We start from the raw sequence: 288358 nt of genomic DNA, 5'->3' as shown, positions 1-288358 counted from the left end.
TTCGGTGCGGCTGCGGCGTTGTATGGATCCAGTATCCGGCGGCGAGGCGGCGTTCGGCGTGCTTGGGCTGGCGTTGCCGACGGCGTCGGACGTGCTTGAGCTGGCGTCGCTGACTGTGTCGTACAAGCTCCCGGTCCAAGCGCCCGTGGAGGTGAAGCCGGTGTTGTTGGCGTTGGGGCACCACCCGGATGGGTGGCAACAGCGCTGGAGACACCCCTGGCCATAGCAGGTGGTAGCGTCCTCTGTTGACTCTCCTGAACGGGCTCAGGCACGGCAGGAAGTCCACGATGCGATGTCGTAGAACGCGAGCTCACCGGAGCAGTAGCCGGCGTCGCTCTCTTCCAGCCAATGTGTCTCTGACCTGCCTGAGCCTCCGCTTCTCTGCTGTTCCCCCCTGTGTCTCGCTCTCACTCGCCCTTTTATAGCCTCGGTGTTAGTCCACATAAGCCTTTTCGTCGTCTTCTCTTCTCCACCTATCATCTCTCTCCACCTCACTGAATGCTTCTCCACCAATCATCTCTCTCCACCTCAACGAATGCTTCTTCTTCCTCTTTGTTATTCTTCGGTTAATTCGCGTCGTCTTCTTCACACCTTTTTTCCTTTAAAAATTAATTTCGGCTCTTTAATATATGTGACACAAGTGCCATTCGTTCATTGTTGCTAACTTTATTGTGTAGCAGAAGATTTTTTGTAGTATATTATATAAAAATGTTGTAAATACCCGCTATTTTTCGTACGAGTGTTTTTTTGTGAAAAAAATGTTCTTTACGAGTCAAGTCCTTGGTGTTCTGTGTGAGCTATTTCTTTGATGTAGATATAACAGGGAACGAAACAACTAACCCTTCGGCTTTTTGAAAGCGTCAAAATGACCTAAGATATTGTTTGCGCGAAGGCTCTCTCATTTTTTTTTTACCGGTGGCATATAACACCAACAGAAAAAATTTCTGACTACGCCACTGACCATAAACACTGACCCACAGCGGCGGCTCATTCTGTTTTGACAACCACAGCCGCGACGAACGAAGCGTCTAGGCAGAGCCCGGAACCAGCCTTTTTCTTTGTGTGTACTTCAGTCCGTCCCCAGCAGTCCCTAGCTCTGGTCCCTCCCTAGAATTCTCTGTCCCTAGCAACATTTGTTTGTTGTTTCTCATTTAGATAAAAATTGGGGATATTACTGCAATACAAAGCTTGTGAATTTTATAAACACAGTTTTTATGTTCTCTTTCTATGTGAATTGAATTTTTTGATACGTTAGTATTGGTTGTGTCCAATCACGTGACTACTTTTATTTCACAGGCGCAGATTTGAATCTGCCGGACCGCAGAGACACGCTGTCACTGCAGTTACGCGGCCACGTTACTTACCTCGGCTACGTTAGGACAATGGGTTAGGACATCGCCGTTAATTGCGCCTGAGGTGCACCGGGATTGTTTTCTAGCTGTTACGCTAATTGCGTTTGGGTCACATTCTCTCGTTCTACACTCGCCTGTTTGCGCAGTTGCGCGTACTTTGTTTTACGTTTTGTACTCAGTGCAGTTGCGCGTCCTTAGTTTAAAGTTTTCTTTTCAGTGCTGTGAGCATTGTGCCTGCCGCCTCTTGGCCTCATTGGAATGGAAGGACCAAATTCACAGACTGCTGAGTCGCCAGCACGAGATAAGTATCTGTGCCCTGTGTGCAAATCTGAATTTGCTGTTCAGAAATCCCAAAGGAAGGCATGTGCGAAATAAGCGGCCCGAATCTGCGAGCTCATCAGCTCGTGAGGAAACTTATGCATGTGACCTCAGTTGTAATGCTTTTCTCCACCGTCGTGAACTGTTGCAGCACCACGAGCAGGAGCATGGCTTTGTGGCGAGACGCCGCACGGTTCAGTTCTCTTCCATTGCAGGTGAGAAAGAATCACGTGTTCTTAGTTTTTGTTTGTGCATGCACGCATGAAGGAATATGTTAGCTTGTGTACAGGCTAGGAGGTTTGTCGGAAGCACTCGCGCTTTGTTGTGCGGAGCAAAAACAAAAAGGAAATTTTATAAATTCAGTGGATTTTATAGCAAAAATGTTAGTTTAAAAGGCTCCCTGCAGAATGACAATAGCATGAAGTGTTGGGTCTCCAGATCGCAGCCCTCTAGATGTCAGCTCGCGTCTGTATACATATGAGCGCATTCCAACTTACACGCAGAGCATGAGCAAATTGTGGGCTTAAGCTCGTGATTTACTCAAAACGCGGTATTGCCAAAGAGCAATGGAACAGTCTTGCAAAAGAGAAACAAATAGAAGTGTGGAAGAAATCGTTCTCCGATGAATGATCTTTCATGTCTTTCATGCTTATCTGCTCACTTGGAGGGCTCAGTGATAGTGCTGCATATATAAAGTGCCACTTCGGAATGAATCTAAGTCCCGTGCTTCAATTTGTGTTTTGTTGCACTGTTGTGTGTGTAATTTTTTATGCACAATTCTGTATAGACACCACAAGCAGTGACCAGTTAGCCCATTTTTGTGCTTTCACAAATGCGCAGTATTTCAGAGGTGAACCGAGATCCGGTGGTGCTACAGCTTCTGCATGATGCCCGTCTTGCTAGAAAATTTTCGTTCTTACAGCTACTGAAATACATAATGGTTTCTTTGTGTTAAACATTCAAATCATTTTACACAAATTATTTTAGCTCTTTTAAAAAAGTGTGGACCTGCAGCTCTTATGAAACTTTTATTCATGTTCATAGCGTTCTAGCCTGTGTCACCTGCGTGCATATTTATGCACTGCGTATGTTGTACGAGGCAGCTGCAAGTAAACACAGACACATACTACCGGATACGTATACCGCTTTACCGGATGCCTCCCACGCAAGCGCAGTGACATGCATGCGGCCAGGTAAGGTATGCTGGTATAAGCATCCGGCAGTACGTCTCTGGTATGCTCAAAACATGCGATGACTAATGATTAAAGTAGGGGCTGTCCGAAATATTGTAGATGTAGGGAGCGAATGTTCACTAAGTTGTGTTTTAACGGTCTCCAAAAAGTAATAATGGCCACGGCATGTAGTGAAAAGTCAAGATAACTGATAGTCATTATGGGTAACTGATTCTATTCAGAGAGAAGGCAACTACAGCATAAGGCGGCAGAAAGTTAGGTGGGGAAATGAGATTAGGAAGTTGCATTGCAGAGACAAGATGGCCGCAGCTAGCACAGGAATGGGTTAATTGGAGAGTTATGGGAAAGGCTTTTGTCTTCACTGGGCGTAGTCAGGCCGATGATGATGAAAAGATATATTCAAATCACTAGAGGAACTGCAGCACAAGGCATGGCTATGATAGTACCTTGCTTATGGTCTGCAGAATATACCTAGTGTTCACAGTTGTGAAGCTTTCAGTACAATATTTTTACATATTGGTAGCAAGGAAATGCAGGGAGCCTTACTGGAGAAAAATTGGAGAATGGAAATATTTTTGGAGCCGTGCACATTTTGCCAAACCGGTGCCACCCCCTAACCATAGTAAGACGTGATCGAATGGGGACGGCGGCAGCTCTGTGAAAACTCTTTTATGCTACCTATGGCAGCAAGACTACCACAACCAAAAGTACTGGTCTTTTTCCAGAAAATAGAATGGATGGCGAGCACTATCAACGTTTGGCTGCACAGAACATAAACTAAAATTTTTGTGGTCTAGTCTGTGCTGCGCCTAGGCTACTCCACTTCGGAAATGCATTCGTAAATACTGCAGCATGTTTACTTGCAGTGCTTAAACAAAGTAAACAAGCATTGATGCACCCACTTCGTTTTGCTTTCCATTGGCACATTCGCCCAGGATAACGAGAATTAGATGTAGTGCGGCTGCGCCTCACAGCCAGTAGGCGCTGGCTTGTCTCCTATCCAGGCAGCCATGCTGCACCTTTTGCTTCGCATTTCCTGGAATGCTGGGCCATGCTAAAAGCATTTTGAAGTGTTTCTGCGCATCCTACTGAGATGGCACAATATTTTAGGCACAGCCTGCAGCTTTTCAGGAGGCGTTGCATATGTGGCTCTCGGTGCAAAAAAAGTACAATGTTTTTCGGGGAATCTCTCTTTGGTCATCTCATGGCGACGTTCTGCAATCACAAATGCATAACATTTTCTCTTACGGTGTCTGATATAACTCTTTTTTTCGGTTAGTGCTCGGCTAAGTATTAAATTAACTTCAACTTTTAGCAGCGCTGTCGTTTTTGCTGCATTTTATTGCAAGGTAGCTATTAGCAAGTGTAATTTGCATAAGCTTCTGTGATCTACATGCCAGGCGAAAGGAGGAGCAGTGCCGTTGGCTCGATTTGGTGCAAATGGCCTCAGTGAGCCGCATTGTGACCCCACTACCCATGCTGTTACTAGAAAGGCACAGGTTTTAACCACACGTTTCAGATAGTCTGTGGATTGATGGATAGATGGACAAAATCTGCATGCAGAGAGATGGAAATACAGTTTTTAAATGTATTCCTGCATTCAACATAGGTTACATAGTCCCCTGCATAGCTTGGTTGGTACAGCAATGTATCCGACATATGGAGAACACGGGTCTAGATCGCACATGCAGTACGTGGTAGAGCCACCGCAGTGGATTAGTGTTTATGATCTTATCTAATCTTTGTGTTGTGAACTTATCTGGAGGCAGTTACTACGATGTTCCTCGTACCCATAGTCGCTTTGGGACATTAAGCTCCATAAAACCAAACCCATCTTAATGTTGTTTTCAACTTTCTAATCAACTTTCATGAGAAAATGATTATTCTTGCAGTATACACAAGTATCTGTACCCACATATGAGAATTTTGATTACCATCATGGTTCTAGATCCTAAATGACCAGTGTTATTAGTATAAAACTTAATGAATTCTCATTCTCCAAAGGCACTTTTCGGTCATTTCATAAAGGTCTCTAGAGTGAATGCATTTCTGAATTATTTTCAGAAAGCATTCGATACTGATTGCTAAGCTCCTGGCTCACGTCGAAATATATACTACTTTGGCTCTAAGACTGTTTCACTGACAATTCACAGAAAGCAGCGATAAAGGGTGTCGAAGCAGCCGCCATGCTCATGTACAGTACTCACGGATTGAAATAGGACATTCGGAGCGCTAGCCTTGCAGTGCCACGCAGGCATGTGGTAAACCACAGGCCGGCTCATTGGCTACTGGAAGGAACAATTCTGCTTTGTAGATGTTCTCCCTCTCACGCCATACCACAATGCACCACCTTGGTTCCATGAGCGTCTACGGGCGGCGCTCCATGAAGCGACGGCCACGCGCTCCGAATGTCCTATTTCAATCCGTGAGTACTGTACTCTTGACTACATCAGGACTCTGCTTTAGGCCCCCATTTCCAGCAGTGATATTGGTTCTGGTGTAGCATAAAAAATTAGACTATACATGGATGACTGTTTTCATACAAGAGAGAAAGATGATTCGGACAGCTTTACAAATTGACCTTGAAACATGTGCTCTTGTTCTCAAAAGTGGCTCTTGTCCCCAAGAGTTTTTAAGTATTATCACCTGAAAGATGCACCCTGTGCAGTCAACGGCATTATAACAAATGGAAACAAATTATAAAAAATGTATATTAAAAAATTATATCAAAAATGGGAACAAATGGAACAAATTATAACAAATGGAAAATCTGGGGGTTTGCATCACATCTCCAATGCAACAAATTGTTCTTCAGGATACTGAGTGGAATTACTTCAAAGCAGCGAACTGAAACTGGACCTTGGCACGTGGCCAGTGACAAGGCTTTGGTTGGCGCAGCGATGGCAACACAGACATTGTAAGCATGTTGTATGGCTGAAATAGTAATTGGAAGTGCAAACTCAGTTTATAAAACGCCGAATGCGACCAAATGCGAGCCTCAAAATTACTTGCTGAAGTGCTGAGTGGGCAGTGACATGCAATTAATGTTTGTGACACTGAAATGTGGTGTTGTGTGCAGTAAACATCTTAACAGAGGGCACGAAATCTGAATACTTTAAAACGCACTGTGCAGGAATGAACTGCTGCTTGGCTGCCATACTTTAGGGTGGGAAGGGAAGCCCACAGTACAGTAAATGTTTCACTAGGTTTCATTAACCTCAAAAAATCCTTGGAATTGCCCTTTAAAGGACTAAGGCACCCAAGTTTTGCATGCATGCTTTCTTTCAAATCAGGTGATAGACATTACAAAACATATATCACTTTTTGACATTCACCTATGACCGCTACATAATTTGTAGTTGAAATTCTTCTCTCACGCTGTTTCAGATTCATCAACTGAACAACAGCTGTGACGTGGCATTACGTCATTTAAGGCGTGTAAAAAAGGCAATGTTCCATATTTCCTTGTTTAATTTGCGCACTTTTCCCAGTAATTTAATGCTCCAAAAGGATGTGCACAAATTACGCGCACATCCTACATTGGCACGTATAAAACGACCCCACAACTGGCACTGTTCGCTAGTAAAAAGAAAAGGTAGATTGCAAATACAGGTCGATGCATAACACTCCTTCTCCCGAGATGACATAACTGTGCATGCGGAGCTAAAAGCAATAAATATTCAACAGTACACTAGCAGAGCCAGCAGTCACTGGCAGATGGATACAAAAGGCACTAAAACTGCACCCTCACGTGTGTCTGGCTCACTAGTGGCAAACAAAACCGCCAACGGCTCGGTAGTTTAAGGTTCTGTATACCGGAAGTTTGTGCCTGGGAAAGCGACTGTCAGCCTGAGCGAGCTAAGTAAATGGCACGCAATTCAAACGTTCTTTACCTAAAGTAATTTACAAATGAATTAACGAGTTTTTCTTTTCAAATGTGGGGCTGTCAGGAAATGGCCGAGGGGCACGTAATACCGGTCATGCTCCCCCCTCACATGCAACAGGTATGACTTTGCTTTGGCTTGTTAGTGAAATGGTGACATCACCTTTAGAGTGGCGTGGTGGAACCTCCACGCCACTCATATCAGTCGCAACTGCACACAGCGACGTGGCCGTGCCAATCTTCTCAAGCCTGCCTTGAGTGCACGCTGGCGCAGCAGGGAGCATCAAATACCAGTAATATTTTTTCCATAAACTTTGGTATAAATTACGGGTGCACAAATTAAAGCAGTAAATATGGTGACTGCTGATATGTTGCCATTTTAACTCTCAAAATTGGTTGGCTTTAGTGCTGAAATAAATCTATGTATCAGTGATTATATTGCTGTTTTTTTTCCTCTGACCTTTGTTCAGCTACATCTCGTAGGCATCGTTTGGTTGATGAAACCGAAACAATGTGAGCGGAGAATTCAATTATAAATTATTTAGCGGTTGTTAGCGAATACAACACGGTAACAGTATTGTAATACTAACATCATTTGAAGGAAGGTAACTAAAATTGGGTGTCTATAGTCATTTAATCCTTAATGAGGGTATAATTTGCAGTTTCTTTCCCATCAGACAGCATGGAATTAGCACTTGCAGTGCTCAACTCTGAAGGCAATATGCGTTCTTAAATTTAAGAAGAGAAAAAGAATCAAGGTGCACAAAATTTCGAAGAAACACTGTGCCAAAGTCCTTTAAAGGACTCTGGCGCCTATTCTCGAATACACATGCATCACGTGTGACCCCCCACACGTGTTCATATCAATAGCCTAGAAGCGTTACAAAATAGAGCTGCTCGCTTTATCAAAAGTTTTAAATTTTTCGAAGAGCATTTCAAATAATGGCGACTAAACTTGGCCAGTCTTTCTTCGCGCTGCATACGATATCGCGTCACATTATTGCTCGACATGCTTTTTAAGGAAATACCCTTCAATAAAAGGAATTTGTTCCACTCAACTTATGTGTCTAAGTGGCACGAGCACTTCTAAAGATTAAAGGGATACTGCATTAAATTATAGGCGGTCTAATTTTCTACTCGAATGAAAGCTGGAGTTTTTAAGATGACTGAAATCACATCATTTTTTGCACGACGTCAGCGGAAACCCTCTTTTTCCCCTCATTTTTTTCTTGAGCTGGTGCACCTGGCGGCGGCACCCCGAACTACTGCTCCTTGGAAGCTGCGACGTCATGCGTCTGCCTGCCTCCGTGCCCGGCCGCTTCGGTTGTACACCGTGCGCCTGCTGCAGCTACGTGAACGCTACGCCTCACGTAGGGGATGCGCTGAGAGTGCCGCCGATTGTGTCTGGAGTCCTTTGAGCTCGAATTTGATCCACGCAGCTGCCAGACAAGCAAAGGGTGGGGGTGCCACAATATTATTCCACTAAAGGTTGTAACAGTAGTGAGGCGGGGGAAGGGACACGCCATGTCATGCCTTCTTAAAAAAGGCTAAGTTCTGAAGAATGGATCCGTGTGGCGCAGCTAGCCTTCGCGACAAACCTTCTAGGTCCAAATTTTTATCGCGGGAATTTAGTCGACAGCGGCTAATATATAAACCTTTCTCTGTTCCGAATCCACATGATTGAAACGATAGTTCCTCAAACCTGACTCATTTTTGTACATAATGTCGCGTATATTTGTGAGGGAGACGTTATTGAAGTCCATGAGCCAGGCAGGAGGAAGCGGTTGTTGTCCTCGATATAGGGGCAATGGCAGTCGAAAAGCGATATCGCAAGCACTACATTGTTGTTTTCTAGGTGAGCTGTGTGCCACCTCGCAATGCAAGGTGGCAATATTCCCTAGAAAGCGCGACAGCAGTGCTTTAGCGAAAAGGGGACCTAAACTAAATGAAAATTACAAGTCAGTTTTGAAGAGCGCGGAGTTTACTGCAAAAAAATTACTCTATCACATGTTAGTGCACGTAATTGCAGAGGATAGACAAAAATGCAGCAGCATTTCTTATATGTGTATTTACCTTGTCAATAGACAGTTTGGAAGTATTTTCACTTGTTCCAGTTTTTTCGCTGATTCAAACAACCTCCCATAGAAAAACATCTCGGATGCGGTGCGGAACAGAAATACACATTATAAACGCTCCCGTCTCCCTTACTCTGAATTTGCAGTACATTCACCATACTGCCCGCCGGCAATATACGTGTATGCTTGATTGGGTGGTGAATAAATATATCGTGTAATAGTGTTTTCATGTGAGCGTGCGCAAATATAGGAAAAATTGAGGGAGAACTTCGCTCATGCCCGAGAGCATCATAAAGCAACAGCGTTGCCAATTTACTAACAGGCCAATGCCACAAGTATCACGCGCCAGATCCCGTTTATGAAAGTTGCGCACGCAAGTCTGGCAGCATAGCAACAGTGCTCCAGTAAAAAAAAACTGCATGCCGCATACTTTTTCGTTTCGTCGATGCAATTACGTTGGCTGCTTTTATATGTCAAGCACTCACTCCATTGTTCCGCGCTGCCTACGTGATGTATAAGTCCTATTTTAAATCCGCTCCGCCCCGCCACGGCGCCTGGTATTTTTGTGTAGGTGGAGCAATGAATGAAGGTGATGCCTCAGTTTACCTTTAGCAGAGAATATGTTTTAATACTTATTTCAGGAAACTTGTCTGGGTGATATCAAATTGTATTATAATATGCATAGCTACCACAACAGGGAGTGCGCCTGTGTAAAATGTCATCCTCCAGGCTCGTTTTACTTGTCGCTCAATGAGGCTGCGGGGTTGCAGGGTCCATGGTCATTTTAATACCTGAATGATATAATCGATAGGTAGGTTTAAGGCCTCAGGAGCAAAGGAACAAGACCACTGCTGTAAACAGACACCAAAACACAACTGCCAGCCGTGGCTGCATGAGCCAAGGCCGGGTGCAGTCTTTATTTTCTTCGCCGGGTGGCACGCGCTATCCGGCTTCCGGCGCCACCCAAGAAAGGGTGCTACATTTACTACCACAGGCTGTAACTGTCGATGAGTTTCATGTTTCCATGCTGCCAACTCTGAACCTCCCGGCGCGAGAGCTGAACCGATGTCGCGTGGCCCCCGCCTGGACGGGTGGCAAATGGCACGCGCGCACAGAACCTACAAAATAACGCCATCCGCATAAAACTAAAGACTGAAACTTTAGATAATCACACCTTCTGAACCCAATTTAGGCGATTTTACAGAAATTCTCAATTTAATGCAGTATCCTTTTAAGGAACTTTTTGCCTGCATGTTTGTGTAATTTATTCTTTTTTCCATGGACTATCAGCTAGTGGAATATTTTCACTCCTATGAAAGCAGAAGCTGATGCACGGTTTTGTGATTTACTTACCCGGCATCTATAACTGTCTACATCGCTTTTTTGTGCTTATATATTTTTACTTAATTTCGTGGTATTGTATTCAATGCGTGTTGCTTTCAACCCATGTTTTCTGCTATTGTAACCTTGATGCAAATAGGTGCTTGTTGACTTGTATACCTGTCATGGCAATGTGTAGGTGTTGAAAAAAATAACTGAATAAAAACTAATTCCCCATTTTCACCAGCTGCACCATAAGACAGAAATCTTGTTTTCAACGACTGTTGGCTTCCTTCACTCGAGTAGCACTCTGCTGTGTTGTGTCCCTTATCCTCCATGCTCTCTAGATGCTGTTGTCACCTGTACGTTATGCATCAACCAGCCCCACTGTTAACCTTATGACAGAAGTGGTCTTTCTGGTGCTTAAAATGAAAGACAAGTGAAACTGAAATAAATGCATGCAGTGTAAACACATTGGAGACTGGGCGTGGTAAGGTTAAAAATTTTTACAGAGCAGTAGGTGGTGTACCGTAATAATGTGCCCTTTTCTTTAAATCAGGATTAGTGTTGATCTCTCATAGGTTATTTACAGGTTGCTAGATTTGTAAAACGCATGACACCTGCTTTACAAAGTGCACTGAATCATTTTTAAAGCTCAGGCTGACGACAGTAGTGAAGTGTAAGTGTTGGCAGTGTTTTGGGTTTTACGTTCACAGAGGTTTAACGTCTCAAAGTGACTCACAACTACGAGGGACGCTGTACCTGGGGTCCTTTGACGTGCATTGACGTCGCACGCAGTAGACAGGCCTCCAGAATTTCAGCTCCAACGAAATGCGACCGCCGCGGCTCGGATTGAACCTGCGTCCTTTCGGGTCAGCACCCAAGCGCCATAACCACTGAGCCACCGTGGTGACGTGCTGTCTTCAAAGCAGTCTGAGCAGTCATTAAGTAGCTGTGTGTTGTGTAGAGAGTGATTAACTTCCGCTTTTTGGTCAGAACCTACAGCTGGCTGCCTTAAGTCTTGAAGAATGTCATGTAAACGGTTGGGAACATAGCGAATCAGATGCACTCATAGTGTGGTCTCTCTGCGTAAATACGTACATTTTTTTTCTTTTTACAGAATTTCAAGCCTGGAGGGAAAAGACTGAAAGGAAAGAGCAAGCGCAGTTTATCTTAAAGAGAGGGGTGACGCGTTTGTTCTCGGGAGCGACAAAGAGGTACCAAGAGTGCCACTGTACCGGAGCAGCTATGCAGTCTGGAGACAAGGCCTTCCTTCTACCGATTTCTTTGGCGCAACGCCAGCGACGAGTCGCAGTTCGTCTACCCTGTCCCTTGGACATGCGTCCCCCCACCCCCGCCCAGAATTCGGAGCATAAAAATAAGGTCATCATCATTTATTTTACCCTTAAAAGCCTCTATTGAGGTATTACATAAGTTTGAACATGAAATGTTTAAACTTAGGTACAAACCAGGCTATTCAAGTTTCGTAGCTAGGAATTTAGTGTCACCAAAAATGATAAATGACCTCTAGTGCATGTTTTTCTTTTCTTTTCTTGCAACAGAAACGACAGGATACATAGGACTCTGCTTGCCTTTTTTTTGTTAAACCTTTAATCTTTTGGGTCATGTCATTGGTAGCAGTCATACAATGTTGCTAGTAAGAACGCTGGACACTACTTTGTCTAAGCCTCTCTCTTCGAAAGTGTACTGTTGAACTTACCTTCAGGTCACACCATGCATAAGAAGCGTTAGAAATGCAGTTCTATAACAAGTAAAAGGGATCCACTAGTACCCGTGCAGTGCTTTTGGCATTGTGTTGTGGCAAATTATATCTTCCAGAAGCTGCAGTTTTGGGTAGAAATGAGGCTTAACTCGATTTTTGAGAAATCTGCTAGAACAGAGTTCCAACTCAAAACAAATAATGTTGAAAGAATACAGAGCTAAACTTGAGTTCTGTTTTCTCACTTTAGACTGATGCGCAACACATTGAAAAATGGCCACGCAGACTGCGCCAACAAGCGGTGAATAATTTATAACAGCCTTTTTTCGCTGTTTTGGTTTCAACTGCTAAATGACTGCCGTGATGTACATAACGCACTCAGGTTGCGCAAGGCATGAAAAAAACGCAGTATGGTCACTGCGTTCTTCGTTTTAATTCACATCAATTGTTATGCAAGCCTACCCAATAGTTGAACCAGTGATTATATTGTACTTTTTGCATGCCTTCTGCGACCTGGACGCGTCGTGTACATGCGTATGTCACTGCTGCCATGCAGGGAAGTACGCTAGAATTCTTAAACCACAATGGGATCAAGTTATATGTGTACACATTTAAGGCTTGCCTCACATGCGACCATATCTGGAAATCTTCCTGTCAGCGTATAGATGCCGTAAGAAACTGGAAAGAAAAGAGCAGGCTGCCTCACAAACAAACAAGTTAGTGACACTGAGGATAAGCTTAACTACAGATTTGGCAGATAGTAACCCTCTCGACTGCTTTATGCATTCATAGATGTTTCAAGTCTTTTTAGTTCTTTTCCTTTAAAACCTTTTTGCTACTTATGTTTCCTGTATATTTGGCTGTGCAATGAACTAGAATAAGTAAATTTGTCATGCTGCAGTTCCAAAAAGATGCCTGCATAAAGACAATTTTTTTTCAGTCATTCCAACATACTTGACAATTGGTAATTACACACCTCACCTTTATGTACATGAACAGTAATTTCCCTCTAAGTGAACTATTTTAAAGTTGCACTCCTGGCCTTGTATGTATATTTAGTTAAATGAAAAAATTCATCTGTTTTAGCACTTTCAATAGGGCCCACTTTCAGGGCCGTCACACGGAATTCGTACTCGATGGAAAAGTAGTCCGTTATTCGAGTAATAAAAAGGAGCTAAATCGCATGCTGAAATTACAAGGTCACGAATTTTGATCCCTGTGGTTTGTTTGAGATAGTAAAACTTTAAAAAGCTGATTTCCTTGACTGTTGATTCGTCAGCGGAGCAATGCAAGATGCTGCAGACCGTGGCCTATTGTTACTAAGTGCAATTTTATAAAGTTTTATCCTGCTGTAATATTCTATTCTTATCTGCTGTTTTCTTCTGGAAAAGTAGTCTCGTGGGATGCAGAGAATTTGAAGTTGGCTTGTACTGATAGAATGCCACCTCCTAATCACAACACACCTCTTCGAACGTAGAAAAAAGCAAGAACTGAAATATGGATATCGTTGCTACAGGCCAACTTCACAAGTGCAGGTGAGATGACATCCCCAAAATAACACTATCTGTGAAGCTGACAAATACCCATGAAGGTTACGCACCTGAGTATTCAAGCAAATGTCACTTCCCAATGCTAGAGCACTTTAATTACACAACGAAGACTGAAAAGGCAGCCTGAATTTTGCAAGTTAAAGACAACTTTTACTTGGTAGCGCCAGAGGCAGGCAGATCGTTTCGGTATCCTTGGTCTGGCGGTGTCCGTGCGGTTTCATTTTTGATGTGCCATGATTTACAAGTGTGGACCAGCAGTTAACCCAAACGCTTTCTAAGTTCTCCTCGGACGAAGTTTGTCAGTACAGTAAAACCTCGTTGATGCATTCCCACTTCGTACGCTCAAAATCATGGACATTACAAATGTCTTTAGAGTTAAAGTATATTTTTTCCAGTTAATACGTTCCCGGAAACGCGATTTTCCGGCTAGTACGCTTAAACTTTTTGACAAATTGTGGTCGTGTAATACGTTTATTGACCAACCGCACATGTGCAAACATAGAAGTGGGCCGAACGAGAGGGCACACGATGTGTTTTTTGCGGCAGTCACCCACTATGATGGCTTGTTTGCGGTGCCCCGTTGCGACAAGGCGAAGCACGAACGCCGCCATCAAGCACAAAAAAACTGCGTGCTAGCGTTCGCAATGGCCATTTCTGCGGGGTCGCAATGTGAAGAGGAGAAACGCTGCGGCTTCTTCGCGGTGCATAAGGGAAACGAGGCGAAGCTTCTATCAACTACAGCGATGAACTTATATATGAATTGGCCGGGTCTGGGACACGCAGCTTAAAAAGCAGAAGCACTGCGACAATTAGCTGCCGCAGTGGCTTTCTCACAGTACTGAAGATCAAAAGGGTGAAGCATCCAAAAATTGCATGGCAGATATTTTGGTTACTTTCGTCACTGTCATCGACGGACCGTACGCGTTACGAATTTCCTTCTGCGCTAAAGAAAGCGCCAACGCGGACTGAATTCAGCGAGCTCTGGAATAGGATCTGTTCCGCTCTTTTACCAAGAAACGCCAATCGAAATTTTTATAAAGTGAAATTGTCAATAAATCTCTTTTTACCTCAATTCAGCAGTTACATTTCTCAAAATGAGGTGGTTTGGATAATACGTTTCATCCCGCAAGTAAAAAAAACGTACGAGGTTTTACTGTATTCCTGTCAATCAACAGTGCAGACACATCACAGCCGCCACTTAACGCACCTGCGCAGTGCTCGCAAGAAGCCTTCCTTCAGATTCTTTCCACGGAGCGCATGGTTAGCGGCACTAGGGACGGCACATGCAACGACATCCATCTATCTACTGAACACAGCGGTTCCAAGGTTCGAGCGACGCTGTCGAGAGAGAGACTCGGCAGTAACATACGACCGCACTCTGCAGGTCGAGGCGGCAGCTTCTATGCTGTCAACTCGTCAGTGCCCAATACTCTTGGTATCCAGCTAGTCCAGTTTCCTAAGTCCTCAGAAGCATTGTGCACTATCTGGGGCTAAGTTTGAGGAAATGCAGGACGGAGCTAACAGTTTATTGCGAAAACTTTGTTATCGGGAACGGGATCCATACCAGCTGCTGGTGTCAACGAAGAGACGAAAGATGCCTTCAACGTCTGGCCGGCGGTTGCTTTTACTTCGGCTGCTGCTAGCACCGCTTGCAGTCAACAATCACAGTCAGCGTTTACGTCATGGTTCACGTTACCTTTTGGAGGTGACATCATCAGAGTCCAGAGTTTGAATCAGAGTGGTGGGAAAATCGTTCTGAACTCAGAATCCAAATCCCTCTGCAATAAATTAGTCTTTTGCTGCTGGACAAACAACAACTCTTTGAAATGCCCACATATTAGATTTTGCTAATAATAAAGTTCTCAGCGTCCCTTGAAGCTGAGTCAGGTGAAAATAGTGACTCTGTCTATAAAATGCAGTTAGCAGTACAGGCCAGATTTGAAGAATGGAGATAGAAAGGGCACATACATAACTAGTGCATTCGTCTTTGCACTGTGGTTTTACAAGGACAGGAACCTCTCTTACAGCTAAACTAATTCTGCGTGTTTGTTTGGCTATCTCTTACATGTGCGCGCCAAAGACCTGCAGCATGGCATCGCCAGTGGTTCATCTGCTGCAAGGAAGCAACTTCTTTAATATTCAGCATTCAACGTGTTGCAAGTGCAATAGGTGAAAGCTGCTGTCCAACTCTGGATAATAAAAACGGCCTAAAAATTCCAGCGGGTGAACTTCTTCATTATGAGAGTTCATGGTACTGGAGAGTACTGACCCACAGAATAAATTGCTGTTCCTTAGTACGTTTCTTTTGTCGCATTTATTGCAGTTTTATGTGCCGACCTATACTGTTGGGGAGAGAGTGCCTTCGTGTGCTCCTTACACGACTGCATTACAAAAGCCTGAATATTGACAAAGTAGACCTGTGAGCCTGGAGTGTGGAAACATACCACAGCGCTCGAGTGTGCTTAATAAACCTGCAATTGTGGTCTCGCCGTCTTATTGACTGGGGCCTTCCTGTAGCATGCAACCTTGCGAAATTGCAGTCTGCCAAAAGAAAAAAAAGAAGCATTAGGCATAAATCCACGGCTCTGGGGATGACTTTCCATTTATTTCCATGGACTAGATTTACACATGTACAACTGCACCATACTACATTAATGGCAAAGGTAGCACCGTGCTTGCCGCAAGCAGATTTGGCAGAATTGAGGAAATAGAAGCAAGCATAAAAAACGAGACCAGAATAACGTATTAGCAGAAAAGTAAAAGTCTTTGCAAACGCAGCAAATGCAACCAACAAGCTACTACAGCAACATAGAGCCGCAGTAGCTCAACTGGACGCTAATCCTACCCTGGCTGCAGCGGTCACATTTCAACAGACGTGAAATGGTAGAGGCCTTTGTACTGTGCATATTAACAAACCACTCCCCCTGTTTGGTCTCCTGCCTACTTCTTGCCTGTCCTGGTATTGAAGTTGCCCATCAGCACGGTGTACTCCATTAGCCTTATGTCATCCCACAGCACAGCCCATATTCCTCCTTAAAACCATATATGGGGCAGGGCTTGGTGGAGATATGGCAATGGAACTGTAGGAACTTTGCAGAAAATGGGAGAACCTACAGCTCCACAATGAAACCCTCTGAAAAGAAAAAAGCCTAAAAGAAACAAAGGTGACAAATGATTAGCATAGAGCACAGTTACTAGCCGTTGGCTATGGGTCCGAGCAGTGTTTGCGTACAATTGTAAAGCAACAAAGATCAATAAATCAAAAAAAAAACTGATCAAGACGTGCGAAAGTGGGTCGACTCAAGTGATTTGGGCGAAGTTAATTTTGAGGGGTTGTCCAAGCATATACCGTGCCTTTCCGACATCCTGAGACATCCTAGATTATTACAGGGGCTGATGGAAGTGCTACTCAGCCCCGCACAAAAAACTAACCAAAAGAGAGATGGTAGATTAGAGAAGGCTGCAGACAGGCATTTGCTCACACCTGCATGAACTCCAAAAGTTGTGCCCTGCACAATACACTGACAAATGCCCGTGGTGCAAGCTAACCGACAGTCGTACATGTAACATGGACCTGCCCGCATGCAGAGTTGGATCTGAAAAAAGACAACCCAAGTGTGACACAGTGGAAACACCTGCTGCCCAGCGGGGAAGGAGATGTACAGAGGTTTCTCGTATGTCAAGCCGATACGGCAGCAACCAGGTGCGGCATTCTAGACCAAGCGTCCACCATAGCACGTGGCAGCCTGTAAGGGCTACTGACGTCTCTAAAGATGTGGAAATAGAATTTGTTTATTACTTAACTCCAAGTCAATGTACATAATGCCCTAATCCAATTTTCGGTATGGGGCAAGCAAATTTTCACCTAATGGCAACTCTAATAATAAATGGCAGTTACCACTATCCCTCGAGGTGAATAAGAGTTGTGACTTCATAGTCCCCTCAGGTTTTTTGGGATTGCTCGTGAAGCAGTGCTTTCACGCTAAAAAGTAAAAGTTCACGACCATAAAAGAAGAAAATGCTAAGGAACGAAGACCACTCACGGCTGTCTTGGTCCACAGAAATATGACAATACAGCACGACACACAATGAAACTGTGCACACTACCTCCAGATTGAGCTCATAGCATAAAAAAAGAATCGAGGCCCCATTATTCATTCTAGATATATTATATCAACCCCAAAAGCGGAGTCCTAAATAATGAAAGCCACCAACGAATCCAGAAAAATAAGCAAAACGAATCCCCTAATAGTATCAATGCAAAACGCATGGCAGGGGGCTACAGAACAATTTTAAATAAAGGAATGAGCCTCTGGCAAACACATTCGAGGCGATGGCTACACACGTGATGGATCTGCTAGTGCCAACTAGGATAGAAAATAGTGTGCAAGCCAACACATGCCCGGACTCGACCTCATGTTAAAACATGATACATGCACAATGTAGAAACATAAATGAGAACCTAGGAAGCGATCATTACTTAGCAGCAGACCCAAGAAGGGAGACACGAGTGGTAAACTGGGATAAGCAAGAAGGCAAGGCAATGCAGATGGCAAGAAGATTGAAAAACAAAACGAGTGCACTGACCCTTGAAGGATGCAGAGCACACCACAAAGGCTATAGGGATAGAAGCAGAAAACAAAGCTACTGATAGAGAGTACGTTATTACACATGTGTCAGTCACAGAATAGCTTACAAAAAAGATGGCTGAAACAAACACAACAAAAACTAACGGTTAGAACAGCCAAACTACACAGACAAATCGAAAACCATGCTCGAGAAACAATAATGAGAGCAAATCTAAGATACATTTTTGACCCAGATAACAGTAACACAAACAGTGCATGGAAGCCCACCCAATGACGAAGAGATGAACAAGGAAATGCAGAAACAACACCTACACCGCATGAAAAAAAACTCTTCGCAACTACAGCAGCAACCCCAACCCTAAAATGGTAAAGAAAAAACAATACCATAGGAAATAGCATCCATGCAGAAAACTACAACATCCTCTGCACCAGAAGCAGAGGTGCTTGCCATTAAAATATTCCGAAACCTAGACAAGGACATTATTCAGGAGATCACAGAGTGCAACAACTGCTGGAAAGATGGACGGCTGCCAGACACCTGCAAACACACCAGGGTACTTCTCATAGTCATACCTAAGCCTGGCAAGAAACTCGCTAACCAATCTCACGCCCATATTAACCTAATGCTTACGGAAGCTTCTGGTTTACAATCTAGTTTACAAGACTACATGGGCAAGCACAATCTCTTCCCGCACATGATGACAGGCTTCCAACCCAACCTATGTATGAAAGCTACAATGCTCAAGCTTTCTGAAGATGTAATATGCACACTGACTAAAGCCCACACTAGAGCAATACTGGCACTCGACCTCGCTAAAGACTGATAATGTCACCGACACTGCCATCACAAATGCCCTAAAGGCAGAAATCACTTCTGCAAGCATCAAGTCAGATACACTACAGCCAAGAATAAAAAGCACCCTGAAAGGGTTGGCTTCTTTTCAACACAACCCTCATACTCATGGCTAAGCTTCTTGTCGCCATAGGGAAGCCATCGTTGCCACTCTACGCGGCACCATCGCCCTCTGGACAGCCTGGGGAAATGAGGGTGATATGGGGACAATGCTACACAATGGAGTGGACATAGCGACTGGATACACCAGGAGAATCGGCCAGTAAGCTGCCTGGCAAAATCTGAACTCCTAATATTAAGATACAGAACAAAGAAAAACGATTGCCTAATGGGCACAATTCAATATCGGGGTTGAACGAAAGTTATAGAGGTACAAACCCTTCGGATCCGGGAAATGCACATTTAAAACAACCAGCAAAAACACAGCAATGCTCTCTAAACTTATTGCATACATTGGAAAAACCAACAGGCTCATAAGACAAATGACAAACGCCAGAGAAAGATGGAAACAGATTTAAGGAGGCTAGTGCAGGCCCTAATGCTAAGCCGTATTGTATACTCCCTCTCCTTTTCTCAAACATCAGGCAGCAGACAAGGAGAAGGTTGAATGGCTCGCAACACAATCATGAAAGGCAGCCTTTCATCTCCCTAAGAACACGTGAACAGGCTGCTGCAGCTAGGCATCCACAACAAGCTTCCCAAGAAAATTGAGGTACATAGAACCACGCAGTACAACAGACCAACAAAAGCACAAATGAGAAGTCCCTTTCTGGGAACATTAGATATAAGGCAAGATTGCATAGGGACAGATACAGTGGAAATCTCAAGGGACATACACAGGAATCAAAGAAAAGATCCAATCCCAAAAAACACGCATCCTGGATGTCACGCAGAAAGGAAAGAGAGAGCCAAAGCCCTCCACAGGCAACACTCGAACAATAAGGAGGCAGTATGCATGGGCACTGCAGAGCTCTGCGATCATGATGCCTTTTGCAGAGGCATCATGGACACTGACGTAAAACCAATATCAGCTGCTTCCGTATGGAGCAGAAAGGCACACGAAGCAGAAGCGGCCATTGCCTTACCCATTATAAAAACGGAAGCCAAGACGATTTTCAGCAACTATATAGTATACTACTAGAATACTATTCAAGTACACTACAGCTACCCCAAAACAATCGTTCGAAACAATCAAAAGGGATGATCCACAAATCCGCCAGACAAATCCTAAAAGAGCAATACCTTAACACAAAACCCATTAGAATCATATGGGTTCGAGCCCAGACGTTGTATCCCGGGAGTGAGGTGGCCTGCAACTTAGCCCGAAGTTTCGCTAACCTGGCAATGCACGAGCCGGTCCTGCGGTCGGCCTGAGAGACCCTGACCACCTACCACGGAATTACACATTATAGAAACAACAGAAGGATGCTCCCACCGACTGAAAAGAGCCTTAGCATACATCAACAGGTGACATGGCGGAAACCGCAAATAAACACATTTCCAAACCCCCATGTTCCAGGGCTTCCCCAGGGGTCTACACCCGCCATTGTAAGCTCTGCGAGGCCACAAAAGCAGATTTGAAGAACATTTCATTTGAATGCGATAATCTGATACCGAATAAAGGTTGGCAACTCTCAAACGAGCAAGAGTGGGAGTATGCCGCGTCCAGCTTCGACCCACCGTCTCAACTGCAGGCCGTAAACTGGGCTTTGTAACTGGGAACGGAAAGACCGGACCCCACGGCCAGAGCATGCAGAACCGGAGGGCCTGATCGAACCTCTTGTACTCTGGAAGCCCACTAGAATCAACCAAATTCGTTCTGTCGACGAAATATAGTTACTACCACCACCATGTGCAAATGACACTCTACCGACAAAAGCACAGCTATAGTTTTTTCCCAAGCAATCCAACAAGTCACGCACACAACTACACACAATTTTTACACACAAGCAACGCTAGCGCGCAGAGCGACAATCGACCGCAGCATGCAAGGAACAGATACACAGAAGGCCAAGGCCAAGGACAAAAGATGCATCATCTTGCTCCATTTTAGAAGGCAGACTCCTCACTGGTGAACTGCATAGTGCAGAGGTTTTCGGAACACGGAAATACGATAAAGCCCGACCGCTATGCAGTACAAGTAAGCGGTCACGAACTCAAGGATATGCTTTGTACTTCCCTGCGTCACCTGAAAAATGCACAGTCTGCGTCACCCCTGTGCAGAGCGCTCGAGCAATGTGCACCGTGCAATAAAAACAAGTTGGAAAGCAGTCCAAGGTTTCCGGGAAAGGTGCTTGTGCCCATCTTGCTTGCAGGCTGTACAATCAATACCTGGCTGGGCCTCTGGGCGATGTGTAATTGCACGTTTTTCGTGTTTTTAGTGTTCCGAAAACATTTAAGGCTCAAGCGCAGGAGCGGCCGAAATAGTAAGGTCCACGCTTCAAAGTGTAACTTTTCTCGCGGCGACTGTATAGAAGATAAGCTTTTATTTTCTTGTGCTTGTATTTAGGCGATCGCACCACAAGCAATGGCTGTTCTGTGTATAACGCGTGCTCCATATTATGACCGCGTCTGTACGAAAGAATAGTACGCCTCGGGTAAGCAAAAAAAAAAACAATCACCGCACACTGAGTACCGGCATGCTAATTAAGAAGGGTTATTTGCGTTCTAAACAACTCACTTTAAAAACGCCGCCGCCATCAGTCACTCGCATTCGATCCTCTTGGCACACTGATTCTCTGGAATCGGTAGCTAAATGTCAGTTATCGCTCTCGCTTAATATTCAACACGTTCGCGATGGCTTTACCTGTTAAGCAAGTTCAAATGCAGGTTGAAGTACACTCCACGTCGCATGCACGCACTCCGCCATATTTGTTTACGTTTCTCGGATTTGTGCTAGGCTACAGGCTCGTTTTGACTTGGAATGGATACGAACTCGTGAAGTAGGAACTTATGCGAAAGTGTATTTTCGCTTACAACCTGATACAGAAGCAGCCTTATATTAATTAACAACACAAATTAAGACAAATTGCGCATTCTTTCTCGCACAGCGAGGCCTAAATTTCTTCTGCATAGCCCCTTTCAAATTAAGTCCAAGGGCGCTGCCATAGTGAGCACTGGGCTGTGGTACCGCAAGAAAGAGATTAGGATTAACCCCCCCTGCCCACTCCACAACTGATCCCCCCCAAAAAAATGATTACCTTTTTACGCAGCCCCCCCCCCCAGTAATAGGTCGTCTGTTCAAACCCCTGCCGCAAGCTAGGGTCTAACTTATATACTTAGAAAGTTTATGCTGCACGAAACGCTGAATTGTATGACACCATCCAAAGCACTGTGCGGCAATGTTACATTTTTTTTTTACTCAGCCCCCAATTATTTACAGCGCACAGTGCGGTCAACTTTCCGACCAAACGAACTGCATACGCTGTCACGTAAAAGGTTTTGTTCAAAGTCGTGCAAAAGGTCTACGCAGTATACACAAGTTCCACAGGTCTTAGCCCAGCGGGTGCTGTTGTGCAGCTTTTCTTCTCCAACTAGTACCATAAGCGCCGACTGCGAGGGGGCTTATGAGTTGGAGCCCCCTTCATTTTTTTATGTGTCCCCCTCGGAGGTTGCATGATGTGGTTAGGGGGGAGCATATCTTGTTTCGTACGGTTCTAGACAAATTAATTGAAGAATTACATCCTGAATTATTTAGGGCGCAAGGACAGGATGAAGGTAGAAAAACACAGGACGTCCTTGCACCCTAAATAATTCATAATGGACCAAAACCAACTAGCCCAGCAACAAATTCTCTAAAGAATTACAGTTGCCTAACCACATTGCAAGAACAGCACGGCCTTAAACTGCCACGGGTACATATAGATTTGTTTCCCACTTACGAAGGGCGGCAATAGTAAGTTATAGATCCAGTTCACCATCAAGGATCTGACTGGCAACAGGAGCTCACCGAACGTTTCCTGTTCCAAGTCTCTATGCGGAATCAAATGACTGGCCACTTGATAAGTGCGGTTTTTTGTGCTTGAACATATAGTCTCTTTGAAGACTTCGAACTGTACCCAAACATTGGGATCTCGTTTTCATCCGAAATATCAGCTATCAGCGCACCTTTCAAAAAACTCTTCTTTAACTCTGCTTTTTTCTTTTTCAAATAGAAAGCGCACTACAACATTAGTTTTGTTATATGGGCATGGATAACCTTTCTACGCAACGAGATAACAGGCGGCTGCTTCCAAGAAGTGGTGGAATTCATAAGCAACAGAAACCTGAGAGAGTGTGTTGTGGATTTCATTAAATCACGTTCACATAGCCCTTCTCCATGGGCACACAGAACAGATTTGAAAATTGAATCTCTGTGGGATCACGGACAATTTTATTCGGAGATCAACTGTGGAAAGAAACATAATCTTGATTTCATGGTAGACTTTGAAGAAACGAACGACAGTGAAATTCATCAAAGTAAATTTTGCCAGCTTTCTTCAAACTGTGACAGTTCAAATTATCTCTTCCCATAAAATCAGCATTCAATTCCTTGTGTTTCCGCTTCCTCATTACAACCTTTGCTCTTTGATTCCAATTTCTGTCTTTTGTTTCGTATACAGTTTGGCAGTTGGTTTACAGTTTTGATAGACAATTAGTTTTTAATCCATGTTTAAATATTTGATCATTGCCATACTATGCAAATGTTTGTAGTCCGCAGTGTTCCTTAGACATGAAGAGTTTAAAATCTTTTTAATTTTTGTATTGTTAGCTGATTGTGGAAATGTTTGCATTGCCCAGCGGTTTTTACAAATCAATAATTTGTAATGAGTCTGTGATATATGAATTGTTAGCTTGTTGTGGAAATGTTTGTGTAGCCCAGTGTTTCCTTTCACTTCGACTAAGGGCATTATGGACATCTACCTAGAGCTTTTATTTTTATTGATGTCTTTTTGTTAATTTGTTTATTTAGTATTTTAAGAACCATGGAGTCATTCTGTCTAGCATATTCGCTCAACTAGAGACAAAACTGATGTTTATATCCATAGCCGCATATATAGCGCTTGCCAAGGAGCATGCATGGGGTGTAGGGAGACACAGAGAGAGAGAGACAGAGGAAACAATTAAAAAGAGAGAGGGTGCTAATTGGACTCCACCCCCTCCTTTCGGCAGATAGAAAACTTGCCGCCTATGAGTAGTACATTGACCCCCAAGTCATCTCAGTATAGCAAAGCGAAACTGAACACTAAGATACAGTAGATACATAACCCAATGAAATACATTTTATGCGTATGAAAACATTTTGCATGTAACAATATTTCTCAGGGCGAAGTGTACTTGAACAGCTTGAATGCGGTCTATGGGGTCTCCTGTCCCAAAGCGACTCAGTCTATGAGGAACGCCGCGGTGAACGGCTTCAGAAATTTCAACCAGCTAGGTTTCTTTACCGTGCACTGACCTCGCACAGTAAACGGGCCTCTAGAATTTCGCCTCCATCGAAATTCTACCACTGTGACCTGGATTGAATCCGCGTCTTTCGGGTCAGCAGCCGAGCGTCATAACCACTGAGCCACCGGAGCGGCCTGGGACTGCTTGAGTGTGTGCACTGTCAATGCCAACCTGACTGGCTTCAGCCGAAGAGCAACTACGAAAGGAAAGGAAATGGTATTCCAACATAAAGACTGGTTCCAATATAAATGTAATTTGAGAACAAGCACAAGCATTTAAGGACCATGCATTGTTTTGCAATTATGGTCGTCACACAAGAAAGTGAGCAAGATAACTATGGAGTACAAGGCTGAGCACTGTGACCACAAGAAGAGTATGAAGCACCAGCGCTTGTGAGCCACTCAGATGGAAGCCATAGCAGCAAAACTGAGTGTATGAGTCCCCATTAATAGGATCATTGCCGATGCACATCCACCTGTGGAGATGGACTGGACATGCTCTGAGTGGAAAAGACATATGTAACATTAAGTACAAATTTCTTGTTGGAAACGCACATTCCCCCTGTAGTGATGGATCGGAGGACACTATTTGACTGGAGCAGAGATCTGCAACATGAAGTACAAGATCCATGTTGAAAATAAGAGCCCTTCCAAATGCACAGCGCCAGGCTGGAGATTTAGATACCTTGACTGCAAAAAGGCAGGTACAGTCAAACCTCACTATAACGAAATGGTTTGCGATGAAATAATGGTCATAATGAAGGAGATGGCTATTCCCCTTGGAAGCGTTCATATAAGCCCACATAACTGACGTCTCGTTTTTACAAAGTGAAATTTTTGTGCAGTGGCATATAACGCACATCCAATAAACCGCATTGGTCATTTGACGCTAAGTGTAATGGTTTTTTAACAATGCCCAATGCTTCCATGCCAATTCTGTGCACAGAACTCTAATTGCCGCGCATTACATGCTTTGCCGAGCAGTGCATAAAATATGCGGAAAATTTATCCTGCCTCAAGCAAGGACCCGCATGCAGCCTTTGTATGGACAATTTGTTAGCTTTCACGTGCTGTTTGATGCTGACACAACTCTCAAAGGCCATCACCCTCCATGAACTGCTTCAGTGTCTCGCGGCAGCACGGACAGCTGTCTGAGGTTTTTTTGCTTCGCTTTACAGGTGGGTGAATTTCATAACTAAGTACTATAGAAGCGATCATAGATTTCTAGTGCGGTTGGCAGACCCCACTGTGTTTGTTGTGCTTGTTGAAACTAGTAGTTGTTTGTTATCAGGGATTGCAAAAAGTTTGCTCCTTCTTTCTGGGGATGTTGACGCTAACCCTGGACCACCCCCGAACATGGTGTTGAGTTGGGATCAGAAAAAATGTTGGGTAAATTACTGGCTAGTCAGGCCCGCATTAGCCAAGAACTCGCGGCCCTCACTGCTAAGATTGCCCTGTTTGAAGATCGTTTCACAAAACTGTTGGGGGCAGCTACCAACAAGCACATATGAACACGTCCTTACCCGACCGTACAGGTGGTACTGCATTACCCAATATTCAAATAAATGTCTCTTTTGCGGTGCCTACCCTACCCTCTACCATATCTACTGGGAACAGAAGACTGGCCCAGCCTTTCTGGCATTCATGTGTATGCGGATACCACATTTGGTGCAGGAAGCGTTAATAGATCAACGCAATCAATGCCCTAATGTGTATTGGAAGCTCTTAATCTAGCCTGATAAATGCAAAATTCAGAGTTGAGAAGTGCGAGATTGCAGTTAAAGAGGAGGAGTTTTCCTGTAATAAATTTCTGATTTCCTTACGGCACCTACTGCCAATACGTCAAGTACGCAATAAAAGTGTTGACTCATTCCGACATGTTCTGTGATACGACATGCTGCAATGTGCGCTGCATCCTTTCCACTCTGCATAGGGCATGCCCTCTTTCTCTTTTCCACTTCCCGGTTATACTGCCCTAGCTACATAAGGAAGCACCTAACACAGCTCGATAGATATGTTTTCTATGATGCCAGGCCATCAATACCTCATTCACACAACACCGATACAGTTCTGCAGTCCAAAGAAATGTTCACTTATGAATATTTCAGACTACATATAGCATGCAATACAGAATTCATGTTTATGCCGTGGAGCGACAACAGATGGAATTTAAGCATTGTTTGTGCCACAATGGCCTCTGGACCTGTTTAGAACTCTTGGCAAAACTGAGATTCAGAGAGCAGTCTCGCAAAAAGTACAGCAATTGCACAAATATAGCACGAGTTTTTTCCTCACTTCACTGCTTTCAGAATGCATATCGCGTTATATTCGAAAGCAAGGACAAACATAGCGTGATTTTCTTTTTCTCGCTGCTCCTGAAGCGAGCTACACAAAGCTTCACCGCAAGACTATCAAGCTCCTAGAAAAAGCGAGCTTCGCGACGACTTTGGGGAAATGCTGAGCGCATAGGGTGAAAATTTGAAGGTAGAAATAAAACTGCGCAGGCCGCCAAGAACGAGAAGGCACTGAAATAGATGGGTGGGGTAGCGAAAAGAAATGAGGGCGAAAGGACACAGGACTGGGAGGCCTAAAACATGCTGCAATGGTGGCACGGTGCTGATGGCGGCTGCTACTGTATGGGAGACTGCATTTAACTCATAGAATACTTTGCTGCGCTCAACGACATTGCAGGTTCTTCTGGAATGTTGCCTCTGAAATAATGTTTATGTAATGTTTATGTGAAGACAATACATCGCTTTCGTATTTTTGCGTGCCGTCTCCATTTTTCCAACTTCTCTGTTATAGTTGGTATGAGCAGGCTGAGATGGCGTTATAATTAATTTTTTTTCTTTTTCTTTAAGTCTCAAACTCCACGCTCGTGTTATATTTACGGTCGGTTTATTTATGTGTATATACGGTACCTCCAGAAAGCATGGGCAGTGCCCAGGGCCGTTGTGCTGCGCTTGCACTGAAAGGCACCATGTGATTTGAAAATGACTGCAATGAGAGCATGTCAGAATGTGGGCAGGTAAAAACAAGTGCAGTCATTGCCATGGCGTAATTATTCATGATTGCAGTATAAGTATAATTGCAAAAGCAATTGCGATGCAATACCAGCCACTTAAAACTTGATTCACTGCAAAGCTGAAAGAAGCCTGCAGAAATACAGAAGTGTATGAAAGTGTGACAATGATTAGCAGATGATGCCATGCTCCAGTTCCTTGTCTCCCGGTAACCAATTGCATTTCCCAGAAGTCTAACCAATGGTGTTTCCCAGAAGTCAGCACAACCAGAATAGAGGGTGATACAAGAGGCACACCAAAGGTAACAGCATAAAAGCTTGCAAGACTGTTTACATTGTAAGCAGAATTTTGTAATCCAGAGATGCAAGGAGGCAAGGCATCAAGAAACACCTCTGTGAGTCATGCGGTTACTCTAAATGCTAACCATAAGCATGCGCAGTTCTCTCCATATGGGGGACAAAATTTGCGCCCTCTCCATCATGCCACTTGGGAGTGCACTACTACCTCATTGTGCACGGCTCTGCTGCTAATGCACAGCAATTAAGTACGTAGGCATTACAATGCAGTTTCCTTTTAAGAATGCACAAGCAGAACTATAAATGTGACAAGGCTGTCCACTGAGAAAGAATGGTTGCATGTGATAACATCCTTCCTCAGCACTATCTTGTGATGGCACTCTGCAAGGAACGGGAGCAGAACAGAGACAGAACCAATATATACAGTAACCAATTAGAGTCGCTTCTTTCGATGAGCAGACACGAGCATGCAGCCACAACAGGTAGGACTATTAAACCAACGCTACCCATATTGCCATTTCGTAAGCACTACTTGTACCTAGCTAATTTACCGTTGCCATCTCTGCACTACAAAAAAAGACACGAGCGGAAGATAGGGAAACAAATGTGCAGAGCTGAAATGTTTTGTACAAATGGTAACAGGTGCATACCACAGCACTTGTACTCTTTAAGCCTTATCGAAATTTACAATGCACGCACAGCACTAGGAAACTAACTGGCAAAGAGGAAATTCAATTAGCACTCAAATTCACTCAGTACACATCACATCATAATACGTCACATTAACGCGTCAGAATGAGTGAAGTGGTCCACCTCTCCTTTCAACAAAATGCAATCAACAGCTGCACAACCAGCCTCCTATAAGAGCAGCTCCAGCTCCATCCAGCCAGTAACATGCGAGTCACTACAGCAGAATTGCACGTAACAATGCTTTTGTACTTGATTCATTTTGAGCTCTAGAAATTCTCCTATCTCGGGCTCCCCATCCGAAGGTGGCCCAGGTTTTACAGACACAGACCCCTAGTTTCCCAACACAGCTGGGTACCAAGGTAACAGTACTGACTATCCGGCAGCTTGACACCTAAAATATTCTGTCCATCAATTACTCTCACTTTCGTCCCCGGGGCATGTAGTAACCACCATTCCGGACCACGAAACTGAAGTAACTAGATGAATAAGAATAGGATGGAGTGAATTTGGCAAGCATTTTCAGATCATGAAGGGCAGTTTACCAGTATTCCTCAAGAGAAAAATATACAATAGTTGTATTCCACCGGTAGTAGCCAATGGGGCAGAAACTTGGAGGCCGATGAAAGGGGTTCAACTGAAATTGAGGGTGACGCAGCGAGCTATCGAAAGGAAAGTGATAAGTGTGACATTGAGAGATAAAAGGAAAGTGGGTCAGGGAACAATGCGAGTTAATGTCATTCTATTCGAAATGTAGAAGAAATGGGCATGGGCTGGGAATATAATAACAAAGCAAGATAACCGATGGTCATTAAGGGTAACGGAATGGATTCTAAGAGGAGGTAAGCATAGCAGGAGGTGACAGAGAGTAAGGTTGGCAGATGAGATTAGGAAGCTCGCAGGGATAACGTGACTGCGACTAGTGCAGGACTAGGTTAATAGGGGAAATTAGGGAGAGGTCTTTGTCATGCATTGAGTATAGTCAGGCTGATGATGATGTACCTGGAAGGTCCTGGGCGGAGGTTTCAGACAAAAACTGCCTCTTGTGGTTATGAAGGAGGAACTAGACATGCCACATGTCATCACTTGTTTCTGCAGGACAAACGAAACGAGATCCGGGTGCAGAATGATGAATGCTACATTCAATTTCCAGTCCGCCAGCAGCTGTGCACATAAAGACCCCGTTGCGTCAAAGACTTGCCGCATATTTCACCGGTATCTGACTGAGCTAGTTGATTTTTATCAGTGACTTTCCTGAGTGCGGACTGAGGTATTAGGACCAAATCCGCAGCAACACCATTATGCAGGTCCATTGTGGTGCAGAAATATCTTGAAACCAGCAGTAAACGCTGGACCACAGTGAGAGGCAATGAATTCAAACAAGCCATGACTATAGAACATGAAATAGACTCCAATTTAAGGCTTCTGATGGGCAAATGTGCGCTTGAAAATATTTAAACCTTTTTGCAAAACCATTCACTATGACAATGTGATATCAACCTGTAAGAAGTGCTGCAAATTCTATAAGAAAGCACAACTGCAGCTGCTAAGGAAATAGCTAAGGGAACATCGGTCTGTGATGGTCCTGACATACTAGCCAATGATAGACTGTGACAGTGGTATGTTCATTGACAGAATAGCACTCAGTATGCCTTTAGCTGTAAGAATAATTTTAATGATACTACATTGGATTTTGTGACTCAACTGCAGGATGGCATGGTGTACAAATGGAGCAATTTTGACTCAGTTCTCATGAACACGGCTACGTTGCCCTTGTATACTGCTTCAAAGCTCTATCAAATGAGTCACTGCATAGGCAAAAATCACCCAAAAGCTTCACTGGGGTTTGCATGTTTACAGTTCTCTCAACCAGAGCACAGGCAGGCAACCGCCTTGGGTAGGACTCCTCTAGCATGAACCCTTCTGTAGGACAGACTCCAGAGTTGGAGACGACGTCACCTGTAAATGACTGAGTACATCAGCATTCACAATGCAAGCAGCAGGCCTCTACTTCAGAATGTCTTTGTATGTTCACAGCACCCACATGGCCATCTTTGTACAACATGTTTTCCGGGACCAGTTTGTCGTTGTGCAATGTTTCATTAGGCACCAAGATGCTAGGCAACCCTCTCCATGGCACCTTATGCAAACAGTGTCAGTCAATCAAGACTGGCCTGGACAAAAGGCATGTGCGCCATACACTGAGAAATGGCTAAGCAGCAAGCTTACTTCATAGCACGAGGCACATTCACTGTGCTGAGGTGATTTGGTGGACTAGTGAAGTGCAGCAGAGGTACATGGCTATGTGTGGTATTGCCTTCAGTTAAAATAAAACTTCAGAACTGATCACCTTGAGCAAACGAGGCTGAAAGGGGCATTCACATGGCTGTTACTATGACGGCTCATACGATTAGGATAGCCTGCAGGTTCACCGAGACTGTATGTAATGGGGAGCCAGGTCAAGGTCCGTGCAAACTGTGACGAAGGTGACAACCGAGGATAAGCGCTCTGTGTGTGTGGCTGGACTCATACCAGTAGACTGACACAAAATGCCCAGCAGGAAGGCTCCACTCCACATACAGAGGTGACGATGTTGGCGAAGGGACACCGCAAAGCTCTGCGAGTGCTATGGCTGCATGGAAAGTATCGAACTAGTGCCAACACGCAGCGCTACAAGCCTGTGGGGTGCTGCTATTTCTAAACAAGGACATGGCTGCATCATAAATTAAAAAAACCTTGCCATTTCCAGTGACGCAGCTTACAGAGCAGTAAAGATCCACACACTTCATGTCCTTCACAATTTTTCTTCCCACTCAAGATTTCTAATTTGCCATTGGTAGAAATTCTGAAGGAGGACAGCACAACATAAGTCAATGTGAATAATCCTTGTCACATATGGGCTGTAACGTCCGAAAGGTCCACATGGGCTACATGCGATGCTGGAGTGGGGAGCTCCGGATTGATTTTGGCCACAGATGCCGGCAGGTTCGCCGAATGCAAAAATTCCTGTGTGCTGTGTGATGCCACTGCATGTTAAAGAGGCCCAGGTGAAGTGAACAAATTCCAAGCAGTATATATACAGCTCAGAAACACATCAGAAAGAGGCCTCACTGTCACTGCAGTATCCACTGCTATGAGTAATGCAGGGAGTTGTTCAGGTTCTACAGCCTTTGGTACTCAAAGGAGACCCCGTGCTCACGGCCCTTGGCAGCACAGTGATGGCAGTGCTAAATAAACTGCCTGGCTGGCGAAGGTGCAAGAATGCCTGCTACGTATACCTTTGCCAGGCCCCTGATGAGGGTCTTGCCTGGCTCCTCAATTCCTTTGCCTGCCGACAGGTCGTACCCGTCACCAGCAAAAATTTGCCTCTTCTGCGCTTTTCCTGCACTCAAGAAGCGAAGCTGAAAAGAAAATAGAATTTGCTCAGAAATAGGCCAAATTCAGAGAACATGCAAATCGTGATTTGGCCCGTGGTGTCGTCGTCTTTCCTGTGTGCGCTGTTTTGGCGCAAAAATATTTTTATAATGTATGATCACCAACTAGCCCAGGAGTTAACTCTTCTAATGATATGGCAATCAACATCATCAGTTTATGTCCACTTCAAGATAAGGGCTTCTCCCACATCTCTCTAATTAACCCTGTCCTGTGCCAGCTCCGGCCACCGTTTCCCCACAGACTTCCGGATCTCATCAGCCTACCTAACTTTCTGCCACTCCTTGCTGTGCTTCCCTTCCCTTGAAATCCTATCTTTTACCCTTAAGGACCAGCGGTTGTCTTGCCTTCATATTACATGCCCTGCCCAAGCCCATTTCTTGTTTTCAACTAAAGTATGTTGTTACCCCGCATTTGCTCCCTGACCCACTCTACTTTCTTCTTGTCTCTTAATGTTCCATTTCTATAGCTCACTGCGTTGTCCTGAATTCATGTTGAACCCTTTTTTCTTAGCTTCAGTTGGATGTCGGTGACGCGTGCCCCGCGCAACGCCACTGCAAATCGGCACTAAGAAACTCTGGAAGCGACAGCTAGCACAGCGAGAGGAAAAGAACCGCCAATTTGGTCGCACGCTCGAAGTTCGCATGGGTTAACTCGCGTGAAAGGAAAGCGAGATGACCAGGTGTTTTTTGACACGTAAATATCGCAATCTAGGGATTTCTGAAACGCCCAAAATGCCTAGGGGCATAAGGCGCTAGGTTCCTGCGCTAAGGGGCTGGTGTCCCTATCGGTTCCTGCTCCAAATAGACGCGCCCCGCGACGAACGGACAGCTATGTTCTGTTTTTGTTTTCTTTTATGCGGGTAGTGCGAAAAGGCGACATCAGTGGCAGATTTTTCAGGAATTGAGCTTCTGTAATTTAAAACTACTTGTCATTCCAACTGCTCCTATGCCTAGACTGTCATTCTTAAGCTTTGGATGATATTGAAACGCGTATTGGGTGTCGCATCGACTACGCTGCCTCTGTCGCGTGCGGGCTTTACCTGGAACCTAAGTCCTGTGGAAGTGTCCAGCCGCTTAAATGTACGATTAGTTATTGCAAAAAACAACTTTTTCTCTTGTGCAACAGACGGCACGACCAGTGGCGCAGCTGCGAGTTATTCGGAGCTCTTGGCAATGCTGGCTGCTGGAAATCCTTAGCCACGCTGAATCTGTCGTGGCTTGGCTTATGGCTTATGGTGTTTAACGTCCCGAAGCGACTCAGGGTATGAATCAGTTGTGCTTCAGGGCGTGGAAATACAACATATTTTGCCTCACTTCATCCAAACATTAAAAATGAAACATTCTGTTTTTGCGGCGCACCGAGAAAGTTTCAGCGCTCATCACATACTTGGTAGTTACTGCAGCGATATTCCCATTTATTTATTTATTAAAGCGAAAGCTTTACTAGGCTATGTCGGCAGGGGATCGTGTCCGCAAAATGTGTCGGCAGCAGTTGTGGGCAACTCAGAACAGGTAGCGTTAAACGAGTGGTTGTAATCGAAAGAGGATGATGTGAGGACGCTGCCCGAAAAAAGACTTTGCGAAATCGGATGAATAGTGAACTAATTAGAAGCAAAAAATTCCAAAAAGTGGGCGGGGCCAGAGCAACAGTGCCACGAAATTTGAAAACTCTTGAAGTGTGGGAGCACATGACCGGAACTGTGGGTGAAGCGGACACGTGGCGCCAAATTTGAAAGTCTGAAAGGAATAGTGAGATGAAACGACAAAAAATGAGCAGTTAATCGAAATCTAATGAATAATTAATGAATATAGAAAGTGTCAGGAGTGAATTACTCTGAAATAAAGTGATTTAATTCTGAATGAAAGTTAAATGATTGTGAATTAATGTGAATTACTGTGTTAAATGTGATAAATTGGTACATTAAGATGAATTAAGGTGAATTAAAAGGTAATGGACGGGTAAATAGACTGGACGAGTATATAGTGAGTGGATGAGAACGAAACGTGGCGGAAAATTTGAAAACTCGAAATGGTTGCCGCGATGAAACGAGGGTGTAATGAGAGTTAATCGATAACCAATCAATCAAGTGAACGAGAAAACAACCATGGCGATCAGTGTCGAGGAGACGTAAGCGCTTTCGCATTCCAATGCGGTTAGCCGCAGTTGTGTCTAATTTTTATTTATTTATTTATTTATTTATTTATTCAAATGCATTTCAGAGAGGAGTGGTTATAAATTATACAGAGAGCAAAAACAAAAATTCAACATACATGCCTAATGTTCCTTGTTATACAATTCAGTAAAGAAGTTAGCATAAGCTGTAAGCGCAAAATAAGAGAACAAGCAAAAGCAACTAACGCAAACAAAGGTAATATAGAATAATAAGTACATTTGTTATGAGCCTTAGTATACAACGTTAGGCAAACTGTTACAGAAGCGCAGGCTGTCTTCAATGCAGGCTGTCGACACGGGAACGGGGTTCCAATTTGCTGATGTAAGGGGAATGAACGACTGCGAACAAGCTTTCGTTTCGTATGACGTTATGACGACTTTGTGAACGCGGTCTAGCCGTGAAGATATGAAAGGTGGAGGAGATATGATTTCATCGCGTATATTGTGACAGTCGTAAAAAAATTTATGAAATAAACAACCGTGAAAATTTTCGACGGGAAGCTAAAGGTGGAATGTTAAGCGTGTTTTTCATAGAGGTGGCACTTGCAGTACAATTAAAGTTAATCAGGATGAAACGGGTGAGGTTATTTTGCACATGGTCGAGCGCATTAATTGAATTTGCGTAGCTGGGGTCCCAAATTGCAGATGCGTATTTTAGTTTTTCTACGGACAAGGGTTTTATATAACACGAGTTTTATGGAGGTAGTCGAACTGGATAAATTCCAGCGCAGAGAGCCTAGCATGCTATTAGCATTGTTAATTATGGCGTTAATATGGAGCGACCAATTTAGAGAGGAAAATATGCGAACTCCGAGGTAGCGATAAGAAGGAACGGCCTCGAGTATGGTGTTATTTTTTAGATAATATGCACCGGTAGTCGCTGCTGTGCTGGACACACGTAAAACTTTGCATTCAGAAGAAATAAGTTCAATTAGCCATAAGTTGCACCACGCTGATACAGAAGAGAGATCGTTTCGTGGAGCGCACACGTCGTTGGTGTCGTTCATTTCGCGAAAAATTACACAGTCATCAGCGAATCAATGTATGTTCGAAGATACGCAACTAGGTAGGTCATTGATATAAATAAGGAATAAAAGAGGGCCTAGAAAAGATCCCTGTGCCAATCCACAATGGACGGGAGTTAATGGGGCGGCAGCGTTGTTAGCAGTTAGGAATTGAGAGCGGTTGGAAAGGAAATATTCGAGCCAAGAAAAAAGCCTCGGATCAAGGTTTAATCTCCTTAGCTTAAAAAGTAGCAATTTATGGCATACCTTTTCGAAGGATTTTGCGAAATCTAGAAAGACGCAGTCAGCTATACAGCGGCGATCAAGGATGAGATTAAATTTATGTGTGAATGATGCTAACTGAGTTTCGCAAGACAGTCGCTAACGGAAAAGTTGCTGCGTGTCTGTAAAAATGAATTAGATTCCAGAAAGTTCGCAATGATTGTGCATGTTATGTGCTCTAATACTTTACATGCAATGCTTGTTAAAGATATGGGACGGTACTTATAGGGGTGAATTCTTATTAGCTGATTTATGGATTTGGACAACCTTTCCGACCGTCAGCAAGCAGGGCACCGGAGTCGACGGACTGTTGAAATACCTTACAAAGCAGCAGTGAGCAGTACGTTTAGAACGCTTAATAAAACCTTTTATAAAAGCTGCGGGCTCCACACAGAACTAGATTTGAATATATGAAAGCTAACCGAATAGGAATGTTTTGGGCTGTTACGAAATACAAATACAAGACCAGGTGCAATGAATGAAAGTTTCACACCGTTATGCAAACAGCATGACGCGCCTGTTTACGTTGTTTTCAGAAAGCGTTTTAAGATCGTGACAGAGATTAAGCATGAAGGTTTCAATGTAATATCGCGTTGAGTGCGCTTTCCGCCTTAAGGTGCAGTTTTCAGCTTCGGGCTATTCTATAGTGTCCTATGGTGCTGTTTTTGGTTATACTGATGCTACCCACGAGAATAGCGCTGAATTATTATGCAGAAAGTGGCTACAAATAAAAAAATTTTAAAACAATGCGAAATGTTTACATTATTTAGGACGGAGATAACAAATCAACTATCTTTCTAAGGAAGACACAGTAAATTGTAGATATGTCTGATCGTTTAAGAGTCAACTTCACGCACCAATAGCTTTCGCATTGAATATGGCTACAGCAAGTCAGTAACGTTGTCTCACTTATTTTTTTTTTCTTGTACATTTCTATGTTAGGCTTCCTTGGCGCTCCTTCAGTGACAGTTTATTTTTTCTTGCCGCATCCTGCAAAAGATTGCCTGTTGTGCCACAACTCACCATTCTCCAATTGGCTCAGTAATACACGGAGAGAAACAATAAGTATATCGCTATAATTTTCCGGTCCTCTGTAAGCATAAAACGATTGACCGACATAGAAAAGTACGTGAGCATCACATAGCTGTGAAGATCGCTCACGGTTCGTAGCCATAATACGGCAGCCTTGACGCATGATTGGATGTCGTCGCCGATAAAAGGAAGGGTAACTTCGTCCTTTTTCACAGCGTACTGAGAGCAAAACTGAGAAAGCTGGTGATACAAAATACAAAGCTCACGCAGGGTATAGGCTACAGCACAGGTGAGTGCACCAGACACTCTTTTATAGCACGCATTTGCAGTGCTTGTTTTTCGTCCGTCTTCATACTGAAAAATAATGTCATATTGGCAGTGCCTCAGCACTTCCCACTGCATGTTTTGTTCCTTTGATCCCTGCATTTCAAGCATTATATACCCTCACAGATCACATTCCTTAATAGACCAACTCCATGCTCCCGGATGTCAATAATCTATACTGCCAGTTATTCAAGGGAAGACCATGAAAGAGTATGAAAGTATGCACGACTACGAAAGAAAAACTTGCGTAGAACAAGTAAGTGCAACCAACCACAAAAGCGGAACGGAGGTGTAGGAAGCGTTTATACACTACATTCTATGCTTAAGACGATGACGTGATATTTTTTGTACGTCGAGTCTGGCACTTCCCTGTCTTTGATAGCTTTTATTGTCCTGGAAGCCTTGAAGCTTGCGGGCCAAAGGCATTGGTGCCCTTCAAGCCAGTGTGTAGGCGCCACGTCTACACTGTCGTCTCCACAAAATCTTACCACAGCAAACATTCTCTGCAAGAGGTAAAGATTTAAAACAACAAAAATATCACAGCTCACACTGTACAGATGCTGTTAAAAGTAAATGGAAGCAATATTAGGGAAAAAAAATCAACTTCAACTCTTTAATTGCAAGCACCCTTGAATAGGTATATGCACACTAGTGGTGATCATCCAAATTACATAAAGCATCAATAAATTTCGACTGTTATTGTTTCTATTGAAAGCAATCAAATTTTTCCCGCGGAGTTCACTTCCAGTTACTTTTGACAGCACATTTACACAAGAAATGGGAATTTCTAAAGCAAAACTAAGCAGAATGATGTAGTGGCAAGACCACATATTCACTGGATGACCCCAAATAAGGCAGCAACACACATTTGCACTGGACACTAGACAAGAGCCACACCTTGAATGATGATAGCTGGGAAGCAATGAAAATATTCAAGACACTGGACCTGCAGGGTAAATTGTAGAAGTCGCACAATGCTGCGAACTGCCTCCCAACAAGCAATTTTGATCCAGCTTTATCGAAGAAAAAATCTGAAACAAGCACAATGCTAGTGTCGCAAAGAAGGCGGCAGTTATCCCCATCAGTGGACTTCAAGATGAACTGCGGAAAAACAGCAGCTTTACACTGGTTTTCTTGGTATGGCGTTGCGCACACGACGAGACGAGCACAGAAAAGAGTAGGACGACAGAAAAAGCGCATACTATCAACTGACCTTATTGCTGTCACAGCAACATATATATGCAGAAATAACACGTGCAAAACAAAGAGGAGAAGGAACAAAGATGAAGGTTGTGACAAGTCAAGCTCTCCACTAGCACTGAGTTCGTTTATTTGGTTGTGCAGCCAAAATAGCCCGCGAACTTTCGGAGGCATTCTACATCAGAGAAAAAGGTGATAGTTGTGTAAGTGATACCTCGGTCACCTTATATGATAAAGAGAAAAATTTTCTCCGCTGCTTTTGTTGACACATGCATACTTGACTTGTCACAACCTTCATCTTTGTTCTTTCTCATCTTTGTTTGCACGTGTAATTTCTGCATATATATGTTGCTGTGATAGCAATAAAGTCAGTTGATAGTTTGCGCTCTTTCTGTCGTACTATTCTTTCCTGTGCTCGCCTCGTCGTGTGCGCAATGCCATACCATGAAAGCTATGCACCAACTCGCCCAGCAAGAAGTTCTACAATATTTAAAATGTGGCCCGGGCCGGACATCAAATGAGTATGGCAGCTGTTCTCCAGTGTTCATCTGCTTATATGTCACTGGATGCTTGTGTTCTGAACGGCATACAGCTCTCCACTAGCACTGAGCTCGTTTATTTGGTGGTGCAGCTGCTCGAGAGGCCGTGTTGAACTTCTGACGAGACGTTTAGCTGAAACATGAAGCTTTCAGCTGCAAACGCACTAAAGCTATCAAGTGCACCATGGTTCGCTACATCGTAAGCTAGATGGAGAAAATTATGCGCATTGTACGAAGCCTTGTCAAGACCATATAATGATTTGAAGGTACGCACAAAAAGATATGGAGTTCCTTGGCATAATCTTTGTACGTGGTGCACATAATTGGGCTTGCAAGAATTCTGACTGCAACATGCAACAAAAGAAAATGCTCATACCTCTATCGGTCTAGGATACCTTTCAGCACTGCAGGACCCAGGTACAAGAGAAAAGAATGAAGTTCAGTTGCCTTCCAGAAGGCTACGTCTTTAAATGGCCGCGGAAAACGTGCAAATTCAGCGTAGCAGAAATGCTTAAGTTCAACTAAGCGCTGCGAAATCTCATGTACACTTGCAAATTGGAGACGGTACGATTTACAACCCTTCATCCAGAGAGCCAAAAACTTTTTGGTGACTCCGATACAGACTAAATGCATGTAATCTAGTGGAAACTGGGACACAAGTCATGCGGACAGCGACCTAAGGTGAGTGTCGCTGACGTGATGCTCTTCCTGAGTGTTTTGCACAAAACTTTCATCAGTTCGCGGAAGTGCATCTGTTTCTGGAAAAACTACTGAACCGTCTACAAACTCACCCTCCTGTATGCATTTACAACAACCAAAATAGCCTGTGAGGAACTTGACACCCAACAAGAAAGCCTTTGCAGGGGCATCACAAACAAATCCTCTCAAATGCACAGTGAACAGCTTCCCAGCAAAGGTCAGTCCATCTGACAAAATAGTTTAGAGCTCAGCAATGAAATCTGCAAGGTACTCGTCAACTGAACCCGGCTTTGAATTCCCATGGTAACAGAAAGTCAGGAAAACTCTACTACCAGGTATATCAAGCGTTTTTCCAAGTACTGGCCAAAACTGGCTGTGTGAGCTCTTTGTAAGTGGCAGCCCATCACTATAGAACAAAATGCCGATTCGAGACGGCACTGACGACACGTCTACATGTGACAGCACAGCACGCAGGCATTCGACAATGCCAAAGTGACAGTAAGACCCTGATGGCATGCTTCTGACAATCACTGTACGAAGTGCAGACAATAATGCTCTTACATCATTTGGTAAGCTGGAATAGCATGGATGCTGCCTCATTTCCTTCCACAACGAAGAAAGCGCGGCATGAGTTACCCTACGGGTGTTAGCCCACTGCCTCAAGGAATGCCTCATACGGCCTTCTGAATCACTAGCCTCATGGTATTTTGCATGCTTTACAGAGGAGCTCTCATTGACACATACCCTCCCATACTGAAGCTTTGCTTCGTCTGAGGAGATGGTCGTGTCGCTTCCGAGAGCATCACTTAGCTCATCAGACCACCTACTGGACTCACTGTCGAAAATGAAAGCAGCGCGCACTGTTCCAATTATATCACGGTCATTACCAGATTGTGCAACGGGAGCTTTTTGCGTGCTGTCAGCACTCACCGCACCGGCCATTCCGCGCGCCAGGACGGAAATCGCATACATCAGAGTGCCTGTCAAGTGTTACTTGTTCAGATGAAATGCTTGCCCCATTCATCTAAAAGATCAACTTGAACAGCTGTTCCACCTGCTAAGTTCACGCTGTGTTCGCTTACACTTTCAGTTGAACAAACGGACATGCTAGCGCCATTACCATTGAAACTGCGCTCTCCAGCAATGAGACCGGAAACCTCATCGTTCATTCGGCGCAATTTCTGTCATCGCGATAGCTCTTCAAACGTTTTCTTGCGTCGTTGCATGCTGAACAATTAGCTTCGGGCCAACTGACAGTTACGGCTCATACCTTTGCGACCAGGGTGATGAAACAAAAGCCGGCAATCTGAAACTTCTCACGCTGCACGGCCTGGACCGCTGGGTACTAACGCCTTGCTACCGCTCTTGAGCTGGCGTGACTTTCTGCGCTTTCCGCGCCAAATCGAACCGTAGAAAATACATAATTTGAATTCGTCTTTTTAAAACATATTTAATAAAAATACACATGTGTATGTAATAGTTTCAATTAAATAGAACATTTTAAATTTACCAGTTAAACTTTATCCCATCACGTTATTAAACAATGCGGTCCTAATGCTGCAAAGCCCGGCAATGCCTTTCGACCATGGAGGAAGGAAAAATTTTTTCGGCGTTCCGTCTTTCCACCTCTCCCATTTTCCCTTCCCCGCAGGTATCTTCCTCCATGCCTGCCAGCCTTGCACATCGCGTACGCGCTTGCATCGAACGCCGGCCGTGACAAATGCTACACAGTCGTTTCGGCTTCCTCTGGTTTTTTGTCTCGCACGTGGAAACAAAATGGCCTTTAGCAGTAGAATATTCCCGCTGTACTGCCGTGCATTGGGAACTGCGGTTTTCACTTATGTTTGTGATGGTCGCGCGACTCTAGTTCTCTACTGTTTAAGTGCAAACATAGTGCAATGTAGGTGCATATATACGCGGCCATGTAACCAAAGCTGTGAAACATCATGTGAGGAAGTCTAATAGACATCTGAAGCAGGACCTCTACAAGACAACTTGCTTAGGCCGTCTTGTAATTGTCTTATGTAGCCAAAGACGTAAAAATCCTTCATAAGATAGCTTCCAGATGTCTTGGATAAGTTGTCTTCTAGATAAACATAAAACGTCTTGTATATGTCTCTGGTAGCTCAAGATATGTATGACTAATTTAGACGTTTCAAGTCGTCTACAAGATATTCGGTGCTCAGTGGGGTGGGCATGCATTCCGGTCGATACTTTACAACAACAAATTCTCTCTGTTATCGTTTTTTGCAAATACAATGCTCTTATTTGTAGCAACTGACAGGTACACATAGCGGCCTGTTGAAAACAAATATAAAAGGCCATGGATCAGTTCGTTTTCTGTTACGGGCGGCAACGGCGTGGGGGAATAAAATAGTTCTCGCTCACCGTACTTACAGCGCATCATATAAGCTTGTAAACAAAAGGCAACGAAACGAAACGAAACTGCTTATGCTTGCTTAACGCTAAGCCATTGAACTCACACTCGACAAGTATTGAAGTTCGTAGTACTTGTTTATGCACTTTCCCAGCTGCCGGTCGCTTCGGTTTCACAAAGTTCTTTTCTCAAGCTAATTAGTCTATTGACTTCGGTAAGGATAGCAGCGGTGCTGTTGATGGCTTTATGGCTCAGTCACACTTCGGCATTTGGCGACGAGAGCGAGCAAAATCCGCCGCCGCCGAAATGCCGCCTCGTTGACACACTTCTCGGCCACCACCTCGCCGCTCGTGGCGTACTGAGATATGGCAAAAAAACAGTATAAAGCGACGCTGTTCATCTACTATTTGCGCATGCAAGCTTACGTACCCTAAAATTTCTCACACTCCCTGCTCGATCTGTTGTCACCTCAGCTCAGTAATTTTGCCTTGTTTTCTAGTTATTAACTAGGTTATCTCCATCCTTGGAAGACGGCCGCGTCTTTAAGGCGGTACTGTCCCTACGGGAAGGGTACGGCAGCTCCGGCGTCGGTACCCTTAAAGGGACAGCACCATCCGAAGGAGCCCAAAGGGGCGGAGGCAGCCATGGCATCACATGGCGGGGATCTGCCAGTCATCAGGGACATCCAGCAGTGCAGTGCGTCATCATCGCTCAGTGTGGACGACTCAACTATCGTCGCCTCTGACGAGGAAGTGGCTGACATGGCGGAAATGGACAACGATGGCTTCAAAGCGGCGAGTCATCGGAAGCACCGGACAGTCGGCATCCCAGTGATAGTTCAGCCAAAAGAGAAAGGTATTGACTTCAGAGAGTGGAACCCTATCAGGCTGCTCGATGATATTAAAGTACTACTGGGATCTGCTCCGATTCGCAGTCGCTTCACAACGCAAGGGGCTCTTCATCTAGATATCTCAACGGAAGAGCAAGTAGACATTCTTCTGCGGTGCTCTCAGATCGGTGGCATACGTGTTCAAGCCCGGTTGCCACACTCCTACATGACTAACACATGTGTTATAAGGGGAGTACCAGTGTGGTATTCGGAAAGTGCCCTTCTTGACTACTTGAAACCGCAAGGAGTTCTGCCCGTGCGACGGTTAATGCGCCGGGTGGAGCCTGGAGAACAACAATGGGCAGCGAAGACTACAAACTCTATTGTGCTAACGTTTGCTCCCAACACCGAGCGCCCTGGAATAATTGACCTTGATTTCACCAAACATGCAGTCCACGAGTTCGTTGAAACTCCTCCCCGGTGCTTCAGGTGCCAACGATTTGGACATGTAGCGAGAGTTTGCAACAAAGATCAACGTTGCAAGCGGTGTGGTGGTGGCCATGATTACAAAGAGTGCAAGGCAGATTTTGCTTGCGCTAATTGTGGAGGTGACCATCCAGAGAGTTTCAGCGGCTGCACATTCCGTGTAAGCGCCTTACACCGTCGCAAGTCCTTCATTAGTGGCCCCAAACCACAACCTACTGAGAAGCCGATACATGGAAGTGAAGAGTTCCCTGCGCTCGAGTCGGAAGCTCGGGACGTGGTAGCAAGCGACGTCGCTGCACGACCTGATCCGAGCAAGTCGGCAACGGCCTCCGAGGGTGAGCTGGCTGTTCGATCTGCTTCTGCAAAAAGTGTCCATGTTCCTCAGCGACCAGATCACAGCAAGACTCGACAACATGGAGGACATCCGCTTGCCTTAAAAGAGATGCAGACACCAGCTACCGTAGCCAAGAGTGGGTCCCAGTACCCGTCTTATGTCGAAGTGGTGCGCCAGTGCGCGCGGCAAAGTAAGGAGCTCAAAAGCCGGAAACTCTCCGACCTTCTACGCGTTTTGTTTGATGTCCAGCGTTCATATAGCCAAGCGATGCAGCCTGGCACTTTGAAGAACTTTATACAGCTGGTGCTTTCCATTGAGACCTTGATCACCGCCTTCGCAGAGAACTTCAACTCCTAGATGGCTAGTTTTCTTCAACCTGTTGCAACTAAAAACCCTAGAAAAGTGCCGTTTATCATGCAATGGAACTGCGCTGGGATTATAAGTCGATTAGCAGAACTAAAATTGTTCTTGAAAGAGAATTGTGTTCCAGTGCTGGCCCTCTCGGAGGCTGGCTTGCCAAGCGGGAGGTCTTTGCCGGGATACGTCGCCCACAAGAATTGCAGCATAAAGTCTTTTCCCGCAGGAAGTGCCGCCCTTTACATTCGAAGAGAGATTCCTCATGTGGCTTTGAACGTCACCGATCTTAGCACCGACAGTATTGAGGTAGTGGCTGTGAGGATTCGGCTCGCCTTCCGAACTCTGTCCATTGCATCAGTATACGTGTCCCCGCGGAAGAAGGCCGATATGGCTTTGTTCCTCCAGCAACTTTGTGACCGCTGCCCAGCACCCAGAATCATCTGCGGTGACTTCAACGCCCACCACCCTGCCTGGGGTGAAAAGGAACACAGATCCTCGCGGACGCCAACTTGTAGAAGTCATCGACAGTTTGGACCTGTGCGTCGCCAATGACGGAAGTCCCACTTTCTTTCGGCCTCCAACCTCACCCACATCTATAGACCTAACCTTACATTCACCTGACGTCCGTGTGCAGTGGTCAACTAGAGCTGACCGAATGGGAAGTGATCACTACCCGATATTTGTGTTTACTGCCGACTTCCATCTGCGTGGTCCTAAAATTTGCCATGATGTTAATTGGGACAAATACAGGGAGCACTTAGCCTGTGTTTCCGGTGATGTGACAGACAAAATGATTTATGCTAAGATGGCTGCTACCATGGCGCTCAAACTATCTGATCATTTTCCGACTCCGGATTTAAAACTAAGGAACCTCTGCGTAGCGCGCAGAAGGGCGGAGCGACAACTGTTGCGGAAGAAAGACGACAGAGCCTTAAAGACAACTTTCAACAGGCTCAACTCTACCATTAGACGTCATGCGAACAAGCTCTGTAGGTCCCAGTGGGCATCCTTTTGCGCTAGTTTGACTGTTTTCTCACCGATAACGAGAATTTGGCGTGTCCTTGGCAGTCTTGCTGGTGGCTCTCGTCCGAGTAAACCTTTCGAGGCGCTTGCATTGCGCACGCAGAAACATCTCGTGTGCTTGGCAGAGGAATTTGCGGATGCATTTGTAAATTCCAGACCAGGCATTCATCCCTGCGCTCTGCCTGCTACGTCTCCGTCTGTTATGGACGCCCTGTTCACACTTCGAGAACTACAGACAGCGCTCCGCAGCCTGCGGCGTCGCTGTTCACCAGGTCCTGGAGGCATTACCAATCAAATGTTACAGACCCTGCCTCTGGAACACCGGAAGATGCTCCTAACCTATCTCAATCGAGTGTGGGAGTCTGGTGACGTTCCCCCTTCATGGAAGGTGGCTTGTGTAGTCCCACTGCTGAAGGCCAACAAAGAGATGACAGACGCGGCATCGTATCATCCTGTATCGCTGACGTCGTGTGTGGCTAAGCTCATGAAGATGGCAAGTAAGCGTTTGTCTTGGTGGCTTGAGGATAGAAGGGCACTACCAACATGCATGACTGGATTCCGCACAGGTTTAAGCGCGCAAGATAGCGTCCTGGACTTGATAAGCCACATTGAACATCATAGTGCTTTTGGACTTTCAACACTAGCTATTTTCCTAGACGTACCAAAAGGCTTATGATAGCATCTTCCGGAGCTCAATACTGAATAGTATGCAGGTCATAGGCGTACATGGCTATCTTCTGCGATTCATTCACTCATTTCTCAGTGATCGTAAATTTCGAGTGCGGTTAGGCAGTACAAAGAGCTCCGAAAGGGCGGTATCGCGAGGGGTACCTCAGGGTAGTGTCCTGTCCCCAACGCTCTTTAATATTGTCATGGCTGGTCTTCCCGCAAAAGTGCAAAAACATTGTAGGCATGTCCATATGTCGATATATGCAGACGACATTTGTCTTTGGTTAACCGGATATCAACACAAACGCTTAGCTCTATTAGCGCGACAGGCCGTGCTTTCAGTTAAAAGTTACCTTCAAGGTGTTGGATTGACACTCTCGGTGGAAAAATCTGGCTTCGTCCTGTTTCCAGGTAGGGGACGACGGTATGTGCGGCTGAGCATAGACCATGATCAGTCTTGCCTTCGTCAGGGTAACCACATACGTTTTTTGGGCGTCACTATTGACTCACGTCTACAGTGGCGACGAGCTGTGGACTCGATTGGGGCTTCACTATCTTCGCGTTTCAATGTGCTTCCTAGAGTTGCTAGTGAGCAATGGGGAAACCATCCTGCTTCAATTATCAGGCTTCACGATGCCCTGGTGACAAGTCGCATAACGTACCAGCTCCCTTTAATTTCCCCCTCGGTATCGCAGCTGGAACGCCTTGAGGTTTTGCACAGAATGGGACTAAGGAGGGCTCTCGGCGTTCCGCAGGCTGCTCTAAACAATGCAGTACTGTATGAGTCTCAATCGAAACCTCTTCGGCTAGCCGCTTCACAAAGACTTTTGCTGCAAATTGTCCGCCTCAGAGAGACTGTTGCCGGAAGAGTGCTTCTACAGCGCCTTCGAAAGAGATCTGAGTCCCGGGCGTACTTGGCTTTAAATACTCTTCGTTCTCTAGGTCTCGACCTTCGAGATCGACCTAAGACGTTGAAGCCACCTTGGTCCTTTCCGAGCCTCGATTGTTCCTTGACAATTCCCCACGTTCGCGCTAAGCGGAATTCTCCTTTAGCGGCAATGCGTTCGCTCGTACTGGAACGTCTTGAGACCGAATATGCCAGTCATCTTCAAATTTTTACAGACGGCTCTGTGGACAAGGTCAGAGGATCTAGTGCAGCTGCTTTTCATATTCCGTCTTTGAAGTATGATTGGTCTGTTCGTTTTACTAAAGTCGTGTCCTCCACAATGGCCAAAAGCGTTGCCATTGAGGCAGCTCTAAAGAAACTACTGTGTTGTACGCCTCAACCTACTGTCATAATTACAGATTCAAAATCTGCCCTTCAAAGGTTAGAGTACGGGTTCCCCACTGATGCCTTGAGTCTTAGATCCCTACGTTTGGTGCAGAATCTACATACCAAAGGCTTCTCTATACACTTTCAATGGGTGCCCTCGCACATAGGTGTCTTAGGCAACGAGATAGCAGACAACCTCGCCCATACAGCTCTCTCCGGGATTCCAGTACATGGAGTCCCTCATGAAGTCAAGCAAATGTTCAGAGATGTGGTGTTGTGCCACTTCAGTTCTTTGTGGAGCTCTCCTCATCAGCCATGTGTGACCAAGGGTCTCAAAAGGTACCAAGCCACCTTGCTGCACCGCGTTCGCACGGATTCTGCTCGTACGCCGGCGTGGATATATAAGACTGGCCTAGCGTTGTCACCATTGTGTTTAACGTGAGGTGTGTGTGGTGACATAGAACATTACCTCTTGTGCTGTACTTTGTACAGCGCGGAACGGGCTGTGCTATTCGGATCCCTCAAGAAGGCAGGAGTTCCTCACTGTTCTCTTCAGGACATTGTTTTCCCGCGCGGGAGCCAGTCGAGCAGAAGGGATGCTTCTCGCCTTCTTCTACTTTACTTGCAGGACACAGATTTGGCCTCCACGTGGTGACCTCAGGAGTGTCTATTTGGGTTTTTGCGGACAGTGTTTCTGTGATTTCTATTTAAGTGTCGCTACGGTGGAGCAATTGCCGGCAGCAACTGCAAGGCTAATGCAGCCGGTAGTTTACAACCACTCAACTCAACTCACACTCCCTCTTTTAATTCAGCGTGTGCTGAGAAAGAACCATCAGCTCAGGGTAGTGGCGCTTCCTGATTGTTAGAACGGCAACTATTTTAGGAGCGCTAGCTCCTACTCGCCACGTTTAGATATTTTGTGGGTCTGCTACAACCCTTCTTCACAGCGCCATCGGCGGCGGCCTCACGTTTCGATATTTTGGGAGGTCTCCTACCACGCTGAGATCAAAGCGCCATCTGTGGCTGCAACTGGTTAGCAGCGCATCTCGCATTGAGACATCTAGCGCCATCTACAATGGCATTGCAGAAATAACGACCTGCCGCGGGCTAATGATTACGTCAAGGCCCAATATAGTGGATAGAGGTGGAACTATCTGAGCATGACGTCAGAGGACGAAATGGCGGCATAGCTTCGGTTTCTTGAATGTAAGGTGGTTGGTTGTGCCCTCTCATTCCCTTCTCTTCGTCAGCGAAAAATATCCTAAACCGGGTAAGAACACTGTTCCGTTACGGGACCGCTAAACACCTACACATTCGTTCCGATATATATACTCCGACAATAACGGGTACCCATCCGGGAACAGTTGTACAGCGAAATAGGTGGGAAATAAAACCCTATGGGTTGTGGTATAGAAATGAAAGCACAATTAAATAATAGGTAAACATTGTATACATGCAATTACTAATTGAAGCGTAACCATTTCGCACCGGAAGCCGAATTCTAGGCCAACCTTGACCCCACCAAACGAAGCAAATTCATTTGTGACGTATCTTTAGGAGGTTACTCGACAATGGGTTGACTTGCATCGTAATTTCTGACAGATGGCGCTAGGCGGCGATTGTTCTGCTAGGCGGCGTGCGTGCACGCATAGCCGAGCATGGTTGTAATCCACCCAGTTTCAAAGGGTATTACATTCCGTTTCTCGAAACAAGCGGTGCGTTCTTCTTCGCTTTCTTCATCTAGTAAACCAAACAGCTAACGCTCGTTACTTCAACGTCTTCCAGACGGTGGAGGCCTTTTTTGTAACCGATGCACATGTTAAGCCTAGCTGCGGCGGAATCGCCACTCTAAGAAAGACCGGAGCCCATTTGCCTCCAGTCAATGCACTGAAAAGGCAGTAACAACGACGAATTCAGTCTGAAGCGAAGAATATCCTGTTTTGACGGGCGCCGCTCTGTTTGTTTTGGGAGTGACGGCGAATCAGGGGGAGCAAATTCTCCGTTCGTCCTTCAGTTAGTCCTTTTCAGGCCAAGGACTAGGCATTTTGTCCGTGAAGTCTGCACACGGCACGCACGCGGTCGCAGTTGCTATTTTAGCACTACTCAAGGTGCCAACGGCTGCTACCGCTTTCACAGGACTAATTTTGTCAAGCGGGTACTTTCGCTCTTAGCGCTCATTGACGCGCTTCCGCCTCTCTTCCGTTCCGTCTTCAAGTTTAGCCTAATTCGAGACCTTAGCACCCTATCTGGACGTTACAACGCACTTTTCCGAGGACGTCAACATCCTGCACGATGCCAGAATGATGTGTTGAAACAAACACAAGAAATGATCCATACCGAGCACAGTAATTATCACCTAAAGCTTGCCGATTCGACTCGCGATATTCGCTTCTAAAAACAGGCAGCTTGTTTTATTGTTCATCAGTACCAATACAATAAGCCGCCCTCGGTGCTTCTTTATTTCACACAAGAACTCAAGCTTACGGCAACGCTACCGTTTGAGTATTTCACTGCAACTGAAAGCAGCAGAGCACACGTCTTTGCCAAATGCGGACGTCAGTTGTACTTGGTGGCGGCACCCTTTTCCTGCAGAGCCATGTCCATGGAGTCCATCGACTCGCAAACGGAGTCCACCTCTTCTCTCTGAGCACATTGCTCGCCGAGCCGAACGAACGGCGCTTCTAGAAGGAGGTGCACTGGTACGCTGACTATGATACATGCCATTATGTTCCAGAGGAGTTCTTCCATCTGCAAGAAAGAAGAAGAACGGATCAAGGAAAATGAAGCAATAAATAGGTGCCAGCTGCGGAACAGATTCGGTCAGTGATCAGTGGCTCTGGTTAAGCTTGGAAGGGCGCTTCCACTGATTTCAGCCGCCTGTCAGCCCTTGTTACCTCCCTGTGGCACTACGCGCACAGTTTGCTGCAACTTGAGGAGGTATAGGAGAGCTGAGCGCAAGTTTGTGCAGTCAGCGGCGCACTGTAGCACTTAAAAAGTATGTGGAAGGGAACGACGCTGCTCCATCTTATTGATCTGCATGAATGCACAGAACTACTACCTGATGTAACGCTCTTCCAGTCACACAGCCCATTTATGCCTAATAATTTAATTTTATCTTTAATGAAATATTTTCAAGGCGCCAAGTTTTTTCAAGTACCTCTCAATGCCACCCTTTAAAGGAACTTCGGGCAAGTAAACGATGTGTCTCCGGGGTGCATTTTAGTACTGCAGTCTTCATAGTAAAAATAGCGACAAAAAGTTCATTATGAATTCAGTCTACGTTGACGATCGCCAAATTGCGTGCACATCCTCTGCGTATCAATGCTCGAGAGATAAATACATCATCATCATCATCATCATCTGCATCATCATCAGCCTGACGGCACCCACTGCAGAGTAAAGGCGTCTTCCATGCCTCTCCAATTAACCATGTCCTTTGCCAGCTGCACCCAGCCTATGCCTGCACACTTCTTAATCTCGTCCGGCCACCAAATATTCAGCCACCTCTGCTGCGCTTGCTTTCTGACAGCTGACAGTAAATAAAGTAGCAACATTGGACAGATAGAAGTGGTTTCGAATTTTCCACAAGTGACTGTTCTGCTGTATCTTAAACGAGACTTACAAACTAATCCTATCCTATATCTCAATGACACTGCAATACCAGCAAAAAACGAACACAGACACTTCAACATGACTTTCGAGAAAAACTCGCATCCTTACCTCATAGAAAGCCTGCCGATCTCTGAATATGCTTAAAGTACTTTCACAGAAAGAGTGCGGATCAGATAGAGCATGCGTTATGCACATCTAAGACCCTTAATTGGGGCTAGTTTGTTGCCGGAACTAGCCATATGAACTAGCGCAAAAAGAGGACAAGGACAATATAGGTTCGACTGGCATGTGTCCTGTCGTACCTGTACTGTCCGGGTCTTTTTTTGGCGCCAGTTAATATGTCTCGATTGTACACCGCTCTGTCGTGCGTTCCTTCTTTGAATATGGGTGCAGTGTACGATTCAGCAAGACCGTCAAGACTAAAAAAACCAGACGAGGTACATAACTTACGCTAGCACTTATCACGCGGTGCATACAGAACACCCGCTGATGCCAGCATTTCTGTAGAACTAAATAAGCTCCCACAATAGATCGGCAGACAGTACTCACACGTGTATACGTATGCACATGAAACGTACAAAAATACTCAAAACAAACGCCAAGCGGCGATGCTACGGCTGTTGCTGTTTGAGGAGACGTGTCGCAGTCTTGATGTCTTGGACACATTACCTGACATAGCACAAAGCTACGACCCACTACCTCTGGGATGGAGTTTTTTTTTCCCCACAGACTGTTCTCACTCGCGATTGATACGCAAGATTGCACTTGTTCGCCACCGTATTATAGCGTTGCCTAACGCGTTTTGAATGAACTCAGCCTGCGCGCTCTAGAGGTGAGCTGCCAACGGCGTTCTCAGCATAGACGGTCGGAATCGAGAATGTGCGCGCCGTGGTCTGCGATAAAGGTTATTCCATGCCAAACGTCCAGGGTTTTGTGTTCTATCATGTTCCATTTGTAGAAAATTAGTTTAAAAGAAAAGTTTCCTGAACGTTATTAATGCAAGCGAAAATATTTTTGCCGATAACAAATATATTCTTGAGGTGAGAAAAGCGGCGATATCTTTTTCCATGAGCAACAGGTACACTACACAATGTTCGGACGCCTGCATCCAGTGGTAACTACACTCAGTAACGAGAAATCATGTGAATTTCGTTCGGCCATAGAGTCGGCGGTGCGTGATCTATGCTGGAGAGGCGCTAAGAGGTGGCGCAGCTTACAGCGGCAAAGCTCCCCTTCAAAATTTTGTTCTCACTTTGATCAAAAATCACCTTGATAAAAATTTCGAAGCCAAAAGGTTTATGCAGGTGTAACGTCCCAAGGCAACTCAGGCTACGAGGAACGCCGCAGCGAAAGGCTCCGGAAATTTCGACCACGCGCGGTTTTTAACGTCTACTGACATCGCACAGTAGATGAGCCTCTATCATTTCGCCTCCATAGAAATGCGAGCGCCGCGGCCGGGATCGAACCCGCGTCTTTAGGGTCAGCAGCCGAGAGCCATAACCACTGCACCACAGCAGCGGCCTAATAATCTCGTCTATTAAACTGGCTATGACTTTTATTTTTACTTGTACCCCCTGAGGGCAATATAAACTGCTTTTTATAGTTCAAAATGCCTCTTCTGCAACTTCAGTCCTTTCTCTTACTTCGAGGCATTCAGTTTAATCAGCTGTAGCATTTTTAGTAGGTAATAGGCATCATCGGATGCAAAATGGCTATTTCCTAATTTCCGTGAGAAGATGCCATTTTTTAAAATACAATATGGTATGATTTTACATCTTACTTAACTTAAAAAAAACATTTCTACTCAACAAGAATTTGTAATCGCAATAAAATTTGAAGCTGTAGTCGTGCAAATGTAAATATTATTTGTGGACTGTTTTCTAAAATTTGTTTCTTTTATACACACATGCACACTGAAACAAATACCCTCGCAAGAGCCTGCTGGAATGCAGTCCGGCTTGTTTATGACACTTACAGAAGACTGGTTTCGGAAACGGATTCTGACAGCCGATCTGGACTTTCCATCGTAGAATCACGTCGCAAAGCGCGCAGGCAAAAAAGGCCACTCAATATCATACACAATAAAACAAAACTTAAGTCGCATAGTTACCTCCACGACACAATGCAACACAACGCGCCACACCAGAAACAAGCATGACAGGACCGTTTTGATGCTTAAATGCAGCACTTATTCGCTTTCATTCTTTCCACACGCCATTTCGGTGCTGACCGTCGTGACATTATCCACGTGCTTTGTTCTTTGTTTCTTCGCATGTGTCGCGATAGTGCGTCTAGTGTGCAGCGTACTTTCATTGTAATTGTTCTCTTTGCCTCAATGACGTTGGATGGTTTGCTTGTATTCTGTTTCCTCATGTACTGTTGGTAATTGCCTTAATACCGCCTTTATCTTATTTTCTTTCCATCTTGCATCAGTCCTACTACGACTACCAAAAGGCTTCATCATTCGTCATCAGCCTGATTATGCCCACGCAGGACAAAAGCCTCTCCATTAACCCTGTTCTGTGCCAGCTGTGGCCACTTTATCCCCGCAAACTTTTTTATTTCATTCGCCCACCTAACTCTCTAACACACCGTGCTACATTTGCTTTCTCTTGGATTCCAGTCCATTACCCTTATTGACAGTTAGCCACCTTGGAAAAATAATTGATCAATTTTTAGAGGTGCCTTGTTTCATGCATTTTTGAAGTGTTCAAACTGCTCGCCTCCCGTATAAATTTGTTCGGCAAAAGTATTTGAGGTTCAGATAACGAACATTGGGGTAAATATTTATTACTTTTTTGAACAAATTGGAGTTGGCCGAGCGCAACGTAAAGGACTCCTGGCATGGAATTACCCATACGTGATGCCATCCGCAGCCAATACAGATGGAGCTGTTATTGAGCCACCACACAGACACAGCTAAAAAAAGGGGCAGGGGCACCTAAGCAGTTCTGCGGATGCGCAAATGGGAGAGCATTTATACTTGTCACTTAGTGTGTCACTGAGTTGTTTTGGGGTGCTTGTGGAAAGAACATTGTTCCCCTGCAGGGGTCCAGCCACTCTCATCTTGAGGGCAGTCTGCTTTGTTGTCAAACTCATAGGGTAGCGCATAGCAGTGCAGGGAGGAGGAGGAGCGCCTCCAAACCTGCAACCATTCACCGCGAAAGTCGACTTGCCTTTCCCGATCTATCATTGCCTTGTGATGGACTACTGCTACAGGAGGGGTGCTAACGTCATCCACGAGCCGTGCTTCAGCCGCGTCTTTCTGGAGATGACGGGAATTTCGCTCAACGTACCAAACGTCCTTAGGAAATACATGGGAACTTTCTGGTTTTTCGACGGAAGTCGACGTCCATTTTGTTTCTTCCAGTTTCATCTTGACCCCAGCTCGCCTCTGCGTAGCATACTTTATCGGTAGAGCGAATTTTGTGTTCTCCCGCCACAACGGTGTTTATCGGCCTCCAGTGGCTTTCGTCTGCGCTTTCTTTCGGGCAAAGCGGTCAACTGCTATGCGTAGTGGGTCGGGCGATGGTACCGACTCGTTTCGAAAATAAAAAATGGCAGCTCTTCCGTTCTAGACCCCAAGGTTGATACTGTGAGAGAGCCTCTGCAAAGAAAAAAAGGCAGGGTGTAGGGTTGGCGGTTTGAGGAACACGTGGTCCACAGAGTTTTGTCCCCGAGTCTACGCAGAAGAAAGCAAGCGCGGCAAGTGCGCTATTTATTGGTGCTGTACGGACTTTCTTGCAAGTGGTGTTGGCTTTTTTGCATGGCATGGTGAGCGTCCTTTAATTTTATTTAGTACTTTGTCCTTATTAACCAAATAGCGAATTTCGGTTGAAAGCAGAATGAAGTAACGCATCATCCGATTTCAAGGATAAGTTAAGGTTTCATTCGATATCACAAAACTTGCATATTTCCATAGCCGTGCCACTTAGCGAAGAACTACCTCGGCCGTGCTAAATGATACGAGAGAACAGTGACATATCTGTTCGGGCAGTTGCGTGAAAGTGGTGTTGCATTCCTTTTTGCGGTAATTAGTAGCCATCAAAATTTACCGTGTCATTGTACTGCTCGAGGAGGAACATGCATGGGCCTTACCGCCAACTTGACTGTGTAGAAGATCACGCCACGGGTCGTTCCGTTGAAGTAGAAGATGAGGAACGGGTGCAGGATATAGATGGCGAAGCACAGCCTGCTGATGGGAAGCCAGCCAGACCAGGTGAGAAATACTCTGATGACTCCTCCACTTCCCCAGGCGCAGGCGAGCGCCATATAGGCAACGGCCGCCGAGAATAGGACCCGGTGAAAGGCATCGTAGATGGCGTACTCGGTGCCGCCGGGCCTCATGTGGCGACCCTCCTTGTTCCAGAACCAGGGAATGTGGGTGATGGCCACCACGGTCACCAGGGACAGAATCCACCCAGCGAATGCGGCCCACTGAAAGGACAGGCACTTGTGAGCACTGGCGCCGGGGCTCACCACCAACTTGGTTCATCGGCCCCCTTTCGAGTGCACTCTTATCGCAATGATGGAGCGAACGAGTCACTTCATTTCAGGGCATTTTTTACAGAGGCTAAAGGCTAATAGAGCCTGACCAGACCCCTGACCCCATTCACTTTGTGCTACACTCTGCATTACAAATGCACGACAGTCGTGCGCATCTTACGTATAAATTGCTTCAGTCATTGGCACACCAGCCAAATAAAAACAGCCTACTTTATCAGATGACAAAATAAACAGAAGTTAAGCAGCATTGCCCAAATACGCCATTCATACGCATATGAATGACAAAGCACTGCAACACTTCGAACATATCCTAAGTGTGTCGCAGGTGTCGAACAAACTGCAATGCACCAGTACACAGTGCATGCAAAAAGAAAACAGCACAACAGAAAGGTGACCAAAATACCGTGAAAGCAGCCTGAAACAGACTATACATTAAATGTGGTAGTTACAGGAAAAGCCCTGTACATTTTTTTTTATTTTGATATACTCTAGGGCAGTCTTTTGGCCCAAGCAGGAGGGTCTTCAGGTAAGCATAGAAAAAAGACACACACGCGAGAAGTGAACACGCAGAAAAGAACACACCTCAGAAAGAAAACGAAACATTATGACAAAACAATTCGGTAAGGCATTACAACCGATGAGCAGTACAAAAGGACGTTAAAGAAAATGGCACTGATATAAAAAACCTCGAGGACCATCTAAATAAACTTGAATCTGCACTTTCCACTGTAACCGAGACACAAGAAATAGCCAACGACTTAACAAAAGATATCACTCAGCTTTTCAAAAGGGTTGACAATTTGGAAAATCGCCAGCGGCGTAATAACTTGATCGTATTTGGACTGCCCGAAGAAGACGAAACCCCTGATGATCTGTTAAACGCTGTAAATGAAAAGCTATTCACTGTGGTTGGTGTCAGCCCTACCAGTATAGAGCGAATGCATCGCATAGGAAAAAAAGGAGCATAGCACCGGCCGGTGATTTTTCGATTATACGACTTCAAATAAAAGATTGCAATTCTGCAAAACTGCGAAAAGCTTAAAAACACGGCATTTCTGTCGTTGAATATTTTTCAAGGGATGTGGTTCATCGCAGAAAATATCTAAGCCGCCGTGGTGGCTCCGTGGTTATGGCGCTCGGCTGCTGACCCGAAAGACGCGGGTTCGATCCGGGCCGCGGAGGTGGAATTTCGATGGAAGTGAAATGCTAGAGGCCCATGTACTGTGCGATGTCAGTGCACGTTACAGAACCCCAGGGGGTCGGAATTTCCGGAGCCCTTAATTACGGCGTCCCTCATACCCTGAGTTGCTTTGGGACGTTAAACCCCCCTAAACCATAAACCAGAAAATATATCTGGGAACGTTCCAAAAACGAGAAGTTTAATGGAGCACGTGTGCGTCTGGTGCACTGCACGACAAGTTATATGTCAATGATAAGGCGTACTACTGGGACGATGATGCTGCGACGCGTGTGGCTTATCAGGCCGCTCGCCACAGCTCAAACAATAACACTCCGGAGCACGGGGACTCGTCTTCCTGACTTGCTAACCGTTATAAATTTTAATGCGCGAAGTTTAGTGAATAAGGTTTCACATTTCGAAAGCATCCTTCTTCAGCATGAATCAGACAGTCATTGTAACTGAAACGTGGCTGAACGAGTTTATGGATAGCACAGAACTTCTCCCGCCTAATCACACAGCTTTCCGTTAAGACTGTGGAACCAGAGGTGGAGGTGTTGTCATTGTTTACAAATCTAGTATTATCTGCGTAGAAATACCGTCACCACCAGACCTTGAGTGCGGCTTGAGCTGTATGAAAATTGATAATATCTCCTTCACAGTCCCTACGGTGTATAGACCTCCAGGCACTACTGAAGATTATATACAGTCACTAAATGATTATTACCGCTGTTTGCTAACACAACAAAGAAAATTATAATGGCTGGGGATTTCAATCTGACCATATAAACTGGATAAATTACAAGGAGGGTACGGTTGATGTGGCAACATCCCGTGCCTTTTTAGATCCAGTATTTTCCCTAAATATGTTTCAGCTTGTCAGCATGCGTACACGAATTGCTGAGTCCAGAAAATCCCTACTAGATCTAGTCGTTCTGAGTCAGTCAGTCGGCAACACAATATCATTCAAGCTGTGAAGTCATGAGTGGTCTTTCCGACCATGCGATGGTAATCGTCCGGCTGTCCATTAGGTGCCAGAAACCGCACCCCACAAAACCTGCGCTAGTTCTTGATTTTTCTAGAACAGACGATGTTGGGATACTAGATTGTCTAGAACAAGGCTTCGACGGTTTCAGTAATTTTGTAACTCTTGAATCAACATCTGTAAATCAAGCTTGGGAACGGTTTAAAAAAGTAATTCACAAGTGCATAAAATTCTTTATTCCTATGCGCATCAAGAAAGTTTGCAAGAGAAACGCGTGGATATCACGGAGTATTATTCACATGAAGCGCCAGTTGAAATGTATGAGAACAAAACGCACAAATCCAACCTCAAACGCAACAGAAGAAAGGATTAAAAACCTTTCCCAGCCATTTAAAGCAGAGATTGCGAGAGCAATACAGCCATTTATGAGTGAATCCTTGACTACGTTTATTAAAACATCTCCGGGAAAATTCTGACGGTACCTGTCAAAACAGACATCCCCCATTCCATTCTTAAAAACCGCTACTTGCACAGTTAGTGATAGTAGTGAAATGGCATGCCTTTTTAACAAATATTTCGAGTCCGTATTTACCTGGGATGACGGTACAACACTGCATTTAGAAGAATCACCCGATATACTGTTTAGCGGATATAAAAATTAGCCAGGACGGAGTTCTTAACCTTCTTAATCTGGACACGAAAAAATGCGTACGACAAGATGAAATTATAAATACCTTCCTAAAAAGGTATGCAGAATGGTGTTCTGACTATCTTGTAGAAATATTGAATAAGTATCTTCTATCTGGCGGTGTCCCTGGAGACTGGAAGTATGGCAAAGTAATACCAATACATAAGCAAGGAGCAAAACATGATGTAGCAAATTACCGACCAATATATTTGAGGAGTGCGCCTTTCAAAACATTTGAACACATTTTAACTAAACACCTAATGAAATTTCTGAAGTAAATGGTGTTCTGAAAAGTCACCAGCATGGTTTTCGACGCGGATATTCCCCTATTACCATAGTAAGTGAAGTTGTGCACGACATCGCCAAATGTATTGATGAAAGAGGGCAAATAGATATCATCTTTATCGATTTTAGGAGAGCGTTTGTTAGAATATCCCACCAAAAGCTACTATTGAAACTTAACAACTTATTGAAGAATGATATTGTAATAAAATTGATTGAGGCATACCTAACACATAGACAGCAGATTGTTTCTCTTGGTAACATTGCCAGTTCAGATAAAAAGGTACTACCAGGTGTTCCACAAGGCTCTGTAATAGATCATTTCCTTTTTTCTTTTTATGTTAGCGATATGAGCACCGGCTTTTCGCCAGAGATAACGATTAAAATTATGCAGACGATACTATCATTTATTGTAATATAAAATATTGTGATGATCAGAAAAGACTGCATGACTATCTGTATATAATCAGTACCTGGTGAAAACGATGGCAAATGGACATGAACGCAGAAAAGACCATTTGTATGCATATGACGCGTAAAACAACCCACTGTGTTTTCGTACAAAATTCATGATGTCATTCTAAATGTTGTCCCTGAGTTCCGGTACTTCGGCTTGTGTCTCAGACATGATCTAAATTGGTCATCGCAAGTAGATCAAGTTTGTGATAAGGCGATCACAAAGCATTGGACTCTACGGAAGAAGCTTACTGATGCACCCCAAATGTGAAGTTGTTTGCATATAAAATGACAGTCCTGCCACTACTTACTTACACAAGCCCCATTTAGGAGCCATACACTGAGCAGATTATTTTGAAATTGAACGTGTTCAGAACAAAGCCCATAGGTTCATTTATAATGCTTATTCTAGAATGCACTCAGTTTCAGAACTTAGAAAAAATGCTGGACTAACCACTGTTAAAGGGGCCCCGAAACACATTTTCATTGCATTGTTTTGACTATTGGTTGCATAGAATGAGTTATAGTGATGCTATTAGCATCGGTCACACCGTATACTACGGTTTTCATATTTTAATTAGCTCGCAAAAACAAATTCGTGGCGCTGACGATGTCACCAAACAATGGCGGTTTTTAGCAACGGATATGTCATCACTTAGTGGGAGCTTGATGATTGGACAAAGAGTAAATATACTGCATATTGTGTTAATAACTAGGGATACGTTTTTTCAAGTTTTTCTGTTTTATATTACATTAACAAAACCAACTTTTTTGCCATAGATAACAGCACTGTAAAGCAAGTAAAACTATAAAGCACGTAAAACAAATATACATCACCAGAGGCTCTGGCTACTTTTTGCATCGAACGACTTTGCGCCTCTTTGTAAACATCCTACGACCTAGCACTCAACACTTACGGCTACTCTCTGTGTATCTGAGAGCGGCTGTGCGGAATCGATCCGAACGAGACATTGCACTCTATAAGCTTTCGTTTCGGTCCCAAGGAAGGATGTGTTCGTTTCACATTTAGCAGGCAGTGGACATCGTCAGGTTGTGGAGGATCATTGGGCGGCGGCGCCAGATGGCGCCACGTTCCCGTCAACAGCGCGTGCTCCTTGTTCGCCGTGTCCAACCAGCGCGCTAGGAGCGACGGGCGATGGTTGGCGGTAAGCAGTAGCGGTACACGCTATGCTAAATGTGTCTGTTATCTTGCGAAAGCTGTCACATCGTCGCAGTATCTCGTGCTCGAGTTCGGATCCATAAGTAAGGGAACGTCATTGATCAATGTTTCCTTCTGCGCCGTCGACGTGACGATAAAGCATCGCTGGGCCAGCTGGGCGTTCACATGCTGTTAACCATGCAAATGGTGCTGCCAGCCTTGGCATGAACGAGTTAGAGAACAGGTAACCATGGAGTGCAAACTTCCGCCACGTGCTCAGATAGGCTCTTTTGATTTGTCGCACTAAGTGCCGTCATTGGGAGAGTGAAATGGGAATGGGAAGCTGCGCGAAAATCGAGTTGAGGGCAGCATTTTGTTTTCTTGTATTTTGAAATTTCTTCATTGAATAACTCCCGTTACTATGCATCGATTCTGGTAATTATTTTTCAGTCAGCATCTGTGTGACATAAAAAATTCATCTGAAGTGTAACGGGCATCCGTTCAAGTGGTGTTTCGCAGCCCCGTTAAGAAGAAAGTAGAACAAAACAGGAATGTTTTCTTCTATCATATTTTGCGTGGCTATTATAAAATAAACCTCGAAAGGTACCCTATAGCAGACAGTTCCACCCAGCCAAGGACAAAGCACACTAAACATATCAATCCACTGACTTACAGGACAGACTCTTTTCATTATTCTTTTCTCGTCAGGACAATCAATGACTGGAACAAACTACCCAATGAAGTTATAAATTCTGAGACAAAAGGCACTGAAGCTGCGCTACGGGAATATTCTATGAGTGCATAAAAATATTTTTGTATACTAGCCTTGTTACCTGTCATTGTCTAAGTTATCGGTGTACATTGCTGTCTGTTTTTCTTTCAGTTAACTTCTAACAGTCTTACCTGCTCTTAATTACAATTGTTTGTACTTTCCTATTACGGCCACGCGCCTTTCTATATTTCACATCGCAACACTGCGGCTGACGATTTGTGCACTATTCAAATATTCGTTTCTGTTTGTGCATTTTTTTTCGTTTTTGTCAACATTTTGTCATATCATGTGCTGTCAGTAATGTGCAAGAATTGTTAATGTTCAAAGTGTTCATAATTTTTCTGCTTTTGTTGTAATTTAGATGCGATAATTCTAACAAAATGTGTACTTGCAAATCTGCGACTCCTGCCTTGACCTGTGCTGGCAGTATGATTAAATAAAATAAAAAACAACAATTGCATGAAAGCACAGTGCTTTTTGCAAGGTAACACAATGAATTAAAAATGTAAAATATGGCATTGTAAGTCTTTAACCAAGTCATCAATTTTAAAAATGCTAGGTGCAGAGAATTTAATTCTGTTAGTGTATGTCGGAAAAAACTATATTTAATTGTGCCAGAGAACTTTGGGACTTAATAACGCTGTCATCTCACTGAGGTGTTTAACAGATTTTGGAAGGGTTAATTTATTGTTTCTTGAAGGACAGTTGTGAAGAAATGTAAGAAATGTAACTTTTCGTTCCGCTTCCAATCTCGATATAATACTGAGCTTCATCCCTCTTAAAAGATTATTGAAACTTTTGTATGTTCCGAAGCTAAATCCAACAGCATTTTTTTAACCATTTTGAGTTGCCGAACATCTTCTTTACATTATAATAAAATATTACTATATAATTATAGCCTATCCTTATAACGTATTAGTAACGCCTTCCCGCAGACCACCTGTTTGTTTGCATCTCTTCAGCTGGCATTTTAAATACAAGATTTCAAGCGTAAGCCAAGTCTATATTTTGCGCGTTTTCTTTAATTCGTTGGGAGTAAGGTTTTCCCAGCAGTATAGGTGCACATTTCCATAAATTTATGCCATAGTCATCATCATCGTCATCAGCCTGACTACACCCACTACATGGAAAGGCCTCTCCCATGTCTCTCCTATTAACCCAGCTGCATCCACCCTATGCCTGCAAACTTCTTAACCTCATCCGCCCACCTAACCTTCTGCCGCCCCCTGCTACGTTTACTTTCTCTTGAAATCCACTCCATTACCCTTAAGGACCAGCGATTATCTTGCCTTCGCATTACATGCCTTGCCCAAGTCCATTTCTTCCTCTTGATTTCTGCTGGAATGTCATTAACCCGCGTTTGTTCCCCCACCCACTCTCCTCGCTTCCGGTCTCTTAACGTTATACCTATCATTTTTGATTCCATGGCTCGCTGCGTTGTCCTTAACTTCAGCTGAACGCTTTTCGTTAGCCTCCAAGTTTCTTCCCCGTAGGTGAGTACCGATATCATACAGCTGTTTTACACTTTTCTCTTGAGGGATATTGGTAAACAGCCATTTATGATGTGGGAGAACCTGCTAAATGCGCTCCACCCCATTCTTATCCTTCTAGTTATTTCCTTCTCATGATTCGGACCAGCTGTGACTACTACCTGCCTTGCGTAGACGTATATTCCTTTACCACTTCCAGCCCCTCGTTGCCAATTGTGAGCTGCTGTTGCCTTGCTAGACGGTTGAACATTACTGTGGTTTTCTGGATGTTAATTTTTAGACCCAGCGTTCTGCTCTGCCTGTTTAACTCATTGATCATGACTTGCAGTTCATCTCCTGAGTGACTGAGCAAGGCTATGTCATTAGCAAAATCGCAGATTATTTAGGCATTCTCCATTTATTCTTATTCGCAACTGTTCCCAATTCAGGTCTTGGAATACCTCCTCTAAAGAGGCGGTGAATAGCAGTAGAGACACATTATTTCCTAGAAAATCACTCAGGCAAGGGTCAAGATAACAAAGCACACTTTCATCTCTGGCAAGCGCAAAATATTTAGCACAGAGAGGTCATGCAGGTGGAAGATTGTTGGGAATTTGTACACGGAATGAAAAATACAGCATATTATAACCGGAGAGGCCGCTCTTCACCGAGACGGAGACAGTATCAATGGATCTGCTAGTGAATACCAGGTCAGGTAAAGAGGCACTAGTGCAATGGGCACGCTTGAGATTTTATGGTTTATGGTGTATGGGTGTTTAACGTCCCAAAGTGGCTCTGGCTCTGAGGGACGCCATAGTGAAAGACTCCGGAAATTTCGACCACCTGGGGTTCTTTAACGTGCACTGACATCGCACAGTACACGGGCCTCTAGAATTTCGCCTTCGAAATTCGACCGCCGCGGCCGCGATCGAACCCGTGTGTTTCGGGCCAGCAGCCGAGCGCCATAACCACTCAGGCACACGCCTGAGATTTGTAGCCATTAGTTGAAGGTTGTGGCGCCACTTAGCGTCGAATAAGGAATGTGTGTCATGGGCAGAACCAGAAACAGGACAGTTATAATCTGTAACTGGAGGTTGAATTGAAATCACTAACAAGAAAAATTTTATAATGATTGAATTTTGTCAGCTCAGCGAGAAAGAAACCGTAACAGCTGGCCGGTAAGCCGCAACCAACAATTAAGACTGGTCTCAACAGGAATGTTTTAAACAGACACTCTCGTGATCATCAACTTTCGGTACATAGATAATGCGCTTCACCAAGAGATCAACACCTCTTGATTGTCTCTCGCAGGGGAACATATGAAGGAGGAAAAACACCTGCATCATCTATTTTTTTAGCCAAGTTTAAGTGGTAGCTACACAAGCGGATTATAACCTGATATTAAAGCTTCAAGTTCGTCGCTTCCTATGTACCATGAAGTTAGCTTATGGGCCTGTCACACTAGGCCAACAGTCGGCCGACTCGTTCTGCCAAAACCATGTCGTCGTGATGTCTGGCTCTATGTCACACTGCGCCGACGAAAACAGTCGGCCGACTGTCGGCGTCGGCGCCATGTCTCCCACAAGACGGCAGTTGGCCGATGGTTCGCCAACTCCCATGTCACACTAGCGAGACAGCGTGCGAGACCTCCCGCCGACTTGACCCTTTCTCGTTCTCCTCTTTTGTCATTTCCTGCTATGCGAAATTCATGGGCCGGGACACTTGATTTTTAACTCTTTTAAATAAATCCCACCACAGTAAAACACTCTTTAACAATCGTGATTATGAACCTAGGCTGAGGGCAGCCCAGTACTGAGCGGCACTTATTTCTGGGTCAGAAAGGCATGGCTCGAAAAAAAAAAATCCAGTCGCTCGCGGGTAAACAGGACGGGAGGGATTATTTAAGGCTAAAATAATAAAAACGAAAAAAGAAATTCTCGTTGACGCGGATTCGAACTAGGAACTTCTGGAATGCGAAGCTACTGCCATATCCACGACGCCACGGAGAAAATAGCAATTTTCGTCCTTCAGAGGCGCTGATAAGAAGCACTCCGCAGTGTTGCACTCGCGACAGAAGTAACGCCGGCGACCCATGTGCGAAAACTCGGCCGGCGCGATGCACCGGTCGCTGCTTGCGCATTGCAGCCCCACTGCAAGCAGGGACACACGGAGCAGCAAGCATCGTTGCGCCGCTCGACTCAAGCACTCGAGCTCAAAGTGTACGCTTTGCCACCCGCAGCGGTCTGATTACTGGGTGTTGAAGTTTGCACCAGAAAAGACGAAATAGCCATATTATCAGAAAGACCGCCTGCTATACACGAGCAGCGACAAAGCATGCTTGCGCTATTAGCGAGCTTTCGGCAACGGCACCGCCCGCGGTCCCGCCAGGCGACGAACTGTGCTGCTGCCCGGCGCAGCGGACGCCGCTTCGCAAGTAGCCTGCGCTATATCTCTTAATATCGCTTGGCTGTTAACAGTATAATCGCACCATGAACTAAAATTATGGTCAATTTCCGCGACACCTTCGGCTGCGGAGCTAGCGGACCGCTGCGGGCGACAGGCGAGCCGGACCACAACGGCGGGCCAGCGGCAGCTTGCTGGGCGATTCTGGCGAGAAATTTTGCTCTTATCAAAGTTGTTACTTTTACCAGCAACTCGGTGTTGATCAACGATCCTCAGAAATGATACATTTGTCACATTTTTCAGTCTCAGCGTTTATTGCTTACGTCAAAAACAATCTTAAGCTAATTTTTATAACGGCGGCGGACGGGATCCATGCTGGCCTGCCGGCGAGCAGGCTCGGTTTACTTCACGTTCGCACAAGAAAAAAAACAACGAAACAGCCATGCTATCAGAAAGGCCGCATGCTATATTCGAGCGACGACACCATGCCTGCGCAACAGCCGCGCTTTCGGCAACGACGACGCCTGCGGGAGCGCCAGGGCGACGAACTGCGCTGCTTCCCGGCTGCCGTACTCGTCGCTAAGCCTAGCTGGTTTCGCATCGATGCCGCAGCTCAGGGAGCTTTGGAACTAGCCAGCGCAGTAATAAAGGAACTCCTCTAGTCACATCAACCTGTCCGATAATAAAATAAAGTTATGCTCGATTTCCGCGACGGCTTCAGCAGCGGATCTAGCAGACGTCAGGCGAGCCGCACGAAGCAGCAGCAGCAGCAGCAGCAGCAGGCGGCTATAGGATGAAATTTGCTTGTATCGTAGTTATCACTTCAACCTGCACCTTGGCATTGGCCAACGATCCTCAGTAATGATACCTTTTTGGACATTCATCTATCCCAGAGCTTGTTATGAACATAAACAAACAGTACTATAGCGAAATCGTGTTCGTGTCTCGTGAATGTTTTTGCTCAGCGACCGATCTCGCGACGACACGGTCGGCAGACCGGTTTTGTCGGCGTCGCGGGCGTCAAAGCATGTCACACTACGGAGACATCTGGTCGTCGGACGAGTTGGTGTCGTTGTCGGCCTAGTGTGACAGCTTGGTCTGCCACAGACAAGGTCGGCCGACAGGGTTGGCCGATCTTTGGTGTCTTTGTCGGGTCGGCGTCGGCGGTGTGTCGGGCTAGTGTGACAGGGCCCTTATAGGTCAGGGGCCCTGCGGGTCTCATGTGGATAGCCTATGCGGGAAGCATATGTGCTCTGCAGCTGGTGACCAGGTGGGGTCATCTGACCTTGCAGGGTCACATGACCTTACCTCTGACCTTGTGGGCTGTTCGCAGATCACCCGGCGGGTCCCATATTGATCCCATGTGGGAAGCCTAAGTGTGGCTCCCGTCACTTGGCCCACAATGCCGAATAGGACTGATGCGTATCTGCTGGTGCTGGCTCAGTCTGGGATTCGCACATATTCTCCACAGGGGCCTGATGTGGGTTTGTTTGGGGCCAGCCTAATTGGGCTTGCCCATAATTACCCACAGGGGCCGACGTGGGTATTCCAATCTGAGCATCCCACCTAAACTTTATTTGCTGCCCCATTGTCCCCATAGGGAGACTTGGAAAAAGTTCGGTGAAACGAAGCAGGCGCAGTACAAGCAGACTGTGTGTGCATTTCAAACCATAATGAAGCGCGGAGAGTCGCAGATAGTCGAGCACGCCTGGGTAAGGTGGCACAGTTACCCTCGCGTATCGTCGGTTATTGTCTACAATTTACGCGATTGCGTGAGTCAAACATTGAATCTTTAGTTGCTTAGAATCATTATGTATATAACGTACGCATAAGAAAAAATTGCAGGCTGGTAGATTACAAATCAGGTAACTGAAAAAGCAGCGTACGCTATAGGATGGAGGCCCGCCGGTGTGTTCAGTGTTCAGCCCCACTATGGCACATTAGGACTTACTCTGGCACTACATGAGCGGCCTCATGCGGGATGACCTAGTTTTTTTCCCGCACAGAACCCGAATTCACATTGCGTATGTCCCTCAAGTACACGCGGGCAAGCCCGCATTCCTGCGCTGCCACAACCCATGCAGAACTAGAGCAATTTTCTTCCGGCCGCCTCATTTAGGTAGGTCTAGGTTTTTCTGCATAAAGACCACACTTGCATGACACTGCCACTAAGTACCCCACAAGGGACCCATGTGGACAGCATGCGAGCACGCTCGCTTTTCAGCACCGTCCAGGTCTATGCGGGACCTAGAGCGCTTTTGAGCGGGCAGCCCCATTTGGGCAAGCCCAGCTTCTTCCGGCAGGAAGACCACATCTGCGTTCCACACACCGTCAATTACCTCACAAGGACACATGTAGGCACCATGCGGGCATGGCCGCTTCCCAACCCCGCCAAGGCCCATGCGGGACCTGGAGCCTTTTTGTGGGGGCAGCCGGCTCGCCCATACTTTTTCTGCATAAAGCCCACATTTGGGATTCGCCTGCCCTCAGGTATCCCATGAGAGTCATGCGGGTCGTACGCACGAATTTGATCTCAGTTATCCCTTGAAAGAAGTCAGGCAGTGTTTAACCGCGGTTATACCCAAAGGTCAAGCGATAGCACTTAGGCAATGACACGGGCCTAATTTAGACGTTGCCATCATGTCGGGCGCGGTTAATTATGGTTGGACATCGATTTTGGTCCAAATCGGCCAATGTTTTATTTCGGGGGCGTCCAGAGCCATATTTCATCGATGCCCCGGGCCAAATTTGAAGGTCCCCACCGTGTCTGACACGCTGAATTACGGTTGGATATCGACGTAGGTCCAAATCGGGCAAGGTCAAATTTTGTGGGTGGGTCTAATTTTGGCTGGGCAGTCAGTGCGAAGGCACGGATTGGTGCTACGTAGAGGACGATAATGAGTGGGCACAGTGCTGCCGGACGGAGCAGATGAAAGTTCTTCAAGACAACGCTTTGCAATGCACAGCGCAAGAGTGTGGTGCACCGCCTATTTCTTGGTCACTCCCCCGTAGTTGGTATGTGCCATTTTTATTTCAAGCCAATCAACCAAGAGTGTTGTGCAGTTTAACACGAGGCGTGTTGGTCTACGGTTTCAAGTGATCTTTTAGTGCTCATGGAACTGTTTAGTTTGTAGAAAAGCCACATGACAGATCACCACGCAGAGCCGCCACGTTTATCGAAGTCTGCGTTCAGAAAGCAATGTGCTATGGTTTGAAGGTATATCCTGCGCCTGCCTGCCTTTACTCGATACATGTGTGTGCCTCTCGGAATTTTGATGTGCGTTCAAAGTGAGAGCAGGATGCTGGTGTGATTGTGTATGTCGGGTTGCGGAATGCGACCTGGTTAAGTCGTATTTGAAGCCTGTCAAGGTGAATGTATTTTCATGCAATAAATAAAAAATCTGTGCCGATAGCCTCTCGCGCACCGTCTTCTGAAGCTGATCTGTTCGCGCTGCCGCGGCTGCGACACCTGGCCGTAGATTGGTTTCTTTTTGTGGCTTCTTTTTTTCTCTCTAGGAACATTTTGACCTTGTCTACGCTGAAGGTCAATTTCAACCGCGGGCAGATCACATGGTGTTCAGTGGGGTTGCTGCATCGAGCAGAGCTATCGCTCTAAAAGCTGAAATGAAACCCATAAAGGATGAACAGCGGCAAGTCACTTCCCCACACTAGACCTGGCCTACATAAGTATTGCAGGGGCTGCCCCAGTCCTACCTTCCTACGTGGGACCCCATTTCGTGTTCTGTTTGGTGGACGCATTGGCTTACACAGTGTGAGAAGGGGTAAACATCTTCTGCAAACATCCATTTTTGACAATTTTCCTGTTTGTTCAGACAGACATGGAGTTGAACGAACCCGCTAACGAAAGTGACTGGAGCTGTATATTCTACAAAAATCATCCTCTTGTCATCCAAAAGGGCTCTAAAGCTGTAAATTCTCATCGTTTTCTTTGTCACCCACTGTTTAAACTTCAAAATTAAAGGCTTTGAAAAAATTAATCGAGACGCCTCTGCCATTAGTGTGTACAGAAAATCATATGGAACCTAAATTCTATGGAAAAACTAATAACTAATTACTTTATCTGTAGGACTAGTTATCCCAAAAAACGACTTCTGCCACAGAAGCGCCGCTAGCAACGTGCTGCCCCAAATTCTTGCTAACAGGTGCGCAGCCTTACCTTCTTCCTCTGGGCTACGCAAACGATTTCAAGTGCCCAACCTGAGTCTAACCAAACATCTGACCAAAGTGAGACACATGGTAGTGAACAACTCATTATACGTTCGATGCTTCCTTTCACTCACCTTGTTAAGGCCCAGCCTTGGCTTGATAGCGAGGAGGTATCCCGTGATAAGACCAATGCAGAAAGGTCCTCCCCTCGTATAGAAATTGATTTCGATTGAGTCATGGTAGGCAAGACGAGAGCTTCATAGGGCCATCGAAAGAAGAAAAAAAAGATTAGTCAGATGACCATATGTATAGTAGTGATTGACGTTAAATATCGCAAAAAGTCACTTTACCTTACAGAAGCTAAGCTCTAAAGAAAGTTCAGTGCCCTTCACGGAGTCGCATTTAAACCGCTGCGACCTGAAGGCAAAACCACGCTAAAAAATTTTGCTGTACCTGCGGGTCACTCGAATAGGAAGTAATACACAACGCCGCGTCCTTCATGGCCAGAATTCCGGGCAGTTTGGTCACCGCCTCTCGCATATGCAAAAACGCATTTTAGGTGGCAAAAAAGAAACAACAAACTATCATGAAGATTGTTCCTATTCAGATGCATAGAAACCACTGCGATGCATTTGTTAGGAGGACCATAGTATGGCATAGAAAGCTGTTTTGTTCCGGTGGCTTAAAATTTTTGGCCTTTTAAAATTTGCGACCACGGGTAAGACCACGGGTAAATTGGTGACCACGGGCCCAGCTGCAACGGTTCACTGCTCTTTTGAAGCGAGCTCCTCAGTGAATCGCAGCAAAAAGCAGTAATATCAAATATCAAGCATGACTTGTTTACTTCTTCCGGATGTATTTATAAATGTAATTTGTTACCTTTAAGTAATGAACACAATTCCGGGGTGTAATTTTTGTTCATAATAGAACGCTTGAATGTATTTAACGCGCATCTACGTATTACTGAACTTAATCACAGCGGACGACACCGTGGGAAGCTTCGAAGAGTTAACGTAGAGGAGTCTTCTCTGGAGACTACATTAAATGTCACGAGTGGCCTTGCGTACAGGTTGCGTATAATGAGACGCTGAATCTGAATTAGTAGTGCCTCAAATAAAACGCGCCAGGGCGCCACTAATCAGTGGATTTCGTGGAAGATCAAGCTGAATAGCAGTAATTACCCTGCTCTGTATTCTCGGAGCAACGCCGTGGGTCCAAGGTCGTTGGTCTTGTTTATTATAAAAGTGGTTAGCGAGCAAGCAAAAATGCACACTCCAAGTCCCGCTATTGCAAACTTGGGCAACCTGCAACAAAAACCCAATGTCGCAGAATTATTATGAGGTCGCACATTTTTCATTCAATCTCGGACCTAAGTAAACGGAGGTACGACTGCACCGCTCTGTCGTGAAAGATAAATCCGGCGCCATACCTGCTGCTAAAGGGCATTACTACCAACAGTTTAAATCACGTGAGGTTGAGCACAGCGCGATCCGCTCGCTCGATCCTCAAGGGGTCAACTGCGCATGCGCAAATGGCCCCGAGGGGCGCCCTCTTCGAAATGCGCAGGCGCAGCCGATTTTCTGCGGAACTGGATCACGGTAGCGGATCGCGCTATCTATTTTTGCGATGAATCTTACCGCCCGCGTTGACAGTCGTCCATTATGTCAATAGTTTTTTTTTTCGGTTTGAGAGTTTGTGACAAAAGAATGAATTTCGTGGTAAGAATGCGAAGAATGAATGAGCCTGTCTGGCAGCACGGTTTTGAACGGATTCCAGAGCATAAATAGGATAAGCTTCATGAGGATTCCAAATGGGCTGATTCCATTTCCAATTCTGACCTGATGAATGACTTATAGGCTAATAACGTAACATGTTGAGGCGCATGGTACAAGTGACAGGGCACTGCGAAGTCTGGTGACATCGCGCAAGATGGCGAAACTCTGTACTGTCTTTTCTCTCTTGCGCTGAAATTTGCGCCACTTTTTGATGTGGTAATGGCGTATTTGATGCTGAGCACTTAATTTTGATTTGCTCTAAGGGAACCAGAGGCTATCAGATAAAAGTTGCGGCGCCGGCGCGCTGATGATCCTCACAAAATCGCAGTAGGTGGCGAACGTCTTTACGAAATGTACCGTAGAAAAAGCGGAGTATTCCTCCATCGTCGATGTCTCTCAAGTACGGATGCGTGCTGGCACTGCGTTTATCCATTACTACAGGTAATAACCTTGGTGACTTCGCTATTCTTCAGCGTGAAAGCAGCGCCGCGCTCACCGGATGGTGCCTCAGGTCGTCGCGCATTCTAATGTGCGGCGTTTGTTGTCCCTAATTTTTTGGTAGCAATCAAGTTTTTGAGTCGGCGGCTTGTTGCTTTCTTAGTAGAGAATATGCAGCCAGCTGTGGCGAGAAGGGGAGGAAAATAAATCGGTATGTGTATGTGTGCAACCAACGCAATCACACAAAAATAAATTCAATTTGGACGAGACGCAGCCTTGTGCTTGGACAGAACGTTTTAATTCACAGTGCATTTAAACCGAAGTAGTCCGAAAACTTTTTTGCGTGATCGTGTCGCTTGCCTCTCTGGGTGTCGTGAGTTTGCACATGCTAATGCTAATCATTCCTTTCATTTCATTTTTATTTTATTATCTTAAAAGCCCCAGGGAAGGCGTATTACACAAGGGTGGGAAGTGTTGGGTTACAAGACAGTACACATTTTTGTACTTTCAATGATCTTTGATAAGCATGTGATTACAGCAATATCGCTTGTAAGCCGGTTCCAGTCTGCAGCTGTTCGGAAAAAAAAACGAATTGAAAAAGTGACAGTGCGTGAGAGCGCATGGGCAACCTGTAGATGACTGATACAGTGTAATATGCTTGCTGGGGAAATAATATAAGGTGCGGCGCGCATGGGGCTGTTAGAATTTTATTGAATGAAATAGGCTGTAATCCTGACAACGTAGAGATAAGGGCGATAAACCGGAAGCTGTTTTAAAGGCGGAAACGCTGGCGTGGTAAGAATAAATCAATGAATGAACCTGTCTGGCAGCGCGATTTTGAACGGATTCCAGTGCATAAATAAGATAAGCTTGATGAGGATTCCAAATGGGTGATTTCATTTCCAGCTTTGACCTGACGAATGACTTATAGGCGAATAACTTAACTTGTTGAGGCGCATGGTATAGGTGACGCTTTAAGAATCCTAACGTTGTACTGGCTGATTATATCGTGTTAGTGGCGTGCAAGCTGCAGGCAAGATCACTAGAAAGTTTTAGTCTTAAATACGCATATGAATGAACTGGTTCTATAGGCACGTCAGAGATTACTTAGGAAAAGATACTAGTATTATGACGACAGTGGAAGGATAACAGCTTACATTTAAATATTACGGTTAAGTTTCATTAACCAACGGTTACACCATTCTTGGACATCATTGAGATCGCTTTGGAGTGCCGATTGATCAGTGGGGGCAGTAGCGGAAGTATACTGGGAGCGGTGTTGTTAGGAACCCTTCAATCCACTTCAAAATGTTGGGATGCAAATTTAATTGGGAAAGTTTATTCAATAAGCGAATATTAGGCACCTTGTCGAAGGCTTTAGCAAAATCTCAGAATATGACGCCGGTCTGGTGATTAGCTTCAAGTTTCATGTGAAGATCGTGTAAGAAAGTAGCCAGTTGGGTCTCGCAGCAGTAACCTCTAAGAAATCCATGGTGACGCGGGATGAAAGAGTTGTTAACATCAAAAAATGCCATGATATGGGTATCGATTAGATGCTTCATGATTTTGCAGGGTCCTGGTTAAAGAAATCAAACGGTAATTTAAAATTGAGTTCTTGTTGCTTGATTACAGTCGCTGGGCAATTGGCCTGTGAGGGGTGACTGTGTGAACAAGAGCCGCAAAAATTACACAGTTGTTTCCTTTGTGTTTTTATTATTTTAGCACCAATGACAGCAGCGGATGCAAGCTTCATGTTTTCTATTATAAAATTTCTGTTGGAAAAAATATTATGGGAGGCTGATGATCCTGAATAGATGTCGGCAGCAAACGCCAGCGAGGACTCGCTGTTAGGAAGAGTTGAATAAGACCCATGATATTTTAATGTGTGATGAAAGATTGATGGCTGCAGTAACGTATGTTACCGGGCACGTTGCATTTGCATTTTTGAAAAAGACACGACGCTAAAAGTGCACGCACAAAAAACGAGGAAACCAAGGACAGGCACCTGTTTTCGTCTTTCTGTGCGTGTACTTGCAGCACCATGTTTTAACGCACCATGTTTTAAGGGCCCCGTGTCGCAGAGAAGCCGGTGTCGTCGGCGGCGCTGGCCGTAATGGGCCTGTCACACTAGGCCAACAGTCGGCCCATTCGGTCTGCCAAAACCATGTCGTCGTGATGTCTGGCTCTATGTCACACTGCGCCGACGAAAACAGTCGGCCGACTGTCGGCGTCGGCGCCATGTCTCCCACAAGACGGCAGTTGGCCGATGGTCCGCCAACTCCCATTTCACACTAGCGAGCCAGCGTGCGAGACCTCCCGCCGACTTGGCCCTTTCTCGTTCTCACTCTTTTGTCATTTCCTGCTATGCGAAATTCATGGGTCGGGACGCTTCATTTTTAACTTTTTTAAATAAATCCCACCATAGTAAAACAAACTCTTTAACAATCGTGATTATGAACCTAGGTTGAGGGCAGCCCAGTACTGAGCGGCACTTATTGCTGGGTCAGAAAGGCATGGCTCGAAAAATAAATTTAGTCGCTCGCGGGTAAACAGGACGGGAGAGATTATTTAAGGCTAAAATAATAAAAAGGAAAAAATTCCGGCCGCGCGGATTCGAACTCGGAACCTCTGGAATGCGAAGCTACTGCCATACCCACGACGCCATGGAGAACAGAATAATTTTCCTCCTTCAGAGGTGCTGATAAGAAGGACTCCGCAGTGTTACACTCGCGACAGAAGTAAAGCAGGTGACCCATTTGCGAAAACTCGGCCGGCGCGATGCACCGGTCGCTGCTTGCGCATTGCAGCCCCACTGCAAGCAGGGACACACGGAGCAGCAAGCATCGTTGCGCCGCTCGACTCAAGCACTCGAGCTCAAAGTGTACGCTTTGCCACCCGCAGCGGTCTGATTACTGCTTGGCTTGGTGTTGAAGTTCGCACCAGAAAAGACAAAATAGCCATATTATCAGAAAGACCGCCTGCTATACACGAGCAGCGACAAAGCATGCTTGCGCTAGTAGCGAGCTTTCGGCAACGGCACCGCCCGCGGTCCCGCCAGGCGACGAACTGTGCTGCTGCCTGGCGCAGCGGACGCCGCTTCGCAAGTAGCCATATCGCTTGGCTGTTAACAGTATAATCGCACCATGAACTAAAATTATGGTCAATTTCCGCGACACCTTCGGCTGCGGAGCTAGCGGACCGCTGCGGGCGACAGGCGAGCCGGACCACAACGGCGGGCCAGCGGCAGCTTGCGGGGCGATCCTGGCGAGAAATATTGCTCTTATCAAAGTTGTTGCTTTTACCAGCAACTCGGTGTTGATCAACGATCCTCAGAAATGATACATTTGTCACATTTTTCAGTCTCAGCGTTTATTGCTTACGTCAAAAACAATCTTAAGCTGATTTTTATTACGGCGGCGGACGGGATCCATGCTGGCCTGCCGGCGAGCAGGCTCGGTTTACTTCACGTTCGCACAAGAAAAAAAGAAAACGAAACAGCCATGCTATCAGAAAGGCCGCATGCTATATTCGAGCAACGACACCATGCCTGCGCAACAGCCGCGCTTTCGGCAACGACGACGCCTGCGGGAGCGCAAGGGCGACGAACTGCGCTGCTACCCGGCTGCCGTGCTTGTCGCTAAGCCTAGCTGGTTTCGCATCGATGCCGCAGCTCAGGGCGCTTTGGAACAAGCCTGCGCCGTAATAAAGAAACTTCTCTAGTCACCCCTTTACTGCCAACCTGTCCCATAATAAAATAAAGTTATGCACGATTTCCGCGACGCCTTCAGCAGCGGATCTAGCAGACGTCAGGCGAGCCGCACGAAGCAGCAGTAGCAGCAGCAGGCGGCTATACTATAGATGAAATTTGCTTGTATCGTAGTTATCACTTCAACCAGCACCTTGGCATTGGCCAACGATCCTCAGTAATGATACCTTTTTGGACATTCATCTATCCCAGAGCTTGTTATGAACATAAACAAACAGTACTATAGCGAAATCGTGTTCGTGTCTCGTGAATGTTTTTGCTCGGCGACCGATCTCGCGACGACACGGTCGGCAGACCGGTTTTGTCGGCGTCGCGGGCGTCAAAGCATGTTACACTACGGAGACATCTGGTCGTCGGACGAGTTGGTGTCGTTGTCGGCCTAGTTGACAGCCTGGTCTGCCACAGACAATGTCTGCCGACCGGGTTGGCCGATCTTTCGTGTCTTTGTCGGGTCGGGTCGGCGTCGGCGGCGTGACGGGCTAGTGTGACAGGGCCCTAAGCGAATAATCCCAGAGGCTAGGGTGCCTCGATGCGCGCGCCCCCGCTTAGGGGGAAGTCACCCTTTGAACCACTCGAAGCCGCCAAAACCTGTTTTCGCGCGCTCCCTCCGCCATTGCATTCCCCGCGTCGACCTCGCCGCTCTGCTGTCGTGTGGGCGTCACTGCTGCGTGCCTGCGTTCGCGCGCATATCATTGCCGTGCAATGCCTGGATGTTGTGTTCCTCAGTGCTCCAACCATTCGAGAAATGGTTGGAGGATGTTCAATTTTCAAAGATACCTGAAAATGAGGCTTCTGTGGCTGGTCCCGATCAAGCGTGACAAGTGGAAACCGACGAACTCCTCATGTATCTGTAGTGTAATTGCTGCATGTTGGTTCAGTGCTGTTTTTGTTGCGACTTATCGCTTTTGCGTTTATCCAGATAAGTGTATTACAACATTTGTATTGGTCGGATGTCATTTCCGCACTATACGTTTTGCTCGGCGTAAAAAAAAAATGGCACGCTTCAGCGCCGAACAGGCCATTTTCTGCAGCTCGCCTGTTTGCATCCGAAAATGCATGACACAATGTTTTCGCTGGTGAATGCGTACCAAACGTGCTTTCGGCGCTTCTGTTCATTAGAGAATAATAGCCTTTACGAGGCGCTTGTAAGCGAACCGCGGCCGGCACGGATCAAGGCGCAGAGCACGAGAACAAGCGAGGGCACATACGCTATTGCAATTACCTTGCATCTGGGTCGTCTAGGAACCAATACGGATTAATTTACTTACGACTTTTGAGTTTTTGACACGTATGCTGCGTTGGGTTGCGTGCGCTGACTGTTAGCCCCATGCTTCGTCCAACGACGCCGCATTAATTCAGTAAATGAGATTAACAGAATATGTTGTTATGTGCAGATTGAGGCGCTCATCAGAGTAATTCGACTGATATATTTGGACTACTTTGTTTTCTTGCGTGCTTTGTTCATTGTTTTCATTCTCGAGCAGGAAATGTGGGGCTAATTACAATAAAAAATTCATCTGCAGGCGCCCGCGAAACCAAGACGCTGTGTCATCATTGACCGCGTCTGCTCACATTTCTTACCCATCCATTGCACTCACTTGTATTGAGACATTTATAGCTAAAAATTAAAAAAAAAACGCCAAACAAGCTTGGACAGAAATCACCCGTTGCGTTTCATCAATTCTATTAAACTTGGTAGCTTGAAATTAACTACACTAAAGAAGTGAACAAAACTAAATACTTTCAATTGAGGGAGGTGTGCTCTAAAATAAACTTCCAAACTCCCCCATCCACGCAGTAGGTTGTGGCATTTTTCAAGCGTTGTGTTCGCCCGGAGATTAAACATCCGTAGGAAGGACGGCACCAGTGGGTCTGCCAATACCCGCGGTGGTATATATATGCCTTGATGTAACCGCCATCGAGATTTAGCTCATCTTAAAAGCGGCTCAAAAGTTTTTTATTGCATGGTTCCCTTAATCCTAATCTATAGCAAAACTTGGTAAATGAGCGTTTTCCTGAATTTCTTTTTCCTCTGCTTCTCTAGGAGGATGGTCGCTTGATGCCGAGTAAGCTAGCTGACGACGGAAATTTATGTTGTGGTTGAGTGCTGTTTCGGCACACAACGGGGTCAGTGCATAAGAGATAGGTTTTGAACTATAGCGATTGATTCTAGAGAAGCTTCACTGACATAATTGGCGCATATCTTGCACACCCGCTTTCCTTGTTAACGTCGACGCCTTGATGTTGGCTGCTTGTCCCGTTTTTAATAGCTGAAGGCTCTCCAACCAAATTTCGTATTCTATTCTCATTTAAAAGAAAAACGCACCGCAAGACTCCTTATTTTTTTTATTTTGAGCGCCCGCGGCGAGCAAGAAGCGAGCAGCCCGGCCCCCATGATAACGAAACCAGAGGCACCCTACCAGAAGCTAGGGTGCCTTGATGCCCGCTCGCATCGCATCCGCTTTCAGGGTGAGCACACCCTTTGTAGCACCCCGCGCCGCCGTTTTCCCCTCGCAGTGGCATGTTGGGTCGGTCACACGCGCCGGTCGCGTATACTGCTTGCTATGCATGTGCCATCGTTTTTGTGCAGTTGCGTGGCGACTCCAATGATGCGAATAAACTGGAAATTGACGCTGCATGGTTGTTTCGCTCGTGGCAGCAAGGTTCTGCCAGTTTTGAATGTTTTTTACATGATGCAGTCGCTGCGAATGCACGCCGATCGAAAAGTTATGACTGGCCGCTGCGTTTCCCACTGACTGGCTACACTGAAAAAGAACCTGCGGTTATTTGCGCCTGCTTCGTAGTCATAATTTACAGTATCAGGGCCGCCGAATGCTATTGGGTTATGCTACATTTGCAGTTCTAACGTAAAAACTGTTTACTAGACCCCAAGTTTCTCAGGTATGCCAGCAGCGCGGAGGATGATCTGCCGAACATAATTACATTTTGCGTGGTTAACACCCGCTTGTCCAACATTAAATGGGATGACTTTGTCTTATTACTCCGCCATATGTAAAGGATTCCAAGCAGTAATCGGAAATTTCTTTTCCAAACGATCCGTCGCCGCACTATTCTGGGGCTGACAATTGAGGACATGTCTGAAAAATCCGTTCATATTTTCTTGTTTGCTAAAGGCTTTTTTCCGCAAAAAAAAAAATATGCACATTGTCAGAGTTTCCCTCTGAAGAGTGTTGAATGGACGTTGATTGATAGTACGATGCAACACCTTGCTGCTTATTCAGCAAGACATCTGTCGTTTTTATTGGTTTTTCTTGGAAAGAATTAAAAATAAACGGTTATGTGAAATTTGTAATTGAATAAGGCAACATAGCAACAACAAATTTCAGTTGCTAAGTGTACAAAAACTTTAGTTTTACCTTCTGTGCAAAGCATGAAGGAAAAACAATAAAAGCGACCGATTCACAAAGAAAACTGAAAATTTCAACTCTAGATTACGGCTTCATTTCAATGCCACTATTCACGCCAAACTCGACTAAGGGGAGTCGGAGCAGCACAGGCCGCCTTTCTCGCTTCAGTTGCCAGAAGACGCTGGCTTGCCGCCTTACTACATAGTCGCTGGCCACGGCAGTAGACCTCTCATTAGGTACTGGTCGGGGCTAGCTGTAGTAAGTGGTTTTATTAAAATAATAAAAAGGAAGGAAAAGATTTGTGCTAGCCCCGGCATCTGCCATCGATACCGATGCACCTGAACTGGGGCAGCGGAAATAAAGGATAGCAGATAGAATGGAGAAATGAAATGAAAGAGGTGAAGGGACAGGAGGAGATGATTTGACTCATGCTGAGCAGAAAGACGCGCGGCAGGCAAGGTCTCATCCCCGCAGCTGTCATCAAGAAAGATAAAAAAATTAAGCCCCAGGACATGGCTGCCCAGAAGCACGCGTGACGAATTTTACTCATCTCGTGGCTATAGGTACGTGACGGCAACCAAAGTAGCATATTTTCCTCAGTAGTGATTTACTGAAAAGCGATACCAAAAATAAGGCGCCTCTTCTTGACGACAGTGTAATTCGTCACGCATGCTTTCTTGCTTACTGACGCGCTCGGGATATTCGGGGTGAACTGGCGCCAAGAAGGGGGGGGTCCGAAAAAGTGAGTTCCGAAAAATGGGGTAGAAGGTGCATTGTGTACCTAGGCGTCTCTAATCTGGAGGATAAAGGCGGCGGGGAATGCTGGAAACATGCTAAGCCAAGGCTGTAGTGAAAAATTTTGCGCGTCATGTCGCGCCCCTTTGGCGCCAGGTTATTTACAATCGGGAGACGTCTATTTAAGAGTCAGCGGATGGGGTCTTGCTCTGTTCGTGGCACTACCGATCCGGCTGCTTCAAGTGAGCTCGTGTTGTGTGTGTGATTAAGCCGTCGCATATCAAGCTATGACGGGCTGTTGTGTTCCCGGGTGTTCTGCCAGCACTAGAAAAGAACAGCGGCTACTTCGCTTTCCTCGAGACAGTGTGCGCAGAAAAAAGTGGGGAACGCAGGTTAAACGAGACGGCTGGAAGCCAACAGACAACTCCAAAGTATGCGAGGTAACGCATGCGAAACGCTGCCATTTCAGAACAATATTTGCTGGGGCGGAGGCATAACGCACAACTGAAAAGTTGCACCTTCATAATTACTGAAATTAGCTGTCGTCAAAGGCGACTTGTCGGTCTTCATTTCTTGGCGAACGAAGCAAATGAACAGGGCATGGAGTCCTCATATATATATATATATATATATATATATATATATATATATATATATATATATATATATATATATATATATATATATATATATATATATATATATATATGTGTGTGTGTGTGTGTGTGTGTGTGTGTGTGTGTGTGTGTGTGTGTGTGTGTGTGTGTGTGTGTGTGTGTGTGTGTGTGTGTGGTTATTCTGATGAAGGCTGTACCACGGCGGAAACGTCAAATTACATTGTTTTCAAACGTTCGTCTCTGTTTATTCACTATATATATATATATATATATATATATATATATATATATATATATATATATATATATATATATATATATATATATATATATATAGCGAGCATGTCAAGGTGGTGCATATATCTGTGTTAATAGTGAACATACTGATTATGAATTTACTATTGGATGTGTTTTGGCACGACACCCTAAGATTATTTATATTTATCACAACTGCTGCTGGGTATCGCTGCTTTTTGTCGAGCTGGTGACGCCACGAGCCTTACATCTGACTGGTGAAAGGCTCCAGTTCCTCGTATTACCATGCATTACTTTATTTCAGCTCCATTTTTACCAAGACCAATATGAAGCCAATCGGCAGGATGGACGGCGCCTTCTTAAATCCACACCTGTGCCAAAGATTTTTGAATTCAGGCGTAAGGAAATATGTACTTTCTCGAAAGTAAACATTTCGACTCAGAAACCTCAGCTCACTAACCTCTGCTTATGCTGATGCTATTTAAATACTCTCCAAGCAGTGTCTTTATGTACTGCAAGAGGATTCTATTACGAAAAGATAATGGCATAAAAAACTCGGAAGAAATAATGGTGACATTTTCTCGCTGATCTGCCCCATAGTTCATCCAGTTCAGATGGCGGAATTAAGCATTTCGGGTCCTGATCACGGGTCTGTGTTTGCTAGCTTATGCATGTCGTTCGAAATCCGATGAAGGGAACCATTTAAAGCATATGCGTAATTCAAGACAAGTTCAGTGCTTCGTGTCCTCAATGTAATTTGTTCCTGTTTTTTAACATTTGCAGCTCGACCTAAATACAGAAAGCCGCCCCGTCAACGAACGTTCCCAGCTACCATTGTCAGTGATAGTGACCAGAGCTCATCAGCCGCAGAATTCTCTTCTGAGAGCGCTGACAGTGATGTGAGCGAAGAGCATCAAGATGGAAGGGAGAGTGAAGCACGAACAGCAGATGTGTTTTCTATGTCCGCAACTGAGCTCGTGAAACAAGTATAGGACGTTCAGAATAAGAACTCGATTTTGAGGGAACAATGCTCTCTGACGAAAAAAGATGGAAAGAAAAATTATAAATACAAAACGCCTTTAGAAAGAGATGTCTACTTTGACCTCAACTATCAGCTTCCTGAACGAAGATCAAAAAGTCGCCCTGCAGAATAACAACGGAAAGGGCTGTTCATGGAGCCCAGCGACAGAAAAGAAGGCTTTGTAGCTGAAGTTTGCTTGTGGCTCTACAGAATCCGATGTTCTGCTTGAGCAAGCCAATCCGCTGCCGTCAAGAACACTCTGCAGAAGCCTACAGCATCTTCCATTTCAACCAGGCGTGCTCACTAAAATATTTGAAATAATGAAGACCAAGGTATCCATGATGGCCAATATTGAAAAAGACTGCATATTGTTCCTGAACGAAATGGAGATCAGAAAAGGGCTAGAGCTAGATCGCAGTTCTGATGTTTTTTCTTGAAACGACGACTCTGTCGGAGTCTGATAAACCAGCTAATCATGCTCTTGTGTTCATGGTTGGAGGCATGAACAGCCGTTGGAAGCAAGTGATAGCTTATCATTTTACAGGTGCTTACGCTTCTGGTGACACGTTGAGAGATTTTGTGTTTGATTCCATACGACTCTGCTCGGAGATCTCTTCGCGTACTCTGTGTGACCTGTGACATGGGTGCCTCCAACCGAGCCATGTGGAGGTCTTTAAGTCTGTCGACCTCACGTAACTCGGTGTCTGTGTGCAGTGTTCCCCACCCTTGTGATGCAAGAGATCTTTACTTTATGCCCGACGATGTTCATGTACTTAAGAATATTAGAGGACATCTTGTGAGGAAGGATGTCATGCATCTTAGTGAAAGGATTGTGTCAAGATTTAATTTGCCGAGCACTGAAATTTTGATAGGCATGTTGAGAATTTGATTGAGTATCAGCACGTCGAACAGCTCAAGGTTGCTTCAAACCTCGGTGAAATTCATTTTTCAGATGGTTACTTCACAAAAATGAAGGTCGGAATCGCTGTGCAGCAATTCAGAGAAGCCCCTGCAGGAATTAGGTAGCTTGTAGATCAAGGAGCGTTATCATCGGAAGCTGAAACCACTGCTTCGTTTTTTGAACTTTTATTCAAGTGGTACACGATAATGACAGCTCGCCATCCGTTGGTCGCCTTAAGCATGATTGACAAAGAAAAGTATGAGCGAGCAATTTCAGTTTTGAACCTTGCGTCAGAAGTTGTCTCGGAACTCAGCATTGGCGTGCGAAAAATCTGGAAGCCCTACCAGTCAGGCGTAGTCATGTCGACAGAAGTTGTGCTGAAGCTGCACCTTTACCTCCTGAAAGAATGCGGGTACAAATTTGTTTTGACTGGCAGGCTTGTCCAAGACTGCTTGGAGAATTTATTTTCCGTGATCCGAATGTGGGCGCCTGTGCCCAGCTCACATGATCTAAAAATGTCGTAAAAATTGTGTCAGTGAGCCAGTTTTAAATGTTCCAAAAAAATTTGGCTACGAAATTGACGACAGTGATTATCTAGTTGATTTTCGCTCTCCAGAAATACAGCATGCGAGGCAGTGCGAATCTGACGAAAAAGAGTTAGTCATTGATGTCGATCGGCACCCAGTGTCTTCTATCGAGGGCGACATACATTCTCATTTAGCAGGATTCTTAGGCCAATTTAGTCTACTGTGGAACATCGCTTGGTCTGCATGCGAATGCTGACCGCGGAAGAGCCCGGAGAACAGCACAAACTCATTCATCTGAAAGAGTTTGTACAAGGTGGGAAAAATTTAACTTACGCAAGCCAAGAAGTTCTGAAATTTGTTGAGCAGTGCAAAAGGACATTTAATTTTTTTCTGAAACAAGAGATATTAGTCGTATCAAAAAGCTAATGAAGACACTAAGACAAATGATTATCAGTAGTGTGGCCCTCGCACAAGTTTCGTGCACACAGCACTCAGAAATTTTCCAGAAACTTGTTGACCGTTTTGTGTCCCTTGGGCTTCGTATTTTCGCACGATGGTTGAACACACCTGAACTTCTTGATCGATGCTATGGAAGCAAAACAGTAGCAGACGCAGGCCTTCAGTGAATACAAGTTGCCTTTTGTTTTAGAACGCAGAGCGGAATGTGTACATTTAATATCATGTATATTGTAAATAAATGGATTATTCTTTGCTGTTCTGATATTTACATGCTGTGTTTCACTCAGCAACACCGACTCCTATGGTCAGTGCATTTGATGTCCGCCGTATTCCGATGACGAAAAGTGCGGAAGCTTGGAGTAGCGACACACAAAATATATCTCTTAATTAGGTTTTGTTGAAGTGGACAGGCTGGTCATTACGAGCTGGCATTGCCTTGAACCTTCCCGAAACTGAAGTCAAAATTTCTTGGCGAATAAGCAGTGGTTATGGCTATCATGCTCTTGTGCAAAGTGAATCATACACACGCACAAGTTAATTGTAGACTACGAAAGAAAACCACGCAGTAGCAGATTCAACAAAGGTGACCGTTTCACACATTTCTTGAAATCAAGACAAATTATAAATAATGTGAGTCAATTTTGTGCTACCATTAAACAGTGAGTCTCCTACATAGTTCACTGGTCTGTGTCAACAACACCCCAAACACGAGGTGAGCAGTGTATGTCAAAATCATCTGACAGTTATTATGCTTTCATGTATTTATCTCTTATATACTGCCACTGCTTTGTCGCAGTAGCACCAGAGGAGCAAGTTAATGCCCAAACATCCTCGAAAGTGTCGTTGACAGGAAAGCTTGATATTCTAATTAGAACTGCCCAAGTGGCAGTGTTTGGCGATTATGAAACTCCAGCTCTGAATAAGCAATTCTGACTGTTGGAAAAGCAATCGAGATCTAGAGTATCCGAGTGTACAGATAGCGCTGGAAATGTTACAACCGCTGTGAGAATGTAACGAATGTTCGCAAGGCGCCGAATTTCTCAGCAGATGAGCTGCGAAACATGACATATTTTAGCTTAGCTAACTCCGATTCACTGTTTGAAACATCTTTGGTACCACCCTTTCTTGTTAGAACATCAGGTTTGCGGATTTTCACGCGGTAGTGGCAGTTTTGTCTTCCGAACGGCCCGCCACCGCATTGCGCTCTCTGCAGCCGAACGGGAGAGTGTGACCCGACATGTAGCCGTCGCGGGCGGTGTCATCACCCTGAAAGAGGAAGCGAGCTGGCATCGAGGCACCCTACCAGGAAGGATGGATGGAAGGTTGGACCGTCCCCTTTGAAACGGGGCAGTGGTAGTTGCCACTAGAGTCACTAAATAAAGACTTAGAGTACCGGCACTCTTTTCTCCTATTGTCCTGTGCCGCCGCCACGATCATTGGTCAGTTTGCATCACGTGATATTTGTTTACATTGCGACGGTTCATGGGGGCTGCCATTATGTGGCTTATGCGTTTTCAGTCGGGCAACAGTGGTAGTCCTAGTGCTGCGACGCTGCGAGTGCTGCCGGTGACCGACTCAGTGACCAGGGATTCCGCGCCTCGCAGCATTTCAGCTCCGCACGACGAAAGCATAAACTGAAGGCAACAGCTGTACCATTTGCATCTGAGCGGCTCCATGCCGTACGGCTACGATCCCCGCCGCAGCGCAGGGTGGCTAAAAGCGTTGTTTACAAAATGGCCAGGCCAAAGTTAGCGGCGAGGTCGCCGAAGCGGCAATCTGGCAACAATGATAAACAACAAAATGGCCGCCCCTGCTTACCGCCGTGCTGGAGTGACGGTACTCTAAGTCTTTGTTTAGTGACTCTAGTTGCCACCATGCTCAGTTTTTTTTTTCAGAAGCGCGCACGCAGCGCCATCAGGCGCCGCCCACTAAAACCACTCACTCTTCCTTCTCTTCCTCCTCCTCCTCCTCACAATGTACCCCACTGCCCCAACAGATAGCGCGCGACGGCAGCGACTCGTCTCTTTTGGGAGCAGTGGGGCCGTGCGGGGACGCAGGAATCGCGCGGTGAATGGCGAACAACGCAGCGCGAATCCAAGGCGCGTTCATCACGAAGCTTGCGGCTCACTGCCCGTTCGTTAGGCGCGGAAGCCGTGGACTCCCTGGCAGTGCTGCAACACGCTGTCGCGTTCCACCCTTCAAAGTAAAACTTAAGCGTCCTCCAATTTTTTAATTGATGCCTGTGCATGATGGTTCTTATAAGGTTGCAATATGTACTCCTCTTTACCTCCTATCGTCGACGTCATTGCGAAAAACGCGGAAATTTGGTAAGTCAGCGACACATTTTCTGCCAGAGATTTCAGTGTTTAGCCATGTTTCTGTCAAGATTAGTAAGTTGCTGGAAGGCGATGAGACCAGAATAAAAGCGATGTCTCGTTTTGACATGAACCTACAGACATTGGTGAAAATTTTTGACAAGGAAAAGGTGGGCTGTATTGTATAGTTCGAATGGTGTGCGGACAGTTGCTGACGGGATGGCTGCTGTTGTACTTTTTCTACAGTTTGCGATCCCTCATAGAATGTTTAACGTTTTGGACCGATGTGTAAGGCTTTGAAACACAACGCGAATTTATCTCTTTAACGCGCATAGGCAAACAGCTGTTTTTGAGCGTTCCGGACTAAATGAGAAAAGCCTTCGGCGATGTTATGATCTGCTCCTTTTAAGTTTTCTTTTTCACAGGATAGGCTGATTTCTTTAGTTTTGATTTCGTTTCCTTTGTGGGGATTTAACGTTCACAAGCGACTCATGCTATGAGTGACGCCGTAGTGAAGGACTCTGGAAATTTCGGCCACCTGGGGTTTTTTAACGCGCGCCGGCATCGCACAGTACACGGACCTCTAGAACTTCGCCTCCATCGAAATTCGACCACCGCAGCTGATATTGAACCCGCGTCTTTTGTTCAGCAGCCGAGCGCCATAACCACTGAGCCACTGTGGCGGCTTTCTTTAGTTTTGAACGATGTCAATTTTACAATAATTAGACTGTTGCTATCTGTCGAGTGACGCCCAAGACAATGAGCGCGCTCGATTAGGTTAGAGTCAATGGTAAAATTTAGATGTTTAGAGCAGTTTTGAATGGCTGTTTTAACCGAATCCGGAGCAGGTCAACAGATCTGCTGTTACCTGATCCTCACCAGCTGTTTTCCCCCTTTGCATTGCTTTTAAGGTTTTCTTCACTTTTAATTTTCTGGCGGGTTTCCTCTGCGCTACCATTTCTCTCATTAGCGTCTTCATTACATTGGCTACTGTACAGATTTGTGTAGACTTATTTGACTACTTTAACTTTCTTATCCATATTGCTAATCACACTGCTCTTTTTCTCGTAACGCATGCGTCTGGTTTTTGTCTATGCTTAGTTCTCTCTTCTGTGCTTTTAGCTTACCTCTGCTCTGTAGAAGGTTCTCGATTCTTTGCATATTAAACAAGTTTATGTCGGTTACCTCAAGCGCTTATTGACGGAAACCAACAGTCGCTGAATCCAAGGAGAACAGAGAATGTCTTTTTTTCGATTTTGTGGCTTTCATCAATGTGAGACTAATTAAAGCAGAAGAACAACAACCACATGCCACCGGTAGAATTCGAACCCACGACCTCCGAATAGCGCTTATTGGCAAGCTTTGATAGCTCTGCCAGTTTATTGTCTTTGGTGTTAGAGGCTCTCATGCTTGGGCGTTTCTTAATCAAATATCTCGTCTGTTGAGAGAGCTTATTGGTATCCTGCCTATCTTACCGCCTACTTCTACTGCGCACTCCGCAGTGAAAGCTGTGAGATTATCGTTCAATTGCTTGAACACTGAGGTCGCCGTCTTCAGTTGGAGCCGAATTTATTGAAATCTACAGCAATCATTGCGCGTTGGCGGAGTAGCTGCGCAACGCCTCCGCCCAGCGGTGCTCCTCTGATTTTCATGTGCAGCATTCTTGTACAAAAATTTTCAAAACTGGCATATTGGACGGTACTGTTAAAAAACTAGTGAAGGCATTAGTCCATTCTTCCTATGTGTAGCAAAATCATTCCGTTAAAGTTTTTCCATCGCTAGCAGCAAGCATTTAAGCCTGCCATAAAAACCAAGGAGGAATGTTTTTTTTTACGAAAGCAAGAAGGTTATTTGCAAAACAAAATGCAAGCCTGCCGACGGAACATCTACGGATATGTTGATTTCTATAGTGAAATCATACAATATATGAAAATATTCCGTTTATAAACTCCTTGCTCTTGAAAAAATCTTTTATACAGAGTTGCGGGGCATATGAGGCAGGGACGACGAGAGGAGCCAGGGCAGCCGCAGCGGCCTTATACTGCGGCGACGGCCACGGCGACAACGATCACGCCGGTTTTTCCGCCTCACGAGCTCCTTAAAGGTCTCGCATTAAAACTGACGCATACTTTGCCTTTCTTGTGTGGCTGATGCACCTTGTCTAATGGAACACCACTTTACAGCTGTCTTGTGGTTCACAGCCTGCACTGCAATTGTAAACCATTCTTTACGATTTATTGCCAGGTATCAAGGAAAACGTGCACAATTAATTTTTTAGTTATGCTGCACAAGGATGTTCTTGTGCATCAGTTTTCTATGAGATCTGCATGCCGTATCACTTCGCCACTCTGTCATGTGATGGCAGCTGAGATGGTAATGCGTGGATATGTCTGTTAAATCAGTCATTCGTTTTCTTCATAACCTTTCCTTGCAGTCCGATGCTTCCTTCATCTTCAGTATATATCGCATACGTAGAATGACCTAGAAGTAACTCTGTGCAAGACACTTGAGAGGTGTATAATGGGCGCTCAAGATCATGAGTTTAACACTGGGCCCAATCAAATGATCCCTGCTTGATTAAACGGCAGGCTGATTCGAGATGCGACGCGTGTATACGTGCAAGTACACTGTTCACTTCAGCGGTAGTTCATGAGCTATGAACAGCATATAAAGTATTGACCAAATAAGCGCCTTACAGGCAAGAGTTGTCACCACCGATTTTACAGTTTTGCTTGGAATAATAAAAATTAATCTCAGACGGTTCAGCTTGGTTAGGGCAAATACGACATAGATAAGCTAGCCCTAGGGGTTATGCTTAGCTTAATTTAACTTGATGTTTAAGGGCTCCGCCTTAAGTGTGCGAGGCGATAGCGTTAATAAGGTTGTGCCCATATATGCGGAATAGCTAATTCTCTACATTCATAGATCGTCGGGTGGTGCCCTCATTCTACTACTGGCGGAGTGGTGCAGTGGTTAAGCGATTCGCCACCATGGCAGGTGCTGCCACCGGTGGGGATTGTGAGAGCCGGGTTGCTTTTCCCGAGCAACCTCTTGCGATCAATCATAAATTGAACTGCCATCCGCCACCGTGCGCAGTCTTCTCACAATCCGGTGGGAAGTGTCTGATGACGTCAAAATGTCACATGACCTAGGCGGCCCACAACCCGGCGGGCACACAGAGAGACCTCACAGCCAAAGGCTAAGAGGCGGTGTGGAAGCTCTAGTGCTAACGCAGTAAAAAAGGAACTGGCGGGCTCTCAGCTCGCCGCTTGTAGTCACTGATCTGATTAGCGGCAAAACTATCAATACTATAGTTGATGTACGCGGATGCGCATCAAGTTTTTACCTCCATGCCAACGAGGCACCTCCAGGCGAGCAAGCAACGTCTACCTTCCAGCGCGCATCTACTTTCCCGCCACTGTGTAAGTGGACTTGGCTCAAAGGCGCGCGCCCTTCGCAGACCTTATTCCTGATAAAGGCACTTGAGTTACGGTTGCTGTGTCGGCTGGCCGCCGCTTCTTCACAGTCCATACGAGACAAATACGGGGTTCCTGCTTCAAGTGCGTAAATTTGCAGCTCGATCGTCAATCGTGCATCTGGCCCTTATCACGCGTGGTCCAATATTGAACTCGGTGCCGCTGGCCCGTTAAGAACAGATGCGGCATACAAAGAAGACAACCATAGATTTCTTCTGCACAGGAATTTGATGATGCCTTTAACTTAATAGCACGAGATTGAAATGCGCCCTTATCCCAGCTTTCGCACTTGTTTACGCATGCCTACGTTGCGATGGCAAAGGCGAGTACGATCACAAGAGCTGCAGGAGTTTTGTATCTTATAGGGGAGATAACATAGATGACAAGGAAGATGAAACAGTACCAGAAAAAGTGCCGAAAAAAGTATTGTCGGTGTCACTTTCATCCCGATCTGCGGAGATTCGCAATGCTTCAAACTTTCGGCGCCGATCGTTGCAGCACGCGCGAAATTTATGAAATAATGTGTCACTTCGGAAGTTTGCAGGATTGGTTTTCGGTTATTTTTTTTCTTTTTTGCAGCTCCACGAGCGTTATGCTAAAGGGTTTCCACAAGCTGGCGAGGCGCGTCTGCTGCACGGATCTCCAAATTGCGTCTCTTGCCTTCGCCGCCAGGTGCCGCATGGATTAACGGAAAGCCGGATCAGGAAGGAGTCATTCTATGAAAACAAGAGGTTGTGCCCTACTCGTCAAAGCAAGATCAGGGTGTATTAAACACGAAGCTACAAAAAGAAACCTAACCAAAGACCTGACGCATGTGCAGTGCGGGGTAGATCTGTAGGAACAATTGAACACCTCTCCTGGAATGTGGCCGCATCCATGCGGACGTCGATGCAAGCACAGCCAATATCTCTGATACCCTTCGGCTAATTGGTCGCGAAGGTCATGTCACTGACTCCGCGGTAGAAGTCAAAAACTGAGCGGTGATATGAGGTCACAGGTGAAGGACTAAAATTTATGTTTAAAGAAAATGGCGAATTTATAGATAGCATTTTAAGTGTGAAGGATTGCTTCCGGACGCTCCTATTTTCCGTCCGTCTGTCCATACACCGAGAATTGTCGGATGCAATTCAAGAGCAGAGGAAGATGCATTTTAAAGGGAGTCCTCCAGCCAGTTGCGTCCACCGATTTTCATGAGATCGTGGGTAAACCCTAGTTAACCCTCTATCAAGCTAAGTTAATCCCCTGTCACGCTAGAATAACAGCGGATTAACCACAATATAGCAGCAACGTCATAAAAATCTGTTGATGCCAATAGTTGAATGGTGTCCTTTGAAGGGCATCTGCCGTTTCGTTCTTCAGGCGACTATAGTGGTGCACGTTGTCTACGTTGCTCTGAAGGCTGCAGTAGACCGAACGCACCAAACTTCGTTCACATTACTGCAGAATCGCTCAACTAGGCCCACTTACCTTATTAGTAGAAAGCCGATTGCAATACTGAAGACTAAAGCTTGAAAGACGAAGGCCAGGAACCATGTGTGTGGCATGCACTGAAATAGAAAAGAAATTTCATCCGTGCTAATCAGGACTGTAAGCGCTAACTGCTGCACCTTGTGCTTTCCCAATTGTTGCACTTGCTTTGAATGCTGCTGCCATGCATGAGCCGATGACGCCTGTGGTTCAGTTTTGTAAGGTTTGCTGCATGCTTAAACTTCCAAGACCAACAACTGGAAATTGTTTGCGAGCAAAAGACTGTCGGAGTATGCTTTATTAGAGTAAGGGTGGCGGCTAATTGGTAATCCATGATTAAAAATACATAGAGTGCAAATTAAAATCAAACACAAAGACGAGAGCAGACACACGAGCGCTCGTGTGTCTGCTCTCGTCTTTGTGTTTGTCTTTTTTAAGTTGCGCTCTATATATTTTTGTATGTTTGACGTTATTTAAACTGAGATGTTACATCGACCATCTCTGCAGAAATTCTTTTCCATCTGTCGCGGCACCGAGCAACTCTACCTTTGAAATATAAATTACAAATTTATTAGGCATTATTTTTTCTCCTCTCTAACTATTGAACTTCAGCACCGGCCACATTGACTGAAACAAACATAAATAAGTTGATCAATGGCTCTTCACCTTTACAAAAACCTCAATGTAAAGTTTATCACAAACGACATCCCAAGTAGAGATCAGCAACCCTGCTAACTTTGCAGTGAAGATAAAGGCAACTACAGATGCAACACTGATAATGTAGTCTATCTACGGGAATCTTCGGTCTGCAGCCTTCAGTGCATTCGACACACTGCGACACCTTTTCGGTTGCGTCTTAATAACTTCAAAGATCACAGCACCAGCCTTCATAATTTGCAATTGTCCAAGCACGTAGGCACTGCCGGTCACTCACACGATTAAATAAAAGCTACAGTTTTGAATCCGGATTTCGATCACACCATGACCAGGGAGTCAAGTAATCATTTCTAATTCCTAAATTGAAACCTGCTTCATCAGGCATAAACGAAAGCGTCGAAAAATTAACCTACCTACATAACATCGTTCCTTTAGACGAGCTTGGAAATATCAGTAAAGGCGTGATCTGTGTCTTTTACAGAACCGTGTCAAGATGGTGCCTTCAAACAAGTGCATTATATGCTACTGTGACACGAAATTGTATTTGTATTTGTTTATTTCATTGTAATCTTGGCGCATTTACCACCAGTGTATGCCATTCTTTTTTCACCTGCACTTTTTTATTATTTCAGGCCGCCGCGATGGCTGAGTGGTTATGGCGCTCGGCTGCTGCTTCGAAAGACGCGGGTTAAATCCCGGCCGCGGCGGTCGAATTTCTAGACGCCCGTGTACTATGCGATCTCAGAGCACGTTAAATAACCCCAGGTGGTCGAAATTCCCGGAGTCCTTCACTACGCCGTCCCTCATAGCCTGAGTCGCTTTGGGACGTTAAACACCCATAAACCAAACATTTTTTTTTATTATTTCATAACTGCGGCCTGCTTCATATCGCCATGGGCTACGTTTGCATTTCGCCACATTACATTGTTACTGTTATCGCTTCTCATTATAAACAACTGAGAGCAAATTTTCCTGACATCCTTTACTACATAAAATATTTGCTTGTTTTGCGCATTGTAATCTATTTTGTTTTTTCGCCATGTGCCTTCGAGGGGCTACATGAGCTTTTTTTGCTTTCTCTAACGTGCCCCACATATTGTAATGCGTCCCCAAGTTATCACCACCATGGTTTGACTTCGCGCTCAACTAACACTGCACCCGCTTTCCGCTTTGATTATGATACTAACACCCATATATACAGTATTGTGCGTTTTTATCGTGAAGATTTTCAAACATTCTCCCGCCACAGCGGCTGACTCATTTGCGGTCAAACTGCACACAGAGCTTGCGTATTGTGGTAACTTTTGTATCGTAGCAAGTTTTACAACGGTACTTACTTAGTTGGGCCGTGCATGATGCTAAAACGTAATAGTCTACGCAGAGATCGGCGAACCAAATAATAATAATAATTGGTTTTTTTTGGGGGGGGAAGGAAATGGTGCAGTATCTGTATCATATATCATTGGACACCTGAAGCGCGCCGTAAGAGAAGGGATAAAGGAGGGAGTGAAAGAAGAAAGAGGTGCCGTAGTGGAGGGCTTCGGATATTTTCGATAACCTGGGGATCTTTAACGTGCACTGACATCGCACAGCACACGGGCGCCTTAGCGTTTTTCCTCCATAAAAACGCAGCCCAGCCACGACGGTCGGGTTCGAACCCGGGAACTCCTGATAAGTAGCCTAGCGCCCTAACCACTGAGCCACCGCGGCGGGTTACGAAGTGGTAAGATGGATCTGGAAAGGGGTGATGGTCCCTAGTCTACGGTCCTGTGCATGAGACCAGATGTTCCAGCAAGGTTAGAAATCAAAACGCGCCATAGACTAGCTTTGGGAGCACATGGCAATACACCAAATCACGGGGTACAGCGACATGCGATTGGCGTCGTTCGAGAACAGAGCAGCTAGCAGAAAATAGCAGAAAATAGCATTTGAGGCGAACCAATACCCGCAAACAATGTTTTTGGGGCCAGGCGTTGCAAACAATATTCTTTTAAAGGTAAAGCCTCGTTAAATCAGTTACAGTGAAATTTTTTTCCCCTCAATTAGCCGAAAATATTGTAAGCGCTTCAGTTGAACCAGAGGAGGAGGAGAAAACTTTATTCAAGAAAAGGTCTTAAGCGTGGCCCGCATGGAGCGTTTTTCCGGGCGATTCGTCGGCGTCGACGGCAGCGGAGAATTTTTTTTTTTTTTTTGCTGCGGGAGAGGATGTTTTTGCTAAATCGCCGGGTTCTGGCTGAACAGATGACATCGCCGACGCCACGCCGACGCCTGGAGAGGGCAGAGACAGAGGGCCAATGAGAGCGGAGCGGGCGTCACGTGATTCTGGACGGAGCCACGCCGGTGCACCGAGGGAGACTCTCGCATGACGGATGCGGGCTAGCGAGCATTTCGCGCGCGAGAGCCAGCGGCTTCGCTTCCTGCGCATCTGTCTCTGATTTCAGAAAGACGTTCTGGCGGGCAAGTTGGTTCATGATGAACAGAAAGGGCATAAACTGCGCGAACAAGACGGGACGAGAGGCACACAAATCGACAGACAAAGCGCAGACTTCCAACTGATTCCTACTTCGCGCTATTATTTCGGAGAGAGGCAGCTGGCAACACATTGTGGGATCCTTTCTAAAACCACACCTGGACAAACTTGCAGGCGGTGATCCTTACCTCATCCGCAGCTCGAAGGACCTGGTAAAAGTCCTGGAAGACGGAATCTCGTTATCTTCTACGGCCTTTTCCATCGACGTAGAAGATTTGTTTTACTCCGTGCCTCATGATGGTTTATTCAAAGCAATCAGAGACAGTATTGACGAACATGGTGAAGTTGACTTCCAGTATACTGCTGGCTTTAGCACAGCAGTTCCCAGAACTTTTGCAGTTTTATCTTAACTCAACCGCTAGCTTTCATGACGGGCAATTTTATGTTCAAAAGTCCGGCAATTGTATCGGTTCTTCTGTAGCTCCTGTTTTGTGCGACATATTTTTGGCTTCCTTTGACAGGCGCCTGAAACTAGAGCTTTCAAAGCATCCGGTGTTCCATGTGTTTTGTTATGTTGACGACTATCTTGTGATATTAGATTACAGTACTAATCATGACCTTGACAACACGGTTGCTAGCATTCTCGCCACCTTCTCCTCTGAGGGGCAAGGACTCCGTTTTACTCATGAAGTAACCAGGGACAACCGCACTCTGTATCTAGATTTAAAATTGCATTTTTCTGATGTTCATGTCTGCTGGGCATACAGTACCAGGTCCAACAAAAGCCTCCTACCTTATAAAAGTGCTAATTCTAAATTTGTGAAGCGTAGCATTATCATGTCGTGTTGTTTGTCTGCCCTTCATAAGTCATGTGTTCACTCTCTTTCATCTACTTTCCAAAATCAAGTCCAGCGACTTGAATCCGCGGGTTACCCTCAGGAAGTAGTTCGCAGCTCATGTGAGTGCCTTCTTCAGAGGATGAAAAAAGCAATAAGAAAAGATCCAAGTGCAGACAGGACCCCTCCCTTCGTCATGCTATATTTTCACTGCCTTTCCCACACAATCAAGAAGGTGGCAGGCAAATATGGAATAAAAGTAGTGTTTACAGCGCCTTGTTAGTTGAAAAAAGTTTGTCCCATGCTCTCGGAAGAGAAAAAAGAAACAAGATCGAAACGCAGGTCTTGCAAGAAGAATCATCAGACCAAGTTCACCAGGTGTGCCTCCGAGGTAATCTACCAGATACCTCTATCTTGCGGGCGGGTTTACATCGGCCAAACTGGCCGGTGCTTCAATGAGCGAGCCCTGGAACATAGACGATCGATGCACACCGGCACAGGCAGCAATCTGCCATTACACTGCAAAAACTGTGACAGCCGCAACTGCGTTCCCTTCCTAGACAAAACTGCTTTCCTCTCCTATGCACGCAGCAAAATTGAAAGGGAGGTTATCGAAGCTTTCCTGATAGCCAAAAGGGGTGACGACTGCGTTAGCTCGCCCTCGCTGTCGCTATCGACACCAGAGCTAGAGTTTTTAGAAGGGCACGTTCGTGTTCGCATCGGATCTGATTAACCTGTAAATTTCTGCTGATGTTTCTATCGTTGAACCCTATGGTGATAGTGTTTTTCTTATTTTTTCTTATGTTTTCTGGCCTTATTAACAATGTGTTTTTCACAAATAAAATCAGTTGGAAGTCTGCGCTTTGTCTGTCGATTTGTGTGCCTCTCGTCCCGTCTTCTTCGCGCAGTTTATACTCTTTCTGTTCATCTGATTTCAGTATGGATGGGGGCGCGCGCATCGCACAACTGAGCGGCAAAAAAAAAACGCCACTCGGCTGCTGACCATACGGGAGTGAATTCGTCGACGCCGGCGCGGGCGTCGGGCGTGCGACGCGATTTCGCGGGCAAAAAACGCTCCATGCGGGCCACGCTTTAGGCGCGGGTTCGGGTGACGCTCCCCTCCCCGCGGTGGGCTCCTCTTCTAAACCGGACGCCAGCTGTCCGACCGACGATATCGTTTGGCGACCTCTTAGGCCCGCTCCGTGAGTCTGAGTTTAACCTCCGGGTCCGAGCTGAGCAGCGCGGAATCCCACTGCGATTGCGTAGAGTGCTGCAGGCTGTTCGACGGCTTGTCTTGATTACATGAGTATAGGATGTGCGGTGCGTCTGCCTTATGGTGCCCACAGAGAGAAAGAACATAAGGGGCTGAACTGCTCTGGGAACCATATGGAATACATGTACGGATTAAAGAAAATGTCTGTTTGGAGCTGCCGCCAGCTGACTTGTGTTTTACTTAGAGATCTATGTGGTTCTGGGAAGATTTGTCTTGATTTCTTGAAGTGGATAGTAATTTCTTTGTAGGTCGTCACTCGCTGCTTGGCCGACCTAAGCTCGGGGCAGCGCACATATAACTACGAATCCTCGGACAAATTGGTGCGCTGCCTCGTCTCCAGGATGACTCGAATGGGCGGGGACCTAGATCATTGTGATCTGGAGGATAGTGGAGATTTTTTGTTATATTTTGATGGCTGCGGAGTGGGCCCTTCCTTTGGCAAAATTTCGAATCGCGGTTTTTGAGTCGCTCATCATGTATTTAGCCGTGGTGGAGTAATGGCTAAAGCTATGGCAGGTTCTTCAGCCTCCTCCGGAAATTTTGTTTTATCGATTGTCGCCGATGCGAGGGGAGCACCACGATGATCGACGACTGCCAGAGAAAAGGCGCCTCTGTCCGCATGTTCTGCCACGTCCAGATGCACCGTGCCTTTCTGAAGCAGACGAAACGGCCGGAACGGCATATTGAAGGCCCGCGCTTCTCACAACGCTCGCCTCGGCGGCCTTGTCGTGACGTTTTCCACTGCCGCCCATCAGCAAAAAAAGACGTCTGCGGGTTTTCGTTCGCCGATCTCTACGTAGAAGAATACGTTTTCGCATCATGCACGGCTCAAATAAGTAAGTACCGTTGTCAAACTTGCTACGATACAAAAGTTACCATGAAACGCAAGCTCTTTGTGCAGTTTCCCCGCAAGCGGTTGAGGCGGGGATAAAAACGCACAATACTGTATATCCCACTCCTAGCCCTTTTCTCTACCGAAGGCCCGTCCCGCGGCCGACACGTCCAGTAAACTGTCATTTCTCACGGCAGAAGCATAGGCGCGTATGAGTGCGTGCGTGCGCGCGCGCGTGTGTGTGTGTGTGTGTGTGTGTGTGTGTGTGTGTGTGTTTGTGCGTGCGTGTGTGTGTGTGTGTGTGTGTGTGTGTGTGTGTGTGTGTGTGTGTGTGTGTGTGTGTGTGTGTGTGTGTGTGTGTGTGTGTGTGTGTGTGTGTGTGTGTGTGTGTGTGTGTGTGTGTGTGTGTGTGTGTGTGTGTGTGTGTGTGTGTGTGTGTGTGTGTGTGTGTGTGTGTGTGTGTGTGTGTGTGTGTGTGTGCGGGCGCGCGCGCGTCGTTTATTGAGGGCCTCCGGAAATTGCCACCACGTGTGGTTCTTTATGGACCATCGGTTATCTTGCCTTCGCATTGCATGCCGTGCCCAAGGCCATTTCTTCCCCTTAATTTCGACTAGGATGTCATTAAGCCGCGTTTTATCCCTTGCTGACTCTGCCCTCTTCATCTACCTTAAAGTTACACCAATTTTCTTTCCATAGCTCGCTGCGCTGTCCGTAAGTTCAACCGCTTTCGTTAACCTCCTTGTTTCTGCCCCTTAGGTCAGTACAAGTAAGGTACAGCTGACATATACTTTCCTCTTGTACCCGAGCGCAAACAAACCAAATATATGGTTCTGCATACATCTCTCTCTAGACTTTGCTGCCTTACCTGATTTTTTGTGGGGATGAAGTTATTGACGAACAGCACATTCCACTGCCAACTCCCATCGCACTGCGACAGGTACTTCTGGCTTTCGATGGCCCACGTAGGGCCACTTCCCAGGGTGGGGAACTTGGCATTGATTAGTAGAATTAGTAGCATATACAACGGCAACAACCTGAAATCGTAAAAGTAAGAAAGTTTGCTTCTCAGTGTGAAAATAAAGTTACAAATCCTAGCGCATCCCACTGCGGTTCTAAGCACACATATCGCATTACGTCAGCGAGTGGTTCCGAAAACGAAAGAGCAGGACAGAAAGGGCCCATACCCGACGTAGAAATACTTCGTGGCTGTGAAAGCGCATCGGAGGTATCTCCCAGCAGTACAGTCATCCTGACCTCCACAGCGACGTACAACCCGCACAATGTTGTACGCTATGGACATGGCACTGCAAGATAAAAAGAATAAAGCGAGGCATGTTCGCCACTGCGAAGCAATAACACTTCGAGTGATCGAAAGTGCGAGGAAAATTAGCAGCAGGGCAGCGTGAATACGTTACCTAATTCATAGCCTTAAAGGTCAACATGTATTCATGAAAAACGCACATAATCAGATTTATAAGCAGCCTCAGGACAACTAACCATACTCGAAAAAGCTGTATGATGCACTAACATCATACTTGCCTTGTCATACATGTCATACAATTTGTATGATATTGTGCCACATTTTTATGACATATGTAGTATGATTTTGCAAAATGTATGACAAATGTATGATAATTGTATATCTTATATAAGAAATCGTATGAGGTAATCGCATCATACTGCTTTTTTTTTAATAGGGAACTACCGATCACCGAGGAGTGGAACACAATCAAATATGTACCATTCTTAACTTGGTGCGGTTACTTTGACAGAACCCTGCGCCTTGTCGGTTGTGCTGAGTAAACGGCATGCAACTTATTTGGCAAGACGCGCTTACATATGTCCTTTTATACATATGTTTGAATTGTTTTGGTTTGGTTTGGTTTATGGGAGTTTAACGTCTCAAAGCGACTCAGGCTGATGGACGCCGCAGTGAAGGGCTCCGGAAATTTCGACCACCTGGGGTTCTTTAACGCGCACTGACATCGCACAGTACATGCTGCTCTAGCATTTTGCCTCTATAGAAATGCGACCGCCGCGGCCAGGATCGAACCCGCGTCTTTCGGGTCAGCAACCGAGCGCCATAACCATTCAGCCACCGCGCCGGCACAAAGAAACCGAAAAGTAAATAATGCGTTGTGTTACTACTCGGCATTACTTTGATGAAAAGGGATACTCACATGACTGTAGCGATGGCGTCGATTGCCAATGAGTTGTTTATGGCAAACTGAATCATTGGATCATTCAAAACCTCTCTCAACGACTTTAGATTTCCTGCAAAGTATGCGACATATAGAACGTTAGTGAAAACCTCGTGGAACGCAAGTGCGATAAACTGTGACACACTCGTGGTGACAAAGTAATAAGAATAAGAATAAGCATTTTGCTTCAGCAGCAAAGCGCAACAGAAAGATGGGCCAGATGCCGAAGCAAATTATCTGAATTGGGGCAGCGGCGTAGTAACACAAACGTCAGCTGCTGCAACACCACATTTTCGAAAGCGACACAGAAAGCCGCACTGCGTCTCGTAGGAAACACCAACGGTTGTCGTGAAGGAACCGCACCCGAGAGGTTGAAGGGCCGCAGGAGGAGGGTGCTGCCGATGATGATCCAGACGAAGCTCATGGAGGTGATGCCCGCCATGGGCGCCAGTGTCGTGCTGCTCCTGCGGCCGCTCATCAGCATTCGGAAGTTGCGGTAGGCCGAGAACGCGCGCAGAACTTGTACGTAGTGGTTCTCCGCCCCTGCGAACGCGCGCCGGAGGTTAGGCGGTGTGTAGTACCATTGACATCTCACACATGCGGCGACCTCCTCAGACGGATCTTTTGCGGTCCCGCTGGCTGACTACATGCAGGGTGTTTCACCTGAGACTTTCACAATTTCTCAAAATAGGCTTTTTGAGTTGGAAGACCGCATTTTACGGCGTAGAACTGTCATTGGTGTAGTGCATCAGAATACAGCTAAGAGGTGCTGGCTAGCAGGCTTGTTAACCAATATCGAATCACGCCAAAATACACGCCCCTTCGAGTAGCTTGCAGGCTAAGCAACCTCTTCAGTGCACGTAATTCGTCGAAATATCCAAAATTTGTTCGGCCATAGCGCCGCGGGTAATCGCACTTTTGAAATGAATACTAATTACGGAGGGCTATACACCTATCAATAATTAAGGAGCCTAACAGTAATAGGTAAAAAGTTAACTAGTTAGCACGGCTCAGCTGTACTCTGATGTACTAGACCGTTGACAATTCTACGCCAGAAAAAAAGCTCTTCTAACTCAGAAAGCCTAGTTTAAAAAATTGTGTAAAGACAGGTGAAATACCCTGCATATTTCCACTATGAGCTGCTGTACATTTGGCTGGGACGTCGCAGAGAGATTGTTCATCTGGAGGACAAAAAGTTGGGCGGGTTGGTTCGATTCCATAACTGTTCATGATATTAATTCGTCGGAAAATTTTTTAAGGTGGCCACTTGGCCGCGCAACTCAAGACAACTTACAAGTACCGTAAGAAAATAAATTGTCCGCGAAATCTGGGGACATAACGTAGTTCTTTCCATGCCTCAATCAATTTTAATAGCCTGACAGCATGGTTTCCAAAAAAAGGGTTTTATGCTTTCACACAATCAGTCACGGCTATTAATAATTTAAGTACCAGTTAAGATATATCCAGAGAAGTAGATGGTTTTTTAATATGTATTTTTGCAAGACGTGTGACAAATTGAATAGAAAAACAGCGCTGCGACAGGGGACGAAGCTCCACGTAATAAATTGCTTTTCAGGATTAAGATAACTGGAGTGCTTTCAGCCCTCATTTAAAACACCGCTCACAGTTTGTGGAGGTTGGTGGCGCCTGTTTTTCACCTCTTTTTGAGTCCTCAGGTAGGCCTCAACGTAGGGTACTGGGCCCATTACCGAATGGTATAGTTTCTGACATCAATCCCAGTGTTATGGTTAGTCTCTTTGCTGACGACTACATGCTGTACAAAGCGATCCACTCACTTTCTGAGCAAGCCTTGTTATATACTGCACTGAACGATGTTATGAACTGGTGCGACGAGATACTAGTGATGATGGACAAGGTAGATAAAACAGTAGTTATGCGCACAGTGAGACAGAAACTGAGGTTTAAGTATTCCATTCCTGTGGTTGCGCATTACAAGTTCTAACAATTAAATTATATCACGTCATCTGCAAAAAGAAAATCAGGCCTCGTGAGGCACAAATTGAAGTGAACACACAGCAGGGTTAAGAAATTGGCGTATATTCCTCTCACTAGGTCCAAACTCGATTATGCAGTTGTGGACACAGCCTGGAAGCAACACACAAAAAAATGACATTTTAGAAGTGTAAAGGTACAGAGACGTGCAGTACGTTTTATATACAGTCATCTCCGAAATGCTGCCTTTTCGTCTGCTGTAATGGTAGCGAATAGAGCCCGTCCACGTCACGCGAAAAATTTCTCAGTTGATTTTTTTTCCTTCAATGGGAAATAGAAAATCTGGAATCTCACCTGAACTTCACGCCATGCACTGTGTAACTCGGAACACCCGACGCAAGCGTAATTACACATTGGCCTTATACTTCGCAAGGAGATATTCATATTCCCCCCGCACACTAACGGAGACGAGAACTTATTGCCTGAAGGTGTTTTTGAAAATAAAATTTGAAAAATTCTCATAAAAAATTGTATGACAATGAGTTTACATAACCATATTATGTCTGATACTCTGTTTATCTGCAGTTCTGTATTTTGACCATTCACAGTATTTTAGTGAATTTTATCGCTGTGGTATTGCTTTACGAACATTGATTCTTTCCAGTTTTCGCCCATTTTGTCTGGGCCATATGAGATCTGCAGTACTGTGTAAATAAAAAAACTTTAAAAATAATTGCGCACAAAATTTGGCGCACACGATTCATAAACTGTAATGATGAGCCGGCCATTTCTGTAAAACAGCGGACAACCTTAATCCACGACATATAAAGAAATTATTCAAGGTTGTAACTCCATCATCAATTCACCGCACGCTCAATTTTATGCATTAACAGATCGAGCTCAAGGTTGCCCGCCGTTTATATGTGGAGAAGCGTGCAAAACAAGAAGCGTACCTTGTTGAGCCAGTTGGTGCATGGTTACGCAAAAAATGACCAGAACAGAACGCGCTGACTAGAAAAATTTTACTTGATGAAAAGAGTAAAATTCAGTTGTGTTTCTAGCGTCGTCCTCTCTACTCCTCGTGAACGCGTCATTTTGGGCTTTTCTTTTCGTAACAATACTTTTTTTTTTATCGGTGCGCCTTGCTTAACCGCGTCATCACCTTTCCAACTTCTATCTGAAACCAAAACCAAACACTATATCTTGTTTCGTTTGAAAGAACGAAATGCAATAATGAACGACATGCGCATTCATTGCTCACAGCAGCATTTGCCAATCAGCAATTGTCCATTGGTAAGCTTTGAGATCTTGCACCTTAAGGTCAGCACCTTAAGCAGTAGCTTAAGATGCTCGTCAGCTTTCCTTGGTGTGCGCCGAAGGTTGGTCTTTCAACACGTACAGCCGCTCTAGAGTTGTGTTGCTGAGTTCTTCAGGCGCGGTGCCACCCTCTAGCGATAGCCTAAAGGGCAACTCCGGTGGTTTTTTCAACATTTTGAGGTATTGGCCGCATCACTTTCCTTGGAGCCCCGTGTCTCCGGCATAACAAACCGTCTTTTACAATACCAAGTGGAATAGTTTTAATAGAGCAAAAAAAGCATATTGAAACCGAAACTCTGTCCGTGGCCAGAGACGGTGCTCTGGTCACATGTTATGCTCTGGCTGAGGCAGCATTGACGTCATATATAGTATTCTAAAAACACTAAATAGCTACTGGAAATAATGGCTCAGTTCACAAAATCCGTAAAACGATCTAATACAAACTGTACAATTTGTTGTTCACGCCGGGAGTGGGCGATTACGTACGATTACCTTTGTGGCGTCGCAAGCGCAGTGATGCCCGCAGAAATCGCCTGACCTGGGGCTATAGGAACAGCAATCTCTAAAATCGATTTGCGCAGGAATTAAATGGCGCACAGCTGCGTAACTTGGTGAAAAGGGTCAGCACGAGGAAGAAAAGATGCGGTAAAAGTTTCATTAGAATGCATGAATCTCTAAAAACCGCCAGAGTCGCCCTTTCAAGGAGCCTGTAGGCTTGTCAAGCTGATGTGGGCCGTACCCAGGCGGAACGCCTAGGCCGGTGCCGCTGGTCTGGCAAACGTACAGCTGCACCACAGTTCCGCTTCTAAATTAAGCAAGCGCGATGACGCCCTGAGAACCCTCATGGGCACTCTGCACACTAGCAGCGCGCGCCGAATTTAAATGTCAAGACGTGAAACATCGTGACAAATCAATCAATTTCTATTCATGCGCAGAGCATGTGTGGTCGTGCTAGGTCGCGTCCTAGGTCCTTGTGCAATAGCCAAATTAGTCTGGGAACTGCCTAAGAGTCCCCTATTTCTTTTTTTACTTTTTGGGGATATTTCGACATGGATGCTCATAACACGTGAATTGAGTTTGTTAGGTACTTACTGATTTCGTAGGAATGAGACTTGACTATTTCCTTTGAGGCAAACTCCCTGTTGACCAGCATGAGGAACATGGCGTCCGCTAGTGTTCCTAAAACGACTAGGACGAGCAGTATGCCAACGATGATGCTGCAAAAGAAAACAGCACGCAACCTGAAAAGCAGTTGGCTGTCTTTCCTTACTGTTTAAAGCGACATATTTCGACAATGCTAGAAACATTTGAGTGTACAAAAATTGTAAATTCACTGTCAAGCCGAACGAATACATCAGGGATGCTCGAAAGGTGTAGGCAAGCATATAGGCAGCGCCGACGCTGAACTTAACACCTGTCACCCATGTCGGCGAGTTCATAACGATCTATCCACACATGATGTGCCCGCATTTCGAAGCAAGGGGTACGACTAAAGCGCCAGCAGCGCCTCATTAGGGAAGAAGTGTCGACAACAGCGCGGGTCTTGATTGGACGCGCTGTTGCACACTGCTTTACGTTTCCAGTCCTGGCAGCACACAAACGCTAGGTGGCGAAGAGACTGCGCAGTGTCATCGCACTGGTAAAATCACTGCGTATTGACCTTCTCTTGGCAGTTTCTTTGTGATCCGTATTCAGGCACCGCACACGCGTGTAAAATCGCGAGAGAGGTGTGGGTAAGAGTACAGAAACGTTAGGCTGTCATTTATACATTGCGCGTTACTCGATCCCGGCCCGACATCGATGGAGGCTAAGCACAAAAGGTACTTGTGCGATGTAAGGGCATGTTAAGGATCCCCAGGCGGTCGAAATTGATCCAGAGCCCTCCACTAGCGTTGTTAATCGCACATGTGTCTCTTCGGGACGTTAATTAAACACCGCAATTTGAGTACCTCTGGTGGCGATATGGGAGCTCGTCTTTCACCCCACTCCGCGGATGCGGGCAGTGTACAGGCCAAAACATTTGTACACTGAAATGCTGCATATTCGACTTGCAAACAATTCACAGAGTGGACCAGCTAGCTAGGCATTCCGAGGCTACGTAAGGAGGGCTTTCGGTTTAGCGGCTGGGGCAGGGGCGCACCTTCGGTGGCGAACATTTGCACGCACTGAGAAAGCCAACCCTGGGCGTGCCCCGCTTTTTCCGCTCGCTTCTCTACACCCCCCGCCCCGCGCCTGCCGAGGAAGGCAAGGAGAGCCTGCGGCCACAACCGCTCGCCACGCTGGCCGCATGCCGACGATTAGTGGAGACCTCGAGTAGCTTCACGAAAATCCACGTAGCCGTCTATACTTCACTGTTTTCTTGAAAAATTAATACAGCGCTACATTTGAAGTTGACGAGACAGAAAGAACTTGACAGAACGGGCACCGACTCCAACTATTATTATCGAAGCAGAAGCATATGTTTATAAAGAATGAAGGTAGTGATCGTATGCGCGCTCATGACTGTAGGAACAAAATAGTAGATTAGGGAGAACAGACTGCAATTTATAGCCTATTTAATAACTTCACTAATCATTCACTTAATAATTCACTGGCTCGCAGGGAGACTGATGTAGTGCTGACGCATGTGTCGCCTCTTTTCTTGATAAAAAACGTTTCTGTAAATTCGCGAGCTAACCTGTCCTGACTTCTGCTTAGAATTTTGTTTCCCTCAAGGCATGGCTCACAGTTATGGTCGTTGCAAGAGAGCCAATGGGCGGGTAGATTCTGGAACAAGTCTGAAACGTTATTTAGTAATCATTCATGTTCCGTGGCACGTTCGCTGACACAGCGACCAGTTTGTCCAACATATACTTAGGCACATGAAAGGGCGATACCATACACCACACCCGTGGCACACCGTACTTACGGCTTCGTGTGTTTCATGCCACAGCCAGATTTCGCAGGGCTTCCAGTGCCGACCTTGGGGCACATGTTGGCTAATTTACCTAGTGCAGAAAACGCCATCGGCACCCCGCGCTTGTTGCCGACCTTTTTCAGAAGGTGAGACACCTTATGGATGTGCGGGATCACCGCTGGTTTGGCGCTGCTACCTTCTTGTCTCCGTGTTTTCTTTGGTCTCCCCTCGATTAAGAGTAAGAGTGCCTCGGTCACGGCAGCCAGTACGTGGTCAGAGGAGCCTGCTGTGCGCCCACTGCCGCTCTTGCAAAGTTGAAACGATCGTAACTGTGAACCACGACTTGATAGAATGAAAAATGTAAGTAGAAGTAAGGACAGATTAGCTCGCGAATTGTCAGAAGCGTTTCTTATCAAGGAAAGAGGTGACGCGTGCGTAAGCACTACATTAGACTCCCTGCGAAGCATTGAATTCAGATTATTAAATAGGCGTTAATACGCAGTACGTTCTCATTATTCTGCTAGTTTTTTTTTTCCTATAGTCTTGAAAGCACCTGCGTTCTTTATAAACATGACATGTACCAGCTTCATTAAAAATAGTGGTAGTCAGAGGCCGTCTTGTCAAGTTCTTTAGTGTTCTCATCTTAAAATGTAGCTCAGGATTACTTTTTAGGAAAACAATGCGTCACGAAGTAGCCCCGCAACGTGTTTTGTTAATCGTCTATATACTCCATCTTAGTACATTGTTGCAGCACTACCAAAGCTGCAATGAGTGCGCAGGCGGCGTTATGCGGCAGTAGAATGTAGTGGCAAAATAACATGCAAATTAGGGATATTGTGCACTAGAAACAGCGTGCTTCTTGGTGCACATGCGCCAAATGCTATTTCAAATTAAGCCTTAATGTACGTTCGCATTATGCATGCCATTGCCTGCGTTTAGCTTGGGTGGCTCTCGAGTACACTAAGATATAGGTTCCAACATAGCGGCTCGCTTGGAACCATGCCCCTCGCTTCACACTAAATCCGTCGTTTTTACTGTTTTTTTCAGTAAGTTCACTGGCCGTAAATTCGGCACCATGCATTCGATTCGTCTCATCTCGCCTATACAGTAAACTATGAGCTATAAATATCCCTCTTTTTTTTTAATTGAGAGCGACTATTCGGCTGCTCCTAGGCCTTAAGATCATTGGTTTGTTGGCCGAATTAATATCTTCGTGCGAGCTAGTCGATGGTTCATTATGTAAACTGGCAGCGCAAAAGAGACGAGGACAAATATGAAGAAACATGACCAACATGTCAAGCACTGAACTAACATACGACATTATTTATTGAAAAACAGGCCACATCTTACACATTCGAGCGCATCACATGTCAGATTATCAATACAACCAGGAATGCGCGTTCCTGACCACCACAATACTCATTCTCATTATCACTGGAGGCCAGACGCAGGCAACCACGAAAGGGCGTGCCTCGAAAAGCGGAAAAAATAACCTAAGTACGGGCAGAACGCGTCTTAATTTTTTTCACATCAAAAGAAGAGTCAAATAAAATAAAACTCCTAACAACAAAATAAAACAAATAAACCAACAAGCAAATGACTATTAGTTGCCCAAAAGCATTGTCAGGCGTAAAAGAAATTAAGTAAAACATCAACAGGAAGGCAACCATTGGACGCCCCCATCCAGAAAGACGATTTCTTTCTTGGATAAAGAAACTGATGGCGTACTAATGTACCATTCACCATGTCTATAAATAAGCCACGCTTCAAACACCTGCCTCTGATGTTTTTTTTTTTCTGCGCGTACCATTATCTCTGACTCTTGGAAAAGTGACTCGCACAGAAAAACGCATTCTGGCCCACAAACATATCGCTGTCACATTTCTTGAATATTGTTGTTGTTGTGTTGGGTTTAATGGCACATAAGCAGCTAAGGCTATCATGCGCCAGGCTCAAGGTATATGAACACTTTTCTGTACGTGGGAGGAAACATGGTTGTGTAGAGGACTTAAATTGCTATTTCGTTCTGGTAGTAATAAGAGAAAGAAGAAATTTTATAAATGGCTAAAAATAAACGCTTTCAAGAAGGTCAGATAACCTCAGTAGCCATCCTTGGCTGGGCAAGGATCCTGAGGCTCCCAACCATTTAAATAACCACCTCAGCCCTCTTCTCATGGAATGAGAAAATGGCTGAAATGCATCCCATTTTAAAGCAAAGCTGTGGATCAAAGTTTACAGTTTCTGAAGAACATCTGCTTCTTTTAAAAAGCTAAAAACGGAAGATATGTTAACAATGGCATTTTCGCCTAAAAGCAGCGCTGGGTGTAAAGGAATGTATTCATTATAAAACTTCGTAAAGTGCTTATTTCTTAGTTTTTCGAGTTTTGCACACGAGAATAAAATATGGTTTATTGTTAGTTCGTCTCCACATCTTTCACAACGAGGTTTGTCTTGTTTCGTTAGTAAGAAATTATGTGTAATGTGTGTATGTCCAATGCGGAGACGACATAAAATTACTTCAATAAATTGTTCCTGGTGCCTACAGGTCTTCCATTCACCGAGGACAGGTTTTACAAAGTGCAGCTTGTTGTTAACCTCGTTGTCCCAAGAGGCCTGCCATTTTTCTCTCAATTTATTCTGGACTGACTTGATGCAGTCCTTATGCGGTATGTTTACTGGTTTTATTTTTGCGTTAAGGGCAAGTGCGGCGCTTGCATCAGCCCTCTCATTTCCGCTGATGCCCACGTGACTGGGAACCCAGCAAAACTTTATTGTATGTCCTTGTGAATCAGCTCGTATTACATTATGTATTATGTTTCCTATTAAGGGTTCGGTTGCATTTCTGGGGTTTATTGCTGTAATTACGCAGAGGGAGTCGCTGTAGATAACACTGTTCTGTATGTTTTTCTGCAATATTTGTTCTACGGCTAGAGCAATGGCGTAGCATTCTGCTGTAAATATTGAAGCGCACTGAGGCAGCCTGACTACTTTTTCCCATTTCCCTTGCACTATCGCGCTCCCTACATAGAGTGCTGTCTTAGATCCATCTGTGTAGAAATCTGTGCAATTCTTGTATTTTTCACTTACTCCAAGAAACTCTTGCTGTATATATTCCAGTGGGGTATGTCTTTTTTGAATGTGTGTCAGTGCGAAATCGCATACACCAGGAAACAAGTACCAAGGTGGCAACCTATCGGGTCTCTGGGCAACATCAGGAAGTGCATCTAGTATGTTTATTTCTTGGCATATTTCTTCAAAGCGGAGGAGCAATGGTTTTACAGCTTGAGGTTTGTTGGTGAACAGTGTTCTGGATGGGCATTTTGTAACTATGGTGTAACAAAGATGTTTCGGTAGCGACCTTATTTTCAGTACGTATGCACAGGTAAGCATTTTTCTCCTGTTGGCGAGGGTCGGTTCATTTGCTTCTACGTGAAGGCTATTTATGGGTGATGTTCTGTAAGCACCAGTTGAAAGGCGCAACCCGAGGTTTTGTACTGGATCTAGCTTTTTAAGGAATGATGGCCTCGCAGACCCATACACTATGGATCCATAGTCTAACGAAGAGCGTACTAGAGAGCGATAGATGTGCAATAGGCACCTCCTATCGGATCCCCAACGCTTCCGTGAGAGTACTTTAAGTATATTCAGGGATTGGGTGGCTTTCTTTTTTAGGGTGTTTATATGTGGTAGAAACGTTAGCTTTTTGTCAAAAGTTAAGCCTAAAAATTTGTGTTCTTGTTTTACTGGAAGTGTGGTGTCGTTCAAGTGGAGGGTGGGATCAATCTGCAGTCCTTTCAGCAGCGAGAAAAGAACCGCAACAGTTTTCTGTGGAGAAAACCTAAATCCATTTCTGTCTGCCCAAAGTGCTAATTTGTTTATTGTGAGTTGTAGTTGTCTCTCACAAGTTGCCAGGATAGAAGATGTGCACGCAATTTGAAGGTCATCAACGTAGACCGAGTACATAATGGACTGTGGAATTATACTGGTTAAAGAATTCATTTTTACTATGAACAATGTAGTACATAAAATGCATCCCTGAGGAACGCCGTTTTCCTGAGTAAAATTATTTGAGAGGGTTGCGCCGAGACGAACTTGGAAAGAACGGTTGGATAAAAAGTCGCTCAAATATTTCAGCATCCTCCCGCGGATACCAAGCTCTGCCAGGTCGCGAAGAATCCCGAACCTCCAGGTCGTGTCATATGCCTTCTCCATATCGAAAAAAACTGAAAGGCAGTGTTGTCTGTGTATAAAGGCCTCTCGGATTGTGTTTTCCAGGCGGATTAAATGGTCGACTGTGGAACATGTTTTTTTAAAACCACATTGGTGGACATCAAGAAGCTCTCGGAATTCTAGAATAAACATTAATCTAATATTTATAACACTCTCAAAAGATTTTGCAAGACAGCTTGTAAGGGTTATAGGCCTGTAACTGTTAGGGGAGGTTGGTGGCTTTCCTGGTTTTAGAAATGGAACAATAATGGCTTTTTTCCAAGCAGCTGGTATTTTCCCTACTACCCATATTTTGTTAAAAAATTTTAACAGAACTTCTACAGATTGCTCAGATAGATGGGATAGCATTTCATAATGAATTTCGTCGGGGCCTGGTGCAGTTTGTTTACCTATAGACAGTACTCTCTGTATTTCTTGACGTGTAATCAAATTATTGTAAGGCTCGTTTGTGCTGCTTGCAGTAGGGAGTCTTTGTTTTTCGGTTGTGTTTTTGTATTTTAAGAATGACTGTGTATAGTGGGAAGAACTAGAAACTATAAAAAAATGTTGCCCCAAAATGTCTGCTTGTTCTTTAATACTTGTCTGAATTCCAGGATCCGTCAGCAGAGGAAGGGTGAATGGGGAATAGCTGCCATTTACTTTCCTGACCTGCTCCCACAGTTTTTTTGATGTTACCGAGCTGTTTATGGACGACACATAATTTTGCCAAGACATTTTTTCCGCGTTCCGCCGTATATATCGGGCTTTAGCTTTTGCCTTTTTGAAAGCTATTAGATTTTCGTGAGTAGGATACCTACGAAATACACCCCAGGCCTTATTTTGTTGTTTTTTGGCTTCCCAACATTCTCGCGTCCACCATACCTTGTGGTTCTGGCGCACCACGCCTGTGGACAGGGGAATAGCTAGCCGTGCAGCATCGATGATACGCTTTGTAAGAATTTCATTGATTTCATCTATGCTAAGTGTTTCTGAGTAAATGTCCTCTAATCTGGCCTTTTCTCTAAACAACGCCCAATCAGCTAGATGTAGCTTCCATCGCCGTGGTTTGGTCGGGATGACAGCAGGTGAGGATGATAGGCTTATAAAAACTGGTAGGTGATCACTCCCAAACGGGTTGTCTAAAACGTCCCACTTAAAATCACTAAAAACAGAAGGTGAACAAAAAGACAGGTCTAAACTGCTCATTTTCCCAGACGTTGGGGAACAGTATGTGGCCTTTTTCGTATTTAAAAGACATACATTATTCGTCAGGATAAAATCTTCGATTATTTGACCTCTAGCGTCACAGCGTTCGCTTCCCCACAGGGAGGAGTGAGCATTAAAATCCCCAAGTAACAGATATGGCTCCGGAAGTTCTCTGATCAGTTGCTGTAGATCATGGAGTCTTAACATAAAATGTGGAGGAATGTATACGGAACAGATTGTTAGTGTTTTGTAGCTTACGATACTGACTGCAACCGCCTCAAGTTTTGTTTTGAGTTTAATTTCTTGAGCAGGGACACCGCTTTGAACGACTATCGCGACGCCTCCCGATAGCCGACTTGCCTGCTCTCGATCGCGTCTAAAAGTTTTATAATGTTTCAGGATATGTACATGTTGTGGACCAAGATTGGTCTCCTGAAGACATAAAGCTGTGGGTAACATTGACCCTAAAATATGTGTTATGTCGCTGTAATTCCGCATAAGTCCTCTACAATTCCAATGGATTAAAAAAGCTATGTTTATGTTTTTGAGAGGAAATGAAAGGGGATTTACTTAAGTAGTGGGCCCGTTATTAGGGGCCTGTCTTTTTTCCGCTCAAGAGAGCTGTTTCGCCTCTGTAGTGGAGGCGGAGTGGCAGTTATATCCATCGCCTCACGCGAGGCGCTGGAGGACCGCGGGGAAGCCGCGGGTTTGTGGGTTTCAGTCCTCCCCCGGTAGGGGGAAGTCCTGCGGGATGCCGACGCATGGACCGGCGCTCCCTGCTTTGACACTGGCAGGGCAGCTTTCGCTGACCCTGCCTGGGGCGTGAATGGTCCTGCCATTGGCTCGATGGAAGTGGCCTCGGCAGCGACCGGGGTGCTGTGTGGTGCACCGCCCCTGCGCACCACATCAGCAAAGCTGGATTTTGCTGTGAAGGAGAACTGGTTGGTAACGGCAAATCGCCTTCTTGCTTCTTTAAATGAAATGTTTTCCTTGGTTTTTATCGTGATAATCTCTTTTTCCTTCTTCCAGGACGGACAGGCCCTGGAGTATGCAGCATGTTCTCCTTCGCAGTTAGCGCAGCGCAGGGCTGCGTCACATTCCTCAGAAACGTGATCTTTGGAAGCACATTTTGCGCACGTTTTGCGGCCGCGGCAGCTCTGTGAGCCGTGGCCAAACCTTTGGCAGTTGAAGCATCTTCGTGGGTTTGGAATGTAGTGCTTGACATTTACTTTTAAGTATCCTACATCGATGGTTTCTGGTATTGTACTTGTATTGAATGTTAGAACCAAGTGTTTTGTCTCTATTTCTTTATTGTCTTTCCGGATTTTGATTCTGTACACATCTGTGACATTTTGGTCAGACAGGCCTTCCAGCAATTCTTTCTCGGTTATGTGTATGAAGTCGTTTTCAGAGATGACACCACGGACTGAGTTTAGGGATCGGTGCGCTGTTATGGAAACTGGGATTTTTCCGATGGATGCAATGTTTGCGATTTTCGAGTTCTGGGTGTTGTCAAGGAGTTCCAACAATAAGTCTCCGCTGGCCATTTTAGACACCTTGTAGCCAGGGCCCAGGGTATCTGTTAGGCATTTAGACACAAGGAACGGAGAAATTATTCTTGCTTGTTTTTCATTACTTTCGCTGTGGATTACATAGAACTTGGTGAATGTCAATTATCGGTTTCTTTTTTGAAAAAAAGTCTGCTGCTTCGTTCCGCCCTCTCTTGAGAGAGCGATCGGGTTTTGAAAGGGGGGGAGCCATAAAAAATGAAGTTTTTCAGTCATGGTGCCAGCCACCCACCATGGAGTCCAACAAGGGGACGGGACAGGAACTTGAAAGCAAGTCCTGCCCACGCCAGCTGTACACCTCAACTATAACCAAATCTGACACAACTCAGGGTGGTTGGCCACACATGGTTAACCCTGACCGCCTATGAGAAGTGAAAAAAACTAAGAAGTGAGTAGGAGACAGGAGAGTTGTGAGAAAGAGATAGGAAAGTGAAAGACAGAGTGGAGGATAGAAAAAGGCGACTGCCGATTTCCCCCGGTCGGGTCAGGCCGAAGGTGCCGTCTACGTGAAGCTGGGGCCAAAGTGGTTTGTTGCTTCCGCCGAGGGGCCTTAAAGGTCCAAACGCTCAGCATCGGCTCAACCACCAGGATCCGCTTTTCCCCGGACACGACGATGCCACGCACGGCGAAGCGTGGGTGCTCGGGTCCGTGGTGATGCACAGTTCACCATCATCCCCTTGAGGGGATGTCCCTGCGGATGCTCGGGAACCCGCGGTGTCGCCAATCACCGTCGCGACGCCTGCAAGCTGCAGGCTTTTCTTGAATATTGCTAACACACAATCTATCTCGATCATGCATTGGCCAGTCTGCCCGTTTTTAGAAATGGCACATAGCAAAGGACTCTCATACACCACACCAGTTGCGCACCTTGCGATTTGAACAACATGCTTTTTTGTGCATTCTCCACGCTTTTTCTTAGACAAGATACTGCATACTTTGGATCCTGCACGGTGCAGGAAACAACAAATGTACCTTGTAGCGCTTAGCAACGTTATTTAAATTGTGCGAGAGCTTGTGGTGGCATGCGATCACGTATGTTCGCCGCCTTTCTTCCTCCAATTCGCGCTGTTTTTTTTTTCTTTCAGTTTCTGCGAGATGCTCTTATTGCAGCCTTATTGCTTTTGCAGGATGATTCTTATTTTTTAATATGTGTCAGCAACTCGCCCACCTAGCTACTGTGTTAAATTCCTCTCCGCTTCGCTGGCGCGTGGCGACGCCAGGTTGGAAAGGCCCGACTCGAGCTTTCCAGAAGCTCTCTCCGCGCCTGAACAATGGCGATGCGCGCCCCGTCGGGAGAATGAGAGAGAAATTGCACGGTTAATACTGCGTGTATGTTCGCGCCTGCCCTGGCGCGAAGAAATGAAAAGACGCGGTGCGCCCTATAAAGTAGTGTGCATTTTTATCGTGAAGAATTTCAAAAATTTCCCCGCCTCAACCGCTGGCTAGTTTGCGGTGAAACTGCACACAGAGCTTGCGCATTGTGGTAACTTTTGTATCGTAGCAAGTGTGACAACGGTACTTACTGAGTTTAGCCGTGCATGAAGCGAAAACGCAATCGTCTACGTAGAGATCAGCGAACCGAAACCCGCAAACGCCGTTTTTTTTTTTTGCTGAAGGGCGGTAGTGGCGCCATCTGTTTTCTGCTGTCACTCTCCAGTGCTTTAGGAGAGCCGCGAAAGCAGACGATATGAGCTGAATTGTATAAAGCCACTCCGCAGAAAAATAGATCAAACAATATTATTTCAAAGGTAAAGCCTCGTTAAATCAGTTTTGATTTTTTTTCCCGCTCAGTTAGCCGAAAATGTTGGAAGCGCTTCAGTTGAAGCAGACGAAACGGCCGGAACTGTGTAATCAAAAGCAAGACTTTATCAAAGGGCCCGCGCTTCTTGCAACGCTCGCCTCAGCGGCCTTGTCGTGACGCTTTGCACTGCAGAAAACAGATGGCACCACTGCCGCCCTTCATCGAAAAAGAGAATGCAGGCGAATGCGTTTTTGCATCATGCACGGCTCAACTAAGTACCGTTGTAAAACTTGGTACGATACAAAAGTTACCATAATACGCAAGCTCTGTGTGCAGTTTCACCGCAAATGAGCCAGCGGTTGAGGCGGGGAATTTTTGACAGTCTTCACGATAGAAATGCACAACACAGGAAGGTCGTGGAGCGCTGTCAGCCAGTCCGTGCCGTCGTGTAAGCTAAGGAGAAGCACGCCCGCACGAGTATCGGGCACCTCCCTGGTCGACACCACTCGCTCAACCACGGACCAGCGAAGCTGCGTGCGCCTGTCTTCAGGACGGCCGGTCGTCCGACGGTCGCCAGTGCCGGTGAACAAATTGCTTTCTGTTTTGTTTGTCTGTCTCTTGTATTAGGGCACTTAAGGTGCAAGATCTCTCTTGTATTGTAGTCCTTTTATACTGTTACTTAACATATGCTGAATTCTTGTATAAATCACTGTATGTGTGTTGTTACGAGTGATTGTAAACTCCTCTGTATCGTCTCTTTACTACATAAAGTTTTTGCTTGTGAACTTTTCTCTCCGACCAATTCTCTGGCTTGCGACCAGCGAAAGCTGGCCACCAAACGATCAACCCCTTGTCACTTGGTAGCTTGTTTCTGGCTGAGTTTGCCACGCTGAGTCGAGGGCATCTCCTCCAAGACCGAGACCGCTACCCGCACACGCTATAAGGGTGCCTGGGAGCGCACGCAACAAGTGCGCAAGGGACACAGCACCCCTTACCCGCTTATATACGCTAATTGCTTCACAGATATTCACTCAAACAAAAATAAAATAAAAGTTGACGAAGATTACTGTTTAAAGTGTTTGTAGTACTTTCCCGTGCCGATCTATGTGCATGGGTCAACGCCAAAGAAGATTTTGCGGCACTTTCGTGCCGCAAAAGCTAGCGATATCGTGCTTATATCGATGACCAATTATTTAGAGCCTGTAATGCACCGAAATTTAAGCACTGGCGCTCATTAATATCTCGAAATGACTTACTGTTGCTCAACTAGAGGCCAAATCCATGATGAGAGATCTCACGACGTGAAGAAGTGGCTTTGCTTCGAGAGACGCACGCTTATGCAGCGCCGCCACCGCCACCTCACCCACAATCTGAACACTTTTTTAACCATACGTGTGTACGCCGCGAGCAGACCACAGGTAGAGGACGACGCGAAGAGGAACGCGTTTAACGCCCTGTCCTTGTTGGCTGAGGAAGTCTTAGTGCTGCAAGTAAGTTATGGGATAGAGAATAGACTCTCTATTGTCTGACTATCAGATGTGCAGGGCGGCAGGAGGTACCTTACAAAAAAATTTGCTGGCTAGTTGGTTCATGTTGCTGAAGGGTGTAACTGCGCGAAAGGGTTAGAACAACATGAAGGAACACAAACGACACTTAGAGGCGCAGACTGTCAACTTTCCATGCCGTGTGTGTTCCCTCATGTTGTCCTAACCCTTTCACGCAGTTACATTCTTCATCAGGAGATTCCTGCGGCCTGTTGCAAGGTTAGAAACTACAAGCTCCAACTTCAGAGCTGTATACTTGGGGTTCCCCTATGAGGGAGGTAATTATCCCCTCGCGCTGCCGGCACTGTCCCGACCCGAGATGTTTCGCTGCGTAAAGACGGAGAAGGAATCACGTTTTCCATAATCTTTCGTTTAAAATTTTGTTTACTCGTGCCCGCCAGATAAAGGAAGAACACAAGAATGCCACTGGGCTACCGCAGCCCACCGGAGCGGTGGTCTAGTGGTTTGAGCATCCGCCTTCCATGCGGGAGGTGCGGGGTTCGATCCCCAATGCCGCCGGGTACCTACCAGTGGTACAATGGGTACAAGCTTTCCCCTGCCTGGTGCTCGGCTTCTTTGGAATGAAATGCTTGCTGGGTCTCTGACCCCACCTTGTGCAATGAAAAACTTCCTTGTGCCATGGCGCTCTTTGGCCAAAGCTGCCCTCGCGCCATGACAATTCATCATCGCCATCACCAACAGGAAAGATTGTTCCATCACCGCCTATTAAAAATTGTTGAAAAAGGTAACGAGAAAGTAGAGGAAATTGGGAATGCAATATTACAAACATTGGCACAACAATCGTAGGTCATACGCCATTTAGTCATCGCTATTTCTACTGAATGGTGCAACGCAAAGATCACCAAAGCAGGAGTACACACTTTATGGCATAGTTTCAAGGCGACCTATATTTGTTTTCTCAACCGCTCCAGTAGTGCACTAGCGGAATATCAGAGGACTGCATAGCAACTGAGCCTTGTGTCGCACAGATGCCCTTATTAACCTATACGAACGCAAGAAATCCTTGATGAGATGAATACTGCAAAATTTGTAAGCCGTCTCGTCATAACAAGCACACCTTATACTTATTGCACAAACTGCGTTTTTCCAAAGTAAATGTGACACGCAAGGCGGTGTGACCCCGAATGGGCTTAATTTAACCGCAGAGAATAAGTCGAGGGTGGTTTTAAGTGTTCTCAAACATTTTACGCTTTGGTCGAACATCTTCATCTTAAAAAGCGCAGTTCCACGTCTGCTGCTGCGAAGTAAATACAGGGGTGTAAATAAACACCGGAGATAACATGCCACGAAAGCAATGACGCTCTACTTACGATGCTGCTAGTAGAGTGGCAGACTGCTCATGCGTGCCGAGCGACTCCTTCGTCGCGCACTCCACTAAATTAATGCCCATCTTCACGTCCGGCGCTTTCATTCCCAGTTGAGAAAGGTAAAACAAGACTGCAAAAGAGAAGCACTTGTTGTGAACAAGCAAAAGTCGGCTCCCTGGCTGATCAGGGATGCCGAAAAGCAGCTGCAGAACGTTTAACAGAGCAAGCAGTGCGCTTAGAGCACAAAATTTTGTAGAATCTCAAAAAATATCAGCGTTTTATTGCAAGCCCTAGCACTCTTTTTGGCTCTCCTTCATTTTTTTTATTTTTAGGGGCAACTGCGCGAAAGACGGAGTTGAAATGAAGTGGAAACACAGGACGAGCGCTTACCCACAACTGAAGTTTATACACAGGATACATACCCCGGTGATGCTATTGTATTGGTCGCAATAAGATAGCAAAAAACGTAAAACATACGGCTCTGATGCAGGATCAGACAAAGAAGAGCAACGAAAAAGGTTACAGTCCTTCCTTACACCCGCAACCTTTCGCACGGTCTTAATAAAGGCCGCCACAGTCTGGAAGACGCTGAAGTAACGAGCGTTAGCTTTATTTGCCTTGCGTAAAACGAAAGTTTTCTCCGCATCCAGCGGGGCCAGTGAAGAAAACCCTGAGGGGTTCGGAATAGTCACATAACTTTTCCACCTACCGGAGCGATCGATGCCTAGCGCCGTCTATAAGAGAAATTACGATGCATGTCTACCCGTAGTCGAGTTACACACCCTCAAGGTACGTCCCAAATTGAATTTCCTTCGTTTGCGGGGTCAGGGTTGGCCTGGAATTCGGCTTGCGGTGCGATATGGTAACGCTTATATTAGTAATTGCATGTATACAATGTTTACCTAATATTTAATTGTGGTTTTATTTCTATACCAGAACCCATAGGGTTCTATTTCCCTACCAAATTCGGTACACAACTGTGCCCGGATTGGTGCCCCTAATTGGAGTATATATAGCGGAACGAATGTATATGTAGCGGTCCCGTAACGGGACACTGTTCATTCCCGTAATAGGATATTTGTTGGCGGAATCACTATGCCACCATTTCGTCCCGTCATACTCACATAGTTCCATGGAGGAAGGAAACAAAGAGGAAAGACGGTTACGTCACATTTCTTGAAGCGGCTCCTCTCTGCGTCCCCACTACTTGGCAGCCGTCTCAGCGCGCTTCGCATGCGCAGCAGGCATTGCAGCAGACGGCGCCGCTGCGCCCAGCGTCGCTATTGGCTGCGCCGGCGGCCAAATGTTCCCAGTAGTGCTTGCGAAAGCGCGTGACTTACGGGACACTTTCTGTCATGCATCTCGGATGGCGTAGGCCCCTCCTGAGTTTTCTTTCCTCCATGCTGCATGGACAGTTCCACCTCTATGCACCATATTGGACCACGACGTCATCATTGGCACGCGGCAGGTGGTTGTTTCTACACTGCTATTGTTGATGGCGCTACAAGTCTCAGTGCGAGATGTGTTGTTTCCTAGTTGTTGCCACTGATGGAGATGTGATCTCAGGGTGGTAGCAGACCCCACGAAATCTCTAAACGGGATGAGAAAGAGCTAACGCTTTTATAGTGTAGCTAAGATGTATGGCGTAGGTGGTGTCTTCTCAGCAAGACACCATGATTTCCTGGATTTTAGAAAAAATGCCGAAAAACCACTAGAAACATCTTACGAAATCTGCAGGATTTCACGAACAAAGTTCTTGCCATGCTTCGAGGGTGTTGTTTACAAAGCTCCTCTTGCATACATTTTCGAGACGTGCTAATACACGTCTTTAAGAGCATGAAAATTTTGTAGATTCAACTCGGTGCGTTAATCTCACCGGCCATTATCGTGAGCGCAAATCTTGCATTCCGTTATTTCAGCATTGTGATATATTGTTCAAGCACACAAGCAGACTAACAAGAGAGGTTAGTGAAGCATACCTTACTAACAAAAAAATCACTATTGTGCGTCAGCAAACCGTTCATTTTCTTACATGACAATGAACTTAACTCTACGTTGCACCTTATCTCTACGTTGCAACAAGTGAGTTTGTTTGCTTGTTTGCTTGCTTGTCCGCGCTTGCCTTATATTGGTCCTGTTCCCTCTGAATAGACTTCAATTGTGGGTTTCAGCGCTGGTCCTGTGTTTCCTTTCCACTTTGTTCTCGTGTATCGCGCTGTCGCCCTAAAAATGTATAACCAACACGCCTGTTTAGCTACATTGTTGTCATTATCATTGCGCGCATGACACTGTACTCATTTTCATATTGGCCCTTAAGCAGCGATTAAATATAAAAATACAAGACATGGTGCGGTGGACGCAGTGAAGTGTGGGTTTTTTATTTTTAATATATTATTTATGTAATACTGCAAACATCGTACAGGTTCAGTCTGGGTAAATGGAAGGGTACACGAAACAAATAGAAATAAGGTTAATGGACTATCAAAAAATGAAGGCAATGGTATAGGTAAAAAATTAAAATAAGATTGCCCTACTTTAAATGTAAATGTTATTCTAGCGCCGTTTTCTGCAATTAAAAATTTACTTACTTTAATTTCACAGGATACTGGCGTTTAGTATGACACTGCCACTGAGAACTCTTCCCGTGTTTTCATGTTCTCAACGTCATCCAGTAATATTATATTAGAAAAACGGTTATAAAATCTATCTGATCTGCTGCGCATAGATTTCATGCAAGTATGTGGGGTTGTCTTGAGCCATCTTATTGGATTATTTTTGTGTACTGAATGTCTTGCAACTTAAGCAAATATCGAGAGCATACCAGAGCAGTATAACAGGTTTTTCAGGAAAGTATAAGTAATTCTCAAAAATAGGTTTTTAGGTAATAATATGCCTTTTCGGCTTAGCATTACCAGTGTTTGTGGACACCAAAAAACCGGTAAATCGTCGGTAAGCAGGTTAACTTCTTTCTAATATATAACTTCTTAACTTGAAGAATTATGCGCGTATTTACAATTAAATTTATAGCCAGTCGTTAGTAATAGCCAAATCAGGTTTTAGGATTTCGGAAACGCGATTACCCTTGGTACTGTGGCTAGACAATTTTGGGTTTTTTGACTAGTACGTGCACTGGAAAGGTTGCTTTGCCTGCACGTTTTTCGAAAGCGCATGTATTTTGGCACGATGGAGCCAAATCTTGTCGAGCCACAGCGCCGAGCATAATGGGTTTGCGAAATTCTAAAAACTGATATGGCTATTACTAAAGACGGATTCCAAGTCTCTAGTCGCAACCAGTTGCCTAGTTGTGATAGTTAAAAAGTTAATTATTTGAAATTAGTTAACCAAGTTACTGCTTGAGACATCACCAGCTTTCCTGGGTCCGCCAGCACTGGAATTATTATTGTGCCGCAAAAGCCATACTTTTATGCAAACCGACTGAACAGCGCTAACCGACACGACGTAAGAGAAGAACACAGACACAAGCGCTGTCTGTTAGCACTGTTCAGTCGGCTTCCCCCCAACATGCGCCAACCAACCCGATTAAGCCCTCTTCTGGAATTCATATTTTATCCCGCAAAGCCTACTTTATAAAACTACTTAGTCTTCCTTGAAACACCTGGTATGAGGTCACGAATAAATGCATGTTCTTGGCTGCTCGTACAAGAAACTCCGCGTATTTTTATAGCGAGTGAAAAAACAGTCTAAAAATTAGCCTGTCGTGTTTTCAATTTGTGTCCAAACTAAACATTTTTAAGTTGTAGAGCGTTCTTGACAACATGGCGATTCAGATGTGGATTATGTGGTATTCCTCCACAGAGCAAATCAAATCTCCTGAAATATGAACGAAACCTACGTGACATCTCGTTGGCACTTCGCGATGTGAGCGCACTCAAACAAAGATACCCATGAACGCATTCCGCACCCTTCCAAGTCCGGTTAGGCTGAAGAGGTGAGCCTTATCAGAGGCTAGACAAAGAGCGACTTGTGTTGATTCTTTTGAGAGCGCGCTGATAAATGTTGGCTTCGAGTGGGTGGTCGTGCCAGGTTCCTTCAAAGGCCCTCTTTGGAGGGGAAAAATACGATGCTCAACCAAGACAGGGCCAGAAAGTACACACACACACAGCGCTAACTTCCAAAAATCGTTTATTGCGCCTAGAAAAGGTGGTTTTTATGCCACATCTTACATCTTTCATCTTACATCTTTCGCGTTGAATGCAAAATGTAGGACAAACAGGCAGATGTCTGAATTACAGGCTTCGGCTTCTAGAATATGGTCGCGATGTGCAGAATATGCATGGTAAAGGTTTGTCAGGCCACTGCCGCGATTGCCAATGTGTGCTGCTGCTACAATTAATACCTTGTTTTAAAAATTAAAGAAAAACGGTTGATATGTGAAGTAAGTTAGCCCGAATAGATCGTAACCTTGGAGGAAAATTGCGTAAGCAACCCGTCTGCGGCACTGTTATAAAAGGAAGTCGCGTATATAGTTGATATTCGTTGCTAGTTTGTCTCGTTCCTGCGCTTATGGTCACACTGTGATGCTTTGGCATGAAAACCACATTTCCTATGCACAATAAACCATTGTTGGCAGTTAGCGTTGTGTGTGTGTGTGTGTGTGTGTGTGTGTGTGTGTGTGTGTGTGTGTGTGTGTGTGTGTGTGTGTGTGTGTGTGTGTGTGTGTGTGTGTGTGTGTGTGTGTGTGTGTGTGTGTGTGTGTGTGTGTGTGTGTGTGTGTGTGTGTGTGTGTGCGTGTGTGTGTGTGTGTGTGTGTGTGTGTGTGTGTGTGTGTGTGTGTGTGTGTGTGTGTGTGTGTGTGTGTGTGTGTGTGTGTGTGTGTGTGTGTGTGTCCGTTCTGTGCCTTTCTTAGCCGCGCTACATATTTCTTTCTATAATGCAACAATAAGCCCAAATGCCTACGCTGTTTGGTATGCTGGCACGTGTAGGTAGCCGCCAAAAGTGGTACATAAAGACTCCCTACGCTCGTGACGTCACGGCGGTTAACTTTCAGCGCCCACTCTAGCTAGCTTCGACAGCCTCAGCAGATGAGAATTACAAAAATGCAAAAGTTTTCGCCGCCTTTTCTGGTCCCAAACATGGCGGTCACTATGACCTCGGTGCAAACAAGAAAAATGATGTCTGTGGCGATGACTGCGTAGTCGTCGACTACTGAAGTAATCTATCAACATGCATTTCTTGAGTGCAACTTTGCAACGAAGCTCTTCATTTTACTTCAATACTAATCATCCCGAACCATCAATTTTTGCAAGAATTGATTCATTTCTCTGGAAGCTCCAGCACTAGAAACATTACTTTTGGCCGGCAACCCAAGGAAGAGTCTACGCGTAACTAGAACTGTGGAAATTAATTTAGGGAGTTTTGTTGCTCGAGATTTTTAGAGCCCATTTCTCCTTGGAAATTGGGAAGGTCCAGCAAAGAAATAAAAAAAGAACAAACGTCTACTAAACAATAATTCTAGTTCAGTAAAGAGAGCACACATAGCTGATTGCAATACTACTGATTTACACCTAGCATATCCTGAAAAAAAGGCTCACACATATCAGCTATAATACACTGGAGGTATATGACCTACCCTTTGCCCTAACTTCGAGCTCCAAGACAGTGCACGTATGCGGTCAACAACGATCAAGTGACCGGGCGCTGAGCTCTCAGATTGCGAGTACAAGTTTTGTCGCTTCGTCGCCGGAAATGTCTTCAATAGTAGAAGCGATCTGCTCTTTAGTAGCGCATGGGGCCACTGACAGAAACGCTGAGGCTACATGTCTTCAAAGAGCAAAGGGCCCTAGCAGTGCGGAGGTTTCCTCCAACAGCTTTCAACAACAAGCACCCGGGAAATGAACAATGATTTTTCCAAAACAGCCTTCCTTTCATAACACTTCGCTCAGCGTGTACTCCTTCCGCTGGCCGTGGGAGCACCTGCGTTCATGCATCCGGAACCGTCAGAGTGCAGCGGCGCCCACCCACCTCCTGCTCCGATGGCCCGGAGTGCTTTTTCGCTGCATGCCGACGAAGGCAGAGCCCCAGGAAGCCAGGAAACTCGTCCATCAGCTCCGACACGTCCTTGAGATCGCCTTTCTGCATGCAGAGGGTAAAGAGTGGGTGAGCAAGCAAAAAATGAGTCAGTTCGTCAGGAAAAGTTTGAGGCTTCTAAAGGGGCTCTGAAACACCTTCTGAGGAGACTACATAAATTCGCTCAATCATTGCGTTGTGTTGCCATGAACACTGAGCTAAATAGTACACCTCTACACGGAGCAGTGAACCCACAATCACGCGCGAAAGTTGGCGAGCCTTTTCCGGCGACTTTATTATACTCGTGGCCTCCTCCACTTAACGCTCCGGCGTATGCCGATTAAGGGATGGCTGTTAGATGCTTACGGATGCCACGCAACTACATGGCCACGGCTAGTCAGCCGCGTTGCACCGGCGGGTCAGGAAGCTCCGCCCCAGGGGAATTCTCGCGCGCGTTAGCGCTGCGGCCGGTACAGGAGCGCCGACCTTTCAGGGTGAAAAAAGTGATGAGAGGAGAAAATGGAAGGGTCAAAGATGCTGAAATTGAAATTTTTACTGCAGGGAAGTAACCTTCTACAAACGCGCAAAATTCTTGCTGAAGGACATTCGTCAAGCGGCGTTCTTTAACGTCCCAAGCCCACGGCAACTTAATTGAAAGCCCCTTTAAGATGGCTGGTTATTAGGCTCAGTATATGAAAGCAACTTTTTTGTGCTGGAATGAATTCAAATGCAGCAATAAACAACCATACAGCTTATCTCAGGGAATTCTTTGGATCATGGTCTCCTCTCACCGCGGTTGCAGTGTGCATCGAGAGTGGAAAAGTTAAAGCGCTTTTGCTACCCTCACGACAATCCTTCAGCCGCAACGTATGCAGCATTGTTCTATTCTACTTGAATATGTGTGTACTATGAGCTGCATGTACACGTTAGACATAGTAAGAATATCGGCAGCCACTCAAGCGCCGCCAATTTCCATTCTAGTCGTTGGCGCAAAGGCAGTCTTGCACGCGTTAGAACAAAACAAGAAACCGATCTCAATTACTTCACCTGAAATGCAACGGATTTCAGGAGTCGATTGCAGCCCATGAAAAATAGCTAAACAATTCAAGTACAGTATTCTTGGACATCAATTTTGAATATTGGAATATTGTAAGGTACTGCTGTTAAATATTAAAGGTAGTGGTCTATTCTTCCTATACTTAGTAAAATCTTTATTTTAAAATTGATTTATCGTTCCCATCAAGTTAAGACTGCCAAAGAAAACCAATGGGGAACGCTTCTGACCACAGCAAAAACGTTCATTGCTAAAAAATCCAAGCCTGCCGAGGGGAGATCTTGAATTTCCATATAGTGTTAGTCCTTCCGGGCTGTTACAGGGTGGGGAGGGTACATACAGTACATACAACACAGTTACAACTTTTTTGAAAAGTTTCTAGTGAATGAGCTCCCAGGCAGCACATGTCATCGGTCCGATATTGTAAACGCGTTGGTAACGCGTGGTCCTACGGTAGCCCGTTCTTACCAATGCGTGACCAATAATGGAGATTCGATTTGAGAACACGTCAATTAATGGCCCGGCTAGATTCTTTATTCCCCAACATTGGCATACCCTGGTGAACAACGATCTACGATGGCCAGCCAGAAGTAATGGCCCGCAAACATCGCGTGCAACTTGGCATTTGATGGCAAATATTTCCCGGGCAGTTGCGATGGCTAGCCAGCGTAGCATACATCATGGCATTCGTTGGTCAATGTTGTTATGCCAATTTTTATGGGCAGTGAACATGAGGCATATCTTGGTATAGGTTGGTCAATATTGCCCTGGAAATGGGGATGGAATCCCAACAATCTATACAAACTGGGATTGGCTGCCCAATATTATCCCACCGGTTGCGACGTGTAGCCAGCGTAGCACACATCTGTGGATCGGTTGGTCAATATTGTCCCAAGAGTAGCAATCGCTTGTAAGAAATGTGTATATCCTGGCATATATTGTTCGACATTGTCCTGCCTGTTGCGGCTGGCCGCCGAAATTGCATACATCCCCTCATACCTTGGTTAATATTCTCGCACCAATTTTGATGATTCTGTCCCACGGATGGCCGCACCGCCATCCGTAGGACAGAATCTTCCATTCTGTCGTCTTGATCACCGTACGCTGGGATAATTGAGTTTGCTTGAGCCGCCCCAAGCTCGGGCAAAATAAGCGCCGTGTGCGGGCGTGCGCGTGCATGCTTCCCAACAACTGTGCAGGACGCAGTGCGACCCCCCCCCCCCCCACAGTCCCGAAACGCGGCCCGATGAGTTGCGGAGTGCACTCGGCACAACAACCCGCGACTTTCCTGGAAATTGCGGGGCTATTGCCTCACCTGTGCGAAGTAAGCATGTGAGGAGCGGCGAATGGGCCGCTGTTTGAGGTGATCGCCAGGAGAGAGGAGCCAACCAGGAGACGCGCTCGACGCATATACGGCAGAAGACAGAGTACGGATACATGGGTGCCCGTATTCAGAAAGACCATTTTCCGCTTTAAGATTCATTCGAATGCGCTGCAATATAACTTCTGTGGTTTGGGCAGCCAGCATCTTGTGACCTAAGCGGCGTTGTCCTTGCGACGGGTTAGTGCAGCGTTTTCAGTAATCTATGCAGTCTCCTCGCAAACGAACTTAATTTTGTCGCAAGGATTTCGACTCAAGTGCCTTTGTGATTCATCTCGCATGGCCCTAAGCCACTTAACAATTATGAGCATGGACTTTAGTTCAGAGGGCACGATCGATGTCTTTCGTCTGAGGCAGTGTGACAAGCATATATCCTTAACCTTCAGTTGGTGTGGGCGATAAGATTAAAACGTATGATATGATTCACGATATTCAGCATGCAACAACACACCTAGCGATCAGAAGGCCGCCATCGCTACGCTAATCAATTGAAACTGTAAAAATAGAACAAGCCTGAAAAATTGTTTGCTCGTGCTGCAGCGAACGCCCGAACATTCGATCAAGTTACACACGCGAAACTATCCTGTGAGTTTTTATTTGCTCCACTGTGCCTAAGTCATTTTGCTTCACCTCGGCGGGCACTTTGTGCGCCTCTTCTTGCTGTGATCGCTTATATAAGCTCATCTGTTTAATTTCGCAAGCCACCTTCGCGCGTCCCCGGCATGCTTCATGAACGAGGCGCCTTTTTATCCTCTTAGCATGGCACGATGTTTACTGCGCGGTTAAGAAAAGTGGCTGAGCATTTCCATTACCCCTCACCCACCTGAAATTTCTTACGTATAGAATTTTTTCAAAGCCGTGGGCAGAAATTATGAAAGTGTCTCAGCTCAAGCATCTTTGCACTGTTGGTAATCGTGTGGCATAGTCTATAGTTTGTTCGTTCTGTAAAATTACTTTGAATGGCCTAAGTTCCTAAATACTGAAAAAAGTAAACTTTGAAGCAGACTGAAATGTTTTCAATAAGGCGCCTTTTACGTAGCGTTTTTTACCTCCTAAAAGTACTAGTCAGCGAACGGGTTATCAGATTGCTGGCGCATATTGGCGCAAATTGCTGGCGCACACGCAAAGCAGATCGAGTCGGGGCAGCGTCCCGGAAATGAGTGGATTTTGTTTTCAGTGAGCGTTTGTCTTGAGGCGCTAGCTACTGCTATCACGCGATTTTCTCTAGGCGAATATATGAAAGATTATCCAATTAGCTTAAAAATTGAACACCTTTGCAGGAAGTAAAAATGCTGCAGACTAGGCCACACGGCTCATAGCAGCACCCAACTAGTCGGTTTCACACACCTTGCTAAGGCAGTCGTTTATAATATCTTGAATAATGGCTCCAGGTTCCAATTGACCCTTGCCTGGGATATCGTAACAGAAATATAAAAGCTGCTGCCTTGATTTAGACACAAGCGCAAGAACCGCATTTGCTTCCATAATTTTAAAAATCCGGCAATTTTCACTTCCAAACGCGTCATATAAGCTTGGCTATTGAAGTGTGGTCCATACTATTCTGTCCGCAACCGTACAATTCCTGTATGGCCAGTGTGTGTGGGTTGGGAACCGTAAAATATCTGATACGCGTCCCATTTGAACCCAACATATTGGACTTATTTTTGGCAATGTGGCGGAGTGCTTGAGGGTTGCTTCACTTCCGCCACCGGTTGGCCCGGTATTGCACTGCCTCCGGGACCGGCCTGGGTCATTATACCGCGCGTCTTTTCTATCCTGTCTTTCTATCCCATCTTTTAACTCTCCTACTATCAGCACGTGGTCGCGATTGTGGCTCAGCTTGAGCCAGTGGGCAGGCCTGTGCACTATCCTTTTCTTTCTTCCTGGCAACAACAGACAGACAGACATGTATGGACCGTTGTTTCTGTCCAGTCTCCAAGTGCTCAGCTCCATTTCTTTTTTCCTGACTGTCTCAATCGATCTCTCGCTTTACCTCCGGATCTGTGATCATGACCTTAATGTTATGTCATTTAAATTGTCTTCAGTTTTGAGCATATACCTGTAATTATTATTCATATATTCCTGCAAATGTAGTCCTGGTTATTGGCTATTTATATATTTTCTTTATTGCTTATCCATTCTTTAATGTGATCGTCTTCACTCATTTCAAGATATTCTTATTCATTCACTGTCTGTATGCATTTCTGGCGTGTCCATTTGTTCTGTGAAGTGTATTAAGTGCATGTCGCCGCTCCCGTTGCGAAAAGAAGCAGCCCGCGACGTTGGTTGGTACCGAAACCTCTCTTTAATGTGGATGTGAAGTTTTAAAATTCAGTAATATCCTATGGGCTCCGTGCGCTGGTATGCTGGCGCCAGCAGCGACCTAGAGAGCCTACATGTTGTGCGCCTCCGCCTTCTTTTAGGGTGGTGTCGCCTTTTGACCTGGCTCGTGCCGCCGCCCGCCGTTGACCAGTGTTGCCAGCAGACGTTGCCGCGCCATTTTGGTCCCCAGTCGGCATGCCGTCGCCGTGCGCATAAGGCTGTCGTCTTGCTGCTGCAGAGTGTCTGTGATTTTCGCTCTCGACGGGAAGTCTTTAATGATGCTAGCACTGTGAGCACGTTCAGAGTTGTGTGAACACCGAAAATGCCCCGGTGTTGCGTTCCGCAATGCAGGAACCACTGCAGGAAGGGCACACGAATGTATCGTTTCCCGGCTAGCCCGAACCGACGAAAGCGCTGGCTTGTGCAAGTGAAAAGGGGCGGCTGGGAGCCCACTGCTGCTTCTCGTGTTTGCGCTGTGAGTATTATACCTCGCTTCACCATGTATTTGCGAGCGTACTTATTGCCATATTCTACATTTTTGAAGGGCTCTATACTTGTGTGTTTTTTGTGAGCGCGGACGGCCGTCCCAGGCAGCTATCAGCTGATAGCTGCCGGCGACGGCCGCCCGTAGCCGAGCGTGCGCGCAAGTGGAGGCTATGCGTTCAATTACCCCGAATTAAGAAGGTACGAAACGTAAATGTTCATAATTAAGCCTGGTTGTAGAACATGTTCTAACTTGGCAGTCGCATTTCAATCTTGGAATGCCCCGCAGTTCAGTTTTACGCATCGTTCAGCTACGTTCGGCTATCGGCTGTGTACGCAGTGTGCTGCATATTTATTGGGTATATTTATTGTATCTACGAAAAAAATAAATCGCTGTGTTGTTCGTGCTGAAATTCCGCACGGAGGTGGAATTTATGATTGATCTTTCTTTATACCGTGTTATTAAAAGTAATTGACCGGTTTGATTGCAAAAGATAAAAGCGAAGTCGTGCACTGCGAAACTTGTCAAACGTAGCTCAAACAAGTCTGGCCGTAAAGGCCCATTGTGGTGATTTAATGATAAGGTCGCGTATAGTGGTTTAGGCACGAACAACCAAGTGATTTGGATGAAATATTTTTCGTTCAACCAGCACATAATTATGCACTCACGTGTATTTCATGGTAATGTACGGCGCAATTTCGTTCACATTCTGTTTAAAACAAACTCGATGTGTTTATGGTAATTCGTAATTTCGACGCGCGTATAAAATATTAGAATGGCTCAAGATACGCTTTCTGTCGGTCATTTGGTGCATCACTCGGAAATGTAGACCGCATGGCCTAAATGTTTAATTGCAAAAAATAGCAGGTCTAGCAGCGTTCTCTTTTCAATAGAAAAGCTGTCGAACCTTGGTCGAAGCGTTCTTATCTTAATTGGGCAGCAAACGGTGTTTGTCAAGGCGCGGTGAGCCGTCGGCGTACGATGCAGTGGTGGTGCTGACGTTTTTATGGCATAAAGCGCTTCTGCACGGCCCAGTCGTGCAACATGCGTCCTCTCTTCGTGTCTTTCCCTCGAAAGGGACAAAGGCAGTCTTTGGGTGCGCGGTGGGGGTCTCCGGAGTGTGCGGCGGCGGGACACAGGAGGAAGAAAGATGGGTGCACGTAATGAGCCCGCGCGCATCCACAGATCGCTTGTGTGGCCCGCGCAACGGCGGAGCTCGCTTCCCTTAGTCGTGGGGGAAGAAAGGGGGGGTGGGGATAAATACACACGGCGCATACTAGCACTCTACATTGTGTTTTCAAATAACTTTGTTAAAATTGTCTTTTCTTATTCTAGGCACATTTTGAAGATGGAAGTTTTGAGCAGAACAGGCTAGATGGATTGAAAAAGCTGAGGCCGGGTGCTGTCCCAACTCTTTTTCCCTATCGTGGTAAGCACATATGTAAAATCTATTTTGGAACAGAAAAAAGTTCCATTTCGCTTCGACATTCCTAAATCTAATTTATGTTTGCAAAAAGAAAAAAAACATCTGAACTCATTAGCCCAATGCACAGAGGTATCCTGTCGTTATTTTATTTTTTTACTCAAAGCACTCGAAACGGTGCATAAAATTCTTTGGGTGGTGCGTTTCATTTAAGAAAAATGCTAACATTTTTCTTCTAATTGTTAGTCTGAAAGTAAAAATGGGTATCTAAATAAGAAAGCATAGGCAAACATTTCATTGTAGTGATGTTTGCGTCCTTAATTTTTTTTCAGCCGCTCCAAAACACCGGAAGTCCCCAAGGAAGCGCACTTCTGCTTCGAGACCTGCAAATTCGTCTCGCGCCAAACGTGTTTGCACAGCTGGAGACATTCCACCGCTGCCTCTACATCCTGGCGACGGAAAGATTCCTGACCACAATGCACAGTCCGAGAAACCTCTAGACAAGGCAGCGAATGGTGCAGACGACACTGATGAGTTGAGTTGTCATCGTGAGTCATCAGCCGCCTCTCCACCAAATCTGCCTTCCAACAATGTATCAAGCGACACAAACGACACTCCCGAGTACAGCCATGATGTTGTGTCAGCAGCCATTCTGCCACATCTCCGTCCCAACATTGTAGCAAATGACGCAGACAGCACTGCTTCTCCACACGGCCAAACAACCACGCCAGCTGCATTTATGCTTGCAGGCGGCGCAACTCCCACATTGCTGATGTTGCGCCGAGAAAATGCTGAGCTGCGAAAAAAAAATAGCGACCTAAACAGAAAGTGTAAAAATTTGTTACGCCTGCATGGGGAAGCCAGGTCAAAAGTACGGACTCTTAATAAGAAAATCAAGTTAGCTGAGCAAGAACTAAATGCGTTAAAATCATCATTTCTTGCTCCAGATCAAACAAAGGCTCTGGCAACAAAAACCAGGATTCGAAAGTGGTCGCAGAAGACTATACAGACAGCTCTCCAAATCAAGCATGCATGCGGTACGACATGAATTCATAGACGGTATGAATTCTATACGGTATGAATTCTATAGACAGCTGCAAGAGCTGTGAAAAAGTATTGATTGACAGTACTTTTGTCGAATACAGCAGCCTTATTCACCTGAAGGAGTATGTCAAAAATTCTGGAAACCTCATTCAGCCAAGCCAGGTTGTAATGAGTATTTTGATAGAATGTGAAGAGAACTTCAAAACTTTTGCAGAAATGGCTGAAGTCATGAAGCTCAAGAAACCATTTTCTAGCATTTTGAATGCCCTGCAGAAGTCTGTAAAAATGCACGTAGGATGTTGCGACTTGCACAAGCCTAAGGTAGAGAAGATGCTTCTCGAAAAATATGTAAAAACAAGACTGAAGATTTACCTTCGACAGCAGCATGCACAACGGGTAAACGGGGCATCGAGCAAAACCTGTGCTGCCGCAAACTTGGAATAGCTCTGCAGTCAGCTTAGACTTCAGAGTAGTGCTGCAGTTGTGACCATTTTTTTTTAATGCAAAGACACCTGCAGGGCGTTAGTACGAGAGGCTGTGTATTGACTCGTTGTGGACTGTGCGTTTGTTACGGACTCTACGCAAATTCAATGCCGCACATTGATGATCAAGGGAAAGTTTTACCTTTTCTGCGTAACATTACATAGGTGTGTGTTCAAAACAGCTGTAAAATATTTTCCTGTTAAATTTTCTTTTTGCTGTCCATCACAGCCTGCAAAAGGTACCCAAAGCCAATAAACGCTGGCATGCTTTCATTCGAGTCATGCCTTTTGTTAACTTGGTTTGTAGCTGTCATAGCTAAGTGCAGGTTGCTAACGACGTATTTGTTCTGTACATTATTTTACCATGTCATGTAATTTTCAGCGTTTTGCTTGAGGTAATTTTCTTATGTCTGCTGGTTTCTCCAATATTTCTGTTCGTGTATGTGTCCATGCTCAAAGTACAACTGGTGCAGGTATTATCGCATTGATTGCTTTCCCACTGTGATCAGTGTAGCAAACTGTATTCTTCTCCGTTTCGTCAAACTCTTGACTACTACTTCTCCAGCTGCTTTGTCGTAAAATGGTTATTTATGCTTTGCTCGTATCAGCATTGTGCACCTGTGTAAAATGGTTCTTTCTGCTTTGCTCGCATCAGCATTGTGCACTTGTGTAGCTCATTTTGGCTTTAATTTGGCTTCTAGCCGCTGTGTTTTCAGGATGTTTTTTCAGTACATGCATTGAAAAAGTCGCAAATGATCAATGTTACTTTTATAGTGCCTTACCCCATTGGGCAAAGTGCTGTTTGAAATCGGATACTACTCTTCATAATTCGGACATATGTTTATATGCTTGTTGGATTTCCCATGTACCCCTTTGATTCGTCGAGCGGGTTGTTGCATGCCAAACAAGCATTGCAATAAAGTAACCTGTTGTGAATTGTGTGTGTGTGTCTTCCCGACTAAAATACATATAAATAAAAGGGCGCTTGAGGCTATGCCGACTCGGCAGTTGTCATAAATGTGCTATTGTGTGTCGCAACAGCAACTTCTATAATATTTCTCAATAAATGCATGGATACGCATTAAATCGATACATTGGGCACGTTCAGTTCGCCAGTTTCTGTACGATGCTTCAGGGAATTGACTCGGAGGGTAGTGCAATAGTGGCCTAGTTTGCGTGCAGCATTTTTCTTAATGCTCCGGCAATGTGTGAGCATTGTTTGCGATGTACCCTAGGAAAATCTCTCCTTAACACCTTGTATCTGCACATTAATGCGTAATTGGCGATGTTACACATTTAATTGTTATAACAGCGTAAATGTAGAATACTGGTAGTTTTACAATCTGTTAGGAACAATTTACATATACATAAAGTAAGAAAACCTGAAAATGAAAATAACGAAATCATTAAGGTCTATTTAATCCAGCGCCTTCACGCGATTAACGAAAAAAAAGAAAGTCGTTTTTTGGAATAAAAATTACATCGATGAAAAGCGTGATAAAAGCCAGATGCGTAACTTCAGTGCCACCAAGGAAATGTAATTCTGGCAAAAGGAAGCGGCATAAGAGTGCTTCCACATTAGTAGCTAATGCTCAGATGCTTTCCTGTCTGTCGCACGATTTCACCTGGGAAAAGTTAATTACGCCTTAGCAACATTCTGAATATGAGAAACGAGATGACAACGGATATGCGAAACGCGTACTCGCACGCTTCTACGAATAGCCTTTACCAAAGACGTGAATGCCGCAGTAAACGATCGATCCTGCAATCTCGATCGTGTTCAGCAGGAGAACGTTCTTGAAAAGCTGCTTTGTCAATATTCCTCAAGCAATTAGGGCGCTTCTCTAAGCAAGCAGGGCGCTTCTCAAAGCAGGGAGGGCATACGCTGGGGACCAAGATGGCGGCCCGTCAAGTTTGGCAGCCGCCACACCCGCCGTTAGGCAACCTTGGACCCTGCTGTCACCACCCTAAAAGAAGGCGGAGGCGCACAACGTGTAGGCTCTCTAGCAGCGACCACATCGCCAGCGCCGCCTCGTGGCACTCGTGGCGTTAACCCGACGCTCAGTCACGGCCGGTCTCTCGGGGGGAGAGCGCGCGCTCCCCCAATGCCACCTAGAACTAGTTTCAGGCCTGCTCACTGCCGCCGTGACGTCACGTGTCTTGACCGAGCCGCGCGGAAGCGGGAGGCTGTGAAGTGCATATCATCGCTTCCCGTGAAAAGAAGGAATGATCGTGGCGAAGTGCACATGTGTAATAGTTTTATTTTGCCTTTGCATTTTGATCGGCAGTATATGTTATGAATGCATAATGCTTCAAAATCCGTGCATTTATCTGTATAGCAATTTATTATTCCACTAAAAATAGAGATTATGCGCCGTGGAACGTGTGACCGGTTTATAAGAGTAAAGTTCGATGGCCCAACAAAGTAACGAAATAAAAAAGGTAAATTTAATGAGTCTTTATTTACACACACGCTTGGCACATACACACGCATACACACTGTGTCCAGAAAACACATGGAAACTGTTGTTACTCATTTTGCAAACTTCTGCAATTTCCTTTGTTGAATCGGCGTTTTTCTACTCTTCAGAACATCAGTATTCATGGAAACGTAGTTCTTCAGAAGAGTGTTTGCTGCTGCCACTAATATGTTCGTCAGCACAGTGTCAGGATGGTGACCATTGTTACAGACATCAAAATCCTCTGTTTCACAAAGATGTCTTGTGACAGCCACAAGTAGCTCGCTCTGTTTATGTGTTGCATGAAAACGTGCAGCATTCGCTTTGTTGGTAAGCTGCTCTAAGACAATGTGGGCGTGTAGAACCGCATTAACGACAGCCGGTTGAGGAAACTTGAGAGCGCCTCTCGAGAGGTTTTCGATTAGGAGATTCCTTTCAAGTTGAACTTCCCGGTCCTCAGACGTAATATTCATGGCACAATACTGACAGGGCAGCTTCTTTAACGCGGCGTGGGCGCAAAAGCCTGCGATGTATGTTATTACCGGCAGAATGGATTCCTTATTTCTTATATCATGATCTGACACCTTTATGCCGTACTCCTCTGTCAACTGAACTCCGTCAAGTGTTTCAGAACATGGCTTCTTCTGCATTTCCTGCATATCTGGCAAAACCAAACTGTCTTGTAGCCTCAGTTTTTTCTCTGACTCAAAGACTTGTTGGATTGAGATATGATAATTAGTTTCCGACAGCCGACGGTACTGTCCGAACCTTTCTTCCAGACTGTCTGTCTGAAATTTTCCCAGCAACACGTAGTCGAAATTCAATTCTTCAAGGCAGTACCGGCAGAGTTCGACAAGCGAGTAACAAGTCAGCCGCAGCGCTGCGTGTGTTTCAGTGGTTAGTGCGCCTGTATCCATCCTGATGTCTCGCCATGTGTCCAACCAATCCACGAATTTATTAAGAAATTCCATCTGCTTGTCAGCCAAACTCTTTACTGGATCCTGGAGCGGATCTCGTAGGCGCCGGCCTTTGGAGGGGCTTTTCACGTTGACGATATGCCACCACTTCAGTATTAGGTCAATGAAATGCGCTGTCCCTGCGGCGTAGTTCAAATTAAGCTCGTCTCCGCGCATATTTAGAGCCTCCACCACAAATGAACTAAAAACCTTTAAAACAAGCTTCACATTCTGGCGCTCATTGTTGGATGGATGCAGTGCTTTGTAGCTCAATCTATAACCAAAATTTGAGACGCTGTGTTGCTCCGAAGCGTGAATGTCTCGAAGAGCTTTGAAAGACGCTCCGTAAACCCGAACTAACGAAGATTCAGGGTAGAAGATGCACGTTCCTGGATTTTTCTGGTTTAACCAGTTGTTTCTTATGCACTTCAGAAGATGGACTGGGTCAACTACATAAAAAACGGGTCTTGATTCGTCTACTGGGTGAGGGTACACAATGTCAACTGTTCGCGTTTTAGAAAACAAGGACAGCACTTTTCTGTTTATGGAATTATTATGTTATTACTGCGATGACAGTAAGCCCTGCATTCTCTAGCTCCAAAATTGTCTTTCTTAGGGCTGCATGCAATTGGACTGCGTCAATGTTAGATACTGGCAGAATGTGCGCGACATTCTTGTGGGCTGATAGCAAGGACTGGATCATAAAAACATGCGCAGTTTTGGCTGCTTCGCAAGAATTAGAAGCTGCCCCGGTCACTGATTCACCTTTGTATTCGAAGTACGGCTGAATATGGATCTCGTCCATCATTATAGTGACGATCTTTTCATGCGGTTTGAGAAGGCTTGATCGCTTCTTCACATAACATAAAAACCCTTCATCGTCCTGCTCATTTCCAGGGTTGACGTTATATTGAGAACAGATTCGCATGAGTGTAGATCGATGTGGTAGTGCTAACTTGCCAGCACTGCGAATGAATCGGTAGGCGTGTGGGGAAACAGTGTAAAGAATACTGGAAAATATTAAAAGCTCAGCAGAGTACCGTGCTGAATGGTCCTTCTTGTGCAATAGGTCAAGTTGCTCTTTTATAAAGCCGAGCGCTTCTGTTTTCTCTTGCGGCAAAAGATCATCACACCTGAGGCTGTCCAGCAAAGAGAAAAGCAAGCTGAAACTTGCCTTCACTTTTTCATCCTTGTCGCAAACGTCTGGAGCCTTGAAACTTCTCATACTGTCTAGTGCAGTCTGAAGGCAGCGCAGATCGTCCAGTATACACGGGATGAGCAGGTCCTTCACAGGCACTTTCACTTTCCTCCAGAAGGCCGTAACCTCCATGTTCTTACTAACAATCACAGATCGTTCGACGTCTGGTGGGTCTTCACCCTCTATGTGAACAAAGAGAACAGCATGCTTTGCTTTTACTGAAGTCCAGTAGGTGGAGAGGTCGAGGCTTTGTAGGCGCGATACAAAGTCTTCATATGACTGCAGCTTATTTTGACGCTCTTGTTCTTCGTGCGATGAAATGGACTGCCGAATAGCTTCCTCTAGATGCGATGCTTCGCGGCGTTTCCTTTTTGCCTCTGGCTGCTGGCGCACTGGTGCGCATTCGCTCAAATAAGCAGGTGCATTAGGAAAAATTGTCGGCACAGCGTCCAACGTAAGCCGAGTAGCGCCCATGGGAGCTTCTACTGTCCTGCCGGTTCTTGGATCGGTGTACGTGGTAGTCGTCCTTAAGTACTCGGCCTTGAAATGGAGCTCGCACACCTGCAAACCATTCACAAAAAATAAACGGCATATTACAGGCTTCGTGCTCCACATCCGCCCCATTTACTAAGCCACAAAATAAAAAGGAAAGCTACAAAATTCTCGATGAAGCGCGCTGACCAGCAAATACATTGGACAACAATCTACAGATCACTTCGAGCGTGCGCGTTAACTGATAATACGTCCTGGCGTTCCTGGAAAGAACGACATCACTCATGACTTGCGCGATCTTATAACGTTCCAGAACACAAATAAACACCCGTGAAATATCGGGTCTTACTGGCTGGCAAGTAAAAAACACACAAAAGACCATTATTTTCACTTCTGGAAAAAAAACATCCCTCAAGGCATGCGCACGGCGTTATAAAAATAGCGTATCTCATCACCACAAAGCGCCGCAGTCGAAGCGAACATTTCAGAACAGAAATAAACAGCCCTTACAATGTCTGGGCTTACGCTGGCTGGCAAGTCAAAAGCGCACAAGAGATCATTATTGTAGAGCAAGAACCGGACATGCTGGAGGTGGTGCTTTTGGAGCGACTCAAATTACGTAGTATAAACGTACACATACCTTCGGATCACGGAGAGAACGGATATCGACGTCATCGCGACGAACAGCCCGCTCCCTCTTTGCTCTTCGGTCATCATTTGGGAACGAGAACACTCGAACCTTCGGCCCATTGTCGTATTTGCCGCGACAGTTGGGCACGCAGCATCGCCCCATTAGGACAGTTTGCAGGCGTACACTACGCGAACATTCGGCGAGTGAAACGCTTCACATCACAACACAGCAGTTCAGAGACACAGAAAAACGCGTCTTCTCCAGTCGCGAACAGAACCAGTTCAGAATAGAAACACCAGCATGCCGCGACAGGTCTCGTCAGGCTTAGCAAATCCTACTCTTGAGAACGGCGTAAGGCGCGCTCACACTAGCGGGAAGCTTCCCGCACCGGCACAGCGTCAACGTCGACGCTGCCTCGCAGTTCCTCAGAATGACGCTCACACTGCGCTCGTTTTCTCGCTGCGGTTGTCTTGGAATGTGGAGAGGAGGCATGAGGGAGGACCCGAACGAGCAGAAAGAGAAGGGGATAGTCACGTGACACTAGAGAAGACTGGAAAGCGCACCCTTTTCTCGCGTCGTCGACTTGATCGTCTGCTAGCTCCCCTCCCGTCGCCCTGGCTAGGGCCGTTGTACGATCGTTTTGGAGCGCCTTCCGCCTCGTCCGTTTCGCGAGCGGAGCTGGCGGATCCGCCTCGTTCGGCGAACGGATGGAAAGTTGGTGAACTTCAACTTTCTGGCGGACGAGCGCATCCGGCCGGGGACCGGATTGCAGCTATTGGCTGCTTTTCCCGTGATGTCAGTGACGTCCGAGCCCCTCCTCCCTCCGCCTCGGTTCTGCTCTGCCCCGGCCTGCCGGGGCAAAATGGCCATCCGTCGACTGAACTGGGGAGCGCGGCCTGGGCAGTGGCAGCGATGGTGGTGGTGGTGGTGGTTGTTGCTATGAAGGGGGGGGAGGGGGATCTGGTCCCGACGCATGTCGTTCCTTTGGGCATCACTCTTGGGGAGCGGAGGGGGGGGGGGCGCCTATGCATCGGTCCCTCGCGAGCACGCGAGGGAGAGAACGCAGCTTCGCATTTCTTTTCCCAGCGCGAACTTGAAAAAAAGAAAAGGGGAAAAAAAAGGAGAGAAAAAGTAAAGGGAATGTGGAATTCAAAGTGAATACCTTTTCTGTTTTGGGGCGGTCATTTTCGCAAAATACTTAATTTTGTAGGTGTGGCTGAGCAGGTCGGTGCACGCAACTCTGTTGGCGAAATAGTTGGCATTTCGTTTCGTTCTTCGCTGCATAAGAATTGCAATATTTTTTATTTCAGCATAAAATGAAGTGCCCATAAGGCGATACGCGAGGCTGAAGAGAAAAACTAAAACACTCACGAAATGCGCCTAGCAGCTGCTCGCTTATGGCTAACGGAAAAATGATCTAAAGTTAATCTACCACTGAGATAAACGGCTGGTGTTTTTATTTTAATGCCGATCACAGCGTACGCGTATCCCCAAAACGATGAATGTGCAGAGCCGTCGCTGATATGCAAATGCTCATTCAAGTGCAAGCAGACATTTCGACTACTTTTACTTTTAGTAATTGGTTAGATGTAGTTAAGTAACTTCGGAAATTAAGCCGGGCATCACACGCCGGAACAATAAGCCGATCATTGCCCTTGTCTCACATGCGTCTGCATAACGCAGCTGTTGATGTCAGTCTCCAAAACAATATTTCGCATTCCCGGACTGGACTGGCGCAGGGCTTTACTGGCAAAAAAAGTGTTTCGTTTCTAACGAGGAGGGGTGCATAGACACATTTTTTCTTATATTGGAATATTTGGCTATAACAATCACGCATCTACAGGCTTGCTATTAACGTTTTGGTATCGTCAACTGGCCGATGCGAGCGATGGAAAACTTACAAGACACTGAAGGGATAGACCATCACCTTCAACATTTCCATTAGAGTACCGTGCAAGGTAGTCGGGCGCATACCGATCTGCCCCTTGGGATGCGGGAGCCCGTTTCGGCGCGTGGAGCGATGCTGGCGGTGCGCTCGCACCGGCTAGGTTGCCACCAGCCGGAGAAGGCTATTGGACAGACGGATATGCCCGGCGCGCCAATCGGCATGCTGGAACCATCCGTCTCGCTCGCAAGCGCCAAAGTGATCGTACAACACCTTTCCGCCTCACGTCCGCCTGGCGGCCGAAAACTGGCGGACCGCTCCCGAAACGGACGAGGCGGAAGGCGCTCCAAAACGATCGTACAACGGCCCTGAGTGCCCGGCCGGCCGGCCGGCCGGACGCGCGCAGCCTCCGCCTCCGCCGACGGGGTAACTGAACTGAGACCGACGTCACGGTTCACGGTCGGCGCCCATTGGCTGTTCTCGTCACCGGCACGGGAAAAATAGGTACCGAACCCATCGCTCCGCGGGACGGCACAGCAGGCTGTCCGCGGGAGAAAAACCGGCTTGGGCGGGAAGCGGCACGCGGAAAACGCCCTGCGTTGCGCGTTTTCCCGCTAATGTGAGCGCGCCTGTAGGCACCTCCGCGCAACGGAAAGCGGAAAGCGACGGAAAGCGTCGGTCAAAACTGACTGACGTCAGCAGCCGCGACAGGAGGAGTAAGCAGGCCTGATAGTCCAGAGGGCGCTGGCTCCCCTCGAGACTGGAAGTGGTGGCCCTGCGCCTTCCTCCAGGCCAGTGCTTTCGCGTCAGCCCGGCCGCTCAGCAGACGCGCACTGACCGCGATGCCTGCTTCTCTGCGGGTTTCAACACGTTGAAAGCCTTGACGCCACCGCTGCTACGTTTAGTTTCAATTGCTTTCATGTTGAGCTGATCCCCGATTCCGAGCAACCATGATTGTGTTGCAGTCCCGACGGCACTGCAATATTTGTCAGCGCAGTTGAGCTTATTGAGATTAAGTACCTTTACAGTTTGAGAAACAAGTCTCTGATTGACTCAGATAATGAAATCAGCTCTGCAATTTACATCCACTGTGACATCTACTATGTGAATGGTCGGCTAGAATTGCGAAAAACGCACTTACTACACATATCAGATTATAATGCTCTACATCCTGCAGCATCGTCACTGCTTTAAATTGTGTATTCCCCTCAGAGAAGCATAGCTAGCTCTAAGCACATAAAAGACGATGGGTTTCTTGCTAAGTATCTTCCACAGTTAGAGGGCATTCATTGCAGGGATTTCGTGAAGGCACCAATTACACGAATTATTTTGGTCGTATTTCTCTATTGGTAAACACTTAACTCTAGAAAGGCCGCCGCGGTGGCTCAGTGGTTATGGTGCTGACCCAAATGACTCGGGTTCGATCCTGGTTGCGGCGGTCGCATTTCGATGAAGGCAAAATTCTAGAGGCCCGCGTACTGCTCAAGGTCAGTGCACGTTAAAGAACCCCAAGTGGTTGAAATTATATGGAACCTCCTACTATGGCGCCCCTTAAAGTCTGAGTTGCATTGGGACGATAGACCCCATTAAAATCAAATGATTAATTCCAGAAATTACGGGTTTAGCGATGGTGTGAAATCCTATATATATATATATATATATATATATATATTATATATATATATATATAGGGAAATTTGAACCATTCTATTTTTTCTTTTTGCTCGTACAGAACAGGATTTGAGATCTTAGAAATGCAACAAATAAGGATAAAAAACTTTAACCCACTGTAGGAAATAAAATGATTCAAATAAATAGAAAAAAGCTTAGGTGAAACAATGTGAAAAACGACATAAGCACTGTCAGAAATACGACGTCGCTCCCACAGCATACACACACGCACGAAAAAAAAAAACTAGAAACGAAATTGACACACCGAACCACAGATAAGCAAAACAAACGAAGACCTAAACTTCAGATGTTAGCTCCAACAACTTCACCATAGACCATTTCCTGTGACTGACTGAGCGCATTCCTTCCCTCTACATAAAGACATAAACTCCTACCGATGATGTCACGTTCGAAACACCCCAGTCATTGCAAGTCCTTTCCCAGTTCACACCCATGAATTTAATTCTATAGTGCACTCGTTTCCAGCAGACCCTCTGTGCATGATCGAGCATGCACGATGGCCAAGGAAAGCGTTAAAATATATTCAGTACCTTGACTGCAGTGTTTTTACAGCTGTTATGACACTGCTAAGCAGAGCAGTAGGTCGAGCACCCATAATTATCCAAGTTTGTTTTCGCCTTCGGACGAAACACCTCACCGCTCGCCTCGCTCACTGCAAACTGAACCAGAGAGCAGCGTCCGCCTTTCGCCACCGCTGTTAACCAGGTGGCGCCACTCGCACGCGCCAAACGAGTCACTTTCTAGCTCCCATGGCGGAGCCGCGCGCTGCAGTGCACAGCGCTTGCAGAGGATCCAGTCCAGGGAGTGCCGCGAACACGTGTTTTTCCGCGAACTCTCAATGGGCTCTCCATGGCTGCCGCCGCGTGCAGCCCGTTTTTTTTTTTTTTCGACGACCTCCCCAGCTTGCATTGCAACCTCCTTTCCCCGGCACCACCCGAGGTAACGCGCGCGTCTTTACTTGCCCCTTTCTCCCCTCCTTCCTGGCACACGAAGGGCCCTTCGCATTACTATCCTTTCAATGCCCCCCCGCAACGCGGCGCCTTGTCGGGGAGAGGTTAATGCGCGCGCTGCATCCCCCCTTTTCTGCCATCGCAGTCAAGAACGATATTCTCTTCTCTTGACGCGGCGAGCTTTTTTAGGCTTCTTTGGCCTGTCCAGCCTGTGCCAGTTTCTCACGGCTTGCCGCGCTCCCACTGCAACCTCTACTTCGGTTGACTGCCGGAGCACACAGCCTTTCGGACCCGGTTTTTCCCTTCTGCAGTTGATATTTCTTCATAGGTATCGTCAACCATTTGGGTCCACCTGGTTGATACGTGAGTACATTTATTGTACACTTATTTTAATTGTTGTATGTATTGCCTTGCGCGTACATATAACTCGCGACCCACAATTTGCAGAATACACGCCGTTGTGAGTAAGCTCACGTAACTCTTTCAGCAATTTTCAAAATAGGCTTCTTGAGCCACAAAGCGCTTTTTTTCCGGAAAAGCATTGTCAGTGATGTAGCACATCAGAACACAGCTCAGATGTGCTAACTAGCAGGTTGTTAAACATCAGAACACAGCTCAGATGTGCTAACTAGCAGTTTGGTTAACAAATATAGAATAAATAACTTTTTCCTAATACTGTAGGATCCTTAATTATTGAGAGGCGCTAACCCACCGCAAGTAATACCCAAATTAGTTTTATAGTTTCGAAAACGTCGTTAGCCTCGGCGCTGTGGCCGAAAAACTTTTGACTGTTTTTTGCTGTTTTGGCTTTAAAAGTTCTCGAAAGCACACGTAATTTGGCGCGATGTTGCCAAAATTTGTTGTGCCAGAGCGCCCAGGGTAACCGCGATTTCGAAATTCAAAGCCTGATATGGAGATTACTTACGGTACGCTACACGCCTCTCAGTAATTACGAAGCTTAACAGCAATAGTTAAAAACTAAACTACTGTAATATAATACATCAAACCACTGTTGATATAATGCCATAAAAGCGCTCTTCTAACTCAAAAAGCCTATTTTAAAACATTATAGAATGTCAGGTGAAACATCCTGTACAGGTAAATTTTTCATCCCTATGGACCTCCTGCATGTTTGTAAACAAACGAGGTGGCGCTGCAGTCGCTAGCGAGCTCGTGGTAGGCAAAAGGTCGGAGAGTGGCGTCGCGGATAGGTGTTGAGCGCGGGTTTTCAAGGCTTGTAGGCGCGTTTCCAGTTTCTGCGAATCATAGCAATGGTCGATGCTTCAAACTTAGTAATTTGTCGAAGTACACGAGCTCGTGTTGTCCACGTGCGGCCTATAAAGAGAAATAGTTTGCCACTGTGTATTGTATATATGGTTAGTAGTAAACATGTAGAAAGCGTTCCTGCCGTTTATTTACGCGCTAGGCATTGAATAAAACAAGTTTTGACACTCTGCACTAGCCGGAATGATTTTACGTCGGGGCAGTAGTGAGGGGAAGTGCTGGCGTTGTTTCGTCGGAGCAGACATGCGCTCATCGTCTGCTGACATACGTACGTGTCGCGCTGCGCGAAAAGTGGGGACAGCGTCGTGTCCCCGATCTCCTGTCTCGCTTAGCGCTGTTTTTAGCCGCATGACCACGCACCAGCCAGGCCGACTTGTCCTCTTGTTAAGCTGATCGATTTGCTGAAAATTTTTGATTTCTAGAATTATTTCCTTTCCTAGCCCTGAAGTCTAGTTTCGTGACGAAAAATTATAGCAAAATATTGAGTACAAATTTATAAATTACGCTTTTTAGAAGTGTGGTCGTCAAAAATTGTGAGGTAATTTCTTTGATTTCAGTGCCGCATTTCTTTGACCAAAGCGAAAGCGAAGATGCCATAAACGAGGGAATAAACTTTAAGGTTCGTTTTGTGACCTCTCACATTTTCTGCGACTGGATCACTCACCTTCGTAATTCGCATGAAAATCATATGATTCCATTTGTCGCAAACTATTCCTGAGACGTTGAGGAGCGTAATAAATCTCTCGATTTTTTCCCCTACACGTGCAGTATTGTGTTATTTTTTGTAAGAAACGTTTTCATGTAACTATGCATGCATAAGTACTGATCATATAGAAAAAGAACTAATCGCGTCATCATACAGAATAGGGCTTTATGTACATGCTGGCATAAAAAAACTGCGTACTATCTACTCAATTATTTGAGACCTTGGGGGGACTTGACGACGGTGTTAAATATAATTGCCCAGAACTGCACCAGGTATAGCTATGAATAAAAGGAATGACTGAAACTAGCGTAGGAATTTCATATTTGCACCAAGTTTAGTTACATATCGCATGCATGAATAACAAAAACACTTTTCATGCCGCGTCCCCTCTCAATCTCGCCACGTGTCTGTTAGTAGCACGCCTGCGGCTGCTTCTTTGCAAACAAGCTTCGCGATCATGTATTACCTCATGAAACATGACACATGCATGATACAATGAAAATAATGGCGTTTAGCACACTTAAGGTACGCTATTCTAAGCACACCAACGCGACCGCGCAAGATTGACACAACTTACCAGACTTCTTTCTACTCGAATGAAATAATTACGTCGTCATATCAAGAAACAGTTTCAAGTAAATAATAAATGTGATAAAACGCGCCATTAAAACATGGTGTGCTATTAACAAAAAAAAACGCATTCCTTGGAGGCGAGTGAACCTGTCGGCGCCCCGTGCACTCTGGCTCAAGGTGATAAGTATGTGTGTAGCTACATATGTCTTTTTTTCCTTGAGCAATTATCAGCCTATACTATCCTGAAGTTCAGGTGAATGAACGCAGTAACTTGCATGCTATTAAGTGCATTGAGTGGCAGTGCCTATCGACTCCCAGACTTCGCGCTTTACTACCGTGGCCCAATGCCTGTTAGCCAGTTTCCGAATGCGGCATTTATGCGCGAGAAACCTATCGAGGCTAATTTAATATTTTTTATGCTACTACGCTGATCCAGCAGTGAGGCAGCTGGTCAATACATGCTGCTTCTGCAGTGCACAGGCGTGAAGCAGCCGCCGGTAGCTGCGGCAGCTACGGTAGGCACGGGCAAGCGGAACCTGTTTTGCCTACCATGCGAAAGTCGCTGCTAACATCAGCGCCACCGCATCTTCGTGACGTCGCGGGGTGAAGGAGGTCCATATTCTATCGCTGACTTTGCACGTGATTTTGTTCAATTGCAGTCTGTCTGTTGTTGACAAGAAAAAAGAAAAGGAAAGTGCACAGGCCTCCTCACTGGCTCAACACGAGCCACAATCGCTACCACGTGCAGATAGTAGGAGAGTTGAAAGATGGGATAGAAAGACAGGATAGTAAAGACGCGCTAAAGACAAGGCCGATCCCGGAGGCAGTGCAATACCGGGCCAACCGGTGGCAGGAGTGAAGCATCCTTCAAACTTTAAGCTACATTTCCAAAAATATGTCCAATTGGACCCGTAACAGATACTCTACGGGGTCCGGACATTCGCCAACCGATGGGTCATTGCGCACCGGTGGACGTTCCATATCATTCAAGAAATTCTTCCTCTGATGTGGTATTTCGCTTTAGATGGGATACAGCTGTTATGGGCTCTTGTGTCTGCTTCACTTTTGCTCCTTTTCCTATTCATATTTTTAATGACAGCAAACCGATGGGTCATTGCACACCGGAGGACGTTGCATAAAATTTTTGAGTTCTACGTCTTCGGCGAAGTTCTCTCAAAGTGGCATCACCGGATCGGAGTATGTCATATATTCTGCAATGGTCGTACAGTCGAAGCAGAATTTTGAAAACAAAGAAAAGTTGGAAAATATTCACACAACCAATAAATTATTTTCAGCCGAACATTTCCAGACGAACTCAGAAGTGTGACTGAAATGCGAGCCAGTAAAAGCAGGGAACGGCCTTCGCTTTCATTCTGTTACCACATGGCGAAGTCAATTAAGGGCGATGTAATTCCTCTGTAAGTGACGGCGGCTGCGTTCCCCTCCCGCCTTCGGGAGTGCTCGCGTCGACGCAACTTTCGGTTGGTTTTACACCGATGGCCGCCGCCGACCGAGGAGGGAACCGTTCGTCGGCCAGTATATGCTCAGTCCCTGTCTCCCCGAGAGATGGCATGCGCGGGGCGCAGCCCCGTGCGGTCTTTCTTATTTTGTCTGTCCCCCTCCACGATTTTTTTCTTCGATCTCCCTTCCTTTCGCGCATCTATGCTGTTTCCCCCTACGGTTTTTTTTTCGCCTCCAGTGCCAAGACATTGACAGAACCCCTCAAGGAGGTATTGTTTTGGCCCCTTTCATCCTTATCGACCCTTCCCCTCTGCCTCCAAAGCCCAGCCCCTTCGCTGCTCTCTGCTGCCCATGTGAATTGTGACTCCAAGAGCAGGGGCGGATTTCGGCGGATCGGCGACGTCGCTCACCTCTTCTCTATTCAAAAGTCGCCTTTGCAGCTTGCTCTTGGCCGGATTACGCTTCACGGCCAATTAAGACCATCATCTGTCAGGCGAGTTTGTAGTTGATGCATTCACAGTGCTTGGCGATGGTGTTGCCGCCTTCCGAATTCATTGACCGGGCGTTATTCTTGTGCTGCCTGATTCTCTGATCGAGGCTTTTTGTCTAGCCGATGAATGAGGCCGGGCACATGGAGCATGGCATTTTGTAAATTACATCCGGGTGTTCCTTTGTGCGGACACGATCCTTGGGTCGTGGTAGAAAGCGGCTGCTCGTTGAAACGGGTTTGATACACGCAGCTCGCCCAGCTAGGGGCCCGCAAGCTGCCAGAGGTTGCAGCCAGTGTTGTGAAGGCTTATTACGGGCCTGCCCGACCAGCTCAAGTTCAGCAAGAAAGCCTTGATTTTAACAAGGCTCTGCAGAGGGGCTATAGGTTATATTTTTATTTCTAATCCTTACTGCATGCACTAACTAAACTAGCTACTATTGTCCAAAATGCATTTTGCCAAATAGCGTTTTCTTTTGCTGCTTGTATGTGCAGATGACATCACAGACAAGAAAAAGACAGCTGTGCAGGTTGTCGGGGCATACATCGGCAGGTGGCTGTCCGCAGCTGGTCACCGGGGTAGGCGGCCGCAAAAAGTGCATGGCTGAGGTGCTAGCTGGCTGTGATAACAACTGGCCCAGCCCTTAGTGCAGCCGCTCCCTCGAACGCGGGGCCTGCTCCGGCAGCGGAGCCTTTGACGAGGCGGTCGAGCCCTGATGAGAACCTACAGGACTAATTGCTTCCACGCAGCCTCCACTGCGCGCGTAGACCTGCCACTCTTTGTTATGTTTTTAATAAATGCTCAAACATTAAATATCATTGCTGGTCTGCACACTTTCAAATGCATGTAATAATAGAATGTGATATTTAAAACTCATTACATAGACAATCGTTGCCAAAATGAAACATTCGTCATAGATGGGTTTGGCAGTGCGACACACAGAATGCATAGTAAGTAATTTTGGGGAACGTCTAATTGGACTGCTAGTGAGTGTACATGGATGTATGCGGTGAAGAACAAGCGGGTGCACTTGGGTGGAAAATATTCGGTAGCCAGTGAGTGGCTGGATGCCTTTGGCGAACTACCAGTGCATTAGCTTGGGTAGGCAATAGTGGGTAGCCAGCGAGTGTCGCAGGATGCCTGTGATAAACAACCAGTGGATCAGTTTGGGCGGGAAATATTGGATAGCCGCTGAGTTTGCCCGGCTGCCTATGATAGATACGCCAATTAGGAATCTTGGATCGTTAATACTGAATAGCCAAGGAATGCCATTGAAGCCAATGAATAACATTGTTGCCATTAATGGCTGCTGATTGGAAAGCTAGTGGGGCACGCTGGCTCTGCCACAGGATCGGGTAGCGCCCCAGTCAGATGCCATAAAGGCCTATATCGGAGCCAGTTTTCCCCGGTATTCGATCAGTTCCGGGCCATTATCAGCGTGCTGCTATCCTTGCATATTCCAGAGTCGGCCTTGGTACTGATTTAAACAGGGTGTTTCACTTATGATTTTACACACTTTTTTTAAATAGGCTTTCTGAGTTGGAAGAGCGCTTTTTTCAGCATAGCATTGCCAGCAGTGTAGTGCATTAGAATACAACGAAAACGTGCTAACTAGCAGGCTGGATAACTAATATTGAAATGTCAACGTTTTAACTGTTACAGTTAGGCTCTTTAATTACTGAGACGTGTACCCCACCATTAACAATATCTATATCGGTTTTTAAGATTTCGAATAGGCGGTTACTCTCGGCGCTGTGGCCCAACAAATTTTGGCTATTTCGACCAGTTGTGTGCCCTGGAGAGGTTGCTTGGTCTTCAAGCATCTCGAAAGCGCATGCACTTCCTCGCGATGTATATTTTTAGGGTCACAGCGCCGAAGGTAACAGTTAAAAAGTTAACAATTCAATATTAGTTAATCAGCCTGCTAGTTAGCATGTTTTAGGTGTATTCCAATGCACTGAACTGCTGGCAATGCTATGCCGAAAAAAGCGCTGTTCCAACTAAGAAAGCCTATTTTTAGAAATTGTATAAAATCTTAGGTGAAACACCCTTTACACTTTCAGCTTTACATCAGATGGTGCATCTTTAAGCTTTCGTCTTAGAAAACCGAGTTTTTGTTGTTGCTGCACAAATATTTTGTAGTACAGGATCACTCCAGCTCAAGTCACGAGAAATTGTAACACCTAAGAATTTTAATTAATCTAACGTTTGATTTCAATGTTATTCATCATGTAAGACAAGACTAATGGTGTCTTCTTCACTGACACAACCACAGAAGTCGACTTCTCAGAACTGATTTGCATGTCCTATTTTACACACCAATCATAGAAAACTCTCAAAGAATTCTTCAGCAGGACCTGGTCTTTCAGGATTTTTATGCGCCGAAATAATATTATATCATCAGCAGATAATCGCGCTTCGACGAAAGGGTGTGCGTCCTTATTAAATCACCAAAACAGGATAAGAAAAATATAGGACCCAAAACGGACCCTTGCGGAACCCTCGATGATACTCATGAAGTCGGTGAGCGCTCTTCATCTCTTACAACAAACTGCTCTCTGTTAATGAGACAATCCCAAATCCAGCTGACAATTTGTACATCTATACCAAACTCCCGCAGTTTATCGAAAAGTTCGACAATAAGATACGCTATCGAATGCCTACGACAAATCAATCACAATTACATCAACATGTTCTCTTGATCTGCGGATGCATATCTGTGGATAAGTTGATTCGTATTGTGAGAGCGAGGCCGGGCCGTTTTCTCTGAGCGTTGCGCGTGAGGCTTCGAGATATGTCGTCGGAAAGGGGCGTCTGCAGACCACCCCGCGGACATCGCCCTGCGAGCTGCTTCACTGCAGTGTCCGGAGCTATGCCAAGGGCACGAAGCTTTCGCTTGTATATCCAGGTTTGGCCACATTTAAGCCTCAACGATCTTTTTTTATCATGAACGAGGTTCTGGAAGTTATACCACTGGTTGCAATTTTTTTCTAGAAAAAACATTGTAACAGAATACTGATCATTGAATACTCAAGAAATTGCTTGCATTACGAGAACATTACGCCCTAAAAAAAGTAATCAGTGCATTTAAAAATTTAAATAAAATGTAATTTAGGGCAAGCAATCAATTATTTGTAAAGTATTGCGTATACAAGTCCGCAGTCAAAGGCCCCCGAGCATTCCCATTATTGAAAAAGAGGGAGAGGATCAATTTTATGTCCCCGACGCGTACGCGATCTGCCTGAAACTGACTGTGCATGTCTAAATACCGACTTACACCGTCCGTACAAAGACAAGCACCGCGCGGTGTAAGCGAAGCCGCATGAAATTGAAATTTGAGTTTCAGTAAGATGCGTTACACTACGCGCACCGTGTGCCTTCGAAGTGTGCGAGAAAGTGGCTCCGAGTTACTGGCACGAAATGGGCATTTTGAGAGCGATAGCTGGCGTTGAGGATTGTCACAGGCGGGTATCACTGGCTGGGCAAATGGTGTCATAGAACTGGGAGTAGTTGATGAACTCAGACTGGCCGCGAATACATAAAACGAGACGGAGGGGTGCCCACATATTGGTTTACATTCTTTTTCTGGCTGCCCCACCATACTTTTTGTCTTCTGTGCTGTCACGCCGGACCACTCAGTGCTTCAGCTCTCGCCGGGTTGCACATGTGGAAAGAAAAGCGCGTTAGTTTCGTGCCCCGTTCCGCGTTGTCTGTATAAGCGTTGATCGGAGTTGCACGAGTTGGTTCGGAAAAAGACGCCCCCAAAGACAGAACGAAGGCTGACAGAGTGGCGACAATCAACTTCGTTTTATACGCCGCTGTAAAATAAAGAAAAGCGTGAAAACGTGGGAAAAACCTGTCGTTATCAAACATCCGTGTCGCTAAACTGAAGAGGTTTTAAATTTGTATATTTGTATATGTTGACCGTCTATTGGTCTACTGCCTGTTGTCTATTGTCTATTGGTATCGCCCACTGCACACTTGCTGGCAACAAATCAGCAGCTGGTGGTCAGCTGTTCCGTCACACATGTGATGAACAGGTGAGACCGACACACTCGGGGTTCATTTTTCACTGCTACATGCTCAAAAGCTCGGACCAAGCTGTCGTTCTACAGCTTATTTGTTTGCCACTTGGTCGTAAAATGCAGACTTGGGATCCGCAGCACTTCAAAAAGAAATGGCTCAAGAAAGAAACAGCGCACAGAATGAAAAAGAACACGCGGCCTGTTTTATTAGCAGGTTATTCACAGGAATGCCGAGCTATGCTTCGGGGGCCGTGTTTTTGCTTGCTAATTACAGAAAGCCTCATACGCAATTACGAAAGCCTGTTTTCACAGATAAGTTTATATTCTAGGCCGCTGCCATGGTACAACGGGGGGCACGCTATCCTGACGAGGAGTAAGCAAACGGCTGGAATTATTTGCGAACTTCTCAAGAACTGCAAGTTGTTCACAAAACTAGAGATTAATTAGGACTGAAAAGTCAATATAACGCCGAGTGGGTGAAAGATTAACTTCCTCGCACGCACCAAACGCTCCCTTCTTTGCTTTAATCGCATCGCAGTGAAGGCGCTGCACACTGCATTTATGTGAATGGCCGTTCAGTGCTGCCTCACTCTCGTATCAGCTAGAAAACAGTCTTAGAACGTCAGTCGCGTCTGTCATACATGTTTTGTGAAATAATGTTTTGGAACGGCATCAACAGGAGCGTTTTTGCGATCGTGCGAGACTTGACGCAGGTCTTCACGATGTTCACTTCGCAAACAGTTTCTCTTGTGCCTGCACTGGCACCAGCGCCGAGGCTGACACCCTGCGTGCCTTCGTCAAAGTCGAAAAGCTTCTCCCAATAATTCCGAAGAGGTGCACCTCCTGATGTCCGAGGATGCGACAAGAGCATTCTGATTGGACCACAGTGGAAAAAGAGTCGGAAACAGTAGCTACAGGGACCGTTCTATACCGAACTATACGCATGCATTTCGGAGCAGATGTACTTCTAAATATGTGAAATGAATCCACGCCACTTCTCTGCTTCGTCGGCGACACGCAGCATTCTAGTTGGCGAAAGCAGTAAGGTTCGACTTCCAAAATCTGGCCGCGAGTGACACAGAGGACACTGCGTCGCGCCTTAGTGACTCAGTCCGGTCAGGCGCTATCACCTTTGAAGCCGCGTGCACTCAAGATCGATGTTCGCGGAGGGTACAGGGAGGCGCATAGCGTGGGGACGAAGTAGCCTAACAGAGCGCCCTTTAAACATTTGCTTATAGAGCGCGGATGTCAGAAAGCCTGGCAGTGTAGCTTTGACCTCCAGCTGCTGATCACAAGGTGGCGGGTTCAATCCTGACCGCGGAAACCGTACTTCGACGAAGGCGAAACAGACGCCCATGTGCATTGAAGGGCCCCTCGTGATCTGAATTGAAATAGAGCGCTCCACTACGTCATCCCCCATAGCCCATGCGTCGTATCGGGACGTTAAACCCCATAGTTTAAAGTGTCGAAAGATTCCGCAGTCGTGAGATCCTCGTGGCATACTAATAAATGCGGCCCCTGGGACCACTGACAGAAAGGTTTGCAACAAAATCATCCGACGATCTGCAGCTTAAAACAAGGACGCAAGGATTTGTTCCTGCAAGTCATTATCACTTTCGTCACCCTGAGTACACTCCACGGTACAAATGCAGAAAAATGCCTCCTGTGATGCAACGCCTCTGTGTGTCGTATGCCCACTGAGTAGTACGGGGCGACAGAAAGTTAGGTGAGCGGATTTAATTAATAATTTGGGAGGAAAAGTTGGCTGCGGCTGCTACAGGACAGGTTAATTGAAGAAATATGGGTGAGTTTTTTTTACTACAGTGGGCGTAGTCAGGCTGATAATAATGAGTACGGGTGTAGTACCCCTTTTACTGGTGTCCGCAACAAGATAAAGCACGACAAAAGACAGAAGGCCTTGGAGTATGAGAACATTCCTGATAAAGCACTACCTGTACGTACAGCCGTAAACAAAAGCGATTAGTACACGTGGCGTGCTCCCAGAGCGACAGATTTCAACGCTCGGCGCTTCGAACAAGCAGATAACAATGCCTGCCAGGCGTTATCACAAACCACAGCGCCGCGCTATCCGCGCAGTGCGATTTCGCCGCCCCGCTGGGGTCAGTTGTGCTAAACGGTTTTGCTCACTGCCTGTGCACTATCGGGGACAAAGAACACGCAAACCGCAAGATAAGAAAATCTCTAAGGTTTTCATTCTTTTTCATTGCCGTGGGCACAGAAAACCGGTCTCGGCAAGCGAGGACGAACCAAGGCCATACTTCAACCCTTACGCTCTGCTGCCTCTTACACCGAAAGCTGTAATAGCTTAGCTCAAGGCAAACCCAAGTAGGAGACAAGGGTGGAAAGTTGGGCGAGTCGGTATCGATCCATAAGAAAAGGAGCGCGAACACAAGACGAACAAAAACAGAACACACACCACGAGCGCTAACTTCCGTCTGAAGGAATCACACAAGGCAGCTGTATTACACATCAGCATCAAAAGCGTAACGCGCTCTAGCCCACAGTATTTTTTCTCCCAAGTTTTGCAAGGGGCAGTTTATGATGCAAAACAACGCTATGAGCCAGGTGCGCGTCTCTCACCGTGCATAGCGCTTCCTAGTCGCATCCTGCATTCCACTCGCACGCAACGCTAGGTCAGTCCCGCCAGCGGCTGCTGAGTTTTGAAGCTAAATGTCTCCGACTCTTACTATTTATACAGGCAAAGTTAATGCGGTGCAAATCTAATTCTGCAGTAGCGTAACTAGCGAACATCAGCGGAAGGAGAAACTTACTCATCTATGGTGTGAAGGAAATTTCAGGAGTCCCTCGAAATGACAGTTCGCAAGAAAGTTTTCAAGGACCTATTAAATACATCAGATGTACCACTTGAACGCATCCACAGAATTCGGAGCCACCGCGGTGGCTCAGTGGTTATGGCGCTCGGCTGCTGACCCGAAAAACGCGGATTCGATCCCGGCCGCGGCGGTCGAATTTTGATGGAGGCGATATTCTGGAGGCCCGTGTACTGTGCGATGTCAGTGCAGGTTAAAGAACCCCAGGTGGTCGAAATTTTCAGAGCGCTTCACCACGGCGTCCATCATAGCCTGAGTGGATTTGGGACGTTGAACTCCCAATAAATGAAACCATATAAACATTATTCCAGTGATGCAATATTAAGTGAGTCTTCATGTACCCGATTTCGCAGTGTCATTATTATAAGTGAAATGGAACTTAGGCATAGTTGGCAAAGCGAAGTGCACAGGTAACGTGGACGCATTTAGAATAAACGGGAAACAACATTTTTTGAAACTCGTTTAGCGAACATCTCGCGCATGCAGCGGCTCTTAGAGGAAAGCCCCGAGTCTTTGGTTGCCCGCCGCTCTATGGAAGTAGCCTGCAATGATGGTGTTTGCTAGTTTGGCAACGTAGAACCATTGAGCTCCGCCTGCCGCGCCAGCTCAGTGGTTAGCCCACTCAGCTGTTGAGCTGGCGTACCCACGGCCACGTCTGGATGGAGACGAACGGCGCCACTGTGCTTTCACTCCTTCCCGTCGACAGGACAGAGTGAACGTTGAGAATGAGAGCCGCCGGTTTGTTTTGAGGAAAGGGACGGTGCAGTAGCTGTGTCGCTTTACGCTGGACACCTTAACCTCAAAGGCGTTATGCGTTACAGCTGCCTTTGTGCCCCCTAAATGGCTTTCGCTGTAAAACGTGGACGCTTAAGCTACCCTTTAAGAGCCTAATACGAAGCATTGCAGCTTTGCCGTACTGAGGGCAAAACACTTGTCTAGAACACGTTCTGGTGGTGTTTTGCGTTGAACAAGCGATATCTAGCGATAGCATTTCGCTGAAAATGGTATGAATGTAAGCATGTGCGGTGAATCTCATTTAATCGTCATTTTTTGCCTTCTTGGTCGCAGTGGGCTTGGGAGCTGCGGAACTCAGTTCGGTCGTTCTAGACATGTGTTTTGCTCTCTGTATAAGGCCTTTGAAGTATCGCACTGAACTAACGCTCCTCTGTGGTGTAGAGTCATTTGAGTGATTTATGTTTCCAATCTTTATTGCAAATCACAAAAATATTCATCAGAGAGCAGGGTTGGGCTCTTAGTCCAGGACTCCACTGTGTGTTGCAGCCTTCTAGAGCGCTTCGATCGGCATAAGCTGTTCGCTGAGGTCAAAGATCGCCAGCAGGGACTCCTCCTCTCGATAAGTGCATATTCGTTTTCCTAGATGCGATTTCCACTCACATTCCCACGTAATATGGCCTAAGAAGAGATGCGAGTCCTCGCACCAGAGAGAGTTGTCCCTCTACCTAGTTCGACACATGGTTATATAAGAGTAGGTTAGGTAAAACCTCCATTTGAATTTTTCGCCACTCCTGAGATTTCTTTTAGAGAGCATCTCTTGGGCGCGCCGTTCCTGTCTTGTGTCGTCGCCGTCGCCGTCAGCGTAATCGCCAGGCCTATTGCAAAGCGAAGAGTACGGAGAAGGATGAAAGTAGGACCATAACGAAGGGAGGGCGAAAAAGAAAATGCGAAGGAGGGGGTAGCGGCCGAAGAAAGGAAGGCGGTCAAACGGGAAGTTGAGCTAGTTGCTATATATTTGAACACCAAAACAGCGCTGCGACTCGGCGCGGCGAAGGAAGGACAAGCGCTTTAACAGCTGAAAGTTTATTGGAAAAGTCATGAATAATATGCACCCTCAGTCTACGACCAGGAGCTCATGGGCTTCTCCAAAAAGGTACTGAATGCGTTACTGATGAGCATCCAGATATATAATTTCTGAATCATGGCTGAAAGAGAAGGATTTCTGAGGCACGTGTCGGAGTTCTTGTGCATATGATATGCCTCACATATTTCCCTTGTCAGCTGATCTTTTTTTCCTATACAGAACCTCAGCTTTATTGAAAAAAGGAGGGCATGTATTTATATTCGAGAAACTGGATTTGTTAAGAGTATACAGTACAGCACGAGAATCGAGACTACGCCAGCACAACGCACCTTAAAAGGTTCTCTTTCTTCCAACCTGGCTTTGCACTGCCCGGCAGAATATCAGTGTCAGACAGACTGTCCGCGCCAGCCACGCCGCACACAGCCTTCTCCATCTGGTATCCTTGCCTCAATATATCGTAAAATACGTGAAGAGTTCGGCTCAAGTTACACATTAGAGAATATCGTAATCGTGGGCGATTTTTTTTTTGCATTCAGAGAAGAGCGCGTATGGTGAAGTCTGAAGGAGGAGGCTACGCCAGTGGCAGGAGATAGGGGCCACGCTCAGTTTGCACCGGCTGTTAAGTAATGACTTCATAAATGCGTTTGCAGTCAACTGTCAGGCATAGAACGTGCATTGCAACCGCCTGCGAAAAGCGACTCCGATGAACTAAACAAAATTTATTGGAAATACCAAAAACCAAGCAGTTCACAAGGGTTCGAATGCAGCTGCAGGAAACAGTATGGCCATGGTGAAGGGTAATAACCCCGCCACGACGGCCAGTGTTGAGGACAGCAAAATAAGGGATCGCATTGCCGGTGCGAACCTGTTATTAAACAACATGACACGACAAAAGCCGAGAAAAACGGGGACATTTCAAGAGGTCATTGGCCGCACGATAAGTACGCAGTGGGACATTCGAGAACGTCCTTCAGGAGCTGTGGCCGTCCAGTATGGCTGATACTGGACAGCCAGTAGTCCGACAGGCTCACAAACTTACTGGGAGCTGCCATCCTGAGGCTTCACAGTTTCTCTAGACGAAAAACAAACAAAAAATTCCGTGCTGTTTAACTACTCCTCAACCTGGTTAAAGAGCGAAAGCTGTGGTGCATCAGGCAAGTAAACGCGGCTAGGGATCTGTAACGATGAGTGCGCTCCGCACACTGGATAGACAGCGTGCCCACCCTGCCAGGTGGCAGTTAAATTAATGGTTCATCGTGAGAGGTGGGTCACCCAATGAACGCTGAGGACTATTTTGCCCCCCTCTACCAGCGAATCGAAAGGTCAAAGGTCAAGTGGTGCGACACCATGGTGGACCACGTATGGTAAGGTCTATAGCCACACTTGACCTCTGGCTCAATTGAAGGTCAATCTGCAACGCACGGCGAAATCGGCTTTACCTAGCGCAGTGAAGCTTTCGCATCAAAAGGCACAGAGGCCCAGAACATAAAAGGTAAACAGAAGGGCTAACAGTACTGTTCGAGGGAGGAGGGGGCGATGTCGGTGCGTGCGCAAGCGTGGCTAAACATGCGATACCTCTAGCGTGCCTGCACATCGCCGAGTATGCTGTGGGATTCCTCTCAGTCGTGTAGGCCACATTCGAAGGAAAGCTTCCTCACCTAGGACAAAGAGGAGGCTGGTCAAGTGGCTCTACACCTTTTCTATCGAGCGAGCTAGCATGGGGAATCGAACCACAGCGCTTCGATTCTGCCACGATAAGGTGGACCACCAGACGCTGGAACGGTTTCTGTGACCTTCGGGAACGCGACTCCCGGACAGAGAAAGCGCGCGAGGCTAAGCTTCGGAAGGTGCTCGCCGCTGCACGTTCTTGCTCAGTTGCTCAACTCCGCTGAGTGTGGACAAGGACCAAACGAGACAACGACTGCACCTCGTTTCGTTTCGTCTTTGTCACCTCTCAGCGCAATAGAGCAACAGAGCAATGCAATACCTCTTTTGTCGCCGTGCAAATTCTTCGAGCAGGTGATTCAGGGCTTCTAGATTTCTACAGATAAAAGGCAACTGCATAGGCTTGAGAAATAGACCACCTTAAAGGAGTGGAATGTGTGAAACTTGCAGGTAAAGCATGCGAAGTCCTTTTGGGCTCGTATTTGAAATGGTGATGTAATAGTCGATTAAAATACCTACGGCCTTAGAGCTTCTCCGCAGCGCACAGCACTAAGTGTGCGTGAGTGGGGGCTGGGGTGGGTGGGGGGGGGGGGGGGTATGATGACGCCATCAACGATAGTGGTGCATTTCCGATGCATAAAGACTTCCTTTGAGAGAAAAAAAACCAACACCTTAGAAGGCAAAGCCCTCCGAGCGCTGTTTGACAACATTCTACGAGGCAAGGCAGACAACGGAAATTTGAAATCTTACCTTCCGTTACGTCAAACCGAGCTTCTCCTAACTCCTTCAGTGCTGTGAGGAGAAGCCTAAAACTTATTAGCTGATTGCATCGCTAATTATATGCTAGCGCTAAAACTCTTGGCATACAGCCTCTACCTAAAGCCTGTATAGTCCTTAAATATCTTTATAGTCCTCAAATATATTGAATCCTTAAATATTGCGGTATTCTCAAGAAGTGGTGCAGTTGCTCTTTAATGCAGTGGTTACCTGCACAACGGCGGAGACGGTCCTTGGCGATGACCACCTCACTCAACACGTCAGAGCAGATACGTAATCGCGTCTGAAAAAATCAGGGTTATGGTTGCGTCCGACTATACTCACTATAGCGACTGCAGCGCCACCTAGTTTGTTTGAAAACATGCACGAGGTCTATTATAGCTCTGGCCACTGATCTCCACTAAGGGGCTGGGTAGCGCATCGGGCGCCCGAGAGTAAAGCCGCTGGAAGTAAGCGGCCTCGACACAGAAATCAGCCTTTGGCAGTGCACGAAATTGGACCCCCGCATGGTTTTTCAGGTTCAGTTTTCTTTTTCCCCTTGGCATTTCGTCTTTTCGCTGTTCCACAATGCCTACCTCTCGCGCCGTAACTGCATGAGGAGACCTGCAGTCATCGGGAAAGACGTTTAAAAAAAGGGGGTCTCTTGCATAGCAATAGGGCGACACTAGCTGACTACAGGACGTCGCTACACACAGTAGGTGCGGAGCCTTTTCTACTCAGCTCTGTGTCGCCCCGTTGGGCTAGCGTCGCAAACTCTGCTCTTTACTGTGATGCACGTTCCCGTGCTCTAGGCCCAAGTTATACCTTCAATGGGGGATAATCTTAAGAACGAATTAGTGGAAACCTTCACAAGGCAGACAACTTTGCATTGACCACTTTGTCAATTTAAGCCGCCGCTGTGGCTGAGTGGTTATGGTGCTCGGCTGCTGGCCCGAAAGACGCGGGTTCGATCCCGGCCGCGGTGGTCGAATTTCGATGGAGGCGAAATTCTAGAGGCCCGTGTACTGTGCGATGTCAGTGCACGTTAAAGAACCCCAGGTGGTCGCAATTCCCGGAGCCCTTCACTACGGCGTCTCTCATAGCCTTAGTCACTTTGGGACGTTAAACCCCCATATTGCGTATATTGCGCATTACTTTGCCGATTTATGTTTAGTCCGAACCGGAGCGAAGGCGCGGCTACTATCTGGTGAGGTGCCGACGGTGTTCTGGTTCATATCAGCGCCTTCAAAAGGTATGGTACTGCTTTTCCAACGGAGCATATCAAGCACTGTTTCGTTTTGTACCAAATCATGCCTCAACGGGCTTTTATTCGTGATGCTTGGTGCAGTTGACTTTTAACAACGCTTTTCATGCGTTCCACTTTCTCGTACGCAAATTCCCTCGCGCTGTGCAGCTGTCAAACAGTTGTGCTATTTTGTTAGGTTAAAAGCACTTCTGGGCGGTAAATGACGCCCTAAAAAAATAAACATCACCCGTCATCGATGAGACGAGACATCGGCCGCCTGCAACTTGAAACTTAAACTGCAGCAGGAGTGTCCGGGTTTCCGCGTTATATTTCACCTTTTCCTTGCTACACGAAAATTCGGTTTAAATATGACCTAGCCTCATTGTCATTCGACTACTGCTCCGTTACGCTTGGAAAAAGAGAACGAGATAAGAACACTGCGTTTAATGCACGCACCCCTTTGCCGCGACAAGGTGAGACCTGCATGCATGCCTGCTTCCTTCAGTTTCTCTGAAATTACAGGGTTCCCCAAACAATGCTTACGTTTCTCGCGTTGAGTTTGCTTATTCCTTTGATCTTGCAGCAGACGTTACACGAGAACAACACAAAAAATTGATAATGAGAGGGCGAAAGGCGGGACTTTTTGCTTTGAAATACACAGGAGACACCGGGTTTCTGGGACATGCTGTCCTTCCTGAACATTATTTTCTTTGTGATCATTTCTTTAACATTTATTTATTCAACCCACACAGCTTTGTTTCCTCGATTTTCTTTCCGATTTCCTCAAGATAACTCAACATTCGTTATTTTCTTTTTCTGTCCGATTCCGCTATATTTATGAGCCGCTCGAGATAAACCTGGATGAGCTTTTTCCTGTTTGGATCGGCACTAAACCCTGGCCAATCCGCGACCGTGGGTATGTGCCATCGCATTTGAGGCAACAACAACTTCTGCTGGCTTCACTAGCGCTCGCTTCGGAAGGCGGGCTTGCGGCATCCATCCAGGCACCTTGTGGAGCTCAGTGGCCCTGCCGACTGCACCGACAACGGCGACGACCCAGGAAGAAGTGCTTAAGAGCTGCGCTCTAAAAAAAGCCTCCAACATATCTGCCGATAACCCGGCCGCGGCGGCCGCGTTTCGATGGAGGCGCCCGTGTGCCCGTGTGCTCTGCGGTGTCAGTGCTGGTTAAAGATCCCCACATGGTCGAAATTAATCCGGAGCTTTCCTCTACGGAAACTATTTATCTCTTCTTTCATTGCCGTCTCCCTCCATTTCCTCACGGCGTGGTTGAAGCGCCCACCAAGAAATGAGACAGTTGCTGCGCCTTATCCTTTCCCCCAAAACTACTATAATTTTTTTTTCATTACACTTGAGTGGTCCCTCTACGGTTGGCACGTGAGGGCCGCGGCGTGAGCTTGAGTGCGTCACCTGTTTGTCCATCATGCCGAGCAGCCCCGTCTTGGGCGGGCCGTCGGCGTGGTGCTGCTCGGTGTGGTTGTCGGGCAGGCCGACGCTGATCTTGAAGGAGCAGTAGCTGGGGTACAGCGTGCTTATGTTCAGCGCCCGAAGCACGACACTGTCCGAGGCCTTGGCCGACGGCACGTTCAGGCAGTCGTCGAACGAAGCCAGGAAGCTGAAGGTGCCGCCCATCACCGACACCGGCAGCTTCGCCTGCGCGTCGGTCACTGCGCGGTGAGGTGGAACACATATGTCACTTCACAACAGCAAGAATGTCGACTGCAGCAATTAGGACAGCTGCTACTCTGATTTATCTTAGTAGGATCTCGATAATTCAAAGATAACAGTAGACTTGTTCGAACTAGGGGACCATATAGTAGGGAACATATAGTAGGGACCATGTAGTAGGGACCATGTAGCAGGGACCATGTAGTAGGGACCATGTAGTAGGGACCATGTAGTAGGGACCACATAGTAGGAACCATATAGTAGGGACTATCAATCAATCAATCAATCAATCAATCAATCAATCAATCAATCAATCAATCAATCAAATTCTATTCCGCAACAAAAAAGTTACGAGGAGGGCAGGTAAAAGCTGTGCGAAACAGCTTGAGGAGCCCTGACCCCCTAGCACACGGACAGCATAAAAAACGTGCGGCTATGGAAGTACACTTGGACAAAACAAATACACGAGTTAAGCAAAATCATTCGAAGAGGAAAGCACTAGGAAAAAATAGAAGAGAAAAAAAAATAAAAAGGTCAGTGTATGGCATCATTTACAAACACTTCACGCAGTTCTTTTGGTGATATACCAGATATGTCAATGTTAGTTTCTTTTAACACGCGATTTAGAAGTGTGGGAAGTAAAAATTTCAACATTTGATGTCCATAATCGGTTCTGCATTTGGCGACGTACCACACTTCGGGATGGCGAACATTATAAATAGGGAAGTTTTCCGCTAGTTGTGCTAAGCTTGTTATGGCGTCAATATTTTTTAGTAAACAGAGTTTATACAAACGACATAGCTTGTAGTCATACTTTGATGAAACCTGAATTATATGGTGCTTCTTAAATAAACCTGCAGTGCGAGACCGATAAGGGACTTTACAGGCTAGGCGTAAAGCTCTTTTTTGTAAGATGGAAAGTTTGCTAATATTTCCAGCTGTTGTTGTTGACCACACAAGAAACGCGTAACTTAATAAAGAACAAAATAATGAATTATATATGAGTATGTTAACAGACGTAGGGAAGAAGTAGCAGTGACGGCGCATAATGCCGGTTGTCCTGAATAGTTTATTGATAATATAGTTCACGTGATGATCCCATGTCATGTTTTGTGAAAAGTATACGCCCAGTGATTTAAAGTTTTTGACCACTTCAATTTCATAGTTATTTAACAAAATAGGAGGCAACTGCACATGTGTATGGCGGCGGTGAAATAAAACAGCCTTCGTTTTATTACTGTTAACTTTAAGACAGTTCATTTGTGCCCATGCATTAATTTTTGACAGTGCGCTATTTGCTCGACTAGCTAAATCTGCACATGATTCACCTGAAAAGAACAAACTCGTGTCATCAGCATAGATTATGCGATGGGCCGTTTCATCGATGCGGTCTATCTCATTAATATAAAGGATGAACAGAAATGGGCCCAGTATGCTTCCCTGCGGGACAACTGCTTTAATAGATTTTATCGAGGAATGTTCTCCTTCAATGACGACAAATTGAGGACGGTATTGAAAGTAGGACATAATTAATTTGTTCGCCATGCCTCTTATGCCATAGTGATCAAGTTTTTGTAGCAGTAGTTCATGATTAATTAAGTCGAAGGCTTTTGAAAAATCCAAAAAAAAGGCCAAGTACCATATTTCTGCATTCAAATTTTCCTAATATGAATTCTTTTTGGGCGAGTAATGCGAGTTCTGTAGATTTGTTTTTGCGAAAACCATACTGTGAGGAGCTTATCAATTTAAAGCGGTCAGTGAATGAAGTAAGGCGTTTCAAAATTATTTTCTCCAAACCCTTGGAAAACACAGGTAGAATCGATATAGGACGGAAGTTGGACAAATCATTTCTGTTACCCTTTTTAAATACAACTTTTACTTTTGCAATTTGCATGCTTTGGGGAAAAATTCCCGTCGACAAACTAATATTGAAAATATGGGTAAGACAAGGTGCTAGTAAATCAATTACGTGTTTTACGGGCTTCATTTGAATATTGCCCGCGTCCGCGGCTCTGCTATTGCTCAGGGCTAAAAGAGTGGCTACAACCTCACTATTTGAGACTGGCTCTAGAAATAAGTTGGATTACTTCGGTCATTCATATATTTTAGGTCAGAAGTGCTGGTGCTATGGTCCCCAACTGACAGAAAGAAGTCATTGAAAGCGTTGGCTAACTCAGCGCCTTGAATTTCTGTACCATCCTTAACTATATTAGTCACCGCTTCTGATGCACTATTAATTACAGTGTTAAGTGCCTTCCATACATTGTCTGTGCGTCCTTGTGTTGAGTTGAACAGGTTAGAATAATATTGCTTTTTTGCATCACGGAGGTATTTAGTGACAAAATTTCTGTATTTCTTGAATTTTTTTAGCGCTTCGGGCGATTTACCAACAATAAATCTCTTAAACAGTATATAGTAGGGTCCGGCGTACAAGCGCCATACCTGATTATGGCCCAGTATGACACTGTAGACTGGGACGCGCCGTACTGGGTTTACATCATCATCATCAGCATTACTACACCCACTGCAGGGCAAAAGCCTCTCCCATGTCTCTCCAATTAACCCTATCCTTTGCCAGCTGCATCCACCCTTTGCCTGCAAACTTCTTAATCTCATCCGCCCACCTAACTTTCTGCCGCCCCCTGCTACGCTTACTTTCTCTTGGAAACCACTCCGTTACCCTTAAGAACCAGCGGTTATCTTGCCTTCGCATTACATGCCCTGCCCAAGCCCATTTCTTTCTCTTGATTTCGATTAGGATGTCATTAACCCGTGTTTGTTCCCTCACCCACTCTGCCCGCTTCAGATCTCTTAACGTTACACCTATCATTTTTCTTTCCATGGCTCGCTGCGTTGTCCTTAACTTAAGCTGAACTCTTTTCGTTAGCCTCCACGTTTCTGCCCCGTAGGTGAGTACCGGTAAGATTATGCTGTTGTACACTGGGTTTACAACCCTGGATAAAAAAAATTTAAAGGCATAAAATTGTTCCTATACAATAAAATAAAAGTTTAAAAAGCGAAACTACGACGAAAAAAAGCATACAACCACAAGATTCAAAGCGAGCACCTTCTGACTGCCTGCACTACAAGCTACCCACTACACCACAGCGACAACTGGTGACTTTATTATTTTCCCCTGTCAAGTCTGACCGAATATCAGCGCGATCGGCTCAAGTCATGAAGGGAAGCTGCGGCCGCCGGTATACGATTGTTGCTGAAGAAGCGCTGAAGCCGCGTTCCGGCTCTCGGCATTTTCCACTCATGTTCGCATTCTGTACGCGCACAGTAGTATCCATGGGTACATTTTACCATGACAATTACCAGAGCGCTTGGCCGCGCTTCTGTACCGCACACGGAATTGTCGCTCGCACAGCGCTCCGGCGCAAAATTTGAAGGCATATTGTGCAACGTTAGCTGCAAAACCAGCCTACGAAGCAGCGAGTGCTATGCTTGCAACTAAGTGTTGTACAGATGTGAACACATCAGGAAGCGTTGGCCGATCGACAGCTCTGCAGTTGGTATTTAGCGCAAGAAAGAATGCAAAAGTGAAGAAACACTCAGGAATTCGCGCACACGCGCGCTTTGGGCTTTTTCTCTTTTTACACTCTGGTTCATCGCTTGGCGTGCTATTTTATTTCTTGTTTCGTTCTTTTTGCACTGCCTATTCTATTTGGCCGGTGGGGAAATATATTGGGCATATGCTCGGTATACTGCAGGCTTCGTTTGAAGCCTACGATGAAGTTAGCTTCGAGCTTGTGTCAGGCTTTTGAAAAAAGGCTACATTTTTCGTTTCACTTTTTCTTTGCAAGTTGTTCGCCAATGGCTCATATGAATGTCAGCGCTACATCCATCGCGCTGGCATTAGAACGTCGACTCGCCCCTCGAAACGCTGAAAATACCAAATTCCCTTAATTTCTATTGAGCAGCAAAATCATACCCCCCCCCCCCCCCCCTCCAAAAAAAAAAAACGCGCTTACGCACAAAATATTTTTAATTTCACGTTCTCTAGGCTCCCAGTTTGCGGACTGCCGGCTATTTCCAAAATTACGCTTGAACCAGCACGGTCTTAGCGCGTACAGCGCTAGCTCCAGTGCCATGAGCGAAATACCAGTGGCAAATCAGCCGACGGAAAGCAGATTCCAGCGTTTACTACCATCAAACTAACGAAAACAGTGTCTTCCAATCTCAGCTCCCGTGAATTTCGCCGACCGCCAGTGTCCTCAGCCATAACCACAGTAAAGAACTAACTGGTTTCTTCCTGGAAGACGCTGAAGAACGCTGAATTTTGCAATAGGGGATCGTTTTTCATCATCACCATCAGCCTGACTACGACCACTACAGGGCAAAGCCCTCTCCCATATCTCTCCAATTAACTCTCTTCTGTGCCAGCTGCGGCCACCCTATCCCCGCAAACTTCTTGATCTCATCCGCCATGCTTTCTTGCACCCCCTGCTATGTGTCCCTTGCCTTAGAATCCAGCCTCGTACCCTTAAGGACCATCAGTTATCTTGCCTCCGCATCGCACACCCTGCCAAAGCACGTTACAACCTTTTGATTTCGACTAGGATGTCATTAACCCGTCTTTGATCCCTAGCCCACTCTGCCCTCTTCATGTCTCTTAATAGTACATCTATCATTTTCCTTTCCATACCTCGTTGCGCTGTCTTTAACTTAAATTGAACCCTTGTCGTTAGCCTCCACGTTTCTGTCCCGTAGGTGAGTACCGGTAAGATACAGCTGTTGTACGCATTTCTCTTGAGGGATATTATTAAGCAGCCATTCATGATCTGAGAGAACCTGCCATATGCGCTCCACCCCATTCTTACCATTCTAGTTATTTCCCTCTCATGATCTGGATCAGCGGTCACTACCTGCCCTAAGTAGACGTTTTCCTTTACCACTTTCAGGCCCTCGCTAACAATTGTGAACTGCTGTTTCCTTGCTAGGCTGTTGAACATTACTTTGGTTTTCCGCATGTCAATTTTTAAACCCACCGTTTTGCTCTGCCTGTCTAAATCATTCATCATGCTTCGAAATTCATCTCGTGAGTGACTCAGCAAGGCAATGTCATCAGCGAATCGCAGATTATTTGGGTATGCTCCATTAACTCTTATCCCCAACTGTTCCCAATTCAGGCATCGGAATACCTCCTGTAAACAGGCGGTGAATAGCACTGGCGAAATCGTGTCTCCTTGTCTGACGCCCTTTCTTATTGCAATTTTATTGCTGACTTTATGGAGGACTATGGTAGCGGTGCAGTTGCTATATATATATATTTTCCAGTATTTTGGCATAGAACTATTCTACACCCCGATTCCGCAATGCCTGTATGACTGCTGAGGTTACCACTCCGTCGAATGCTTTCTCATAATCAGTGCAGGCTATATAAAGGGGTTGGTTGTACTCTGCGCATTTCTCTATCACCTGATTGATAGTTTGAATATAGTATATTGCCCCGGTATCCTTTTCCAAAGCATGCCTGATCATTTGGTTCATTGAAATCTAAGGTTGTCTGACTCTATCAGCGATTACCTTAGTAAATACCTCCTAGGCAACGGACAGTATTCTGGTCGACTTGTAATTTCTGAAGTACTTGACGTCTGCTTTCTGAACAATCAAGATAATATTAGCGATCTTCCAAGCGTCTGGTACGCTCAAGGTCATAAGCCATTGCGTATACAGGGCCGCTAGTTTTTCGAGCACAATCGCCCCTCCATCCTTCAACAGATCTGCTGTTACCTGGTCCTGATCAGCCGCTTTCCTCCTTTGGATTGCTCCTAAGGCTTTCTTTACTTCTTCTTTCCTTACTGGATGTATGTCTCATTGCTGTGCGCTTTTGCCTCTCTCATTAACATTCTGATTACATTGGTTACTGCATAGATTTGGGTAGACTTCTTTGGCTACTTTAACAATCTTATCGATATTGCTAATGAGATTGCCCTCTTTATATCTTAACACATACATCTGGGTTTTAGCTATGCCTAGTTTCCTGTTCACCACTTTTAGGGCACCTCAGCTCTTTAGAACATGCTGAATTCTCTCCATATTAAACTTTCTTATGTAGGCTACCTGGCACTTATTTATTACCTTTGATAGATCTGCTAGTTCTATTATATCTGCACGGCTGGACACTTTCATGCTTTGGCATTCTTTAATCACATATGGAATTTTTAATATGTATAATTCAGACACACACTTCATATCTCAATAAAGAAATAAACGCATTTTACCATAACACTCAAGTGGAGAGACAGCAAGTAGGCCTGCTTACATTACATTGACAACGAACATTTACAGATAACTACTGTGCATGGATTAATGAAAAAGCTACAAAATACTGAAGCGTGCTAGTTAGAATAACTCTTGATTTAACCTTCACCTGATCTTGGGTATTTGAGAAATAAATGTGAATTTCTTGGTTGTAATTACAAAGGATTGAATATATACTGCTAACCTAGCCTGTTCTAGTCCTGTGTCTTTGGCTCCGAGAATTCGTGATATGGATCGCGTCGCCCTCCTGAAATCGTCATTGCACGTTTGGGGATAGCGTAACTTTTAAAAGACGCACTTTTTGGATATTAGGAGCCAAAAATAAAAAACAGTAGTGAGAATGGTTGCATATATTGGAGGATTTGAGCGAAGACTAGCCGATTAGCGATTGAACGAGTTGCACACGATCGCGGCGTGATGCATTTTTTTCACTTTCTGGAACTGAAATAGCGCAAACGTTAGTCGTTTCCCGCCACGCTGTTTCAGAATCTCGCCTGCGGTGTTGCAAAGTTTGGTGCGACTTTGTTCGCGGACGTCAAGGTCGGCCGCTCCGTGATCCATGGCTATTTACTTGTTTGATAAAAAAAAAATAGTTGGCTTTACCTAAAATCATCTCTTTAAAACAGCACATTGAAAACTGAGCTCTTTGAGGCTAGCAAAAAACCTATAAAACAAGCGAGTGGCAGTGCAAGGATGAGAAAAAAGACACTGCCACTGCTTCAGGCAACCATTGAGGTTGTGTTATCCTCGTTTCTTCGTGCAGTTTCACCTTGTTACTTTGCCACCAGTTACCCCTCTAACACACACTGTTCAAGCCCTGTGGCATCAAGCCAAGGCAACAGATGGACAAAGTGCAGGAAGGAGGGTGCACATATACGATATCTAGTGTTTACTATGCAAAGAGTTTCCAATTTCTAAACTGCGTCTTGCCTGTCATCCCACAGCAACTATTGCTCCATTTCTATGACTATCATCGGTTCCTTGTCGTGAATAACATTAAGTACTCTCACACTGCTAGATTGTTTGGCCCATTAAATAGTTCCTTCCAATCTGGCATGATCTTTCAAAAGTGTTCTTGTGATTGTGAACTTTTTATTCTTCGTGACATGTACTTGAACCTTGCTAACTGAGAAATCATGTGATAAAATGTCTTGTAGTATAATGCCCAAGTGCTGACCTGTTAACTTGCATCCTACTGTTCCGAACTGGATCCAAGTGATCCTAGCCAGCTGTCAGCATTTGGCTCATGCTAAATCTCACTCATATTACATTTCTTTTTTTATAATCTCAGGCAAACCCAAAGGTATCATCCCGGGGCCTTCCCTTTTTCTTACATTCATTAACGACCTTTTTTTCAGTGTCTTTTTAACTAGTCTTCACTGATTGCTGTGTGGTCCGCCATCCTACAATCAATACCAGCGTTCCAACCCTCCTGAACAACCGCCTGCATTATCGAGAATGACCTGTTTGCCATTGTTAATAGAACTGCACTAATAGTTTTTCTGTTATCGTAGCTATGTTTTGCCGACCTATCAGGCCTACCTAATACTCAGCCATTGATATTACCATCTAACATGTCTGAACATATTAATTCTTGTACAACCAGCTATAATCTAAAAAGTAGACAAGGATAGGGAATTGTGGGGCTCATGCCAAACCTATGAAGAAAGCAACAGTCAGTGATGCCGACAAGAGCACAGGGGAGTATTTCTGTTTAAAAAAAAACAATAGCCTATACTTTACTTAGCTTCAATGACTCCTGGCTTTTTTTGTAGCCACAGTCTAGGATATTTACGCTGTAAAATCTCTAGAGCATCACATGCTAAGCTACTCGATTTCAAAGCTCCAGCACAATCTGAGCGGGGGTATATTGATGCCATATATGACTGCAATTTATCTACTGAAGTCCTTCGATCAGTTCAAAACCAAGCTGATTGTGTTATTCTGTGACTACTCTTGATGCTCCAGTGTCTCAGCACTGAAGTGAACTCTTAAAATTCTTTAATTCGTGTAGAAGCTGCAGGTTTTTCTCTGTTCTCTTCAACCGCATAACCAAATCATCTGTTACAACTCATGTTTCCTCCCACACCAGCCGGACTAACACTGCTATGTCTCGACTCGTGCTGCTCCATTTCAACACCAGTTTTTGTTCGCATCACATAAGGCTGGAATAGCCTTAGACCTGGTCTTTCACCCACATTTGCTTACTGACCTCTTGTTCTTCAAACTTGTCACTGTAGAAACCCATGCAATAAATGAAGAGTTGTCCAGGTTCTACTTGGCACACTGTTTGAGAGCTTGCCCTTCAAGTATTGTCATATAAGGCAGTTGATCTTAAATAATTAATAAAATAAATTGGCCTAAATATATGCCTACTCTTTTACTCACCCCGGCAAACCAATACAATCCTATCTGCATAAGGTGTCTATTGAGAATTTTCCTGACTGTCCATTTCAAGCAATATCAAAGCGGATTTACAAAACCGTTGCATTTTGGTTAACTTCCACATTATGCACATGATATCTCTGTATGGCTAAATTCATGCACTGCATATATAGCTAGACATCAATTACGAGCTCATATGTGTCAGTAATGTCTTTGTGCTCATCTCCTACCCTGTTTTAAGTGAAGCAATGCAGACTTCCATTATGTGGTGTGGTTAAAATGCTAGGTGCGTATGTTTACGCATGTGACTTTTGTGTGCGTGCACCATTTGATCGTTATCCTCATCTGAAATGGCCAGCCAGATATGTTACAGGGCTAGCATTACGGAGTTTATAAAAGAGTGCCTCCTTCTCCTTTATAATGACACTAAATTAAGCATACAGTTCTGTCGTCCTAAATACAGCCAGATTACAGCTTCAGAGATCTTACATTGACGGCAGTAGAACACATGGAAAAGCACAAACCTGTAAGCAATACTAATTTATTCATATAGTTGCTGTTTTCCTCGCATTAGTAACACGAGTTGCTTCCATGTAAGGTACTAAACAGGATTATCATATTTCTGCATAAATCTGCAAAAGCAGGCCACAAAACAAGGCATTTGTCTGCCTAATTACATGCAGTCATTCTAGCTCGATTTTTTTTTTATTCGAGAAGTGCGCCATGAGGCAAAAGTTGAGAAAGGGGGAATGGAATGCAGAAGATAGAAAGTTAAAAGGAGGAGTGAAGACCAGCTTCGCTGAGGACGTCGCAGAGGTTGCCGATGAAGTGATTGTTCATAGTCCATTTCATACAGTCACGTTCGCGGTTCCACCAAAGGCCCACCTCCATGAGGAGCCGTTTTCTGATAGCAGCCGTCGCTGTGCACGTCCGCGGCAAGTGCCGCAGAAATTGCTGCTAAAATAAAACTGGCGGCCCGCTGTCATTGTGCAAAAAACAAAGCCGTGCATTGCAGCAGAGTGATAGATGGCTTGACCACTTTAATTGTCACCGCACTGTGATATTTCTATTTCGTCTTTTCTAATAAACTGAACACATAACAGAGAGAAATCAGCATTGTTGCAAGGTCACTCTTGTGTGAAATGCAGAACTGCTGCAGTTAAAACTGGTCTGATCGGTTCCAAGTGATTTCCAAATTATTGGGAACGTCATATTTTCTTGTGTATTTGAATTCATACTTAGCAGCAATGTGCTAAAATATGAAATTTCTAATATGCATAATTAGATACACTCCATATGTAAGTAAATAAATAAGTGTCTTTTGCCATAATAGTTAAATGGAGAGACAGCAAGGAGGCCTGCTTACATTACAGTGATATCCAACGTTTATATATGACAAGTACTGTGCATGGATTAGTAAAAACTACAATAGACTGGAGTGTGAAAGTTAAAAAAACGATGATTTAACTTGAACCTGGTTTTAGGTATTTCAAATATCAATGTTAATTTCTTCGTTGTAATTACAAATGACTGAATATGTACTGCCAACCTAGCTTCTTCTAGTCCTGTGTGCGTAGCTCCGAGAATTCGTGATCGCGTCGTAATTCTGAAATCGTTATTGCACGTTTGGGGATAGCGCAACTTTCAATGGGGACACTTCAGATATTAGTAGGGAAAAATTCAACACGTAGTGAGAAAGGTTGCATATATGGGCGATTTTTAGCGGACCCTCGCCGACTAGCGATCAAACTAGTTGTACACAATCGCAGTGTGATGCATTTTTTTTTCACTTTCTGGAATAGAAATAGCGCAAACGTTAATCATTTCCCGAGACGCGGTTTCTGGTAAAGCGTGCCTGCGGAGTTGCAAAGTTTGTTGTGACTTCGTTCGCAGGCATTAGGGTCGGCCGTGCCGAAATCCGTGGCTATCACAGCCGATCGTGGTTTTAGCCTCTACGAAAAATAGCACAGCGAAACATGTCGCGATGTCGCGAGTCAGCCACAATCAATATGGGTATTTCAGCCGCAAGATATGTTCTGCTGCGACTGTGGCTACGACACATGCTTGTGCCGCCGCACGGGCGGGCGCATGGGCGGCAGTGATGGGCGGACCAATCAGAACGCTGTAGTCGTCCGCCCTGTCACATGTAGCAAACTAGGTCGTAAAACAGCTGTTTCGCCTCGCGCCCTCACATGCAGTTGCACAGACGCGTCCGCATAGGCCTCAAAAACGATAGTACAGCTGCTTTTACAGGCAACCGCACCGCACCTCGCCCCGCAAGCAGGGACAGGCCAGCCGTCTCCTGCCGGCTTTAGGAACGACTCCGGCCGGCTTAATCGTCGCACCACATGCCGTTCTGTGAGCCGTACCGGCAGCAGTCGCAGTTCAATCTAATAATAAACACGTTTTCTCTGTTACCGAGCCTTCTTTCGTATTTCCCCTCAACTCTGTGTGGACCCCACGAAAGCAACCCTAACCAGGGTCGTCAAACCTGCACTCACGAAAGCATGGAACAGAATACACAGCTTCCACTGACATGAGCGAGTGAAAGGAATCGTGCGATATGCTTCCGCCATGTTTCGGAACCACCAGCTCCTACATTATGCATTCTGCATCGTTTCAGTGAGCCACTGAGAGCGATATTTAGCCGGACCAATCGCAGTGGTAGCCGCGGTAAGAAACATCCGGCGAGTACACACCTTCTTTACGTTAGTGAACGAGGGCGCGCTGAACACAGCGACGAAGCTTGCGTGTGGCGTGCATTAAACTAGGCAACTTACACCGCGAGAAACCCTACCACCGAATAAGTGGTGCGCACTCCACAGCAGGTAGAACTAGAACATCTTCGACGAAGTCCGCCTTGCTGGGTTTTTGCAACGAAAGTTGAGAAACACTGACACCAACCACTAGTTTATTTTCTACCCAACGTTTCCGGCACAACTCTTTCCTGTCTTCAGGGGTGACTGAAATGCGAGGCAGCAGGAGCAGGGAGCGGCCATCGCATTCCTTTTGTTGACGCATCGCGAAATCCATTAAAGGGACTATGCAATAAATTATTTGCGGTTACGTTAAGCAGATGAGAAATAGGCATTCTTTGACTCGTCACCCCAGCGCAAGGATTTTTGAGCTAGCATCAATAACAACGAAGATATAGACGATTAAAAATTACGCCCATCCTCCCCCTCTCAACTCGTACACGCGGGGCACCATAAAAACAATTAACAAACAAAAACAGCTATGGGACTGAGCTCCACCCATTAATACGTCATCCGCTAACGTTCAGTTTGAGACTTCCGGTTGTCGCACCCCAGCAGCAGCGCCTCTCCGGTCTCTCTCGCCCAAGGCCGGCCTCAAGGGGGGAGGAGGGGGGATCTCCCCTCGAGACCGGCCGTGCTCTCGCCATCCTGGATTGCGGTGCGCGTCGGATTCCTTTGCTTGTCGTCTGTTGTAGTTTTAAGGGCCTGTCACACTAGGCCAACATATATTAGTGTGAGCAAAGAAAAAGAAAAATAATGTTCCACAGCCCGCAGCGCCTAAGGGCCGTCGTACGATCGTTTCGGAGCGGCTTCCGCCAAGTCCGCTTCGCGAGCGGTCCGCCAGTTTTCGGCCGCCAGGGGGACGGGAGGCGGAAAGGTGTACGATAACTTTGGCGCTTGCGAGCGAGGCGGATGGTCCTAGCATTCAGATTGGCGTGCCCGGCAGTGCCTGTCATCTAATCGCGTGCGGCGGTACAGGCATGCATGCTTGTAGCAAAACACGCAGGTATCTTGCAGTAGGAATAGTCCGTATTAATTGCGGCGTACTCGAGACATCCGTTGCGTCAATTTTTTTTTTTTTTGCAGCGGGATTTTCGTCGAAGGTAAAGTCGTGGTCGGCTGTGATATGGCATGGATCTCGGTGCGGCTGACTTCAACGGCTGCGAACCAATTCGTGATAAAACTGCAACATCGCAGGAGAGCCTGATCATCTGAAGCGATGCTGTGGGAAATGATATGTGGACCATTTATATCCAAGGGACCGAAACACGCGTCACATCGCCATAGCTAACCTCTCCTCTTTCGATCAAAATGTTTTCAAAACGGTCAACGATTTGCCAAAATAACAGAAGGCTCCCCGTCTGAAAGGTAGGCTACCCTCACAATTTCAGAACAACGACGCGATTCTAGTAGTGTTGAAATCTGGGTCAGTTGGTACATGTTCAGGAGTAAAACCAGTCAAAAGACGGCACACAGCGAAGAGACGAGGCACACACACGACGACTGGACTAGCAACTGTGCTTGTTAGAAGGAAACAGACTCCCAGGAAATGTGGCAAAGTTTGCGCAGCTCAGTTAACAACAATCTACATCTAAAGATAAGCTGTGATCTAACGCCATTTTGAAAGGAATTTAAGTTCCTTCTGCATGAGGTAGATAGAAGGACTGCTGATACAGTCATCTCCTTGAAAACTAATGAGGAACGCTTCCAGGATTTCACGCTCAACTTTTCCCTTGCCTCTGCCGACAATACTAACATTGGACAATAGCGGGTAGCAACCGCATTCCCGGCAATGTCGAGGCAAGTTAGCGCCGTCAGTAGGGGACAGAGAGTTGTGGTGTTCTCTTAGTCTGTCATTAATACATCGGCCTGTTTGCCCAATTTACACTTTTTCGCAGGTCAACGGAATTTTGTAAACCACACCTGTGGTACAGTTGAGTTAGCGGTTTTCATGTTGCGTCGAACAAACCGGCCGATAAGTCCTGCCACGTGCAACACGTGAGCACAGGCGTGAAAGCTTGCAGGGAGCTGAAAACACAACATTGACGCCCTGCTTTCCGGCGACCTTTTTGATGGTGTGGGCGACTTTATGCACATAAGGCATGACTTCAAAATTTCTCTTTTCCACTGTCTTTGGGTCAACCCTTTTGACGTCTCGAACCTTTATCTTTTGCAACAGCGTTTCGGCCACTGCCCTCAGAAGTTCTTTTGGAAAACCGGCCGCCTCCGAACGTTCATACTGGTTATCGAAGCTAGTCTTCATGCTGTGGCGGAAACTCTTTTGCAGTGCATTACGGAAGCAGTTAGTAGCAATCCCCCTCTTTACAATCTTGGAATGAGCTGACGAGTACGGTAATAAGGACTATTTAGTTCTAGGCATGAAGCACCAGCAAACATGGCCATCGTCACGAAATGTTAATTGAAGTTCTAAAAAAATAATCGAGTGGTTAGCGGGTAGTTCATATGTAAAACTGAGGGCACTCGATCAAGCTTTAAAAGCTGTCAAAATCTGGTTTACAACCACAAGCAATGAGTCACTGGGTGAAAGATTCAAAAGAATAAGGAAATCATCAACATATCTAAAAATTCTGCACACATGTTTGTCAAAAAGAACGCCTTGCAGAGTGTTGTCACACTTTGCTAAATATGTATGGCACAGTGCTGGTGCTACGCTTGCCCCAATACAGATTCCTTTTTTCTGGACGTACATGCCATCCTTAAAATCAACAACTGTGGAAGAAAGATAAATCGTTAACAGCTCAAGGAACAGCTCAGATTTCAACACTACAGCTATGCCTTTCTTCTTCGCTGGGTATCTTTCTAAGTGTGCACGGTCCCGAGAATCAGGCAACGGTTTGTGTCAGCGCAATTGCCATCATCACTTGCCGGGCGTGGACTCTGTCCCATTGCCTCAGGGTGAATTGGGCGCCCAAAGAGCTCGTCGCGTTCTTCGGCCTCTTGGAACCATCGTCGGGGCATTGGAAGCGGATAGTCAAGATTTGGAAATCCGAGTGTTGGAGGCAGGTGTGACTATTGCATGATTGGCTTCGTGTTTTGTGCTTCACTGGACGTGGTGAACTCCCCGGCGTTCGCTGCCTTCAGGAACACCGACGCTTGGCACCCCAGGCAACTGAGGCTTACTGGAATCAGGTGCGGAGGCTCTTGCCTAAAAAGGGACGGCATAAGGTGCACAGAGATTCTGTCGCTTACCTCAATGGAGCATCAGTGCCCGAAGAAATCTATCAGCTTCTACACAAAGGGCCTAAGTAAAGTTTGGAACCAAGTGTCAGCAGCCACGAACTTCTTGCTACTGCACACCGTGTAGCAGAGAAAGCCGACAAAGATGAGAAGCAGAGGTGCCCTTCTGAAGGTATAGACGCCGTTTGCAATGCAGATGGAAAGCAGAAACTGCACAGTAACCACATTCTTCACCGAGTTTTGGACAACTTTGATCCATGGTATATGGGGAGCGCGAAAACGGCACAAGGGACAAAGAAAGACGGACAACACAGTTTTTTCGCTCCCCATATACCATGGATCATCGTTACCGACTCGCCCAAGTTTTCACCCTTGTGGACTACTTCACAGAAAACGAGTTGACACTTCTTCAGGCGGATAAAGAAGGCGGTTTTGTGGTGCTTCCCACGGGCGCGTTTGGCGAGAACGCCTTGGCGGCCATTGACAGGAACTTCCAGCCTGCGAAGCGCAACTCCTCGAAATTGAAGTCCGCAGCTGTGAGACTTCTGTTGGCCAACAACCTGGACAGCCTGTCTCAAAGGGTGAAGAATTGCAAAGGGAATCGCCTCCGCGTGTTTTTCTCTGCAAAAACGCACAAGGCTGACTGCCCTTTGAGAGCCATTGTGACAGAGGCAGGCACGTGGCAGAAGTTAGTGGGACAGTATTTGCAGAGACATCTACAGTCCATCCCTGTTCAGGACCCTTACTGTGTTGCGAGCGCGGCTGCAGTGATTGAAGTTCTGGACTAAGGCATCCCTAGAGCCAACAGTGTGTTTTCCATTGACATTGAGGACTTGTTTTACAGCATCCCCCATGGTGATCTATTTGTTGCGGTGTGTGAGCTGATTGAACAGCAGCGTCAAGTCGCCTTTCAAAATGCTTGTGGCGTTGCTGTGGATACGTTCCTTGAGCTGTTAACGATTTATCTTTCTTCCACAGTTGTTGATTTTAAGGATGGCATGTACGTCCAGAAAAAAGGAATCTGTATTGGGGCAAGCGTAGCACCAGTACTGTGCCATATATTTTAGCAAAGTTTGACAACACGCTGCAAGGCGTTCTTTTTGACAAACATGTGTGCAGAATTTTTAGATATGTTGATGATTTCCTGATTCTTTTGAATCTTTCACCCAGTGACTCATTGTATGTGGTAGTAAACCAGATTTTGACAGCTTTTAAAGCTTGCTTGAGTGCCCTCAGTTTTACATATGAACTACCCGCTAACCACTCGATTAGATTTTGAGACCTTCAATTAACATTACGTGACGATGGCCATGTTTGCTGGTGCTTCATGCCTAGAACTAAATAGTCCTTATTACCGTACTCGTCAGCTCATTCCAAGATTGTCAAGAGGGGGATTGCTACTAACTGCTTCCGTAATGCACTGCAAAAGAGTTGCCACCACAGCATGAAGACTAGCTTCGATAACCAGTATGAACGTTTGGAGGCGGCCGGTTTTCCAAAAGAACTTCTGAGGGCAGTGGCCGATACGCTGTAGCAAAAGATAAATGTTCGAGACATCAAAAGGGTTGACCCAAAGACAGTGGAAAAGAGAAGTTTTGAAGTCATGCCTCATGTGTATAAAGTCGCCCACACCATCAAAAAGGTCGCCGGAAAGCAGGGCGTCAATGTTGTTTTCAGCTCCCTGCAAGCTTTCACGCCTGTGCTCACGTGTTGCACGTGGCAGGACTTATCGGCCGGTTTGTTCGACGCAACATGAAAAACCGTACGTCAACTGTGCCACAGGTGTGGTTTACAAATTTCCGTTGACCTGCGAAAAAGTGTACATTGGGCAAACGGGCCGATGTATTAATGACAGACTAAGAGAACACCACAACTCTCTGTCCCCTACTGACGGCGCTAACTTGCCTCGACATTGCCGGGAATGCGGTTGCTACCCGCTATTTTCCAATGTTAGTATTGTCGGCAGAGGCAAAGAAAAAGTTGAGCGCGAAATCCTCGAAGCGTTCCTCATTAGTATTCCAGGAGATGATTGTATCAGCTGTCCTTCTATCTACCTCATGCAGATGGAACTTAGCTTCCTTTCGCAACGGCGTTAGATTATAGGTTATCTTTAGATGTAGATTGCTGTTAACTGAGCTGCGCAAACTTTGCCACTTTTCCTGGGAGTCTGTTTTCTTCTAACAAGCACATTTGCTAGTCCAGTCGTCGTGTGTGTGCCTCGTCTCTTCGCTGTGTCCCGTCTTTTGACTGGTTTTACTCCTGGACACGATTCTTATTGCGAATTCTCGATCGGGTGAGGCCACAGTACAGGCTGCTATCAACCGTACGTAATTATAACCGGATAATCATATTTTTCAAATAGTTAAGATTACATACTTAAAATTTTTAGTAAGTTATTCAAAATTGCACACTGCAGTGTTTTTGCACTGCTGGCAGAGAAAAAAATAATTGCACTTGAAGCCTCTCCTAAGTATTAGCACAGTTGTCACTTTAATATATAAACAACCTCCCGCCAGCTACCTAGAGTCAGCTGACTATTAGTCCAAAAGTCATGCTTATCTATTCAATATATGAGTTGTGTTTGTGTGTCTGAATTGTGCACGCATTACAAATTCACAATTTAGCACACTCCTGTCAAACACAAATGCAAATGCACATGAGAAATTATGACTTTTCCAGCTATTTGTAACAGGTAAAATCAGTTGTAAATAAAGCAGTTTTGCATTTTACAGAACAGTGACTATGCAACAACAGTGACTTATTTTTGTTGTTCTTCAGTCCATTATTAAAGCCAAAATCGAAATAGCACTCTGTGGCTGCAAAGGGGCTTAGACATGCCTCACTTGGCTATAGTGCAAGGCCTTGTTCTCCACAGTGACAGCAGGACATCAGGTAGTCCTTTAGCATTCCTTAATGAGCTCATATTGCCGTTGCACAAGTCAGACTACCGCGTTAAAAACAAGTATGGGAAGTTCTGCTGAAAGCCATGTCATTGTTGCCATGTACAAAATAAGCTGGCATATACTCTGTGCAACTCCAAAGCATTCTCATATGTCGCTGTGAATGCAAAACCAAGTGGGTGCCTTTGTATTGCATAAAAGTCTACACATGTATTTTAATTACTATAAACATAATGAGATGTGGGAGCCAGTAAAGTGGATTACAGGTAGAGGAAATGCCAGAACCAATTTGGGGGGTTTACATTGGAATGGCTCCTGCCTTAGGCTGGGAAAGAATACTTTGTAGAGTCAGGGAAACAGGATACAATGACCCCATAATCTGATTATCTCGAGCAAACAGCAACATCTCAAGCAGAATTTGTAAAATTGGATTTCCAGTATGAGATCTATGATGTTGCACAATAAAATGAAATAAAATTTCAGCCATTTAAATATGTGACAGGCATATGTCCGTATGTTCTCTGATACAACTTTAAAGCAATGTTTATGAATTATTTTCAATCATTAGTAAAATGTAGACTGATTGAATGTAGAGGTGACCAGTTCCCAATCTAGCTAGCAAAAGTGAGAATTGCTTACTGTTAACTGATGTTTATACCACTAAACATGTGTTAAATTTTAGGGTGTGGTATTAGTTGTTGACTATCAACATCTTCAACTAAAAGTACCTATTTCACTGCCAACCTGGTTTTCAAAGAAAAAAATTAATTGAGGCATGGATAGGCATCAGGAATTGGGAAAAGTCCAATTTGAAGTTAGGCCGAAGAGCGCCGCAAAAAACCAGAAAAGCAGTGATGGCTTTTGTCTTTGCTGGTGTCTCTTTGCTGCAACTTGAAGGTGCCGGCTTTTGTGTTCAAGATAAACCAACGGCCCTGTTAGCACTATCCTCAATATATAAAACTCACGCGCATAAACATGCATTCGTAGCATTCTCACCGAGCCATGTTATGATGAGCCAAGTTATGAAGGCGGTGTGCTGCTTAGCTGAAGAGACGATAAGAGAGAAAAACCAAGAAAAATCTGACACAGATAGGCACAATAATGCATGCTTAGTTTTTCAGTGCACAGGTTCAGTTGGCTAGACTTAGCTTGTGCACAGTGTGCAAGTTAGCGTAAATGCAACTGTATACCATACGACAAAACTATTGTGTAAATCTGCCCCAATATTACTTGAAATAGATTGTGAGGAAAGTTCTTACGCATAAGAAAGCATTGTATATGGTTTGCCGAGCTGAGTGACTAAGCACTTCATTAGAACAATTTGTTTTAACATTTATTATACCTACACAGTACTAAATGACAATGCTTGAGTGGTCAGCTTTAACATGATGTGCCAGGTAGAAACTTGAGTTCGTAATTTACTAATAAGAAATAATCAACCATTAGCATCAAAGCACAGCCATACGGCTAGAAAGAAAAGCTTTGTAGCTCTTCTTTGTGGCCTTATGACTGCATTTTGGTGGACTTTAATGAGTATTTACTCCTTTACTGCAAATATTATCTACCTTGGGGGAATCACTTTAATCAGTGGATGAACATCATCATTTACTGGGTCGATTTCTGCAGTGACCAGCTCAAAGGACAAGTGGTTAGTAAGCCTTGTGAGGTGGAAGACCATTCCAGCCTTTAGTGACAAAAACAAAAATCAATCCTGAAATGCAGTGGCATGAGCTAGCTGAGGCATAACAGTACTTGTGCGGCTAGTGCAGAAGGAACCATGATTCAGAACAGATTAGTTGGTTATGTGGCGGTAAAGTGTTAAAAAAACCTGCAGTTTCTGCACCACATAAAGAAATTTGAAGATTAACCTTTGGTGCTGTGAAACTGGAGCTTCAACAGTAGTCTGAGATAATAAACAAGGGCTCAGGACCGAACTCATTCTAGGACTTTAGTTAAGTTCGGTTTGTGCCATGTGCCATTAGAACGCCCAAGGTGATGCCCCACGGGGGGTCTGAACGCAAGTAACTTGGAAGACGGCGATGCTAAGTACATGTTATGGTGTAAATATCCTAGGTTGTAGGTGGGCGTATAAGCATTATGAGGTAAGACCATGCTACATTGCGAGCCATGTGAATGGCTGAGTGTTTCAACCAGTATACAGTGAATATACCTTTCTCGCTAATGCCTTATAAGCAGGCAAAATGTAGTTTTGCTCACAATAAAAAAAAATATTATTGCATTCTTTGTAGCATTAGCAAACAGGCTATTCTAGAGCATGAAAAATGTTGTTTTGGAGAAATAAAACACGGGTAAATATTGCAAGATGGCAGATCCCATGTAGCCATCAGTGAAGACATGTAACAAACACTGAAAGGAAAGTCATAATGTAGGTAATAAAAAGCTGACGCCCAAGGGCAATGCTTTGGGGGACATCCAAGATTGCAGGAAAAGGTAGGCTGCACAAGAATTGGCAAGGGAAATCTGTCGACGGCTGGCTTGGATCCAGTTTAGAGCTATTGCATTCAAGATAAAGCACGACAAAAAAGCCATACATAAATAAGTGAATCACTTTATTTTTCAAAGCGAAGAAAAAAAGCATCGAGGGGGATAGTGCAGTCAAAGTGCATGTCGTGAAGAGCAAGAGCAAGTTGGCTATTGCAGGAATGTTTTCTAAAAGCTTGCCAATTTGGATGAAACAACCTAATGGGCCAAAACAATCTAGCAGGGCAAGAGTACAAAATGTGTTTGGTGATTTGCAGCACATGGCAATGGCATAAACAGGGCCATAGGTGCTGGGTAATGACGGGTAAGAAACATAGAGGGGCCAAGCCATGATGAGGCAAGAAGATATCTGCACAGTATGCACTAGATATGTGTACACTGTGCTTCCTGTCTTGTTGATGCTTGCTGCGAATTTCAGAAAACTTGATACGTGTACTGTCGGGTGAACCGGTGGTAAGTTGGCATGCTGAAACTGCGCTAAGGTACGAGGACAACAGAACAAGAATTGTTACTATGTGCTGTGGTGTTGTTTTCCATCGTCTTTGTTCATAACATATCTTAACAAGCTCCACAGGGCTCATTTTGCAGTCTGCTGTTTTAAGTGGTGTCAGGTAAAGCCAATCGCTATTCTTCAACCAGTAAACTGCTGTGCCATACAACACATCCTTCTAATCATTTTTATAATTTGCAAGATAAATGTACTTCTTTAGTCCCGTAATCAAAATAACACAAATTAATTGATTGTGTCATCATCAGGACTAAAACAATTAACCATACTTTCACATATACAGCCATTTCTCATTAGTGCAGTCCTCGTTAATATGGACTCCAACTACTACCAGTGTTTCTGGGGAAAAAACTTTCTTCAATGCACTTACTCTTTGCTAACATAGAAACTTGCTGATCAGAGTGTACAGAGTGAAAATGCGTACGGCCCATTGTCGCATGTGTTCTTGTCCCATTAATGTGGAGAGCGGAAAGAATTAAAACTTTGGATTTGAACAGATAAATCAAACGCCGCCTGAATCATATACCTTTCTTGCACACTGGAATTGCCATCACAAGGCTTGCCCCACTGTCTGCACAGAATGTTGTGCTAACCTGTGGAATGCCAGGCACACTGACTTCTGAACAGCTCACACACTTTCTGGTTGCCTAAGCATTTCTCATTCTAGTGCAAAAATCATTGTCGGTGCTCGGCGACTTACATCCTGGCTTGGATTGCTCATTGCACAAAATGAATTAACCTGCTTAAAATTAAAACAACAGAACCGCTTGCTAATATTATAACCTCACATATGCCTACCCACAGCCCGCAATGCTAGGTTAGCACTTTTTATACAGAGCACACCGCAAAGAAAAGAAAAATGCAACACTCCGGATTCAGGCATGCGCAGCGGGCAAGGACAGAACTAGGCGCTGCTGCAAAGCAGGAAATCTGCTCATGCATGCAGCAACAGCCATTTCATTCAGTTCGAGGAGTAAAGGAATGGGTTCAAATTAAAAGCGGTCTTTGCCTTGACAGGTAAATGGTTCCATTGATACTACAGGACTCTCAGAAACAGGACAATGTCGGTATTGCAGAACCAACCACCATGCAACAGTCCTTAGCACATTTCAAAGAACTGAAATAAGCCTTGTTATTGTAGGTTAAATTTGAATGTGTGCAGGAATGGTACCGTCGTGACCACGCAAATGTGAATAGATAAGTGGGCCAGGAAACCTAGCCGATCACTGAGGAAGGTGCAAATAAGCGTCTAAATGTCAGCAAATAAATTTTTGTTAGTGTAAAATGTAAGGAGGATTAAGGAAAGCTGGGAAGCGTTCTACACTGCCGACACACAGCTGATTATGCTCTCTATCGTCGTCACTCTGCAGACAAGTAATCATGTCCGTAGCAAGCAGTCACAGGCAAATTAAGGTAGCAGGGTGCATGTGCATCCCTGACATCTCCTTCTCAAGGCTTCTAAAATGTGTTGTTAAGCAAACTCGTGCGGCTGTCCCAGGGAGTGCTGCTGAACTACCGCTTAACACCAGCAGAGTTCACGAGCTGCTGTGCAACAATAGCATTGTGCACACATCCACTTTCGTACCGCTGATCTCCCGATCGAAAGAACCGTGAGAAAAATCAACAACAGTGTCACTGTTCACAGGCGCTTCAAGATCACCGCATTTTTCTGATTACAATGGAAACTAAGATCCCACTTCAACTTTATATCGCCAGGCATATGTCAAAGCAAAAAGAGAAAAATGCAATGGGAAAGATTTTCTTTATATATATATATATATATATATATATATATATATATATATATATATATATATATATATATATATATATATATATATATTTATGAAGGGAGCCAACAGTCACCGAAACCAAGGTGCATAGGGGAACGTTATTTTTTTTTTAATGTGTTATGCTTATTAGTGGGATAATAATACTTAGATTAATAAATCGCTTAAAGAAAATTACTTATAAAGCAGCAGAAAAAACAACCATGCCGCCGGTGGGATCCGAACCCACGACCTCCGAATATCGCGTCCGGTGCTCTTACCAACTGAGCTACGGCGACGGCTGTCCAATCTGCTGCTCTCGTGGGTATTTATGTTTTACTGGGTGTAAGCGAGCCTTGAGAGTGTTCACCAGCGCCACCCTCGACCATAGCGGCGGACGTAGCACGTCCTGTAATACCGCGAGCGTGACGTAGGACGTCAACTAACGGCGAGGGCGGAAACTGTGCGAGAGCCCTCTTATGCTACCTATGGCATCAAGACTGCCAGAACCGAGACCCTGTTTTAAGCTATTAGCAGACAAGTTAAAGGAACTGAGGGGCCCGTTTGACAAATTTATGAAGGGAGCCAACAGTCACCGAAACCAAGGTGCATAGGGGAACGTTGTTTTTTTTTTTTTAATGTGTTATGCTTATTAGTGGGATAATAATACTTAGATTAATAAATCGCTTAAAGAAAATTACTTATAAAGCAGCAGAAAAAACAACCATGCCGCCGGTGGGATCCGAACCCACGACCTCCGAATATCGCGTCCGGTGCTCTTACCAACTGAGCTACGGCGACGGCTGTCCAATCTGCTGCTCTCGTGGGTATTTATGTTTTACTGGGTGTAAGCGAGCCTTGAGAGTGTTCACCAGCGCCACCCTCGACCATAGCGGCGGACGTAGCACGTCCTGTAATACCGCGAGCGTGACGTAGGACGTCAACTAACGGCGAGGGCGGAAACTGTGCGAGAGCCCTCTTATGCTACCTATGGCATCAAGACTGCCAGAACCGAGACCCTGTTTTAAGCTATTAGCAGACAAGTTAAAGGAACTGAGGGGCCCGTTTGACAAATTTATGAAGGGAGCCAACAGTCACCGAAACCAAGGTGCATAGGGGAACGTTGTTTTTTTTTTTTAATGTGTTATGCTTATTAGTGGGATAATAATACTTAGATTAATAAATCGCTTAAAGAAAATTACTTATAAAGCAGCAGAAAAAACAACCATGCCGCCGGTGGGATCCGAACCCACGACCTCCGAATATCGCGTCCGGTGCTCTTACCAACTGAGCTACGGCGACGGCTGTCCAATCTGCTGCTCTCGTGGGTATTTATGTTTTACTGGGTGTAAGCGAGCCTTGAGAGTGTTCACCAGCGCCACCCTCGACCATAGCGGCGGACGTAGCACGTCCTGTAATACCGCGAGCGTGACGTAGGACGTCAACTAACGGCGAGGGCGGAAACTGTGCGAGAGCCCTCTTATGCTACCTATGGCATCAAGACTGCCAGAACCGAGACCCTGTTTTAAGCTATTAGCAGACAAGTTAAAGGAACTGAGGGGCCCGTTTGACAAATTTATGAAGGGAGCCAACAGTCACCGAAACCAAGGTGCATAGGGGAACGTTATTTTTTTTTTTAATGTGTTATGCTTATTAGTGGGATAATAATACTTAGATTAATAAATCGCTTAAAGAAAATTACTTATAAAGCAGCAGAAAAAACAACCATGCCGCCGGTGGGATCCGAACCCACGACCTCCGAATATCGCGTCCGGTGCTCTTACCAACTGAGCTACGGCGACGGCTGTCCAATCTGCTGCTCTCGTGGGTATTTATGTTTTACTGGGTGTAAGCGAGCCTTGAGAGTGTTCACCAGCGCCACCCTCGACCATAGCGGCGGACGTAGCACGTCCTGTAATACCGCGAGCGTGACGTAGGACGTCAACTAACGGCGAGGGCGGAAACTGTGCGAGAGCCCTCTTATGCTACCTATGGCATCAAGACTGCCAGAACCGAGACCCTGTTTTAAGCTATTAGCAGACAAGGTAAAGGAACTGAGGGGCCCGTTTGACAAATTTATGAAGGGAGCCAACAGTCACCGAAACCAAGGTGCATAGGGGAACGTTATTTTTTTTTTAATGTGTTATGCTTATTAGTGGGATAATAATACTTAGATTAATAAATCGCTTAAAGAAAATTACTTATAAAGCAGCAGAAAAAACAACCGTAGCTCAGTTGGTAAGAGCACCGGACGCGATATTCGGAGGTCGTGGGTTCGGATCCCACCGGCGGCATGGTTGTTTTTTCTGCTGCTTTATAAGTAATTTTCTTTAAGCGATTTATTAATCTAAGTATTATTATCCCACTAATAAGCATAACACATTAAAAAAAAAATAACGTTCCCCTATGCACCTTGGTTTCGGTGACTGTTGGCTCCCTTCATAAATTTGTCAAACGGGCCCCTCAGTTCCTTTAACTTGTCTATATATATATATATATATATATATATATATATATATATATATATATATATATATATATATATATATATATATATATATATATATATATATATATATATATACAAGGTAAAGTAAATTTCGCCTCCATCGAAATTCGACCGCCACGGCCGGGATCGAACCCGCGCCTTTCGGGCCAGCAGCCGAGCGACATAACCACTCAGCCACAGCTTTTTTTGCGTAACATAGAGCGCAATGCTCATTGAAAAGCAGACTCATGAGTTAACACCTCTTAGAGATTCTACAGTGTGAACTAGCCGTGATTTAAATGTGGCAATGATTCTTGTTCGTAATCGCGTAATACCATGTTGTCACAACCTAAACCGAAACGGCTGAGGAAGTGTTCAGTCACCCATTCATCACGCAAATATTTATTGCAGAGAAACATCCGCACAGCCGGCAGGAAATAAAAATAAATGACACCACCGAAGATACATCTGCACTGCACACCCATGTTTTCACAAAAGTCACACAGTGCCGCCGGCCACTCGTAACCCGAGCACCCATAATCACAAAATGTATTGAATGGAGCACCCAGACGCAAAAGGATGGCGGCGTTGCTTTTGTCGCCGCAGAAAACAGTCCGACGGCCGTGCAGCCAAGATCGTGTCACGTCGCACACACGGCAGTACACGAGCACAGTGCCTGCACGAATCGCGATAAAAATGGTAATGGACACGTAGAAGAAATAACGTCGTGTGGTAGCGATCACTGCAACTATCGCAACGAATGCAACTAGCTGCGCAACGCCACATCATTTCAGCATTCGAAAAGCACGGCGTCCGTCGTGAGCTTTCGCAGGTGCACATTTCGCTGCCTTGACGTAAAAGCACTCGCTCCGATTGGAATCACGTTCACCACGCGGACACTTGTCACTGTGCTATGCAGCTCATGCACGCACAAGAAATGCACCGTGACACGCCGCTGTCCGTGATGATCCTCGCAGGAATTAGTAACGCTTGCAATAACCACTAACAGCTCCATATAAACACTTCGTGACACCGCCAACGCGTAGGTCTTGCGTCGGTTTGAAGAGGCGCTCTGTCAACTCCATCAGCTTAGATGATTACAGAATTCAACTAGGGGAACTGTCGCTCGCTACTGCTGCACGCGGCGAAGTTCGTCAGTCGCTCTTAACACTCGTGTAAGATCAACAGGTGGCCAATATAATACGCTTCGCGACAAAACTGCCAGTGCCCAGGCCTCGCTCCCCAGTTCAGTCGACAGACGGCAATCTTGCCCCGGCAGAATCGAGACGTCACTGACGTCACGGAAAAAAGCAGCCAATAGCTGCTATCCGGTCGGCGGCCGGACCCGCTCGCCCGCCTGAAAGTTAAGTTGACCAACTTCCCATCCGTTCGCCGGACGAGGCGGATCCGCCAGGCCCACTTGGCGAGCGGGCCTGGCGGAAGCCGCTTAAAAACGATCGTACGACGGCCCTAATGCACAACGGGCTACACTAGGACAACATTCGGCCGATTCGGTCTGCCAAAACCGTGTCGTCGTGATGTCACACTGCGCCGTCGGAAACAGTCGGCCGAGCGTCGACGTCAGCGCCAGGTCTCCCACAAGACGGCAGTTGGCCGATGGTCCGCCAAATCGCACTTCATACTAGCGAAACGACGTGCGAGACCTCCTGCCGACCTGGCCCTTTCTCGTTCTCACTCTTCTTCTGTCGTAACTCTTTTAAATGTTCATATAGTAAAGCAAACTCCTTAACAATCGTGATTATGAACCTAGATTGAGTGCCGCCCAGTACTGAGCGGCACTGATTGTTGGGGCAGAAAGGCTCGCAGGTAAACAAGGGAGAAGTTATTTAAGGTGAAAAATTAGCAGCGGCTTAGCTCGGCTATGCCAAGATATACGTAGCGTGAGCTGTGCTGAGCCGCTCAGCATCAATTGCCGCTGAGCAGCACTTTCGCCCTCCTTCTCCAGGCCTGTACCACACTGGCAAACGCCCCGCTATATGTATACCTCCACTGATACCTCTGCACATGCGCACAAAATGAAAGGCGCTATCAAGCGGCTCCAGCGCAGCGTCAGGCTTAGCTACTGGTCAACGGAGGCGCACATTTGGGCACGCGCCGGCGCCAGTGCGTCTGCCGCGGCTATGACGGCACTTCTCTGGAATGCGCAGAGCGGCGAGGCGCGGGCGGCGGCGGCTCCAGCGCGCCAGCTGTGCGCCGTGTGACGTCACTGCTCCTCGCGCATGCGCAGCACGGCTCTCCAGGAGCCACGCGAAACTGCTCAACCTCGGTCAGTGTAGCTCACGCTACAAAAATTTAAAAAAGCAAAAAAAAAATGCTCAAAGAGGCCGCCGACTCGATCTTGGCAACTCCGGACTGAGAACGATGCCACGGAGGACAGATGTATTTGCTTCCTTCAGAAGTGCAGACACTCGCGACGAGAATAAAGCAGGCGACGCATGTGTGAATCTTCACTCGCGAACTGCAGCCCCACTGCAAGCAGGCACACTCAGAGTGGCAAGCATCGATGCCCCGCTTGGCCCATATCAATGCGTGCGCTTTGCCACCGCGCAGCAGTGACCGGCCGCTGCTTGGCTTGGTGTTGAAATTCGCACCAGAAAAGACATTATAGCCGTATTATCAGGAAGAGCGCCTCATATATATACTCGAGCAGCGACAAAACATGCCTGTCCAAGTAGCGAGCTTTCGGCAACGGCGCCGCCCGCTGTGGCGCCGTCCTACGAATTGCGCTGCTGCCTGGGTGAACTCGTCGCTAGGCCTATAGCTTCTTTCGCATCGATGGTGCAGCGGTCGCCGCTTCGGAAGCCTGTGCGCTATAATAAAAGGTACACTCTTAATATCACTTTGCTGTCAAATATAATCTCGCAATAAACTAAAGATATGGTCAATTTCTGCGATGCCTTCGGCAGCGGAGCTAGCAGACAGCTGCGGCCGTCAGGCGAGCCAGACAGCAACGGCGGGCCAGCGGCAGCTGCGAGGCGATTCTGGCAAGAAATTTCCTCGTATCACAGTTATACTTTTACCAGCACCTCGGTATTGATCGGTGATCTTCAAAAATTATATATTTTTCGCATTTCTCTATACCAAAATTTATGAATTACCTCAAAAACAATCTTCAGCTCATTTTTATGACCGCTGCCGACAGTATGCAGCCTAGTCGGCCCGCCAGCTGGCTCGCTCTACTTCACGTTCGCACCAGAAAACACAAAACAGCCATGCTATCAGAAAGGTTGCCTGCTATATTCGAGCAACGATAGCATGCCTGCGCAAGAGTCGAGCTTTCGGCAGCGATGCCGCCTGTGGGAGCGCCGGATAACGAGCGGCGCTGTTTCCCGTCTGTCCTGGTCGTCGCTAAGCCTAGCTTGTTTCGCATCGATTCCGTAGATGAGGACGCTTCGGAACTAGCCAGCGCCGTATTAAATGTAACTACTCTAGGCACTTTGCCTTTACTGTGAGCCAGTCCCATAGTAATATAAAGTTCTGGTCGATTTCCGCGACGGCTTCAGCAGCGGATCTAGCAGACGCAAGCAAAGCCGCACCAAGCAGCAGCAAGCGGCTGTCCTATGAAATTTGCTTGTATCATAGTTATCACTTCAACCAGCACCTCGGTATTGGCCAACGATCCTCATAAATGATACATTTTCACACTCATCTATCCCAGAGCTTCTTATGAACGTAAATCGAGTTCGTGTTTGATGAATGTTTGTGCTCGGCAGCCGATCTCGCGAAGACCTGGTCGACAGCCTGGATTTGTCTCCGTCGCCAGGCTCGCGCGGCCGCCGCGCGAGCAGACGACTTTCACGTACGGCTACCGGAAGTGTGCCCGTGACGTCGTGGCTACCGTGGCTCCAGCGCATGACAGCGTGTGGTGGCCTGCGAACTTCACAGAACTAGGGACGTATATTTTCAGGATTTTACTTTCAAAACCACTCACTACGAAAACACCAATCGGGCCGCGAATTTTAAAAACACGGTTTTTATAACTTCATAATAAATTGTATGCTCACTTTTGACCACCCATACTTAATGTGGATGCTCCACAGCATCACTTCTAAGCATTGAAAACATTTACAAGCGACGTTTATTTCATTGCATAGTCCCTTTAATGTACGCGGAGGAGAGCCTTGCTGGAGTCCTATTCACCGTCGCTTTCGTGAGCCGGATGACTTCGCCACGTTAGCCACGTGTTAGCATGTTAGCAAAGGGAAAGTGAAGACTGCTCCCTGCTGCAGCAGCCTCGCACTTCATTCACGCCTGAAGGAGGGACCGAGCTGCTCCCGAGACGTTGGGTTGAAAAGAAATTAGTGGCAGGTGTCAGTATTTCCCAACTTTCTTTTCGTAACACGTAAATGCGCAGTATCTATTGTCTAGTAAGTAATAATGCCGAAACCAAGAAAGTGTCGCTGATTAACCTGAATGTCTGGCATTGAAGTTGTGACCACCCAAGTAGCTCGAGGAGTCAAATCTCGACTGGGCCCTGTCGCTCCTCCTTGGTTATACAGCAAAGCGTGAATATCTCGCACGACACCAGCGCAAGTGGGATACTATACAACGATAAGCGGAAAGTCACTTGCTTCGCATTCGAGCGAATGGTGAACATGTGTTATTGCTAGTTCAAAGGAAGTCTGCAGAACAGCATTGCATAACGTAGGGGAACAGGGCAGGTACAACAGGATGATAATGTTCATACATAGCATTCTGGAGTGCTCAGGGTGACCAAAGCTTTAGCGAAAAGAGGGAAATTATTCCATTAATTGGTCGCCACATAAATTTGAAAAGTAGGTAAAAGGTAGCCAAGTAGCCAAGCTCAAATTATTGTAGCCAAGAGGTCTCAAAAGTCGCTTAGCATGGAAACCCTGCGACATCCTCTGTGGCGAGCTACATAGAAAATAGCCTCCAACAGCGGCCCTGGCCTAAAACAAGAAGATGAGGCGCTTACAGAGAGGTGGGGTCGGTAAACGGCACAGCCGCACCGAGCAGACTGCCACGGATAGTATTCCGCCACTGCATCCGCTTCAAAAAATAAATAGAAATAAAAAGTAAAGTATGATGATCAAAAAGGCAAAACTTCAACATTTGTCCGTAAAGTTTCGAGACTGTTTTATTTTCATCTCTAGAAACGATTCTCCAAAACAAATGTTGGTGCTTATGTGTAGCGCCATCCTTTCGGGTTAACCAGAGCCATCTATGTTAATTGCTGTCGCAGCCGCTAGATGGCACCACATGTAGAAAAATACATTGTCACTAGTCGTATGCATGTTCTACTGTGAGTCAATGTGGAGAGATGGACGTCCACCTCAAACGTCGTGTAAACATAAAATTCTGTGTGAAGCTTGGCAAGACAGCCGCACAGGCGTATGAGCTCCTTCGTGACGCTTACGACAACGAGACATTATCGCGGGCGCTTGTTTTCCAGTGGCACAAGAGGTTCATTTCGGGGAGAACGTCGGTGGAATACGATACTAGGCAGGGGCGCCCTTCAACCTCGCGGAATGAAAACAACGTGGCTCAGATCAGGGAAATCGTACAGCAAGACCGCACCATTACAGTCCTCATGCTATCAGATGGTCTCAACATTAGTAAGACAACATTCCACCAAATTTCGCGTGAGAACTTGTGGAAACGAAAGCTGAATGCCAGGCTTGTGCCGCACTCCATCACACAAGACCAGAAGGACACACGGGCATCAGTCAGCACTGATTTACTCTCCGAGGCAGAGAAGGATGCTGCATTCGTCGACAGCATCATTGCTGAAGACGAAACATGGTGTTTTCCATACGATCCTCAAAGAGGTAGAGCGCCGGATGGCGGTCCACAAGCCCTCTGGCGTTGAGAAAGGTGCGGCGACATAATGACAAAGCAAACACGATGCTGATAGATTTTTTCGATGCCAGAGGTGTCATACACCACGAGTTCGTCGCACAAGGTCAGAAGGTAAATCAGGAGTTTTATATCCGCGTGCTCCAACACATGCGTGATGCACTGCGACGCCGTCGCCCTGACTTTGGACATCTGGACATTGGAGCCTTCTCCACGATAACGCAAGGCCGCACACAGCTCTCAGCGTGACAAAATTTCTCGACAAGCACAGCATTACTGTACTTCCCCATCCGCCATACTCGTCTGATCTCTCCCCGTGCGATTTTTTCCTGTTTCCTCGTGTGAAGAGAGCCCTAAAAGGTCGCTGGATGAGGAGCGTGGAGGCCATTCAAGACGCCACGACAAAGGAGCTGACAGTCCTGCCAAAAAATCGTTTTGCAACTGTTTCCAAGACCTCAAGAAGCGTTGGAAGCCGTGTATAGACTGCAAGAGAGACTATTTCGAAGGGGTGCTGCACAAATGGTTTCAATGTCAAATGCATTTTTTAATTGACCTAATCACGGAACTTTATGGACAAAGGTTGTAATATCATCAGGGTGACTGAATTTCACAGTCAGGAAGGGGCATGAAGCGAGCGATAAGAAATTAAATATCAAAACGGCTGCAATGTGCCCTGTTAAACTCGTTTTTATATAAAAAATATTGATTTTGGTCGCTGTCAAACACGATTGTAGACTCAGAAAATTCGTACATGGCATCTTCCATTCCTGCGCCCTCTTAAACAGCACTTCGTTTGGCTATTAATGCTTGCCCTGCTTTAGGATGTACATATGCAAATACTGTATTTAAGGCAGAAGTTTAGCTTGACAGTGAAGAAGTCAATACGCATCTCACTTCTCTGCTGTCGTCGTAAGCGTTCCGCAAAGGGAAGCACTTTTTCCACTGGAGCAATGCAAAGTGGCATAGAGAAACAAACTGAAGTTTGAAAAGGTAAGACCAGTTAAAATGCTTGAAAGGCTTGACCCAGCTGAGCTCAGCAGTCTGGAATTGACTTTTATGGATCGCGTGTAAGCAGAGCAGTTTGCCTGTCATGACCGTGGCAATTTCGGACGCGGGACTCAACATGAAAACTTTGATGCAGGACGGCTGGCAGCCAAGGTGCACAACGTCACGGCAAACAACCGTTCAATCCTAAAAAAAACGAAAACCCGTACCATGGGCCTGTAAATATGCCTGACAAAGGGGCAGTAAAACACTGATAATGAAAAAAGACTGCGTGCCAGCGACAGTTGTATTACAAGCATGTGACGCTGATAAGCACGGATGAAGCTGGCAGGCTGCCTCTTACGCGATAGTCTAAGGAGCAAGTTCTGCTGAAAACCCGGCACCGGCCGTCGTCCTCCGCCAGCAGGGAAAAAACCCCAGAATACAGAAATGACTGAAGGAAAATAGCCGCTAGCGAGATTCGAACCAAGGACCTCTGCGTGCCAGGTGGGCACGCAACACACAGGCCTCGAAGGGTTTTTTCCTTATTGCATGGAAGTACACCCACCTTGAGAGGCTTTAAGCCCGACTTCAGTCGCATCCCACAACTCGTCATGCACAATCACACCAGCATCCTGCTCTCCCTTTGCCCGTCTTTGTCACCCATGCATCGAGTAAAGGGAGCCATGCAGGAGGTCCATCATGCGCCACATATGCCCCCCCCCCCCCCCCCACCACCATAGGACACTGCTCTCTGAACAGCGACTTCGATGAACGTGGCAGCTCTGCATGGCGATCTGTCATGCGGCTCTTCCACAGGCTAAACAGTCCAATGCGCGCTAAAAGATCACGTGAAACCTTAGAACCTTCCATTACAGGCAAAAATCTTATAGCATAAGAATAGGGCGTATTCACAATGTCATTTTTGAGAGTCGATTGAAGAATGTTCCCCAAACAAAACACGGCATCAGAAAAAAAAACACACGAAGCAATGATCAATAGTTTCTGGCTACTTTCCGAAGGGACAGTTCACAGACCATGGCACAAAACTTCCTTTTTTCATAAAGCCACGTTTTGACCGGCAAGGTGTACGTGTGAAGTTTAAAAAACGTATTTGCGGGCTTCTGAACACACATCTATTGCACCCGATTTAATAAGTTTTGTCTAGAAAGGAGAGGTAAGGCTGTCAATACATCGAGTCAGGAAACAACGCGTCAACCAGAACTTTTGTTATCTGTCTTGTGGATATACAGTAAAAGAATTCTAAGCAAAATCGTACAGTGGGGAAATGTAATGTGTCCGTGACTTCTAGAAAACCCCACAAAGGTCCCTCATTCCAATGGCCAGTGGGCGCAAACAGAATAGGCAAATGAGCACTTAATCATCTGTTATACACAGCTAGGAGAAAGGAATGGTTTCCTGTTTGAAAAAGAAAAATCTTGAAACAAACTGATGAGCAAACAAGGTTAAAGAATGCAGCGCGAAAAGACAAGGACAAACGAAGAAGAGCACAGTACTAGCGCTGTCGAGTCCTTCCCACTTCTTCGTTTGTCTTTGTCTTTTCGCGCTCTATTTTTAACCATGATCACTGACCAACAAGCCCAAACAGCCTCTTTACTTGAGCAAACAAGCTCCACCAGCCTCCAGAAGGAGAAACAGATTGTCTCGACGCAAAGGTTCCCGTCGAGATCGCCACACATATGTAGCAAAAGTACTGCGCAGTGCCTGCACTTTTTTTCCTTGCGCAATGCAATACCTCAATGAAAAAGACAAGCTTTCAAACTAAGAATCATAGGCCACGAAGGGTAGTCGGCTCGAGCGAGTTAGAGGGGCACCTAGAGAAGGCGTTGCGGTGTGTGTGACAGTAACGTGTTTCTGGGATGTGTATACTGATGTTATAGTAAATAAAAAAGTAAGCAGAGAACCTCTAATGTGAAACGGCGGCTCGATTCACGATCTATTCTCATGACGTCAGCATCTGGACCGAAACGGCAGACTACGTACTGATAAAGAAAGCATGCAGTTCGAATTACAGGCAGCTTTATTCTGGAGACCACCCTTACCGAAATAGGCCTGCGACTTTCCCCTCAGAAAATAGAACTTATCAGCACAGATGGTAAGCATCGCACCATCCCGGCATGCGTATCTCGCTCCATATTGGGCCACACTCCATACAATTCCAGAACGAACAGATTTGACTACTCTGTTTGCCCATCGCCAACTGTAACAGCCACAAAAAGTGTGTGCGCAAAGTAGAACAAGCATGACCAGCCATGATACACACATTATACGTCGTCTGTCTAACTAGTTCGGAGGAGCAAGACGACATGCTTGTTGCACCTTAGCTGTGGCTGTTTCCGTGGGAAAGATCTCATATATGGATCTCCCGTGTATACATTCTCTCTGACCGGTGTCAAGAATCTCGAACGCCTTCATAGCACACCGAGGTACCGTGGGTTTTACTGGACGGATCGGATTTGCGTTGTGGACTCTCCCCGTTGGCCCTAGTCGACACGCGAGCCAGGAGGATTGACATGCCTGAAGGCCGAGCTCCGCAAACCACTCGCTCGCCTCCGTGCTCCGCAGCGCCGACGGATACTCGTTGCTTGACATTTTAACGGGATAGTGTTAAAGGCCCTGTTTACGAGAAAATCCGTTGCCGGCGCAGGCGGCCTTGGCGTCGCGAACGAAAAATCAGGAGCATGGTTCTGGCAGGTGGTGCCCAGAGAGCAACCTAGGCGGCAGGTGGGCCACCTGGGTCACGTGACCTTGCGAGGTCATCACAACCTGCCCACCGGATAGTGAACAAAGTGCCCATCGTGGCAGATTGCATTTAAAAAATAATGATTGGTCGCTCGGGAAGAGCAACCTGGGCCGCACAAGGCCCACCGCTGGGAGCACCTGCCACCGCAGGGCAGTGGCGCATCGCTTAATCGCGGCACCACTGCGCCAAGAGGGGTATGATTGCTCCAAGAGATCTATGAATGTAAAGTAGAGAGTGACCTTCTGCACATATGGGAATTAACACGTTACGCAGTGGCATCATGCCCCTAAGGCGGAGCTTAAAGTGGTTGCGACATCAAATTTTCAGGCAATAGTAAGCATGTTATGGACTTCCTCTGTATGTAAGGAGGTCACCCACGACGAAGTATTGGACGCAACAAGCGCTTAAAATATATTTTAATTGAGCTCCAAAGAGTCCCTAAGTGCTCTTTCTCACGATCGAGGCCCATCGCTAGCGCTATAGGTGGCGACGTAGAGCCCTGGGAACGACATAAGTGAATAACAATCACATCACAACACAGTAACGTGACGTACTATGAACGGCGACGCGCGACATCGGCGAGGCGCTGCTTCAGCGACTCAGCGGTCGATGTGCTGATCGGCATATATGCCGTCGCTGACGCACCAGACGGCACCTCATATCAGCGGCCGAGCGAAACCTTCACTTCGGAGAGACGATGACTCTCTTGTTTGCACCTTCTCCGTAATACGAATAAGCGAAACGAGCGGCTACATTTCATATGTTCACCCTTCGGCTCACCTGCAATAGGAACAGGCCTAGCGAGTCCGCCGGGTTCGTACGTGAAATGTCAGCGATTGTGGAGAGCGAGTTCACAAGTTTTAGCGACTGCAAATGGTCATCGAGTGTAGTTTTGTCAACAGTGGCCTGAAATTAAAGATTGTTTACATCTTGGGGCGCAAATACATCAAGCGGGGAGCGCCGCTGCTGGGCGGTGTGATCCAGTCCGTCGGTCAATGATGCAGGCGTCCGCGGCGGCAGCTACAGTCGTCGGCGTCAATTGAGGGCAACAAATTAAGCCATTTTGTTTATCTCAAATGGGTGCCGAACATACCTCTAGATAAACCAATTTAAATTCAAGTACTGGAAACATCAGAAAAAAGCAAAAAGCAGCTACAACCAGCCAGAAACGCCGGTCCAACGCGTTCTCAAAAACCTGGCTATGAAGCATTCGCCAGGGTGGTGCTCGCATTCTTCGGCGATTCTTGCAAAGTTATCACACTGCGCAAACAAGTAAACCCGCAACCGGCGCAAAAGAGATGAGCTTGCTTAACCTAAGTGGAACGAAGCTTGCAATTCATGCCGAACTAACGCGCAATTGCTGCCTGTATACAGACGCATATACGTAAACAATTGAAGCTCATATTTTTTCTGCGCAACGGCACACAGGCAAAGAAAAGAAGAAGTAAGAGAAGAAGGACGAACACAGCGCTGACTGACAACTGTTTATTCACAGACGCACACACAGGTTAAATACTCTCAGACCAGCGCAGGCGCACACCGTGCAAGGGGAAAAAATCTCATCACATCTTTATCGTAAAAACTTCAAAAGGAACGCTTTTTCTGCATTATACAAAATGACCGAAGTAGCGCTGACACATTCTGACCCAGCTCTTTGAATATATTATGACTCCATCGTTTCACGGATTGTTCTTAACTTGCTTCTGCTCAGAATCCTCACCCCCAAAAAAATCGGTGTGCAATCCTTGCATGTTGCCCAGTGCTCGACAAGGTTAGCACCTTCCCTATTCCTTAGGTCTCTTGCGTGCTCCCTGAGCCGGTCGTTGACGCAGCGCCCCGTTTGCCCGATGTCGGACCTGCCACACGTCAAAGGGATCTCTGTACACAACGCCTGTGGCGCATTCCGCAAAGCGATTCTCGTGCATCTTTTTACAGGCAGGTTTTTTCGTTTCACCTGTGATACGTCGGGCCAACTGGCCAAGCTTCCGAGGGGCTGAAAAGACCAACGGCGCATTGTGCTGGTTTTCCACCTTTTTGAGGCCATGGGATAATTTGTGCACGTAGGGCATCACTTCAGGCCTTACTTTAGCCTGCGGAGGGGTTATTGCTTCCTTGCGAGTTCGGGGATTCAACTTCTTCAATAGCGACAACAACCGACCCAGGGAAACCGGCACAATGTGCCGTTGGTCAATATGCCGTTGGTCTTTTCAGCCCCTCGGAAGCTTGGCCAGTTGGCCCGGCGTATCACAGGTGAAACCAAAAAACCTGGCTGTAACAAGAGGCACGGGAACCTCATTGCGGAATGCGCCACAGGCGTTGTGTACGAGATCCCCTTGACGTGTGGCAGGTCCTACATAGGGCAAACGGGGCGGTGCGTCAACGACCGGCTCAGGGAGCACGCAAGAGACCTGAGGAATAGGGAAGGTGCTAACCTTGTCGAGCACTGCGCAAAGTGCAAGGATTGCACACCGATGTTTTCGGGAGTGAGGATTCTGAGCAGAAGCAAATTAAAAACAACCCGTGAAACGATGGAGGCATACTATATTCAAAGAGCTGGGTCAGAATGTGTCAACGCTACTTCGGTCATTTTGTATAATGCAGAAAAGGCGTTCCTTTCGAAGTTTTTTATGATAAAGATATGATGAGATTTTTTTTTCCCTTGCACGGTGTGCGCCTGCGCTGGTCTGAGAGTATTTAAGCTGTGTGTGCGTCTCTGAATAAACAGTTGTCAGTCAGCGCTGTGTTCGTCTTTTTTCTCTTCCTTCTTCTTTTCTTTGGCTGTTGTGTGCTGTTGCGCAGAAAAAATATGAGCTTCAATCAAGAATACCAACTAGCCCAAGAACTAACTTTACTGAAATACGTCAACAAAAGTAGCGCCGAGATGCAGTCGTCGTCATGAGCGCATTCCTGTAGGAGTTACGTAGCCGTGCGGTAAATGCTGAATCCTGTACAATTGTCTGGAATCATTCATTTAGCCAATACATGGACTGTCTGCTAAACAAGCAGCAGATATCGTGATCAGCAGCCACGGGAACCTGGGCAGGCTCGCAGCGCGGCACCGCGGGCGGCGTGAAGACAGAGACGGGTATTGGTCGGTAGGAAAAGTGAGGAATCGTGTCACTGTAATGTGACCAGGGTCAGCTACGTGCCAACGACACATACGTCCGCCGAGCATCGGCGTAGGTGTGACAAAGCGAAATACAGCGCCGAAACCACGTGGGCATATACGCAGTATGGCGAATGAGATCGGTCCAAGCGAGCCGCTTGGTTTCAAGACTCAGTGTCGTTCCTCCCTTACTTAATTGGCTTTTCTCAGCACATCGCAGTACCGACCAAGTTTTTCAGCTGATGATTTCGAAAGGCGCTGCTATGCACAGCATGTGTACGAGAGCAGAGGACGCAGCAATACGTGCGTCACAACTTTTGGGGCCCATGTGACCAGGGTTGCTGCTCTTCCCTGATCGTGACGTCGCCGCACAACCCGGCGCTCAGAAACACAACCGAAGTCACTCAGTATAAAGAATGAAATAATAAATTATTTACCGCACATATAAAACTGCGCAGCGTGTATCACGCGTCTTGGCACATTACGCAACGTTTGAAACGAAGAACACGCCAACCAAAAATTTAGTGTCTCCACCCCTTTAAGCGTCCCCTCCATTTTTTCCCTTTCCATGGGCGTGGTAAAAGGTCAACAGGAAAGATGACAGAAGAAAACCACTCTTCATTTACGCAATACGCGATCACGTATCCACAATGTCAATATCGAATTTTGAACGTGTTTCCCAGTAAAACCCTTTCTACTAAAGCGCTTGTTCGTATTAGCTCATGCAACTAATTCCTCACCAGGCTATGAGGCTACCGACTTCGCTTAATTCTCTTAATAGTGCTATTAAGAAAATTTTGCGGACGGCGCACTTTCAAATAATTTACGCATTATGCGAAACAAAAACAAATGCAATTTACCATCGATCAACACTGCACTGAAAAAACCAAATTGGGGCTGTGTGTGAAAAGCTGGCTTCTGGCTGCTATGCGTTATTACAGGCCCGTGATTGTTTTGACAGATACATACCGCGTACCCTTTATTTTGCCCTTATTAATAACAGTCATTTAATATACTGTGTAGAATCATGGGGTTTGACATATATCTCTTATCTTGACCCTAACCGATGGTTACAAAACCTTCTACACAAATAATAACACAAAGTTCGCATAATGAGCACAATAAGCCACTCTTTCAGTTTTTAAACATCTTCCTTCTGATCTTTTACGCACAATATAAATGGCAGTCTGTGTACACAAAATAATAAAACATAGTCATAATTTTAATGCCTAGATCCTTATTTCGTTTATCTTCTTGACCCATCAGGAACATCACCCACAGCAACTTTAATCTCCCACTAAATAATAACATCTATATTGAACGGCTGGTACAGTTTGCAGGAACCAAGGTTTAGAACAGTAAATTGCCACAGATAAAACAATCACATGCAACTTGAAGACATATTGAAAACTCACCTTATGCAACTTATCTTACCAATCCTACTTATCTGATCTGAACTTATCTGACCAATGTGACGGTTGTTCTATGTTCGTGCCTGTTGTGCTGTGTTGCTTTGATTGCAATTTGTTGGTTGTAAAATAATATGCACTATAATGTATTTCATCTGTACACAGTGGTTTTGGTCTTTCTCCGATATTACTGTACTTCCATTTTCACACAAAAACTGTGTTCTTGCCTGCATGTATTTTGCTTTGAACCCCACACTAGCCTGTGGATATCAGTTCAAACAGTGTTTGGTAAATTCAATGGCAAAAGTAGAAATAAATCAAATCAAAACAACCACTTATAAGAAACCTGATGGTTACGCGGATTGTGTACGCTGTAACCAAGGCTCGTAGTAAGATTCTTTCCACGCCACAGCCAAAAACAAAAATTCTGAGAGTATAAGTGCTTTATGCGCATCCGCTTATACAATCTATGTCCTCTTAGTGCCGCTAAAGTGAAGCTTTCTGCACACTCCGCGAACGCAAGGCATCGCTTTTCAATGCATGCGTTTCGGACTGCCGCATCTGGTAAAACGTCTTGTCAGCATTCAATATTTCTAATTTCTTTTTATTGCTTTTGGCTTTTGAGGATCCCACGCTCCTTCCATAGGAAGGGAGGAGGAGGTGGTAGAGAGACAGACAGACAGAAAAAGAACTTTAATAATGGTCCTGAGGAACCGCGTTGGGGCACCTCCCTTTTCAGGGAGTCCCCGTAGCCGTAGCGGGCCGCACCCATGTCTGGGTCGGAAGATTGTGGTCCTCCGCCCTGTCGCAGGCCCTCTGGAAAGGCCGTAGTTGCTCTGAGAGGTCGCCGCTCTTCAGAGCTGCCTCCCGGTCGGATAGAGTGGTAAGCGATGAGCTGCGTAACGCAGGGCATTGCCAGAGCATGTGAGATAAAGAGCAGTACGCCTCCCCACAGTCTGGACAGTGGGGTTCTACATTAGGTGCGAAGTGACTGAATCGGCCCCTGGAGGGGAACGACCCCGTTTGGAGCATGCGAAAGGCTGACGATTGTGATCTAGTAAGTGCAGGATGCGGTAGCGGATACGCTCGCCGAGCAAGTTGATAATGTGCCAAGCTTTCATGGAACGTGAGGAGCAAATACCTGTACTGTCCTAAGTCACCGCCCGTGAGTCCACCGGAACCGCCGCTGTGTGTAAGACCTCGTGCACTGTCATAGGCCAACTCATTGGCGTTAACTTCAGAGTGCACATTGATTCCCATATGGGCCGGGAACGAGTTGATTATATGAAAACCAGCAGCCCCCTCACTGCCGAGGATGGCCGCCGCCTCCTTGGAAATCGAGCCGGAGGCGAACGCTTGGGCTGCAGACCTGGAGTCTGTAAAGATATTGGGACGTAGAGGGTCCTTCAGTGCTAGAGCTATAGCAACCTGCTCGGCTACTGTTGCAGAAACCTTCCGAACGGATGCTGAGTTAATGAGAGTGCCATTGCAGTCAACTGAAACTACGGCATAGTGATCAGAGCGCCCGTACCGAGCGGCATCAACGAAACATGCAAGATTCGGGGTGGCCGCAGCAATTTTCAACAGGGAACGAGCCCGGGCTACCCGGCGCCCTATATTGTATTGAGGGTGGACGTTACGTGGCATGGGATCTACATGGAATGTATCTCGGACCATGGTGATAGGGTCGCATTGCGCTCCATGATTTCCTGGTGACCACATCCAACGGATTCGAGGATGCGACTCCCGGCTGGCGAAGATGAGAGTCGTATTATTTGGGCCACTCGTTGGGCATCGATTACCTCTGACAGGGTGTTGTGCATGCCTAGTTGCATGAGACGCGCGGTGCTGGTAGTGAGGGGTAAACCCTGCACGCGCTTGATGCTTTTGCGCATGAGGGCGTCGATTTTGGCCTCATCCCGTTTAGACCAGCGCAGCGCGGAGGCTACATATTTAACCTGGCTCATAAAAAACGCGTGGTAGAGTCTGAGGAGATTGCTCTCACTTAAACCCCCCTGCGGTTCGAGACCCGGAGGATAAGCCGAAGCATATTCGCCGTCTTGGAGGTAATACTGGCTATAGTCTGTGAGTTGCCCCCGCGAGATTCTAGCAAGAGTCAGAAGACCCTGATGGTATCCACTCTGTGGTTTGTTGTCCGTCCCTCGTATAGAGGGCTGTGGGAATTTGATCTAAGGGTGTGGAATACCGAATCCCTCGTCGGGTGGGCCTATAGAATAGTAGTTCGGACTTGGTTGATGACAGACTCAGGCCCGTGTCTAGCAGGAAGTGTTCTGTGACGTCGAGCCCCTCTTGGAGCGCACTCTCAACTGCAGCGTCAGACCCTCACGTGCACCACACGGTAATATCATCCGCGCAGAGGGCGTGACCCGTTCCGCTTACTGCGGCTAGTCTGTCCGAGAGGCCCTTCATGGCGATGTTAAACAGTAGTGGAGAGAGGACCGCCCCTTGCGGAGTGCCTCTCGCTCCCAATGTAAATTCCTGGGATTTGACTTAGCCTATTTTGACAGTGGCCTTGCGATCCCTCAGAAAAGAGCTAACGTACGCATGGCATCGTGGCCCAAGGCCCAGGTCCGAGATGGCGTCTAGCACGAACCGGTGCGAGATGTTATCAAACGCCTTGGCCAAGTCTAGGGCGAGGACGCCCCGAGTATGCCTATTATAGTCATCGATTATCTGCCTCTTTATAAGTAGCATGACGTCCTGTGTGGAGAGTGCCGGCCGAAAGCCAACCATGTTGTGAGGCAATAGCTCATTGGTTTCTATGTGCCTAGATATTTGTGAATGGCATGTTGGGCCACCTTGCCCACGCAGGACGTGAGCGAGATGGGCTGTATGTTCTCCGGTGCAAGAGGTTTGCCTGGCTTCGGGATGAGCACCACTGAGGCTGTCTTCCAGGAGTCGGGGACGAGGCTCGTTTCCCAGATTTTATTGACTTCCTCGGTGAGCAGCGCAACCGAGTGTGCGTCCAAGTTGCGGAGGAACTTATTGGAGATGCCATCCGGGCCCGGAGCAGAGCGACCGTTAAGCGTCTGGAGCACCTCCCAGATTTCGGATTCCGTGAAGGGGGCGTCGAGCTCCCCCACCGCTCCCCCCCGGTAAGGAGGAAAATCCCCGTCACCGGAGGGGCTCAGCGGGAGATACTTTTCGGCCAACTCTTGCAGGAGGACGTGTTCAGATACGCCCGCCACCTTTTGATTATGAACTATGCGATCAATGGCTAGACTCTGATTGCTTTTGCTTTGCGAATCGTCGAGTAAGTGTTTGAGCAGGTTCCATTTGCCTTCCGCTCTCATCTGCCCATCAACCGACGAACATACTTCGCTCCATTGCTGTTTGGACAGTTCAATGGAATAAGTTTCTATTGCACGATTGAGCTCCGCAATTTTCTTTCGGAGTCGACGGTGGAGTCTGTGCGTTCTCCAGCGGCTCAAGATGGAGTTTTTGGCTTCTGGGAGGCGCGCCAGGCGCGTGTCCATTCGATCGACTTTTAGCCCATACAAAAAAGGCCTATGGGCGTCTATGGAAAAAGCTATGTCCGTCTATGGCCTTTTATGAACGTCTATAAGCACCCATAGAGGTGCTTATTGCCAGCTATTGAAAAATATATGCCACTAAATCTATAGCTTTGGAACCATACAATTGTCTTAAGCTCTCTATAGAAAAATATATCAGCCTGTATAGACAGCTATATACAGAAATAGGAAAGGTCTATAGCTATTTGGGCCAAAATTCTATAGCCGGCCATAGGACATTTTTGTATGGGAGGTCGGTTTTAACGACCTTGGTCACAGCTTGTACGTCCTGCTGTAGTCTTGTGAACAGACTATGGAGATTATCGTAGTCGCTCTGGTCCGCCTTCCGCATTTCCCGGAAGGCATCCCAGTCCGTCACTTTAAATTCCCTGGTAGGGGCTGCGCTAACTGTTAGGGTGGTCTCCACAATGAAGTGGTCGCTACCTAGGTTCTCTTGCAAATTTCGCCATCCTGCTCCGGGGGCATTCTTGACGAACGCCAGGTCCGGAGTGGTGTCCGGACTACCGACGTGCCGGCTCGCGTAGGGTATTGAGGATCCGTAATCAACTCCAGTGAGCAGTCAGAAACTGCCTGGAGAAGGAGATTGCCCTTGGTGGATTGGCGGGGGTATCCCCAGGCGTCGTGGGGTGCATTGAAGTCACCCGCAATTACTATGGGGGCCCACTTGGTCAGGGCCACCGCCTTTGTCATGATCGTGGCGAATGCCTGCCGTTTATCCGACGGCGAGCTGTATATGTTTAAATGGAAGACGCTGCTCTTAAGCCAACTGTTAGGAATAATTTCGACCATAATGATCTCCGCCCTGGTTTTACCAAGTGGTAATTTGTGTACTTGAAAGAAGCACTTCCGTGCGACCAAGGTTGCTAAACCTCGCTTTCCCTCCTCCCGTATCGATACGACCCGGTATCCCGGGTAGGTGGGCGCGTCATCGAGAGTTTCTTGTAACAGAATTACGTGCGGTTTGACCGCCTGTGCCGAAACAAATTGCTGCAGCGGAGCTTTGCGCCGTTGGAAACTGGCACAGTTCCACTGCCAAACAACCAACTTATTGGGATTGACCGCCATTGTGATTGCCTTGGATTGGCCATTCGACCGTCGTGTTGACGGGGACGGCGCTTGAAGGTAAAGGTGCCCGACGGGGCTCCTGCGAAATCTGTCTAGCCGTAGCTAACGCGGCCTGTGCACTTTCCAGGGACGCCATCCTTTTAAGGAGGGCAGTCACGCTTTCAGCGAGCTGCTGAATTGCCTGCTGCATGCTTTCTAAGTCTTTGTTATTGGACTCTGTCTCCATAGAGCCGGCGTCCCACTCTGGGGGCGTGGCCCTACGTTTACCCGAGCGCGCCTGTGGTTCCCCTGATGGAGGCACCTATTGCTTCTCGGCTTGCGAGGGGTAAGATTTACAAGGCGACTCAAAGACAGCCCTCATATGCTGCATTTCTGCTTTAAGTCGAGCGTTCTCTTGCATGAGCTGACGAACTCTGGAATCTACTTTATGCTCCGGCAATGCTACCTGCGTTACCTGTGAAGCCGGCGTCGTCTGCTTCGTCTTGACACGATCGGCCCAGGTTGGCGTTTCCTGGATCCGAACCCGGGAGGTAGAGCGCCCTCGGGAACCAGAGCGCCCTCTGGAGAGGCTGCGTTGCTGACCTCTGGAGAGGCTGCGTTGTCGGCCAGCTGGCGAGACGGAACGCTCCCTCCTGAGGGCTCCCGCCGCGCTGGAGTCACCGGCCCGGTTCTCCTTGGCCAGCTGTTGCTGCTGGTGCTTGTTCTTGGGGCGCTTACGACGCCGTCGGCGCCTGCGTACGACGTATGGGACTTGAAAGCGCTGCTTACACGTTTTGTCCGCCGTAAGATGCGGTCCGCCACAGAGTGCGCACTTCGGCGAACACTGGTGGTCATCAGGTGGTGAGGTTAGTCCGCAGCCCCTGCAATCCTTATTCCGGGGGTTGGGGCACACGTCCGCACGATGGCACAAACCGCCACACGCGTAGCACACCTCAGTATGGCGTTTGTAGAGCGTGCAGCGCAGCATGCTGACGCCGCACAAGACATTGTTAGGCACTCTCATGCCGTCGAAGAGGACGACCACTGTGGTGGTGTTCTTAATTCGTTTGGTTTCCAGAGCCGTCTGGTAACGATGGTTGACGATCATGCCCTGGAGTTGGGCCTCACTGATGTCTGCGTCGACCCCTCGTATGACCCCTTTGCAGGTGTTGTCTGGGGCCGCGATGTATGCGGCCACATTGTATGTTCCTTCGCTTATGCGGATTTGCTGGATCCTGGCGTAAGCGGAGGCGTTCTTCTCCGGGGTGGAGACGACGAGAACGTTTTGAGTGAAATTAGGGCAGACTATGTCGCCCTCAGTTTCTGTGGGGGCTAGTGCAGCTTCCATGGCGAAGGCTTGAGCCAGCCTGATTTGGCTTATCTTCTTGACATCCAACCCGTCCCTTGGGCGGACGATAATTGGTATGTGCTCCCTCGGTAGTCTGGGGAGCCTGGACAAGGCTGCGAGACGCTGCAGCACGCCTTGCGGGCCATCCGTGCGGCAGCCACCTTTCGAGCCCACGTGGGATATCTTGCTCGTTGAAACTGGCGTTTTTTGCCGAGCTGTCTTGTTCTTGCCTAACGCTGTCGTCCAGCCTGGGCTGTTGGCTTCTTCTTCGGAGATTTCCTCTCCTATCACAATTTCTACTTCGGGCATAATGCCCCCCTTCGTCGGGTTAGGCCTAAGCCTACCCGCGCCTAGCGTCGCCGCGGCGTGCTCGCCACAAAAAGTTCCACAATTTGCGCACAATTATTCCGGAGCCCTTCACTACGGCACCTCTTCTTCCTTTCTTCTTTCACTCCCTCCTTTATCCCTTCCCTTACGGCGCGGTTCAGGTGTCCAACGATACTGAACCATTTCCTTTCCCCCAAAACCAAACCAACCAACCAACAAGGGCCACTCATCGAAGGAAGTGCTCAGAAGACACCGTGTCGAATGGCGTGCATTTCAGCGGTAGAGAGATTGGAAGACTCTCGTCGCTCTCCGTTCCTTAAAGAAGCGGTGGTTTTCGACTGCGGGGCCGAGTTGACAGCCCCTCCTCGTTCGCTCTAATCAAGTTGTGTAGCCACACGAGTTCGTTGTATCCGAGACAAAGTGCCATTGCCATAATACATATTTTGATGATAGCACCGCCTTCGTTCGTAATAAGCAAGCATTTGTTGTAACTGCGGCCGTTATAATTGGGCTTGACTGTGACTAAAACGCGAGGTAGAGAGGAATATATATTTCAATAAATATTTTACTGTCACAAAGTCATGAGAGTTTGTACCTAACAGACAGGCGCATAACTTCGCAGCTAGCTTAATCACTGCCGTACGCAGCTAACGAATTATTTTGCAAGATATTCGCTGCAAGATGATAAATGTAATCCTAGGACACGTCCTCGGTGGAAATAACTTCAATTTTTTTAAAAGCTTGTACTACCTCTAATCACGTGAGTCTGAGACATAACTTTTTTAGGATAATTAACAGTAGTTTTGCATTGTGCGGCAAAAAGTATATGCACGTCGCCAATTTCTGGAAACTGAAAGAGGAGAAATCCATTTTTAATGAAATAACATTAGAAGTTTCCTGAAGGCGAAACTGCCAGTCGTCGGCGGCGGCCCCGGTGTGAAACTTCCACCTTCAAACTGTGGCAGGTGGTGTCCATGGGGATTTCCTTCTCTCCACCTGCCAACCGTCCTCCTCCACTTTCCACTTGTAGAGGAAAGGAGGGAGACGCCGGACTAACAATCAGACAGCAAAACTGGAAACGACCAGAAATTAAAAAATGAATAAAAATAAGCGATTAGGAATAGAAATGGAATAAGAAAAAAAAACAGAATTGAAACAGAATCATAAAGGTTTCTGATTGAAAGACCATGTAATCATAATAAGAACAGAACCAAAATTGGAATATATTGGTGAGTGATAGAAAAACGCTGTCACATTTCCGCCGCATCAATCCAATTATCTGCCCCTAAATTTTGTTTTTTTGCTTTTGCCCCTCAACAATTGGTCTTTGAATGCGGGTGTTTTTGTCAGATAACATCGGGTCACCGCGCGGACAAACTCTTTTGCAAAGCGCACTGAATGTCACGCTCCCAAAAGTTGAACGCCATTCTAGCTGCAATAAGTGTTCACTGCTCTCGTGTGCCGTCGTTGTCGGAAGGTCACTTTGCTACCCGTGCACGTTACTCCAAATCAACGTGTTTACGTGTCAAGCGTTAAGAAAAAGTCCCCCAACCGGCATTGAGGCTAACTAAGTCCAATAACGTATTTTACTGTGAATACAGCGCTGCCACTTTCGTGCACTTTACTGCACTGTACAATAACTACAGCGTTATGAGAAGACGTATTTGACTGTAAAGAGTGGTACCGGTAGCAGTCATTTCCTCACTATTTTTGACGTTCTTGAAAAGTTCGTGTTTTTCGCGCACAATTCAGCGCACCCTTACATGCTTTCTGGAAGTCACATTCTCGCACTCACGGCAAATACTACGAAGGCCGACGACCTCTACCTGCAGCTGCCGCCTAGAGCACTGCACGGGCCGCATTCTGAAGCCCGAGCGCGATACTCAAAGTCCGAACCGGGCCCAGGCCCACGGCTTCAAGCCAGGCCCGGCCCAGGCCCGCCACATTATTACTTTTGTAGCCCAGCCCGGGCCCGTTTCCGCAGCAGCTCAAACGGTGAATTGTTCACTGAGTGCAAATAGTGTCGTGCTAAACAAGTAAAGACGTGGCCGCCGGCAGAGGCGCTCAAATCGCAATGGGAAAAATTGGCTTGATAAATAGAAAAGGAAGAAAGCACAATTAAGGGCGGGTTCGCCCGCTTGTCTTCTTTGGCAGTGGTCTTGTCTGTGAATAGCCGCTCTGAGAGCCAAATGAAAAGGTTTGTATGAACGCGCAATAAACTTTTCGTTATGTCTAGGTTTTTAATCATTCATTTTTAACTGCGCGCGATACGAAATATTGAAACGTACTAAAAGCCGTAGCAGTCATATTTCCTTTTTTATTGAGCACAATATCGCGGGTTAAATTAGGGCCTCAGGGGGAGTGAATCTATGGTGGCGAAAAGTAATACAAGCGCCTGTTTATTGCGCAGAATGTCTTTGAAGACCCGATGTGCCCCAAACAAATATGCTCTTCTCCTATGGCCTTTCTCATAGCGTCCAGATGCGTTTGTGGGAGATGAAGACAGACAGTCATATGCTACATTGGAACATTGCCCGTCGACAGTCGAACGAAAACCATTCTCCAGCGCTTATTATGTGACTTCAAATGTCCAGTCGTGAGAGATAACACAAAAGTGAGCTGCCTTCTGGCAAATATGAAGGCGTGTGCTGCTGACAGCTGAAAGAGCCAAGTCAGCTGTGCTGGGTACTTAGCAGGCGAGCACACTCATGCAAATGAGCCTCGTCAGGTGTTTCGAAGCTCCATTAAGAAAGACGCTGCAGTGTAGGCCGTTGCTGGATTTTGCGCAAGCTCTTTTTAATTCTCTTGTGCCGTTCAAGGCGACGAGGCATGCACGTCCGAAATTACTTTGACATAGCACACTAAGTGTCGCTGAATAAAGTCAGACTACAAATAAGCCTTTGTCGTTCCGCGTCAGCAAAATAAAGTAATAGCAGTGCTTTATTAATAAACGACTGGAAACATTTTAGCTCTGAAATTTTTTCAGTACCGAGATGTTTCGGGAAACAGTCGAAAACAAAAATCAGCATTACTTGTACTTTTTTCTCTTGTGAAAAACACGCCTCTATTGCCGACGCCAAAAATAAGTAAATAGTAAATAAGCGCCAATTGACATCATGAACACCACGACCCTTTATCATCAAGTGTACTTGACGCTACAATAAGGAATCAGAAGCTGTACGCAGCCCCTCTACATACGGGACCGAGCCCGGCCCGGGCCCGCGGCTTCAAGCCCAGGCCCGGCCCAGGCCCGGCCAAAGAGCACATTTTCTGGCCCGGCCCACGGGCCAGCCCGAGCCCATGCAGTGCTCTAATCTTCTGCCAAACACTTGGCGCTCAGAAAGCTCGGATGCCAGCATACTGCAATCATTCGCGGCGTCATGGCCAGCTAGAGACGGACGTACTTACTCAGTATAGCCCACTCCTCGCCGTTAGAGACTGCCTTGATGTATTGCACGATGGCGTCCATACAGCCGGCGCAGTCGACGTTCTGCTTCTGCTCCTTGTTAGCATTGCAGATCACCGGCAGCATGGGCAGCAGCAGCGACGACGCGCGCTCCAGGTCGATGCCCATGGACTTGAGGTCCATGGCGCGCGTCCCCACCACGAGGGCGCACAGCGCAAACAGGCACAGGCTCCGCGCCATGACGTCCCACGCCGAGAGTGAAGATGTGCCCAGGTCGCACCAGTGCCGCCGGTCTTATCGCCAGTGGCGAGTCCCTCATCGCTCGCTCCAGATAAGAGAGCCCAGTGGGATCGTCGTCCGGTAGGCGCGCCGGTGCAAAGTCTGCGCAGACAGAGACGCCCCGCGTGACTTCGACACATGTCGCGAGCCCGCTCGCGAAACCGCCTACCGGAGGTCGCCTCAATGCGGCCTTTATTTCTAGCTGCTTTAACTAATTAAGATTGCTGTGTGCCGAGACACCACGAACAAGGATGATAATGTGAGCGTTGGTTATGAGAACCCGCAGAGCAAGAGCACTGAGAGTTCTCTGCGAGCAAATTTCTTTTGTGTCGTCAACATAGATTTTTACAACATAGATTTTTGTGTCGTCAACATAGGAGCCATCTTAAACTACATAAACCATTGACAACGGCGAGAATTGAGCCTCTGTCGGCCAAAGATCACCCGAAAGGAGCGCGGTCTCCATAGATGTTCTGGAAGCCGCATTTTCTTTACTTTTTCTCGCACTTACTTTGCTGGCGCACCACCTCACTTACTACGGTGCTGAAGAAATCATAGCGAAGGCTCGGGGTGGCATTTCGAGATAGGGGGCAACAGCGATCGGCGATAGGCAGTGCACACAATGCATGAAATAACAGTCAGCCGCAAGCAATCCTTTTTTTATCTAGACTCAGCGTATTTCGATCTTCAAATATTTTGCGCAATCTTTCCTTTGTCCGTGGCTGCTCGCTGCGTCTAATCGACGGACTGCGAGTAGGTTGACGGTCAGGCCACCGCCCAGGCGATGTGCAGTTCCGTCAGAAAGCCCAACTTCTTTATTATCGAATCTATCAGAAACCACACTTCCACGAAGGCCTAGTAATATCACGCCGACTGAGGTATTGCGCTTCATGCCTTTAAAATAGGAAAAGTTCAAGCACGTTCGTTACGGGCGTAAATTGAAATGAAGTATTTTAGTGCCCACGAGAACGCGGGTGCCGGCGCGTCTTGATCGCGTGAGCCCGAAGGCATCTGTTGCTGAAACGTTCAAGCAAGTGTGATTAACCATTTTTTTTTTACCCCACTAAAGCGAGGGCTGCGGAGGAGACAAGCCGCCGAGAAAAAACTTAGACGCACAGGGCTGTTTACCTTTATTGTCGGCACTCGTACTCGTTTTCGCGGGAGATCAACCCAAAGCGTCCACTGCAGAAGTGTCAGTCCGTCAGTTAAGCTCGGCATGGTTAGTGCTCTGTTGGACTAATCGCTTTTAATTTTGAAAATTCAATTGGCCTTTTTTCCCACTCATTTGACAATGCAATATTCGTTATTTTTGACGAATAATATTTTCTCCTAATGAATTGTTTTTTTTTCGGTGAACTATATAATTTTCCTGAGCTGCACAAAGTGGCCTGCTATGTAGAAAGACTTGTTAGGGGCACGCTTCCGTGCCTATAACTTGAATCGTTGAATCCACCAAAATGGGTGAAAAGTACGAGGCGCCAAACAAACGCTTCCTTGTGAAAGGCGCACTCCATTTTCACTGGTCTTGAGTGTTTTACAGTCACACCATCACCTACTGTTTTAAACACGCTGGTCATTTTCGTGCTCTGTGCACTAGGGAAGCTCCTGCAAAAGCTATAAAAAGTTCCCTAAAAAAGCTGCCGCCAAACTGTCCCAATATAGACTAGAATTGCGAAATCTCCTACTAAAATTATGATACCGAAAAGTTTTCCACTGTGCGTCTGCACGTGTTTCTTGTGGCGTCGCGTTTCTGATGTGCACATTATGTTCACGGCATATATTCTGGGATGTACTCGAAAAAGAAAAATCCAAGGCGGCCAACCTGCAGCAAACCCACGTGCACAGCGACACGATAGCGTGTGCCACACAATGCTGATGAACACAACCCTGAGGATGCGGCGCCCTGGAATCAGTCTTAGGCTGCTACTGCAGTGATAATTTCAACACAGAAGCAAAGAGCGGCGAGCCCTATACTTGCTCGTTCTGCTTTCTGCATGTCTATACTAGGTGTTTCAGGGAAGCCCACCTCCGTGATTTTTAAAAAAGAAGGTTTGTTTGTGTTTTTTTTCTGGTAAAGGGGCCTTTTTTGGAGCATAGTATTACCAGTGTTGCGGACGTCAAAAAACAGGAAAAGCATGCGAACTGATAAATTGATTCAATAAACTTTAATAGTCAACTTTTTACCTATTACCGATAGGCGCCTGCATGGTTTATTGAAGCCAGTCGTTAGTAATAGCCAACTCAATTTTAAGAAGAAATAAGTAGAGCGACCAACGCCACGCACGCACACACACAGCACTAACTTTCAATAATGGTTTATTACCCTAAGGAAAGGTGGTTCTTATGGCAAAGAATCATTGCCTGACAAATCAGCGCAAAAAAGGCAAACTATTCACATACATCGCCCAGATACGCAAGTCCCTTTGGTAAAAGTGCCACACAAATGTTGCTTACACATTCTTTTTCCAATATTGCGGTCCACTCGGCCTCAATGTTTTCACATGTCAACTGGATTTTGTGCATTTTTGAAAAAAAAACAAAACATTTTAGCAGCGGCAGACAGTGACACTTGCGAGAGTGGGCTGACAGGCCATCACCGCCCATGTCATTTACGCCACGAGCACGGTCTCGAAGCCTGTCAGTGAGACGGTTGCCTAGAAGACTTTTTGGTGGGCTATAGTTGATAGATGTAGTTCAGTGAATGACCCACCGCAGAATACAGGGACTGCCCATGCACTGCACTAAAAACTGAGGTTTATTTTCAGAAAAAGAGGGCATTTATAGCTCACAGAAGTCAGAAACACCGCCGCGGTGGCTCAGTGGTTATGGCGCTCGACTGCTGACCCGAAAGACGCCGGTCCGATCCTGGCCGCAGCGGTCGCATTTCGATGGAGGCTAAATGATTGGCACCCGTTTACTGTGAGATGTTAGTGCACGTTAATAAACCCCAAGTGGTGGAAATTTCCGGAGCGCTTCACTACGGGTCCCGCATAGCCTGAGTCGCTTTGTAACGTTCAACCACCATAAACCAAATCAAAATAAACAGAACAAACAAAAGTGCACCAGTCTGGGTACTTAAGCTGGTAACATACATAAAGGAAAACTTTAAAGCGGCAGATGACTCGTAAAAGCGAATTTATAAACAGTAACCCTTCCTGTTTGTACGTTTGCATGCAGCCTGCTGTTAACAGCAGGCTACCCTTAAAGCTGGTAAGGACTCCTCGGGTGAAGGAACCAAAAGAAACTAAAAAAATCTGGAAAAATGTGGAAGGAGTTGTGCGTGGCCGCAATATTCGAGATAAATCACGTCGCATCTCGCATCACAAATAAAATGAAAAAAACCGTGGGCCGGCGGCATTGAGCGGGTACGAACAAACAGTAGAAAAGGTTCGCGTCAGATGTCATTACGTGACATCTGGTGAGTGCTAATGGGTGTCCTTGTCGCCCTTACCAACTGGGAGCCGCCCAAGCAGCTTATGCTGTCCTGAAGAAGCAGATCCCGGGGAAGCCCCAGGAGCTGTTCTCACCGAAGACGAAGCAGCCGTCGTCTCTAGAGGCGTTCGCGTGAATACGGAGTACTGCCGCACTGCACGCGGATAAATGACTCCTGCGCGCGGACGTCAGCCATGGCTACGACACCAGCCTCCATCATTTTGCGCCAGCCCCAACTGCCGCCCACATTTAAATCACCGGGCGAGGATCCTGAAGAATGGCTTGACCAGTTTGTGTGTGTCGCCATATTTAATATTAAGTTGGCATGACCAGACCAGGCACTTTTTCTTCGCTCTGGAAGGCTTTTGGTAGGAAAAACCACGACGCTTCCCTGGCGACTATGAATCATTCAAACGGGAGCTTGTCAAGACTTTCGCGAGCATAATTTGGAAAGAAAGAGCGCAGCTGCTGCTGCAGTCCCGTATGCAACAGCCAAATGAGACAGTGACTGCTTCCATGAAAGAAATGAACCATCTTTTTGTCGTGCCGAGCCTGACACGAGAGAGGTGAAGAAGGTGGAGTTTTTGATACGAGGTGTTAGAGAGGCACTTTTCGCTGCGATTATCGGCAAACTAAGACCGCCACCGAAACAAAGCGTCCATGGCTGAGAAAAACCTGGATGCACGAGCCCGCCATTAGCCACGAACGCTTCAAGTCGCATCGGCACGACTACTGGACAGCACAGAAGTCAGGGACAACCTGCCTGGTGTGAACCACAAGCAACATTGTCCAAGAAGAGCTGCGTCCACTGCTACCATCTTCCGACCGGTCTCAAGTCCCGACCCTTGCGGAAATCGTCCGCCAAGAAGTCCAACATGCGCTTGGTTCTCCGCCATGCCCGCCTCCAATGGAAGCTCAAGTCATGACGTAAGCCGCTGCGGTACACTGTGCTGGGCCCCGACAAGACCATCAACGGCTCTTGGGCGTGAACCAGTCGTTCCAGAGAGCCGCCCCATAGCCCCCGCCCTGCCAGCCTATGAGCGACGCTCAAATCCCAAGAAATGCGACGCCTGGAGGACTTCCGACAATCGCCTGCTATGCTTCCATTGCGATGCGGCCGACCACATTCTTCGTCATTGCCCGTGCGGACGTATCGGTCTTCGTGGTTCTGCCATCGGCGCACCACAGCCACGCCCCGGCCAGCGCCCGCAATAATTTGACGGTTACCTGCGTCGAGAGAAACACGTGCCAAACAGCCCCTGCTCCCCATCGCCGTCCGCCTCGCGCTTCGCGTTGCCAAGTCGGAGCTACGCAACACCAGTGCGGGGAAGATTACCGAGCACGCAGAAGGGAAACTAAAGGCAGAAACCTTTGAGCTCAGGTTGCTTGCCGACGAAGATACTCCAACGACCACAACATATGAACCTGCCGCATCCACTGCGATAACGCCGCACACGAGTAGCACCTCGACAGAATAACTACCCCACTTCAAAATGACGCCGTCGCCAGGAGAATAAGTACATCCTGCGTCAACCGCAATCACAGCACACGACAAAGCCGAGACCGAATTCCAAAGGCAACCCGCAATACCAGAACACGAACCGCCGAACTTGAAATCTCAACTGACGGCCGAGAAGCTACTGCACTATTTGTTACGGCAGCAGATTATTGTGGCGCAGTGGAACATTCGCCACGCAGCTCAAGAAGGAGACGACTACTTGAGAAGGCCCACAAATCCGCACCGCTGGACGCCACCTAGTTTGAACGCCAGGACAAGCGCCGATATTGTACAGCCAGGCTATCACCATTGTTGGGGACGAGGGGTCCTTGAGTGAGCAGACTCTTTCAGCGCCGCAGGTCCCTTCTCCGAATGACGTTGTCGGACTTGGTTATGAAGGAAACTGTACAGGGGGTTTATTTTACATTATTTACAAGATTTTGGAACCCATTGGAGGGTGATGGGGGAAGGTCGGAGGATCTGAGAAGATCTGAGGATGATCGAGGATTCTTTTCTCACGGCACTCGTCGTCCGGTTTTAAAAAGGGTCCGGTCCCCAGGATTCCCCAGGTCCGAGAATGTCTTCGCCAGGTTGGGCGTGGCCTAACTTGCGCTGTCGTACTCACACACACACACACACAGCACTTCACATAGGGACGCGCCCCGTCACATGCCTCGCCGGAGAAAGAGGGTGCCGCTGGACAATCGCCCCCACCAGAGAGAGCGGTGTCTTCGCGTCCGAACGACAGTTCTCACGCTCCAGCCGAACACGTCTTCCGGGAAGTCCGAATGGGCGAGGCACCGGCGAGCAGGCATAGTTGAAGGGGTGCACCGGGCCGCACGATCTTCCGCGAACAATGTTGTTTTCAAACGGCAGTGGAATCCTCCGTCTCGAATCCAATAAACCTCGAGAGGACCGAGCGTGGGAAACAAGATGCCTATCGCCGTGCAGGGACCCCGGCTGCAGGTGTCCTGGCCAAATACGCAGCGGAATCAGACCACCGGCTGTCGCCAGAAACTTTACAGCTCCTCCGCGGCCCGAAAAATCTCGAATGTCCAGCGTTGACGACCGCTGGGCAGGAAGAGATAAGATGACGTCCGTGTTGGTCCCCTGGATTGCAATATCATCGCCCCCAAGGCAGAACCCAAAGCACATCCAACAAAGGAAAGCGCAGGTGGGACGTTCCAAACAGCAAAGCACTGCCCCACCCGAAAGCGCTCGGACTTCGCCAAAGAATCACCAGGCTTCTTCCATTGACAACAATACACTTTTAAAAAATTGTGTTGAAATTTGGGTTAATGTTGTGCCGACTGAGCGCGAAACATCTCCTTTTGAAACTGCCACAGCCGGATTACTCGGAACAAAGTAAAAAAGAACACTCACACAGGAGGAGATTCCTCTTGGTTCTCCCGCTTACATCAGTCTGCTCAAGCCATCAGCATTTCCGTGCAGTTCCCCCTTCTTATAACGCACCGAGAAATTGTACTGTTGGAGAGCCAGACTCCATCTGAGCAAGCGACCATTTTTAGGGGACATCTGTCGCAGCCACGTTAAAGGACAATGGTCAGTCTCAAATACAAACTTTGCTCCGTACAGGTAACACGACAACTTCTGCGCTGCCCAAACTAAACACGCGCACTCTTTTTCGGAAGCGCTGTACGCTTCCTCTCTACTGGTCAGTTTGCGGCTGATGTACAGAACTGGGTGTTCTTCATGGTCGTAGCCAACTTGGCTTAAGACAGCACCAGCCCTCTATAACTGGCATCACACTGGACTATGAACTCTTTCCCATAGTCAGGGGTCCTGAGCAAGGGTCGGAACACGAGTGCTTCCTTCAGGCTTTTGAAGGCGTTTTCTTTTTGGTTATCCCAACTTACGTTAGTAGGTGCTCCCTTTCGCAAGGCGTCAGTTAAGGGACTAGCCCGCTGTGAGTAGTTAGGAATATATCGCTGGTAATATCCAACTAATCCCAAAAATGAGCGAATGGCCGTTTTCGTACGTGGTTGCGGAAATGCTGCGATCGGGGCAATCTTTAACTCGGATGGGCTCCTAGTTCCCTGGCCTACAACGTGGCCCAAGTACGTCACCTGTGCGCAACCAAATCTACACTTTTCTGCCTTCAGTGTCAGTCCAGCCTGTCGTAAACTGGAAAACACGGTCCTTAGGTGTTCCAGATGCTCTTGCCAGGTTTCCGAAAAAATTGCCACATCGCCTAAATAAGGGAGTGCAAAGCACTGCATGTCCTTCAGTACGATGTCCATGAGTTTCGAGAAGCTGTAGGGGGCATTCTTCAACCCAAAACTAAGCATTAAGGGTCGAAAGGTGCCCGCTGGGGAGATGAAAGCGGCATACCTGCTCGCGCTTTCTGAGAGGGGAACTTGCCAATATCCCCGTACGAGATCGAGGGTGGAAATGAATTTCGCGCCGCTCACCCTTTCTATCCTATCCTCTATGTTGGGAATCGGGTATAGCTGATCCCTGGTAATTGCATTCCGCTTTCTACAATCCACGCAGGGACGAGGATCTTTCCCTGGGGCCTTAACAAGAATTATCGGTGAGGTATAGTCACTTTCCGCTGGCTCTACAACCCCTAACTTCAACAAGCGCTGAATTTCCGCGTCCATTATTTCTTTTTGCCGCGGTGATACCCTGTAGGGTTTCGACCGTACCGGCTCATCAGAGGTGAGCTCGATTTCGTGTCAGGAGGTGTGTCTTTCTCGGGCGACTGCTAAATAGGTCAGCGAATTCGCTCAACAACTGCTTTAGCGTGTCGACCTGTGTCCCGCTTAGGAAATCTGCATTCACGGAGTGAGCCAGAATGTTTTCCACGTTGTCACTAGCGTCCGCACCTCCCTTCCAACCCTGACTCTCGCTGTCCAGCTCTTCTGGTTCATTTAGAGTCAGATTGACGTTCTCGCTGCGTTCCACGAACGGCTTCATCAGATTGCAATGATTGATTCTCACCTGCTTTCCCCTGCCTGGAACCCTTAGCGCGTAATTCGTCTCCGAAAGTTTTTTCAACACTTCTACCGGACCATCCCAGTGAACTTCCAGCTTGTTTTTTCTCGATGGCCGGATGATCATCACGAGATCGCCCGCGGTGAAACCTCGAAGGCGAGCGTTTCTGTCACAATAGACCTTGGCGGCCTCCTGGGCAGCTTTCATATTTCGATTTACTAATTCCCTCGTGTTGTTAAGGCGGTCCAGTAGCTTAAGCACATACTCAACCACTGTCTGGTTCTCTCCTGTCCCTTCCCACATTTCTCTCAGCATTCGGAGGGGAGAGCGGAGGGCTCTTCCGTACACGAGTTCTGCTGGCATAAACCCCGTAGCTTCATGGGGTACTGTTCGTAAAGCGAAAAGTGTGGCCGGCAGACAATCCTCCCAGTCTGCTTTATGCTCATAACAAAGAGCGCGTAGCACCCGCTTCAGCACCGAATGCCATTTCTCTACACTGCTGGACTGCGGATGATACACCAAGCTGTGCAACAGTTTTATTCCGCATCTTTCTAGCAATGTGATCGTCAAGGCGCTTGTAAAGACCGTCGCCTGATCGGCTTGGATTTCGACCGGAAATCCTATTCTCGCGAACACTAACAAAAGGGCATCAACTATTTCTGTGGAGCTCAAGTCCTTCAACGGAATTGCTTCGAGGAATTTTGTGGCGGGACATAGCATAGTAAGCAAGTACTTATAGCCTGATTTCGTATTAGGCAAAGGGCCTACTGTGTCTATTACAAGCCGGCGGAAAGTTTCCGAGATCAATGGAACAATTTTCAGTGGAGCCTTCCATGTCTCTCCCGGCTTGCCCACGCGCTGGCACGCATCGCATGATTTTACGTAGCGTTCTGCATATTTGAAACAACCCGCCCAATAATATTCCATTAATAGGCGCTTCTTTGTTTTATTGATTCCCAGATGTCCTGCCCAGCCATTTCCGTGGCAGAGACTCAGAATGTCCGCTCTGTATTTTTCGGGCACGACCAGCTGATCAAATGTTTTGCCTTTTCTGTCCTGGTAGTGTCGGTATAGTAAGCCTCCCTTCTCATGCATCGTTATGTTGCGTCTCGCGATGCCCTCTTTAGCTGTAAGGTGCAGTCTTTCCAAAGTGGGATCCTGCTTCTGTTCTTTTGTTAGGGACTCCCTGTTCACCTGCAGAAGGCGATCAAAACTGCGCGATGTTGGAGATAAAACGGATCCTTCAGCGTTTTCTGATTCCTCTACCGACTTAGTGGTTGAAGTCCCTCGTCGCTCATTTGCTCGGTCAGCTGTCTGGCTTTCATTCCTCGTTGGTTCATTTCCCTCCTCATTTGATTGCAACGATATGCTGACTGGTGCGTCTCTGGCTACCTGAGGTTCGGGAATCTGACTTAGTTGAGATGCGAGCTGACGAGTTTTCGATCTTGTCAAAGCTTGTATCACCTCGCTTCCGAGTTTCTGGCCTCTCTCGCGTAGCAATTGGTCTGATCGATTCGAGAAGAGGTAAGGATATTGATGTGGCACGGCCTTCGAAACTGCGGCCTCAGTGATTAGCTCTCCAAACGGTCCACAAATTATCACTCTAGCTATGGGAAGGCATACACTGTGTTCTTCTACTGCCTGTTTTATCCACGAGACTTCTCCCGTAAAATCGTCCACTGACACGTAAGACGGGTGGACAACGTCCATCTTCGCGGCGCTATCACGAAGCACCCTGCACGGTTTCCCGTTAACGTGGAGCTCGTGCAGGTATGGCTTAAGGAGCTCTAGATTCTCGGCGTTATCCTCGACGCACGAGAACACCAAACGTTGCTTTGTACACTTGGCTGCAAAGTGCCCGACACCATTGCAGTTGTAGCAACGAAATGGCCTACTAGCCTCAAACTCTTTTTTCGTGGCTTTGTCTGCTCCCTGTCTCTTCGCCTGTTCTTCGCGCTTTTCTGGAGCTACCTTCGTTGCCTCTGATTGCTCCGAACTTCTAGCACTTCGCGTCTTTCTGCTAGGCCCTTTACCTCGCATCGCGTTTCGAGCGTGTGACGCACCCTCTTCAGTGCTCAACCTTCTGTGCGAAACGTACTCCTCTGCTAGCTCAGCGGCCCTTTCAACTGTGTCGACTTTTTCCCTGTCTTGAACCCACAGTTTCACCACTTGGGGAATGCTTCGGTAAAATTGCTCAAGGCAAAAACACTCAATGATTTTGTCTCGGCTTTCATAAACCTCGGATCCTTTTAGCCACTCTAGCAGATTCGTCTTTAGTCCATACGCGAAATCCGGATAGCCCTCGCTATCGTATTTCATTGCGTTCCTGAAGCGCTGTCGGAAAGCTTCGGCTGACAGCCGGTACCTTTTTAGCAGGCTGGCTTTGACTTTTTCGCAGTCAGCTGCGTCTTGTGTGCTAAGTCTCGCTATGACTTCAGCTACTTCACATGGAAAGAGTGTCAGAAGCCGTTGCGGCCATGTACTGCGAGCAAAGTTCTCCCTTTCGCAAGTTCTCTCAAAGTTTCCCAGGTACAATCCTATGTCCCTTCCACTTTCATAGGGCTGCATGAATCTGTTCATTCTATACGATTGTACATCGCTTGCTCTTTCAGGAGACCCGGCTCTCGTACTGTCGCCTTTTTTTCGATTTTCGCTTTCAAGCTGCAATCGCTTTAGATTTCTTTCTTCTTTTTCAGCTTCCCACTTTTGCCGTTCTTTCTCTTTTTCCCATTCCGCTTCCCTTTTTCTTTTTTCTTCCTGTACCAAATTCCACGTATCTACCAGCTGATCGTCATCTACGTGCTTTTGAATTGTCTTGCATATTTCAAGTTTTGTAATTTTTCCCTGTACTTCTATTGACAGTTCCTCGCATAACAACAGCAAGTCCGACTTTGACAATTTCATAAGGTCCATGACAATGCTTTCTCCGCTTTGGCAATGCTATCTTCAAAATTTCGTGAGATTACCCTTTCTCAATTGACATACACTACCCAGTGATTCTAGATTACTTTCTCAAAATCTGAAGCCTGGCGAATCCTATAGCAAAATTCCGAAACGCTTACCGGTTGAGAAATCACGATGTCGCACGGTCCATCCCAACTGCTGCCAACCAGTTGTTGGGGACGAGGGGTCCTTGAGTGAGCTGACTCTTTCAGCGCCGCAGGTCCCTTCTCCGAATGACGTTGTCGGACTTGGTTATGAAGGAAACTGTACAGGGGGTTTATTTTACATTATTTACAAGATTTTGGAACCCATTGGAGGGTGATGGGGGAAGGTCGGAGGATCTGAGAAGATCTGAGGATGATCGAGGATTCTTTTCTCACGGCACTCGTCGTCCGGTTTTAAAAAGGGTCCGGTCCCCAGGATTCCCCAGGTCCGAGAATGTCTTCGCCAGGTTGGGCGTGGCCTAACTTGCGCTGTCGTACTCACACACACACACACAGCACTTCACATAGGGAGGCGCCCCGTCACATGCCTCGCCGGAGAAAGAGGGTGCCGCTGGACAATCGCCCCCACCAGAGAGAGCGGTGTCTTCGCGTCCGAACGACAGTTCTCACGCTCCAGCCGAACACGTCTTCCGGGAAGTCCGAATGGGCGAGGCACCGGCGAGCAGGCATAGTTGAAGGGGTGCTCCGGGCCGCACGATCTTCCGCGAACAATGTTGTTTTCAAACGGCAGTGGAATCCTCCGTCTCGAATCCAATAAACCTCGCGAGGACCGAGCGCGGGAAACAAGATGCCTATCGCCGTGCAGGGACCCCGGCTGCAGGTGCCCTGGCCGAATACGCTGCGGAATCAGACCACTGGCTGTCGCCAGAAACTTTACACCATGTAACGCACACCGGGATGCATACAAGACTGCCGCTGATGTCTATATGACTGCGCTTAAGCAAGCAAAAGTTCCTTTCTAACACGTTACAATCCATGCTATCTACCAGCATTAAAAAAATTTTGGCGCGTCGTCAAGCCGCCTACCGAAAAATATATTAACTTAACTGACGCGTCAGGGGACCCTATTCTGGCTCATTTATGCGCATCAGAACTTAACGAAACCTTTGTTCAGAACTTCTCGCGCACATCAGACACCACACATCCCGTTCCACTCTGGTATAATTTCCCAACTATGCCTCAAATTTTCACCAATTCATCTGGCGTTGCTAAACATATTGATGCCCTAGAATTTCATTCATCGCCCGGTTTTGACTGGATCCATGCTAAATTTAAAAAAAAATACAATTGCCTTCAGCTCCTTAATACTAACAAAGATTTCTTAGCACACTCTCGATAGTTCAATTCTGCCAACACAATAAAGTCGGGAGGGTGTTTCCATTATTCAAATCAGGAAATAGAAGATCCCCTACAAGTTATCGCCCCATCTCGCTTTCTAGTACTTTTCGCAAACTATTAGAACATGTCATCTTCACAGACCTTGTGAACTTTCTAGGGTCTAATTTGTTTTTTACACCCGCACAGCATGGCTTTCGGAAATCATTTTCTTGCGAAACCCAACTTGCCAGCTACACTATCAAACTTCACCATATTTTAGATCGCGCATCAGAAGCCGACTGCATTTTCCTAGATTACTCTAAAGTATTCGACAAGGCATGTCACCGCTTATTATTTTTAAAGCTAACCCAACTGAATATCGACTACAATGTTCTGAAATAGATTGAGTACTTTCTTCTTAACCGATCACAGTTCGTTGCCGCTAATAATTTTAACTCGCCTTTCACCGAAGATTACTCGGGCGTGCCACAATGGTCAGTGCTTGGACCCCTTTTATTTCTTATTTACATCAGTGATCTCACTTCCATTGTATCATCTAACATTCTTTTGTTTGATGACGACTGCGTTGTTTTCCGCGAAATAAAACCCCCGACGATGCAAACATTCTTCAGCGCGATCTCTGTAACATTTCTCTTTGGAGTAATGAATGGCTTATGGTACTTAATACTAATAAGTGCAAAATTATGCATATAGCAAGAAGCGCCAACTCTCCGCCTGCGTACTACCTAAATAACGTTGCCTTAGAAGCGGTTACCTGGGTGTTCATACTTCTGATTGCCTTAACTGGACGCGCCATATTGAGTGCATTACTAAAAAAGCTAACCGCATGTTGGGCTACGTGCGCCATAACTTTTCCAAAACTCCATCTTCTTTGAAATTATTGCTTTATAAAACACTAATACGTTCTAATCTGTGATACGCCGCCGCAATATGAAATTCCCATCATGAAAAACAGATAACTTTGCTTGAGCTGGTTCAAAATAAAGCTGCTCGTTTTATCCTGTCCAACTTTAACCGTACTGCGAGTGTAGCAACCATGACAGCGAATCTTTCTTTACCTCTTTTAGCATCCCGCCGGCAGACAATTCGTTTGAGCCTTTTTTTTTACAACCTATACCATCACCCCATACGCGATGTACTCATTTCGTCCTTCAGATACGTGTCAAACCACAATGATCCTCGTCACAAAGTTGGCATTGAAACCGGCAACACTATAACAGCATTTCAGTCTTTCTTGCCTCGTACATCACGTGAATGGAACTGTCTTCGCGCAGATATCGTCGACATAATTGATAATCAGCATTTTTGTACTGCACTACCTAACATTGAATAACAGGAGGATGATAACACTTGTTCTGTAATATGCATTGTATCTATTTATGTATTTTACTTGTAACCCCTCCCCTCTTTAATGCCTTTCACCCTGAGGGTTCAATAAATTAAATGAAATGAAAATGAAAGCACGGGTCACGGTCAGCGGACATACTTGCCCTGCATCCTCCATAGTCCAGAAACTATGTTCCCGAGGCGTGATATGGACTTTCTGGACTTTTTGGGGACTTTTTTAACGTGGCATGGTCTCTTAGTGAGCATCGAGAAATCCTCGACCTTCAATCCAAGGCCCTCATGTTTACGACGGAAGAAGCCCTAGATTCGAAGACTACACCGGAGCACCACGTTGCCTTGCGTGTGCTCGATGAAAAAGTGCTCCACCCCGGTCAGACGTCATTGTCTCGGTGGACGTCAGGATTAGCAAAAACATCGAGGGTGCCATCGACGGAAACACGCAGTTTCTCTGAGATCGAGGAATGGGCATCGCTAGAGGCATCACTCGTTTCCGAAACTGACAAACTAAGTGCCGGTGGAAAACTTCGGCGAAGAATACTGACCCCTCAGAAGAGGGATGAGGATTGCTTGCTTAGACGAACTATTTGATGTACGAGACGGCTTCGCGCTCTTCGACCGACCCGCTGAAGATTCGCCTAAACAACAAAACTCGCCCACCTACCTTCGACATCAACCCAGCACTGCCCCGAAACACACAGGATAAAATGTGTAGTCTTCTTCAAAGCTACAGGGAGTGCTCCGTTCCCTTGGTTTAAAAAAAAAGCAAAATGATAACGCCGCATGCATTGAGCGTGAAAGAACAAACAGTACAAAGATTCGCGTCATTGCTCTCGTGTCAAAGAAGCATCGGCGCGATGCTTTGCAACAAAAAGAAAGGAATGCACAAAAAAAGGATTACAAAGATTCGTGCCAATATATAGAAAAGACGTGGATGTGTTTTGCGCTGGCAAATTCTTGCCATCCCAATCAATTTTCCAACAAAAGAAGCCTGTGCGCTGACCGTGCCAAAGCGAGCGGGCAGTACAGTAAAAAAAAAGAGTAAAAGAGAGCTATCTACGTAACATTGCTGCTCTGTTTTTTTTTTTTTTGTTCGTCACTGTTATGACCGAATAAATGCTTGGTCTCAGGTAGTGTCCTGCGGAGAAGGCGCCACAGACTTTCCGAGTTCCGGGCAAAGGTGTTCACGCATGCCTCTAAAATACCTTCTGTGGAGAGTACCCCAAGTCTCATTGTATTGCCATGAACACCTAAACAAAAGAACACACGCAGCAGAGAACTACAACCGCGCGAGAAAGTGGCGAGCCCTTTCCAGCGACCTACTCATACTCGCGCACGCTTTTGTTTCCCGTTCCTGCGTATCTATGTTAAGAGATGGCTATTGGTTAGGTTCCTTCAGACGTCACACGGCTGCCTTGGCCACGGCAAGTCAACCGCGTCGCTCTGGCGAATGAGGAAACTGTGCCACCCAGGGGGCTTTGCAGCATCGCCCGGAGCACGATGTCAACTTCCTGCTTTGCTTTGCACAGGTTTTGCTAGAACCCCTTGGAAACACCGTCGGCTATCCATCGTCAATCGGCAGTAAAGCCTGCAAAGTGACAACAGGAATGCCGCTGCAGCGCGTGCATGATTACACTGCAGTTACGCTGCATCTGATAACACTATTGCAGGTGGAAAACTCAGCAGTGACGTACTATCAGCGTAAAATGAAACGTGAGAAAGAGAATTTCAACGTGAACTGCAAAACTGGAATATGTTGCACAAGCAAAGCAGCATACAAGAACGGCTGCTATTCGCATCGCGGACAGAAAGACCGCTCTTTGGAAGTGTTAATATGACACGCCTGTCTTTTCTCTCCACCAGCAATTGTTTTTCTTTCTTTCTGCTAGCGCTTGAGTTCATTTGTTCCCGTTTCATTTGACGCCGATGGTACATCTTGGAGCACCTCTTCGGCACTACAGCGACCCCAGTGACTTCATCGGAACCCTTCAACGCTTTCCAGTGGCCTTGGCAGCAGCGCCCGGAGCACCATGCTAAACTTCGTGCTTTCCTTTGTACAGGTTGGTAACAGAGGTCATGTCCTGATTCTCTAAGAAGCAGTTGTGCTTGTCTGGCGGTGCTGCCGAGCCCTGAAATTGTTTTTCAATGCGTTATAGAATCGCGCCGTGTTTTTGTTTCTTCTACGAGACGCTTTACAAAAATTCTTGCTGAGGATATTCGCGAAGCGGCGTCCTTTAACGGCACTTCATGAACATTTCTTCAGCAAGAATTTTTCCCAGATATACCGAGTAAACGTTTGCCGGTGGTGTTGGTCCGGTGACTTCCAGAAAATGGATGCACCGCTTGAAGGTTTCTCGATGATATGACTTGCAGGCGAAGCGATTTAGTGACAAACGAACTTTTATTCATGCTATTTACAGATGGGTACAAACAAAAGTCAGTATACGGCCACAACGGTCACTCCCTCCGCACTCGGCCAGACCGAGCGCCTGCCAACTAGGAGTAGCTAGAGACAAAAAGCACACGGGCGCGGCTCCCTTCGCGGGTACACCCCGAAGATGCCCGCGCCCCTTTCCACACGTAAAAATAAACTGCTAACTGCGGCTGATCAGTTTTGACAAATAGGAAAGCTCAGAACTGATTGATTTCAGCGTTTTCCCTTACCCCCGAGTTCCTCCCTAGGTGGTCTCGCAATCTTTCGCCAAGGGGACAGGGGTCCAAGGTCGAGGCCGGCAGATAGCCCCGCCGTCCGGAGCGGCGAAGGAAGCCGCATGGACGAATGGGGAGACTAACCAAAAAGGCATGAGTCCCCTTCTAACGGCGTGCACCAAAGCAAAACAAAATAAAACAAAACCGGACGCGCAGCCTAGGTCACTGCCCTCTCGCGGAATATTCGCAACACATGTACAAAAAGATGGGCCCGCGCGGCGAACCCTACATACAGCAAGTGTATAGAGAGCTCTTTCCGAGCGACTTGAAGAGGCAGACAGCGGCGTCAGCTTCTCACTTCGGCACAGCGAGCGACGATGACTGGCGAGGCTTTTATTTCGAAAGAAACGGGGACAACATATTTATACAGTTTCTAGTTCAGAACTGTGACGTAGAAAGCTAGTTAAGAAACATTCTGATTTGAAAACATGTCAGGGTATACAAAAAAAACAGAAAAAGGCGTGATAGGAACGAAAAGCAAAATAAAGTTGTTAGTTAAACGCTTCCCTCCACGTCGTGCTTCTACTTGTCCATTGTATTTTTGCGCTGGTCCATCAAAGATCAGCCAAGTGGAATCGGAGCAAGAGTCGCGGCAACACTCAGCACTGACCCTAACGCAGAGCGGGATAATGAACCACAGGTCACGATATTTAAAGAACAACTATGGTCAATTCGTCAACGCCTTCGTAAAGCAGTTCGATGAACTGCAAGAAAAGTGGCGGAAATAGGCAGAATGCAAATGAATCAGCTGGCACTCAACAACGAAATTAGAGGTGGCCTCCGTAAGCGCCAGACCGCAAACAACATCAATGAAAAAGCCTGCCGTCACCCGGCAGTTAGCGGCAGTTAGCGACAGTGAGTCTGAAGCCAGCCAGGATGGCAGCACGCACTAAAGCTCCGCCCGAACACCTAAAAATTTTGCAGTGGAACTGCCGCGGCTTCCGCAGTAAACGAAGTGAGCTGACGAAATTCCTGAATTCTGCCGGACATAATATGTCTCCAGGAAACAAAATCCCATCGTACTCTTTCGGGCCACTTCACGTGCCTTGCAGAAACGGGTAGCGCGGTCACCACGTTCACATCGAGTGATAGAACAGTAGCAAGGCACGACCTTCAAGGTATAGAAGTGGAGCCCCTCTTGCTGGAGCTAGTGCCGCAAAAGCGGGGCAAGAGAAGCCCATTCATTCTTAACGCTTGTAGCCCTTCCCGGCAGGCGAGATACGAATTTGGACTACTCCCACAGCCTACCAAAGTGGCAGCGGCCGGGAACTATATAGTAAACGTGGCAGACTTTTTAACGCTCCCCACAAGGACTGAGTATACGACAGGGAAAGCTCTAACGGCAGAAATTAAGCTAGGTTCTCCGATGACGCGGGACTTGAGCTGGTAAAGGATTTCACACAGGCCCCTCGTTCGGGGAACAGTGTCAGCCAAGACATATCTAGCTTTTACGGGAAATGGCACAGATGTAACCTAGACGAACACAAATGAGGCCTTAGAATGTGATCATAACATTATCAGCGCCTCGATCGCAACCGTCAAATTCAAGCGATCATTAGGCCAAGCGAAGACCACATATTGCGAAGCATGTCGGAAGGCTAACAAAGCAGGCAAATGAAACTTAATTGACCCTTAGAGCGAGCAGCTTCGCGACCTACGACAACGGGTGACAAAGGCCTTAGAGCGGACCACGGAAGCCCCAGAGGTGGAAAGGGACCTCATGCGCCTCTGGGAAGCGTGGCGTAGGTTAATGCGTAGGTGGAAAAGACAAAGGATTAATAGAAAACTAAAGGTTGAAATTGCACTGCTCACATGGGTGACGCAGAAATACGCCGACCAACTGGCACAGCAAAACTGGCGACAATGCTGCGATTCCTTGAGGGTCACACTGGGCACGGCGTCTCATGGAGTATCGTGGACCCCAGCAATACCCGAACCGCAAATTACAAAACGATTCGAAGGATTGCCAACCAATTCGACGGAGGAGACCATGTCATTAGAGGAAAGATACATCGGCTGACAAAAGGTACCATATTACAAGGGGCAGTATACAAGTCGGGTAAACCCAAGCATAAACACTCCTCCAACGACGGAAGTATATGCGGCAGCCCGGTCAGCATACTAAAATACGTCTCCTGGCACGGGCCGCATCACAAACGCTACGATCAGGAATCTCGAAAGTAAGGAAATCAAGGATCTCGCATACTATTTAAACGAGCATCTGTGCTCCAAGAGGGTGCTTCCGGCAGCGTGGAAACACGCTGAAATAGTAGACGTTTTTAGCATGCCGGATACGTATTAGTGGAGACATATACCGTTTTAGCGGGTGCCTCCTGCGCTCGCGCAGTGAACCCGTCTGGCACCACCCATGTCGCTGCGCGTGCGTGAGAGGCTTCCGGTAAACCGGTATACGTCTCCACTAATACGTATCCGGCATGCTAAAAACGTCTATTAACAATTCCCAGGACAGAAAAGAAGCCAAGCCTGGAAGCCGTAAGGCCATTTTCCCTCACGTCATGTCTGGGCAAATTCTATGCGAAGGTGGGTGGTCCTCCATCGATTACACAACTACATCGATGACCACAATTTGATGCCGCCCGCCATGTATGCCCTTCGAGTACAGCTTTCTACACAGTATGTATTCCTACTCTTAAAAGAAGTCGTAACGATATACCAAGAGGTGGCGAGCACATCATAATCGCACTAGACCTCAAAGGGGCCTTCGACAACGTGACCCATGACGCCATTATGGCAGGCCTGAATGAGCTGAACTCTGGTGAACACATTTTCAATTACGTCCGGGCCTTCCCGATTGACAGGACGACCACCACCGGCATAGGGAATCTGCGCTCAAGCTCCATACAAATGCCTAACAAAGGGGACACCACAGGCGGTCAATTATCTCGCCCTTATTCTTCATCATTGCAATGTGAAACCTCAGAAGACGACTAGACGCTATCTTCGACATTAGATACGCCCTGTATATGCTGATGATATTGCCATTTGGTTGTCGCGGGGCTATCCCTCGCAGAAGCAAAAACTACATGAAGCAGCGTCATGCTTTAAGGTCTACGCAGCAGAGTGCGGCCTCAGCAGTTCGTCGGAAAAATCTGAACTACTGCGACTGCACGAACCTCGTTACTCTAACGACGCCAATATATGCAGTAAGAGTACGCATTCCAGAGGTACCAAAATTCAGGATCTTAAGTATGTGGATCCAGAACAACCTAAGAGCGGTCCACACAATACGGCTGCTGGCCACGACCATGGAAAAAGTGACAAGAATGATCCGCCGCGTCACAGTCTAAAGGGTATGAGAGAAGAGGACACCCCAAGACTGGTGAACGCGCTAGTGATTAACTGCGTCACTTACAGTCTTCTGTACCATTCTCTCAACAAAAAAGAAGAAAAATAGGTTGAGGTAATGCTGCGTAAGGCATAAAAAGCCGCGACAGGCCTCCTTAAAGAACAGCTACAAAGAAACTAGAAAAATTAGGAGTTACGAACAGATACGATGAGTATCAGGGGGCACTCCTCACAACCCAACGGAAACGCCTCCAGCCGACCAGACCGGAGAGAGCCCTTCTCACCCGTGTTTAAAGCGCGGCAGACATCGAAAAAATAAAAAAAATATGATGGACATGCCTACGTAGTTCAGTAAACGCCTGAAGATTTCCCTGATCCCCACGCTCATGCAACAAAAGATCCACCAAGGACGGAGAACAGACCGGGTACATCACATCGACTCGCGATACGGAGGCGAATCCAACCCGGTGTACGCGGATGCTGCCTTCTACAAAAACGCCAATAAGCTGTAATAGTGGCCATCAACCACAAACACAAAGAACTGGTCATTGCGTCCCTAAGAAACTGCACCTTTCCTTAAGCTCAGACCGCTGCGATCGCTCTAGCAGTGGCCGAAGGCAACCGAACAAAAACACCGTGGAACATCATCATGGGACTCACAGGAAGCTTGCAGACTCTTCACACGTGGCCGAGTCAACCAGCTAGCCGCTAAATTTCTGGGACGCCATCCGTCGAGTGACGCCAATTATTACTCCACCGTATGGGTCCCTGGACATGGGGCCTTAGCAGGTAATGAATATTAGACCGAACTGCTCCAGATAACACCGACCGAGTCAGTTCGCCGTGCTTACACCCCTCACCTGGGTCCGCCTCCATCACCATTTCCTTACTATCTCTGCCCTCCTTCACATATTTTTCTGTGCCAATCTTTCCTCACCCTCACCTCACCGAGTGAAGACGTGGTGAGGTTAGGGTGATGATTTTGCCATGAGGGGCTTGAGGGTGCCCACATGTCTGGTTCCATATGTCTGCACACGGTCGCAGCGCATGTGGAGGGCCCCATTAGAGCCAGGAACGCCTGAATCGGGGGTGTATCTCAACTGCGTTTAATTACGGCTTGTACTTTGTCGTCGAAAAAGGTCTGTCATAGCGAAAACACAAGTAGTTCGCGGTAAACGTGCCGGCTAGAACCACAATGACTGTTTAATAGGCTGAAGCGGAAGGCTTTCGCTTGGAAGGACGCTGCCATGTTTTAAGACTAAGTGCAAGCAGATGCCACTACGCCAACTTCTGAAAATAGAGAATTATAAGAGTTATAGCATATCGTTACCGTGTTTATGTTACCGTTTACCGTGTTACCGGACGCCGGATTTTCCGGTTAGCGCGGCGCACGCCTGAAGATTTAGCGTACGTCTCTCCCGTAAAAAGTTACCGTAGGGCTAAAACGAGTGATGATGTTGGTAGATGCCCAGCTTTTAATGATAATAAACGGATGCATGGCAATCATTTCTATGAAGTGAGACGCTACATGCACTTTAATAATCTTTTTTTCTGCGTATAAAGACGTACCGACTGCACTTCAGCTAACAGCCGTTTCAGCGGCTTTTCAAATGCGCCCGTGAAGCTAGACACCTTTGCCTGCCCTGGCCAGTTGACAATTTCACTACGTAGACCTCAGTACGACACCTGTTTGCCGTGCCGCATCGTTGCTTTGTGTGTTTGGATGTAAACATAGTGGCGCCATCTAGTGGCAGCAAGTTAAAGCGCGCCAACTCCGGGCCGGAGAAACTTATTTTCTGCAATTACTGATGAATATAGTAAGAATTACCGGTCTTTATCGACGAAAAAATCATGAAAATATAACAAAATGTAAAATCGGGCACAAAACTGAAGAGCTGCAGTGTAGTCGTTGCTATTTGGCTATGTACACGACATATAGCTAGGCTTAACTACTCAAAATCGGAAATAGTCTCAAAAACATGGCCTAGTTGTTACTCAAACCTCGGTGTATGAGTGAGAGTCTGCAAATTAAAAGCGAATGCCTTCATGTATAGCGAGAAATGGCGCCGAAGAACGCGGCGGCGGTGCTGTATTTGGTCCGAAGCGGCCCGTGAAGGGCGCCGCCATGTTTGTTTACGAGCGAACGCAAACTCTCCGCAACGCTAAAAGAGGTTCCGTAAAGTGCTAGAGGACAGGTATGTGGCGGCGCATGCGCAGACGTCGCTAGCCGGGCCCGGTAAACGGTAACGTAAAAACGGTAACGATATGCTATAACTCTCTAATGTCGTGTGTACGCTAACGCTATTTCTTGTTCATGCCCACTGGGGACCCGTTATTCTGCTAAGCACGCAATCACGCTAAGCTTGTTATACCGACCCCGTAGTGGCCAGGAACGCCGCAGCGCAGGCGTGGCAGAGATTGTTGCGTGGTACATGTGGCACGGCTTGGCACTTTCTGCAACCGTGCTGTTTTCGAATGACATCAAGCGATTGCGAGCCTTTAGAATGTTCGCTTTTACATCACTGGCCTATCACCGCTCTTGTATCCAGCGCAGACAGTACTTCAAACAGCACGAGTGGAACGATTAGAAGCAATTCCATGGGCGTTTGAAAATTCTAACCTTTATGGAGTCTGAGGGAAAGTCTGCACTTTTTTTTTTAAGTCAGAAGTGTTTTACATGCAGCATCACTTATTTTCGAAAGCATGTAAGCTAAGTATACAAGTGTCTCCAAACTAAGATGGAAATGTGATAATATTTTAATGAAATGAATATGTACCTTTTCATTCATTCATTTTGGTTGCAGAAGTCACAATCCAAACACGCAGGCTGGCAACCTCAACATCAATAAATTGCCGGAGAATGAAGTTGTTCTTTCACTGTAACTTGGCGTGGTGTGTATTTAGCCAGAAAACTTATTTTGCATTATTAGACAGCGTTTCCCACCTAAGCATTTCCACAATTTTTAAAACTGGGCTCTTTAAGTTACAAGAGTGCTTTTTACGGCATAGCATTGTCGGCACTGTACTACATCTAAATGCAGCTAAGACGTGCTAACTAGCAGGCTGGTTAACCAATATTGAATAGTTAACTTTTACCTATTGCTGTTAGGCTCTTTAATTATTAAGAGGCGTGTAGCCCACCATAAGGAATATCCATATAAGTTTCTATAATTTCAAAACGTGGTTGCCCTCGGCGCTGTGGCTCAACAAATTTTGGCTATTTTGACGAGTTACGTGCACTAGAGAGGTTGCTTTGCCTGCAATCTTCTCGAAAGCACATGTACTTTTGCGTGACGTGCCAGAATTCGTTAGGCCGTAGCGCCGAGGGTAAGCGCGTTTGCGAAAATCTAAGAATTAAAGCGGATGTTACTCACGGTGGGCTACAGGCCTCTCAATAATTAAGGGGCCTAAAAGTAATAGTTAAAAAGTTAACTATTGAATATTAGTTAAGCATCCTGCTAGTTAGCACATCTTAGCTGTATTTTGATGGACGAGACGGCTGACAATGCTATTAAAAAAAGCGTTCTAACTCAAAAAGCCTAATTTTGAGAAAAGTATAACGTTTTAGGTGAAACACCCTGTATACTCCTCACTGGCTGAGCTCAATGTGGTACCAGTTTTCCCGACATTGGTACCAAAATTATGATGCAACCATTTGTCATAATATTTGTCGTTGCAGATAGCTTGCATGTGCTAGTCAAGTTGGAGGTTAGCTTGAGGCAGAGATGGAGGCTAGCTTGAGGCAGATATATGAACCGACGACATATGCACCTTTGGCATCCACCGAGATGTGAGACAGTTGCTGCGCCATTTCCTTGGCTCAAAAACCAATTTTCATATGGAAATTTTGGTGCAACGTTTCGTCGCCCAGCTTTCCGGGTGGTGTCATGCATACGCGCGTGCGTGTGTGTGGGTGAGCGTCAGTGTACCCAGGGACAGCAGTGCTTTCGCATTCCCACACATAAGCAGTCTTCAATGTCTCTGCCGAATATCTTTTGCCTTTTTCATGAGAACTGTCATGTGTGCGCATGCCAGGTTTTTATCGCTGAACTTAAACAAAATCAGTTTAAAGTTCGTCTTGTGTTTCTCTTGCGCTACTTTTATTCTTCGAAATGTGTGTTCGTTCATGGTTCTATTCCCCAGCGTGCCTCCGGCCTTGACGCAATCACCTGCTGTGAGCCAAAGTTTAGCATTCGCTACGTCCGAGGTGGCAAAATTGGAGCGCCCATAGGCGACATTAAAAAAGCGCGGCTCCTTAGGCGATGGCTTAAATTGGTTCATTACCCATCATTGCAGGTTTCTCCAATTACAATGTCATTTTATTAATTAGGTGCCCGAGTGCTCGAGACAAGAAAGGCAACTAACAAGGGAACAGCAGCTGCTGTGAATGGGTGCACCTCGCGTTCAGCCAAAGCGCGTCGACGGCAGCTGGAAGAGTACAAGGTGGACATATCAACTGACAAACCATCGAAGCGGGCCCATGAGAGACATTGAGAGCGCATCACGAATGCTCATTGAAGCTTCTCTAACATTTACAAGCTTCTATTTCAGTGCAGCCGCGCTACTACCCGCATTAGAGAGTTTTAGTTTCACGTACGAAGAGTGTTCACGTACGCAAACGTGAGAAGTCTACGTAGCCTGCACGCAGGTGGTTTGAAACCCTTATAGTTACACGTACGCGAAGCACGTCGCGCGTTACGCCTAGCGCCATCTACTAAGAAACACAGACACTGGTTGTAGCCCAAATCATCCAAGACAAGTCTTTAAGCCAAGCCATTCAAAGCGAGACCGTTACTATGATGACGACCAACGCTACTTCGTCAGGCTTAACAGCTGAAAAATCGCCCTTCTGTTTGAAAAACAAAAGCTATTTGTCGCTTGAAACCTTATGCGAGGGTAAGAATGGGCAAATCGAAGGCGAATACAGCAGTTTAGAACGCGATATCGCGTCGAGGGATTAGCGACGAAGCTGTTATCGCAGTGAAGCGGCGGGCAGGGCACCGCCATGTTTGTCAACGCTACGTACGCAAGCAACGCAAAGACCGCAACGTAAAAATCCGAATCTCACGTACGTACGTGAGACTCGCGCATGCCCTTTGCGTTCTGCCTCTACGTACGTGAAACTAAAACTCTCCATTCTTGCAAAAACCAGGTGTCTAAAGCCGATTTGACCTTTCACGTTAGCGAGCGTGGACGGGGCAGAAAAGGAGGAGGAACACAGTTGCGTCCAGGCTAGAGAAACTGGCTCCCCGCACCCCCTCCCGCCTCCAACAAGCACCCCCCTCCCCCCCTTCCCTTATGAACGGTGCTTAACCGGGAGAAGATAGGCGAAGGGGGAATGCTCGACACGTGCAAAACCGGCTCAAAAGCGAAGCGAAGGGTAATCTCGCCTCCCTTTGCATTCGCAGCTAGGCGCGCTTGGCCACTTTCTGTGGTGGCTGTGCTTCTCCGGTTAGCATGGAGGCCAACCTTCCGGGTTGTCTGACGAAGAGTATCGTCGTGTGCGAGGGCGGGAACAACAACGGGCAAGACGACGGCGGCAGCGGGAACCCCCGGAGGCCGATGTGGTGGCTAAGAGATAGAAACAATGGACGACTTGCAGAATTGCACGAAAGCTGACTTACAGGAAGGTTTTTTTCCAACCAGAAACTATCGTCCACAGGCCGCGTTTTCACTTACTGCTGCGCTGATAGAAGAGGTCAACACGAGGGGAGACGGGTCAGTCGCCCTCCACTATATCCTTCTTCGAAAATGTGAGGGGGGCTGCCCCCTAATCTGCGTGAAACTGAAGCCCCGACGGCCACCACCAGCTTCGTGATAGAGTGGAAAGGGCAGCTGTCGAAGGGTTACAAAGATGCGTTTCCTTAACGAGTACCTGTGTCCATCAGCTCCTCGCGTTCGCACCCCTGCTCTACTGTATCATTTCAACAACTTTCCTCTCATACAGACAGAGGAGCATTTCCCCCTTGCTTTTTGAACAAAAATGCGCGACTGACGTTTGTGAACGAGGGTTTTACGTTGGAAAACCGTAGAGGGTGCTCTGTATTCTGCAAATTGTCAGTTGGAAGCACATAGCAGTATGCGCAGAGAAGGCGTCAGGTAGAAACCGATCAAGAACGGCAGTTGTGATTGGATGCGAAGGCGGCTTACTGAAAGCAAAAATCGTAAGAACGTATGGCTAACAATGCTGCTGCGACGAAAATATTCACCCGTGAGTTTATGGAAAACAGGTTTGGATTTTCACCAAGAAGCATAACCACTATATTAAATAAGCAAAACAATGTCTCATCACTGAGACACAAAAACGATAACCTTCCAAAACCAATCATAGCTGCCAGACTAACTCATCAAACGATGAATTATCATAGAGACACATTAAGCATAATTATGTAAAAACATGCTGCTGCCGTACGATACTCAGTTATTAACCGAGTTCAAACACCTGTATCTTTTATTCACTATTTGTTTTCTTTCGGCGAGAAAGGTGGTTGAGGCCAGCTAGACGAGATGAGCTTAACAGCCGTGAAGGGCGAAGCTCAACGTCGAGGCTCCCTGGCAGGCCGCTTACTTTTCGCCCACGTGGGCTGGAAGGAGAGGGAACCGGGCAATAGAGCAGCCCCGCAATCAGCATCAATATACGCCGTATGTTTACGCTGTCGCAACGAAGGGTGGTTGAAGGCTTCAATGGCAAGCACGGTGACGAAATCAGCGTGGCCTTGTGAACGTCGACCACGGCACACGCTCTGAAGGAAAACGAACAGAAATCTACCATCCAGCGTCGACCTGGTGCGACAGCATCGTTTTCCTTCAGAGCGTGGAGTTGGGCTACCTGGTTCGTTAGTGCGTCGAATATTAGCGCACAAAGTCGGACGTAACAAAAGACCTCGTATACTGACCACCTTGTTTTCGCCCCGTTTGCTTTGGTTAATATTTTGTGTAACTCTCTTCCTTTCCTCCTTTGTGTGCCCGCATTTTACACTGTTCTTTGCTTATGAACACGTGCCGCATAAGCACAGATTCAGCCTAAACCGGGCGCAAACAAGAAAAATATGTTTACATTAAAAGAGGAGTCCACACTCGGGTTTCGTTGAAGCACAGCTTTCTGTCCTTCTGTTCGCTTCACTGCAGCTCTCTATATTGAGCGCAGCCGCAGCATGTCAAAAACGCAGGGTATGAAGCATTGGACATCCGTGATGAACAGCCAAGCGGAACGTTAAAAACTGTCGCTGAGATAGTTGCACCTTTTGGGCTCGGAAATTGTCTTTGAGACACTGTGAATCTGCGGCACAAGAACGTCAGTAAACATTTTCTGCTAAACCTCTAAAACGAATAGGCCACGCTTACACGTCATTTATTCGATGCTGTTAAAGCGACGGCAAAGTGTTCGCAACGTCTCTTGCGGCTAACGCCTACATTCTGTGGAATCGTGCTCTGGACTCAGGCAGCTGAGCGACAAAAACCTGGGCCAGTTCAACGTAAGGGCGCCGAATTCCTCTTTGGCTTAAAGATTTCGCTGTAAAATCAGCAACAGTGTCTGCGAAGTGACATGCCAAGAGGACCACTGAAGGAAGCCACTAATGTTATCTCGTCCTACCTTTTCAACACCAGCCTGACTACGCCCACTAAGGGGCAAAGGCCTCTACCGTGTCTCTCCAATTAAATCTGTCCTGTGCCAGTTGCGGCCACCCTATCCCCGCCAACTTCATCTCATCCGCCCACGCAAATTTCTGCCACCCGCCGCTATGCTTGACTTCTCATGTAATCCAGTCCACTACCCTTAAGGACATCGTGTGTCTTGCCTTCGCATTACATGCCCTGCCCAAGACATTTTTTTCCTCTTGATTTCGACTAGGATTTCATTAGCCAGCGTGTGTTACCTCGCCTAAACTGCCCGCTTCCTGTCTCTTTTCGTTACACCTATCATTTTCTTTTCAATATCTAGCTGCGTTGTCCTTGACTTAAATTGAAACCTCTTCGTTATGGGCTCCACGTTTTTGCCCCATAGGTGAGTACAGCTAAGATACAGCTGTCATATACTTTCCTCTAGAGGGATATTGGTAAACTACGATTCATGATCTTAGAGAACCTCCCGTGTGCGGTCCACCTGATTCTTATTCTTCTAGTTATTTTACTTTCGTGATTCGGATGTACGGTCACTAGCGGTCCTAAGGAGACGTACTCCTTTATCATTTCCAGCACCTCGCTACAAATTGCAAACTGATCTTTTCTTCCGAGACTGTTGCAGATTACTTTGGTTTTCAGCATAATAATTTTTAGACTCACCGTTCTGCTCTGCCTGCTTAATTCTTTGATCATCTTTTGTAAAACAGTGCGAACAACGTCGGACAAGAGCAAGAAGGACATGGGACGAGAGCTGACTCTAAAATAAGGTTTTCCCGCTTTTTTACAAAAGATGAATTTGTACCAACTCGCCAAACTGAACGTTCTACTTAGTCGTTGATCATGCTTTGCAATTCATCTCCTGAATGACTTAGCAAGGCAATTTCATCAGCGAATCGCTGATTACTAAGGTATTATTTATTAACTGTTATCCCCAACTGTTCCCAATCCAGGCGTCAGAATACCTCCAGTAAACAAGCGCTGAATAGCTTTGGCAAGATTTGTCTCCCTGTCTGACACCCTCACTGGAATTTTATTGCTGACCTTATGGAGGGCTATAGTAGCTGTGTAACCGTTAGAAAGCTTTCAGTATCTGTATATTAGGCTCTTGCAGACCCTGATTACGCAATGCCTGCATGACTGCCAACGTTTCTACTGAGTCAAATGCTTTCTCATAATCTGTAAAGGCTATATATAGCGGTTGGTTATATTCGCATTTCTCTATCACCTGACTGATAGTGTGAATATGGTCTATTAGCGAGTATCCTTTACGAAAGCCTGCCTGATCATTTAGTTCTCTGAAGTCTGAAGGTTGTCTTGAGTCTTTTAGCGATTACCTTAGTAAACACCTTCTAGACAACGGCAGTAAGCTGATCTGTCTAAGTTTCCAAGTCATTGGTGTCTACTTTCTTACGGATTAAGTTTATGTTAGCGTTCTTACAATCTTCTGGTACGCTCGAGGTCGTAAGGCATTGCGTATACAGGGTGGCTACGCCGCCACGGTGGCTAAGTGGATATGGCGCTCGTCTGCTGGCCCGAAAGACGCGGGCTCGATCCCGGCCGCGGCGGTCGAATTTCGATGGAGGCGAAATTCTAGAGGCCCGTGTACTATGCGATGTCAGTGCACGTTAAAGAACCCCAGGTGGTCGAAATTTCCGGAGGCCTTCACTACGGCGTCTTTCATAGCCTGGATGGCTTTGGGACGTTAAACCCCCTTAAACCAAACCTAAAGCTGTACAGGGTGGCTAGTTTTTCTAGCACAATCTCCCCTCCATCCGTCAACAGATCATCTGCTGCCTGATCCAAGCCACATTGTTTCCCCCTTTGCACTGCTCCTAAGGCTTTGTTTACATGTTCTTCCGTTATGGGGAGATGTCCCATTGTTGTGTGATACTATCCCATTGACGTCCTGATTACATTAGCTCCTGTATAGATTTGTGCAATAATTTTCGGCTATTTTCACTATCTTGTCAATTTTGCTAAGGACGTCGTCCTCTTTGTCTCATAACGCATGCATCTGATTTTTGCCTACGCCTAGTTCATCGGTTTTAGGCTGCCTCCGTTTTGTAGACCTTGCTCGATTCTCTCCATGTTAAATTACCTTATGCCAGTTACCTTGCACTTATTAACTATGATAGCTCTGCCAGCTCTATTCTGTCTGTGGTGTTTGATGCCTTCATGCTTTTGTGTTCCTTGATCAGGTCTCTCATGTCCTGAAAGAGCTTGATCCTATCGAACGATCCTATACCGCCTACTTCTGCCGCGCACTCCATAATGATAGCTTTGACATTATCGTTAATTGCATGAACATACCCTTTAGGCGGACCTTAAGTGTCCCCGGAATTTTTTTTTTACAACGAGGGCGTCAGGTAACAGTGCATCAAAGGCGGTTGCGTACAGTTAACCGAATAGTTTCGCCGAAGCAAAAGCCGAAGAGCTCCCGTCGTACGCTCAGCAGTTGAAAATGACGTGAGCCCTTCTTTTTGCCGCTTGCACAAACGTGATCGGCCACGCAGTTGCTTTGAGGTCGATTGCCATCGCAGCGGCAGCATGCAACGCGGCGGCAAACGGCGAGGTCGCGGAGCGAGGAGAAACTGGAAGCAATACTAGCCGGCCTTCCTGTCTGGGCCTCGGGTGACGTCAGCTGTGTGACGCAAAAGCGCAGAACAGATCATCGGACGCGCTCGTCCTGCGGTGTCAAGCCGCCTACTAGGATGAGTACTAGGATGACTCGCGCTAAAAATTTGTTGATGTATGAAGACAAACGCGACGCTCGAAACACAGGACCACATGCGCACTTTGTTTGGTCCTGTGTTTCGAGCGCTGCATCTGTTGTCATGATATGTCAGCTCGTTCAAACCGCCAGCCTTTCTTGGTTAATATTTCTAGGATAGATTGTTCGGAGCACAACCTTGAATTCTGCAAATACAACGCGCCACCGGAAATAAATTAGCGCACTCAGTTAATTAGCGAAATCAACGTCGAGACCAGAGGTGAGCAGAGTGGAAGAGGGAAGAAACGCGGGTTAATTACACCTAGTTGAAATCAAGAGGAAATAATGGGCTTGGACAGGGCGCGTAATGCGACGGCAAGATAACCGCTGGTCGTAAAGGGTAACGGAGTGGATTCCAAGAGAAGGCAAGCGTTACAAGGGGCGGCAGAAATTTAGGTGGGCGGATGAGATTAAGAACTTTGCGGGGATACGGTGGCCGCAGCTGGCAAAGGACAGGGTTAACTGGAGTGACATTGGAGAGGCATTTAACGTGCAGTGGGTGTAGTCAGGCTGATGATGACGATGGTGATGCCTCGTAACATGTGCCCGCCGTAGCTCCCAATACAGCGTCAGGGCTAAAGCAAGTTGCCTTTGTTTTATAGTTTTGGGCCCTAAAAAAAAGCCACTACATACTGGGTACTGCGCCGTCGCTTCGTTCAACAGCTGCTGCCGGCTGCGCCAAGCAAAAGAAATGTCTTCTTTGATAAGCGGTGAGAAGCGCCTTAGCAATTCCGATGAGCGGCTACCACCGCGACGGGTTTCCTGCTCAGACAGCGCTCCCTAATAGGAGGGGGTGCGGCTGCTGGCACGCGTGAAGCTAGGCCGCGTGGCTCCATCTTGGTACATTGAATGAATGGTGACTCGACCGAGCTGCTTCGGAGGCATTTCGAAGCACATCTCTCTTTCGCGGTGTTTATTTAAAAAATGCGTCAGTTGCGCTGCCTCGGCCGTCGCAGAGTAGGCTTAAGGAATTCAACATCATCATCAGCTTGACTACGGCCACTGCGGGACAAAGAACTCTCCCATGTCTCTCCAATTAACCCTGTTCTTTGCTAGCTGCACTGCGCTGAATATGCGTCATAGTGTTCTTGAAGCAGTAATAGTAGAGGAGAACGGTCGCTGAGAAGCGACTTTTTTTTTAATGCGAAATGATTTAAAGTCCCATTATGAGAAAATCCGGCGGCGTGAGTGTGTCCCAGAGATGGCAAAAATGGGACGACGTCATTAATCGGCCGCATGACGCACACAGCAAGACGAGCACCGCCACTTCAGATAATCTTATACATGTTCTTCGTCTATATATACTCGCCACTGGCCAACCTCCATGTGGCTCCAGTTTTCCCGACATTTGTACCAAAACAGTGACGCAATCGATTGTCGTTCAGCGTTTCGACTGGCGTGATGCCATTTCTCGTTGCATATACTTACCCTACATATGCTAGTCAAGTTGGAGACTAGCTTGCGACAGGGATTCGAACCGACGACATACGCACATTCAATCGTGTGCCTTCCCAGGCATTCGTGCCAAAACTGTGACGCAACCATTCGTCGTGCGGCGTTCCGGGTGGTCTCATAAGCACGGATGGTGTCAATGCATGTACTGTACAAGCATGTGAGTAAACAATGCACCTAGGGACAATAACGCTATCGCATTCCCACAAGTGAGCAGACTTAAGTGTTCCTGCCGAATTTTTATTTCCTTTCCATATTTATGGGAACATCCAGACGTCATAAAGATATTTTCATCGACTACGACCAGCCGAAATTTAGCTCACACCTCAAGAGCGTTTTTTACAGTCTTCATAATGACGATTGCGCTGACACCTGAGAAGTGAGTGGCGTCACGCTGGTGGCCGCTCCCGGAGTCCCACTCTGCAACGCTTGCTTGGAATTCGGCTACCAGCGCGGCGAGGAGGGGGAATTCCCCTAGTCGCAGCAGACAGCAGCATGACGCGTAATGTGCGCTGCTCGTCGCATTTCGTTCGCATTATCCGGACAGGCGTGCTTTCCGGCCGTGAACCTCGACGCTTCGAACTGGCGCGCACTGGTACGGGGAGAGTGCGCAACGATAAATGCTTCTGAACACGCTGCTAAAGTACGCTGCCGGCAGCAAACGTGCAGCGCACCGCGCGAGCTTCGATTGAACTGTACCGCAGTGCCACGTTCCGGTCGACTTTGGTGAAAAGGAACGGGACTGATTGAAACGAGAAAAACTGGCAGTTCTTCCTACAGAAACTGTTGTGGAAAATAGGAGACGGCCCCGAAGGCACGGAACGGAGGAAGACGCTCAACGTGGGGCAATGCGACACCCGCCCTCGCGCCGGGTCTGACCAAGGTCACAGGTGGCTCTATCTCTCTTTCTCCCGACTGCCCGAGGCCAACCGCTCGGGATGATTTCTTTTCTCCCCTTCCCACTGTTCCCTTTTGTATTCATGTGTTTTGTGTCAAACTTCGACCAGTGTATATAAAGTCAGTGTGAAAGTGAAAGCCACCGAGAGAGGGTCGTTTTTGCGAGGCTCCCGCGCGCGCGGCCCGCCGCCCGAACGAGTCTTACGCGCAGTTTGGCTTTAATTAGTGCGGCTCAGTCGTTACTTGCCGGGGTGTCAACGGTTACAGTCACTAAGGTTCAAAAGAAATAACATTTTTGGTGCCGAAACCCGGGAAACTTAGTTCACGGTGATCGAGGACGCCATGGAACGACTCCAGAAGAAGCAAGCCGCACTACGACAAGCGATCGACAGGATCATCACAGCAGCCACCACACTCCTACAAGAGCCTGCAGTCCTGAGCGGTGAGCTAAAAGAACAATTTGACGTCCTTGTCGAGCAATCAGAAGAGCTTAAAGCAGTTAATGAGAGCATCGAGAAGATGGTAGACCTGCAGGAACTCGACGCCGAATTGGCAGACGTATCTGTCTTCAGTGAGAAAATCAGCGTCACGAAAACACGCATCAAAAGAGCCCTACGTAACCAAACCTCGAGCGAAGATAGATCGACAACTCCTTCAGTAACGGGGGCTCTTCCCGAGCCTAATTTGCAGTCTTCAGTGAACACCGGCATCACCACGAGCCAGCTACCGTCAGCAACCACCAAACATCCGAAGCTGGAAATCGCTAAGTTTAGCGGAGACTTGCGATCATGGCAGAGATTTTGGAATCAGTTCGAATCAACAATTCACAAGAATGAAGTTCTTTCAGCAATCGCTAAATTCCAGTACTTGACGAGTTACCTCAGAGGAAAGTCGGCCGCGGCTATCGAAGGTCTATGTCTAAGCAATGAAAACTACACAGTAGCGATTAAGACCCTGACGGAAAGATTCGGGAAAGACGTCATAATCGAAGAACACATGTGACGGTTGCTCGGTGTTCGCCCGGTACACAACCTCCACGACACGGAAAGGCTTAGGATTATGATGAAATCCAGTCGGGAGTCCGAAGCCTCGAGGCACTGGGAGTGACATCGAGTATGTATGCCGTGCTGTTGCTGACTGTCTTAAGGAAAAGCATTCCTGATCAGCTGTGCCTTGAATACTGCCGGAAGAAAGCTACCGCTAAAGCCAGTCCCCAAGACGAACTACAAGATTTCCTAGATTTCTTAAGAATGGAAGTGGAGAGCAGAGAACGAGCACAGTACAGCAGCCGCCAGTCGCAGAGCACTGTCCTCAAACCGAGGGATTCAAGCCTAAAGGGAAAGACGCCTTCCGCAGCAGTCTTCGCCGTAAAAGGCAGAGATTCGCAGTGCTCATATTGTGGTGCAGAAGATCACCTTCCGCAGGAGTGTGTGGTCTGCGTTCCGCTAGAAATGAAGAAGGAAATCATGGCCAAAGAGAGAAGGTGCTTCAAATGCGCGAAAAGGAACCATCGGGCAACTGAATGCCGATCAGCCAAGTGGCTTAAGTGCACGAAATGCTCCGCCCGGCACGCTACAGGCGTCTGCGAGTTAAACAGGCCGACACCATCTCATGCAAGAAACGTCCCTGCACCTCTTGAGACTACCGTGCAGTCATCGTTACAGATGGCACAGCCTAACTCCACTCCGAGCGTGCTCCTGCAGACAGCACAAGACTGGGCAGAAGCGGAACAGAATCGCGCCTTGGTTAGAGTACTGCTCGACTGTGGCAGCCAACGAACTTTCGTAAAAGAAGAAGTTTCCCGGCGTCTTAAGCTTCGAGTGGTGGGCGAAGAACGTCTCGCCATTCACACCTTTGGGACCACGAAGCCAAGCATCAAAACGTGCAACAGAGTCGAGTTATGGCTACGAAGCCGGCATAACGACAACATAATTCGATTCGAGGCCCTCGAGGTTCCTGAGATTTCTGGGGACTTTCTACAACCACCGGACGCCTCCGCTACCAGCCTGGCTGCAGACCAAGGGCTCCAGCTCGCTGATCTGGCTCCTGGCGACCATCGACAGAACACCGGCGTCTGTATCTTGATTGGCGCTGACCGATACTGGGACGTCACCACCGGAAAAATCAAGCGTGTCAGCGACAAGCTCGTTGCCGTGGAGACCATCTTTGGGTGGACATTACAAGGCATAGTTTCAAAAACAACGGCGACGACGCAATGTCGGGCGATGTAAGTATGTAAGGACAAGTGATGTAAGGACAGTTACTGCGATGTAAGGACAAATGACCGATAAATGAGAAGAATTGAGCTAAACAAATTTCAATACCTACGTTTCCTACCATTGCGGCGGTGCAGGTAGGTCGACAATAGCGTTCCTGTATGCATATGCTTCCTGCAGAGAACTGCGGGAAAGCCGCTCCTCATTCGGCAGGAGCCTCGATTGCGATATCGCCGGCGGTGTTACGTACTCATTAAGCGTTCAGATAAGTTCTGCTCACAGTATAGCCGGCAAATTTCTATACTCCAGCCAAGGCGAAAGGCGCCGGTTGTTACTGTGCGTCTCGAACCCATCGTCGCCTCCAGTGGTGCTCCAGTGAGACGATATCCTGAATATAGACCTTTAGCATACCACTCCAACACCACAGCGCATGGGTTGATGGAGTCAACCGCCTCATCTGCGCATGCGGAGAGGCAACGCTCCGTCGCAACATTTGGCGCCAGAGATGGCGGTCGCATAACGTCGCGGCTGGGGTGCCTCGATGCCCAATCGCCTCCGAACACTCGGGCGAGATAATCCAGTGTCCGCCAATAATGACCCCCACCCCGAAGAGAACTTCTGCCAGCGCTTTTTGACACCAGGTGCGCTGCCAACTTCCCGCCTCCTATAGTCAGTATACTTTGGGCCCGTGAGCCCCTCTCGGTTGGAAATTTTTAGTCTCGAGCCTCAAAAGACCATGCCGGTTGGGGGTACAGGTTTGCCACGCCGGAGCCTCCTTCCGCCCGCATAATGTGATAGTGAATGACAGGACAGTCGAGTAAGCCTTCGTCTTTCAGACGTGTGTCCTTCGGCAGTTTCCTAGCTCTAAAAAAAGTGGTAGGGTTCTGACGTAGTTAAACCAGGCGGGTGAAACTTCCTATACCTCCCAGCGGCCACGAATGGCTGACGGTAGTGGCAATTCCTCCTTTAGTTACGTTTATGGCGTTTGGTATACGAGTTATCTCTATGACAACGAGAGAATGAAGCACGCGGGCGAGGGGGGTGTTCGCATGCCATCTGTTTCACGCGCGGACTGGTCCAATATAGGGCCCGCTAGGGGAGGTGGGTGGATGTATCGTCGTCCGCCTGCTGCGCGCGGCCGCGGGCCGCGCTTTATTTGGGTTTTCGTACAGCCTCTCTTTGCTGTTGTGGCTGTTAAAATTGGTTGCGCTGCTAGAGTCAACAATGGTAACATAAGCGCTGGGCCAATGTATGGAGAACGACGAACATTTTTCGTGCCTTTATTGCCACATATATCCTTCCCGTTTCTTTCAGTCAGAGAGATAGTTCTCAAACTACACAATATGTCTACGTCACAGCACTGCGTACAGTACAGATAATGTTTGTCAACAAACCAGAGGTCTTATGTTTATCTAAAACGGCGCAACTGAGATTTTCAGTACATAATTTCGTGCATCATTCACGCAATACATATGCGATCATTTCTGGATAATCTTCACGGAATATAGGCATATCAGTCTGCGCACAGTGATTGCACGTAATTTAATGCATCCATGATGAACAGTCTTTGTCAAAAGTATGCAGCCCAAGGAGTCTGCTTCTGAGCACCGCAACGCGGCTCCTCTTGCATACCCAGGCACCCTAACTTTACGAAGGGAGGTAGAACTGGCGCCCTCAACCCTCCCAAGCTTAGGACTGTCAAATGCGCCAGAGCCCCGCTGCACTGCTTGGAAGAAAGCACCTAGGGCTGTATATTTTGACAAAAACTGTACTTAACAATCATATGGTGAATTCCAATCGCAGGCCCGGAGCGGTCTGCACGCTCTGTGACAGAGCGCCTGAATCCGGCGCAGAGCGCGCGACCTGAAATTGCGATTGGAGTACACTTGCTCTGGCCAGAGCATGTAGGGCGCAGCTATCGCCGCTGAAAAAGAACGTTGCGCAAATTTCCGGTCGGATCCGCCGATTTCGGCAGAGCAGTCCCGACTGCTCCACGGAGCAATCTCGGCTCGGCAACCTCTCCCTGTCTATGATTGGAAGACGCGATCCGTGCCTCAGATCTGCGTTTGGAATACAGTTGCTCCGAAAAGAGCAGAAAACGTTGCTCCCGAAGTGCTCCAGCTCTGCGATTGGAAGTCACCAATAGACAAATTGCAAAAAAAACATTGTTTACGTAAGCGCATGAAAGCAAACCACTATCACAAAATGGCCTTCACTCTCCATGCTAATATATGCGACACCAATAAAATTCAGTTAACATACAGCTGCACAATCGGTTCCTACAGTGCGCCGACTCTTGCGGACCAAATCCGATGATTGCTTCGTCAACAGCAGTGACTAAATCATTGTTAATTATCCACGGCGCCAAACTGAGCGGCGGCTCCAGAGAAAGCGAGCGCAGGTTGCGGTTCCCGTCGCATCCGTGCGGATCTCTCTGCAATCTTCACAGTTTCCAAGGTGACGAGCACAAAACGAAACACTACCGCAATTGTCGCAGCACCGACATCACTAACACATGAAGGAACACGGCGTCAAAGTGTCTGTGACCGGCGCCGCAAAGCACGCGAATGCGCCCGAGATAACCCGCGAGTGACGGAAGTTCGCGAAACACGCGCAAAGGATGCGTGGCGGTTGCAACGGCCGCGCAGCTCAGAAATTAAAAAGGGATAGAGAGAGAGAGAGAGAGAGAGACCGTTGCTCCTTTCAGAACCTTTTTTGCCGTTAGATCTTGCTCTTAACTACAGACGCTAGCGCCAATTCCTCCACCAGCTACGTTGACAATGGTTGATGTACGGAGCTACTACGGCTTCAGCGGAGGCTTTTCAATTAGCCGGGACGGAAGTGGCTCGATCGCGCTTTACTCCTTTGGTCAAACGGGGCAGATGTGCGGAAGCATATGTGTTTAGCCTGGTTGGCACATGCTTTTGCTTTGCGGGGTCGTCGGCACGTCTGGCGACGATATCAGAGTCAGGTTATGCTCTTATCGATGTTAAGCTGATTTGATCTGTTCGCGCCGCAGATGAAAGTTGATAAAGAATACGACGTGCAATGCACAGCGTGAGAGTTTGTTGCAGTTTAGCACGAGGCGTGATTGGCTGCGGCTACAGCATAGCGCTCTCGCGCAGTGGCCAGCGAAACTGACTGGTTCGCGCTGCCGCGGGTTCGAAACCAGTCGCGGCAATATTAATCTTATTTCCGCCCCCTCATGGTCAAGCAAGCCACAAGATACTCGGTTGGGTTTGACCCGTGAAGCAGCCGTCACCATCATCAGCCTGATTATGCCAAATGCACAGAAAAGGCCTCTCCCATGTCCCTCCAACTAACCCTGTCCTTTTTTGCCAGCCTTGAAGTAATGCTTTCGTACTAAAAGAAAATCGAATCTACCATTTTGATATCCCAAGAAGCTGCGTCGTGACTGTCTCTTAAAATAACTTGGAATGAATTTTTCTTCATTTATCATTTTCATTCAGACTCAGTGTTGTGCACGATATTCTTGTAGTTACGCTTGTCCCATTTCAACGAAATCTGATATAAATACGCTTTGCTGTAGTCGGATACAAGTCAAAAACGAAGCGGCAAATATCCCTCGAATGAGCCGCTCCAGCCAATGACGCCGACCAATCCGCTTGTACCCGCACGCGTGAAATCGCAGGGGGTGGCAAATGAATAGAGAATAAGCACGGGTTAGTTGGATTATCCGTGGCATCATGAAAATCGGTCGGCGCCATTGGCTGGATAGCCGCCTTGAAGGGCATCTGCCGCTTCTTTCTTGAGTTGTATCCGACTCTATAAGCAGAATGCAGCTATACTATCTTAATTGCAAGTTTTAGTTGCTAATGGGATTAATCTTTTTTGCAACGATTGCAGTCTCATTATGAAGAGACATTGTAAAGAGTAATAATTTTTTTAAATGCTGAAATTTTATACATGCCAAAGTTTTTTTCTCAATGCATAAAGAGAATCATCGTGAGTAACATGGAATATTCTTGAGTGCATTCGTATGTCTGTAATGGCAACAAGCGCACGAAAACATTCCCATATTTCAAATGTATGACTTTAAAAAAATGGATAAGCAAGATAAGCGAAAATGAACAACACATTAAAAAAAAGCTGGCAATGATCCCCTAACTGTGAAATTTCCGGCCACCTGGCCATCTTAAAGAAAATGCTCTGTTTTCGAGCATACCCGCAGAGGGGGAAATTCAAACGCGACCTTTTTGCGCAATGCACCCAGTTACACAAGCAATTGAGAAAACCGGGATGACGCAAATGAGACAACTGAGACAACTGCGTCACCCCAGTTGCGTGTAACTCCCGGATCAGCAAACGCACAATCCTGACAAGGCTAAGAAAAATTAAAGGATAAAAAAATGCTTGGTGACGTACCACTGTGTGGACTTCAGAAGCGCTTTTCCCCCCAGCGGCCGATTGAGATCTGTCTTGCGTAAGCTACGCCAGTGATACTTCTTAATCTCTTTTCGGCGAGGAAAATGCATTCCATTTTTTTTTTCTACGAGGCTTCATTGTAGGCAGCCCTGTGGTCGGCGGTCTGAATGCTTGGCGCGCATGTTTTGAATGTCCGTTGATGTCCAGAAAGGAAAACAGTAGCACCGAAAAAACACACACAGTAGAAGAACGACGTAGGACAAGCGCTTGTCCTACGTCGTTCATCTACTGCGTGCGTTTTTCGGCGCAACTGTTTTCCTTTCTGGATCGATATCCGTTGATGTGCCAATAGCAAAAGGCCCTGTCAACTGCAAGTAACGCCTGATCAGCGAATTCGTCCACTGACTACGATGCTTCGCAGCGATTTGCTCCCCACTCAGGGATCTCGGAGCGGATTCCCGGATCACATCTTGACACCGGCATGCACGCAAGGTTGTGGCGATCGTTGAGGCATGTTGAAGTGTTGCAGCGGCGTCGGCGGTGGAGAAGAACTATGCTGCACTTCCGCGAGCAGGCCGAGCAAAGGTGCACTTACCATTCGGCCGGTTGTTGGCAAGAGGGCAGTCATGGGCAGTGTGGCTGGCGGCCACGAAGACGCAGGGAGCGGAGATGCTCGAAGGCTCGCGGATAATAGCCGTCCGGGTGTATTGGAAACGCCGCTCTCTCGAAAGAGGGGGCCCAACACGCGCTGCCCGCCTGTCATACAGGTTCGGCGAGAAGGGCCACGAGGGCTGCCAGCGCTCCCAGTTGGGAGGGTTGGGGGGAAGGGGAGGCACGGACCAATCCTCGCGGCGCGTATGGCTCGCGCGGGGCTCTCACGTGATCAGAGACTTTGATCGCAAGCACGCACGTAGGGGAGGACACCCTCCGCTCCTCAATCCGCCGCGCACCTGCGACGTGATGCCGCCTGCATTCCAGGCACCGTCTGGGCCGCCGCGACGTGTTATTTTACAGCAACTGAGGGGGGGGCTGAAGCCGTTGAAGGCCAAGTCTCGTTCTTCTCCCTCTGATTGCGTCGCTCGAACCTCGGCCCGCGTGAGTACAGCCCCGACTCGATGGACACTTGTGCCGCGCGCAGGGGCGTACGCGAGCGGAAAACGGTAACCATCTCCATGCTCCTGGTGCTCAATGCGCAGTAGCCTCACCTGGGGGGAACAGGTGCGGTGACAACGTTTTTGCGCACAGTTAAGTGTCCCGTGATGACCACACGTTAAATGTACAGAATGGTATCCTGCGGTTCTTCCTGTGGTTGAGGAATGCGTCTCGCAATGTGCTGCAGTCTGCAGGGGCAAGAGAGACTATGCAAGAACAAGTTTTGTCTTGCACGGCGACTGCTATGATCTACAAGGAAAGTATCCGATAACGCAAGTGCTATACGACCTGAACTGCAATATGAATACAGCTGCCAGCGACTCCTGCTCATGTCATCTTTTGCATGTTTTGATCAAATTTCGATCAGCTTCATATATATATATATATATATATATATATATATATATATATATATATATATATATATATATATATATATATATATATATATATATATATATATATATATATATATAGCAGACAAGTTAAAGGAAATGAGGGGCCCGTTTGACAAATTTATGAAGGGAGCCAACAGTCACCGAAACCAAGGTACATAGGGGAACGTTAATTTCTTTTTTAATGTGTTATGCTTATCAGTGGGATAATAATACTTAGATTAATAAATCGCTTAAAGAAAATTACTTATAAAGCAGCAGAAAAAACAACCATGCCGCCGGTGGGATCCGAACCCACGACCTCCGAATATCGCGTCCGGTGCTCTTACCAACTGAGCTACGGCGACGGCTGTCCAATCTGCTGCTCTCGTTGGTATTTATGTTTACTGGGTGTAAGCGAGCCTTGAGAGTGTTCACCAGCGCCACCCTCGACCATAGCGGCGGACGTAGCACGTCCTGTAATACCGCGAGCGTAACGTAGAACGTCATCTAACGGCGATGGGCGGAAACTGTGCGAGAGCCCTCTTATGCTACCTATGGCATCAAGACTGCCAGAACCGAGACCCTCGTTAAGCTATTAGCAGACAAGTTAAAGGAAATGAGGGGCCCGTTTGACATATTTATGAAGGGAGCCAACAGTCACCGAAACCAAGGTACATAAGGAAACGTTAATTTTTTTTTAATGTGTTATGCTTACCTGTTGGATAATAATACTTGGATTAGTAAATCGCTTAAAGAAAATTACTTATAAAGCAGCAGAAAAAACAACCATGCCGCCGGTGGGATCCGAACTCACGACCTCCGAATATCGCGTCCGGTGCTCTTACCAACTGAGCTACGGCGACGGCTGTCCAATCTGCTGCTCTCGTGGGTATTTATGTTTACTGGGTGTAAGCGAGCCTTGAGAGTGTTCACCAGCGCCACCCTCGACCATAGCGGCGGACGTAGCACGTTCTGTAATACCGCGAGCGTAACGTAGAATGTCATCTAACGGCGAGGGCGGAAACTGTGCGAGAGCCCTCTTATGCTACCTATGGCATCAAGACTGCCAGAACCGAGACCCTCGTTAAGCTATTAGCAGACAAGTTAAAGGAAATGAGGGGCCCGTTTGACATATTTATGAAGGGAGCCAACAGTCACCGAAACCAAGGTACATAAGGAAACGTTAATTTTTTTTTAATGTGTTATGCTTACCTGTTGGATAATAATACTTGGATTAGTAAATCGCTTAAAGAAAATTACTTATAAAGCAGCAGAAAAAACAACCATGCCGCCGGTGGGATCCGAACCCACGACCTCCGAATATCGCGTCCGGTGATCTTACCAACTGAGCAACGGCGACGGCTGTCCAATCTGCTGCTCTCGTGGGTATTTATGTTTACTGGGTGTAAGCGAGCCTTGAGAGTGTTCACCAGCGCCACCCTCGACCATAGCGGCGGACGTAGCACGTCCTGTAATACCGCGAGCGTAACGTAGAACGTCATCTAACGGCGAGGGCGGAAACTGTGCGAGAGCCCTCTTATGCTACCTATGGCATCAAGACTGCCAGAACCGAGACCCTCGTTAAGCTATTAGCAGACAAGTTAAAGGAAATGAGGGGCCCGTTTCACAAATTTATGAAGGGAGCCAACAATCACCGAAACCAAGGTATATAGGGGAACGTTAATTTTTTTTAATGTGTTATGCTTACCAGTGGGATAATAATACTTAGATTAATAAATCGCTTAAAGAAAATTACTTATAAAGCAGCAGAAAAAACAACCATGCCGCCGGTGGGATCCGAACCCACGACCTCCGAATATCGCGTCCGGTGATCTTACCAACTGAGCAACGGCGACGGCTGTCCAATCTGCTGCTCTCGTGGGTATTTATGTTTACTGGGTGTAAGCGAGCCTTGAGAGTGTTCACCAGCGCCACCCTCGACCATAGCGGCGGACGTAGCACGTCCTGTAATACCGCGAGCGTAACGTAGAACGTCATCTAACGGCGAGGGCGGAAACTGTGCGAGAGCCCTCTTATGCTACCTATGGCATCAAGACTGCCAGAACCGAGACCCTCGTTAAGCTATTAGCAGACAAGTTAAAGGAATTGAGGGGCCCGTTTGACCAATTTATGAAGGGAGCCAACAGTCACCGAAACCAAGGTACATAGGGGAACGTTAATTTTTTTTGAATGTGTTATGCTTACCAGTGGGATAATAATACTTAGATTAATAAATCGCATAAAGAAAATTACTTATAAAGCAGCAGAAAAAACAACCATGCCGCCGGTGGGATCCGAACCCACGACCTCCGAATATCGCGTCCGGTGCTCTTACCAACTGAGCTACGGCGACGGCTGTCCAATCTGCTGCTCTCGTGGGTATTTATGTTTACTGGGTGTAAGCGAGCCTTGAGAGTGTTCACCAGCGCCACCCTCGACCATAGCGGCGGACGTAGCACGCCCTGTAATACCGCGAGCGTAACGTAGAACGTCATCTAACGGCGAGGGCGGAAACTGTGCGAGAGCCCTCTTATGCTACCTATGGCATCAAGACTGCCAGAACCGAGACCCTCGTTAAGCTATTAGCAGACAAGTTAAAGGAAATGAGGGGCCCGTTTCACAAATTTATGAAGGGAGCCAACAATCACCGAAACCAAGGTATATAGGGGAACGTTAATTTTTTTTAATGTGTTATGCTTACCAGTGGGATAATAATACTTAGATTAATAAATCGCTTAAAGAAAATTACTTATAAAGCAGCAGAAAAAACAACCATGCCGCCGGTGGGATCCGAACCCACGACCTCCGAATATCGCGTCCGGTGATCTTACCAACTGAGCAACGGCGACGGCTGTCCAATCTGCTGCTCTCGTGGGTATTTATGTTTACTGGGTGTAAGCGAGCCTTGAGAGTGTTCACCAGCGCCACCCTCGACCATAGCGGCGGACGTAGCACGTCCTGTAATACCGCGAGCGTAACGTAGAACGTCATCTAACGGCGAGGGCGGAAACTGTGCGAGAGCCCTCTTATGCTACCTATGGCATCAAGACTGCCAGAACCGAGACCCTCGTTAAGCTATTAGCAGACAAGTTAAAGGAATTGAGGGGCCCGTTTGACCAATTTATGAAGGGAGCCAACAGTCACCGAAACCAAGGTACATAGGGGAACGTTAATTTTTTTTGAATGTGTTATGCTTACCAGTGGGATAATAATACTTAGATTAATAAATCGCATAAAGAAAATTACTTATAAAGCAGCAGAAAAAACAACCATGCCGCCGGTGGGATCCGAACCCACGACCTCCGAATATCGCGTCCGGTGCTCTTACCAACTGAGCTACGGCGACGGCTGTCCAATCTGCTGCTCTCGTGGGTATTTATGTTTACTGGGTGTAAGCGAGCCTTGAGAGTGTTCACCAGCGCCACCCTCGACCATAGCGGCGGACGTAGCACGCCCTGTAATACCGCGAGCGTAACGTAGAACGTCATCTAACGGCGAGGGCGGAAACTGTGCGAGAGCCCTCTTATGCTACCTATGGCATCAAGACTGCCAGAACCGAGACCCTCGTTAAGCTATTAGCAGACAAGTTAAAGGAAATGAGGGGCCCGTTTGACACATTTATGAAGGGAGCCAACAGTCACCGAAACCAAGGTACATAGGGGAACGTTAATTTTTTTTTTTAATGTGTTATGCTTACCAGTGGGATAATAATACTTAGAATAATAAATCGCTTAAAGAAAATTACTTATAAAGCAGCAGAAAAAACAACCATGCCGCCGGTGGGATCCGAACCCACGACCTCCGAATATCGCGTCCGGTGCTCTTACCAACTGAGCTACGGCGACGGCTGTCCAATCTGTTGCTCTCGTGGGTATTTATGTTTACTGGGTGTAAGCGAGCCTTGAGAGTGTTCACCAGCGCCACCCTCATATATATACCTTGGGAGAGCATGTCGGGCTTGACTGCTTACAAAGTATATTGCGAAGTATACGCTTTCTTACAGGAAACATTTTTATTAGACTGGACGTTTCAATCGGACGACCGATCAAGAGTGAAAAAGATCGGTCCTCCGATCAAAACATCGAGTGAACTAAAAATATTTCCTTTAACGAAGCGTATACTTCACTATATTGTCGCATAGCGAGCTTCGCAGGTTTCGCGCGCCAGTTATTCCAACAAGCTGAATGTGTTCTCCCCGCAGTGCGACTGTTGCTGTCCTTGTGTTCGCTGCTGTGCGGGGAGCCATTAGAGGGGCTCACACCCCGACAAGTGGCAGAGCCGTTTTTCTCTCTGGCTCTTTGTAAGCATGCGTTGTGCGGCCCCCTCCCCGGCCTTCTTCGAATGTTTAGTGGAAGTAAAACGCAGTAAACTGCGAGACGCACGTTAGCCGGCTGCGAGGGGACGAGGCCTTCCTGAGGGCGCGCCGCAGCCGCCAGAGCGGGCGCGCGGACCCCCCGTGGCTTCCAGGAGTGTCGAGCGAAGTGATTGCTTCGGGCAGCACACTGCCCGGCGGACCAATGCGCCGGAGATGAGCCGCGAGGGCTGAGGGTGCGGACGGCGGGTAGCGGGATGCACCGACAGGGAGGTGTGCGTTCCCTGTGTTCCAGTGGCCGTTTTGTGTGTTTGTATCTGTGTGCCAAGCGGAAATGCGAGCGTCTTCGTGGACTTTACGCGGTGCTCTCGAGTAAACAACCTCGTGGGCACCGGCGTGATATTGGCTGCTTCTGTTTTAAAGAAATCCTTCTCATTGGCTCTGACAACAGCATTTCCGATTGGTTACTAGAAGGGTCCCCATAATCCTGGGCAAACGTACCTAAGAGCGGGTTTTGGCGCGATGAAGGGAGAGGAACGGCTGCGGTACTGCTGCTCGGGACCTCTTCTCGGAGGATGTTGTGCGCCCCCTTGGTATGACTGACTGCGTTATTATTTAATATTAGTTCTTGTGTATTAGTTTGTTCAGTTTAAATGATGTTTTGGGCCCATTTTAAATAAATCAAGTTAATTCATGCTACCCATCGACACCTGCTGGTCAACTTCTTCGTGGCGGCGGAGCCACCATTCCGTCCCGACGTACGCTTCGTTACAATATATACATATATACAGGGTGTTTCACCTAAGATTTTGCATCGTTTGTAAATGTAGGCTTTTCGGGTCAGAAGAGCGCTTTTTTCGGCATAGCATTGCCAACGCTGTAGTGCATTAGAATGCAGCTAAAATGCGCTAACTGGCAGGCTTGTTAACTAATCTTCAATAGTTAACTTTTCAACGATTACTGTTAGGTTCCTTAAATATCGAGAGGCGTGTAGCCCCCTGTAATTAATATCCATATCAGTTTTTATTTCGAAAACGCGGTCACTTTCGGCGGTTTGTCCCAACAAAGTTAAGCTGTTTCGACGAGTTAGGTTCACTGGAGAGGTTGCTTTACCTACAGGCTTCTCGAATGCGCATATATTTTGAAGCTATTTAGCCAAAATTTGTTGGCCACAGCGCCGAGGATAACCGCGTTTTCGAAATGAGCAAGCAGGTGAGGATTTTTTTAGAAGCCTTTCACATAAAGAAAAATGCAACCCTGTGCGTAAGCGGTGCTTCGACCAACTTGTACGCGGCAGAGTTTGACTTTGTATGCAGACACGCGAATTCGTTGCGAGAAGTGTGAGCAACGATTATGCACAGAAAGTGTGAAAGTGGGCGTAGCTCGATGCTATCAATGCATGTGCTCCACTTTTGCAAGAAACGTGTGCAAGTTGGCGCCTGACTTCCGCCTCTTCTTTTTTGTGCGTGTACATGTAGCCCCATGTCGTGTTTAAAAAAAGGCTAATAATTAAACAAAATTAACTGATTAACTTTTTGTTGTTTATTTAAGGGCACAATGTTATATTCTGAGATTGAAGCAAGTCGAAGGCGAACACAGATTTTTTTACATTTCAGAATTGGCATTCGTTCTTCCAGATAGCGAGCGTGAAAAAAAACGCTTTTGAGGTCCCTTGAAGTTGGCTTTCCCACATTGCTTATTGATAAAATGTGCGTTCCTTGAATCGAATGCAGACAGAGTTTACGTCTCGTGGGACATTAATGGCGTTGACGTTTTTCCCGGGGCATGCCAACTGCAAAAGCCGACTTAACGAGCTGCCAAACACGTATTTTCTGCGTTCAATATCAGCACGATGCTGATCAAAAATTTCATATTAATGCCACAGTAACAATCAATCCAGGGGCATCACACCGCGGCCGAACTGTTTTAGATGGGACTTGCCATGCATTGCGCACTGGAGGGGCTTGAGGATTGTCATCGTCCTCGCTCGAGCTCCCTGTTGTCTTGCGCGCCCAGCACGTGTAAATAAACCTGGTCTGTGTGCTTCGACCGTTTATCGGTGACATATTTGGTGGAGGTGCTGGGTAGGGTCCCATGTACTCTGACTGCGAGGACACTCTTGACGTCTGTTCTCAACGCGTGTACTCAACACCCGTCCGCAAGGCGAGCCGCCGTCTTCGAGGGCTACAACCGGAGTTCGGCCAACTAACAGCGCCGGTAAGGGCCATGACATCCACCGCGGCTAGCCAGACAAGTGAGCACTCCGGGAATGCCTCGCCATTCGTCCTCCACGCACGTCGGTCGCCGCCACCATTCCACGGGGACAGATTCGAGGACGTCGAAGACTGGTTGGCCAGCTTTGACCGAGTGGCGGGTTTTAATTAGTGGGACGGCGAGCGCAGTTGCGCAACGTCTACTTTGCGCTGCAGGACTCGGCCAAAACGTGGTTTGAGAACCACGAAGCTTCCTTTACCACCTGGGAGGCTTTTCGTCGAGAGCTGCTAGAAACATTTATCAGCAGCGAAAGAAAAGATAAAGCTGTAATCGCCCGGCACTCGAGATCACAGCAGCCTAGCGAGAGTGTCGCGATGTTCATACAGGACTTGACGCGACTGTTCAATCGGGCCGACCCTGCTATGCCCGAAGCCAAGAAGGTACGCCACTTAATGCGCGGCGCATACTAGCAGCTGTTTGCCGGACTGGCCTGTGACCCGCCAAGAACAGCGTCCGACTTCACCAAGGAGGCAACGGGTATCGAGCGCTCTCTGCAGGAACGGGGCGCGCAGTAAGAACGTCAGGCTACTGTAGCAGGCGCTTCCAAGTACACGCCTACATCGCTGCCCGCCGATGAGCTTCGGGAGCTTTTGAGAAGCCTTGTGCGCGAGGAACTGCCGAAACTTCGCCTTGAAGCTCCACAGGTCAGCGTCGCTGCCATAACGGATGTGGTCCGTGAAGAAATCCGATGAGTTGTGCAGCCCCCCCCCCCCCCCCCCTCTCCACACCCGGCGCCCTCCATTATGACGTACAGCGAGGCGCTACGACATCCCGGGCCAGCGATGTGAGCCTTTTCCGCCATCGCTGCTGTGCCACCTCTGCAGTATCTGATCGCAATAGTACACTCCGTGCCGCAGGAGTCCAGGCCCCCAGTGAGCAAAGCGCACGTGTGGCATATGCCAAAGAATCGGCCGCTCTGTTACCACTGCGGGGAGCCCGGTCACACCCTCCGCCACGGCCCCTACCGCAGAATGGGTTTAAGGGGGCTTTCACCTGACGCACCTCGACCGCGCTACGGTGAGCGACCACGGGACATCGAAACAGTAAGTACTTGGTTGATAACGTGCAGTCTTCGACCTCGCAGCGACGCCAGTTCCGATCACCATCAACAAGGCGCTTCTCTTCACCCGGCCGTCCGTCGTCCTCTGGCCAGTTCAGAGGAACGTCCCCACGTCGGGAAAACTGAAGACGGCGTCCTCCGGGGTTAGGGGCTGCCGCGACTGGACCGAGTCAAGAGCCTCCACCCCACGATTCGCCGCGACGCTCCGACCGACGACGACCTCGACGACGCGCTGCGACCGACTGGCCTCCGCCGAAATTCCGGTATCCGCCGGTAACCACGACGTTACTGCACTCGTAGATACAGGCGCCGATTTTTCTGTAATGAGCGGATGGTTAGCCACGGCCTTGAGGAAGGTTCTGACCCCTTGGTCTGGGCCGCAGATCCGGACAGCTGGTGGTCATGTGGTAACTCCGATCGATGTCTGCACTTCGCGAATCCAGATCCGCGGTGTCACTTTCCCTGGTTGCTTTGCTGTGTTAGCCGAGTGCTCCAAGGACCTCATACTCGGTTTGGATTTTCTTCAGGAGTACGGTGCCGTTATCAACCTCCAGGAGCTAATCGTGTCGTTTTCCACCCAAGGCCCTGTCGACGACGATACCGAGCCACGCAGGGCTACGTTATGCATCTGTGACGACCACGTATTGAACCCGTCAAGAGCCAGCATGTTTGTTACCGTGGAGTTCGAAACAGCCCCAGCACTTGTGGCATCGCTGAATTCAACATCTCGCTGCTCCTGGGGCGGCAAGTCTGTGTAGCTCGCGGAATTATTCAATTGAACAGTAGGCGAACCGAACTTTTGGTGACCAATTTTGGTTCTGAACCTCAGTGTTTCCTAGCAGAACAGCTATAGCATATTTCGAAGAACTTGGCGAATTCGCGAGACAGCACGCGCTGTCCGAAATCCCGGCATCAGTGGAGGCACCGACCGCTCCCATAAAAACCGACGTGAACCCGAACCTCCCGTCTAATCAGAAACGCTGCCTCGAGAGCACTAACGAATCTTTCCGCGACTGTTTTGCCTCTACCTCCAAGGTTAGGCAGACTCCGCTCACAAAGCACCACAGTATAGTTGACGCAAACGAGCGTCCGCTATGCCAGCCGCCAAGATGCCATTCGCCGACAAGTTCAAGAAATGCTCCAAGACGACGTGATACAGCCGTCGACGAGCACGTGGGCATCGCCTGTTGTTCTAGTGGCGAAGAAAGATGGAACCCTACGATTCTGTGTTGATTACAGACATCGAAACAAAGTCACCAAAAAAGACATTTATCCTGTGCCACGCATTCATGACTCCCTGGACCGGCTACGATACGCCACGTATTTCTCGTCACTAGATTTACGCAGTGGATATTGGCAAATCGAGGTGGACTAACGGGACCGGCAAAAGACCGCCTTTATTACACCGGATGGTCTGTACGAATTCTGGGTGCTCCCTTTCGGCCTGTGCTCGGCTCCTGCCACCTTCCAGCGGATGATGGACGCCGTGCTTGCCGATCTAAACTGGCAGTCCTGCCTCGTGTACCTGGATGACGTAGTCATCTCCGCCACGCTCGAAGGGCACCTAAGGCGCCTGCGCGCTGTGTTCGCAGCAATCCGTTCGGCAGGTCATTCCCTCAAGCCCGAAAAGTGTTACTTCGCTTTCCAAGAGTTGAAGTTTCTCGACCACATCGTGAGCGCTAAGAGAGTCAGCCCTCACCCCGATAAGACAGCCGCCGTCGCTGCTTTTCCAGTGTCAACCGATAAGCGAAGTGTACGCTGCTTTCTGGCTCTCTGCTCCTACTATCGGCGTTTTGTGCCGAACTTCTCCCAGATCGCTGAGCCCCTCACCCGCCTCACGAAAGATGCCGAACCGTTTACCTGGGGTCAGGAGCAACAACAGGCCTTCGAAGACTTCCGCACTCGTCTCCAAAGTACGCCCATCCTTGGCCACTTCGACAAGTCGGCCGACACAGAACTGCACACAGCCGCCAGCGACATCGGCCTCGGTGCGGTCCTTGTGCAGTGGCAGGGTGGTCTCTAGCGCCTCATCGCATACGCAAGCCGCACCTTGTCACGCTCAGAGGCGAACTATTCCACTACTGAAAAAGAATGCCTGGCAGTTGTGAGGGCAGTGACCAAATTTCGCCCGTATTTATACGGCCGTCCTTTTAGAGTAGTCAGTGATCACCATTCGCTTTGTTGGCTGGTGAACCTCAATGATTCCTCGGGACGGCTTGCACGCTGGAGCCTTCGCCTTCAAGAGTTCGATGTCATCATCGTTAGGAAGCAAAGTCCGGTAGGAAGCAAAATGATGCCGACTGTCTGTCTCGGCTCCTATCGAGGACAACCAAGCTGATCCCGACGTCGATTCAGTTTTTCTTTGCGCCATTTCCACATCCGTCCTCGCTCAAAACCAAAGAGACGACAGTGAACTACGGCCTGTTGTGATCGCGCTTCCTTCCTGCTGTGGAATTCGGCGAAGAGACGTGACTGCAGGACAGCCAGAGGGAACGACGAATATAGCGTCCCCACGTGTTCGACAGGAATGCCGGAAGCAGCGACGATAGCGTCCCCATAGCGACGATAGCGTTCAACAGGAATGCCAGCGACGACCATAAGCGTATTAGTTCCGGTCCTCGCCAGGAGGAAGTGCGGTATCAGTGTGGTCCCCTTCAGTCACGCTGGATTTGAACAATTGCCCGAGTGCCGCACCTGCGACAGAGCCTCCGCGTTTCGGTCACCAGTCAAGCTCTTTGGACACCTGCGGGGAGACAGCCTGCATTCCTGTGTCATGCAGGTGCCCTCCGGACGCACGTGCGCGGCCACCTGGAAGCCGCGTGAACGACAACGTGACCGGGTCCTGTTCCCTTTCCCTCGACCGAGCTTCGAGGAAACATCAGGACCGCCCTGCCTTGGGTGGTACCATCAGTGCCATCGTGTGATTGGACATCATTCTTTGAACTGTATTCCCCAGCTAGGGATCTGGGGAATACGAAGAGTATTTAAGGAGCTGCTGGTTTGATGCGAGAAAGAGCCCCCTTCTTGAGAGGTATCAGAGACTCCCGACTCCTAAGGAGCTCTCTTTACGGAGAAGCTCTCTCAGTTGCCCGTACTTGTACATAATGTAAATAGTCCTTGTATAAAGTTATCTAAGTTGTATAAAGTTATCTAAGGCTAACAGATATAGACCTAGACAAAGCAGCACAGCTCGCAGACGAGTATTACGTTCGCCGAAACCTCCAAAGCAAGGCAGGGTACGATAACAGGTTAGGAAAAGGAGAAACCTATTTAAAGAGAATCCCCGACCGCAGGGTGCCACCAGCACGTCGAGATCGCCGAACAGAGGACGCGGGATCAAAAGGAGGAGGTAGCGAAAACGAGATGGAGTCACCCAAATCTGCCGATTCGTCGAAACAGCAGGCACCTGGAGCTCGCGCGTTTGAAGCGCGAAAGCGCATTGTCTGCTATTGCAACAAGGAGGGTCACATCTCAGTGACCTGAAAACAGCAAAAGATGGCGTTCGCGTGCATGCGAGACTCGGAGGAAAATCTTAAATTGCTGGAGCCATGCATGCGGGACGTGGTTATAAATGGCAAGAAATTCAGGGCACTGCGGGATTCAGCGGCTACCATGGATGTTGCTCACCCGTCCTGTGTTTCCTCCACGGTCTACACCGGCGAATGCGCCTAGATTAAGCAGGTCGCCGAAGAACAGAGTGCATGCTTGCCTATAGCGAAGGTGACCCTAGAGGGGACTTTTGGCAGGCTAGACACAGAAGCGGCAGTTAGCGCAAACTTGCCGACACACTTGCCCTACCTGTTTTCGAACAAATCCGAGCAGCTGCTGAAAGAGAAAGGTCTCTCTTTCACCTCAGGCTTGGCTTGCATGGCGCTAACACGTTCTCGAGCGCGAAAGCTCGCAAAGGAACTCGACTGCGCTCCGATAAATGAGCAGGCACCGAACCACTCTCCCGACCAGCCGGGGGATCCTTGCAGAAAAACTAATCCGCCTAAACCGCTTGAGCATGGCCATGAAGGTGTTTCAGAACAAGCGGTAGCTCATGAAATCCGAGGAACTGCCGATTCCGTAGAGAATGGGGCAACAGGAACTAACGCGAAGGGTTCGACATTAACACCTGCTTCGACTTGTTGGGAGGATTTGACTAAGGTTGATAGGAAAGCACTTAATGCAGAGCAGAAAAACGACCAATCGTTAAGAGCTCTAAGCATAATGTGAGCGAGGGAGTCGCCAGAAAGAACATCAGCTTTCATGAAAAATCAGGCCTTCAGTACCGGAAATACTGCGACTCAAAGGGACGCGCATATGAGCAACTCCTAGTGCCTGAGAAGTACCGGCGGCAGCTTTGAGAGCTCGCACACGGAAATGCATGGGCGGCCCACTTGGGCATAAAGAAAACAAAAGCTAGATTAGCCCTCGAATATTACTGGCCTAGCTGCTGGAAAGATGTGGAACAGCTTGTTTGATCTTGCGACACCTGCCAGCGGGTCGGCAAGTCGACGGATAAATGGAAAGCACCCATGACACTAGTTCTCATAATTACAGAGCGCTTTCGGCGTCTTGTAATAGATAATGTCGGCCCACTGCCAGCGTCCAACTCTGGCTGTCACTACATTCTGACCTCATTATGCGTGGCAACCAAATTTCCCGAGGCCATTCCCTTGAAGGAGCTAAGTTCCGCATGTGTTGTAGACGCCGTTTTGTCAATTTTCTCTTGCGTGGGTTTCCTTGCAGAGATACAAAGTGATAACGGGAGCGTGTTCACAAGCTGCTTGAGAACAACGTTCTTTGAACACTTTGAACGCTGTGGGATTTAAATAATCCGCAGTTCCATTCACCACCCTCAGTCAAATCCAGTCGAGCGTATGCACTCAGTGCTAAAGCGGATACTTAGGTCTCTGTGTTGTGAGCATAAGGGAGATTGGGAAGGCTGCATTCCAGCAGCACTCTTTGCAATGAGATCCGTCCCCCACGAAAGCACAGGATTTAGCCCCGCTGAACTAGTCTACGGGCGTGACTTGAGGACCCCATTGCGCATGCTAAAGGAGTCATGGGAGGGTTACGGAGAGCAGCCCTGTGTAGTGGAATACGTCCTGAAACTACTGGAAAGACTTGCGAAAGCCAGAGACCTCGTGGAAGCAAATGTCAGAGCAGCGCAGTCTCTGTCTAAAGTGTACTACGACAAATCGGCACGCAAGCGCACCTTTCAACCTGGTGACCAGGTGATGTTGCTGCGTCCGTCAAAAAGGAAAAAGCTTGAGGTGCAATGGGAAGGGCCAGCTAAGGTGGTGTCCAAACTTTCGAACACAAACTATGAGGTCAAATTTAAGAATTAACACAATCGGATAATCCACAGTAATTTGATGAAGCCTTATGTGCAGCGTCACGCCATGGTTAACATGGCGCTGAACATGCCAGAGGAAGAGCTCTCAGACATACCTTATGTCATACATGAGGACGAGCGGGCAGCGAATGAGCTGCTAAATTCAATCGACAGAGAGCCACGTTTGTCGGAAAATCAACGAGGAGACATGAAAAACGTCGTCCGCGACTTTGAGGCGGTGTTTTCAAACAAGCCAGGAAAACAACCCTCATCGAACACGACAATCAGCTGTCCAGCGAACAGCCAATCAGGTAACATACCTAGGAGTACGTTCCCTTATTTCGGCCAAGGATAAGTAAGAGCGAGTGGTGTAACGTACCTTGACTCTAGGTATTGGGGCGGGCAAATTTGAACGCCACGTCGGCCAAATCAAGTCACCTATTCCCGTACCGCGTGCCCTCTAAGCACCAACCTGATTTCATTTAGCGAATTCCTTTTCCTATCCAAGTGCGCCTCGAGCGGGAGCAAACGCCTTGGACAGGTGCCCTGTCAATACTACTCGTCGGGAGACACCATGTGTTCATTCCGGCAAAACATTTGATCTCTTCAGGTTTTAGTTGAAGTTTTTTGCTAAGCGCACTTTTGGCCCTGAGCTTTGGTCTGGCGGTATGAGCCGGTTCTGAGGGCACCTGCTTTTGTCAGGTGTGGTTTGGCGTATGTGATCCCTTTTGGCTAGCATTGCAGAGAATTTCCCAAAACGGCCATTTGACGAAGGAAAGCAATGCCGAGCTTCGGCACTGAAGGTCATCAGAAGACTCCCAAAGAGCGTCTGGTTCCTGCCACGCCCAGTCAGCCGAGCTACGTGCGAGCAGTTCATCTTCCGGGCGCAATATCTGGCGGCGGGGGTGCTGTTGTGATCGCGCTTCCTTCCTGCTGTGGAATTCGGCGAAGAGACGTGACTGCAGGACTGCCAGAGGGAACGACGACAATAACGTCCCCACGTGTTCGAACAGGAATGCCGGAAGCAGCGACGATAGCGTTCAACAGGAATGACAGCGACGACCATAAGCGTATTCGTTCCGGTCCTCGACAGGACGAAGTGCGGTATCAGTGTGGTCCCCTTCAGTCACGCTGGATTTGAACAATTGCCCGAGTGCCGCACCTGCGACAGAGCCTCCGCGTTCCGGTCACCAGTCAAGCTCTTTCGACACCTGCGGGGAGACAGCCTGAATTCCTGTGTCATGCAGGTGCCCTCCGGACGCACGTTCGCGGCCACCTGGAAGCCGCGTGGACGACAACGTGATCGGGTCCTGTTCCCTTTCCCTCGACCGAGCTGCGAAGAAACCCCAGGACCGCCCTGCCGTGGGTGGTACCATCAATTCCATCGTGTGATTGGACATCATTCTTTGAACTGTATTCCCCAGCTAGGGAATAAAATTTGATTATTCCTAAATTTTTTTAGCAAATCACACGATCGCATACAATGTTCTTTTCTGCCTTAGGTGTGTTCGCTTCTAATGGAAATGTGAAAGCAAGACTGCTGGAAAAAATTATTCTAGAAGCAACGATATTGACCGAACAAGCTGGCCTCCGTGTCGATTATATTTGTTCTGATGGTGCCCCGTGGAATCGATCTATGTGGAACATCCTAGGCATACGTGGAAACTTCAATGATATAAGGTGCAGGGTCGTCCATTCCTGTGAGAAGGGCAGATTTCTGCATTTTATATCTGACTTCCCACACCTTGTCAAATGTGTGCGCAACATGATGAAAAAACAAGGTTTCAACACGCACAATGGACGGGTATGCTTGCTAAGAAACATTTTGTGAAATGTTGGCACATATTCATAAATGTTTGCTCATTGTTGTCAGTGTTTCCAATGCGAAATGATTAATTTTACAGGCCCACTGGGAACACGTGTCGACAATGTGGAAGGTGGAGAGTGGTTGCGTCACCTTGAAGGTGGCACCAAAACTTACGAGGTCCCATATATTTCCTAATGGGTTCGAGAAGATGTGGGTAGACCTTGCTTTTCAAGTCTTTAGCGCCCCAGTTAGGAATGCTTTGGCCTTCTACAAAGAGCAAATTGAGAGCAAATACCCGAACAGCGACCCAACAAGAATTGTCATTGGGCTCATGGCTAATCTGATTGAGGCCATGACGTCCAGATTCCCAGCAGAAGCCTTAAGGTAAGTTCAAATTTATTGCCACATTTATCTCAGTTGTCAACAACACATTTATGTGCATTCTGTAATGGTGTTTCAGACCCGACAGCAGGAATGAGAAAACATTGGACGAAATGCTGCACTTTCTAGACCTCTGGGAGGGCCATGCTAAGGGGATTGGATTTTTAAGCAGAAGCACGGCAGTGGGCCTGCGTGTGACCCTCACTGCAACAAAGAGCCTACTTGACTACCTAACAGAGAAAGTTGGTTTTAAGTACCTCATGACTGCGCACATCAGCCAAGATTGCCTTGAGCGGTGTTTCGGAATTGTGAGGCAGGCAGGTGGGGCCAATGACCATCCGACTCCGGCCCAGTTTATTGTCATCATGAGGTATCGCTAATCTTGCTGGTTATACACTGTGCAATTTAACCGGTTTACACTTGGCTCTGATTAAGAGTTACTGCTCTGTGCTTACTTGCAGGTGCCTCAGTTTCTATAGTCTTGCCAGGAGTCCCAAGGGAGGTAACGTGCCTGATGGTGTAGTTGAGTCGTTGCTATCTGTGGAGGAACTGCTGAACGAGACAGACAGCGAAGAGCAAAAGGCAGAAAGCCGACCGCTCCGATCCGATGCAGCCGAAGTGTCTGTTGACCATGCTTCCTACATATCGGAACAAAGTGATGCCCGCCTTATTTATTATATCGCCGGCTACATGGCACGAAAACGCGTGCTGTCCATCGACTGTGAGTATTGCAAGGCTGCTTGCCTAATGAAGAAAGAAGACGTGCCCAGCTCTGATTTACCCACGGAAGCATCAATGCAGTGAGACCTTGGTGGGCTTTTGTTCCCAACGCGCTCCTTCTACAACCTTATTATGACATTAGAGAACAAAGTCACTAGTTTCTTCAGCAGAACTACCCTTCATGCTAAGTCGGTGACTGACATGTGGAAAATAATTGGGGAAACAACAAAAATAGGCTGCCCCCCGCACTCAGTAACATTGACGAGTTCAGTAGTGAAGTTCTACTGCTTAACACGGGTTCACTTTTTTTTAAAGGAGTTAATCAAAAGGAAGATGAAAGGAAATGCAAAAGGATGAAGCCATGCGTGCTTTAACGGGCTTATCATGCTGTTGTGTATGTGGATGAACAACTGAAAATAAATGTGTTCTTCCAGAAACATGTCTTTTTCATACTGTGCATGTTTTGCTGGGTAGGTGCCCTCGCCACACTTGTGTGCTTCATGAGCTGCCACTTCTTGGGAGTGTTTCTTTGAAAAGGGAATTCTCGTTTGCTGCGGTTGCAACGCAAGTAATAACTGCATGCAGCGGAAAATTAATCCGGATCCACCCACTACATTTTTACTATTGCTTTTCGACATCTGTACGTAAAAAACCCACTAATTCTTTCACGGTACGAACTTGTATGCGACACAGTGTAGTCTTGCCGTATAATTGTCTAAGGAGCAAAACAAAAGCATGCAACGATTTTCGAATTTGTTAAAATTTTCCACACAGAACAGCGCAAATCTCCAGCTTTGCTTACAGCATTTGGGCTTCAAATCCAAGCAATTGAGAGGCAGATCTAGCCGCTCTGTTGTCATCCGCTGCTACTCGATAACAAAAATACCTCACATTATTGAAGAAGTCCAGCTGAAAGCAAAATAATTTGCTAAAACTGAAAGGCAAAAAGCAGCGCGAGCGAACCGCTTTAGCGGCGCGGAAAATGCAGGGAGGGGCGAACTTTTGGGCCCCGCCGCGATGGCTCAGTGGTTAGGGCGCTCGACTACAGATCCGGAGTTCCCGGGTTCGAACCCGACCGCGGCGGCTGCGTTTTTATGGAGGAAAAACGCTAAGGCGCCCGTGTGCTGTGCGATGTCAGCGCACATTAAAGATCCCCAGGTGGTCGAAATTATTCCGGAGCCCTCCACTACGGCACCTATTCCTTTCTTCTTTCACTCCCAACTTTATCCCTTCCCTTACGGCGCGGTTCAGGTGTCCAAAGATATATGAGACAGATACTGCGCCATTTCCTTTCCCCAAAAAACCAATTAATAATTAATTAACTTTTGGCACTCATTTCGTGTTACTAACGAACAGCCGAGCGCGCCGTTCGAACGCGTGCAGAAAAGCGTGCGGACGTCTGCGGAAGCAACTTTCATGCCAGCACATAAATCGAGCATGAGTTTTTTTTTTTTTATTCGAGAAGTGTGCCATGAGGCATAAGTTGAAAAAGGAAAGGGGGCAAGGAATGCACGGGATTGAAAGTTAAAAGAAGGAGTGAAGAACCGTTGCGCTGAGGTAGTCGCAGAGGTTGTTAATGAAACGGTTGTCCATTGTCCACTTCACGAAGTCACTTTCGCGGTTCCACCGCAGGCCCACCTCCCTGAGGAGCCGTTTTCTGATAGCAGCCGTCGCTGGGCACGTCCACAACAAGTGCCGCACATGGGCACAGTGAGGGCACCTGTCAGGTAGTGGCAGATCTTTGGCACGCCACCGATGACGGACAGATGGTGTCAGAGCCGCCCCTGCCCGAATCCGGCGCACGGATACCTCCTCCTGCCGAGTAAGATTACGGGGGAGAGGGTGCGAACACGGAGGAATTAGAGCGCGTGTTCGCTGGCGCAGAACTTCGGAATCGGAAACGTGGGACAGGAACGGATCTGGGGGAAGAGGGGAAGGTTGCGGATCGTCTAATGTATGAAGATGAGTCATAGCATCCGCTTGAATGTTATGTGGATCCTGGGCATGGCCGCGAATCCAGTGTATGCGCACAGGACATGGATACTTTGCGCAGAGCACATGAATAGATTGTGAAATCTGGAACGTTCGTCGAACAGCCTTCAGCTGTTTAAGGGCGGCGCGGGAGTCGGTGTAAATGTGAACTGTATTGAATGTTGGAACGAGCGGAAGGGAAGCAATGGCATTGTAAATGGCTTGAACTTCCAATGCCAGGGGAGTGCACGTATCCGCAGTATACGTCGCGCGAGAGTTGAGATGCGGATGAGATGGACTATACACAGCAGTAACTCCCCTCTCTGCAGAATGAGATGCATCCGTGTATAATATGCACCCTTCAGGCAGATACGCTGCTGATACCGACGGGGAAACAGTGGGGCGATTGTCAGTGAGCTGGCAATAGGACCACGGTGGAAGTGTCTTTAAACGATGAAGTTTGAGAGACTGTTTTCGAGCTCTATTTGCCACCCGTTGGTCGATGATCTCACTGAGTGTATTAAGTTGGGCGAACTCCTGTAGCACAGGTATGGGTGTTAAACGAGGCAGATATGTTATGACGCGCATAGCCTCACGATTGATAGCTTCAAGGGAGTCCCACTGTCTGCGGGTGAGACGTTGAAATTGAGCCTGATATACTATCCGTGGCTGAAGGATAGAGCGCACAAGCTGGCGGGCCGTATGAGCACGTGCGCCACCAGAGCGCATAGCTATGCGACGAATCAGACCTAGAGTAGCGTGAGCCGATTTACGGGTGGCTGTCAGCCACGGGGTGCCAGTCCCAGATGTATGGAGGAGAAGACCAAGAATACGAACAGTTTCTACCTGAGGAATCAGAGAATTATGTACCGTAAAATTTAAAGGGGGAGCTTTCCGTAAGGCGGCTTTATTTCCAATTCGAATGAAACATGATTTAGTAGGAGAGAGTGTTAGACCCAAAGGTGGGAGGCGAGATGTCAATACATCCAGCGCGTGTTGAAGGACCGACTGATGAATAGACGCATCTGGATGACAGCACCACAAGGTGATATCATCGGCATATGCAAGCACGCGGATAGAAGGGATGGTCTCTAGGGCTCGAACCAGAGGAATTAAAGCCACATTAAATAATGTGGGGGCGAGAACGGAGCCCTGCGGCACTCCTCTATTGGAAGTGAAATTACCAAAGGGCTTTCCGTGGACACGCACGCTGAAGGTTCGATTTGCTAAAAAGGCGTGAATGGAGAGGAGGAACCGGTGAGGGAGACCAAGAGTTTGAAGGGAGGCAAGAATGGCAGAGTGAAGGATGTTATCATATGCCTTTGTTATGTCTGTAGCGATTACGGTTCGTACAAGGTGACTCTGTGGAGAGTGGTCAAGCACGTCAGCAGCCAAAGTAGCAAGGCCGTCCTCCGTTCCAATATGTGGGCGGAAACCAATTTGGGAATCTGGGTAACAATCATGGGATTCCAGCCACCATGATAAGCGTGCGGCTAGAATGTTTTCATAAAGCTTGCAGATGGTAGGGGTAAGGGAAATTGGACGAAGGGCCGAGAGAGATACTGGAGGCTGACCTGACTTGGGGATTGGAACCACAATAGAATGCTTCCAGTCTCCCGGCATGACGCCAGAAAGCCACACTTCGTTAAAAGTATCAAGTAGGGTTTCCAAAGCCCTCCCTTCCAAGTTACGGAATAAGGAGTTAGGTATGCCGTCGTGCCCGGGAGTAGTAGTAGTTTTTAAACGGTCAATGGAGGCCAGCAGCTCTGCCATGGTGAGGTCAGAAGTAATCCCATCGGGGGGCTCTGTTACCGATAAGTCAGGTGGAGACGTAGCGGTGCAGTCATGGTTTGGAAAAAATTGACGGGCCGCTTGTTGTGCAAATGTGTCCTCATCCACATTTAGCGCGAGGCGAATGCTCTCTGTGTAATCTGCAACCTGAGAAGGGCGCTCCATGGCGTGAAACACTCTCCAAAGATGTCGATTGCCCTGCGTAGAGGACAGGCGGGCACACCATGCAGCCCAGCGTTGCCTGCCTAGCCGCTTTGCATAGCGCCGCGCCCGTGCGGTAGCGCGGTGAAGAGTAGGAAGAGCCGAAGGGTCATCGGGGGGACGAGTAGCGTAAAGATCCGCCTGGCGACGAAGAGCCCACAGATTCAAGAGATGTATGTCCGGGTTTGGGTCATCTTCATTTACAGTAGTGGTAATAGTGTGAGTAGCGAGAACATCAGATAGAGTAGACAATGCTGAAGAGGGGTTGAATGTAGATAAATGATTGTCTGCGCGTACAGAATCCCATGATGTTATTCGTACAGTGCGGCGTATTTTCCGTAGACGCGTAGGCGTGAGGGAGATAAAAATAGGGCTGTGATCGCTACCCCAAGTATCAGAATCAACAGCCCAACGAGGGTTACCGGGGCCTAACCACCAAGTCAAATCAGGTGAATACGGGCCACCTCGTGGGCGGGTAGAAGTATTCGGGTGGTTTAAAAGTTGAAAGGAATGATCTGAAAAGCTCCCTTGGATGTGTGAACCCCTTGAGGAATCCGATGGGTAACCCCACGCAGTGTGTGCGCCGTTGAAGTCACCGCCAACTAGAATAGGGATACCCGAGTTGGTAGAACGTAGAAAACGAACCCATCCCAGATTGGGAGATGCGGAGCCAGGACGACTATAAAAAGAAACTAGAATAAGGGGTGTGCGTGCAGGTTTTACGAGAAGGGCGACAACCTCTTGACGTGTGTTGCACCACCGTGAAAGGTCGAGCGGTGTGTGCGGAACTGCACTGTGAATATAAATTGCAGATTTACCTGGGCTGAGGGAGGAGGCGGTGCAACGGCGATCAGGGATAGATGGTGAATGGTATGCGCAGAAACCTGAAAGGCGTGGGAGTGCATTATGCTCTTGCAGTAGGAGCGCTCATGCCCTCAGCTTTCCGTCGCGAAGGCGGATGTTCACTTCAGAGGCCTTATTAGCGAAACCGCGACAGTTCCACTGCACCACCACCGATGATGATGCGCTATCCATGACGAGGCCGAAGAGCTTCCACGATGAGGGATGTCACCTGCTTCATCAGCGCTAATATCTTGTCCACTGTCGGGGTAGTCACGGCTAACAGGTGGTCGGCACCTGATTGTGGGCCAGTGCTTACCCTAGGTGATTCCTCTGATGATTGCTCCCGAGTTATGAGAATTCTTCGAGAGGATTGAGAACGACGCTGTTCCCGGCGCTGGGTGAGTTCGTCTAGTCGGCGGCGAGCCTCCGCGATTGCATTGTCTAAAGCTGTGTCTTCATCTGTAGTATCCACATGTGATGGATGCACTGGACGTTTGGGCGTACCATTTGATCCGGGAAGGTGAGCCGCTTGTGCATATGTACGCTGGCGAGGAGACATATGGTGAGCAGCAGGCTCAGATAAAGGAAGTTCAGGGAAGTCGTTGTCGTCACATGCGAGAGCTGCAAAGCGATTACTTGTAGGAACATCCATTTTTGCAGGCGACTTGTGAAACTTCTTCGCTTGCTTCTTCTTTGGACAAGCGGGGGAGCGAATGTCATGGTCCGGCGATTTGCACAGGGCACAATGAGCTGTTGGTTCATTCATGTCGGCCACAGCTACTGGATTAGGGCAGGTATTTTGCATATGTCCTTCTTTGTGGCAGTGATAGCAAAAAATACGACGAGGTCGGAAGGGCTGTGGTTTGACGATCGCACCGTAGTAGGTAAGGTACTTCGGGAGAGTCAACGGGCCTTGCAGGATGAGCAGGTATGAGCCCCGGCGACCCATAGGCCGTGCTTGCAGTACAACATGAGTTGAGCAGCGAATATTTGCGCGCACCTCCTCGGGAGGGCTCGTGCTGTCGACATGATAAACCATGCAGCGGAGTGTGTCAGGACCAGATGCAAAATATATTTGCACCGGGACATGCTTGCTGTCATCCAGGGGGATCCGCGTAACTGCGCAAAGTTTCTGGGCGTCCATCAAGGATGACAAGTTTACCGTGATGGTGTTCGATGGGCGATGGACGACAAACCCGCAGTAGTTCGAAGAGCCAAGGGCATGGTCAATTGTGGCTTGAACATTCCGGGCAGGGATGGCAGTCATATCAAAGCGCAATGTAGGCTTGATGGTAACGCGGAACGAGTTCGCAGCAGGCGGAAGAGAGCCTTGACTCACGGGAGGCATCTGTGGAGGAGGCTCAGACGCTGGTGACGGCCCTTGGTGGGAATACTGAACTGGCGCGACGGGCACAGTTTCTTGAGGGAGTGCCACGGGCACGGAGGCGGTAGAGCAGTCCATGTCACAGGCCAAAGTCGTAGCATCGGAAGACGGCGCAGGCTGGAGGCCTAGAGGCGCTGACGATTGCGTGGACGTGGAGGCTGCGTCAGGTGGCAACACAGCGGGCATCCGCGTAGCCGTCGTCGACAACGCAGAATCCATGCAGACGCGTAGCGCGGCCTCGCTCGGCAGCGCCGAGCTAAGCCTAGCTTGCCCCTGAGGGTTCCGGTTGGGTTTTCTCACTTGAGAATGCGCCCGCCGTGCTGGGAATTTCTCCGTAGGGGCGTCGTCAGCATTCGGTCGCACGGAGGGCACTGTCCGACCCACGCCACACACGAGAAGACAGCGAAAAGCGAAAACACAGACCTAGAAGCAGACACGTATCCACCCACTAGGTCTTCGTCTTCTTCATGAGTTCCCTTTAAATCAACGAAAAGATCCCTGCAACTGCTTGTCGTCTGCTGTGGAAAGAAAGCAGTTCTGCTTGGTGAATAATTCTTGACGACTCGGAGCTCATCATTGCATCATGTGGACAAAATACCACCGCGGAGCCATTTTTCACCATCAGCAGCATCTTAAAAGCAAATCACAGCGCGCAAATCACGCAATTAAACGCGGTCCGCGCGCATTCCACCATGCATGATCAGCGACCGCGCGACGGCGCCTCTAGCATCAGCGCCCCTGGCGGCGTCGGTGAGCAGCGGTGCCACTTCCGGCAAGGGAAACGCGCCGCGCTTTTCACACCTGAAAAAGTTCTAGCCACCCTACTATGGACCTCCTTCACCCCGCGACGTCACGAAGATGCGGTGGCGCTGATGTTAGCAGCGACTTTCGCATGGTAGGCAAAACAGGTTCCGCTTGCCCGTGCCTACCGCAGCTGCAGCAGCTACCGGCGGCTGCTTCAAGCCTGTGCACTGCAGAAGCAGCATGCATTGACCAGCTGCGTCACTGCTGGATCCGCGTAGTAGCATAAAAAAATATTAAATTAGCCTCGATGGGTTTCTCGCGCACAAAATGCCGCATCGGAAACTGGCTAACAGGCATTGGGCCATGGTAGTAAAGCGCGAAGTCTGGGAGTCGATAGGCACTGCCACTCAATGCACTTAATAGCATGTAAGTTACTGCGTTCATTCACCTGAACTTCAGGATAGTAGGCTGATAATTGCTCAAGGAAAAAAAAGACATATGCAGCTGCGCACGTACTTATCACCTTGAGCCGGAGTGCACGGGGCGCCGACAGGTTCACTCGCCCCCAAGGAATGCGTTTTTTTTGTTAATAGCACAGCATGTTTTAATGGCGCGTTTTATGACATTTATTATTTACTTGAAACTGTTTCTTGAATGACGACGTAATTATTTCATTCGAGTAGAAAGAAGTCTGGTAAGTTGTGTCAATCTTGCGCGGTCGCGTTGGTGTGCTTAGAATAGCGTACCTTAAGTGTGCTAAACGCCATATGCTTTTTCATTGCATCATGCATGTGTCATGTTTCATGAGGTAGTACATGATCGCGAAGCTTGTTTGGAAAGAAGCAGCCGCAGGCGTACTACTAACAGACACGTGGCGAGATTGAGAGGGGACGCGGCAATGAAAAGTGTTTTCGTTATTCATGCATGCGATATGTAACTAAACTTGGTGCAAATATGAAATTCCTACGCTAGTTTCAGTAATTCCTTTTATTTATAGCTATACCTGGTGCAGTTCTGGGTAATTATAATTAGCACCGTCGTCAAGTCCCCCCAAGGTCTCAAATAATTGAGTAGATAGTGCGCTTTTTTTATGCCAGCATGTACATAAAGCCCTGTTCTGTACAATGACGCGATTAGTTCTTTTTCTATATGATCAGTACTTATGCATGCATAGTAACATGAAAACGTTTCTTACAAGAAATAACACAGTACTGCGCGTGTAGAGAAAAAAATCGAAAAAAAATCGAAAAAAATTATAACGCTCCTCAACGTCTCAGGAATAATTTGCGACAAATGGAATCATTTGATTTTCATGCGAATTACGAAGGTGAGTGATCCATTCGCAGAAAATGTGAGAGGTCACAAAACGAACCTAAAGTCTATTCCCTCGTTTATGGCATCTTTGCTTTCGCTTTGGTCAAAGAAATGCGGCACTGAAATCAAAGAAATTACCTCACAATTTTTGACGACCACACTTCTAAAAAGCGTAATTTATAAATTTGTACTCAATATTTTGCTATAATTTTTCGTCACGAAACTAGACTTCAGGGCTAGGAAAGAAAACAATTCTAGAAATCAAAAATTTTCACCAAATCGACCAGCTTAACAAGAGGACAAGTTGGCCTGGCTGGTGCGTGGTCATGCGGCTAAAAACAGCGCTAAGCGAGACAGGAGATAGGGACACGACGCTGTCCCCACTTTTCGCACAGCGCGAAACGTACGTATGTGAGCAGACGATGAGCGCATGTCTGCTCCGACGAAACAAGGCCAGCACTTCCCCTCACTATTGTCCCGAAATAAAATCATTCCGGCTAGTGCAGAGTGTCAAAACTTGTTTTATTCAATGCCTAGCGCATAAATAAACGGCAGGAACGCTTTCTACATGTTTACTACTAACCATATATACAATACAGCGGCCAACTATTTCCCTTTATAGGCCGCACGTGGCCAACGCGAGCTCGTGTACTTCAACAAATTACTAAGTTGGAAGCATCGACCATTGCTATGATTCGCAGAAACTGGAAACGCGCCTACAAGCCTTGAATACCCGCGCTCAACACCTATCCGCGACGCCACTCCCCGACCTTTTGCCTACCACGAGCTCGCTAGAGACTGCAGCGCCACCTCGTTTGTTTACAAACATGCAGGAGGACTATAGGCCGTCGCAGTTCATTGTCTTCATTGGCATTTGCGTTGATAACGTTCTAGACTGAGATGATTTTGAGGAAAGGAAAGGCGCATAACTGGATGCTTGGAACCCTTGAGTGGGTTGATCCGCGTGGTGCATCATTGGTAAGGGCGCTCTGCTACTGATCCGGAGTACCCGGATTCGAACCCGACCACGGCGGCGAGTTTCGATGGAGGCGAAACGCTAAGGCGCCCGTGTGCTGTGCGATGTCAGTGCACGTTAAAGATCCCCAGGTGGTCGAAATTATTCCGGAGCCCTCCACTACGGCACCTCTTCCTTCTTTCACTCCCTCCTTTCTCCCTTCCCTTCAGGTGTCCAACGATGTATGAGACAGATACTGCGTCATTTCCTTTCCTAAAAACAAATTAAAAATTAAAAACAGTGGACGGCTAATAATAATAAAAAAATTGGTTTTGGGGAAAGGTAATGGCGCAGTATCTGTATCATATATCGTTGGACACCTAAACCGCGACGCAAGGGGAGGGATAAAGGAGGGATTGAAAGAAGAAAGGAAAGCTCCATCGCCCTTTCACGTGCGTGGTGGTGTTGAGAGAGAGAGAAATGTGGGCTGCATGCATTACCGCTGACAATGTTGTAGCTGACACGCGGCACTGCAGCAGTTGGCCGCAGCATTCAGTGGGTGCGCAACGCCTCGCGATCAACCATTAATAAAATCCCCAGCTGGTCGAAATTATTCCGGAGTAAGGCGGAACCCTCTGGAGTCCTCCACTATGACACCTCTTTGTTCCTTTCCTTCTCTTTGTCCCTCCTTTATCCCTGCCCTCACGGCGCGGTTCAAGTGTCCGGCGACATGTGAACAGATACTGCGCCATTTCCTTTTCCCATTCGAACCCGTGCGCGGCGGCTGCGTTTTAATGGAGGAAAAACGCTAAGGCGCCCGTGTGCTGTGCGATGTCAGTTCACGTTAAAGATCCCTAGGTGGTCGAAATTATTCAGGAGGCCTCCACTACGGCACCTCTTTCTTTCTTCTTTCACTCCCTCCTTTATCTCTTCCCTTACGGCGCGGTTCAGGTGTCTGCCGATTTAGGAAACAGATGCTGCGCAATTTCCTTTCTCCAAAAAGCAATTATTATTCATTTACCTGCCAGGGTGGCCGCGTCGCCTATCCAGTGTGCGCATGGCAACTCAACGTTACACACGCAAAGCGGCGTCTAGTTGCCCAATACACCTCAGGTTTCGCCTTCAAGCTATGTTGAGCAGTAGTTAAACGGCACAAAATTTTTTCTGCATCCGTACCTCGCCACCAAATATGATGGGAACAGTGCACCGCGCATTAGAGCCAAATATTCCTGGCAACTATGCGCTGCTTTTTACCACTCAGAGCGCTCATAAGTGCACTAATATTCTAAACAAATGCAGTATTTTTTGCTCTACTTCGTCAACGCTTGAGCGCAATTTGCGAGAAATAGCTCTTTGTCTTGCATCCTTCTTTTATCTTCAAATAATTGTTTGCATTAATTGACTTTTATCGCAAACGAGCCAATATTGCAAGGACAGCTTACAGCGTCAAAAGCCTACGTCGTAATTGAGAGAGCAGCCGCGGGTTACTAAAACAGGAAAGTAGTATGTATTTGTGAAAAAGGCCGCCACCGTATAGAGGACTTTGAAGTAATGAGCGTTAGCTGTTTGGTTTACTGGAATTGATATGAATGAGATTAAAGCGAGGTGCATCCATGTTGTTCTTCAAAGACACTGTGGTAGTGAAACGAACGCGTCTGAGAGGAGCTCTCGAGTAGGACAGCTTATTACGGATAGATGGATGGAACACAAGAGTGCCCCCTTTGAAATTGATGGATTTGCCACCATGCTCGGCTACGCGTGCACGCACGCCGCCTAGTGCAGTTATCGACAGCTAAGGCCATCTATCAGAGAAATTACGATGCACGTCTACCTGTTGTCGAGCTACACCCCCTCAAGATACGTCCCAGACGTTTGAGGTGGGGGGGGGGGGGGTCTTGGTTGGCCTATAATTCGGCTTGCGGTGCGATATGGTAACGCTTCAATTAGTAATTGCATGCACACAGTGTTTACCTATTATTTAAACCCATAGGGATGTATCTGTATATATATATATATATATATATATATATATATATATATATATATATATATATATATATATATATATATATATATATATATATATACATATATATATATATAGCAGTGAAGGCAAATGAAGTGAGGGGCTCGTTTGGCAATCATAATAAGGAAGCCAACAGTCGGCGAAATCAAGGTGCATAGAGAAATGTTTCTTTTTTTTAATATCTAGTGCCAATCAATTAGTTTTTTTAAAGAAAATTACTTATAAAGCAGCAGAAAAAACAACCATGCCGCCGGTGGGATCCAAACCCACGACCTCCGAATATCGCGTCCGGTGCTCTTACCAACTGAGCTACGGCGACGGCTGTCCAATCTGCTGCTTTCGTGGGTATTTATGTTTTGCGGGAAAGCGAACCATGAGAGTGTTCACCAGCGCCACCCTCGTCCATAGCGGTGGACGTAGCACGTCCTGTAATACCGCAAGTGTGACGTAGAACGTCATCTAACGGCGAGGGCGGAAACTGTGCAGGACCCCTCTTATGCTACCTAAGGCATCAAGACTGCCAGAACCGAGACCCCCGTTAAGCTATTAGCAGACAAGGCAAATGAAGTGAGGGGCTCGTTTGACAAACATATTAAGGAAGCCAACAGTCAGCAAAATCAAGGTGCATAGGTAAATGTTTCTTTTTTTTAATATCTAGTGCCAATCAATTAGTTTTTTTTAAAGAAAATTACTTATGAAGCAGCAGAAAAAACAACCATGCCGCCGGTGGGATCCAAACCCACGACCTCCGAATATCGCGTCCGGTGCTCTTACCAAGTGAGCTACGGCGACGGCTGTCCAATCTGCTGCTTTCGTGGGTATTTATGTTTTGCGGGTAAGCGAACCATGAGAGTGTTCACCAGCGCCACCCTCGTCAATAGCGGTGGACGTAGCACGTCCTGTAATACCGCAAGTGTGACGTAGAACGTCATCTAACGGCGAGGGCGGAAACTGTGCGAGAGCCCTCTTATGCTACCTAAGGCATCAAGACTGCCAGAACCGAGACCGAGGGTGGCGCTGGTGAACACTCTCAAGGTTCGCTTACACGCAAAACATAAATACCCACGAAAGCAGCAGATTGGACAGCCGTCGCCGTAGCTCATTTGGTAAGAGCACCGGACGCGATATTCGGAGGTCGTGGGTTCGGATCCCACCGGCAGCATGCTTGCTTTTTCTGCTGCTTTATAAGTAATTTTCTTTAAAAAAACTAATTGATTGGCACTAGATATTAAAAAAAGAAACATTTCCCTATGCACCTTGATTTCGCTGAGCGTTGGCTTCCTTAATATATATATATATATATATATATATATATATATATATATATATATATATTATATATATATATATATATATATATATATATATATATATATATATATATATATATATATTAAGGAAGCTAACAGTCATCGAAACCAAGGCGCATAGGGGAATGTTTTTATTTTTTTTAATTTGCAGTGTCAATCAATTATTTTTAAAGAAGATTACTTATAAAGGACAGAAAAAAACAACCATGCCGGCGGTATGATCCGAACCCACCACATCAGGATATCGCGTCCGGTGCTATACCAACTGAGCTACGGCGACGGCGGTCCAGTCTGCTGCTTTCGCGGGTATTTATGTCTTGCGTCTAAGAGAACCTAGAGAGTGTTCACCAGCGCCACCCTCGTCCATAGCGGTGGACGTCGCACGTCCTGTAATACCGCGAGTGCGACGTAGAACGTCATCTAACAGCGAGGGCAGAAACTCTGCTAGAAGCCTCTTATGCTACCTATGGCATCTAGACTGAAAGAACCGAGACCCCCGTTAAACTATTAGCAGACAAGGCATATGAAATGAGGGGCTCGTTTGACAAACATATTAAGGAAGCCCACAGTCACTAAAATCCAGGTGCATAGGGGAATGTTTTTTTTAATTTGTAGTGCCAATCATTTGGTTTTAAAGAAGGTTACTAATAGTGATTACTTATAGTAGATTACTTATAGTTAGATGACTTTCTACTGCATACTCGCGGTATTAGAGGACGTGCTACGTGCACGGCTATGGACGAGGGTGGCGCTGGTGAACACTCTCAAGGTTCGCTTATACGCAAGACATAAATACCCGCGTAAACAACAGATTCCACAGCAGTCGGCGTAGCTCAGTTGGTAGAGCACCGGACACGATAATCGGAGGTCGTGGGTTCAATCCCACCTGCGGCGTGATTGTTTTTCTGCTGTAAGTAATCTCATAAAGCTTGCACTCAATAAACATAAATACCTACGAGAGCAGCAGATTGGACAGCCGTCGCCGTGGCTCAGTTGGTAAGAGCACCGGACGCGATATTCGGACGTCGTGGGTTCGGATCCAAAAGGCGGCACGGTTGTTTTTTCTGCTGCTTTATAAGTAGTTTTGCTTCAGCGATATATTAATCTAAGTATAGTTATCACACTGATTATCACCACAGAGTAAAAAAAAATTAAACATTGCCCTATGCACCTTGGTTTCGGTGACTGTTACTCATTTCATAAGTTTATCAATATGAGTCCCTCATTTCCTTTACTTTGTCTGCTAATTGCTCTACGAGGGTCCCGGTTCTTGCAGTCTTGATGCCATAGGTAGCATAAGAGGGCTCTCGCACAGTTTCCGCCATCGGCGTTAGATAACGTTCCACGTCACACTCGCGGTAATACAGGACGTGCTACGTCCGCCTCTATGGACGAGGGTGGCGCTTGTGAACACTCTAAAGGTTCGCTTAACCCAATAAACATAAATACCCACGACAGCAGAAGATTGAACAGCCGTCGCCTTATCTCAGTTGGTAAGAGCACCGGACGCGATATTCGGATCCTACCGGTGGCATGGTTGTTTTTCTGCTGCTTTATAAGTTTTTTTTCAGAGATAGGTTAAGCTAAGTATTATTATCCCACTGATTATCACTACACATTAAAAAAAATTAAACATTCCCTATGCACCTTGGTTTCGGTGACTGTTGGCTCCCTTCATAAGTTTGCCAAAAGGAGTCCTTCATTCCCTTTACCTTGTATGATAATTGCTATACAAGGGTCTCGGTTCTGGCAGTATTGATGCCATACGTAGCATAAGAGGGCTCTCGCAAAGTTTCCGCCCTCGCCGTTAGATGACGTTCCACGTCACACTCGCGCTAATACAGGACGTGCTGCCTATACTTTTAAACGAAAACTCGCCAAAGTCATAAAGTAAAAAAACCGTAAGAGAATTGACGTTTCGGCACCACTACGGGTGCCTTGTTCACAGTGGGATGAAAAACGAGACGGTTTGCTGCTTATGTAGGGAAAAACGTTGCGTATCGTGCGGATGTATATCTCGGGTAGATTGCCCTGTGTCCTGTTAATCGCTTGGCTTGTCATTTGTATGTGAAGGGATTCCTTGAGCAGGTGAGTAGATAATGATTTTTCTTTTTCAAGTATGCGCGCGGAATCCCAGTCAACGAAGTGGCCCGTGTTTTGCTGGTGTTCGGCGAGAGCGTTAGAAATCATCTTTTTTTGACGTCACGCTGGTGTTCTTTGAATCGTATCCTGATGTCCGCTGTTTCGCCTATATAGGCTGCACCGCATTCTTTGCAAGGTATTTTTTAAACTACCCAGGTATTCAGTGGGTGCGCAACGCCTCGCGATCAACCATTAATAAAATCCCCAGCTGGTCGAAATTATTCCGGAGTAAGGCGGAACCCTCTGGAGTCCTCCACTATGACACCTCTTTGTTCCTTTCCTTCTCTTTGTCCCTCCTTTATCCCTGCCCTCCCGGCACGGTTCAAGTGTCCGGCGACATGTGAACAGATACTGCGCCATTTCCTTTTCCCATTCGAACCCGTCCGCGGCGGCTGCGTTTTAATGGAGGAAAAACGCTAAGGCGCCCGTGTGCTGTGCGATGTCAGTTCACGTTAAAGATCCCTATGTGGTCGAAATTATTCAGGAGGTCTCCACTACGGCACCTCTTTCTTTCTTCTTTCCACTCCCTCCTTTATCTCTTCCCTTACGGCGCGGTTCAGGTGTCTGCCGATTTAGGAGACAGATGCTGCGCAATTTCCTTTCTCCAAAAAGCAATTATTATTCATTTACCTGCCAGGGTGGCCGCGTCGCCTATCAGTGTGCGCATGGCAACTCAAACGTTACACACGCAAAGCGGCGTCTAGTTGCCCAATACACCTCAGGTTTCGCCTTCAAGCTATGTTGAGCAGTAGTTAAACGGCACAAAATTTTTTCTGCATCCGTACCTCGCCACCAAATATGATGGGAACAGTGCACCGCGCATTAGAGCCAAATATTCCTGGCAACTATGCGCTGCTTTTTTACCACTCAGAGCGCTCATAAGTGCACTAATATTCTAAACAAATGCAGTATTTTTTGCTCTACTTCGTCAACGCTTGAGCGCAATTTGCGAGAAATAGCTCTTTGTCTTGCATCCTTCTTTTATCTTCAAATAATTGTTTGCATTTAATTGACTTTTATCGCAAACGAGCCAATATTGCAAGGACAGCTTACAGCGTCAAAAGCCTACGTCGTAATTGAGAGAGCAGCCGCGGGTTACTAAAACAGGAAAGTAGTATGTATTTGTGAAAAAGGCCGCCACCGTATAGAGGACTTTGAAGTAATGAGCGTTAGCTGTTTGGTTTACTGGAATTGATATGAATGAGATTAAAGCGAGGTGCATCCATGTTGTTCTTCAAAGACACTGTGGTAGTGAAACGAACGCGTCTGAGAGGAGCTCTCGAGTAGGACAGCTTATTACGGATAGATGGATGGAACACAAGAGTGCCCCCTTTGAAATTGATGGATTTGCCACCATGCTCGGCTACGCGTGCACGCACGCCGCCTAGTGCAGTTATCGACAGCTAAGGCCATCTATCAGAGAAATTACGATGCACGTCTACCTGTTGTCGAGCTACACCCCCTCAAGATACGTCCCAGACGTTTGAGGTGGGGGGGGGGGGGGGGGGTCTTGGTTGGCCTATAATTCGGCTTGCGGTGCGATATGGTAACGCTTCAATTAGTAATTGCATGCACACAGTGTTTACCTATTATTTAAACCCATAGGGATGTATCTGTATATATATATTATATATATATATATATATATATATATATATATATATATATATATATTATATATATATATATATATATATATATATATATATATATATAGCAGTGAAGGCAAATGAAGTGAGGGGGCTCGTTTGGCAATCATAATAAGGAAGCCAACAGTCGGCGAAATCAAGGTGCATAGAGAAATGTTTCTTTTTTTTTAATATCTAGTGCCAATCAATTAGTTTTTTTAAAGAAAATTACTTATAAAGCAGCAGAAAAAACAACCATGCCGCCGGTGGGATCCAAACCCACGACCTCCGAATATCGCGTCCGGTGCTCTTACCAACTGAGCTACGGCGACGGCTGTCCCAATCTGCTGCTTTCGTGGGTATTTATGTTTTGCGGGTAAGCGAACCATGAGAGTGTTCACCAGCGCCACCCTCGTCCATAGCGGTGGACGTAGCACGTCCTGTAATACCGCAAGTGTGACGTAGAACGTCATCTAACGGCGAGGGCGGAAACTGTGCAGGACCCCTCTTATGCTACCTAAGGCATCAAGACTGCCAGAACCGAGACCCCCGTTAAGCTATTAGCAGACAAGGCAAATGAAGTGAGGGGGCTCGTTTGACAAACATATTAAGGAAGCCAACAGTCAGCAAAATCAAGGTGCATAGGTAAATGTTTCTTTTTTTTAATATCTAGTGCCAATCAATTAGTTTTTTTAAAGAAAATTACTTATGAAGCAGCAGAAAAAACAACCATGCCGCCGGTGGGATCCAAACCCACGACCTCCGAATATCGCGTCCCGGTGCTCTTACCAAGTGAGCTACGGCGACGGCTGTCCAATCTGCTGCTTTCGTGGGTATTTATGTTTTGCGGGTAAGCGAACCATGAGAGTGTTCACCAGCGCCACCCTCGTCAATAGCGGTGGACGTAGCACGTCCTGTAATACCGCAAGTGTGACGTAGAACGTCATCTAACGGCGAGGGCGGAAACTGTGCGAGAGCCCTCTTATGCTACCTAAGGCATCAAGACTGCCAGAACCGAGACCGAGGGTGGCGCTGGTGAACACTCTCAAGGTTCGCTTACACGCAAAACATAAATACCCACGAAAGCAGCAGATTGGACAGCCGTCGCCGTAGCTCATTTGGTAAGAGCACCGGACGCGATATTCGGAGGTCGTGGGTTCGGATCCCCACCGGCAGCATGCTTGCTTTTTCTGCTGCTTTATAAGTTTTTTCTTTAAAAAACTAATTGATTGGCACTAGATATAAAAAAAGAAACATTTCCCTATGCACCTTGATTTCGCTGAGCGTTGGCTTCCTAATATATATATATATATATATATATATATATATATATATATATATATATATATATATATATATATATATATATATATATATATATATATATGTATATATATATATATATATATATATATATATATATATATATATATATATATATATATATATTAAGGAAGCTAACAGTCATCGAAACCAAGGCGCATAGGGGAATGTTTTTATTTTTTTTAATTTGCAGTGTCAATCAATTATTTTTAAAGAAGATTACTTATAAAGGACAGAAAAAACAACCATGCCGGCGGTATGATCCGAACCCACCACATCAGGATATCGCGTCCGGTGCTATACCAACTGAGCTACGGCGACGGCGGTCCAGTCTGCTGCTTTCGCGGGTATTTATGTCTTGCGTCTAAGAGAACCTAGAGAGTGTTCACCAGCGCCACCCTCGTCCATAGCGGTGGACGTCGCACGTCCTGTAATACCGCGAGTGCGACGTAGAACGTCATCTAACAGCGAGGGCAGAAACTCTGCTAGAAGCCTCTTATGCTACCTATGGCATCTAGACTGAAAGAACCGAGACCCCCGTTAAACTATTAGCAGACAAGGCATATGAAATGAGGGGCTCGTTTGACAAACATATTAAGGAAGCCCACAGTCACTAAAATCCAGGTGCATAGGGGAATGTTTTTTTTTAATTTGTAGTGCCAATCATTTGGTTTTAAAGAAGGTTACTAATAGTGATTACTTATAGTAGATTACTTATAGTTAGATGACTTTCTACTGCATACTCGCGGTATTAGAGGACGTGCTACGTGCACGGCTATGGACGAGGGTGGCGCTGGTGAACACTCTCAAGGTTCGCTTATACGCAAGACATAAATACCCGCGTAAACAACAGATTCCACAGCAGTCGGCGTAGCTCAGTTGGTAGAGCACCGGACACGATAATCGGAGGTCGTGGGTTCAATCCCACCTGCGGCGTGATTGTTTTTCTGCTGTAAGTAATCTCATAAAGCTTGCACTCAATAAACATAAATACCTACGAGAGCAGCAGATTGGACAGCCGTCGCCGTGGCTCAGTTGGTAAGAGCACCGGACGCGATATTCGGACGTCGTGGGTTCGGATCCAAAAGGCGGCACGGTTGTTTTTTCTGCTGCTTTATAAGTAGTTTTGCTTCAGCGATATATTAATCTAAGTATAGTTATCACACTGATTATCACCACAGAGTAAAAAAAAATTAAACATTGCCCTATGCACCTTGGTTTCGGTGACTGTTACTCATTTCATAAGTTTATCAATATGAGTCCCTCATTTCCTTTACTTTGTCTGCTAATTGCTCTACGAGGGTCCCGGTTCTTGCAGTCTTGATGCCATAGGTAGCATAAGAGGGCTCTCGCACAGTTTCCGCCATCGGCGTTAGATAACGTTCCACGTCACACTCGCGGTAATACAGGACGTGCTACGTCCGCCTCTATGGACGAGGGTGGCGCTTGTGAACACTCTAAAGGTTCGCTTAACCCAATAAACATAAATACCCACGACAGCAGAAGATTGAACAGCCGTCGCCTTATCTCAGTTGGTAAGAGCACCGGACGCGATATTCGGATCCTACCGGTGGCATGGTTGTTTTTCTGCTGCTTTATAAGTTTTTTTCAGAGATAGGTTAAGCTAAGTATTATTATCCCACTGATTATCACTACACATTAAAAAAAATTAAACATTCCCTATGCACCTTGGTTTCGGTGACTGTTGGCTCCCTTCATAAGTTTGCCAAAAGGAGTCCTTCATTCCCTTTACCTTGTATGATAATTGCTATACAAGGGTCTCGGTTCTGGCAGTATTGATGCCATACGTAGCATAAGAGGGCTCTCGCAAAGTTTCCGCCCTCGCCGTTAGATGACGTTCCACGTCACACTCGCGCTAATACAGGACGTGCTGCCTATACTTTTAAACGAAAACTCGCCAAAGTCATAAAGTAAAAAAACCGTAAGAGAATTGACGTTTCGGCACCACTACGGGTGCCTTGTTCACAGTGGGATGAAAAACGAGACGGTTTGCTGCTTATGTAGGGAAAAACGTTGCGTATCGTGCGGATGTATATCTCGGGTAGATTGCCCTGTGTCCTGTTAATCGCTTGGCTTGTCATTTGTATGTGAAGGGATTCCTTGAGCAGGTGAGTAGATAATGATTTTTCTTTTTCAAGTATGCGCGCGGAATCCCAGTCAACGAAGTGGCCCGTGTTTTGCTGGTGTTCGGCGAGAGCGTTAGAAATCATCTTTTTTTGACGTCACGCTGGTGTTCTTTGAATCGTATCCTGATGTCCGCTGTTTCGCCTATATAGGCTGCACCGCATTCTTTGCAAGGTATTTTTTAAACTACCCAGGTATTCAGTGGGTGCGCAACGCCTCGCGATCAACCATTAATAAAATCCCCAGCTGGTCGAAATTATTCCGGAGTAAGGCGGAACCCTCTGGAGTCCTCCACTATGACACCTCTTTGTTCCTTTCCTTCTCTTTGTCCCTCCTTTATCCCTGCCCTCCCGGCACGGTTCAAGTGTCCGGCGACATGTGAACAGATACTGCGCCATTTCCTTTTCCCATTCGAACCCGTCCGCGGCGGCTGCGTTTTAATGGAGGAAAAACGCTAAGGCGCCCGTGTGCTGTGCGATGTCAGTTCACGTTAAAGATCCCTAGGTGGTCGAAATTATTCAGGAGGTCTCCACTACGGCACCTCTTTCTTTCTTCTTTCACTCCCTCCTTTATCTCTTCCCTTACGGCGCGGTTCAGGTGTCTGCCGATTTAGGAGACAGATGCTGCGCAATTTCCTTTCTCCAAAAAGCAATTATTATTCATTTACCTGCCAGGGTGGCCGCGTCGCCTATCCAGTGTGCGCATGGCAACTCAACGTTACACACGCAAAGCGGCGTCTAGTTGCCCAATACACCTCAGGTTTCGCCTTCAAGCTATGTTGAGCAGTAGTTAAACGGCACAAAATTTTTTCTGCATCCGTACCTCGCCACCAAATATGATGGGAACAGTGCACCGCGCATTAGAGCCAAATATTCCTGGCAACTATGCGCTGCTTTTTACCACTCAGAGCGCTCATAAGTGCACTAATATTCTAAACAAATGCAGTATTTTTTGCTCTACTTCGTCAACGCTTGAGCGCAATTTGCGAGAAATAGCTCTTTGTCTTGCATCCTTCTTTTATCTTCAAATAATTGTTTGCATTTAATTGACTTTTATCGCAAACGAGCCAATATTGCAAGGACAGCTTACAGCGTCAAAAGCCTACGTCGCAATTGAGAGAGCAGCCGCGGGTTACTAAAACAGGAAAGTAGTATATATTTGTGAAAAAGGCCGCCACCGTATAGAGGACTTTGAAGTAATGAGCGTTAGCTGTTTGGTTTACTGGTATTGATATGAATGAGATTAAAGCGAGGTGCATCCATGTTGTTCTTCAAAGACACTGTGGTAGTGAAACGAACGCGTCTGAGAGGAGCTCTCGAGTAGGACAGCTTATTACGGATAGATGGATGGAACACAAGAGTGCCCCCTTTGAAATTGATGGATTTGCCACCATGCTCGGCTACGCGTGCACGCACGCCGCCTAGTGCAGTTATCGACAGCTAAGGCCATCTATCAGAGAAATTACGATGCACGTCTACCTGTTGTCGAGCTACACCCCCTCAAGATACGTCCCAGACGTTTGAGGTGGGGGGGGGGGGGTCTTGGTTGGCCTATAATTCGGCTTGCGGTGCGATATGGTAACGCTTCAATTAGTAATTGCATGCACACAGTGTTTACCTATTATTTAAACCCATAGGGATGTATCTGTATATATATATATATATATATATATATATATATATATATATATATATATATATATATATATATATATATATATATATATATATATATATATATAGCAGTGAAGGCAAATGAAGTGAGGGGCTCGTTTGGCAATCATAATAAGGAAGCCAACAGTCAGCGAAATCAAGGTGCATAGAGAAATGTTTCTTTTTTTTAATATCTAGTGCCAATCAATTAGTTTTTTTAAAGAAAATTACTTATAAAGCAGCAGAAAAAACAACCATGCCGCCGGTGGGATCCAAACCCACGACCTCCGAATATCGCGTCCGGTGCTCTTACCAACTGAGCTACGGCGACGGCTGTCCAATCTGCTGCTTTCGTGGGTATTTATGTTTTGCGGGTAAGCGAACCATGAGAGTGTTCACCAGCGCCACCCTCGTCCATAGCGGTGGACGTAGCACGTCCTGTAATACCGCAAGTGTGACGTAGAACGTCATCTAACGGCGAGGGCGGAAACTGTGCAGGACCCCTCTTATACCCTAGTTACACGGCCGACTTAACCACGGTTCAGTTTATCTCAGTTAATACTAACCATAGTTATGCGCAGTCACACGGACAATCTAACCGCAGTTATGTCGGTAACCATGGTCATCGTAAACTGAGGTTGGCCACCTCAGTCAAGCCTTGCTAACTCACAAGATGGCTGCCACCATGTCGGTCGAGCCCAGTGCCATGGCCAGCGAAGCGTCCTCCCAGAAGCGTGTCAACTGGCCTACTGTGACTACAGAGGCGTTGATACGAATCTGGGAGGACAACCTTAGCTCACTGCGCTCAAACACGCGCAATGCGCGCATATATAATGCAATGGCAGAGTTGTTGAACGCGGGCCTGCCGTCGGGCGAGGGACCGTACACGGCAAAGCAGGTGCGGCAGAAGCTTGAAAACTTGAACAAGCAATACCGGTAAGCACTAAATCTTTTGTTGTTCCTTCTCAAGTAACGATGTTTACCGTCTATTTTGGTTCCGCGTGTAAACACCAGTGTGTGTGTGTGACGAGCGGCAGCCGCTATCGTAGCCTGGCTCGTCCGAGTGACTGCCAATCTCGTAGCGTTCAGCAGAACCTCGACCGGCTGCCGGTCGTGAGCAGAACACACATTTTAGTACGAGTTGCGTGTCCTTTCCTGTACGTGGTGCGGTGTCATCCTGAACTAAGCTTGGTTGCACTGACCGCGTACATTTCCTTTGTAGCGTGCATATTTTTAGGCACCGCAATGGCTCAGTGGTAATGGCGCTCAGCTGTGGACTTAAAAGGCGCGGCTTCGATCCCGGCCGCGGAGGTAGCTTTTCGATGGAGGCGAAATGCTGCTGGCCCGTGTACTGTGCGATGGCAGTGCACGTTAAAGAACCCCAGGTGGTCGAAATTCCGGAGCCGTGCACTACGGTCTCTCTCGTAGCCCGAGTCGCTTTGGGGCGTTAAACCCATATAAACCAAACCAAACCGTATTTTAACGTTTCATCGACAGCGTGTAAAGGGCAGACTTCGCCACTGCCACAAATGGCTTGCGCCAGCAGAACACACGCGTTTCCTTCTTACAAATAATGCACTTGCGCAAAGAAAACAGGACACAACAAAATAACACATACGACAAGAACAGAGCGCAACTTCCAACTAGTTTATTAAGAGCAGGCAACTTGAATATATAGCAGTGTTAGCCAACAGAAAGATTACAAAACCAAAAGAAAGATAAACCACATGCGCTGTTAATACCAGCAAGCCGCTGCCAAAGGTACAACCAGATATCATTCTGTCAAACTGATATGATACTCCATAACAATCAAAACATAAAACCAAAAAAGAGAAACTGAAGAATCATGAGGTGAATATATCTCATATTCCCTGTGTTCATTGTTCACCTCATGATTCTTCAGTTTCTCTTTTTTGGTTTTATGTTTTGATTGTTATGGAGTATCATATCAGTTTGACAGAATGATTTCTGGTTGTACCCTTGGCAGCGGCTTGCTGGTATTAACAGCGCACGTGGTTTATCTTTCTTTTGGTTTTGTAATCTTTCTGTTGGCTAACACTGCTATATATTCAAGTTGCCTGCTCTTAATAAACTAGTTGGGAGTTGCGCTCTGTTCTTGTCGTATGTGTTACTTCGTTGTGTCCTGTTTTCTTTGCGCAAGTGCATTATTTGTTAGAAATGAACCAACTCGCCCAGACAAGAGAGTTAATTCAACATGTTTCCTTCTTGATGCATGCATAGCTTGACCTATGGTAGGTGGTCAACAATGTACCTTTCCACTAGCTGAGGCTAAACTGCTGCATGTAGACATGCTAATACAGGTGCTACTCGAGCTGTACAGCTTTATTCGCTGAATGTGTTCAATAGCACGAGTGCCACCTTTCCTCCATTTTTCTCTTAAAAGTAATTGTACCTTGTTGTGTATTTTCGTGACACAGTTTCATGGACTAATACTGTCTTTCATTCTAGGAAGCTCAGGCGATCTGGATCGTCCACTGGATCTAAAGGAGTGCAGTGGCCCTTTTATTGGCAGCTGCACTCCTTTCTTGGCACACTGCCAGTAAATGACAGTGACCTGATGCAGGAGAGCGTGGAGGTAATCTTTTTTTTTTTGCCTGTAGCACAGTTCAGCCTGGTAGCAGCGTAGTGAATGCTATGTGCCTGCTTTCCATTCCTCTTTGCAGACACCTTTCAGAAACCACTATAAAGTTTTTGAGGAACAGTACGGAAAAAGGAATAAACAGAGAGTTGAAAGCAATATCATGTGTGCAAACATGCCTTTGCTTCTCCATTTGTGTCGTACCGCATCGTTGCTTACAAAGGGCTAATTGATGTCGATCTAGGTTGCATCGAAGCACTACACGACACCAAAAGCAAACTACACAAACAATGCGAAGAGCCACCTCACTCAGAACTTGACGTGTTTTTATTGAAAAGAATAGAATGAGCATGGTCGAAAGAGATAAGCATATGAACATAACAGCAAGGTATATATCAGCAAGAACACATGAAAGAAATCATAGTTGTCGAAAACCCAACAAAAACATTAAAAACCAATGTGGCAAATGAGTAAGTGACAAGGAGGGCCTTACGCACAGTCCTATAAAGTGTTTTCAGTAGCTTCCTTACAAAATGGTTTTTGTGCTTGGACATCATACACAGAACACAGAATTGAGCCTCTCGGCACAATGTGCAATGCATCTCAAAATGTGACGGCCCAGACCCTTTCAGTGAGGCTTCATATATGCTCTTTGACAAGAAAAGTTTAAGTACAAGAAATTAATTGCAGGGATTGGACAGCGTGCCACTATTGACATGAGTGGCGTATGTAGCAGCACGGCCATCATAAGTCATTTCTCCACAACATGTGGCAGCCATGTTGTGTTCAGTGTAAAATTGACATGGTGCTCCAGCACAAGGATTTCCTCACATTCAAAAATTAATAGAGTTACACAAGGACAAGAGGCAATGCAAAGTTTGCGCCGTAAGACAGTCTGTTTTTACTAATGAGTAGGAAGCTCTCTTATCCCCCTGAGATTTCTCTGTATCTTGTCCTGTTATGTTTTCAAGAGTCTGTGATCAAGGCTTTACTTGCCTACCAACCATCATATGATTCTGTATTT

At 46.8% G+C, this 288358-nt stretch overlaps 2 protein-coding genes, 1 long non-coding RNA gene and 1 pseudogene across 4 annotated transcripts; 2 read left to right on the top strand and 2 right to left on the bottom strand.

Annotated features, from left to right (window-relative positions):
• Nucleotides 1-48704: 48704 nt before the first annotated feature.
• LOC144116103 (nose resistant to fluoxetine protein 6-like) lies at nt 48705-246655 on the bottom strand (annotated as a pseudogene). Its single transcript, XR_013311731.1, has 15 exons — nt 246496-246655; nt 206747-207125; nt 157931-158187; nt 121130-121240; nt 115151-115277; nt 101748-101872; nt 97749-97928; nt 97365-97458; nt 96369-96488; nt 96050-96218; nt 89117-89196; nt 69178-69300; nt 68131-68251; nt 54031-54369; nt 48705-49068 (listed from the first exon to the last, which is right to left on the bottom strand). The product of XR_013311731.1 is annotated as a nose resistant to fluoxetine protein 6-like (transcript).
• On the bottom strand, nt 133205-135070 carry LOC144116102 (uncharacterized). Its single transcript, XM_077650781.1, has one exon. The coding sequence runs from the start codon at nt 134599-134601 to the stop codon at nt 133333-133335; it is 1269 nt and encodes a 422-aa protein (XP_077506907.1). The 5' UTR covers nt 134602-135070; the 3' UTR covers nt 133205-133332.
• Nucleotides 138855-144957, top strand: LOC144105354 (uncharacterized). Its single transcript, XR_013308775.1, has 2 exons — nt 138855-139990; nt 144634-144957. It is a non-coding gene; the product is annotated as an uncharacterized LOC144105354 (long non-coding RNA).
• A 15314-nt stretch (nt 246656-261969) lies between the features above and the next one.
• LOC144105343 (uncharacterized) lies at nt 261970-263609 on the top strand. The gene is made up of 2 exons (XM_077638491.1): nt 261970-262589; nt 263048-263609. The coding sequence occupies exons 1-2, from the start codon at nt 262327-262329 to the stop codon at nt 263388-263390; spliced, it is 606 nt and encodes a 201-aa protein (XP_077494617.1). The 5' UTR covers nt 261970-262326; the 3' UTR covers nt 263391-263609.
• The last annotated feature ends 24749 nt before the right edge of the window (nt 263610-288358 follow it).

Source organism: Amblyomma americanum, chromosome 1 (assembly GCF_052857255.1).
Source record: "Amblyomma americanum isolate KBUSLIRL-KWMA chromosome 1, ASM5285725v1, whole genome shotgun sequence".
NCBI classification, from domain to species: Eukaryota; Metazoa; Arthropoda; class Arachnida; order Ixodida; family Ixodidae; genus Amblyomma; species Amblyomma americanum.
This window is presented reverse-complemented; position numbering and strand designations above follow the sequence as displayed.

Bases quoted from the DNA above. Each gene is read 5' to 3' on its own strand.
- LOC144116102 (XM_077650781.1), bottom strand. From the start codon at position 134,601: ATGGGGCGGATGTGGAGCACGAAGCCTGTAATATGCCGTTTATTTTTT.
- LOC144105343 (XM_077638491.1), top strand. From the start codon at position 262,327: ATGTGGAAGGTGGAGAGTGGTTGCGTCACCTTGAAGGTGGCACCAAAA. The intron at 262,590-263,047 runs GTAAGTTCAAAT...GCTTACTTGCAG, and splicing joins TTCCCAGCAGAAGCCTTAAG to GTGCCTCAGTTTCTATAGTC.